The 281580-nt window shown below is 50.1% G+C and overlaps 7 protein-coding genes and 1 long non-coding RNA gene across 19 annotated transcripts; 7 read left to right on the top strand and 1 right to left on the bottom strand.

Moving 5' to 3' along the window:
* The first annotated feature begins 4682 nt into the window (after positions 1 to 4682).
* SLC39A14 (solute carrier family 39 member 14) lies at positions 4683 to 33252 on the top strand. 3 transcript variants are annotated; one of them, XM_030552086.1, is made up of 11 exons: positions 4683 to 4754; positions 12181 to 12255; positions 15320 to 15413; positions 17136 to 17417; positions 18082 to 18268; positions 23415 to 23584; positions 25225 to 25347; positions 26413 to 26598; positions 26782 to 26989; positions 29054 to 29238; positions 29869 to 33252. In XM_030552086.1, the coding sequence occupies exons 4-11, from the start codon at positions 17151 to 17153 to the stop codon at positions 30013 to 30015; spliced, it is 1473 nt and encodes a 490-aa protein (XP_030407946.1). In that variant the 5' UTR covers positions 4683 to 4754; positions 12181 to 12255; positions 15320 to 15413; positions 17136 to 17150; the 3' UTR covers positions 30016 to 33252. The 3 variants fall into 3 exon arrangements, with proteins under 3 accessions (XP_030407946.1, XP_030407949.1, XP_030407948.1); XM_030552089.1 differs by lacking the exon at positions 12181 to 12255 and having other exon boundaries at positions 4703 to 4754; XM_030552088.1 differs by lacking the exon at positions 4683 to 4754 and having other exon boundaries at positions 12083 to 12255.
* Positions 33253 to 38713: 5461 nt separating this feature from the next.
* PPP3CC (protein phosphatase 3 catalytic subunit gamma) lies at positions 38714 to 91426 on the top strand. The gene is given in 17 exon segments (XM_030552085.1): positions 38714 to 38955; positions 60933 to 61130; positions 61400 to 61524; positions 73107 to 73127; positions 73129 to 73174; positions 73177 to 73218; positions 75716 to 75861; positions 77178 to 77317; positions 78352 to 78429; positions 78524 to 78618; positions 80575 to 80700; positions 81751 to 81828; positions 82521 to 82547; positions 83445 to 83526; positions 84171 to 84268; positions 88804 to 88833; positions 90159 to 91426. Coding segments are annotated over 17 exon segments (1560 nt in total). The 5' UTR covers positions 38714 to 38903; the 3' UTR covers positions 90335 to 91426.
* Positions 91427 to 103913: 12487 nt separating this feature from the next.
* SORBS3 (sorbin and SH3 domain containing 3) lies at positions 103914 to 142901 on the top strand. 6 transcript variants are annotated; one of them, XM_030552081.1, is made up of 23 exons: positions 103920 to 104086; positions 119888 to 120008; positions 120837 to 121223; positions 122055 to 122172; positions 122979 to 123223; positions 123750 to 123813; positions 124278 to 124313; positions 124759 to 124834; positions 126413 to 126509; positions 127106 to 127177; positions 127767 to 127826; positions 128390 to 128476; positions 130185 to 130223; positions 131312 to 131349; positions 134032 to 134171; positions 135997 to 136088; positions 136603 to 136649; positions 137336 to 137450; positions 138403 to 138528; positions 139620 to 140147; positions 140510 to 140616; positions 141076 to 141182; positions 141439 to 142901. In XM_030552081.1, exons 2-23 carry the CDS (start codon positions 119964 to 119966, stop codon positions 141498 to 141500), a joined length of 2688 nt encoding a protein of 895 aa, XP_030407941.1. In that variant the 5' UTR covers positions 103920 to 104086; positions 119888 to 119963; the 3' UTR covers positions 141501 to 142901. The 6 variants fall into 6 exon arrangements, with proteins under 6 accessions (XP_030407944.1, XP_030407941.1, XP_030407939.1 ...); XM_030552079.1 differs by having other exon boundaries at positions 103921 to 104086; positions 134029 to 134171; XM_030552080.1 differs by lacking the exon at positions 103920 to 104086 and adding an exon at positions 112309 to 112695 and having other exon boundaries at positions 134029 to 134171.
* Positions 142902 to 147671: 4770 nt separating this feature from the next.
* On the top strand, positions 147672 to 168056 carry PDLIM2 (PDZ and LIM domain 2). Of its 2 annotated transcripts, none has more exons than XM_030552077.1 (10): positions 147672 to 147767; positions 151335 to 151479; positions 154502 to 154653; positions 158114 to 158183; positions 158521 to 158714; positions 159624 to 159708; positions 163846 to 163985; positions 165672 to 165817; positions 166063 to 166180; positions 167188 to 168056. In XM_030552077.1, exons 2-10 carry the CDS (start codon positions 151387 to 151389, stop codon positions 167384 to 167386), a joined length of 1197 nt encoding a protein of 398 aa, XP_030407937.1. In that variant the 5' UTR covers positions 147672 to 147767; positions 151335 to 151386; the 3' UTR covers positions 167387 to 168056. The 2 variants fall into 2 exon arrangements, with proteins under 2 accessions (XP_030407937.1, XP_030407938.1); XM_030552078.1 differs by lacking the exon at positions 147672 to 147767 and adding an exon at positions 150004 to 150920.
* An 18948-nt stretch (positions 168057 to 187004) lies between these two features.
* On the top strand, positions 187005 to 205478 carry C2H8orf58 (chromosome 2 C8orf58 homolog). The gene is made up of 7 exons (XM_030549521.1): positions 187005 to 187119; positions 195646 to 196331; positions 200573 to 200737; positions 201291 to 201480; positions 202129 to 202241; positions 202957 to 203075; positions 204400 to 205478. Exons 1-7 carry the CDS (start codon positions 187071 to 187073, stop codon positions 204500 to 204502), a joined length of 1425 nt encoding a protein of 474 aa, XP_030405381.1. The 5' UTR covers positions 187005 to 187070; the 3' UTR covers positions 204503 to 205478.
* Positions 205479 to 209623: 4145 nt separating this feature from the next.
* CCAR2 (cell cycle and apoptosis regulator 2) lies at positions 209624 to 220951 on the top strand. Of its 2 annotated transcripts, none has more exons than XM_030552072.1 (21): positions 209624 to 209731; positions 210167 to 210282; positions 213632 to 213723; positions 214487 to 214578; positions 214796 to 214910; positions 215364 to 215490; positions 215845 to 215941; positions 216172 to 216288; positions 216475 to 216709; positions 216788 to 216901; positions 216992 to 217155; positions 217955 to 218144; positions 218229 to 218468; positions 218607 to 218816; positions 218898 to 219087; positions 219167 to 219246; positions 219373 to 219519; positions 219606 to 219705; positions 219785 to 219982; positions 220082 to 220287; positions 220413 to 220951. In XM_030552072.1, the coding sequence occupies exons 2-21, from the start codon at positions 210216 to 210218 to the stop codon at positions 220461 to 220463; spliced, it is 2832 nt and encodes a 943-aa protein (XP_030407932.1). In that variant the 5' UTR covers positions 209624 to 209731; positions 210167 to 210215; the 3' UTR covers positions 220464 to 220951. The 2 variants fall into 2 exon arrangements, with proteins under 2 accessions (XP_030407932.1, XP_030407931.1); XM_030552071.1 differs by having other exon boundaries at positions 219370 to 219519.
* On the bottom strand, positions 220901 to 280760 carry BIN3 (bridging integrator 3). 3 transcript variants are annotated; one of them, XM_030552073.1, is made up of 10 exons: positions 280693 to 280751; positions 277907 to 278247; positions 262633 to 262681; positions 253662 to 253702; positions 252859 to 252920; positions 247789 to 247925; positions 247116 to 247156; positions 229482 to 229623; positions 226663 to 226797; positions 220901 to 221306 (listed from the first exon to the last, which is right to left on the bottom strand). In XM_030552073.1, exons 2-10 carry the CDS (start codon positions 278002 to 278004, stop codon positions 221160 to 221162), a joined length of 852 nt encoding a protein of 283 aa, XP_030407933.1. In that variant the 5' UTR covers positions 278005 to 278247; positions 280693 to 280751; the 3' UTR covers positions 220901 to 221159. The 3 variants fall into 3 exon arrangements, with proteins under 3 accessions (XP_030407933.1, XP_030407936.1, XP_030407935.1); XM_030552076.1 differs by lacking the exon at positions 277907 to 278247 and having other exon boundaries at positions 280693 to 280760; XM_030552075.1 differs by lacking the exons at positions 277907 to 278247; positions 280693 to 280751 and adding an exon at positions 276763 to 276816 and having other exon boundaries at positions 247787 to 247925.
* Positions 221316 to 239803, top strand: LOC115646353. The gene is made up of 3 exons (XR_003999000.1): positions 221316 to 225959; positions 236854 to 236860; positions 239793 to 239803. It is a non-coding gene; the product is annotated as an uncharacterized LOC115646353 (long non-coding RNA).
* Positions 280761 to 281580: the final 820 nt, after the last annotated feature.

Genomic DNA, 281580 nt, shown 5'->3' with positions numbered 1-281580 from the left:
TCACATCTGCCCTCTCTGACATTACCTGCTCCACATCCTCTGTCTCTAGGTACTTCCCTGGCCCCCATCCCTGTGGTTTCCAAGTATTTTTAATTATCTAAGGTCCCAGGGCTGCTGGCCTAATAACAGACTCCTTTTTATAAACCACCTTAATTGCTGCTTTTAGGGGACAAAGCCTGCTGTGTCCTTTCGCAGGACAGGGTTAAGCTCTTACCCCTGCAGCCTGGAAAAACGGTTGTCTTTTCAGCTTCAAGCTAGACAGCAATTGGGCCTTCTGCCTCCAAGACCAGGAGTCTGCTCTGTAAGCTAATAATTTGGGATAAGTGACTGACTCTTAGGTTAGGAATCAGACATCTAGTACTGTAGTGCAGTGGTTCTCAACCAGGGGTACGTGTACCCATAGGGGTACTCAGAAATCTTCTACGGGGTACATCATCTCATCTAGATATTTGCCTAGTTTTACAACAGCCTACTCAAAAAGCCCTAGCGAAGTCAGTACAAACTAAAATTTCATACAGACAATGACTTGTTTATACTGCTCCATATACCATACACTGAAATGTAAATACAATATTTATATTCTCAGTGGTTTATTTTATAATTATAAGGTAAAAATGAGAGTCAGCAAGTGTGCTGTTTTTAAGTGAGGTGAAACTTGGGGGTACACAAGATAAATGAGCCTCCTGAAAGGGGTACATTAGCCTGGGAAGGTTGAGAGCCACTGCTGTAGTGTAACTGCTTTGTTATTTACGGTTGATACTCTGTGGGATGCTCGTACTAAGAGTACCATGGCACATAACAAAGGATGAGGAGCAATGGGAAAGAGAATCATGAAATAGACTAACAGCCACCTCTGGTTTTTGCTTACAGCAGCTTATTTCCCCCTTCCAGCAGCAGAGGGGATTCTGCCACTGTGGAAGGCTGTGGTTCTCCCTGGTATTTCCACAACAAGCGCAGAAGAATGGGTAGCTAATAAATTATTCATGTGTCCCAGATCCCATTTCTTGCTGTTCAGGCCCTTTGATCCTATTAGCAACTCCGATGCATAATCTTACACCTGCTCCAGGGCAGCACTTCCGGCTCGCTGCACCTATGGGTCCAAAGTAGCGAGGGGGCCTTGCGGAGCGGTAGCAGAGCTTGGGGGCTAGTCTTTCCATTTGGAACACAACTTGGTGATGTGGAATCAGGAATTTTCTTAGTATGATTTGCTAATTTACAAAACATGCCCTAGTGCTATATGCAAACTACCCCTTGGCAACTCCCTTGTGCAGAAGCCTCAGACTAGCCCTGCTGCCCTGTCCCAAGAAGCAGCTACCTCAGGCCTATGTCACTCCAGAATTCAGATCAAACTCCATGCTTCATACGTAGTTTCCTCCTCCTACCCTGCACTGTTCCCCTAGGATGTACCACGGCTCATGGGGACCACAGGGCCTAGAGAGGTATAGCTGCTCTACAACACACGGGAATATTGGAAAGGTCTAACAGTCCAGACAAAGCAGAGTGTTTTAACCCATATGATTCCCCTAATGACCTTTGGCTGCAATTACTGCATGGCGTCTTTGTGCTGTGGCATACCCTACAACACAAGATGAGAGCACAAAAGCTGGAGGCAATCTGGAATTATTTAAATTGAGTTGTGGGATTTCCTAGGCTTATCCCACCCCTATCCGCAATCCCCAAAAGAACAGACACATTCTACTGCCTATACGCCGCAGAAGACACCCTACAAGAGTGCAGTTTGCTGTGGCGCTATTAACCATGGCCTGCATCCACTAAAATCTTTGCATTTCCCACAATCGGATACAGTCCCAATGTGTGTGCAGGGTATTACTGGAAGCACATGGAACTCAACTGCTCTTTTTCAGCATGCCCAGTTGTGTTTTTGATGATAGACTCAATGGCAGTAAGTCTGTGGTAAAGATTAACCCTTCAACAATTGTTCTGGAAAGTTTCACTGGTTCTTTAATAGCCCTTGTTCTGGTGGAGCATGTCTCTGTGTGGAGCTAAGGGGAGCCAGGCTGCTGAAGATACTTTTTATTTAATGAGGCTTCAAACAGAAGCCTTGACAACTCATGATTGTTAAAAATCTCATGGCACACTTACAAGAGTGTGGGTTTATTAATCCTGAGTCCTTGACACATTCTAGGTAGCCTGATTAACTGTCTTCTGCCTCCCAAAATTCTGCCAGTATTTCAGCTGGACACGGTATTCTTTGCTGTCTTGCCTAAGCTGTTGCATACTGTTATTGTGCACTGTTAAAACTGCTGCTGTATCTCAGCCCCCAACTAGCTACAGTGAGTCTCCTAGAAACACTTCATAAAATGCTCTAGAAATGTAACTCGCTGGCAGTGGGCTGAAGATAGAGGGGCAAGAGGAAAGACTGCTAGAAAGGTGGGAATTTAATGGCCTTTTCCCTCATAACTGACATTGCTAGTGCTCTGGCTGAGACTTCTTCCAGCGAAGTCTCGGCTGGCTATAGTTCAATAATTGGCTCCAGCTCCTGCGTGCTGTGCTCACTTGCTATCAGCCCCACAGACACTGTGTCCTCTCCTTGCCTTTGTTTTTACAATATGTTATCAGAAGTCTTAGTTTTGGAGTCCACCACTGCCATCACCTGAATATTTCTCCACATACCAGCCACTTTTAATGAGACAAAGACCTATAACCACAAGGCTGGTTATAAAGAAGAGAAGGTCTATTATCTCTGGCTTCTAAAAGACCCTGTTTTATGTTATCAAAGGGGCCATGTTAAGCTTGACCCATCTCTCTAAATGCTGAGATGACAGAGTTGCTGTATCACTGCTGTGTAATTTACAACAGACAGTATAATTAGGGGAATGGGACAGGGGCTGCACATAACAGGAGGGCTTCAAAATCTCTTAAATAGGATTGCTCTGTGCTCATTTGCTGTAAGTGACCAGCCAGGCTTATGCCAGAACGTGACTGGGTCAACAGCCTTTCGATCTGACTTCCAGGAATAAACAAGCAGGTAGGCAAAGGTTTTGGTTCGTCACTATTAGTGTTGGTTCTGTCATGCCAAAGAGCAGTCAAGAGGAAGAAATGCTAGATTCAGAGGAGAGAGCCTCACACTAGGACTCAGGAGAACTGAATTCCATGCCCAGCTCTGCCACAGGCCTGCGTGGTGATCTTGGGCAAATCAGTTTGCTGCCTCTGATTCCCCATCTGTAAAAGGTGGATGATACTGACCTCCTTTGTAAAGTGTTTCCAGGTCTGCGGGTGAAAAATGCCACAGAAAAGTTGGTTATTGTTGCAGATGGGGATGAAAAGGCCAGTGCTTGAGCTTGGCCCCAAGGCAGGGAGGTGGATGGTCTTTTGGTTAACATGCAGGTCCGGGAACCTGGTCGCTTGTTTTCTGTCTCTGCCCCTGACTTGTGTGTGACCTTGGGCCAATCTCATCCCTTACTTTCTCTCTGTCTAAAACTGGAACGATGCTGCCTTGCTTCACGGGCTGTAACTGAATTCATGAGGGTTTGTAAAGAGCTGTGAGGGCCTCATGAGGAAGGGGCTAGAGAAAGGCAAAGGGTTATTTTTTATTCATTTTTTATTTATGCTCTTGTCATCCACCCTAAGCCTGTGATTCCAATCAAGTTAGCGCCTCACTCGGTGTGGGAAAACTGCAGAGTCCTGCATTCCTAGGGCTGCTGGGTGTGGGGTTTGTAAGTATGTAGTGGGGTGTGTATGAGTACGTACACACGCAGAGGCATAGGCAGATGTGCAAGTGTAGATACAGGCAAGGAGTACAGCCCCTTCTCTCTCACACACACACAGCACTATCACACGTGCAGGGCTGGTGCAAGGATGTTTCGCGCCCTAGGCAAAACTTCCATCTTGCGTCCTCCCCTGTCCCCCCGCCCTGAAGCCCCCCCCCCCGCTGGAAGCTTCCCCCCCTCCGCCCTGAGGCGCCCCCCCCTTGCGGCAGCTCTCCACCCCCCGCCCTGAGGCAACCCCTGCCCCAGCTCACTCCTGTTCCGCGCACGAGTACAAGAACCCCGAGCACACCGTGGCTGCTTCAATTCTCCCACCTCCCAGGCTTGCAGCGCCTAAGCTGATTGGTATTGCAAGCCTGGGAGGCTGGAGAAGTGAAGCTGCCACGGGCATGCTCGGTGAGGAGGCTGGGCAGAGGTGAGCTGGGGTGGGGAGTTCCCCTGCATGCCGCCCCCCACCCTTACTTGCTGCAGGCGGCCCTCCCCGCGCTCCCCTGCCCCAGCTCCCTCCACCTAAATGCCGGTGGCGACTAGGTTGCCTAAATGGTTGCACCAGCCCTGCACACGTGTTTTAATAGTGCAGATCATATTCGGAATGCACCTGCGCCTTATTTATTACAGATATTGCAGAAGCACCTAGCAACCCCAGGCAGGAACCAGGCGCTCACTGTGCTAGCGGTTGTATAAACGCAGACCCAAAACAAGGGGCTCCCCCACCTCCCCTCACCCCAGCTCCTTCCCTTCTCTCTCCCACCATCACTGTCACTGGGCGCCAAGCGAGCACGCCGGACGCGCCACGTGGGGCTCCCGGCTTCCGAATGGGCGTGTCGCGGAGCCAGAAGAGGCGTGGTTATGCTAATCAGTGCGGGCCAGTGGCGAATGGCTGTGTGCAGGAGGCGGAGCCGCCGGGCTTTCCCCGGGTACGTAGCGTGCGCCGCCAGTGCTGTGCAGTCTGCGCGGGCCCGTGCGGAGCTGGGGACCGGTCGGGCTCGGGGCCGAGCGCAGAGGGCCGCGGGGCCGCGCCGGCAGGTGAGGGCAGAGCCGCGTGGCTAGGGGTTAAGGCGCTGGGAGGGTGCTGAGCACAGGGGGTTGGCGCACTGTGGGGTGCTGGGCAGAGGGTAGTGCAGGGATCAGGGGTTGCTGGGGGGCCAGGGTAGAGGCGCTTGGAGGCAGGGCATTAGAGCGTGCTAGGTAGAGGGGGTCAGGGGGTGCTGGGTGGGGGGAGTCAGGGCACTCGGGGGTGTTGGGTAGATGGTGTCTGAGGATCTGCAGGTCCTGGCCAGTAGCGGAGGTGAGGGCTGCAGGATCTGTGGGTGAGTTTGCAGGGTCTAGGCTCCAGGAGAAGTGGGGGGTGGGGATGTGTGAACTGGGTGTGATGGTGCAGCAGAGTTGGGATGGTAGTGCTTAGTTGTGTGATGGGCGTTTCCTCTGGGTCCCTGGGGCACTGGAGTGACACCAGAGCAGGTGCTGAGGGCACTAGGAATTGGGTGGTATCAAGATGGCAGTGAGCGGGTGGTCTGCCTATGGGAGCTGTGGGGCAAGGGGAGAGGGCCCTGGCTGTGCAGTATCAGTGGTATCTGGGGGTATGACAACAGGGAGCTGAGCACCAAGGAGATGGCAGGGCACTGAGTAGGTAGAGGGAGTGAAGCCAGGGGAGAGGGAAAGAAAGACTTTGTTGTGGGTAAGGAAGGGGGCTCTGCTGGGCCTGAGGAGTGGAAGAAGTAGTGGTATCGTTGAGAGGGGATAAGTGAGGCAGAGGCCTTGGAGAACAGCTGATATCAAGACCTGATCAGGGGCATGTAGGGAGCAGAGGTAATTTGTGGACATTCATTTGCCTGAAGGGACACTGCGGGACAGGCAGGGACTCACTTGGGGAGAGCAGTGAAACCGGTGGGCTGTTCACAGTATGCTCTTATGCCTAATGGGTGCCAGGAATAAATTCCCCCCTGGAGGACTGGATGCTGCTAGAAGCCAGATATTGCACTGGAGGGGCTGCTCTTCTCTTTGCTCTTCTCTTCTTATTTGACAAATCCCAGAAGGTACCCTAGCTCCAGGTAATGCTGTAATTGTTGGCCAAGACTGTTGTCCTCACATAGAGCACATGTGCTACTCAAAGCTCTGGGAGGGAGGCGGAGGGTCAGAATTCTTGGGTTCTATCCTGGTTTCTACTATTGACCCCCTCTTTGGGCTTGTGCAAGTCACTTAAGCTCTGCATCTCACAGAAGAAGAGGGTTACTTCACAGGTGGATTGAGAGCTGCTGGATGGAGTCTACACAGCCTATTGGTAGAAATGTTTTAATCACTCAGACCCTTCCTTTGTGTTTAAATATTTCCCTGTCACAACTTTCCCTGTTTTGCCACTTGGCCCTGGTGGCATTAGGCTGAGGCTGGAGAACAGGGAAAATGCTTAGAAATAGAAGTGACCCTGGCTGCTCCCTTATCTCTTGCTGGGCTGCGGGAAATGCAGACCAACTAATAGCATAAATGCTGTGAGGTCAGTTTCGCTTTCAAATGTCCATTGGTACAAATCACCAAGGGTGTTACTAGTAGTGTGAAGTTCTTGTTTGTTTTTTCTTTAAACATGATTTTTAACCTGCTCTCCTCCCTTGTTTGTGAATTGCTGTATTATCTGTAGATGCGAAGCAATACGCAAGGCAAAGGGCAGCTGGTATGCCATTCAGTCCTTGCCTTCTGCGGGGAAACTGCCAACAAGAGAGTTAATTATTGCCCTGGTGGCATTGACTTTTGCTGTCTGGACACTTGCCTATAGGGAACTAGACTGAGATGCACCATCCCATGCCACATAGGACTGTCCGTTTTGAAAGAAAAGGCACATAGGCCAGATTTAGACAGCCAAGAACTGTTTAGATGGGTTCACGTATTCCCAGTAGGTGGTAATGGGGATACCATTACAAGGCCAAATGCAGTACTGGTGTGAGCAGACACAATTCTGGTGACATCAGTGGAGTTGTTTCTGCTTGCACTGTTGGCCTGTCGTGCATGTGGTGTAAGATTGTGATGTATTGCACACCCCTTTGTGGTTGCAGTAAGCAAAAGTGTAGGGAGAGAATGTGCTTTAGAGAGTTGAGAAACATGCCTGCAGTGGGAGAGGGGAATGCTAATGCTGGTACTACAGTAACGATGCTTCCCTTTCTATCCACGCTCTGGGAGGAGAAGGGGGTTAAAAACATCAGTGTTGAAGGGGCCGAATAGTCTGGAAAAGTCTGAGCTTAAAGCATGAAGGGAGTGGTTAGGCATATGGAAAATGTGCCCTTTTGACCTTGTTACAGTAAAAGCTACAATGACTTCTCCTGTCCCCTCTGCTGGAGGTTTTGAATGCTGTTTGTGTTGACACAGCCAGTGTCTTATGCTGTTTCTGGAATGTGGCATGGGTTGGGTGAGTTATGAATAGGGGTGATGCTGAGACATCCCAGAATCTTTGTCAGAGGATTGCAAGCTGATCTGTAGCACCTTTCTGGTGAGCAGAAAGGGGAAGGTAGCATAATGCTACACCACCATATGCTCTTAACTCTTTCTAATTTGCCTGTTTGAACAAATAACACAAATGCTTGAAAATAACAACTTTCTCACATCAAGGTGGCTTCTTGCCGTGGGAAACATTGGTTCTCCCTCTAGCTGAAATTAACATGTTACTTCCAGGCTTGTGTTCAAGCATCACAATTATGTGTAATACTTTGCATTTCCATTGCACATTCGAAGAATTACACTTTACACTTAAAGAACTAGGATCTATCCCTAGCTCTGCTCCTAACTCACTGTCTCCCTTTGGCAGATTGTTTTTCTGCTCTGTAAGATGGGGTTAATGACTAATTCACAGCATCCTGGTTTTGAGTCCTCTACTCACTGTTTTTCCTCCTGACATTCAAACATCCTGGGGTTTGACAGCAGCGGAGCCAAAGGTGGGGAGGGAGACAAGGACAAAATATTGCTCTCTTCGATTCCAAGTAGGTCAAACATTGCTGCTTTTGACTGTGTCATTTTCCAGGTGTTGGGGTTGAGCCATCAATGGGTGCTTGGAGGCTAGATCTGACCTGATTGGGACTCAGGCCTCCCACCCCCTGTGTTTAAAAGTAATGTTGCAAATCTCCTTTCCAATTAAAACCCAGCAGACTTTGCAACTGTATCAAGAATGTTCCTGGTCAGAGGGCTCCATGAGCTGACAGAGAGGCTAATCGGTGTTGAATCAAACAGAGGATACCTCAGGAGGTCAATCTATGGTGGGGGTGGAGAATTCTAACATGAAATGGAACAGGCAGGATGCCAGCCAGTCTAGCTGCGGATTTCTGAATGTGTGAGAAAGGCAGGGAGGTGGTGGTTTTCCACTAGTTGTGTGAGGTGTCTCTTGTAACCATTGCATGTGGGCAGCTGGATTGCTCCTGTTTCCAGCAAGCACTGGAAATTCCTCCCCCTCCTCTGTTCAGAAAGGGATGCTCCAGACTTGCAGTTTCTTTTCTTTCCAGGCTATTGCCCTGTACTGTTAGTCTCCTCTGTTCTCAGGCTTTCATTGGCTTTCCTTCCCGAGAGGCCCGCTATCCTGTCCTGTCTCTTCTCTAAACAATGCTGGTGGCTCCAAAAAAATTTAGTAGTAGGGAACAGGTCGGGGTTGATTCCTCCAAGCATAGGGAAATAAATCTTGAAAGACATCCTCCATGCGTTTCTCTAGCACCTTTCACTCAGCAGCGTGGGAGCAGATGTCTAGTGACACGCAGGATCTGCACTATAGAACTCTTCCTGCATGTTGTATCATCACTTTTCCTGCATGCTCTTGACCATGTGTCGTGCATACACCAGGCATGCTGTTGCCTGTCTGAAAGAGTCCCTTAGAAGAAATCTCTGCAGTCTCCCAGTGCAGCAAAAATGGCTTCAAAGCAACATGGGGTTCTTCTGACTGGGGGGGCTGCAACATTCTGAGTGCTACACATTGTGTAGTCATGATCTAGGAAATGCTGATAAAGGACAAGAGGCCCCATGAGGGTGTGATGGGGAATCTCCTTGTGATTAGATCCAATCTGTGGTCCCATTACACTAGCAACTGAGAATGCCTTTGCTAACTTCTGAACCTTTCAAAGAAATGCAAAAAAACACCCTGCTCCCCAGTGCCAGTGAGGTTCAGACACAGCTCCTGGAGATGTAACCCTTCGTAATTCGTATAATGCTAGTGAAATGTGCTGTATGCCATCCCTGGAAAGTGAACTATCCACAGGGCAGACACAACGTGCGGCTCACCATCCCCTGCCAATGTGTTTCGGCCCCACTTCAGGAGGAACTTCCTTTAAGGAAGCGAGGAGCTTGCTCTCTGTGGCCCATTCCATTCTTGGTCTCTTCCAAGATTGCCAGCAAGGGCGAAGCACTGACTTGTGGAACTGACACCAGTCCACCAGATCTTTCCAGGTCGGCCACTGAACAGGTGTCAGGGGAATGAGTTTTGAACACTAACAGCGTGGTCTGGTTTTGAACTGCCAACTTCACAGAGTGCGACTGAATTCTGTCACCAATCCTCTTTTGCCATTGAGGCTCCATGTAAACCTTCGTAATGTACTGTGACAGGTCTCTCTCTGGCTGCTCTTGCGTTGTTGTGCTCAGCTCTTGCATTGTTGTGCTCAGCTCTTGCATTGTTGTGCTCAGATCTGCAGTGGTTATGGGGTATGTTCTTTCACAAAGAAAACCAGGCACTTTAGTTTTACTGTGAGGTAAATTTTTCCAGAGGTCAGCTGTGGGTGGGGTCGGGTGGGGTGAGGTTTCCCGACTGGTTATGTGCTTGGTGTGGGTTGTGTTTTTACCTTGGAACAGCCCACACATATTAATCACCCTAAGGTTAAAAACGCACCACTGTTAGCGCTGAAGACAAGACCCAAGCCACATGCATTGCTTAGCAGGCGTCTTTTTAAACTGTAAAGCTGTGACATATATGAGAGCAGTGTTGTAACTTTTACTGCATTGAATAGTCGTTCTTTTTCTATGCCTGCACCTCAGGATACAGGGCTGGCAGAGAGAAACTTGGGAGTGGTCTGATCTTAGTGACATGCTCATAGTTTCCATTAATTCCAGCAGCTCAGACTTCTGGGAAGGTTTGTGTGTGTGTGGTGTTAGTTAAAAATTTCTTCTTCAGTCAGTATAATGCACTTACTGTATTTACTGAGCAGATGATTTAGGTGGTCAGTTTTAAGCAAGGCAGGAGGTGGTTAATAGGGTGTATATTTGCCCTGGAGCTGTTCAAATATATTTTATCTGGGAAAGGGGATTGGACAGAGAATTGGCTGCATTTGCAGTGGAGACAAACATTCGTGGGTTAGCTAGAGCTAAAGTATTATGCGACGCTTCAGAGGGACCTAACAACATGATATCAAATGAAATTCACTGCAGGTATGCTGGAAGCAGCAACTTGAATTACTCGTACATGTTGATGGGGGTTCTCTCCAACAGTCACCATTCAGGGAAACAAACCTGGGTGTCATTGTGGGCAGCTCAGAGAGGAAGTGTTTAAGGATTAGACATGCCTGTGAATGAGGATATCATCTTCAGTTACAGTACCTAGAAATGTGTAAGGGTTAAGTGTCTGTCTTCATGCCTGTGGGTATGAGCCAGCCACTAGCTGTTGGTGATCAAGAAGAAAATTCCTATGGGCAGGTTATTGCAGGGTTTTACACTCTTGTCATTATGGCACTGTGCATTTGGACCATTGATGTGATCTGCTCTGACAATTTCTGTGTTCTATGGTGACTGGCTTAGTATGGGTTGGGGGGACGAAAATAGCTGGTAAACTAAGCGCTGGAAAGGGGGGAGACAAGAAACTGAGGCTATTCTTCCCTTCTCACCTAGCTGCTAAGCCCATCAAAAAAGACAGAGGGATAGCAGCTGTGTCACACTCCATCCTCCCAAGGGCGAGTATATGGTCAGACTGGGCTGTACCTTTTAACCTCAGTCTCCTGTCTGTGTGCTGCAGACCTTTACCAGGCCTTGTTCCCAGTTCTTTAAAGCAGCAGGGAGCTCTGAGACAGGGTGGGAGCAAGAGGTGGGTCCTGCAGTCTTGAGGGGGATTGGCGGAAGTGTTTTTTGTCTCTGGCATCTCCTGAAATCTGTGCTGCACTGCTTCCAGATGCATTGCCTTTCTCTGGATTTGGGAGGAGAGGGGTTAAATCAGCAAAGCATTCCCCCTAAGCCCTTGCTAAAACCTCCCTGGCCAATTCTCTCTCAAGGAATTCCTGGTGCTTTTTTAAAAAACAAAGATTTCAAAGTTGCAGTAAGCTCTTGAGACTGTGAGAATGTTGATCCCTTTTTAATAACAAAGTGGTGGATGTGGCATAACACCATTGGACGCCTGGGTTTGGTTTACTTTGATTTGGTTAGCCTTGAATTGGCAACAACAGAACCTCTGCTTCTCCCACCCAGCCCGTCAATGTGAGGGGCTGGGAGAACCGCCCCTGGCAGAGCAGACCTGTCAGGAGAGGCCTTGCCAGTCCAAATATGGCTTTGGCCAGTGAGCCAAACTTTTATTTTCAGAACATTTGCTTGGGTAGGGTCCAAAAACGCCTTAGATCCTCTTCTAGAGGAGACCAAAGTCTGTAACACATCAGCAAAGGTTTGTTTTGAATATGGCTGTGGGCCTAGTGAATGGGAGCTGAGACCGAATTCCCCTCTAGGTCATAGCTGTGTGCGTGTTAGCAGAGCAACAAAAGTCAGTGTCTTAAGTGAATGAAATACTGGTGTGACACCCTTCAGGCATAGGGCATGTTGCACCTGCATCCCACCCACAGCAGGAGCAGCCGCCACTAGGGGAGGGGAAGGGAGATCAGTCACCCTGGCCCATTCTATCCTTGTCCTCTCTGATCTTTCCCCTAGACTCATTTCACAGAGAGCACTAAACAGCTGCTAAAAGGGAGTGATTTGTGAGTCCTTGCCAACCTGAATACAAACCACCTCCAAGGCCCCATAGTGAATTATCCACTCCCCTAAACCTTGCAGTAATCTGTCTGTCAAAGTATCAGAGTGTGTGTCAATCTTTAATGCACTTATTCTCACCACAGCTGTGTGTGGCAGGGGAGTGTTGTTATCCCTGTTTTACGGATGAGGAACTGATCTACAGAGAGGCTAAGTGACTTTCCCAGGGTCACACAGGACATCTGTGCCAGCGCTGGGAATTGAACCTAGATCTTTGGAGTCCTAGGCTAGCATCTTGTCTACTTCACCATCATTCTCTTGGGAAGTTGAAGTAGTTTATGGAAGCCCAGAGTCCTGGAAATAACTATGCTCACAGCAGGGACTTGTTATTAACATACAGCTATGGGTAGCATAAAATCCCTCCTTTACCTGTGAAGGGTTAAGAAGCTCAAATAACCTGGTTGGCACCTGACCAAAAGGACCAATAAGGGGAGAAGATACTTTCAAATCTGTGTGAGAAAGTTTTTGTTTTATGCTCTTTGTGTGTTCTCTCCAGGACAGCAAGGAACAAGGGCAGGAAGAATACATCTCCTAAAGCTGTATCTGAGCTAAGCATCTAAGATTACAAATTGTAAGTAATAGGAAGGAAATGCGTTAGATTATCTTGTTTTAGCTTGTGAATTTTCCCTAGGCTAAGAGGGAGGTTTATTCGTGTATATGTGTGTGTGTGTGTGTATGTGTATATATGTGTAACTTTAAAGTTTTTCCTAGAGTGGAATCCTCTGTTTTGAATCTGATTACCCCATTAAAATTACCTTCCATCCTGATTTTACAGAGATAATTATTTTACTTTTTCTTTATAATAAAGTTCTACTTTTAAGAACTTGATGGGTTTTTAGTGTCCTAAAACCCAAGGGGCTGGTCTGTGCTCACCTTGTTTGCTCTCAAGCCTCTCCAGGAAAGGGAGTGAAGGGGCTTGGGGGGATCTTTTGGGGAAACAGGAACTCCAAGTGGTCCTCTTCCTAAATCTTTGTCTAATTCACTTGGTGGTGGCAGCAATACTGTTCAAAGGACAAGGAAGAATTTGTGCCTTGGGGAAGTTTTTAACCTATGCTGTTAGAGATAAGCTTAGAGAGTCTTTCATGCGGGTCCCCACATGTGTACCCTGGAGTTCAGAGTGGGGAAGGAACCTTGACAGGACTCAAAGCAGCTTTTCCTCAGGCTTAGTGGCTAAGATACCCCACTTGCTAAAATACTGGGCACCAGCTTGGGGATGTGCTGCTACTTCTGTACCAAAGTCTGCTTTAGCAGCATATGGCCTGAGATCTGGGGAGAAATCTGGCAAGGTCTAAGCAAAGAACCTAAATCATACTGAAGCGTGCAGATGACCTTCCTGGAGAGAGAGTCCAACATTCCCTGGCACCCAAGGTTTTTTCACTGATAAGGTCTCAGCAGCACAATGTGTCAATGTTCCTGTATCCCAGAGACACAACTTTCCCCTCCCATGGAGACAGTCCAACTCTGCAGTGCTTATCGGAATTGCAAACCGTACCCTCGTTCCTGGACTGCAGCAAGAAACCCTGTCCATGTTGTGTCCGGGCAAGTGTCCTCCATTTCTCAGCCTTGTGGATTTATATGGAGGCTTAATTCTCTGCTCTGTGCTGGATGCTGTAATGCGCCTCCTGTTGCTGGGCTGGGGAATGGAGGAGAATGTTTTCCTGACTCCAGCTGCCCATGAACCAGCTGGGACAGAAATAGCTGGAGTAGCCATCTGAAGCCTTCCCATGGGTGCTAGGTGGCTTTACCCTGGAGAGATTTGCCATGCAGTGAACAGCAGGTGAAATTCTGGCCTCACTGAAGACAGTGCTGCCACTGTCATTTAACTGGGCTACTGTTTCACCCAACACATCATGGTGACTTCACTGGACACATGAAACATTACCTACAGTAAGGCACTCTGTAAGCCCGTCTATTAGAATAGGTAGGAGAAGTCCTAGATCATCTCCTGTGTGTGATTTGGTGACTGTCCTGGCAGTTACAGGACACTGGTATTGGTCAGGAATATTTATAATAGTATTTTTTAATAAGAGCCTGGAAGGGATTTTGACCCTCAGGCCCAGGGCTTCATCTTATCTCAAGGTATGGGAGGTTAGGAGGAAACATTTTCTGATGGCAGATAACTTCCTTCTGTAAGGTTCTTGCATCATCGTCTGAATCGGCTGGTACTGGCCACTTACAGAGAGAGGATGCCAGGCTAGATGGGAGCACAGGTCTGATCCAGCCTGGCAATTCCTATGTTCTTGTGTAAGGCAACCCTCTTAGTGCCTCAGGGCGTATTGTGTGGCAGAGCTGGTGCTGCCCAGTGTTCTAGCTCTGCACAGTTTTATTGATTTCTTTTATGTAAAAGATTAGCGGTCAAGGACCAAGTAAATATAAATATGTATATGCCTCCGCCTGGGAAGAGGCCACTGGGATATGGTTCAACTTATAATTAGCGGCATGGCTAAAATATAACAGAATGCACACATCTTATTCCTCAGACCCTCGAGCTGCTGCATGCTTCTTCTGGGCTCCCAGACAGCTCAGAATGACTTGATACAGCCCAGCACCCAGGTTTCCACAAAGCTGCACATCCTGATCGCTGTGCTGTCATCTGTGTGCCTCCTGTCTGAATGTGGGTGTGGGATTTGTGTGAGTTAGGCTGGAAGCCCATGGAGCAGGGACCTTGTCTTGCGTGTGTGAAGCCTGCTCTGGGGTTACTCAAGGCCCTGGATAGGTTGTCAGGGTAACTGACCATATGGGGAGGGGTATGGTCATAGGAGCCCAGGTCTAAAGCCATCTCTGCAGGCTTTGAGCAGTGGTTGTAACTTAGAAGATACAGAGGAAAGAGAGGGGTGAATAAAACCAGGCATGGTGCAGCTTTCAGGCCCTGAACGCGGCACTCAGCTAACGCCCCAGCTGTGGTGCCCATCTGTCTACGCTGAGCCCCAGCTGGGACCTGGGTGCAGTAGGCAGGTACAAATTCTCCCCCTGCACCCTCTGTGGGTCTGTGTGGAGTGGGCCTCCTGGCGCTCAGTGTCTGAGGGAAGTTAAAGCTGCCGCAGCCAGGTGCCAACTCCTTGGCCTGGCCCCTTCACAGGAAATTTCCCAAATCTCTGACCCGGCTGCTCTGGTTTGACCCCATGTTTGTAACACTAGGTCGAGGCTGCCATGTTCAGCCTCCAGGCACTGCAGGGACTGGGGTGATGTTTGTGCCAGGGCAGCAGTGGCTACTGGCATGCGGGCTGTGCTCCAGAGAGCTCTACAGTCTTGGAGGAGGCGTGTTTTGTGGGCTCTCTCCCTCAGGGCTCTGTAGACGTGAGCATCCCCTGGAACGCTCTGCTGCATTACTGTGGTGGCTCTGCTGGCGGCCTCGACACTCTGGCATGAGAAGATAAGAGGTGGGGGAAGCAGCCTGCAGTTGGCCCATCCCATGAGTTGCAGAAGCACAGAGGGTGTGCTGGATCTGGGGCGAATGCTTTTCAGCAGGCAGCCTTAGCCATGCACATAGACAAAATCCTTCACTTCTCAGTAGCTCCTGGCTCACTGTCATGTCCCCTGGGCAGAATGTTGTGACAGCAGGAGAGCAGCATGAAGTGCTATGGTCCTCCTGCTGCAAACTCCATTCTCCCTTCACCTGCCTGTCCCCCTTCCAGGGACTGTGAGCTCCACTGCCTGTGAGCATTCGACACATCCTGCTTGCCAGTGCCTGTTCCGGGTTACTCCAGTGTGTCTCTGGACTGGACTAAGGTAAGTGCCCTGCATTGGGGGAATGCTGCTGTGAGCATGGCTGGGGTTCTCCCAAGGAAGCGAATACCTGTGTGGTTCTGGCAGCAGATGCTCTGGGGATTCTCCCTTCATTCATGACACCATGCCTCTCGAGGTCTGCTGTCACAGCACTGCATGGGAGTGGGGTGAGTGAGACAGTGTGGCCCTGTCTGCCACGCTGGGCTCAGTCCGTCCTGCTGGGCTGGAGAGATGGACAGTCCCCTTTCACCTCTGAATCCCTTCTGAGGCAGTGCTGTCTGGTGCCAGAGCCTCCCAAGGACAATTCCCACGTCTGACGGAGAGTCCCTCTGTGGCTTGAGGCAAGTCACACCTCTCTCTGCCTCAGTTTCCCCGTAGGCCAAACGTTGGCGGTAATCCTGACCGCCTCGTGTCATGGGGGTGAATGTTTCTGTATGTGCTGTATATCCCCATCCTGGGGAGGGGGGTGCCAGCCAGGGAGCCTGTACCGCTGCACAAGCAGCTGAGAAGCTGCTAGACACAAAGCAGCACGGTGGCCAGTGGAGACTGAAGCGGTGGCCAGTGGCACCCTTGCCGGGCCTGAGAGTTTGTAAATTACCTCCCAAGACTGATCTGCAACCTGGAATGTGCATCACCCCCATTCCCAGCTCCTGGAGTTCCAGCCGCAGTGAGAAGCACTGTGTCCCCCAGGGCTTGCGTGTGCTGCCACCTCCTCAGCTGACCTCATGGCATGCTGGACACCTCCATTAACGTTCCTGCCCATCTGCGTAGATGTTGGTTTTCTCCCTTAAAAAATGTTGACCTGACTTGACCTTTCTGGAGTCACTTGACAGCAGCCCTGCAGCCTCTCTCTCTCTCCCCTTCTGCTCCAGCTCCTCACATGCAGTGGTTCAGCAAGCAGAGCTTTTCCTGGCAGGCCTTGCGCTGCGACCCTTTGGGAATGGGCCACGTGGCAGAGATGCTTTCCTGGCAGTGTCTGCCTGTTTTGCCCTGTGAAATTCTTACATGATGCAGTCGCTAGTATTTGGTAGAGCTGCCATGGACCTGGAGTCCTGATCTGGGTACAAACTGGGGGAAAATTTCCAGGTACCTTTCCTCTGCCAGAGGGATCAGTGCTTTCGCTACTGACCATGGCAAGTGTTGGAGTTCTGTTCCACACTGAATCATCGGCCTGTGCAGTAAGGGAGCTGGGCAGCATGGCTATCACACTAACAGCTGGAAGCCTGCAGGTGGCATGGGGTTCAGTGAAGTTCAGCTGCAAAGGGAATCTGCTGCCCCCTGCAGGGCACACTGCCATACTTTTGCAGGTCATAGAAAGGCCTGTGTCATGCTCACCGCTGGGTGCACGTTATCTTGCATGGGGAAGTCGAGTAAAGGAAAGGACAGCTGGAAGGATGGGGCCTAACCCAGCCAGGCTGAGGTGCTGGAACAATTTGTATAGTGGGAGTGCTGTACAGAATGGAAACCACTTCAAATCAGGGGGTGCAGCAGCACCCCCAGTTCCAGCATGTGTGCAGCCAGGTGTGCTCGCTGGAGTGAGTCTGACCTGACAAGGTGCTTGCTGCATGCCTTAGCACCTAGGCTGTCTGTGCCCTTTCAGTCCAGCAGTCAATGGCTGGTGCTGGACATGGAGACTGTTGCAAGGAGCTGTCTGGAGTGATTCCCTTAGTACTCAGGGCTGCAGGGAACACTAAAGTTAATCACAGCGTCTGTCTCCTTTTGCAGGATCGCCTGGTCACCATGGTCCTGGGTGTGAGTCCCCGACGCCAGCTCCTGGTGATGCTGCTCTGCCTCCTGGGCATTTCTTGTCAGGCACGGGCTGGCACGGATGCCTCACTGCAGCCCGCTGTCACTGCAGCTTCCTTCCTGCAGGATCTCCTGCGCCGGTACGGCGAGAGCGATGTGCTGACCCTGCAGCAGCTCAAGGCCCTGCTAAATCGCCTTGACGTGGGGGTGGGGCACGAGAACATCTCCCGATCGGAGCCGCAGCGCAGGAACCTCTCCCGGGTAACATGAATTTCTGTGTGTCCCCCTCTGCAGTGCCCTAGGAGGGATGGCCTGACCCTAACACATCGTTGCTCCCCCGCCCCTCATAAACACAGTGTGGGGTCACCATGCCACTAGCTAAGCTTGTCCGGAATAGATGATCAGATGGGCCATGTTCTCTGCAGAGGTACCCCTTGGGCTCACGTGGGCCCTGTCACCCGTGCAGGGAATCTGCTTGAGCTCCACTCTGGAGACGGTTGCTTCCCCTGCTCTATTGGCTTGCTCCCCTCGCTGCCCCAGCTGCTGTGCATTGTGTTCCGTGTTCCACTCCCAGGGAGCCAGCTGGTGAAGTTGGGCAAAAGGGGGGGGAATCCATTACAGGCCAAGCAGAACTGCTGTGATGATGAGAGATGAGATATTGCCTTTGAGTGGAGAGAATTCTCAGGGAGGGGGAGGAAAACAGCCCCTGCAGCTAGGTGGTTTGTGGGACCCATTAGATCTGCAGAGGGAGTTAGGGCCTCACATGCAGTGGGATAGGCCTGAGTCCAGTGAGGGATTGCTGTGTGTGCATTGCGCCAGGAGGGAGAGGGTGCCATCAAGGAGCCCTCTGGGAATGCACATATTGCCAAGCTGGATAGCCAAGCACAGCCATGGGATGCTGAAGGTGTCTCTTTCCCCACACCAGTGCTTCAGCTCCTCCGAGCTCTTCACCGCCCACAACCTGAGCGAAGGGTCCCATGTTGGCCCGAGCAAGTTCCAGGAGTTCTGCCCAACCATCCTGCAGCAGCTAGAGTCTCGGGCATGCACGGCAGAGAACCTGGAGAACGAAGAGAATGAGCAGACGGAGGAGGGGAAACCCAGCTCGGTAGAAGGTGAATGGATAGCCAGAGGGGACCCGGGACCTGCTTTAGCTTTAAAGGCATTGCTGAAACGTGAGCTTTCCAAGCGCACCTCTCAAGTGCAGGGCACCGGTGCTTTTTCTAGCCCTCACTGCAGAAACAGGGCATATTCTGGGCTTAATGTGGTAGAGCCTGTTCATAACCCTTCTTCTTCCCAGCCAGCAGCTCAGCTCTGCAGCCGGAGTGACACTAGGGCTGTGCAGTGCTTCCAGAGCTCTGTCTTTGGCTGACAGCAATTAGAAAATGGCGCTAGCCTGCCCAGAAAGAGATGAAGCATGGGATGGAGAGAGTGGAATCATGGGATTTTGGGAAGTTTGACTCCCAAGTCCCAGAATTCCACTAGCTTCACTATATATCCCACAATGTGCAGCGAGAAAAATCCCAGAATGCATTTGGCAAAGCAAAGGAGCATGGGATTCCCCCCTGGAATGCCACACACTTAGCGTGCACCAGCCCCGCCATAGGCACGCAATGATGTGAATTGAAACAGGGCACAGTTGTCCCTTGTGCATGCTGTTAGTGCAGCTTACATGCCACACACCAGCTAGTGCGTGTCAGCCCAATGTGAACTAATTCTCCATATAGACAGGCCCTTTGTTACACAGGGGAGTTGTGGGTACGGAGATCCTAGGCAGAGGGGGACTTTTTTACATTAAACCACAGCTTTCCAAAAGATAGCCCTTTGAAGGTGCTTTCTGAGTTGAATGTGGAATCAGGCTGGCAGTCGTGATGGGGCTGCTTGCTAGGTGCTAGCCCAACTAATGCTAGATGGCAGAGTGCACGGGGAGGGTGGTTTGAGTCGCCATCCCCCAGCTATTACATTACAGAAAGTCGCATCAAATGCCCCCACACCTCCATTTTCCCATCTGTAATCTGTGTGGCAATGCTTACCTGCCTTCCAGGAGGCTTGCCTGAGAGTGAAGTGCTTTGGGATGAAAGATGCTGTCAAAATGCACTGTATAGCTATTAAGCCGGTCCTCTTAGTGATGGCTTTGGGGCAGTTGTTTTGAAACCAGAGGGACCCCAATAAAATCACCCTTCCACGCCTGCGTATGCAAGGCTGGATGTTCTTTCTTTCCTTAGGTCATTGCAAAGACTTTTCATGGTAGGTAGGTAGGGAGAGACATTTCTCTTGTGATAACCTTGGAAAGCAAACTTTTCTGGGGTAGCTTAGAATCTTGATGGCTTTTCCCCAGTGTAATTTTCTTGCAGATTCCATGGAAAGCACGGAGGCACTAGTGTTTGCAGCCTGTTGAATCTGCCCTCGCCTTCCCTACCAATGGCACTGCGGGGCAGAGAGCGAGCAATAATTGGACCATTGACAATGCAGAGGGGAGAATTTGCTGCTAGGGCATGTGATTTTTAGTTCCCAGATCAGTCAGCACTCTCTTGCTCCGTAGTTATAGCGGAGGCAGTGCCATCTATCAGTGAGAAAGTAGTGATTGATTACCTGTGTTTGTGTCCTGCTACCCCAGCCACACACATTTTCTCTCACGCTTGTTCCAGGTTAATTCAGCTCAGCAGGACCTGTTTTTTTTATCTTTCACTAGCGGATCTGGTTGCAGGTTAATAAATAACAGGGATTTCTATAGCCCCTTTCATCCAAAGCACATTACAAACTGTTTACATGAATTGCATTTTGTACACCCCTAAAACTGCTGCCACCTCTGAGTGGACCCTGGCAGCTGTCTCAATGATCACACAACAGTGCTGTGGGACAGACTGTGAGGAATTGCACACCATCCGTCACCTGGCAGTTACAGGAGAGTGCAGGGAAGCAGCATACAATTGCTCAGCTTAAATTTCCCACAGATGCCAGGTTTGTATTGTGGTAGTGCCTTGGGGCCCAACCATGGACCCCGTTGTGCTAGGCGCTGTGCAAACACTGCCCCAAAGGAGCTTATCAAAGTAGAGTCCTAGGTTAACTTTCCAAAAGTGCCTGGGGACCTGCAACAATCAAAAGTGGCCCAGGCCTCTGATTGGCTTCTCAGAACAATAGCGCCCCCTATTGGAACACACAGTTATTGTCTCAGGGCCTCCTTGTTAGACCACCTCTGGTGCTTTCGATTCTCCCCCATGCTCACAGGCGTTCCTGGCTCTGGCTCACTTTTTCCTGCCTGTTAATAGGCTACAACTGAGCACAGCCCCTGGAGCATAATTACTGCCAGTGCCCTTTTAAAATAATTCAGAGACATGGAGAAGCATTAACCAGGTTTATTTCCACACCCTCTCGCCTTCCTGTAACTGTCCCACCGTTAAAGTATCTCAAGGAGCACAGGGGATGGGAGTGATCCTTTGTCACAATAAGGCCCTCTCCTCAGTGAGGCCTGACTCCCCTGGCCTTCCCTGCTCAGCTGTATGCAGAGCTGCTGGCGTCTGCCCCTTTCCACCCCCAAATAGCCTTGATAATCCAGCCCTAATTTCTTCTTGTTCCACAGTGTGGGGCTTTGGCTTTGTCAGTGTGTCACTGATTAACCTGGCCTCCCTCCTTGGAGTCTTCATCGTGCCCTGCACCAACAAGGCCTTTTTCCAACGAGTCCTCACTTATTTCATCGCGCTCTCCATTGGGACACTGTTCTCTAATGCGCTTTTCCAGATGATTCCAGAGGTGCAGTAGAACACATCCTGCCCTTCTCTCTGACCCTCAAGGGGCTGGCTCTCCCGCTGGCCTTTACAGCTGCCCCTGCCAAACAGATTTCTTCATCACCAAGACTGAGGGAAACTTCTCTTCCATGCTGGCTTCCTGCCAGTGGCTTTCCAGGTCCTTCCTGCTCCTCTGAGCTCCAGGAAACATCACATGGTCTCTTCAGGGTCAACATTTGGTGTACAGGCAGCATAGGGAGCCCTGTGCCATTCTAGCTTGCTTCCTCCTTCCTTCCTGTGGGGTTGCCTGCAGCCTCTCTGAGAACAGCAATATCCTGTAGTCACAGTGCAGCTGGCAGGGATCCTAGGTCTGGAGGGAGGGAGAAGAGAGCTCCCTCCCCCATGTGACTCCTGCTGGGTGGTCACACAGCCCCTCTCCTCCCACTCGGTTGTAGTGGTTGGAAATATGGGTGGTCCAAGCTCCAGTGAGATCTCTCCGCTCGTGGAACAGATTGTAGTAATAAAGATCTCTTGCTCTTCATGTTCCTGTTAGCCTTTGGTTGCCAAAGGAGAGACTTCCCAAAGCCTGCCTGTGGTGAGTGACGCTAAGCATAGACCAAGCTTATGGAAGTACATCAGGCAGTGTCTGGGAGCTTTAAGAGGACAGGGCACGCCTTGCTGGGTTCGCAGCATCTGTGCTGTGTCAGCGTTGGTCTGATGGGCAGAGCCTGGTGTAGGGTCATTCCTGGGGCTCATAAGAAGGGTGGATGGAAGGAAGGAAGGACGGAAGGAACAGAGGGTAAAAATGCACAGAAGGGACTGAAGAAACCCCTCCTGCTGAGGATCCCAGCTTTCTCCTGGCTCCTGGTCTTGCTGATTAAAGGCGGCAGAGCCCCTGGAAAGATCAATGCGAAGTGAGGTTTCCTGGTGCCCTGATGGGTTTGTCGGATACATTACAAACTAATTTTTATTTTAATTGCACAATTCTGGAGCTAAATAAATATCCCCATGTGCTTTACAATCAGGTGTTGGAAACACACACATTCCTCCAGCATCCTGCTTTCTGGCAGCAGGATTTTCTAAGCAGGGTCTAGGTGCTTAGGGACCTCAAATGCATTCAGATCCTCAAACTTTCAGCCTAGAAGTCATGGAATTAAAATAAAATCTCAGCTGCTCACTGGAGTCATCCTCCCACCGTGATCCCAGGGCTGCTTTGCATTCAGTATGTGTGCATTGTACTGTCCTGAAGAAGACGGTATCTAATCATTAATTACCCTTCCTTGCCAGTGCTCCAGAGTGCAGGATCTCTTGGCTGTTTCAGTCAGCTGCCTGCTGGCAAGCAGAGGGAGTTGGGGACAGCAGGTTTGATGCTTGTTTCTCTTGGCCCCTTGCAAGCTAAAACAAAGCTAGTATGTTTCATGTTGGGTCTTCCAGGCTTGGTGGTCTCAACCTGACTCCCAGTATTCCCGCATATCCCATGCTGGCAAGGGCTGTTACCCTGTCTCTAAACCAGAGTCTGATGGAGCCCCTTGTTTGTGGGACTTGGGGAGGTATTTTTCAGCTCCAGAACTGTAACTTTATTGTATCTTTTTTTTTTCTCTTAAAAACCGAACAAAATGCCTTGTATCCTGATCTGATGGGAACTAAAATGATGGCATACACTCCACCCCCATGGGACACACGTTGCAGGAGAACTCCCACGGCATGGAACGTAAATGCAGGTTAATCCATTAGGCTGGAAGGGCCTCGTACAACCCAGGCAGAGCGTTTGGCCTCTCTGACGTTGTCTGGTGCCCAGATACTCCAGTGATGAGTGCACTAGGCATGCACAGGGCGAAGAGACTCAGCTGTGCGATGAGGGTGGAGTGTACGAGATGCTAGCTGTAAAATTGAAGTGCTCTATGGGATGCTGGAACTCTGACATGCCCCCTTCCCTCCCCCCCATTAAAGGGGCCTTACGCCCTTGGGAATGGCATGTGCCCACTGGGAGCCTGACAAGGTCTCCAGGAAAGTGAATCTGTTTTGGGAGTAGAACCCTGATTTTTATTTCTCTCTTCAAAATACACTTCACGTCCACCTGCCACAAACTAACCTCCATTCTTGGAGTGTTTATTGTAAAGTAAGAGCCTTGTCAGGATGAGGAATCTCATTCCTTTACCCAAACCTCTGCTTCCCCAAGAATCCATCGTCTCGTCAGTCTGTGGTGCAGTTATTCAAAGCAGCTGCATCCTGCAGTGTGGACTGTAGGGCCAGCTCTGCTGATTCACATTTCCTGTAGTGTTGCAGCCGTGATCCTGCCCTCCCTGAAGAGGCTGGCACGTCAGAGTTCCAGAGCGATCTTGTACCAGGTTTATTTCTGGCCTCCCTGAACCAATTCCAGATTGATATGAAATCACTAATGAATGTCCCCTTTTCTCCTCCCTCCCCCCCCTCTCTCTCTGGTGTGGATTCACTTCTTTGCTGTCCTGTGTTGATTTCCCTGGACTCTCCTGCCCTTTGTGGTGTAACTGGGGTGGGGTTGGCACGCACGCTGCAGTCTGGGGTTACGGTTTCCTCTGCGTGACCGTCATCTCCCTCTGCTCCCTGGTGGGAGCCAGCGTGGTGCCCTTCATGAAGAAGACCTTTTACAAGCGGCTGCTCCTGTACTTCATAGCTCTGGCGATTGGAACTCTCTACTCCAATGCCCTCTTCCAGCTCATCCCCGAGGTATGGTGAGGGCCTTCGGGGTGTGTGTGTGTGTGTGTGTGTGTGTGTGTGTGTGACTTGAGGAGAAACGTGAGTGACTGCTGCAGGGAGACAAAGATATGGTCAGACTTGGTCTGTGTCTGCATCTGGTGCTGGAAATGTTTAAGGCCCATCAGCAAGGCTAAATTCTGCTGTATGACTGTGTTAAACTCCTAGCTGCATTGCCACTGACTGTATGACCATGGACAAGTCACTTCCACCTCACCTTTTGGTGCCTGTGTGCCTATCTATAAAATGGCACTGAGGGTATTTACTTACCTTCTAGGATGAGGTGTCTGGCCACGGTCTAGCACTATCAGAGGACCTCAAAGCCTTATGGTATGTCCACACTATGGAGACTGTATAGTTAACAGCTATGGCTCCACAGCTATGCTGGGGCATAACCCCATGTCTTAGAAGCAGCCTGCACCAAGGGAACGGGTTTTTCCAGTGCTGTAGGAAGCCAACCTCCTTGAGCTATAGTTGCTGTGTCAAAAAAAGCATTTGTCCATTGGCCTACTTACATCCACTGTGGGGATGAGGTCAGCATAGCTGTGGAGTGTTTTTTGTTTGTTTTTGCTTTTTTTTCCTCTCACACCTGAGCTATGGCAACCTAACTTTTAAGTGTAGACCAGGCCTTAGCCATTTTCAGGCCATATAAAGAAAGTAACTTTGATGTGTGAACAAAGCCAGGCTTGACTGGGTCACTTTTATGGTAGAGAGCAGACAAGTTGGAGAGAAGACTCCATGTTGAGGAGAATCTTAGCTGCCTGTTGGTGTCACTCGCGTTCCTTATATACGGCTCAGTGTTTGTGCTGGCTGATAGTGGACGCGCTGTAGTCCCAGTGGTGAGTTCATTGTGAGAAGTGGCTTAGACAGTCTGGGCTTTGAGATAAAAGGGTCCCCAAGCCCATGTGCTAGAACTTCCCGAAAACACCTTCTATGCACACAAGAAATGAATAAGCTGAGAAAGGTGAAGTGTTATTGTTCAGAAAACCCCTACTCAGGTACCTGATACGTGATTGTTGGTGCGGTTGCTGTGCAGTTGCTTCTCCTGATTCCGAGCTCAAAAGGGAGAGGAAAGGTCAGCTAATGATGTTTTCTGGGAGTGGGCTTGTTAATACAAGAGAATTGATTGGCCCACCTGCCTGCGTTTATATTCACGCCTGACTTGTGAGAGAAGGGACAATGAATTTAAAAACCAATAGATTTAAAGCAAAGGCATTTTATAATTAACCTGTGGAACTCATAGCCACAGGATATCAAGATGAGTAGCTGAGTGAGATTATGGAGGTATTGGACACTTTAGATTAATGTGAGTAGGATCTGCAGTGACACTGTGTCTGAGATAAAACTGAGATGGGCTAACAGTTCTCATGCATCAGGGCATGAACTGATTATGTCTGGCGTCAGGAAGACATTCCCTTCTAGCATGCAGTAGTATTGCACAATGGGGTGTGTTAGGCCTTTCTCTGAAGCACTCACTGGGGGAGAAAAGACTAACTGAAGTGCTGTTCTGCTGTCCTTGTACTGAGAGCTGCTACAGACAAGGGGAGGGGAGGCAAGGGATGCTGCTGGAGTTCATGGTTCTCAAACCTTTCTCTGTTGCCCCTTGTTTTCAGGCCTTTGGATTCAACCCTCAGGAGGATTATTATGTCTCCAAATCTGCAGTGGTCTTTGGGGGCTTTTACTTGTTCTTCTTCACAGAGAAAATCCTGAAGATGCTTCTCAAGCAGAAAGGTCAGGTGAGGTTGAGCTAGTCCCATGGGAGATCGGGTTAGGTTTTCCCAGACGGTATCGCTGCCAGAAAGGTGCTTCCCAATGGGCTTACTCTAATGCAGTTTTCAAACAGGTCCACTCAGGAAAGGCCACCTGCTTTACTGACTCTTAAATCCTGTGTGTGAAGAGAAAAGCTTAGATCCGGGGTGGCCAACCTGAGCCTTAGAAGGAGCCAGAATTTACCAATGTACATTGCCAAAGAGCTACAGTAATAAGTCAGCCGCTCTCCTGTCCTGCTCTCAGCGTCTCCTGCCCACTGGCAGCCCTGCCAATCAGCGCCTCCCTCTCCCTCCCTACACCTCCCAATCATCTGTTTTGTGGCGTGCAGGAGGCTCTGGGGAGGGAGGGGGAGGAATGAGGACATGGCAGGCTCAGGGGAGGGGGCGGGAAAAGGTGTGGAGGGGGCAGGGCGTGTGGCAGAGCCAGGGGTTGAGCAGTGAGCACCTCCTGGCACATTAGAAAGTTGGCGCCTGTAGCTCCAGCCCCAGAGCTGGTGCCTGTATAAGGAGCTGCATATTAACTTGTGAAGAGCCGCATGTGGCTCTGGAGCCATAGGTTGGGCACCCCTGGCTTAGATCTTTGTATAACAAACAATGGTTCCTTTTTTCATTTAGGGGAGGGTGATATTTTCAGCAAAGAAGGCGGAAGTAAGAGACACTTGGGCATGATGCTGTATGTTTCTTCCTTCTCCTGATCCACCCCAAAAGCTGTCACATGCCATCCTAGAAGTATCTGTAGTGACTCGTGTGTGTAGTTTGTACAGTCGGTTAGCAGAGGTGGAAATGCTCTGGGATGAAAGATGCTATGAAAATGTACAATCACAATGTTGGGTTTTAATAACAAAGACACTCTAGTTTCCTAGTGGTTTTAGTCAGCTTCAGCATCGCCGTCTCTGCGACGTTTCCTGTTCTAGCTTGTGGGCAAGCTAAAATAATCAGCATGCCCCAGACTTTTGAGCCGGAAATATACAAGTGACTGCATGCACCCATGCTGCATGTGGCTAAAGCCTGTAAATCTGTGTATCCTTCCAGCACCATCATGGGCACAGCCACTACAGCCCTGAGACCCTCCCCTCCAAGAAGGACCAGGAGGAAGGGGTCACTGAAAAACTGCAGAATGGAGACATGGATCACATGATCCCTCACAGAACCAGCGAGCTAGAGTGCAAGAACCCAACTGTGGATGAGAAGGTCATTGTGGGCTCTCTGTCTGTCCAGGTTAGTGCCCATCTCCTGGGGTTGTTACCAGTTACAGCTGTTGATTGGAGGCGGTGGCTTAGTGTGCAGAGATGGGCATGACACTGGGCAGCGCCGTAAGACAAATGGAGTTGTCTGCAGTCTGGTGTGGGTTGATGACCCAGCCAGTGGGGTTCACATGTGACTTTGGGTGTTCCTTTGCAGGACCTGCAGTCTTCCCAAAGTGCATGCTACTGGCTGAAGGGGGTGCGATACTCTGACATTGGCACGCTGGCCTGGATGATCACCCTGAGTGACGGGCTCCACAACTTCATCGACGGCCTGGCCATCGGTGCCTCCTTCACCGTGTCTGTCTTCCAAGGGATCAGCACCTCTGTGGCCATCCTCTGTGAGGAGTTCCCCCACGAGCTGGGTACGTGACTGTGATGATGCGGTTCTGGCGGGACCCAACTGAGAGTGCCAGTTCAGTACCAATTGCTTAAACAGGGCAGTCACAGCCCAAGGCTGGGGTTTTTCTACCTTTAAGGCAAACCAAACTAGCCAGACAAAGAGGACTTTGATTTCACCCCGTTGGCTAAACACAAGTCACACAAGCAATTTCCTTAGACACTCCAGTCTTCTAGTATTACCACCAGTCCCACTCATCCTGGGGATGAATGGTTATGAAAACCAACACCCCAATAAAAGAAACCGGTTCTCTTGATCCCAAAGAACCAAGCCCCAGACCCAGGTCAATGTATACATCAGATCTTACCCACAAATCACGCTGTTGCCAATCCTTTAGAATCTTAAATCTAAAGGTTGATTTCATAAAAGGAAAAAGGATATATAGATGAGAGCTAGAATTGGTTAAATGGAATCAATTACATACAGTAATGGCAGAGTTCTTAGTTCAGGCTTGTAGCAGTGATGGAGTAAACTGCAGGTTCAAATCAAGTCTCTGGAGTACATCCACAGCTGGGATGGGTCAACAGTCCTTTGTTCAGAGCTTCAGTTTGTAGCAAAGTTCCTCCAGAGGTAAGAAGCAGGATTGAAGACAAGATAGAGATGAGGCATCAGCTTTTTATAGGTTTTTCCAGGTGTAAGAACACTTCTTTGTTTTTACTGTGGAAAATTACAGCAAAATGGAGTCTGGAGTCACATGGGCAAGTCCTGCATACTTTGCTGAGTTACAAGGCATATCTGTCTTCTCTCAATGGGTCAGTTGTGTAGCTGATGGTCCTTTAATGGGCCATCAACCACACTAGGCAAAGCTAACACCAACTTGTCTGGGATGTCACCCAAAAGCATAGCATAAGTTTGAAATACAGACAGTTTAGAGCCAATATTCATAATTTCAACTACAAAATAGATGTACACATATAGACAGCATAATCATAACCAGCAACCCATAACCTGGTCTTAGACACCTTATGTGACCACCATTACATAAGATTTGGTGCCACTACAGGACCTTGGTTGCAACCATGTTCTATATGGTCCCAGATTATCTCAATAACGTCACAGTGGCTCTTCAGCTGTGCACCCTAACTGGGTTTGGTCCCCATCCAGCCAAGTATTTAAGCATGTGCTTAAGTCCTTAAGGAAAGCGTGAAAGCACTTGTTTAACTTGAACTTATTTCACCATTTTCTTTCAACCGTCAACAAAATGTACCAACTTCTTGGTCATTTAAAGAGAAGTTTGTGCATGTGGTGGAGGGCGGTATGTGAAGCAGGACTAGCCAGGGGAGGAAAGCTGCTGAATCACATTGTGTAATCTGTTCTGAAAACCAGGGGTGTTTGTGATTAAATTTAGATCGTGAGACAGCTGGTAAGACACCTGTGCTGTGTTTGTGTTTGAATGTCAAGAGTTATACGTGGAAGTAGATGTAGACCTTGGGCACCTGGTGAATCAGCGAGTCTGTCAGTGTAGCAAAGTTTTGGTTCCTTTGTGCTAGGGTGTCCTTGTTCTTGCAGTTAACTGTCTTGATGGGGCTTGACACAAGATGGCTTCTTGAGCAGTGTCATGCACTGCTCTGAGGGTTAGGAGAACTGGGTTCTATTCCTGCCTTTACTGCCAGCTCGCTATGTGACCTTAGACCAGTCACTTTACCTCTCTTTACTTCTGTTTCCCCAGGTGTAAATCAGGATAATGGTACACTACTTTTTTTTTTTAAGCACTTTGAGGTCCATGGATGAAGATGGTCTATAAGAGCAAGACATTGTTATTATTTATTTTATGTAAGGCCTTGATTCAGCAAGAGGGTTGAGCGTTGAAGCATTTCAAGAGTCCCATTGACTTTGACTTCAGTGAGGTTACTCCCATGCCTAGAGTTATGCATGTGCTTAAGCATCTCGGTGAATAGGGAGCCTGAGTGCTGTTCTCTGGTGGGATGCTGCATTTGGGCAGGAGTTTGCTGATGCATCCATCCCATAGATGATCATGTGTAGCTGTCTGTCTCCTCCTCCTCCCCTTACATTTTCCTCTCTTTTGCAGGTGACTTTGTCATCCTGCTAAATGCCGGAATGACAATCCAGCAGGCGCTCTTCTTCAACTTCATTTCAGCCTGCTGCTGCTACCTAGGACTGGCCTTCGGGATCCTGGCTGGCAGCCACTTCTCTGCCAACTGGATCTTTGCTCTGGCTGGTGGGATGTTCCTCTACATTGCATTGGCTGACATGGTAAATCGCAAACCAACAGTAATGGAGGGCTGCTGGCTAGGGGATCGGAGCATTGCAGGGTTGTTGTTTTCCTGCAGTGATCACCGCCCACTGAGCACTGATGAGCCTCGGTCACGGTTATTGTTGCACTGCAAAGCTTCTAGGATGCAGAGCTTTGGGAGCTAAGAGGACTTGCCTAATGACAATGCTCTGCAACATCATGTGCGGTACACCAGGGTTCCCGCCCGGCTTTTCACAGTGAGGCCTCTGGGTGATTTTGAGGGAGGAGTATTGACTGGCCTGTGTAAGTCAGGAGTATTTGCAACTGTGGGCACAGAGGGAAGAATGGTGACAATATCATGCACAGAGGGATGGTTATTCCCTCATGCCCACCAAATGGAGGGTGTGTAGCTAGCCTATAGCCAGACCACTCTGAGCTGTAAATTTATCAGATCTTAGCCTAGCAGGGTTGGACAGGGTCAGATCAAAAACACTTGGCTTTGATTGTGAACAGCTCTATATAAATTAATGGCTAATAATAGATGGGGTGTGGGGAGAGGAATACAGCGCTGGGATCTGCAGGTGCGAATTCGCAGGGAGCCTGGAGGGTGGAGAACTTCCACGACTGAAACGTTCCGATTCCTTTCTCAGTTCCCGGAGATGAATGAAGTGAGCCAGGAGGACGAACGGAATGGCAGCGCCTTGATCGCCTTCGCTATCCAGAATGCAGGGCTGCTGACGGGATTCCTTATCATGCTGCTGCTCACCATGTTCTCGGGCCAGATCCAGATAGGGTAGGGACAGGCCTGGTTTGATTGGGCTTTCTCACCCGCAAGCATATGAGCTGACGGCACCTGTATGAGACATCAGCATTGCAAAAGCACTACAGAAAAGAGGCATTTTTTAAAAACTATCCCATAGACTTTGTATCGTTTATTTCAGGGGGCTGATGAAGCTCCTTGCCCTAGATCTATAGTGACTCAAGGACCTGTTTCCAGTGTAGCATCCCTTCTTCTACTCTCCTTGCATCAAAGGGACTCCTGGGAAGGACGTGTGAGAGGATCAGGAGAATGGGCTCTCTGGCTGTATCGCTCCCTTCGGAGAGCTCCAGCCATGGACATTACTTCTTCCTTTCCTCTTCGAGTGGCTGCGGATGGAGGATGGATGTGGTGTTGGTGCTGGACGGGAAGCCACTTTACCAAGCAGACGCTGTGCTTGAGGCTTGTACTTGTCCATCCCTCGTACTCAATCCCTCCGCGGGCAATGGAAATGTGAGGCATAGGAACAGCCGTGGGTTCCAGGACAGCCCCAGTATTTACATCCGTTACCTGTAGCCTCCAATGCTCTGGTTGTGCCGGTAGCCGTGTTTCTCTTTAGGATGGGGAGCATGCCTGCCTTTTGGACCTAAATATGTAGTCGAGACCTGTTCGAGAGTGGCTCTCTTCATCCAAAAGCTTCCCTTGCCAGCGTCTGTAGTGTGCGCTGGGCTGGAGGAAGAGGCGGAGTGTGAAAGAGAGATGAAGAGGTCTCGGAACGTTGCACAGGGAGAGGGATGAGCAAGACCATATCCTGCTGCTGTGCTGGAATGCTCCTTTCCTGGCACAGGTAGTGGATACTGAACTGGGCAGGCAGCCTTGGTTTCCCTGCCCCCCTGCTCTCCTAGTCACAGCTGTTGCTGCTCTGGTCTCTTCCCACTTAGCTGCATGGGCAGCACTGAAGATACCAGGGCAGGAGAAGTGTTTGACATGCAGTTAGGCTGGCTTCGGGGTGTGAGTTATGCTTCTCCTGTAGGGATTTAATGAACTGTACAGTTGCATCTGCTGGTCAGAATTACTGTAATGGACACTTCTGGGTGGCTTCCAGGAGGTAGAACAGCCAAACACCGCTGCCTCTCACAGGAGTCCCTCCACAAAGAGGAAAAGTGCTTAGATCCCTCCATCCTAACTTGGGACACTTGGAGAGCAGAGGGAGCGGAGCCGTGAAGCGAAGATGCTGCAAGATCTCAGCATTGCAAGGGAAGAGCATGGCAGCTGCAGTCAGGCCAGGGCAGTGTGGAACACAAGTCCTGGTGCCAGTTTCTCAGGCCTTCCTGCGAGAGCGATCCTTACACTGTGACCAGGTTCACTTGGAATTGGACATCTGGTTTTAAACACTGACACTGCGTTTCAAGGTTTTTTAAAAATACTGTACTTTTTCTTCAGGGCACAGGGTCCCAGGAACAGTCTGTGGAACTGGAACCCAGCTCTGGGTGGCAGCAGGAATTGGGAAGGGAGTTAAAGCTCTACTTCTGGGCTAGCTTTCCTCCAATTCACTATGTGAACCAACTTATTGTTAATGTTTGGCCCCTTCAGCTTGGGCAGGGAATGAGGTTCCAGACTCTGCCTCCCATGGCTGTGAATTTATGGCTGCTGACTAACAGAAGTTCCTGCCTCTGCCACTAGCTTGTTGGGTGACCTTGGGCTAGTCACTCCCCCTGCCCCTTTCTGTGCCTCAGTTTTCCCATCTGAAAAATGGGGATAATGATGCTGATCTCCATGGTCAAGTGCTGTGAGATCTACTGATGGAAAAACACGAGATAAAGAGCTAGGGATGATGATGATGATGATGATTCTTATTTCTGTGAGGGATGTCAAGTTTATTGCTGCCACTCTGTCTCTTGTGATCATTCTGTCTGCCTGATTGGCTGCCTGGTGCATAAGGGAACAGTAGTTGTTCAGTCCCTTGTCTTGTAACTTGTCCGTTGACATACAAAGTTGTGTTGCCTTGTTATGCTGTCCTCATGGCAGAGGCTGAGCAGAAGCAATTCCTGATGGTTTTCCCCTGCACCCCATCAGAAAAAAGGTGAAAGGCCTATTGCTTATCTTACCCAATGCTTTTACACCCCACACCTCAAGGATTTAGACCCCTCTTTGGTAAATGTGAGCTAGGCAGCTGCACCCAGGCCCACTGTCTGCCTCCCTTCAATGAGGGCAAGCCGAAATCGGAGTGACTCCAAAGGAATAGATCTCATAACCAAAACCACCTGGGACAACAGCTGGCAGGCACAGCGCCTCCAGCAGGATCATGACTTGCTTTGACTGACTTCTAATGCTGAACTTTAACTTGCTCAATAAAGACTGGACATCAAACGCCAGTCTCCTGTAGCTGTCAGTCATCTGTTCCATTGCACTAGCATGACTGGCCCTAATGGAGAGACACAGCTGGGTCTCATTTACATACGGCAGCAACCATAGTCCCTGTCTCCTTCGTAGCACTCCTAGTTTCCTTGTGTAAACATTGAACAGTATAGAATCCTGTAGTACCTGTGCAATACAGACTTTTGTTCACATGACCAATTATCCATAATAGCCTACTGGGCTATCTACTTTAAAAACAGTTTCAGAGCAGCTCTGTCAACTTGGGCAAAGGACCACAGTCTTGTCAGTAGTATCTCATGTTTACTGCCTCTATATTTAGGTAGCTGGCATGCTGTATTCCTCCACAGCCAGGAGAAAGTCTTTGCCCCACGCCATTCTTGCTGTTTATGGCCCAGACCTAAAACCTAGTTAGTTTACACCATCTTTTTATGGTGCTTCACCAATGAATGCTTGATATGGGTTCACCCAAACATTGCCAACTCCATTTCACCAAACCCATCCTTGACATGTTTATAAAAAGACTATAACAGGGGCCTTTGGAAAGCAGCAGAATCATCTTCTTTCCCCTGGAAAAACAATCATTGTGGGATTCCTGCTGCCCAGCTGAGAGGTGAATGGAATAGGATGGCACTCTTGCGAGTCACATGGGAAAATTTTTGGTCAGGCAAGCATCGGTCATCAACAGCTGACTAGGAGAAGTTCTCATTGTAACAGTGAGGAGGTCAGCTTTTGGGAACAGTACTTAAGAGGGAAACTACCTGTGATCAAACAGCATGCACTACTAATGGTAGGAGAGCTGCAGCGTTGTATCTGAATTAAGTAGTGTCTGAGGGTACGTCTACACTACAGGATTATTCCGATTTTACATAAACCAGTTTTGTAAAACAGATTGTATAAAGTCAAGTGCACGCGGCCACACGAAGCACAATAATTCGGCGGTGTGCTTCCATGTACTGAGGCTAGCGTCGATTTCTGGAGCGTTGCACTGTGGGTAGCTATCCCATAGCTATCTCATAGTTCCCGCAGTCTCCCTCGCCCATTGGAATTCTGGGTTGAGATCCCAATGCATGATGGTACAAAAACAGTGTCACGGGTGATTCTGGGCAAATGTCGTCACTCATTCCTTCCTCTGTGAAAGCAGTGGCAGACAATCATTTCATGCCCTTTTTCCCTGGATTGCCCTGGCAGATGCCATAGCATGGCAACCATGGAGCCCGTTTTGCCTTTTGTCACTGTCACGGTACGTGTACTGGATGCCGCTGACAGAGGCAGTACTGCAGTGCTACACAGCGGCATTCATTTGCCTTTGCAGGGTAGCAGAGATGGTTACCAGTCGTTCTGTACCGTCTGCTGTGCCATTGTAAATTGGCAATAAGATGACGGTTATCAGTCCTTCTGTACCATCTGCTGCTGTCATGGATGCTCCTGGCTGGCCTCGCTGAGGTCGGCTGGGGGCGCAAAGACAAAAATGAGAATGACTCCCCGGGTCATACTCTCCTTTGTTTTATCTAAAAATAGTCAGTCCTGCCTAGAATATGGAGCAAGTGTACTAGAGAGCCAGGGCATCAGAGAACCAGAGAGCACAGCCACTCCATGTCAGATCCCGCAGAAATGATGAGCTGCATGCCATTCTAGGGGGTGCTTCTGCAACAATCCCACCCGTTACTTCCCTTCTGCCCCAACCCTCCTGGGTTACCATGGCAGTGTCCCCCCATTTGTGTGATGAAGTAATAAAGAATGCAGGAATAAGAAACACTGACTTTTTAGTGAGAGAAAATGAGGGGGAGGCAGCCTCCAGCTGCTGATAGTCCAGGCAGGACATTTAAACAGTGGAAGGGAGAGGAGCCCAGCATCCCGCTGCTATGATAGTCCAGGCGGTACAGAATCTTTTCTTTACACATGAAAGGGGCGGGGGGGGGCTGATGGAGCTCAGCCCTCAGTTGCTATGATGATGGTTACCAGCTGTTCTGTACCATCTGTTGGGAATGACCGGGAGTCATTCCTATTTTTACCCAGGTGCCCCTGGCCGACCTCACCTGAAGCCAGCCAGGAGCACTCACGGGATGATGACAAGGATGGCTATCAGTCCTTTTGTACTGTACCGTCTGCCACCGGGGAGGGGAGGGAAGAGGATGCTGCTGTTCAGTGCCGCAGCACCGCTTCTACCAGCAGCATGCAGTAGACATAGGGTGACATTGAAAAAAGTCAAACAATTTTTTTCCTTTTCTTTCACGGGAGGGGGGTAAATTGACGAGATAGTCCAGGGTGGTTCAGGGTATATGTGTTTGACCCTACAGGCATTGGGAGCTAAGCCAAGAATGCAAATAATTTTCGGAGACTGTGGGATAGCTGGAGTCCTCGGGTTCCCCCCCCCCCATGAGCGTCCATTTGATTCTTTGGCTTTCTGTTACGCTTGTCTCACAGCACTGTGCTGTGGACTCTGTATCATAGCCTGGAGATTTTTTTCAAATGCTTTGACATTTTGTCTTCTGGAGCGGAGCTCTGATAGAACAGATTTGTCTCCCCGTACAGCGATTCAGATCCAGTATCTCCTGTATGGTACATGCTGGAGCTCTTTTTGGATTTGGGACTGCATCGCCACCCGTGCTGATCAGAGCTCCACGCTGGGCAAACAGGAAATGCAATTCAAAAGTTTGCAGGGCTTTTCCTGTCTACCTGGCCAGCGCATCCGAGTTCAGATCGCTTTCCAGAGTGGTCACAATGGTGCGCTGTGGGATACCGCCCGGAGGCCAATACTGTCGATTTGTGGCCACACTAACCCATATCTGACATGGCAATACCAATTTCAGCGCTACTCCTCTCGTCGGGGAGGAGTACAGAAATCAGTTTAAAGAGCCCTTTATATCGATATTAAGGGCCTTGTTGTGTGGACAGGTGCAGGGTTAAATCGGTTTAATGCTGCTAAATTTGGTTTAAATGCGTAGTGTAGACCAGGCCTGAGAGTGAGAGATTTAAACCCTGTCTTAAGGGGAGAGGTCTGGGCTGCCTATTCTCTCTCAAGGAAGTATTTAGAAAGCACATACCATCTAGTGTAGTGCTTCTCAAAGCCAGTCCGCCGCTTGTTCAGGGAAAGACCCTGGCAGTCCGAGATGGTTTGTTTACCTGCTGCGTCTGCAGGTTTGGCCGATCGTGGCTCCCACTGGCCGCGGTTCACCACTCCAGGCCAATGGGGGCTGCGGGAAAGGCAGCCAGCACGTCCCTCGTCCCGCGCCGCTTCCCACACCTTATTGGACTGGAGCAGTGAACCAGTGGGAGCCGCGATTGCCCGAAGCTGCAGACGTGGCAGGTAAAGTAACTGGCCTGGACCACCAGAGCTTTCCCTGAACAAGCGGTGGCCTGACTTTGAGAAGCAGTGATCTAGTGCATTCCAAAAGGGAGAAGATGGCTTAGCTTTTTCATAGTGCCAGAGCTCTCTCTGGCAAGGATGGCTCAATGTTACACAGAGAGGAGGCACTGCACTGCCAGCATCTGGGAAATCTTCCCCTCTCCTGGAACAATGTTCCCCCCCTGCCCTCCCCAAATCGTAATTAGTAACAAACCAAAACTAGAAACTAAGCTGTGCTCCAGGTGGTAGGAAAGTCTCTAGAAGAACTGATGTGCAGTTTCCTCTGGGCTGTTCCAAGACCTTGAAGATGACAGAGAAAATCCTGAGTCCTTTTCTCTAGTTTCCTGTCAAGGTGTTCTTGGGAGCTGACTTCAAGAAATTTGTAGGCTGGAAATTTGGGTGAATTGCAGGGGGAGCAAAGACCTTCATAGGAATGGAGCTCCTTTTAGAGAGTTACCTATGAAACCCTCTAAAAACATTCTCTACATGTGTAGCTGGGGGAGGCAGGCAACCAACCAAAGTGTTAATTAAAAGGGGTGCCTGGGAGAGGCTCCTGTCTCTTGTTTGTGCAGAATGGTACAAACTGGAGGGAGGGAGGGTTGAGAAACGAAATTGACATAAAGCTGAGCTTGTGAGTGTTTTTATTTATATTTCCCTTTACACCTCTGATTAGCAACTCAAGTTCCATCTCAGTATTTTAATATCTCAGGTGTTCTAAGAAATGACTTGTTGAAACACTTGTTGAAACAAAGAACATGACTTATGTCTTGTGAACTGTAAAGTTTATTTGCAAAATTCCATAAATTAAAATTTATTCTGTAATGAAAGAGAATTGGAAGTGTGTTCTGTGCAGTATTGAATTCTTATTAAAGGCAGTATATAGCCTGAATATTAAAGAACTTCCCCCTGCGCTGAGATCTGTTTAGGTTGCAGAATAGTCTCCCTAGGGAAGAGACTGAAGCTTCATTACTTCACGTTTAAAACTAGACTGGGGGTTAAGGGGAACTTGGGGGTGGACTGGAGGGAGCAATCCTACATTAGAAGGCTGGGCTGCATTGGATGATGTAATATGACTTTTCCATCTACAACTCTTGATTACTCTGCTTGTGCGGACGCAGGCTTTAAGTGCAGTGCTGCATTTTAAACAGAAGATGGCATTGATGCCCACTCATATGCATCATTTGATCTGTTGGATACTTTGGTTTGTGGTGCCCTTTCCTCACATTTTCACTTTCTAAGTGTTCACCTTCTTAAATATGTCCATTCAAAATACTGTCTTTGTGCAGCAAGCTAATGACCTATGAGGACTTTAGAGTCCCCTAGGGGGCTTCGGGCTGCCTGGTGGATTTAACTCTAGTTCACAGGAAGCGAGTCTGGACCAGTGGTGCCTGTGTCATTCTTGCTGCTTTATTTATTTTTTAAAATAAACTGTCCGTTTCGACTCAATGTCTCATTCCAGGCTCTTGTACCTTAGCCCCAAACTGCAGTAGTCTGGTGCTAACCACTTTGTTTGAAAGCAATGAAATATTTATTTAAAAACAACTGTTTCCCACTAGGTTTAAACAAACAAAGCTTGAACCATCCTGGCTGCCCTTACAATAAATAACCCTGAACAATAATTTTGGGACAATTGTGACTTACTGCTGTCCTCCTAATGCAATGTTTGAGTTGAGGAATCAAGTATGCTCATCTGGACATTGATCAGTAAGGTTTCTTCAGTATTAACTTGGCTCTGTTGGACACAGACCAGATCTTCTTGACTGTTTTTAAATCATGGTTACACGCATGCCTATTTTTTCTATCCGCAACTCTGTACCTTAGACTATTGGCTCAGTTTAAATCCCAAAACTTTTGCAATTTTTGCTACAGTTCACCCCTCTTCTTTGCTAATTTAAAATGACTTTTTCCAACTGTTTCAATGAGCCATTTTTAAAGTTACAAATAATTCTCAAGCTTCTGGGTTCAGTCACAGCACTTGTACTCTACCTGTACCCAAGTACTTGCAATTCCCTTTTTCCTGTTTAAAGGTGTGCTTAATATTCTTGTTTTATTAAATGCACACCATTCCAATACACTGTGTCAGGTTAATGGAGCCCTGTGTTCTGAGTGCGTGATGTCTTTTTGCCTTTTGACAGGCTAGCTAGAGCTCTGTGGATAGGGAGGTTGGCTCTAAGTGTACTGCAGCCTCTTAGTTCTAGCTGGGAGAGGAGGCAATGTGTATGAGCATGTATCATTGCTGGTTGGGTGGAAGTGGAGGCAGTGTCCTCTGTCCATTGCAATCCCTATACAAGTTATTAAAGGAAAACTACTACACCAAGCCGGGGGCGTGAGGTATAGGGGTGTCCTCTTCCCTGCCATGTTTCACTGCAGGATGTAAAATCCTGTGGTCTGTGCCATACTTGGAGCCTCTGCCCCTGTTGGGTATGAGGGCTTTCCCTTTAGGGTGTCTCTTATGTGAAAAGATTAGGCTGGGTTAAGGGATCCCCTGCAGCTCTGTTCTCAAAGGGGGCAGCACCACCCTCCTGTGCCCAGGGGCGCAGAGAGCGAGACCCTGGGCCTCCAGGAGGGGGCACGAGCTCTGCTCTGTGGCGGGGTGAATCAGGCTCTGAGCTTCCCCCCAGCCCCGGGGCCGGGGCTCAGGCTGCTTGCCTCCCGCCCTAGGCCGCAGCTCCCAAGCAAGGCCGGACCCCCATCACTTAGCAACACTGCTCATTCAAGATGGGCGGGGGGAGGAAAGGGTTCCCCCGCAGCCTGGTCACGTGACCTCGGAGGAGAGCCGTTCCTAAAGGCGCCTGAGGGAGACCATCAGCACAGGTGGCGACACTGCGCGTGCGCCAGGAAAGGACCGGGCGGGGGTGGGGCGAGGAACACCAGTTGGTGCATGCGCGTACAGAAGCACAGAGACGGTAGGTGGCGCCTGCGCACGAGAGGAAATGAGGGAGTTGGCGCCTGCGCCTTCTTTCCTCGGGAGGCGGAGGGAGGTTGGCGCCTGCGCACTAACGGTGTAGGCTCGGGGAGGGGGTGGGGAGAAGAAGAGCTCGGGAGGAGTCGCTGCCGCCGCCCGGACACCGAGCGGATCCGGATCCCTGCGCCGCTGCCGCCGTCGTCAGCGGGGCCTGCTCAGCCGCGGTCGGAGTCCCGGCTCCCCGGGGGAGGCCGCGGGGGGAGGGGCGGTCCGGGAGCCGACGCGGGGAGGCGGCACCATGACCGGGCGCGGCCACAACAAGCTGCCCACGACCGAGCGCATCGTGAAGGGTGAGGGGCCGGGGCTGGGGCCCCTCCCGTTCTCTGGTGACGGGAGACCGGGCTGGGGGGGCTGCTGTGAGTACGGAGGAGAGGGGTCTGGGGGTTCCCGCTGTGTGGGCCCGTAGGGGGAGGGAGACTCTGGGGCGGTTGGGTTGGGCATCGTTGGGTGTGGGGGGGCGGTTCTCGGGTGAGGGTTACTGCGCTTGGGAGGGGGCCCCGAGTGTGCGTGCGGGGACTGGGGGACCCTGCGGGTCACTGTCTGGAGGGAGCAGGCGGGTGAGTGATGCAGGTTAGGGAGCTGTTTTTTCTTCACAGGTAAAAGAGGGGGAAGAGATCAGAGAATTGGGGTTTGTGCCCCCTTCCCCTTGGCGGGGGAGGCAGTGTGGGCACGTGGGCGACTCCACTTGCCCGTTTCCAGTCTGGGCATTCAGACTTACGAAGCCGAGCAGTGGCCAGTGCTGATATTCTTTCTGCTCCAAGAAGGGTGGAGATTTCCCCTTGTCTTTCTGAGCCCCTGATGTGCACCTCATTTTTTGCCTGCACATGAGTGTCTTCCTGAAGTCCTCCTGTTTTGACATGCTGTGCTTGGTGCACCCTATGCTGGGCACCTCCCATAGTAGATGCTATTTTAAAATTGCTGATGATGTTGGAAGCGGTTAACAGAGAGGAGAGCAACATATTAATTGAGAAGTTCCTGGATTAGTTGGAAGCTTGTACAATGTAGATCTAGATGCCCTAATTAATCTAATGCCATCTCTCATGCCCATGTATTGGAGAACATCTATTTTATATGTTTACATTTTTGCTCAGCTGCCATCACTACTATACAATTGCACAGTTACAAAGGCTGCTGACTTGGGCATCTTAAATTGTTGTAAGTGTCAGAGTAGCAGCCCTGTTAGTCTGTTTGTTTTCATAAAAAGAACAGGAGTACTTGTGGCACCTTAGAGACTAACAAATGGATTTTCCTGCTGATAACAGGTCATCTTAATTAATTAGCCTTTTAGATCTGGTATGGCATCTTCTCTGAATGTGTATATATATATACTCTTCTTATATGTTCCATTCTATGTATCCAATGAAGTGGGCTGTAGCCCACGAAAGCTTATGCTCAAATAAATGTGTTACTCTCTAATTTGCCACAAGTACTCCTATTCTTTTTAAATTGTTATAATCAGTCACACTACCCTTAACCCATCTTGTTATAGGACTGAGATATGAACAGGAATATGTCAAATTTCACATGTATGGAGCCTCTACTGACCATTTCGGTGCTTACACTGTCACCTCTACCTGCTACTTTAACCTGGGCCCAAATGAATTTTTATTTGTTGTGTTCAAGTGTTAATAGATGCTACTTGATACATAGACAAAGTGGAACGGGGTGGCAGCCTGGACCCTGAGGTTCCTGTGAGTTGCTTAGATGTTTAACATTCGGTCTTTTTTTGTGATTTTAGTTTAATATTACTGCTAGAAATGAGAGGGTCCTGTCAGTTCAGCTGTCTTCTATATTACCACTATCTTAGCTTACATTGTAGCTGAACCTTTGGACTTCTTTCTGTGAAATCCCATTAACAATTACGTGTACATTGTGGATGCACTGGATTGAATACATTTAATAGAGTAGCTTTGGGGGTTAGCCAGCAGTGTAATAATATCTAGAAAGCCAGAGTTTGGGAATGGCCTTTGATAATTAGTCCTCAGCCAGGTGGAGCTCACACACATGTAGCGAGTTATTCACTGGAGCTTAAAGGGAGACAGTATGATCATTCACTATACAAATGCATGCTAACAGTATGTAGTGAAGCCTGGGGGATAGTCTCATAAGGAGGCTGCACTATAGATAGAGTGCTGTGATTATGGATGTCATTCCCGAGGTAGACTATGTACCTTATTTGGACTGGCTTTGGATGTCTGGGGAGGAATTTCACCATCTGTAAGGAAAAAAAAGGGGAGGGGGAATTTTTATTAAAAGGTGATTGCATTGTTTGTGGTATTTCATTTTAAACCTAAAGAGAAATAAGAGCTAATTTTGTTCAGTCACTGCATTGAAAAAGTCTCTACTGTTCTGTTGCATATTTTAATAATGTTTATCTTATAATCTTACATTTCCAAAGGGCTGTGAAAACATTAGCCTTAATTATGTTCGGTCATAAGCAAGTGGAAACATAGTTCCTCAAGTTTGTCTACTTACAGCTATTATTTTAAAGCAGCTCAGTTTTTTAATCCTGTGTTAGGCCCCCTTGTATTTCTGGTTCATCAGTTATCACTGTTAAGCAGCTTGACATATAATCAAGTGATGTCTGTTTTAACCAAACATCTTAATTTTCAAACACAGTTAATAGTTTAGACATGGCCAAAAGTAGGTCTCAGTGGAAGCTGTCAGGACATTACTTGAAGCAAAATCACTCAGCTATTAAGAGAGGGGTAGTTTTGCCTTTTAAAAATAAAAACTAAAAAGGCTTGGCATAGATCAAAAGCCTATGACATGCAATAAAACTTCAGAATGGTGGAATATGATACCTTTAGTCAGATATAAGCCCTCTGAAATGGGTCTGCAAATAAAATTTCTCTACAGTCTCCTTATTAGCAGTCTCAGCAGTGAGGTTAAGAGTTGGGTGGACCATGGGGACTGACTTCCCTTCTCACACCTATTGGTGGATCATCCGGGACAGAGGTGTGAAGCATGTTGTCAGGGAATAATGCTGTATACCGCTCCTCTGGGTAAACAGGGCATTGATCTGCAAAGAAGTAACTTGTAAAAATAGGCCTTCAGACATGTCTGTTATACAGTAACGGTTCCATTTCATTCTACATGAAGTATAAACTATCACCCTTGGCTGTAAAATAAATCCTCTGGAAAGTACTGGTGACAATGAGAGTAGCTATCTGCAGTGGGGATCCTGATTTTTTTTTTTTCTTAACCAAAGTTAAGTCCTGATGACTCAAGCGGACTGGAGAGAGCAACCTGCCTGCTGAGCTATGTTTGTTTGTCTTTATGAAGAATTCTTTAAAAAATCCTGATAGTGTTGTTTAAACACTTGGCCAGATCAAGGCAAAGAAACAAGAGCCTCATCTTAACTTGGTGACTTTTCAGGAAGAAGTAATGTCAGTGTGTTGGGATCCTGACTAATCACTATGAGGAACTGAATTGCTAAAATCTAGCATTTTCTCTTTTGGCTACAACTACCTTTTCATGTTTCTCAGTAATCAGCGTAATAGCTTTATAATGTAATACTTTACACTTATATAGTGCTTCTGGGTAGCCACTAATTTGCAACCCTTCTGTGAAATAAGAAAGCATATTCACTGTTTTACAGCTGGAGAAACTGAAGCACAGAGAAATAAAGTGACTTTCTTAAGGCCAAGCAGTGAATGATAGCTAATGCTGGGATTAGCATTTAGCAGTTCTTGCTTTGATCGAGACCACGTTGATAGATGTCTCCCGAATTGTTTTTTCGGGTTAAGATTGAGTTTATCACCTTTCAGAACTCTCTGTGTGCTCCTCTCTCTCAAACACTTAAACTTTGTCATTCTCATAGCTGCATACCCATCTTATTTGTATTAAGGGAACAGCATAAGAGGGGGTGAGTTTAAAAGCCCTCAGCTTTTCTTTGCTAGTGTTTGACCTGCAGCTCTGACAATTCACCCAACAAGTTTATCATAAGAACATTTAGTTCTCAAGATAAAACTTTTTTCTTTCTTGTTTCAGGAGTCTAGTTCTTGGTTTGGATTTTCCAAATGTGAGTTAGATCTCAAGACCTATGGCAGCATGCCATTGAGGAGTTAGCCAAGAGAGTAAACAGCAAGTCTAGGAAAGAAGGACTCTTAATAAGAGGTAGCCAAAACTTGGAGATTTCAGTATTTATGGAAATGGAAGACACTGCTTGCTGGTCAAGGTGATGCCTTAACAGAATGCTTGTTCAGCTCAGATGAGGCATAGTTTTTGAGTGGAATATAAATGCATAAAAGGTGGCTCATGTCACTCTCTTTGTGCATGCCGTGTTCTATATATCATTTGTGGCGTGGGCAATTCTTAGTATAGAGGTCTGATTATGCAGTCCATATTCAGGCAACAAAGAATCCTGTGGCACCTTATAGAGTAACAGATGTTTTGGAGTATGAGCTTTCGTGGGTGAATACCCTCTTCCTCGGATCAGGCAAAACTCCCAATGACTTCAATGAGAGCTTTACCACTGAGTGAGATCTGTAGGGTTGATGCTAATTTGATATATTCTGCTTTTCTGTGGCTTTGAAGGGGTTCCTTCAGATTGTGACAAGGCAAATCAAGATGAAGCTAGAAAATTTGCTGCTTTGCCTTGCTAAGTCAGAACTGTTCTTGAGACCTTGCACTTCATAAAAAATTGTGGTTTTAAAATATATACCTTGTTAACATACAGTATTCTCATTTTGAAGTTGAATATATTTCTCCCCCATCTGAGGTACTCACAGATGCTGTACAGCTATTTCATAACACAACACATGGATAAAAATATCAAACAAAGGGCTTGTCTACATCAGAAAGTTGCAGCGCTGGTGAGGGAGTTACAGCGCTGCAACTTTGAAGGTGTACACATCTGCAGGGCATCACCAGCGCTGCAACTCCCTGTTTGCAGCGCTGGCCGTACTCCCGTTTTGTCTCGGGTGTAGAGGATCCAGCGCTGGTAATCCAGTGTAGACACTTACCAGCGCTTTTCTTGACCTCCGTGGAAGGAGGAAGCCTCTGGTAATCAAGCTGGTCTCCTTCCCCGGCTTGCTCTCGCGTTCCCGGAGCCACCCTGCAAACCGCAGGGAAGGAAACCTGCTTGCTCGGGGTTCCGGGAACGAGAGAGCAAACCGGGAAAGGAGACCAGCTTCGCCGCGGTTTGCTCTCACGTTCCCGGAGCCACCCTGCAAACCGCAGGGAAGGAGACCTGCTTGCTCGGGGTTCGGGGAACGAGAGAGCAAACCGGGAAAGGAGACCAGCTTTGCCGCGGTTTGCTCTCTCGTTCCCGGAGCCACCCTGCAAACCGCAGGGAAGGAGAACCGCTTGCTCGGCGGTTCGGGGAACGAGAGAGCAAACCGGGAAAGGAGACCAGCTTCGCCGCGGTTTGCTCTCGCGTTCCCGGAGCCACCCTGCAAACCGCAGGGAAGGAGACCTGCTTGCTCGGGGTTCCGGGAACGAGAGAGCAAACCGCGGCGAAGCTGGTCTCCTTCCCCGGCTTGCTCTCTCGTTCCCGGAACCCCGAGCAAGCAGGTCTCCTTCCCTGCGGTTTGCAGGGTGGCTCCGGGAACGCGAGAGCAAACCGCGGCGAAGCTGGTCTCCTTCCCCGGTTTGCTCTCGCGTTCCCGGAACCCCCCTTGAAGCCGCCCAACAGCGCTGCAGTGTGGCCACATCTAACACCACTTGCAGCGCTGGTTGCTGTAAGTGTGGCCACTCTGCAGCGCTGGCCCTATACAGCTGTACTAATACAGCTGTAACAACCAGCGCTGCAAAATTTTAGATGTAGACATGGCCAAATACTAGCCTAAAACTGCATACACTGGGAATGGGACTCTTATAAGGAGGCATAGAGATGAACCTTAATATGAGGGAAATGTTTATTAAAAGAAATATATGTTTGAGGGTCTTCATAATAGCTGCCATAATATTTAACATTCTTGTTAGATTGGTTTATCTTGTCTAATGTTGTAATATTATAACTGAGAATTAATTTATGAAACACTTTATGGGGGGGGGAGAGCTATAGATAGTGGTTAAAAGTAGGAACAAAGGGTGCATACTTGTTTGGGGGACAATGGGAGCTTTCTCAAACATTGGGAGCACCACGCTAAAAGTGCCAGTGCCAGCTGACTTAAGAAATCTCAGTGGGATCCCTAAAAGCCAGGTGGTGTCACAGCACAAGTACTCATCTGGACAAGGCTCCAGGTCTTGAGCATAGACATGGTTATACCATTAAGGGCTATAGAAATCTGGAAATCTCACTGAATATTCCTTAATTATTAACTGATCTTTTATGCCCCACAGACATGTCTTAGCACAGGTGGTCTTAATTTGATGTGGTTTGAGAAGGGACAGCTTGCAGTCTGGGCTTGGATTGTCTGCTGCAGAATTCATGCTAATGCTGTCAGATCATGTGACGATACATCTAAAAATGCAACAGAAATCAAATGCATTGCAGATCGTGGCACTCTGACTAATACCTTATGGGAGAGTGGAAGATTAAACTATAATGTGCATCTGGTATTAAATGTCTCCTGCCCCGTCCTGTATATTAGCCGTGGCACCACCAGTTCATGTGTCCAGCAACCTTTGTAATATGGACCTGGCTGGAGCAAGTGCCCTAAACCAGGTCTTGGTAGCTAAAAATATGACTGCTCTCTCTTGTCATTATGCTATTCTCTGATTTATCTACATTTTAGCAGAGGTGTCTGTGCTGCTACCAAAGACTAAAATGTGATAGCAAAGATAGAAAATCATTGATGAGGCTTTGTGAAAATATAAAAGGCTGGGGTGCATTTGTATTTCTTTGGAGAACCACATATGAAGTGTCAGAATAGTGCAACAACATGGAAAGGAGGGGGGGAATCTCATGTGTAAATGACAAGAGTTGCTGTTAATTTGCGAATCCTCTGTATATAATGTGATTTTTCTCTATTCCTATTATCTGGATATTCTTCTGTGAAAGGTTAACTCCGTTCTTCATATTAAGGTCTGTACCTGCTGCTCAGAAGCCCAATTCTCTAGCAGTCAGAACAAATGAGTTCAAATCAGCCAGGTATCTTGATGAAATAAAAATGCTTAGTATTTTTCATTTAATAAAAAAAGAGAGACATGACTCGAATCTACCACTTCCAACTGTAATATCATTTTCAGTGTTTAGCTGGTTTTATGGTTAGAAAATGAAGGAAGGCTGCTTGCTTAGGAATTGAGTCTGCAGGAAGTAGGGCAGGGTGCCGGCTTAAAATAGTAATGAAGGCTGGCCTGTTTGTGAAGAGCAGAGCTATTTAGGTAAATCCTGGAGTCCCAGTGGAGGCAGAGCCACACATTAATCTCAAGATATTAGCTTGTAGACCAGTAATTGTCTGAGTTTATCTCTGACAACTCTTTATTGGTTTTCAGGCATCTCCTGTTCAGTCCCTTACGCTTCTGTACAGATTGCCTTGCGATGCCGGTTATGTTTACTAGCTGTACAGTGTGTTAATGGGTTTAGACATTAGTAAGCAGTTTGAAGCAAGGGAGTGGGCTATGTGAAAGCAGCAGTGTTAATATATAAAACTCAGCAGTAAAGCTCTTCTTCAAGACTGGTCTCTTGGCCTGCAGTACTGAGCTGGGTTTGAGTCCTGAGTCAGGAGTACAATGAAAGCTTATGGAGAACAGAATGATTTCTGTTTGATGGTATTGGTGGGCTCCACAGGGAGGTCAGTCTCTGACTAGAAGGCTGATGGGCTGACAGGATGAAAAACAGAGTTGGGAAGAAAATGGGATGCATAAAGAAAGTCCTCATTGATATGGCAGACCCCAGCAGGGATAGGAGAATGAAATCCTGTTCGGCTCTCTTTTTTTATTTTAAAGACTTAATTTGCAGAGAGTGGTAGTGTTGTGCTATCTGGACTGCACTCCTGACTTCAAACCTCCAATCTCTGAAGAGGAAGTCTCACTGGCTTCTCTAGCAGCAGCATCTCCAGCTATGAAGCTATAGTAGGTTCTTGCTATGTTCCCATTAGTAGCAGAGGTAGATGTGAGTGTTTTGAGTAATATGACCTCTTCCAGCTGGGAGCCTGGATATGTTACTTATGTGAGACTTCTAGGTTTTATTTATGAGATCCAGAAATCTAAATCCAGCTCTTCACTGTTGATTTTTTTGGGGGGGGGGGGGGGGGGGAGGTAAATACCTTCTGGCTTCTGCAAGAGCAATGGTGATGGTTTCTGAGACTTAAATTTCAAAACACTTTCTCTGCCCCCACCCCAAGCTGAGCAGGGCCAGGTGAGGTAGATAATGCAGTGTTCGTTCCCAAAGCCAGCTACAGAAGGCTTTCCATTTTGTAAGCAGGTGAGGGATGGTGATCACACATAAAATGGCTTTAAAACGAGTAATAAGATTTTTCAGCTTATAAAATTGCAGGGTTCAGATTTGTAACCTGAAGATTTCCTAGAGCATGGCCTATAATAAAGATATAAAGAAGAATTTTCTTTCTGGTGATAGTTGTAGGTTTCTTTGAATGATTACTGTAATGTGACTTAACTTTTTACCTATGTTCACACCTGTAGGATTAATTTTATGGTACTTACCAGGTTTTATAATTTATTTATGAATAAGGCTGTAAGAAAGTCATGATTTTTTGGTTCAAAAGGTGTTGCCACGGTTTGTGAAAGCTGTGGCTTTGGTGCAGGGGCAAATGTGAGTGTGTCAGGTTGCAGTGCCATTCACTCAGTTGGCCTAATTCTCCTCCTTCCTACCCCACCCCCACCCTGTCATGACAGAGGGGCAGCTGGGCCAACTCTGAGTGAGTGGCTCTGCACCCCTGTAAGTGGATGGTATGACAGAGAGATAGCCAGACCAAATTTGAGTGAGTGGCATTGTGACCGATGCATGTGATCGCGGTGCTACTTAAATTTGTGGGAACTACAGGGAGATGTGATGTGTGTTCAAAGTTTCTGTTTCTGCAACAAAATCACAGCCTGTGATTTTCTTACAGACTTATTTAAGAATCTTTTGATATTCCACCCCATTGTAACATAACTCCTCTTAAAGTGGTGATTGAATTTAGGTGATCTTATAAAGGGTTTTGCTCCTCCTTAGCTTTATACGCTGCTTGCAGGTGAATTGCTCCTGTTGAGCTCTAATATAGGCTAACTGAAGGGTTAGGTTTTATAATACTGTGTATTGCAACATCTTTCCTACAAACTGTCACAGTGATTACAAGACATTGCCTGAGTGCAGATGACCAGGAGCAGTGGAGTAAAGATGCCGTACAGTGATTTAGAATCTGTTTGTAACCAGAACTTACCTAAGTGTAAACAGAGCTTACGTTGAAGTATTCAGCCATATGGTGAGTATTGGAAGGAAGAAAAATTGAGGAATCCACGATTATAACTGTGTGACTTGGTAACTTTTCTGCAGTCGATAATGCAAGTAATTGAAATCTTTTCTATTGGTAATGATCGTCTCTTGCTCAGTATAATGCAACACTTTGGTCAAAGGCCTGCTGGCTGGGCTCTGCATGTCTGTGTCACAGTTAGCAGTGGAATCTGATGAAAGTGTTTGTGGATGTTACTTTGTTTAGTTTTCCCATATGGAACAGGTCAGCTTATGCCTACAAAGCTGGTTTGAGTCTGATCTTAAAAGTACACTATGTACAAAATCATGTTCACTTAAAGTAGGTTTAAAACTAGAGCCAACCCCTCAACCTCCCCCTACATGCTGCTGATAGCGTCAGATTTACATTTACCAGCAGGTGGGGAATTTGTTTTTGACACACAGACCCTACTGTTTTTGTATTAATGATCTATTAGTGGATGAGCTGTCAGCTTGCTAACCTTGTGAAAACAGGTGGCGAATTTCCCTGTCTGCTGACATCTAGGAATCCCCATTCCTCTCCTTTGGTTAGCTCACTTTTTTTAAGTAGCTGCAGCTGTTTGCTGTGGACCTCATGCTTTTTTTTTTTTTTTTCCAAGCTTAGTGATGACCCTCAAGTCAGCTGAGGAAATCATCCAATCTGATAGAGCTGATGAAAGCAAGATGACAAATCTGATGCTGGGTGGCATACTGTTGAGTGACTGTTTGATAGTAATATGTGTATTTTTAACTGCTGAAAAGTCTGTAGAGTCTCAGTGTCTCAAAGATTTTTCAGGCCAGTTTTCAGGGCTTATCTGCTCTCTTTCTCTATGGCAGTTAGCAGTATGAGATTGTAGTTCAGACTCCTTATGTTACTGAGCCATCAGAGTACTGAGTCAGAACAGAGTAAGGGTATGTCTACATCTAAAATTTTGCAGCGCTGGTTGTTACAGCTGTATTAGTACAGCTGTATAGGGCCAGCGCTGCAGAGTGGCCACACTTATAGCAACCAGCGCTGCAAGTGGTGTTAGATGTGGCCATACTGCAGCGCTGTTGGGCGGCTTCAAGGGGGGTTCGGGGAATGTGAGAGCAAACCGGGGAAGGAGACCAGCTTCGCCGCGGTTTGCTCTCGCGTTCCCCGAACCCCCCTGCAAACTGCAGGGAAGGAGACCTGCTTGTTCGGGGAACGCGAGAGCAAACCAGGGAAGGAGACCAGCTTCGCCGCGGTTTGCTCTTGCGTTCCCCGAACCACTCTGCAAACTGCAGGGAAGGAGACCTGCTTGTTCGGGGAACGCGAGAGCAAACCAGGGAAGGAGACCAGCTTTGCCGCGGTTTGCTCTCGCGTTCCCCGAACCACCCTGCAAACCTCAGGGAAGGAGACCTGCTTGCTCGGGGTTCGGGGAACGCGAGAGCAAACCGGGGAAGGAGACCAGCTTCGCCGCGGTTTGCTCTCGCGTTCCCGGAGCCACCCAGCAAACCGCAGGGAAGGAGACCTGCTTGTTCGGGGAACGCGAGAGCAAACCAGGGAAGACCAGCTTCGCCGCGGCTTGCTCTCGCGTTCCCCGAACCCCCCTGCAAACCGCAGGGAAGGAGACCTGCTTGCACAGAGGTTCGGGGAACGCGAGAGCAAACCGGGGAAGGAGACCAGCTTGTTTACCAGAGGCTTCCTCAGGTATGCTGGGATACCTGCTTATTCCACGGAGGTCAAGAAAAGCGCTGGTAAGTGTCTACACTTGATTACCAGCGCTGGTGATCCAGCGCTGGATCCTCTACACCCGAGACAAAATGGGAGTACGGCCAGTGCTGCAAACAGGGAGTTGCAGCGCTGGTGATGCCCTGCAGATGTGTACACCTCCTAAGTTGCAGCGCTGTAACCCCCTCACCAGCGCTGCAACTTTGTGATGTAGACAAGCCCTAAGTAATGGTCCCTACCCTAACAAGCTTAAAATCCAAGACAAACCAAAGACAGCAGATCAGTCACTCAGCTTTGGCTCGTTAGGAGCTGGAACTATTGCATAGCAATGCAGACACTTTAAAACTAAATTCAGCTTTCCCAGGCAAGTAGAATATTGGTGTCTTAATCATCAATGGGAAAGGTGGGCAAATAGATTTAGTGTACCAGTGGATAAAGTTTTGTAACTGTCTTGCAGAAACTGAAGTAAAATAGGGCTTCTGCAGTAGAAGGCTAGCACTGGTGGGCTTCCCAGAAAACATGTCATGAATTTGGGTCTCAGCTGCAGCTGAGATGTTCAGCTTGGTTTGCTGGGAAATCTCATTGACAGGAAATGAATCCATGCATGAAGAGTTAATTTACATAATGAAAGTTTTGTAACTGCTCTTCTTGCTATGAGTTGGATGGCTGATGCATAGCTGCAGTCTTAAGTTGCCTCTGTTTTAATTAGTACTCCTATTTCAAATCTGATGGCACTCTTGTGGAACCATAGAAAAGGGGAGCAACATGCCCCTCTGTGTGTGCGGAGAGTTTTATAACAAATTCCATTAAACTGAGAGGTGAGAAATGGCAGAGTTCTGCACTGTCTTAGACTTAGTGTGCATTGGAAAAGTTTTCCCAGCATAGCTATACCAACAAACGTCCCCAGTGTAGATGCAGTTTATCTTGGCTAAAGCACTTAATTGCATCTACTTGACGTAATTTGCCAAAATAAAAATGTAGTGTGAGTGTCAGGGGGAAATCTCACCCCTCACTGACAATCATGTGCCAGCAGAAGTTTCTAGTTGCAGACCTGGCTTCAGAGCAGTAGCTGGAAGGTTAGGCTGTGTTGTATATTGCTTCCAAACTGTTCTTGTGGACTCAGATTTAGTTGGCTTTTATTTTTTAACCGCCTTGTATTTACCAGTAGGTCCCGCCACAGGGTGGGAAGGGCTGTGGAGTCCACTTTCAAAAGGAGCTTTAAAAGTGATTACTCTCTTGGCATGTTTATTTGCATTTTGAAACATGAAAGTGTAACTTGATTATTGGAATTAGATGCATGTGGCTTATAAATTGCCATTTAGGACTAAATTCTGTTGGAACAGAAAGACGAACTTGGCCCCAGAGGTTGAGCATTGCTCCTTTACTGGAATGCAGTTGATAATTGATGTAGTGGTGGACTTCAGGTTCTCATTTCTAAAGGGAACATTTCAGTTCAATGGTATATCTGTGTGACTTTAATTTAGTATTGTGATAACTTACTATGTTTCCTTCTGTCCCCGTGGAAAAAATTATTCAACTTTATGAATGATTTTTTAAAATATTATGTAGATTGTTTAGGATTTATTACTGGCAACTGTTTTTATCTTAATTTCAGAAGAAATGATCTAGTTCAGTATGAAGGGTATAGTAAGCTTTCTGAATCTGTTCCATAGAAAGGATTAATTTTCATTCAGAAAATATAGCTGTCTTAGACCAGTTTCATATTAGATCAAAATTTCTGGTGAGCCCTAAAATTACTCCTAGGAAATCAGGTGCTTAAACACTCCTAATCTATTTGGGTTAGTCACTGTTCATTTAAAAAAATGAAGTATGCTGTAAAAACAGGGAAGGAGGGTAAGATATCCAGAGTCTGAAATTCAGCATATCATCGTTAAGAGACATGGAAAGTGAATCAAGGGACTGTCCTAGGTACTTTGGCTGTCTGAGGGCTTGTCTACATCAGAAAGTTGCAGCGCTGGTGAGGGAGTTACAGCGCTGCAACTTTGAAGGTGTACACATCTGCAGGGCATCACCAGCGCTGCAACTCCCTGTTTGCAGCGCTGGCCGTACTCCCGTTTTGTCTCGGGTGTAGAGGATCCAGCGCTGGTAATCCAATGTAGACACTTACCAGCGCTTTTCTTGACCTCCGTGGAAGGAGGAAGCCTCTGGTAATCAAGCTGGTCTCCTTTCCCGGTTTGCTCTCTCGTTCCCGGAACCCCAATCAAGCAGGTCTCCTTCCCTGCGGTTTGCAGGGTGGTTCGGGGAACGCGAGAGCAAACCGCGGCGAAGCTGGTCTCCTTTCCCGGTTTGCTCTCTCGTTCCCGGAACCCCGAGCAAGCAGGTCTCCTTCCCTGCGGTTTGCACGGTGGTTCGGGGAACGCGAGAGCAAACCGCGGCGAAGCTGGTCTCCTTTCCCGGTTTGCTCTCTCGTTCCCGGAACCCCGAGCAAGCAGGTCTCCTTCCCTGCGGTTTGCAGGGTGGTTCGGGGAACGCGAGAGCAAACCGCGGCGAAGCTGGTCTCCTTTCCCGGTTTGCTCTCTCGTTCCCGGAACCCCGAGCAAGCAGGTCTCCTTCCCTGCGGTTTGCTGGGTGGCTCCGGGAACGCGAGAGCAAACCGCGGCGAAGCTGGTCTCCTTTCCCGGTTTGCTCTCTCGTTCCCGGAACCCCGAGCAAGCAGGTCTCCTTCCCTGCGGTTTGCACGGTGGTTCGGGGAACGCGAGAGCAAACCGCGGCGAAGCTGGTCTCCTTTCCCGGTTTGCTCTCTCGTTCCCGGAACCCCGAGCAAGCAGGTCTCCTTCCCTGCTGTTTGCTGGGTGGCTCCGGGAACGCGAGAGCAAACCGCGGCGAAGCTGGTCTCCTTTCCCGGTTTGCTCTCTCGTTCCCGGAACCCCGAGCAAGCAGGTCTCCTTCCCTGCGGTTTGCACGGTGGTTCGGGGAACGCGAGAGCAAACCGCGGCGAAGCTGGTCTCCTTTCCCGGTTTGCTCTCTCGTTCACGGAACCCCGAGCAAGCAGGTCTCCTTCCCTGCGGTTTGCTGGGTGGCTCCGGGAACGCGAGAGCAAACCGCGGCGAAGCTGGTCTCCTTTCCCGGTTTACTCTCTCGTTCCCGGAACCCCGAGCAAGCAGGTCTCCTTCCCTGCGGTTTGCTGGGTGGCTCCGGGAACGTGAGAGCAAACCGCGGCGAAGCTGGTCTCCTTTCCCGGTTTGCTCTCGCGTTCCCCGATCAAGCAGGTCTCCTTCCCTGCGGTTTGCAGGGTGGTTCGGGGAACGCGAGAGCAAACCGCGGCGAAGCTGGTCTCCTTTCCCGGTTTGCTCTCGCGTTCCCGGAACCCCCCTTGAAGCCGCCCAACAGCGCTGCAGTGTGGCCACATCTAACACCACTTGCAGCGCTGGTTGCTGTAAGTGTGGCCACTCTGCAGCGCTGGCCCTATACAGCTGTACTAATACAGCTGTAACAACCAGCGCTGCAAAATTTTAGATGTAGACATGGCCTGAAACAGTAAATACCCACATGACGACCATTGGCCTGACTTTCAAGGTGTTGAGAACTTGTAGCTCTTCTGCTGGATTTGTGGATGTTCTGAAATTCAGGCACCACATTCATACAAGAAAAGGAAAATTACAATCTACTGGGGAGATAGAAGAATCTTCAAAAGTTTAGGGGTTTAGGAACAAAGAGCAATAAAGTGGTGTAATAATAAGCATTTACATAGTGATTGTGTCAACTCTGCAAGGTAGATGCTCATTTTATTAAGTGGCCTGCCCAAGCAAGGCATAAATTGAGTTTGGATTAATAGGATCAAACATTAACAGAGCAAGTTATGTTCTGGGGTGGGTTACAGGTTAGAGGAGCTGTACTTTGCTTCATGTTGTGATTATTTAGTTTCCATGGTGTTTGTTTAGCTGAAGTGGTAATTCTGCTGAGGCACATCAATATCCCTGCTTGTGCCAGAGTTGCTTTAAACTGAATAATGGCAAAGTCTGGGTTGATCCATGCTTCAGAAAGTTAGGATGAAACACAGATCTGTTCCTGCAGATGCTTCACTTCACCTTAGTCTGAGGGAACATCACATAGCTCAAGATGGGGCTCTAGGAATGAAGAGATCCTGGGGTTGTATGACCAGAGATTTCTGCAGATGATCATTTCAAGAAGAAAACTCTAGCTATAAATATACTGGGGAACTAACAGCAGGTTTGAATTTGCTTAATTCACTTAAATGTTAAAGGTCAGACTGGGTTCAACCCATTTGTGGTTTCGGTCTGGGGAAAACTTAAGAAACCTAACTTGGTTTCCTGTTTACATTGTACACCTGTAGCAGTTATCCATATTACAGGAATAGTTTTTTTTTTTTTAATATTATGGCAAGTCTCTGCCTGCTATTTAATGTTTACAGCTCTGGTTGTAAAGAAAACTTCATGCTAGATCTCTTCCACTTTACAGCCTCTAGTTGTAAATGTGATTTCCCCCCCCCCCCCACCCCGCAAATTTCCACCTTTAAACTTTGCATAGTGGTTCTGTCAGATCTTGCAGGTGAAGCAGGGTTGGGTTAGACCTAGGTGCTGCGGGAAGCTTGTGTTGAAGATTTAATATGTGGTATTCTTCCTTCTGAGTCAGTGTAGGCCCAATGCCCCAGCATATTGCTAAGGACAACATATTATTTATTTGTATTCTAGGACCTACTCACTGCTGGAGCTGCTATTAACTGGGGTATAAAAACTGAGGTACTGATGACTTGTTAAAAATTCCATAGCACTCTTTTCATGCGTCTTAGAGATGTCAACCCAAGAGTTCTGCCCAGATTCCATCTGGAGGGATTACATGCTGCCTACCTATCATTCTCCTAGCAGTTTAACTTGGATTCAGTATTCACTATATCTGTTCGTTTCCTATCTCTCAGTTATGTACTTGGTTTGAACTGTTTCTAAAATGCTCTAAGGTCTTGAGATGAAAGGTGCTATAGAAGGGTAAATTAGTAAGTTCTGCATGTGTGGGGTGATGGAAGTTTGCGATGTAACACAGGCTGTAGGAAGATCTTGTAATGGTGCCATGGAATAAAGGGAAATAGTGAAACAGATTGACTCGACTATTGCTGTGGCTGTATAAAGATGCCATCCAGTGCTTGCGATCCAAGTATTTGTTCCCTGTTAATTACTGTTACAGCTTTGCGCATTGCTGAAGCTTTAACCTTCTGTGAACACAGAATGGCACACTTGTTACGTTACCTTTCATCACTGAGCCAGGTGATTTGTTCAGACTGAGTCAATTGATTGTGAAGCAATAGTCTGTTTGAACCCTAAAAATATGCAATCAGCTCTGTTGAGTGGAAGAATGTTAGGTAACAAATGGACAAAAAGAGAAGATCTCAGGAAATATAGGATTGCAATATTTTGTAATAGAAAATGCCAGAGGCCTGACATTCATGCTATTCATAATTTAACACTGGAGAGAGTTTCTTGTAACCCTTTAAAAGGTTTTACAGAACTCAATCCAGTGCAGTATTTTTATTGTCAATGTTCCTGCTTTGGGCATCTGGGTCTGATCTTGGCAATAATTAGACCTCTGTGACAGGTGGACATCTGTTATGAATTGTCAAACTGTTAGCTGATTGTCAAACTTTTTAGATGTCTAGTTGCAAAGTGGTGGAAAGTGTTAAATATTTGGAAGCTGTTAGTACCTAAATCTATTTAGATAGCTTGAAAGAGCCTCCTTTAGATCTAACATTTGTCTGAGTGTAGAAATGACAGTCTAGCCAAAACCTACTATGACTTGGACCAAGATGAAACCCTATCTGAAAGGTACGGTTCTTGTCAGAACTGTGTTAACTGTTCCTTCAGAATGCTTGAAATACCCCCACCCCCGGGAGGCTTTTGGCCATCTGTTGAACTAACCAACTGTAATTCCTCCACCCATCTGACTAGAAACAGTGAATGACTTTTCAGGTATGCTTCCATATTGAGTTCAAGACTTGCAGCGTAATCTCTCTGATGTTCACTGCTGAGCAATACTGTCATTTTAATCCTGAGCTGCTGCTTTTGACTGGAAGACTTGGAGGGTTTGAAATGTAAAATCTGTCTTCTCTGTCTGGTTCTGTCCATCAGAATCATTAATGGTTGGTACAGACTAATTTGTTCTCAAGCCCTCCATCATTTTAGGCAAATGCTTATTATTCCTTTTTCAGTAATGAGAATTGGTTGTTATTTTGTACAATTGTCTGAGAAATGGTAATGAGAGAGAGTTTATTTCCATTTTCATGGCATGGATCTGTTCTTTTTGAAGGTGAGGATTACTTAACTCTGATCTTGTTTAACGTTTGTTACTAGCATGATTTCTTTGACAAGTGATGAGCATTTTTTTATGAACACATTAACCACAGTCTTATAAAACTATGGTACAAATGGCATTGCCTAACCCAGTCTATGCTCGAGAAGACTTACCCTGTTTAATAGATGTGTAGCATTAGTGCAGCTGTAACAGTATTATGAACGGTTTAAACCGTAACGTAGAAAAAGTGCAGGCCTTCTACATAAAGGAGCATGGAGATTTGGCAGTGGCAGAGTGACTTTTTTGTAGGTGAGTTGGTTCTACACTTGAGCTGCCTGATACCTGGTTTTGCAGTGTTTCAGCAAAGTGGCTTTTTGTCAGGTTGTCATTCTGTAAATAGCCTTTTGCCATATTCAGCCTCTTAGTTTGCAGGCTAAGAATACCTACAGTTGGTGTGTACACCTGGACTTGTAAATATAGAGCATGTTAATTTAATCAAACATCCATTCTTGCACTGCAATATGGCAAGGATATTGCCATCTTCTTTCTTTTACTGAACTCTTTGAAACACGACTGACCCCTTAATCCATTTTAGATCGTGGATGTTTATATCTCAAAGTTCACGCGTGCTTGTGTTCCTTTGTCATTGCATGGCAGTTGGTATAAAATGTGTGCTGTTTTGCTAACCATGAATTCTAATATATTACTCATTATACTGGGTGTGTATGGTGTTCGCAAAATCATAAGCTCCTGCCACAAGGATTTTGTAGTCTAAATTAGATTTGACACAGGACATGACGGTAAACAAAAGGAGTGGGCATGAGTATCTTAGTGAATGATCATGAGAAGTTCAATGTTATGTGCACCTTTCACCCTCTTTGAACTTTCTTAAACTTAGTATTTAGGGGTGGTGTCCTGGGAGCCTCGTGTCAGATCAGTTTAGTACTCCTCATCTTCAGAGTACTTTGATAGTCTGTAACGATCTTTCTCATTCCCCGGATGCGGTAGGTAAGTATTTACACCTTTTACAGATGAGGAAGGATGAAGCCCAGAGAGAATTCTAAAGCCCCATGGTGTGAGATGATGGCAGAGCCAGGGCTTGTACCCAGCTCTTATAGCTCCCAGTCTCTTGATCTAACCACTAGATGAAGCAGTCTGTACCCTTTGCAAACTAAAAGTAGGATTGAAAAGAAACTTCCTCCACAGCACCTTCTTACAGTATTGACCATTTCAATGGGGTTGAGTGCAAATGAGGGCAAAAATCTATAAAGGTGAAAATTAGTCCATGGGATAATTACTTGCACTGAGTTGTTTAAAGTCTTTGTACAAGTTATGCTGGCTAACAGGTTTATTTGCTTTGGCAATACTGATTACTTAAGTGCTCATCCTTATCATTTACTGTGTGCAGGAGACATAATCATTGCTTAATAATATTGGGTGGGTTTTGGTTTTGTTAGAGCCTCTGATCTTGACCCTCTGTCTACCTGGGAGGATTTTTCATCTGTCTTCCTTGTGGACTCTGGCATATTTGGTCCTTTCCAGGTATCACAACATGCTTAACTACTATTCCAGCACCTTACTACAGTACTGGCTTAAAGAACAGAGAACACTATTTTTGACTTGGTCTGTAGGAAGTGAAGTGAGGAGTATATTCCCATATACAGTAAGAGATGCAGTAGTAATTGACGCAAATTGTCCTCCTTGGTGTATGTGTACAGCACCCATTCCTCTAGGGTCACTGCAGAGCGGTGGACAAATTGGCAGAGCAGAAAAGAAGTTGATCACGGATATCTGATTTCATCTGGGAGTTCACAGTCACATAAAGATAGCAGTGAAACTTACATAAAAGTTATTGACTGCTCACATCAATGTATTGGCACAAATAATCCTCATTTTATCTTGCATAAGACTCTACTTACTAAGACTCCTGGGAAATGGCAAGGCAGAATTTGCCAGAAGTTTTTCCTGGATTGTTTCTGAATTGTGGATGGGCACTGCCTCTTCTGTGGTCACATACCTTTTTCATTAAACATGCTATCCTAAATTCTGTGGTCTGACGTTTTCTTAAGAGCTTTAAATGATTAGGATGATGTTAGAGTTACTGGCCATCTTGAAGACTTGAGGAAGCAGTCGCGTGGTATATTGGCTGCATTAAAATAATTCCTGATTTACCTTGAATTTTCTTCTTTCCCTTACGAGTCATTTGACTTTCAAATTCTATGAGCCTGCCATAAGGCAGAGCTGGCAGGTGGTAGGACAAATGTGGAGTTCCATACAAGAATTCGCTTTTAATATGATTGGAGCTTTCAGACACTACTATAACTAATCAATCAGGATGGGGCCCTAGCGTGCTGGGTGCTGCGCACAGATTTGTACTCCACTCATTGGTGTCTCTCTCTCCTTCCTTCCTTCCCTCCCCTGCATCCAAGCCTACCCAGCTGCCAAATCCTGCAGTTTCTTTCTGACAGTGAGTAAAGTCGTGTCACATTATTCCAGTCATGGAGTGCTGGACTGGGTCTCCTTTCAATACATCCAATCTTGTTCTTATGTCCTACATTCCACATTATTTGGAAAATAATATTTGGCTTTTTAGACACTCTGGATATGCCTACACTGCAATTATACACCCTTGGCTGGCCCATGCCAGTTGACTCGGGCTTGCAGGGCTCAGGCTAAGAGTCCCAGAGCCTTGGCTCTGGCCCCAGCCTGAACGTCTACACTGCAATTAGACAGCCTCTTAGCCAGAGTCAGCTGGCAGAGACCAGCCGCAGGATTTTAATTGCATTGTAGACATACCCTCTGGTACAAACTTGCTATCTTTCTCTCTGCCCATGGGTTTCCAAACTAAGGGCAGGTCTACACTATGGGGGGAAGTCAATCTAAGCTACGCAATTTGAGTTACGTTAGTAGCGTAACTCAAGTTCGCAGGGTCCCCACTATGCTATGTTAAGAGGAGATGCTATCCTGTCGACTCCCCTTACTCTTCCCATTCTGGTGGAGTACTGGAGTCAATGGGAGAGCGATTTGCAGTTGATTTAGTGGGTTTTCACTGAAGGCTTATCTCCACTTCCATCATAAGTTTGGACCAGTCCTAAGGAGTTACTATATTTGCACTTAAGAGAAATCAGTTACATTCCTGTTAGTTTCTGTATTGTTTGATAAGCAACCTTACCATGCCTATAAATTCAACAGTTTGGCGTACTGAATGTCTGTCTTTGGTGATTGCTAGGGACATCAACTTCATTTGCATTTCAGTAATATTTTTGTGTTGCATCTGGTTTAGAGTTAAGAGCAAATCCATTTTCCCAGCACATGGTCATAATATTGAAGTTGGAGATGGGAAAGATCTGATACCTTAACTAGTCAGAGTTGGGATTGTATGCTGTGATGCTTGGAGATGCAAGCCATGCAGGCACACCCAGGGGTGGGAGTGACTAAGGTGTCTTTAAGCCACTTTTGTGCCATCAGGATTCCAGGGGCAGTCCCCAACTGCTTGTAGAAAGCAGTGCTACCACAGTCTCCACAGAGATGTGCACTATGGCCCTGTCCCCGATGTTACAGCTGATGAGGGATCTGCCTAAACAGTACATGCACCTCAGGAATTTTCCCTGACCAGTTAAGGTTTTTTCCTGTCAATTTATACTCACAGTAGTGTGCGGTGTCCCGGGGGAGTCCCTAGAAATAGAATTCCTCCTAATTTATCTGTGCCTTAGCCTCTTCTTCCCAATGCAGAATTGTTCCCTGTGGAGTGTTTCCTAGTAGTGCTTTATCTTGAGCATTTAGATACTGCAGTGATGAGGGCTGTAGGAGAAAAGCCGAAGCTAGATGGTTGAAAAGATACATGGTTATTTAAGATGTTTCTAAAAGGAAATGGATTCAGGGCCCAAGATCATCTCTGCACCACATCTTTGTGATGAGAGGCAAATAGCTACAAGCAAGTCACGCTGTATGTTGGCACCACCTTTAGCTGGGGGACATGCTTTTACATCTACTTGGCAGGATTTTACCTTTAGTCTCCCTTTCTTGCTGTTTCTAGAGCACCCACAGCATTCAGTCTTTCTGGAGGTCATTTTTCAGAAATAGAAACACTGTATCCTTGAAATACTGTGCAAGGGTCTTTTTTTTTTTTATTTTTAATTTATCCTGACCTGAGTGATGGCAAGGGGGAATCTTAATTTGATCACCTCTAACAAATCATTAGAAATTTTTCTTCCAAATTTCAAATACTTCCCTTCTGCTGGAAGCCTCTAACAAATAACACAATTCTCTTTCATGAAAGTATAGTGGCTTTTGACGTGTCACCTTCTTTAACATGGTAAAAGTTAAGCAGTGTATCTCAAAGGTATGCTTAGATACTGAAGTGATGGATGCCTTAGAATATGTACAATAAATGAATACAGGGTATCGACATGACTAGCCAAGTGCTACCTAGAGCTGAGCCTGTATGGGTCACACTTAAAATAGTGCATGTGCTGAATAAAGTGTAAAGTTATTGTAATGGTGAAAGCAACTTCCTGATAAGCTATGCAGATTGAGCCACAAGCACTAGTGCTCATCCCCTAAGCTCCAGATAACCAACACTTGTTCATAGAGAACAGCAATCAAGTATGTTTGGTTAGTTATTCTGCTGGTATACAATATTTGCACCCATAACCTATCCCTTCTACAACAGTGTTATGGTAGTGGTTTCCCTCTCTGAAGGCAGGAAGTGCTTTAGTCCCACATCAACTGTAGTTTTGCACCCCTTTCACCTGCCCCAGATACACAGATAATATTTTGCATGGCTGTATATGGTGATTTTTAATGTGAGGCTGCCTGTTAACTGGGTTGGAAGCATAACTTTGATGTTGTTGCATTTGAGAAGACAAGTGTGTATTGAAACAGATGCTTGTGACGGTTCATGTCTGAGTGCTGGACGGAAGTCTAATGCTGAAATGTGAGTATGAGTCCCTTTAAAGAGACACATTGCTAATATCTTTGCTTCTGTTTTCTAGCTGTCCCATTTCCTCCCACGCAGCGGCTCACACTGAAAGAAGTGTTTGAGGATGGAAAGCCCAGGCTTGATGTCTTGAAAAGCCACTTGGTGAAGGAAGGGCGGCTAGAAGAGGATGCAGCATTGAAGATAATCAATGATGGGGCTGCCATTCTGAGGCATGAGAAGACAATGATTGAAGTAGAGGCTCCAATCACAGGTCAGAGAAAGCTTTCTGAAGCTGAAGTCACGTATAAGGGCTGTCTAGAATTGCAAGCCGCCAAAAATAGCAGATCTGCTGCTGCATGTCCTTTCCATCATTGTTCAGGCAGTAGAGGCAGCTTTTTGGTAGCATAGATAAAGTTTTCATGGAAGCTAGATATAATGCCACAGTAGCTTAGGTAAAAGTGAAGCCATGCTCCCAGTTGCTGCTATGACCTTTCCCTTGTTAGCATGTAATTCCCTTTTTTGCTGTCCTTCCTCCCTTAGTGTGTGGTGACATTCATGGGCAGTTCTTTGACCTGATGAAGTTGTTTGAAGTTGGAGGATCACCCAATAACACCCGCTACCTCTTCCTGGGAGACTACGTGGACAGAGGCTACTTCAGTATAGAGGTGACAAATAAACCTGTGCCTTTGGGGATTACCATGTTAAAGACTGAACTAAGCCTAACAAATATTTATCTCTTGCACCATTTTTAAATTCTAGTATGCTTCTGCATATGAGGAAGGCATGTTGCTTATAGGTCATCTACTTGCAGTGTGATTTGTTAGACAAGTTTTATTAACCAATGGGACATTTTTGAGGCACGTTGAAAGTTATGCCCTCAATATGTAGAGATAGGAAAACAACTGTGGCAGGACAAATGTCTAACCCAGGGATTGGCAACCTTTGGCACGTGGCTTACCAGGGTAACCATCCTGGTGGGCCGGACTGGTTTGTTTACCTGCCGCATCTACAGGTTTGGTGGATTGCGGCTCCCACAGGCCGCAGTTCGCTGCTCCAGGCCAATGGGGGTGACGGGAAACAGTGGCCAGCACATCCCTCAGCCTGTGCCGTTTCCCGCCGCCCCCATTGGCCTGGAGCAGCGAACCGCAGCCAGTGGGAGCCACGATCAGCCCACCAGAATGCTTACCCTGGCAGGCCACAGGCCAAAGGTTACCAATCCCTGGTCTAAACTCTTGATTCTGAGTCTGTAGCTTTGATTTCACATGTGGCTGTTGTTCTGATTGTGAGCAGAGCAAGAGGGAGGGTAGATCAGAGAAGCACTTCTCATATTGCCCATAACATTCAAGGGAGCAGTGAGTTTCCTAGCAGAGGAAGAAGAGATCATATCTATCCATTGGCCCCTGAAGTATTTAGTGTTGCATGAATGTAGAAGGCTGGAGTTAGAAGGTGGAATTTCACCCAGAACATTGGCCCAAATGAGCCACACAATAATCACAGTGCAGTGTCCTCTGACTACATAGCTATGTTGTAGCTACATGCTTTGTCAGTGTAATGTCAGTCATCACACCAGGATTTTGTGGCTTTGTGCCTCCATTCACTGATCATGTGGTATTGCAGCTAGGCAAAGTTGAGAACTGTTGGTCTTAAAAGACAGATTAATTGACTTAGATCAGTAACAGTTAGCGACTAGCTCTCTGAATAGTTCCTGGTAACTGAACAAGCACATAATAGTGTCAGGAGATGGTTAGGACTTTCTTCCATGTGGAAGAGTTACTAGTAAATCCCACAGACCCTGCAGATGCTATCTCACTTTGCATGAAAGTGGAGTTGACTATTAGAGGAGTGCTTATTCTAGGTACAGATGCAGCATAACAAGTGACACTTGAGACTATCAGAGGGCATAAGATGGCCAAACTAATGATGCCAGGACTTGTGGGTCTTCTAAAGGCAATAGAATAAGGTGCTGCATAGCAATTTCAGTTAATGTCAGATATGAGAAAAAGGTAATGAAGACTTGACCTATTGGAACTCAAGCAGAATTTCTGTTTACAGAGATGAGTTAAAATACAAGTACGGGACTGCCAAAGGCAGCAATAAGGGTATTTAGTGTAAATAGTTCTTTGAAGGATATTTACTACCAGAGTATTTAGTGGGATATCACTGACTGATTGTGTTTTGGCAGATGCCTGGCCTCCTTCCATCCTAATACTTCTATGCTCCTACATATTGACTTTAAGCCAAGATGAGACACTGAGCAGTTACTGGGATAGTGGACACATTGATGCTTGAGAGGTTGCATTTCTAATGTTCAGCCAATAGGATTTCTGTAGTGCTGGCACTGGTGCCTTTGTGTATTATTTCTGGAAGGGAGAAGGAATGACAGGAGTTTCATGCTATTCCTACTTAAACAGTTTGGTTTGTGCATACTCCAGTGTTGTGTGTTTAAATGTATTTACCTGCCAGAGATATTGTCGAATGCCAGCTTAATCCTTCAGTGATCTGAGGAATATTTCTTTTGTGGTGTTAAAGTTGGTAGATGAGAATTAAAGTTGTGTGTACACAACAGTGTACGCTCTACAGAACATGGACGGGGAGGTGGCTTCCCACCCCCCAGCCTTTGATCCTTGGATCGTATCACAGATAGGGCTAAGTTGTCTAGCATGTGGGATGAAGATTAAGGAGTAAGTGCTTAAGTACTATGATGGTGGGCGCAATTTGGACTAAAAATGGGAAAGCGTCAGAACTAGGAAGAAGTGTGTGCAGCAGGCAAGAAAATGGATCACCGAGTAGTCTTGCTGGGAAGAGGGTTGAACTGAGAAAATTTTATAACGGAGTAAAGGCAGCAAATTTGAGTTAGTCAAATTTTGCTTGATTTGGTCCCTTTTTAAGCCTAATACGTCTTAAAAGTTGGAGTCCTTTGTAGAGCAACCCAACACTTTCAGTCTTAGGAGACATTTGGGACAGCTGTTCTTTGTAAGCTGTCAGCATGAATCCCTTTCATGCCATTCTTGACCCTCCTCTCCCCCTTTCCCTATGAGTCCGCAGCGGCGATAAAGCCATGAAGCATTCTCTTTCCCCACAGAGCAAGCATTGATCTTTCACGAAGCAGGGTGGGCTTTGATTAGTACACGCGGGGGCTGATCCAAATGTCACTGATAAAATAGAATATAGAAGGCTTGCTTCCCTTGTGCTTATTGATGTGTGCCTTTTCTTTCCACCTACTGCAGAGTGCTGCCTATATGTTTAGAGAGATTCCCATTTGGGAGCGTAATAAATTGCAGCAGCACCAGTTTCTATAGTGAAATGGCAGCAGTTCAGCAAACAGCTTAGATAACAGCTGTGTGGGCAAAGAAGTGGCTAGTTAACAAGTGGTTAATCTAGTTCTTTATGTTTTTTTCGGGGTTTCTGACATAAACAGTGCAAACATTTTCAGAGGTAACTGGATTCAGAAGGCCGGATGCTGTGATCTGAGATACTTGAGTGCCTTAGTTTTGCAGGCACAGTCTCTTTATCACAGAGATTCAAGTGGCTGTAAGGCATCCAGATTTTGCTGTGCTTTCCACTTTAAAAAGGTGAAGAATGCTGGCATCCACAGGCCCTTTTGTGAGTCATGGCACAAGCTTGTGCATCCGTATGCTGGGAGGGGATATTATCAAGTATCTGCCCAGAGCTGCTGATAATCATGACCTTTTAACTGAGTAAAATAGGACATAATTGTATAATTGCATCCTGATGCAGGCAGTCAGGAAGCAGGATGCAAAACTGGGGACCAGGGAGGTGTTAAGGCAAACTGTATTAGTTGTTAGGGACCCAAGTGACCCCTGGAAGATACCTATGTTGCCATGAATATTTGATGGGTTACTAGGGTAAAAGTGGTTGTCTATAGCGTATGAGCTGAGTATTTAAATATACCCAAAAGTCAGTTTGGTCAGCTCAGAGATCTTTACCAAATTCTTTCTGGACCCCACTGTTTGTGTGTTGTAGTTTAAAAGCAACATCCCGTGGTGATAGTTAAAATGAGCATAAAGATGCAACAATTTTTTTTTGTGTTGTACAGAAGTGGAGGCGTCTCAGTCCAAAAGGGAAATAGTCTATAGGAAATGTTTGGTCTCAGTGCCTGTCATTTAAACCCGTCATTGCAATTGTGTCTAATGAGCTCTTTCTTTGGCAGCTTTTGCAGAAGACAGGGATTAAATAGGAGCTAGAGACTGAACTCTGTCCCTCCAGAGTGGTGGTGTTGTTCCATATTGTGTAGCAGTCTGTGAGGGAAGCTGACATTGTTGCTATTGCTGGTTTTGTACCTGTTCTAAGGATGAACAGAGGCATCTGGTCTCCAGAGTTGTCAGCATTAAACTCACGCCTAATAAGTTAAAGGTAAAGGAAAATGTTCTCATTCCTAGTCATCTCCTGTAGTGACATGCAGTCTGGATGCTATACTATAGGTTGTGTGCCTGGCAGAATGGAGCCTAACCTACAGGCAATATCTGTACTAAATAACATTTCATTTGTTCCATTGTTCAGACGCAAGACTGTAAGCCATGATATTACAATATTCAGAGGCAGGTTAGAATTGTGACTCAGATTGAGCTCAATTCCATGTAGCTTCCTTTTTATGAATCTTTCCTTCCTTTCATATCATGGATGCCTATCTTGGAAAAAGCGATTCATTTTGTTATAGATAGTACTGTAGGTCTCCTGCAGGTCTGGTAGTAAAAGCTGACTTGTATTCTTGCTCATAAGGAGTCATGATCTTGCAGTCTTTGTAATTCTATTATGTAAGTTCTGGCCATTTACTGGACTGTTTGGTTTCACATATGAAACATCTAAGTTTAAAAAATAAACAGCCTGTATGCTAGAAAACAGTCTTTCTGCTGCCAGTGATGTGGAGGGTATTTAACTGATTATCCCCATAATCTGGAAGTGAGAGAGGAGCTTGTTTTTAAAACATGCATATAACATTTTGTGACTTCTATCAGATTTTTAGTCAGACACATTCTGTGCATCTTCCGCTTTTGTCGGGGGATCTCCCCTCATAGAGGCTCCTGCATACAACTGCTTAAATTCCTGTATGTATGCAGTGCCCAGTGTATCCTGTGCACTGTATTCAGAAAAGGATCTAATGTATAAGCACCAACAGCAGGAGTGACACCTTAACCTAATTTTTCCCCTTTAAGATATCAGCTGCTACAGGACAGGGCACTGGGCTGGGAGTCAGGAGGTCTGGGTTCTACATCAGATCTGCCAGTAACCCTCTGTGACGTTGGACAATTCACTTCCTCTCTCTGGCCCTCCATCTTGTCTCTTGACTGAAAGCTGTTAGGCGTTGGGAATATCTTTCACTCCGTGTACAGTGCTTAGTGTGATGGTGCTCTTATTTCACATGGAAACTCTAGAGGTGCTACCATAATACAATTAATAAAACCCTGTTTTATTAAATATAAAATAAACGAATTGTGACCAGAAACAGAACCAGTTGTATTTATCAGTAGAGGTGAAGTGATGGTGGTGCAGACCACTTCTGGATTAATTTGCCAAATTAGATCAAAATTAGATCTAACAGATCTTGTTTTGGTTTTCAGGTATATGCACTAAGTAGAATTCCTGTAAATCTCACTAACACTAGAAGGGTGCAGTAAAGAGATGTGATATAAAATTGCACCCCCCAGAGTGCTGAATGCTTTCTTTCTTTTGCATGCCTCAGTTTGGAGGGCAGATGTACTTTTTTTTCCATGATAAGAGGAAATCACCAAAAATTGACCTTCAGGTTGGCATTCGTGACTGGGCCAGGTAAAATGAGTTTTATCTCACTCCAGTTCCAATTCTCAGTAGAAGTGTCCGTAAAAAAAACCCCCACAATAGCTGTAAAAGACCCAGTTTCTGGAGCACTCCTCAGTGTGGCCACGGTTGAGCGGATTGGGGAGACAAACCCCTAGATTGGCCAACCACATAAGGGTTTAGACATGTTGTCAAGAAACCTTTCATGGCCATTATAGCTATTCATTGTGGTTTAAGGGAACTTTGGTCTTTAGAGTGGGATTTCTAATGTAGCATATTTCACAAAATTCAAATTAAAACTTAATATTCTAGTAGACTTAATGTGTGGCCTGCCAACCTTGACAACGTCGCTAACATTTCTAACAAGTGTGCTTACCACAGCTTGGTTGGCCCTGCTGGTGATTCTGATATTGCATCAAAGAGAAAAAAGCCATGAATGTTTGAAGGGAAACTGACCCCTCTCTGAGAGGGGAGGGCATGTTTTGCCTTTGCACATTTTCTTTCAGTTTGATTCTGTTCTGTCTTGTTAGCATTATTAAAGAAAGCTGTCAAGCTTCTCTTGCTAAACCATGTAAACTGTAAATTCACTTCAATTTAACATACCAAGCTATGTGCAATTGTAAATAGAAACAGGGTTCATTCTCTACCTCATCCTGCAATAAGATTGAATAATTCTGAATGTCTGTTTTGGCAGAATATTTTCTAATAGCAAGCATTTAATCATATTCTCTTGCTTTGTCCATCCATTACATTAGCTGTATCCCAGAATACGTAACTCATTGAAGAAAACATGTGGTCTGAGCATAGGATAGACTTCTGAAACTTTCTTTTTGTTCCCTGCTTTGCCAATGACTGCCATTCTCTCTCTCCCCCTCCTCCCTCTTTTTCACACCCCTCCCCCACCGGTACCTGTTTTCCTGTCTATAGAATGGCAATACACCTCTACCCTGATATAACACTGTCATCAGGAGCCAAAAAATGTTACCTCATTATAGGTGAAACCGTGTTATATTGAACTTGCTTTGATTCACCGGAGCGCGCAGCACCTCCCCCCCCAGCCCTGCTTTACCGCGTTATATCCGAATTCATGTTCTATCTGGTCGCATTATATTGGGGTAGAGGTGTACTTACCTGTTTCAGAAGAGGGATGGAAGGTTTATTATTTACGAGCACTTTATATATGCAATTTTTATTCATTTGTAAATCTCAGCTGACTTTTTAAAATGAACATATCTCTGTTTATAATGCTAGTTATGTATTTGCATAAAGGGACTCTTGAAAAGATTCTTCAGTTTGATTCCTTATGCTTCATTTAGGAAATGTTCTGTCATGCTTTATTGCAGGCAGTTCTGATCTCCTTCTTGTAAGCAGTGGTATGTTACAAGAGTAAATCTTTTGTATGAGAGTCAGTGTATAAAGGAAGAAATTAAATATTCATGTATGCCCCGGTGTGTGACTTTAAACTTTAAGATTACAGACAAAAGGAAAGTTGCATTCTTAAATCTACTAATTCGTAATTGTCTCAAGTTGCTACTGAGATGTAACCATTTAGTAATCTGTTTCTAGGCACAGAGCCTTGAAAAATCTGGATAAGGGATCTCTTTGTAAAACACCAGCTAAAAAATCACATGAATGCAACTGTAGTTACCGCTTTTACTTCTTATCATGGCTCCTGTAGAGACATCAACAGGCTGTTCAGTGCTCTTTGAACTGTTTTTCCCCTTATGTGTTACCTTTCTCAACACCAATGATTTTTCAGGTACTTGTGAAATGTCCATACACCAATTGAGACTAAAATGCAAAGTCTGAGTTAGGATCTGTAGATTTTACTTGGGCAGTGAAACCAGCTTAGTCAGTTCACTGATCTTCTGTCTCCATCCCTGATGTCAATTTGTGTCATTTATAGTAACTTTCGTTTTCTGGTTCTCATGTGCTATGCCTGATCTGTGACATTGAGGTTGCAAACACACCAGGATAAAATTGAAATTGGAGAATATTTATAAATTTGTGGGAACATTTCTCCTATAAATAGACTTTGTAAAATATTTTATTCTGGATCTAAATGGGCTACCTAAATTACCTGACAATGTTGCATTATCTGTAGTAATATTTAAAATTTAGGTTTGTGTAAGCATGTCTCTTCCTTTAAGGTTTAAATTCTGTAACATTCAGAGAGATGCTTCAGAACTACATGGGACTCTGGAAATCCTTACGTTTACTTAGGCAGAAAGGCTCCTTATTCTCTGGAGATTTTAATGTTTCAAATGAGTAAATCAAAGCTTGCCTGGAGGTTCAATATTTAAGTACCTTGATGTTTTAGCCATCTGTAATAGAAACTGGATTGAAGTTGGTTTGTCTCTGCTCTGGAACTAATTTTTATACCACAGCAGGTGGCTTCTGGAATACTGTGCACCCAAACCAGCATGTATTAAGTGCAGAATTTGCTTTCTAATGTCAACCTTCATCTTTCATGTTGTGAAAGAATGTACAGTTTTTGCAGCATGTCAGCCTAAAGGGCAAGTGCTTGTTACAAACGTTAATCCAAGCCATACTGCTTGTTTTCGTAACAGATTATCTTCCAACTTTCAAAATCATCAAGGCAAACTTGATATCACGTCTCTCATGTTACACAAATCAGCTGGTTAACAGTCAGTTTGCTAACCACAGGATGATATAAGTATATTCACTTTAAAACATTTATCTTCAGAGCTTCCTTGGCAAGCTAGCCTGGAGTATTTCCCTGGCCCTAGTAAGGCTGTTGTGGCACTTTGATATTGGTCTGTTTCTCAATGACACTATTCAAAGCAAGCTTGTGAAACTTTTTTTTCAGATCACAGAGGGTTTTGAGTTTTTCCTGTCTGGAGCTTTTTCATTTCTTCTAGCATCTATATCACATGAATATAACACGTACTCAGAAGTTGGGTTTTTTCCCCCATACTAAAACATTAGGCTCTAACTAATATTCAACACATTTGATATAATGGTCAGCAAGGATTTAATGATCTCCAGTTTAGGTTGCAGATGGGACATATGTAGAGATGCTGTCCATCTGTTTGTGCTTAGCTGCTCTGAAAATGAGTGATCTTGCTTTGGTTTCTGCTGACAGGGAGGAAGGAAGGAAAAGCTGCCCCCACCCAATGCAAAGTTGGTTTCAGCTGAATGAGATCTCATCTGTCAGTTCTCCAGCTCAAGCCTAATATAGAGAAATGTGTGCTGTGGCTTTTCCCCCACTGGTAGAGTTGGCCAAGATAAGATCTGATGTTGCTTATGGAACTAGGTTGCTCTTAAAGTTCTACTTAAAATCAACTTTTTGGGTTTATTTTAAGATGAGTGAACTTGAGTGCATTTTTAAATGAGGATATTAATACAACAGGCACCACAGAAGCTTGGTGGAATGATGATCATCAATGGGACACACTAGTACTAGGGTATAAAATACATAGGAATGACAGTAGGTCACACTAGTGGGTCAGGGGCACTATATGTGATGGAAAGCATAGTCAGATATAGTAAAAATCTTAACCGAATCAGACAGAATCTCTATGGGTAGAAATTCTATGCTTGAACTGGAATATAGCAGTAGCAATATATTACTGACCAGCTGACCAGCATGGTGACCATGATTGTGAAATGTTTAGAGACTGGAGAAGCTACAAAATCAGAAAACCAATTATAATGGGGGATTTCAGCTATCCAAATATTGACTAGCAATGTGTCACATCAGGATTGCGATACAGAGATAAAATTTCTAGACATCCATTAATGATTACTTCTTGTAGCAGCTAGTCCTGGAACACACAAGGAGAGAGGTAATTCTTGATTTAGTCCTAAGTGGTGCACGGGATCGGGTCCAAGAGGTGAATGTAGTTGAACCGCTTGGTAATAGCAATCATAAATGTAATTTATATTTAACATCCTTGGGGAAAATACCAAAGAAACCCACTACAAAAGCATTTAACTTAAAAAAGGGGAACACAAAAGTGAGGAGGCTAGTTAAATGGAATTTAAAGGGAACAGTCACCAGAGTGAAATGCCTTTAAGCTGCATGATACCTTTTAAAAAACACTGTAATAGAGGCTCAAACTATAGGTATACCCCAAATAAAAGAGAATACAGGACGGAGGGGAAAAAAAGCCACCTTGGCTGAACAACTGAGTGTAAAAGGTGATTAGAGATAAACAGACCTCTTTTAAAAATTCGAAGGCCGATCTGACTGAGAAAAATAGAAAGGAATCATAGAATCATGCACTTGGAAGGGACCTCGAGAGGTCATCTAGTCCAGTCCCCTGCACTCATGGAAGGAGTAACGAACATATGCTCTGGCAAATCAAATGTACAAGTATAATTAGGCAGGCCAAAAAAGAATTTGAGGAGCAACTAGTACATCAGAAGCAGGAAACCTGCCAAAGAATCAGTGGGACCACTCAATGATCGAAATGCTAAAGGAGCACTCAAGGAAGACAAGGCCATTGCAGAGAAGCTCAGTGAATTCTTTGCATTGCTATTCACTGCAGAGGATGTGAGTGAGACACCCACACCTGAGCCAATCGTTTTAGGTAGCAAATCTGAGGAGCTGTCCCAGCTTGAGGTGTCAGTAGATGAGGTTTTGGAACAAATTGATAAATTAAACAGTAATAAGTCACCAGGACTGGATGGTATTCACCCAAGAGTTCTGAAGGAACTCAGATATGAAATTGCAGAACTACTAACTGTGGTATGTAACCTATTGCTTAAATCAGCCTCTGTACCAGATGACAGGAAGATAGCTAATGTAATGTTGTTTTAAAAAAAAAGGCTCCAAAAGCGATCCTTGAGATTATAGGCTGGTAAACTGAATTTCTATACTCTAGTTTCTACAAATTTGCCTGATACTGAACAGAATTATCAGACACTTAGGTGAACACAGTGTGTTGGGGAAGAATCAACATGGCTTTCGTAAAGGAAAATCATGCCTCACTAATCTATTAGAATTCTTTGAGCGGGGGTCAACAAACTTGAGGACAAGGGTGATCTATTGGATATAGTGTACTTAGACTTTCAGAAAGCCCAAAGCCCAATGTCCCTTGCCAAAGGCTATTAAGTAATGTAGGCAGTGTGGGATAAGAGGGAAGGTCCTCTTGTGGATCAGTAACTGGTTCAAAGATAGGAAACCAGGACCACAGCAATTTTGGGGGCCCCTTCCATAAAAAAAAAGTTACAATATGTGGGGCCCAAGGAAAATTGCCCCACTTGACCCCCCTTCCCCGCCCGGGGCAGCCCTGTAGGAAACACAGGATAGGAATAAATGGTCAGTTTTCACAGTGGAGAGGAGTAAATAGCAGGCTCTCCGAGGATCTGTATCGGGGCCAATGCTGTTCAACATATTCACAAATTATGTAGAAAAAAGGGGTAAACAGTGAAATGGCGAAGTTTGCAGAAGATATGAAATTACTCAAGATAGTTAAGTCCAAAGCTGACTGAGAAGAGTTAACCAGTTTTGTGAGATCCCTTTGTGCCTGAGCAACAAAATGACAAATGAAATTCACTGTTGATGAAGCAAAGTAATGTGCATTGGTAAACATAATCCCAACTATAAACACAAAGTGACAGGGTCTACGTTAGCTGTTACCACTCAAAAAAGAGATCTTGGAGTCACAGTGGATAGTTCTCTGAAAACATCTGCTCAATGTTCAGTAGTGATCAAAAAAGCTAACAATTTAGGAATCATTAGGAAAGGAATAGATAAGACAGAATATCAATGCCACTATATAAATTCATGGTACACCTTGAATACTGGTTGTCCCATCTCAAAAATATTAGAGTTGGAAGAACAGAGAAAAGCGGCAAAATTTATTAGGGGTATGGAACAGCTTCCATATGAGAAGAGATTAAAAAGACCAGGACTGTTCATCTTAGAAAAGAGATGACTAAGGGGCAATGTGGTAGGGGTCTATACAATCATGAATGGTGTGAATAAGGAAGTGTTGTTTAACCCTTCACATAACACATGAACTAGAGGTCACCCAATAAAATTATTGGGCAGCAGGTTTAAAACAAACATAAGGAAATATTTCATACAAGACACAGTCAACCTGTGGAACTTGTTGTTGAGGGTGTTGTGAAGGCCAAAACTATAACTGGGTTCAAAAAAGAATTAAATAAGTTCATGGAGGATAAGTCCATCAATGTCTGTTAGCCGAGACAGTCAGGGAGGCAACCTCATGCTCTGGGTGTCCCTGCACCTCTGACTGCCAGAAGCTTGGACTGGATAACAAGGGGTAGGTTACTTCATTAATTCCCATGTTCTGTTCATTCCCTTTGAATCATCTGGCACTGGCCACTGTCAGAAGACAGGATACTGGCCTAGATGGACCACTGATCTGATCCAGTATGGCCATTCTTAGTTGTTCCCAGAAACTCTCAGTAAAGTCTATAGATGATTAGTGCCCTATAAAAGGTTTTATGACATACCGTCTTCTCCATCTGTTTGTAGTGTGTGCTGTATTTATGGAGTTTTAAAGATAAATCATCCCAAAACGCTGTTCCTGCTTCGAGGGAACCATGATGCAGGCACCTCACAGAATACTTCACCTTTAAACAGGAATGTAAGTATACCCAATTCTCCTCAGTAATTACATAGATGCACTAGCACGACCTGGCCAGGTCAAGGCTCTCAGTCCTCTATTGGGCCTGTCCTGGATGGCCTAGCTGGCTTTGGCAGATGTATCTGCACATAGCTGTCCTCTTGTTTCCAATATTCTAGCACATTGCTTTAAGTGCTGTTCAATATTTTGGGTTGAACCAATCCTGTGAAGTGCTGAACATATGCTAAAGTAGCATTTGAGTTCTCTTGGTAAAAAGAATATGAATGCAGATAAAAGGAGTGCAAGCCCATCTCCTGTGTTACTGACAAATGGTTGCATGCAAAGTTCCCTCCTTCTCCCCAGTTTCTAGACCCAGCACCCTATAATTACTGCCAAGTGACTTTCAGTTCAGTTTGTGCAGCTGGAATTGGTGATTACAGCTGGAAGAAAATAAAGGACTCTTCCTAATGTTTGTACTGGGCGAATCATTACCTCTAAGATAATTTTATTTTAGTTAAATATAGTATTTATAACTTTTTAAAGTATGTGAAACTAGTGCTAGTGAGAGGTCAAGTGGCATACCAGCACTGGAGACTGATATTCGCTCTCCACACAAGCATAGCAGAGGCAGCAGTCATGTGTGCGTCGACTCTGACCTGAAAGAGTTGTCTCTAGAGGACAGGCAGTAGTTCAGTTCTGTAGCTCAGACTGCTGTCAGAGGGGTAAAGTGTGACAGGAATTTACCTGTTTATTCAGAAATGAGCTGATAGGCATCAGCTTGCTTCGTGCTGAACACTGAAAAGCCATCTGATGATGGTCATTATTTCTCCCTACTGAGCTGAGCTGGATTTGAGCCAGTGACCTAGAGGTTAAAGGGTCTGTATTCTGTTCCCAGGATCCCCTGTTGAAAAGCATAATAAACAAAAACTGCCTTTTCTCTTCCTGTACATAAATGTTTCACTACAGAAGCCTTTTTGAGCCACAGAAATAAGGGAGGGAGAAAACGAAAAATTCAGTAATATCACCCTTTCTCTGTAGATGAAGGTCACTCTTCCAGTAACAGTAAGATTCTTCCAGACATGGTTGTGATAAACATCACCATCTAAGATGGGCTGCCAGACATGAGACCATGTGTACTTTGATGTGTGATCTCCTAATGTGACTACATGGGTTGTAGGGTCTTACTACTTCAATAGCATCTGATGGGGGACATTTTTGAATCTGACACCTGGCTGTTAAAGCTTAGTTTCTGCTTTTAAGAAACCCATATCACTTCAGTGACAGGCTAGGAAGATTTTCACTATCTGTTAAAACAAGCAGCAAACGACATCAGATTGCAGAGCATTAATGGTTAAACCAGCATACTGCTGCTTACAACAGCGCCTCCTGTTGTATCCATAAAAAGAAATCTAAAACATTGGCTTTTAGAAAGCATTTTAATGTGGAGATTGCGGAATGTAACTTTTTTAAAGCCCTTTGGACCAACTCAGCACGCTAAATAAGATAACTTGTTCTCAGTGGCTTCTTTTTGGGGAAGGAACCAGATCACTCTGTGTTCTAATCTGTTAGGGTCTCAGGCAAAAAAGTTTGGGTCAGGTCAGTACTCAGATAGGAACCCTTGAAATAACACAAGTTGCAGGAAACGGTGCTGAAAGTGCACTGAAGGGCTCTTTTCTCTCTGAATCAGTAATGAACTAGTGCTTCAGCATGGTGAGAGAACTGCTGCTAGTTGATTGTACCTCTGACATCAGTCTGAGGCGTAAAGCTGAGAACCTGACCATATGTGGACATTAAAGATTATATGCTATTTCTTGTAAGACTTGGTGTGTTAACCCCTGGTATCCTGGTCAAATTCTAGCTTCTTAGCCTCCCCGAGTCTCCCTTGAAGCACTCGTATCCAACAAAACTGCAATTCCTTATCTAAACTGTTACATGATATTGGTTGTGCCAAGTTAAACTGCTGTTGCAGTTCCTAATGTATAGTCTGCATAGTAGTTGAAGCTTGTAAGACTCTTTGGGATCATTTGAGATGAAAGGTGCAGTATGAATGTAATATATTTGTGATTTTATTAGTAAACCAAGTTCTTTCTAACCCTTGGCAAATGCTGAGGTGCCTCTTCCAGGAAGTTTTTGCTATGGAGATTAACATGCACTAGGATAAGTATCTCTCCCCTCAGGCTCAGAAATTAAAAGTAAAAGTTCCTGACTGGGGCCATGTTGGAAGCCTTTTGGCTTTCAGGGTCATAAAGTATTGTCTAAGACAGCTCCATTAATGTGCTAGAGAAAAGCTTTGCTTAGAATGTCATAGGTGTAGACTGTTTGTTTCACCTTCTACATTAGCTTCCTCTGACAATGCTACAGATCAAGGACTTTGCTGCCAGTTCCTGTAGTATGTTAATCTGAATGTATGAATGGTCTGGAATCTTTTCATCCAACTTGATCAACCCACATTCAATAGAAGATGGTTTATCTTCTCTCTCTCTCTGTCTCTCTCTCTCCTGCCTGCTCTCCCTGTTAGGTCGAATCAAATATTCGGAGCGAGTATATGATGCATGTATGGATACATTTGACTGTCTTCCTCTTGCCGCCCTCCTAAACCAGCAGTTCCTGTGCGTCCATGGAGGACTGTCTCCAGAAATCACATGTCTAGATGACATTAGGAAAGTAAGTAATCTCACTCATCAGTCACACTGACATTTTTATTGGGCACTTATATTACTAGGGTTTGATTTTTAGTTGTATACTCTCACAACCCGTCTCTGGTGGACATGAGAGTTATTGCTTCCTCTGGAATCTTAGATTGTTGAAATTTGGTCTTAATAAGGCTTTCTTTGATCCCTTTACTGAAAGGGGTTGACTGCAGTTTAAGCATCAGGTTCGATACCCTCCTGGGAACCCAAGATCCCAGCAGGAACATAACAGCTTTTTTTCTTTCTGAGGTAGAGAAATTGAGTTCCAAGCAGTTCAGTGTGCGTGGGCCTTTTGGACAGTATATTTAAAAAGCCAAAGCCCTGTCCGTTGCATGGACATTACAGCTCCTTAGTCCTTATTATGGAGCATTCGGTGCACTGGTTAGCAGTCTTTGCACCCCACAGGTGGCTGCTGTAGTTTGATGTTCTTTGTTGGAAAAACATGCTATGCATGTTTGCTATTCCTCCATTTTATCTGTTGTTTCTGATACTCGCCCATGTATCTTGAGACAGCAGCATGGTCTGTAGTTTGCAGCACAGCTCAAGCTCTTTAAGTGTTTGAGGGTAATAGATGACACACACTTTTTCTTCCTCTCTCCCACCTCCTCCTATTCTCTCATTCAGCCAGAGCTGGTTGGTTTCAAGGGCCTGACAGATTGTCCCAAAGTTGGGCCTTCAGTCAGCAAAACTCAGGCTAATTTAAGGCCTTTAGATTGATTACTAGACTTGGTTCCTGCTCTTTCTCCTAAATTGCTACCAGGTAGAGTGGTCACTGGCATCGTTTGCATTTTTAGTCTACAGTATGTTTTTGTTGTACATAGAATTTACTTTTCTGCCGCCATGTAACAAGTTGTAACATCCTTGATGCTGACTGCATTGAATTTCTGTAGACATTGAGTGTAGGTAACATTCTCTAGTGATTAGACCAGGAACTTCAGGTCAGATAGTATATGCTGGTTCTCCCACAGTGAAGATCTCTCTGAATGTTTTAAGGGAGAAGGGAAAGTAGGCAGGGGCAGAAAGCAGGCAACTCGTGAGCATCCAAGTGGTGACCAATTGGCTGCCACTCAGACCTTGCTCCCCAAAAGATGGAAAAAAGAGAAGGGAGGAAGCTCAGATCTGTTGAGTAACCCAGTTTTGGTCTCAGTAAGAGAGGAAGTGTCCAAAGCTCTAATCCTAATTCATTCGAACTAGTCCATCTCCAGAGCTCTTCTGCTTAGGGGCATGTACCCCTTGGTTACAAAGCCACTTGACTGCCACAATTGTCCTCATTTTGTGTGCACCTTCCAGTTAGACAGGTTTAAAGAGCCTCCAGCCTTTGGTCCGATGTGTGACCTACTCTGGTCTGATCCATCAGAGGATTACGGCAATGAGAAGACGCTAGAGCATTTCACTCACAACACTGTTCGAGGCTGTTCCTATTTCTACAGGTAAGCAGAGTTTCAGTGGGGCTCAGATAAACTATGGCTTCTGACTTACCCTGGGTAGTCTTTGAAAGTGAATGGAGAGATGGAGTGAAATCGGATTGTTGTGTTAAATGTGCCCCTGCTTACCAGGTTCTTGGGCTGTCTGTGTTAGCACAGAAATGCATGAACTTGCTTTAAAGCTGTTTTTCCCCTATGGGAAATCTACTTGGGCGGTACCTGACTCCCTGAAGCTGCCCCAGGATGCATCACTTGATGAAATCGCAAGTATCTAAGGTTGTAATGAGGCTTCTGGTACCTGTTATGGTGCTTTTGGAGATAATTTCAGGGACCGGAAGGTATCAAGGGGATTTTAGAAGGAAAGAAATAATTTTAAAAGATAATTTTCTATACTTGATTCCTTGCAACCTGCCTGGTTGGGATTTAGAGTAGGAATCCAGACTGACTACTGTTTCCAATGTGCTTTGTGTTTAATCTTTAAAAGATGGCACTGTACATAGTTGTGGCCTTATTTCAGAGGTGCTGGGCGCTTGCAGCTTTCATTGGCTTTGAAGGGTGTGACTACACTGCAGCTTGGAGTGAGCTTCCCCGCCTGGGTAGACAGACTTGTGACTGCAGGGCTATAGCTAGCATGCTAAAAATAGCATTGGGAATGTTGCTGCACTGGCTGAGGCTCACGCTAGCCACCTAAGCTCGAAGCCAGAGGCTCAGGTCGGTTTGAGCTCGGCTGCTAGTGCAAGCCTCCACTGGTGTAGTAACATCCATGCTGCTTTTTTTAGCACGCTAGTTTGAGCCATGCAAGCATCAGTCTGCCAGCCAGGGTTGGAGGCTCACTCCCAGCTGTAGGGTAGACCTATCTAAAGATGCTCAGCACATCTGAAAGCAGCCCACAACTATGTGCAGTGCTATCATTTGAAGATTAATTGCAAAGCTCACGAGACCATTAATGCTCTGTGTTCTCATTTTTCCTGCCTCCCCAGAGGAGGGAGGATTTTTTTGTCTTTGCTACCTACTAATGTATTTAAAACTCTTCTCTTTAGTTACCCTGCAGTCTGTGAATTTTTGCAAAACAATAGTTTGTTATCTGTAATCCGAGCTCATGAAGCCCAGGATGCTGGGTAAGTGCTACAGTGGTAGACTGTGCAAGAATGTTTTTTTCAGTTTTTTCTACACTTAGCAAGACCGAATTCCACACCATGCCCTGCCTTCTAGGTACCGAATGTACAGGAAGAGCCAGACGACGGGCTTTCCATCGCTAATCACGATCTTCTCTGCACCAAATTACCTAGATGTGTATAACAACAAGGGTAAGGCAGGCAAGGCCACGTCTCTGCAATTGTTTTGGATGCCAGTTCTGTTTTAATATTAACCCTTAGGAAACCCCTCTCCAACTTCCTCCTTCTGTTTTGTTAGCAGTAGCCCCAGTTCACTCCATCCTTCTCATTTGAATGAAACCTCTTCCACTTCCCTAGGTGTACACACAGCCTGTGAGCCAGAACATGCTAGCCACTGAGCCAACTGCATCATGTTAGCTGCTATGTGCTGCTACTCCTCTCTTCTAGCCTGGCCTGACCTGCTGATATGATTCTACTCCCACTTATTTGGTTCTCAGCTTTCAGGGGGAGGTGGGTGTCTGGGAAGTGACAGCTGGGGAAGAAGGTGGAATAGCTCAAAACGGGCTCCTCAAGATCCCTAAAGTTAGTATTGCCTTTTATCTGCCACAGTGGTCTGATGGAACCGTAAGAAAACATCTCATCTTCCATGTGATGTGTGCCTGAGATAAGCTAGTGTTGAATCCAAAAGAACTTCATTAAGTGTCAGTTTGACAAAAAGCCTGTAAACTCATAGTGGAGATTGCCACTCTGTGTATGACTTGACCCTATCCCAACCCATGTGTTGCAGCACCAGTGCACAAAGGAATAAATAAACCATGGAGCTGGTAGCTTTGGTTCTGAATTTCTTTCCTTTAGTCAGTTCAACTTAGGTACTTCAGCATCACATTATTTTCCTTTTTGGGTGATGGCACTGAATGAAAAGTAGCTTTGCTATCAGCATTGCAGCCGCATTCAATTGGCAGCAGATTGTTGTGGCATTGCTTATTGAAGTAACGCATTGTTTCACTGACATCATCAGGTCAGTGGGTCCACAGGACACACTATAGCTAGAAGCATTTGGCATATGTAAACACAAAGGAGAAGGAGGAAGAAAATTGTTCAGAATAGTCCATGGTGGTTATAAATACGAATAATGGGGTGAAAATGAGCACAGGTAAAATTTAGGCTGAGAGCAGGAACTCTTTCCTAAGAGCCTGCTCTGTAGGGCAGAGGAATAGTCTTGAAGAGGAGTTGGTGGCAATCAGTTAGTTACTCTGGACACAGGCCTAGTGTATGCTTCAGAGGCAACAATCTTAAACTGCTTGGCCAAGAGTACTTAATAGGCCTTCACCTCTGATTCTGATATCTGTGGGAATGTCATCTTATACCATGTCATCAGGGGCCCTTAAATGAATATTGATGGGCATTGGGAAAAGGAGCATTGCTGTGAATTTAGAACTGCACTAAGGACTAAAAGCTGCTGCGAATCTTGTTTCTAAAACTAAAAGCTAAAGCATTTTTTTAGTCTAAACTGGACTAAGTAGGAAACTTAAACAATACTCCTTCTTTCGCACTCTGATCCAGAAATGGCTTAGCTGGCTTTGAGTGTCCCCCTCTAAGGTGACAGTTCGCAGGCTGTTACAACTAAACTGTCATGTTATAAGCCCTGGGGGGATGACATACATGCCAGTAATGGCAACTCACCAGTAATGGTGACTGTGCCGCTGTAACATGCAGTTACTGTCCATGTTCATAAACTTTAACCCTTCTGATATTAAATAAGGAGTGAGGGAAACTTTCCACCTATCTTTCTAACCTTAACTTAGGACCAAGAATTTCTGGTTCATGGTTTCTTTGAGGTGACCGTGTGAGGCTTCTGAGCAGAGTGTACTATTTCTTTAGAATCTCATTATATTGTCCTGAGCAGCTATTTGGAAGATGAGCTATTGTGAAATGTCTAAAACTTCATGCCCTGTGGTTGATAAACTGAAAATACCACTTAAGCCTCTTAATTCTAGAGAAGTAGTAGTTTGGTGCTGCACAAATTGAACTAGTTGTCATTGTGTGATCACTAACGCTCAGTGCTGAAGAAACCTAGAGGGAGACGATCTTTGAGCCTCAGAGCTCACCATGCCTGCATACACATGTTCTTGCTCTATTCTTTTTTAGCTGCTGTGCTGAAATATGAAAACAATGTCATGAACATCAGACAGTTCAACTGTTCTCCACACCCCTACTGGCTTCCAAACTTCATGGATGTCTTCACATGGTCTTTACCTTTTGTAGGGGAAAAAGGTAAGAAATAAAGCATTCAGATTTCTGTTTGGCCTAAACAGTGACAGATCATAGCACTATATGTGTTAACAGCCCCCTGAGGGTAACTAAATATCTGTAAATATCAAATCAAGTGATTATCCAGGAAGTTTTAAATATGTGGTGCAGCTTGGCAGTGTAAAATGGCATTGATAAGTAGTTCAGACTTACCATGATGTACAGTAGTAGAACTCTAATGGCTAAAGTTCATCAGATTTTAAGTTTCTTTGGGGAAGAAGGTCTGCTTTGCCATTACCAAGAAGTTAAATAAAATGGTCCCTGTTTCACAATATGTTTGTACTGTGAACCATCCCTGATTAGGTAATTCCCCCAACTGTGCTGACATCTTCCATGCTACACAAAGAAAGAGATAAATATCATGTAGATACGTGGCCCATCAGAAAAAGCATTCACCACAGTCAGGGAGAGGCTTTAATTTCAGTTTTAATAAGGTACAGCTGCCTAAACACCCACCCCCCATATTTTGCCAGAATTCCAGCTTCTTAACAAAGGAGCACTGTCCTCTCCCAACCAGTCTAGATTCTCATTCAGGGCTTTTGATTTTGGGGATAGCTTAAAGGTCTAAAATGTGTACTCTGTGGAACCAAAGGTTGAAATCCCAGACGAGCAGATATTCCCTGAAACAGATGGAGTATTATGCAGTTTTTGTGAGGTAGGGGGAGTGAAGGGGGATTGGGAAAGGATCTTAACTGGGATCCAATCTCTTCTGCATGAACACTATGGATACCCCACCCCCTGACCAGTTCCCATGCACTTGTGCAGCATTCTGTGCAATGCTCAGATTGCACCCACCTCTGTGACAGAGGGTCTCAAGTATCTCATCTAAGGTGTTTTGGGATCCGTTACAATAAAAGATGCTGCAGAATGTAGCTATAAAATATCTTTGGGCTCCCTCTTCAAATATGTAAATGACTGATATCATTGGTTCAATCCAGCTCACCCTTCCCCCTTGAGCAGTGTGAGTGCCAGCCCCCTCTAATCTTCCTACCTATTTGTCACTACTTCTTGCAGTCACAGAGATGCTCGTCAACATCCTCAACATATGCTCTGATGATGAGTTGATTTCAGATGGTGATGAAACTTTGGAAGGTAACAACCTTTATTACAAGTTGGGCTGTTAACAGTGGTAAGGGAATGGTTTAAAGCTAAATTAAGAGAGATTGGCACCCACTTTAGAACTAAATACCAAACTTTGTCCCCTTGCAATCCAGTGACAGTGAAGTGCATAGGGTTGTACTTATTTGTGGCAATGCACTCCTCACTAGATATTCTGAAGAATGATTTCCTGGTATTACCAGGTCGTGGGATTATTCCCCAAGTTATTTTTACTGATTCAAACGTTACTATCCAATTTACTGGTGCAGACAGTCTTTCTTCTGCTACTCTGCCCTTCTGCATCTAAACTTGAACGCTCAAGCACTGGGCCAATTTGTCCTTCCTTTTCATACTAGCTCCAGAAGTAGCCGCCAATTATTTGGACCTGATTAGTGATTTTTTTGAAGTGGTGATATGTGAAGGAAGCTGAATGCAGGTGGGGTAATGCATAAATGTTGATTAAATGGAAAAGTATTGAGAGAAAATAAAGTAAATGCTGCATGGAAGTAGTAGGAGAAGTATAATGTAACAAGGTGCCACTTCTGTCAACAGGTCAAGACTTTAACCCGCTTCTCCCATTTAATATCATTTTTTATTTTTTTCCCGCTCCCTCCCATGAAAATTAAATTTGTTTCTTCTATCTCTGTGTTCATCTCCTTGTTTCTTGGTGTCTCCTCTCCCTGAAGATCACTACATTTCAAGCTATCAGAAAGGTACCCAGCTGGAATTTGCTACAAGCTTAATTCTCACTGCCTGTGCCACCAGATTCCTTGGAGTGGATTTGAATAGCTGACTAGCTGGGGAAGCTTTCCATCCCCCTTTCAGCTTTAACAAAAGCGCTGTGTGTTTTTTAATCCTGCTGCATTCCTCTAGGAACTTGAGAGATGAGGTCACATTTCTATTTGACTTCCTAATGCAGCCACCTAGTGCATGGCAAAACCATTGGTGCATGTTCAGTCTCCAGTGTGGCTTGTACTATTCTAATGTGTGATAGTGCCATTTGAAGAATCGGAGCTGAGAGGAGATGTCTATCCTATTTTATCATCAATCACCTTCCATGCTTTTCTCCCAGTGTGTGTAGTAAAAAGGGAGTACACCTACCTCACTGTTTGAGTGAGGGTCAAAGCAGAGTTGCAAGGCTCTAGCCAGCCATTCACTGTGTGTGTTTATGCCAGAGGTGATGCTTGTGTGACCACTCTCCCTTCTGCAAGCACAGCCCAGTATTCCAAGGTATTCATCAGCAGTCAGATTTGTCCATGTTCTGCCTTACCAAGCTGTCTACATGGCTGAGTCATTTATGGTACATTCTGTGTAATGTGATCTGACCTGTCGAGTAAAGATCTGCTGCTTCAAGCAAGAAGTGTGTGATCCATTCTTCTGGTGGTTCTACTCTTTCCTTAGACCTTTATTCTATGTGTCTTTTTGTCGGTGTCACCATCCTCATTTCCATTCCTACCCCCTCCAAATAGACTGTTTTCTAAAGAACATAGCTGTGAATTTGTAATCCATGATTTCTCTTTCCTAGAGCCAGACAGATGCTGCATACTGACATTACCTGTGTCTTTAAAAGGGGGGCAAGAAATCCTTACACAATTTTTTTTCTTTCAAAGCAGGCACGACAGTCCGTAAGGAGATAATCAGGAATAAGATCAGAGCCATTGGGAAGATGGCACGTGTTTTTTCAGTTCTCCGGTAAGAAGGCAACTTGAGAGTGTTTTGTGTCTGAGCTTAATGTGCAATCTGGGTACTGGGGTTTGCTCCTCTGTCTGACCTGTATGAGTGAAGGTAGTAGTATGCAGTCAGGAATCCAGCTGAGAGAGACTGCAAAACTATATCAAAATTGGGGGTCTAGGTTTGGGAAAATTGCTCCCATGTGTCTGGTGCTGCAAAGCTGATGGTCAGTCCTGTTCTTCGGGGACTACAAAAACCTCCATCCTATCAAAGCAAGCATCCTCATAAACAGAGAAGATTAGACCTATAGTAGAGATCCCTCCAGATCAGAGATGCATTTCATGTAAACAGGGAAGTATTGAGGAAGTGATTGCCTTGATGTTGGCTTTGCTGCACGTCATCATAGTAAACAGAGCACCTGAGCCTACAAGGTTGTATTAAACTTCCTGGTAGAAAGAGACGTCAAATGTAAGCTGTTTGGATCACCTTCAACAGTTTACTGCCAAGATGGTACAGACCTAGACTTAAGAGTTACCCAAAGGTAAGTATGAAGCATTCCCCTATGAGGGAAGGAATATTTTAATGAGCATTCCTTTGGCTGTAACCCTCTTGTCTAAATGCTGGCTTTAGTAAGAGTAATCCGTCCTTCTGCTTCCTTTTTTCAGAGAGGAGAGTGAGAGCGTGCTGACTCTCAAAGGCCTGACTCCCACAGGTACTCTGCCCCTGGGAGTCCTCTCAGGGGGAAAGCAGACTCTACAGACTGGTGAGTACCTGCGAAATAACCCTTACGCTGTGCATGGAGCTCACTGAATCTTCTGCTCCAGTGTTACACGTGTACATAGGTGCTTCTCAACATGTGGTTTGGGACGTGTGAGGGAGCCCCCAGCACTTGTTTGGAGGTGTCATAACATTTTTCCCAGATCTGGACCTTAGCGTCCAAAATATGGGTGTTAGCATGAAAACCTCCAAGCTTAGTTACCAGCTTGGACCTGGTAATTGCTGCCACCAGCCAGGAATTATACAGTGCCTAGCTCACTGTGGTTTCCCCAAAACCTTCCCTGGGGGACCCCAAGACTCAGATTCCTTGAGTCTCACAACAAAGGGGAATAAACCATTTCCCTTCCCCTCCTCCCTCCAGGTGTTCCCTCCCTGGGTCCTGGAGGAGATACAGAAGCAAGCTCCGTGAATCTAAACAAAGGGATTCTACCCTCCCTGTTTCAAGTCCTGGAAACACAAGTACGAGAGAGCTAATCTCTCTTCCCCTTACCCAGAGGGTATGCAAAGTCAGGCTTATTAAATCTAACACAAAGAGATTTTCCCCCTGACTTCTTCCTCCCACCAGTTCCCTGGTGAGCTGCAGACTCAATTCCCTGGAGTCCCCACTAAAGAAAAACTCCAACAGGTCTTAAAAAGAAAGCTTTATATAAAAAGAATGAAAAAAGGACATAAAATATAGTCTCTGTATTAAGGTGACAATATACAGGGTCAATTGCTTAAAGGAAAAAAAAAATGAATAAACAGCCTTATCCAAAAAGAATACAATTTAACACATTCCAGCAACTACACACATGTAAATACAAAAAAACAATATAAACCTATTGTCTTACTATCCTTGTACTTACAACTTGGAAACAGAAGATTAGAAAGCATGGAGATAGAAAAATCACTCTCAGAGCCGAGAGGGCACAGACACAAGACAAAACAAAGAACTCACACCCAAAACTTCCCTCCACCCAGATTTGAAAAAGTCTTGTTTCCTGATTGGTCCTCTGGTCAGGTGTTTGGTTCCCAGTGTTAACCCTTTACAGGTAAAAGAACATTAACCCGTAGTTATCTGTTTATGACAGGAGGAGTCATGATTCTCTATTTGCCCGATCTGGCATTCTGCTGAAGCAGAGATGGCATGGAAATATCTGGCCTTCAGGTGCCACCATAAACCATTGTGCCAGTTCCTATAGTTCCTCCCCTGCAGCACCATGGGAATGGGGGCAGAGGATTCTCAGGAGGACCATTGTATGGGATCGTAGATGGGAAAGGTTGAGAACTCCTGGTATAAACGGATACAAACTGGGGTGGGGGTAGGGTGTCTTTTTCCTAAGATACTAGTATAATCTCATGGTCAGTAAATGGTAGCAAGGGTTGAGACTGAACAGAATCACGCTTCAAGCATGTGTATCATCTCTTGTTTGTTATAACAACTCTTAAGGGTTGTGCCCCGTGCCCCTTAACATTGTCTCCAGGCAGTCTCTGCTTCAGGTACGCTGCTGCTGCTGTGTACCAATGTACTTGAATAGTATGATAAATGAGTCTGCTTTTTGGTTCTTTTTATCAAACTAAATCCCATTGTTTTCAACCCTAATATTATGATTCCAGGAGGGGGAAACATATTTTTACTCTGAAATAAGTTAGTTCTCTCAAGTCTGTTTTTAATGTTCAGACTTGGCAGTCCCAGTGACTTGGTCCATTGGGTTTGAGTAGCTTTCCTGTAGGCTTGTTACTTTCTCTGTATTTTTGGCAAGTACGCTTGTTGCTCCCCACCTATCAGTCTCAAATTATATTAACGTTCTAAGAGAGGCATTGATCAAACCTCATATAAGTAGAGTGTTTCAGGCTACAGGAGTGGAGATTGGCTGGTGGTCAGGGAATGAGTTATCCTAACGTGTCCCCAGAGGGAATCCTGTAATCTAGTGTTTTAATCCTTTCCTGCTGCCAGCCCTTCAGTGCTTGCATATAATCGGATGGCTTTCCTTTCCTATCAGTATTGAATGGTTTCCTGATGGCTCTGAAAGAGGTTTGTTCTGGGACTGTCTGGCTTTTATTAAATATTTCATGTGTGCGTGAGAGGAGAATTGCTGTAGGATCCTATTGGCTTTGGATGATGTGACATCTGCCCAAGTTTTGTAGGTTTTCTTTGTCCAAGGAGATGTGCGAGTTTACTTTACACTCTGTCCAATGTGATATCTGTCACACTGATTAAGCTGTGGGCATGAGAATAGAGTCAGTGGGTGAGAAAGCAGGTGTTCACCTTGAACGTGCTCTGATAACCTTGGGATACAAAAGACTAGAGCCAAGCTTAGTCATGTTTCAGAGCAGCAGCCATGTTAGTCTATATCCACAAAAAGGACAGGAGTACTTGTGGCACCTTAGAGACTAACAAATTTATTTCAGCATGAGCTTTCGTGTGCTACAGCTCACTACTTCGGATGCACAGAATGGAACATGCAGACGGGGGATATTTATACATACAGAGGACATGAAAAGGTGGAAGTACGCATACCAACTGGAAGAGTCCAATCAATTAATTGATTGGACTCTTCCAGTTGGTATGCGTACTTCCACCTTTTCATGTCCTCTGTATGTATAAATATCCCCCGTCTGCATGTTCCATTCTGTGCATCCGTCTCCTGGCTGCGTGTTCCATTCTGTGCATCTGAAAAAGTGAGCTGTAGCCCATGAAAGTTTATGCTGAAATAAATTTGTTAGTTGCTTAGTCATGTAACATTATTTTATGAAACTCTAGTTTGAAGGGTGATACATGTTATAGACTGGAGAGGTGCAAACAAGCTTAGGACACAGACTTCTGTCTATTGCTTTTTTAGGTTATGCCTCTCCCCAGAACCCCCACCATCTCAGAGGTGAGGTGCAATGCAGACACATCCCAAAGTTTCTAAAGAGTCACGCTTTAACCTGAAGTGAAGGATTTTAGCTTTAAACAGCTTTATAGTGAGCTTTGTGGTTTGATCTAATTGGTCTGCCATCTCTCTCACTATTATGATCATTCCTGCTGCTCTTACCCTGTTCTCCCTTCTCCTCCTTCAGTCTCTATTGACTTTCCCTCTACTTCATGACGTCTGAGCTTCTCACCTTCAAAGCAATCCATAACTCCACTGCTACCTGCATCTCCATGCTCAGCTCCTAAGCACCATCCTGCTGCTTATGCCCTCCCTATGCTTCTCTCCTCATCATTCCTTGTCCCTCTTGTCCACTCCTAACTTCATGCTGCCTTCCATGCTACACATATGCTTGGAACATGCACCGAATGACCTCCTTCAAAGACCGCTCTGGAAACCCCTCTGTTTGGTCATGCATTCCACAGATAATGGCCACACCAAGCTGTGAGCATTCGGTGTTGTATTGGATCATCTTCCACCCTAATTGTCAGGGCAGGGAGGCTGGGCATTGGTTTGCTCCCCTTCTCACTGTCTGAGCCTTTTACAGATCTTTAATAACATGAGATTAACAAGAGTCAACTAATGATGATCAAGCCAGAGCTACGATGTTAACGAACAATGCTACCCCTTCCTCACCCTTTGTCTGGAAGCCCGAAGACATGACCTGTGCATTATGCCACAAGAATTTAACAGTCTCAGGCACTCTTAAGCCTAAAGGAGAAGTAGATTCCAGTTAAAGTCCCTCCATTGAGAATGCCCTGCTACCAGGTGTTCTGACAGGGGTTACTAACACAAGCATGTTGACAATCACAGCAGTTCCAGGAGCGGAGGGAGATGTGGCATTGCTGAAACGTTATGGTGTCCTGTCGCTTAGTAACCTTTTTTGTGGGAGGAGTTGAAGCCAAGTAGGTTTGAAATATCTGCCTGTGTTGTGTTCTACTTCAAGACATCAGGAGCTGAACAACCTAGTTACTGTGCTACTCAGCACTCCACTCCCAGAAAAGGAGCCACCCCCTTTGTTTCCCCTCCTGTCCAAATGCCAACCTGTTGGTTAAGGTCAGTTTCTTCTTTAAGTGACAAGGGCACTTCTGCCACAGGTAGGTTTGTGCACTGTAATCTCCATGAGGCAGTGAGTTCTATCCATGGAACTCTCCTTCCCAAAGCATCACTAAGTTGAAGGCAGTAGCGGATGCCCATTAAAGGTCAGCTTTGCAAACCAATGGAAACGTGGCACTCTTCAGTCCAGAAGGTACTAGCCCCATGGGTATCATGGGACACAAATGCACCTGGCCCAGGAGGTGCTGAAAGTCCAGCCCTGTTAGTTGCTTTATTACTTTTTTTTGGACTCAGCAGTTTGACATGTATGGTGAAGTTCATGCCACTAAGAGGAAGGAGGCTCCCAAACAGCCTGAAGTTTGAATACTCGGCTGGAAATCCCAGCTGAGTGAAATCCCCTTCCAGCCCTTCTGTCTCTAGCTCCTGTCAGTCCTTCTCTGCCAACTGATCTTCATCATGGTCCTTACTGGGGCAGGGAGGTTGTGGGTCTCTGTAATAGCAGCAATAATGTTAGTTCACTCACTCTTTTCTGTCTTCATTTTTGCATGCCACTGTTCCTCCTGTATTACAGCCACAGTAGAAGCAGTAGAGGCACGGGAAGGTATGGTTAGAATCCTGTGAGAGACTCAATCATGTTTGTCTGCTAATTTTAAGGAGCTTTATCAGCAGTATGAAAGCTTTTTACTCTTGCATCACCAAAGGGATTGGCCCCTTCTGGGAAAAGAAATAAAATATTGGGCTACCTCAGATCTGCCTCAGCCTTGATGTCACAGAAATGAGTTGGGATGCTTAATTTCATAAGGCGGGGCTTTTTGGACTGCTGTATTTCTGTAGCAGGATCCCAGACTGAGAATTCTGATGTCTCATCAAAGTCCTAGTGTTGATTCCTGAAACTTCATCACTGGATGGCTTGTTGCTCAGCTCAGGCCTTTGACAATATGTTTCTGAAGGCTGCAAGAACAGTTGACCAAAACCATATAGGAAATATTTGATTGTATTTATTGCTATCCTGTCTCCTTGGGATCTGATCTCAGCTTTTGCCTTCCCTTTGGGTGGAGTGAGCACAATGTGGAGAGGCAATACCCTCTCTGCAGTTAAATACCAGAGTAATGAAATTACTGCTTTGGAAACATACATTCTCCTTCACAATTTCGTCGGATTTACATTGGGTAAAACCGCACTATTCGGAGATCACAATATCTCAAAGAATTTAATCTTTAAAAACACTTGGAGCAAAACCTTTTACTTAAATCTATTGTAAAACCAACCAGCTAAATGCTTTGTGTAGGGCAATCCCTGCAAGGAACTTTAATTACTGCAAGATTGAGTAGAAACAAAACATACACATCTGCAGTGGGGCTCTGTCCCATGCGATTAGCTCCTGGTCATGCAAGATAAAATGCTTCCTTTCCGATCCAAGGATTAGCTCTTTCTCCTCTTTGTGGTGTTGCAGTGCGTGGTTTTTGTGTTGAAGTAAAACGCCTTTTGTTGATTTGTCCTCACTGTTTTTTTTTTTTAGTCTTATGTTTTTCAGCTTTGAAAGTGTGCTGCTATTTCACTACATTAACTCTTCAGAATACAGGGCACATGTCTGGCCTGCGGGTTGCCCTCGCTAAACAGTTTCGCAAGGGAAGTCATAAGTGAAAACTGCAAATAAGCACTGGCTTTATTGGTGCTGCTGAGTAAATTGAACTGCACCCTCAAAATTGGTTTAATGAAAGATAATGCAATTCTACGTCACCGGTATAACGTTGCCAATTCGTGAGACAATGACAAAATCGTACAGAGATCCGCTGCTTATTTTTTCTTACCCAGACACGTGCTCTGTAGCCACGACTCTCGGTTCTGTAGTATGGTGTGTGCTGATAGGCTGTTCCTCAGTATGCTATGGCACAGACTGACTCTTCTTTGCCCTTCTTGCTCTAGCCATCCGTGGATTTTCACCGCAGCACAAGATCCGCAGCTTCGAAGAAGCCAGAGGGTTGGACCGCATTAACGAACGCATGCCGCCGCGCAAAGATTCAATGCACCCAGACGGGCCGGTGAACTTGGTAACCTCGACAAACTCTGCGGAGAAGAACGGCACAGGGAAGAAAGCTTAGTAATGGTTCTGATGCCTAATCTGCACCACTAAAGGATCCAAAACTTAATGAATTTTATTTATTTATTATTGGGGTGGGATAGGGATGGGGAGAAATAAAGTTAATCTGGAGGCACGTTCATAATCCAGTTTGCATCCATTCTGTAAGAAAGGTGACCATTTTGTAATTTTTTAATTTATGTTCAGTATATAAAAAGTCCATCTTTTTTTTTAATTTAGAAACCAATCTAATTGCTAGTGAATATATGAAGTGTTGTGCTGTACAGCTGACCTCTCCCCCACAGAAGGGAAACCTCTGAGGATTTAAAAAAAAAAAAAAAAAAAAAGCCTCAGAGTCCCAAGCAACTTCAGTCTTGACTTTGGTACAGTTTTTTAAATTAGCCTGTGCTTTCAAAAGCAGCATCTTTAATTTTAAAACATGTTTTCACAACTGTCTTCACGGAGTTTGCTGTTATTTTCTTCAACTTCTATTGTCTAGCTCATCCGCTGCTTTAGCGATTGATTTTGTGGAAGATGGCATGCTGCATGGTGCGACTGGCTCAGACCCAGCCTTCTCTTTTTGGAAGACTTTATTCTAGGTGGTGATAAAGTGGATAGTTCTGATTCCAGCTGGGGTGTTGGATTATCTCTTGGGGATAAGGGTGTGAATTTTCCAATACTAGCATATTTTTCTTCAGGATTCCAATTTATTCCAATAGAACAAAAAACCTCTTAGAATGACCTGGAAGGTGAGCATGGGAAAGCATCCCCTCTAGTCACCATTCTTTCTAAAGCTTCTGGTTTTCAGACTCTGAAGCAAACCATTTGCATTGTTCCATCAGTACAGACAACACTTCAAGTGCATCTAAACGTTCTTTACAGAACACTGTGCATTTTGATTTGTAGTCCATTGAAACAGGAGTAGGTCAGTGCACACTAGGGAACATTTAGTGCGCAATAGCAATGTCCATGTAGCCAATTAGTGCACTAGGATTTACACTCTAGCTTGCCACACAATAACTGTCTTGAGAAGCCCTTGGTGTTGGTGTTGCCACAGGCAGTAGCAGCTGGAACGAATCAACACCCCCCCCCCCCCAACATAAGGGATTAGGCGAGCAAGAACCTAGTCACTAGTGGAGGTATGGACAGTGTAAGCTGTATGGAAAATGTGAGCCATCCAGGGAACATCAGTGACTCCATTTGAAAGAGGGAATAATTTTCGTAACCTCAGATAGATGGGATGGGGAAGGATTAGTGATTCATAATGATCATTGCCCCTCTTTCCCTAAATATCTGTGCTGTTGAATGGTCAGTGCAGAGAGGGACTTGTGAAACATGTTCGTTCTTGGAAACATCTGTGTCCTTTGCTTGTACTAAGGAGGATAATTTTTAGAGCAGGAAAGTGGCTTGGAGAAATCAGTGGATTTGGGCTAGAGGTTCTTGAAGGCTGTTTGTATAGTATATCTCTTAGTGAGTTGGGGGAAAGGAGATCTCTTTAGGGGATGGTGGGTTTCTACTATAAATGCAGCACTGGGGATGCCAAAAGAATGGCCTCTATACATTGCAAAGAGTACATTGTGTTTTGAAGTTGGAATCTAAATAAGCAAAGTACCCAGTCTGGTTCATTTACTTATTCAGACTTTGCCTGAATCCAGTTTTGAAACAGACCTTGAAAAATCCAAACCTGGTTGCTTATTTTTACGAAATGCAAACTCCTCTCTTTCTGCCTTTCCCATATTGGTCATTTTAGCCGAATCCCCTCCTGCTTATTACATTGCATCAAAGCAGCATCACTCAAATGCTAGTCCTTGGCTGCTTTTTGCTCCCCTTCCCATTTGAACAAATGTATGACGTCTCCTAGTGCCACCAAGCAGATGAGGCAGATGAGCAGAGTTAAACTCTACCCTTTGGGTGATCCATGCACCCTGTTCTTTATTTTATCTTGAAGCCCCTTGATGTTACTATCTTCCCTTCATGCTGTGGGCATAGTCTTTGATTCCAGTCCCAGAGGAAGGCAGCTGCCTCACAGGAATCTTTTAAATTGTCACTTCTAATGCTATGTCACAAACTTAATTTCATACTACTTATTTAGGACACTGCATCTGAGCAGAAGGGGGTTTTAGCGATGGACTCTTAAAGTCACGTGTCACCATTTTTTTTTACATGACTGCCGCCTTGTGAAAGTGAGTGTTTTTGGAAGGCTTGTCTTTTCTTATTCCATGTGGGGCAAGGGGTCCCTCTTGATATCACTTTTCTTTCTATGGCATCTGTTCCAAAGCAGGAATAGACCTAAACATTGCATCTTCCTTGAAAAACTGGCTGGTTGTGCAGTATGCTACCCTAGTGTGTAGTGCACACACTCTGACCTGGCCGAGATCTTCTCTGAGCAGCATCTCTGGTTCAAGAGCCATGTGACAGGCACCAGAATTAAATGAATCTGTCCCTCCTTAGGGGTTAGTGCAGGGGTCCCCAACACGGTGCCCATGGGCATCTGAAGTGCGCCTGCATACTGGCCAGTGGACGAGCATCTGCCGAAATGCTGCTGAATTTTGGCGGCATTTCAGCAGCAACACCCCTGGATGATACCGCTTGTCGGCAGCATTTCAGCGGATGCTCGTCGTCTGGCGACCACCAGACGAAAAAGGTTGGGGACCACTGGGTTAGTGAATGGGGAGGGGGGTAGATGTTTGGCTAGGTTGGAGCCTTTCTGTCCATAGTAGTGGTGGGAGAAGACGCTGCCAAGGCATCCTCTGCTCATCACCCTTTGGAAGCTTAACACTGAAAGTTGTTTCTGCCCCAGTTGCAGTGGAAGCTTTACTCGTGAACTCCAGGCTGCTGGTGTTGCCTTTCTTGAGAAGAAAAGGCGTTTGTTCCTGAAATGCTGTCCTGTTCTGTGTGTTTTTGTTTTAAAGCAGGTTGCACTTCAGCCCTACCAGCTTCTACTCTGAACCTCTTTTCCCTTACTCCTAAAAGAAAAAGATTAGTTTCTGTTTCAAACCTGGAGGCTCACCATAGCATTGCTTAAGTGGTGTTTGCATAGCATGGAGCTTCGAAACCATAGTTACTGGAGCTGTATGCCTGCTGAAATTATCCATCCTCAACTAATCAGGAGGCATAACTGGGGGTGGTGACAGCTGGCTTCCTAAATTCTGATTGGCTTGTGACTTAGCAATTCATTGAGCCAGAGGCAGCTTGTTTTTAATCTTGTTAATTGTTGGGTGTTCCTTAAACAGGAGTCCCAAGTCATCTGCTGATTGTCAGTCAATGATGCTGTCTCCAATGGGGAGGAGCCCAGCTCTCACATTAGTCACAATCAGTTCAAATGAGCAGTACTGAGCAACTTTGACAGCAGTCACTAGCCCAGTGTGTTGTGGGTGGAAGGAGCTCTCTGGATGACTCATGGCTTCCCCATGCAGGAGCTATCGGGTCTTTCCGCTCCTTATTCTATCAAGCTGAGAGCTGCTGGAAATGTATTCCATATCCCACACAAGCACATGCAGATAGGATGCTGTCAGGCGAAGCACAGTCTCCGGTTGCTATGGGAACGTTGGTGCCAGGTTCTGTGTTTCTTCAGCACAGTATGCAGTGTTCTTAATGGGGCGAGGGGGTGAGCTGCAGCACAGATTGGGGAGAGTGGGTGTTAATTACCCCCTTAATTGATGTTCATCTTATAACCTTCCCTGTCCTGGCTTTTCCTCTTTAATTCAGAGGTTAACTAGCTCCTGTTGCGCCAAGTGGTGCAGTGTGTGAGCGGTGGTGATCGTGCATTGACAGTAGGGGAGGAGTGTACCATCACCAGCTGCAGTTGTCTTGGACATGTTGAGGTTCCACCTTCAATCAGAGACAGGGCGGCCAGGATTTTTGCTTTTTAAAATATGAACACAGTATGTGAACCAACCTTCAGTGCTAAGCATTTAAACCTCACAGTCCCCTTCACTTCTGTTCTTTGTATCCCAAGGAAGGAGGAGGGGAGAGACCTCGAGGCATAGGCCTTTGATTGCTGGGCAGCTCTGGAAAGAAAGCAAAGCTCATTCCCAGCAAAGCATCACGCCACAACCAGAGCATTTGGTGCGAGAGGGGCTCCTGCCCTTCTGCACTGTAACAGACAAGTGCAAAGAACTCTGGCCTTCAAAGCCATGTCTGAGAGAGGGAGGGAGCTTAAATATTCCCCCTGCTCCCAATGCAAAAGTATTGCAGAGACTTGAAGTAGTTTCTCCTCTTCCAGCACCCCCTCCCATCTCCCAGAAACCCAACACTGGTTCTGCCTTGGAACTATGCATATCTGAAGAGGCCTCATCTCAGAGCTCCATTCCGTCCTCTGTTTCCATCCCCTCTTGCCAGCCAGCTGCAGAAGCTTGACAAATGAGACTTTGCAAAAATATATATAAATAAATAAATAATAAACACACAAGCCAAGGAGTACAATCAGTCCATGGAACTCCAGACTATTAAGGGCAGTGCCACTGCACTCCTTTCTCCACAAGGCTGCCCCTAGCAGCCTGTCTTATTTTTGCATGTTATAGCAAGGTGCATGTAACAAGGAGGGAGTCAGCAATCGGATATTTTAGCATTGGGAACAAAGGTGCATTCACCTTGTTTTGGGAGAACCTTTTACTGTGATGCCATCCTGCACACCTATTTTTAAGGGCCTTTCTTGGCACACCACCACACTCGGGTAAATCTTACCTAGCTAGATTCTTGTAGCGGAGGAGCTTGGAGGCTTATCTGCCTCAGACCCAAAGGACCGTAAAGCCCCTAAGAACATGTGTTGGATATGGTGATGACGACTTAGGTTCTCGCTGCTGAAGGAGCATATGCCTGTTGCCTGGAGACTGCCTCCTTTTTTCTTGCTTTTTTTAGTTATGTTTAAAGAAAAATGGTGAAAAATGTTATTTATTGGCAGAAATTATTTAATATAATTTCTTTTTTGTGAACAAGGAATGAATTTGTTAGAACTGTCTTAATGTAAATTGGAAGTCATCTTTAAAAAAAAAAGTTAAAAATTAAATGACAGTCATTTGGCTCTGGTGTCTTTATTCAAAAACGATTCACTGTGGTGCGTTTGAGGATCAGTGGATTTCAAGTCATTGGCATAAGGCTTGGGGAGGAAAATCCTGTCTGTGTTTGCACAGGGGTTTGTTCCTCAATGATATTTTTGGGGTAGAAATTCCCTTTCCATATCACATGACCTGCAGCCACACCACTGTACGGTGATCTCACATGTTAACACTGCTACCTCTTATGTATAACACTTTGGCCAAAGATTTCACGTCCCGTACAAAGGAAGATCTGTATTTGACAGATGGGAAATCAGACCCAGAGAGGGGAAGTAATTTACCTAAGTCACCCAGCCAAGCCAGGAATAGAACTCTGGTCTCCTGACTCGGTCCATTGCCTGATGCACTGGGTCACACTGCCTCCTGCAGCTAAGCCTGGCTGGGCTGAGTCAGGACTTGATGGGAGACTTCCAAGAAGCAGATTGGTTGTGCAGGAAGTTCTTTTAGGCATGTTAATACCACGCTTATCACCAGGGCCTCAGAGTACCTCTGTGGTGCCCTGGATCCAGTAGGTATTCTCCTCTTAGCATGGCTCACAGAGCTGTGGTCTAGGACGGAGTCTTCTGCATAAGGGGCTGAATAATCATACTGATTGAAGTCAGCAGGTCTTTTCTTAAAGATGTGGGTGTTTAAACACATTGAAACTCCAGGTCACTGTACTCTGCCTGACTAAATTCCCTCTTTTGTTTCAGATGGATACTTCTTCCCTTCCTACCTTAAACTGGTATAGTGCATTCACTGCAGCTATTGCATTGCAGGCTAGAGGTTGGTGATATTCCTGTATTTCACCTCCCTCCCCAGGTAGGTTGAGGGTTAGTTATAGTTGTAAGGTGCTCTGTAGAGCAGTGGGTGATACTATTCCACAAATGCCTGTGAGTTTCCCCCCAATCGCTATTCTGTAAATAGTCATCTTTTGCAGTCCCAGGGCTTTCATTGGGAAGCATTATGGTCTGAAATGGGCTTCATTTTTAAATTGTATTTGTGGGGTAGCTAGTCTTTCCCACCCCCTCTACTGAAAACTCTACAAGCTAGTGCTGGATTCCCTAGTACTGCCTGGATTTGCTGTGTTCACTGCTCATGCTGCCAGTACACCAGCAGAGGGCGCTGTTGCTCTTGCAGAGAAGGTCACATGCTGAGATGTTGATGTTGCTTTACTTTTAACATTCAAAACCGAGTAGGATTTATTTTACTGATAAGTCACTTGTATCCAGCCTCCTCCACTGTCTTTCTTCCCCCCTCCACCCCAGCTACTGTTTAGCACAAGCTGGCAGGAGAGACATTTCCCCCGAGTCAAGTGCAAGGATCTGAATGGATCTAGGCCGGGGTAGGCAACCTATAGCACGGGTGCCGAAGGCAGCACACAAGGTGATTTTTTTCAGTGGCACTCACGCTGCCCGGGTCCTGGCCACCGGTCTGGGGGCCTCTGCATTTTAATTTAATTTTAAATGAAGCTTCTTAATTTTAACATCTGTATTTACAAACAACAATAGTTTAGTTATATATTACCGACTTAGAGACCTTCTAAAAACATAAAAATGTACTGACATGCGAAACCTTAAATTAGAGTGAATAAATGAAGACTCGGCACACCACTTCTGAAAGGTTGCCGACCCCTGATTTAGGCTAAGGACTCTTACCTCTTGTGCTTCTGTACTTTTTTTAATTCCCTGGTCATGTCAGTACAGAGATAATTTCCATTTTCTGAACTGTCTGTCTAGTAAGATGTCACAGGTTCACAAGTGGTCTTACTATTAATTTATATTCCAGGAGGACCTATGCACTCAGGTTGAGAGAATCCCTGCCTTCGGAGCATTCAGTCTCAGCAGACAAGACAGGCATAGTGTGGGACGGGGAAGGGTTTTGCCCAAGGTCACACACAAGTGTGTGGTTGAGCAGGAAATAGAACCCAGATCTTCTGACACCCAGTCTGGTGCCTGATCTGGTAGGCCTGGCTTTCTCTCATAAAGCTGAGAGTGGCATGTAAACACCCACTAAGCTTCCAAATCTTGGGTGATAAACATTTTATATGGTGCTCATGTTTTATGATTCCTCCTTTAAAACCCCCACCACTTCCCTGCCATAGAGCAGCAGGTCTTCTCTCCCCCAGCTGCCCCTTTGGCATTACAGAGCAGCAATTGAAATTCTTCCCAGTTCAAGGTTGACAGGGAGGGTAAAGTTCTTACGAGTCATGTGACATGTGAGTTACAAAGACAAATTAAAACTAGGTTAACCTAGGATTGAAATCCCAGTGGAGGAGGGGAAAGGTCACCAAGGATGACTGAAGGAGGATTAGGTAATGTGTATAACATGACTCTGATCTTGCACAGCAGTTAGAAAACACTGCTGGTCTTAGTTCCTGCTTTATTACTGTAAACAATGATTGTGTGTAGAGCTGTGCCAACTGCCTTTTAGGGCCCATCTGCCCCTCCCCTGTAGTGCTACAGATTCTATAGTGACAAGAGCTGTGTAAATACCAAGAGAACTCCAAGCCTTACTGCACCTTATTACTATGCTGTTCTCATTGTTTAAAATGATCTCTGCCTGAATCAGGCGCCTACGTTTTAGACAATCATTGCTGTCCATTTATCACCACCCCTTGGAATATGTGCAGATGTCTCCCAAATTTGCTGTAGGCGATGTAGCCCAGTTCTGTGAGTGACTCCCTCAGCAGAGATTAAATTCATTCTACAACTTGTTCCTGCTAGTGTACTGTGTCTTTCTATGGGCTTTTCAAAGGTTAAACAAACATTCACCTATCTCGTTCTCTTGCTGGCCTAGATCTTTGAATGGAGATTGAGTTCTACCTGCTGGAGTTATGCCTGCTGTTTCTCTTTAGAATCTTATTTCCCACACCCCTGGCTAAATTCTGAATAGTGGCTTTGCAAACATGCCCAGTCCCATGCTGCTCTTTGTGGTCACTTACCAGAACCCCCGTGGGGCTGTGGCAGGTCTGAGCAGAGGCGATTAGAGGCTGCAGCTGATGCCTTAACAACACACCACAACAAAACATGTTTTACTTACCTCCTGCTGTTCCACTGTATTTCTGTTCCAGAAATGACCCTGCTACAGGCAGAGCTGCCAGAAAAGCTATACTATATACCTACAGGCCCTGTCCTCTAATGTCTTCTATTTTAGGTTCTCCAAGCACTTCACTAATTGTGATACATTCAGTCTCTTGTGTGCCCATTTTGCAGATGGGAATCAGAGATTCATAAGCATTCAGTAACTTGCCCAAGGTTACATAGCAAATTAGTGGCAGGGCTGACAATAGAACCCAGGAGTCCTAACATCCTGCATTTGTTTTTTCTCCCTTTGCTACACTTTATCTAAGCAGCCCAGTCATCCTGTGCATGGGGTGGACCTGGTCCTGTGTGGTATGGAAAGCCCTCGCTGACTACTGGAGCGTATGCCCTCCTTGCACAAGTGGGCCATCGTGCAAAGGCTATGCAAATAGATACACAGCTGCCCCTCTGGGCTTGCGGGGACTCTGTGAACATTAGCCTAGGCCAAGCACAAAGGAGCACACAAAACCAGCTGCTGGAGGGCAGCAGCAGTGGCTGTCGCTTGTGCCCTTCCTGGAGGCATCTGAGTGGTGCTACCAATTGCTGATCTGATGGGGGCTGTGATGGAGTGTGGCTTTTGAAATGTGTTGCTGTACTGCACGAGTGTCCTCAACGGAGAGGGGGGCCAGGTCGGTTGGGTCTAGTCAAGTCCTGCTGCCTGAGCCTGCAGTGGGTAAGTCCTTGGAAGGTTATGAGCACTAAGACCAAGGGTAGTGCTAAGCCAAACAAGCAATGCAGGGCCCAGCTGTGGTGTGCTTGATAGGCTTGTATGGTCACCGCTGCTTTCCTTATCAGCCTTCCTTTCAGTTTGTGAAATCTAGTCAGTTACCTTCAGCTCAATAACATATACCCAGAGCTAGATGGCTTACCTAGCCCTAGTTTAACATGTGCTGTTCAGCGCTTGCCCACCCTGCTGTCTTAAAATACTTCTGCTGCATCGATTCCATTGAATAATGGTGAGTTCATGTTTAAATACCAAAGGAAGAACTGCAGGACCAGTGGTGGTCTGAGCCTGCAGCATGTACATAAGTTCTATTAGGCAGGTACCAGTACAGGTGAGATATCAACAAGCAGCCCTAGCCCCTGCTTGCGCTCTTGTTCATTCTGCCCATTGGGGTATGCTAGACCGTCCAGGGGTTGATTTGTTTTCCTAGGTAGAACATGGGGTTAGCCACACTGCCTGCTTATACATGAATGCCTAGTGCAGCTGCTTGCTGGACCTCAGTTCCCTGCGAGAGCTTTCTGCTTGAGTTATGGAAAATTAAGCTGGACAAAGCCCTGGAGAGTATACTGAAGGGAACCATATTGCATAGTCCTGTGGTTCCACAGACAAAGTATTAACCTCATCTGTCCTTCCCTATCTCTCATTTCTGTGGTGCTTTCAGTGTGAAATACGAGGCCAGTGACTAAGCCAATGGTCCTGAACTATAGATAGCAAAACTTGCATAGACTTCAGCGATAGTGGGAGGAGGTCCTATATCCTAGCCCAGGCCGTAGGACCTGGGCAAAAGCAGAGTCAAATAAAAGGTAGCATGAAATCTCTCTTCCCCCTGCAGGTTCCTGTAGATCCCCCATCACAGCAGAAAATCTGAGCCAGAGCTTATGCAGGAACAACTTATTTTTCTTTATTATTACTACTCATGTGTATAGCATTAGTAAACAAAGACCTCCAACCAGTGACTGGGGCTTCGGGGGCATACAATCTATGGCCTGGCCTGCACTTAAAACCTTAGGTCAGCTTAGCTATATTGCTCAGGACTGTGAAAAATTTCACGCCTCGAGTGAAGTAATTAAGTTGACCCTCAGCCACGAGTGTGGGCTCAGGTAGGTTGATGGAAGGATTCTTCCCCCTCTCTCAGAGAGGCGGATTTACTACAGTGCTGGAAACACCCCATCCATGACTGCAGGAAGTGTCTGCACTGTCGAGACAGCTGCCTCTGTCACTTGTAGCGTGTACATGTGCTAAGCGGGGGAGCACAGTGTAGATGACCATTTTGACTAGTGTAATAAGAAGCATCTCAGCTGCAGAAACCTGGCTGCACTGCTGTGCATCCCGCAGGATTTCCTTTCATGTTCCAACCAGCCATACCCAGTTCCCTGCTAAGGTAATCCAGCAGGCACTTCCCTGAAGTTAGAAGTACTGTATTATAATTGTGGCTACCGCTAGAAGGTGCTGAACACACTGTGTGCCTATATTGCTACAGTTCAGGTATTGTTTTCCCTTTCCTTAGAGCATTAGTGTTGTTATGGCTATTTTAAAACAGACTGGATCCTCATCTCTTCTCCAGTGCCCCAGTCCATAATAGTATTTTCCATCCCCTGGCTCACTGCCTCTATCCCCATGGCCTGCCCAACTCTCACTTTTCCCCATTTTCCTCCACCCCCCACCCCAAATCATTCAGTTATGTTGGACAGAATAACTAATGAAAAGGGATAAAAACCCCACCTGCTACAGGGCACAGACTCATGGAGGTCCAGAAGGAAACCCAATCATGGGTAGGTTATCGCCTAATTAGCCACGAGGGGACTTCCTGCAGCTAGCTCTTGAAACAGCCAGTACTGGTCATATCAGAGTCAGGATACCAGGCTAGATGGGCCCCTGCTCAAATTTTGTCCAGCACTTCCTCTGGTCTTGTCTGTTTTCTCCTCACTAGAACTGGGAGCTTATTTTTCTGAGCAGCTTAAAAACGTAAGAATGGCCATAGTGGGTCAGACCAATGGTCCATTTAGCCCGGTATCCTGTATTCTGATAGTGGCCAATGCCAGGTGCCCCAGAGGGAATGAACAGAACAGGCAATCATCAAGTGACCCATTCATCCTGTCATCACTCCCAGCTTCTGGCAGTCAGAGGTGTAGGGACACCCAGAGCATAGGGTTGTATCCCTGACTATCTTGGCTAATAGCCATTGATGCACTTATCCTCCATGAACTTACCTGGTTCTTTTTTGAACCCATTTATAGTTTTGGCCTTCACAACATCCCCTGGCAATGGGTGCCACAGGTTGACTTAGTATAGTGTGAAGTACATCCTTATGTTTGTTTTAAACTTGCTGCCTATTAATTTAATTGAGTGACCCCTCGTTCTTGTGTTATGAGGAGAGAATAACACTTCCTTGTTTACTTTCTCTACACCAGTCATGATTTTATAGACCTCTCTCATATCCCCCACTCTGGTAGTTGTCTCTTTTCCAAGCTGAAAAGTCTCAATCTTTTTAATTTCTCCTCATACGGAAGCCATTCCATACCCCTAATTATTTTTGTTGCCGTTCTCTGAACCTTTTCCAACTCCAATATATCTTTTTTGAGAGGGAGGCGACCAGAACTGCACACAGTATTCAAGGTATGGGTGTTCCATAGATTTATATAAAGGCAAGATGATATTTACCGTATTCTTATCCACCCCTTTTCTGATGGCCCTTAACATTGGTTGCTTTTTTGGCTACTGCTGCACATTGAAAGGACGTTTCCCTGGAACTTGGTGTTCTCTTTGGAGATCTCCTTTGCACAGGGGCAGCTCTAGGTACCAGCAAAGCAAGATCCTGCTTGGGGCAGTCCATTTGCAGGGGTGGCAGGGATCCAGCATGGGAGCTGAGAACCAATAGGGGGCTCTGGGAGCTGTAGTTCCTTGGTTAGCCCCCTGCCTATAGAGCCAGCCTTGGAGCAGGGAAAGAACTACATTTCCCAGCATTCCCTGGCCACTACCAACTGGAAAGGAAGGAGGGGGACCTCATGCGGCAGCATGCTGTGAGTGGAGAGTTGCACTGTGAATGGTAGGGAGACCATATTTTAACATTCCAAAAACAGGACGCTCCATTGGGAGGGAAGCCCCACCCTGCCACCATCCACTCCCTCTGACTGCCCCCCACAGAAACCCCAACCCATCCAACACCCCCCTGTCCCCTGATCACCCCCTCCTGGGACCCCTGCCCCTAACTGCCCCCCAGGACCCCACCCCCTATCTAAGCGCTGCTGGTCCTTGTCCCCTGATTGCCCCCTCCCAGGACCCCTGCCCCTAACTGCCCCTTGGGAGCCCACTCCCTATCTAAGCGCTGCTGGTCCTTGTCCCCTGATTGGCCCCTTCTGAGACCCCCCCAGGACCCCAACCCCTACCTGTCCCCTGACAAACCCCTGGGACTCCCATACCTGTCCAACCACTGCCTGTCCCCTGACTGCCTCCCCCGAACCCCTGACCCATCTAACCCCCTCTTCTCCCTGCCCCTGACTGCCCCCCCCAACCTCTGCCCCATCCAACCCTCCCTGCTCCCTGTCCCTTGACTGCCCCCCTGGAACCCCCTGCCCCTTCTCCAACCCCCCAGCCCTCTTACCCTGCCACTCACACCAGCATGTCTGGCTCCGCGCAGCGCCAGACACGCTGCTACATACATGCTGCTGTGCTCCCCCACAGAGTCCACAGCCCCCGCACACACACACACCCAGCATCTGCCTTCCAGATTTGAACACCTTAAAATTCAGGAGTGCTCAAGTTCAGTTTGGGCAGCTGTTACTTCATTTCTCTCAAATCAAATATACTGATCCACTGTAACTTGCTGTAGAAAAAGTAGGATAAAATTGAGCAAAAAATGTTTCCCAGTGGTTATTAGAACTGGAATTGCTATTTTCAAGAGCCATTGCCTTTTTGTTTGTTTAAAAGGAAGACAGTGATATTGCATTGGCAAATTCCCCATCAAAAGAAAGAGTGGAACAAAAGAATAATAAAGGCACCTCAACTTTTCCTCATTTATGGAGGACAGTCTTATAATATGCATCCAGATATCCTCCAATCACACAAGCTGAAAATTGTTCCACTTTACTGCAGCTCTGTAACCATATGGGAACCAGTCCTGTCTGTGTTTTGTGCACATCCAAAATTCATGCTGAATGACCCACCCTGGGAGCGAGTTACCAGTGACCCAGGGCTGTGGCAGAAGGAAGGTGCAGGCGGCAGGGTGAGGGGAGAGCCCAGGGCTGGGGCTGCAAGGGGGTGGGGGGAGGGCACTAGTGGGGGGGAGAGGGGGAAGGCCAGCGCTGGGGCTGCGGGGGGGCGGAAGAGCCCAGGGCTGGGACTTGGGGGCAGCCAAATTTTTTTTTTGCTTGGAGCGGCAAAAAACCTAGAGCCGGTCCTGCCTTTGCACAATCAAAATTCCCCCAGGCACCCACCCACAGCAGCTGCCTATCCAGCCTAAGCTTTAAAGCCGCCCCTTGCTGGGAGTCAGAACTCCTGGCTTCTATTCCCAGCTCTCCCTCCTTGGGGAAGCCACAGCCTCTCTGTAAATTGGTGATAGCATCACTGGTTTAGGTTAAAGACCCCCGCAAAGTATTTTGAAATCCCTGGATGAAAGCTGAAGCCTAATGTTGTGAATGCAATGCCAGGCAAGTGAGTTCTGTAAGAGACATGAGCTCTGTGCACCCAGCTTTCCCTGCTGGAAGGGAATAATATCAATCAGGCCATGCCTGCATGCTCCTAGAGCAGTCTGGCTAGCACCCTGCCATCTAGTAAGCAGGAAACAGTCGAGCTTTGTTGATTCTGTCAGAGTCTGCGTGTTAAATATTTATCTGCAACTGAAGGACGGACGGGGCTCAGAGCAGTGCAGCCTGAGGGTGGTGAAAGCTTATACTTTGAGGAGGAGGATCACAGGGCAAGCAGGAGCCGGGGAGGTGAGTGGAGTGTGCACAGACTTTGTGATGACCCTTGTGGATATTAGTAGGTTTGGTGGGAGCTCTCTGGGTGAGCAAGGCATGTGACGAAGTGGGGCTGTGGCAGTGTGTCTCAGGCTACAGCGCACTCTGAAAGGATCGTTTGTAGGCAGCTGCTGTTTCTCCTTATGGCGTTGTATGTGCATTGGGTACAAAGGCCACGAGCCAGTTACGAGATCTGAGTGACATGCGTTCAGCTCCTTGCAAGGGCCATTTTCAGTGAGATCTCGGGCACTGGTTCTCAGACTTTTCCATTCTGGGACCTCCCACATCTAACTGGGATCTACCCAGCAACCCCCAACCATTTAGCAGAGAAAGGCAGGGTGGTCAGAACCCCTCGGCACATTTGTAACTCCCAGATTGAGAGCCCCGGTCTAGGATTTAACGTCTGGGCTTGATGACATGAGCTATTGACTCTCCTTGCCTGTGTAGTATAGAGGCAAATGTACTGTTCTGAGGGAAGATGGGCTAGAATTTAATCAATGAAATAGGAGAAATTCCACTAGCAGAGACAAGGCCAAGTTCTTGTCCCTCCCTGTTACCAAAACCACCAGCGATTGTTAAATCTCACTCAGAGGACTAAAAATCCAGCTTGTGTCACTAGTTACGCTGTTGCTTCCTCTGCATTTTTCAGTGGTGTTGTTTGCATTGTGGTAACTCCTGGGAGCCCCAGTCATAGATCAGGAGCACATGGCGCTGTACAGATCGAACAAAAATACAGTCCTTGCCCTAAAAAACATAAATGAATCATGATAACCAACTAGTCACTTTCCTAGTCAGTTTTTTCTGACCCAGCTGCAATGAACACTTTGAAAACCTGGCAGAGGACTGTTCACTTAATGAATTTATATAACTATCTCCACTTAAATTTAAAAATGGAGAAGGGGAGAATCCTGGGAATAGTTCTCTTGGTCTGAAGTTTGGTGAAACTTTTTTTTTTTAACCAAATCTAATTTGGGGGGATCAGATTGGATCTGACAATGTCTACTTGCATATTAGAAATAAAGGCCCCAGTCCTGCATTACGTTCCATGTGGACCAACAGGGCTGTCCAGAGGATTCAGGGGGCCTGGGGCAAAGCAATTTCAGGGGCCCCTGCCATAAAAAAAGTTGCAATATTATAGAATACTATATTCTCGTGGGGGTCCCTGTGGGGCCTGGGGCAAATTGCCCCACTTGCCCATCCCCCCGGGCAGCCCTGTGGACCAATCCCTGCACCCACCTGCTATTCTCATCATGTGCCTCCCCTCACTGCTCACTGCAGCCTTGAGGTTTAACTTACTGGCACTGTCTGTGAGCTGTGGAAGGGGAGTGCTGGTAGGACAGAGCCTATTCTCAGCTTTTTGACTAAGATCGAGTCTGCTATGACCCATAGTGGTGATCCTTGCCCATCTCAAATGATTGTGATCTCACCATCGGAACATCATGACTGACTGAAATCTGTTGTGCCTCTTGGCCTGCGGGATTTAACTATTTTAGTGGGCTTGTTCTTTTTTGATTCTTCATTTCTCGTCCTGTTTACTCCCCAGCCTCCTCTCCTTTGGAGGAAGTCTTTTCTTACATGATGCTCTTATGTTTGCAAGCCAGCAGAAGATGCCCTGTTAACTCTTCTCAGTGGGAAGAAAATGAGTTCATTGTTTAAACACACATACACCCCACTCTCCAGCTGGTGCCGGAGTTTCTGGACAGTTTTTAATTGAAGGACTTTGCTGGGGAGAGCAGCTTTCCATCTCTGTGTACTCAGCTCTGAGCTACATGCCTTCGGTAACAGGAATGCCCACTGACACACTGGACCAGCTCTATGCCAACTCCTCTGGATCTTTCCAGACCCTGAGTGGCTTGTGCCCACATTAGCTGTTTATACTCTGTCACCATTAAAGCAATGGGCTGGTGCCCTGTTTCTCATGCAAAGGCAGCATGGAGTATTTGGGGGACAGGAGGTGGGGGATATGCTTTAGCCCGGGCTCCATCCTCTCTTCCAAGATGTCTCTTTGTCTGGATAGCGGGGATGAGATGGACTCATTGAGGGAGAGCCCAGCAGGCTCTTGCTGCAGAGGGGTTAAAGATGAAAGAGAAAGGGGCTCTGGGAGTTCAACCACAGCGCCGTTCTTGTGTGTCCGAGGCTCTGGATCGTTGGAGGAATTTCTCAGTTCTCTGACAAAAGGAAACTAACCAGGAAGGTATTGAGCTGACTCCCCTTTCCAGAGGCTTTTCACCCCCTTGCAGAGAGTGGTGGCAGCTTGTCGCTGAGGCACTAACTGGGAACTCCTAGGGGATGGGGCTGTTGGTAATAAGTGACTTCTTTGCCCCTCCATCCAAGGAATTAGAGCATTTTATGGATATTAATGATTCCCCCGGTGCAACAAAGCAGTATTGTTCTGAGTTTGCAGGTGCCAGCATACAATTTTGGTGCTCCAAGTTTTCTCATGTTCAAAAAGACGTTTTCAATCACTGAATCCTTAAATAAAGGCATGTGTTTTGGTTGAAAGAAGTTTGCAGGCAAAGCAATAACCGTTTCCAGAAGATGGTGAATAAATAAGCCAGAGCTGTGTAACAGATTCGCCATTGTGCAGCCAACAAGAGAACAGATCTTCAGACTGCAAATGGGTCTTCCTTGCAATCACCTGCGCAGAAGCAGAGGATTTTTTAATGTTTATATTTTGACAAGTGGCTGAAAGCATCGCAATCCAGAAACTCCTGCAACTTTCATCAATGTTGTTCCACGATGCAGGATCACGGCTAAATTCATCTGCTTGTATTGCATTTGTCTCATCTGCATAACTTGGTCCCAGCTTGCCTTCCTCCCACAGATCCAGATCTGTACTTGCCTCCTCTTGAAGGCCAAGGGCTCCATTGCCAGCAAGAGTGTCTGCCAAACCTGCCTTGTCGTCTTCGTCCGCTGTTTCTCCTTTTTCTCTCTCTCCTTGAAGTATCGATTTATTGTCAGTTCTTCTGTGGCAAAGCAACTTCTTTAACCTCCTTTGCTCATTTCAGCTTTCTCTTAGCTCTCCTGCTTAAGTAATGCCGAACCATATTGTGGGTTTCTTAAGCAAATACAGTGGCGCTGAGGTTTTATTTTTTTTACTGTCTGTCAATTCTAATGGACGCTATTAGCATCTGACCAATCATGCAGCAAGTCATTTGCATGTTGCAACGGGTTGTTTGAAAAGACAAACTTCTGTTAAATGTCCCTGATGTAATAAGCAAGAGAAAGGGATGGGGGGTGGGGAGTCTTGGATTTTTTATTTTCCTAGTTTTATTGGTGTAATGACATCCTGGGTTGTATCTTCAAACCATGCTCCAATCTCCTGCATCACATGGGGACCGGGACATATTGGAGATGAGTGACAATTTTACCCTATTCATCTTGGTGGAGTGCCAAGAATCTGTACGACTCTGAGAGCCCATGGCAGCTGGGGTGCCTGAGCTCGGGGCATCTGCCAGGACGCTGGGCACTGGGGCTCCTTGCCCACTCTGCACTGCTGCCCCTCAGGGTGCCAGGGCTTCCCCCTTCCCATCCTGTGGCTTCTGCCGGGGCCCCAGGTTCCGGTTGCCCCGTGGCAGATGATGGCTGTCTGCTGGGGTGCCCATTGACTAGCCACACCCGGGAGCCCTCCAAAATGGCATTCTGTTGCGCAGGCTCTTCCAACCTACAGCTGTGTTTAAGGAAATTTTGGAGACAGTTGTGTCTGGTTTTTGACTGGAACGCCCGGTCGGAAAGGGACCCTGGCGGTTCCGGTCAGCACCACCCACTGGGCCATTAAAAGTCCAGCTGGTGGTGCAGTGGGGCTAAGGCAAGCTCCTAGTCTGCTGTGGCTCTGCGTGGCTCCTGGAAGCAGCAGCTTGTACCCCCTACAGCTTCTACACATAGGGACAGCTAGGGAGCTCCGCACGCTGCCCCCACCCCAAGCGCCAGCTCTGCAGCTCCCATTGGATGGGAACAGTGACCAATGGGAGCTGCGGGGACAGCGCCTGGCTGCACCTCCACTTAGGAGCTGGAAGGGAGACTTGCTGCTGCTTCCGGGAGCTGCTTGAGGTAAGCACTGCCCACAGTCTGCACCCCTGACCCCCTCCCACACCCCAACCCCATGCCTCAGCCTGGAGCCCCTGCCCATTCTCTGAACCCCTCAGCTCTACCCCCCCCCGAGCCCAGAGCCCCCTCCTGCACCCCAACCTCCTAATTTCTGGCCCCACCCCAGAACCCACAGCCCCAGTTGTGGGGGATGGAGCAAGTAGAGGTGGGGCCTTGGAGAAGGGGTGGAGCCTTGGAGGAGGGGCATGGCCAGGGTGTTCAGTTTTGTGCAAGTAGAAAGTTGGCAACCCTAGTGCAGAAGGGTAGCCTGCGAGCCAGTTCGGCCACTATCCCCAAGTCTCCCTCCCCTTTGTAGGAATGTTGATGAAAGGGAAATGCAGGCACGTGCCTTGTTGCCTTCAGTTGTCCCACACTGGGACATGGTGTGTGGTGCGCTGGATTAGTTCCTTCCTCCTGGCGATCCCCATTGGTTTTACTTCCCTAAAGCGGCAGCAGCATGGAGTCTGCCCCACCTCCCTGGGCTCTCGTTTCAGGGACGGGAGCAGATCAGTGCTTCATCTGGACAATGCCGGGTGGCTCTGCCTGCTCAGGGCACAAGAGAACTAAAGCTCTCAAGTCAGGGCTTGGGAAGAGCAGGGCTGGGGAGGTGTTGCCCCATTTCCTGTGTGTGTGGTGAGCTGCAAGAGCAGTGGCTGTAGTCAGAGGGGAAGGCCGGCCCAGACAGTGCAGGAGAGGGAAGTGGGGAAGCCCAAGATGTGATGCAGCAGGGCTGGGGAGCAAAGCCCCTTGTGCATGCCCAGATGCACAGCAATGCAGGTCAGTGCCGGGCTGGTGTAAGGGGGACAGAGCTGGGTCGTAAAAGCCACTGTGGTCTCCAGGATAGTGCAGTCAGGTGCAGGGCTGGGGAATGATGCCTAGAGCAAGGCATGGCGGGAGAGGGGAGGCGGGACTGAGGAATCCTGCCATGGGTGTGGGGGTGCAGTGCTGGGGTTAGTGGGATCAGACAGAACTGGAAGGAAGGTAACGCTCCTAGCTTTGACTAAACCCTGAGAAGTAAACCCAGAGGCCAATTCTCTGTTCCCGCTGGCCACAGCGACATGCTAAGGGAGCTCTGTCCAGGAGTGCAGAGGGACGTAGGGCTCTGTGCAAGTCACCATTGCTTTTTGGGCATGAGGCTGCAGCTGGGGAAGAGAGGGTGCGGCTTCCATTTGGGGGCTGCCATGAAACTGGAGCAGGAAGCAAGAGATTAAAGCGTTGTCTAAACAGCCTTCGCAGCTGCCCAGCTCCTTCTCCGGCACGGGATGCTCAGGCTCTAAGTGCTGCCAACCTCTCACGTACACACACCAGGGATGGACCTGGCTGCTGTCCGTCCTTCAGGGCTATAGCTGGGTTCGCAGCACAGCCCGTCCAGGGGTCGCTCACCTTTGGGGGTCTGCAGAGCTCACTGTGGCTCGTGCTTCCAGTCACGTGGCGTTGTCCCCTGGGAACCTGTCTCTGTGTTCCCGCTCCAGCACATGCTCCTGCCCGTGAGTCCCAGACAGCATGATGTCTCCTGAGCATCAGGCCTGCCAAGGAGGGAAGGTTTAGCTCTGTGATGCACCTGCGAAGATTTAACTTCAGAAGTGGCCGCATGCCAGCAATGAAGCCCACCCACTGTGCAAGAACCAGGGCAACTCTCCCTGCAGGTGTTTGACTCCCCAAAACCCTGCTATCACCCCTCTAGCCATATCCCTGAGAGCACCCCTGTTCCTGGGGCACTGGCCCTGGTTGCCTGCCACAATGCTCCTTGCCTGGTGCATGCAGCTCTGCAATGGTCAGGGGCTCCATTTGTTCCCAGCCTCCATTCCCCACCTCCCCAATTTGCCTGACCCCTTTGAGTCCATTGCTGGTGCTCAGAGGATGGAGATAGCTGCAGAGACACCCAGAGGGTTGGGAGGAGCCGCTTCTTCCCAGATTTCTCTCTCACTGCTGGACTCGTGTTGGGGCTGGGAGTTGGAAATCCTGAGTTCTATTCCCAGCTCTGGGAGGGATTGGGAGTTTAGTGGCTAAAGCAGGGTGTGTGTGTGTGGGGGGGATGTATCAGGACTCCTGGCTTCTATCCTTAGCTCCAGGAGGGATTGAATTCTAGTGGGTAAAAGAATAGATGGGGTTCTGCTCTTGGCTATGGAGGCAGCAATGCCTAGTGGTTAGAGTAAGGGATTGGGAGTCAGGACTCCTGGGTTCTATTCTCACCACTGCAGAGTTCGTCGAAAGGGCCAGCACGCTACAAGTGATGTGTGTGCCTGGCAGAGGAGCACCACAGGTGGCCGTAGTGGACGGGGCGCTAGGACCTAGCTCACTGCCCCTCTCTGCGTGTTGCTTGGACAGCTGGTTGCAAACGCCCCAGCGTGCAAACCAGGCTCATCCGGACCAAAACCAAAGGAAAGACAAGAGATAATAACCTGCCTATAGAATAGCTCCCACCAGTCATGCCCGCCCAATTCCACTCCATGACCTCATCTCTTCCCTCCTGAGAGCCATGAGCTGCATCATAAGGCTAAGAAAGGCTGCTGCCAAACTCCCATTGTGCACTAGGGATGGATCCCTGAAATAACCTCACGGCCAGCTCAAGGGGGCAATGGCCCCTCTCAACTCAGGGAAGCAGCCTCCCTCCCCAGTGTATCCTGCCCAGTCTAGTCTCTACTATCCCGGTTTCTCTTCCATTCCTCTTGCCCGATCTGCCTCTACCTTGCTCAACCGTCTCCTACACTCAGGTGATCCCAGGTTGGTCTGCAGAGCAATCGCTTAGCTGTGGGCACGGCGCTGTGCAAGACGCCGTCCACAGCATATTCCTCTGGCATGCAACAACAGATGGTGAGATGAGAAATGAGCCGAAAGCAGAACCTTTGATCTGACTGACTCCTTTCATCCCATCTCCTAAGGAATGTGACTTGGATACAGTAGAAGCTGGGTGCAAAGAAGCTGCAGAATGGCTCGCAGGTGGATGGGGTGGCTAGCCCAGGGGCTACGGCATATGGAGGCAGTCACTGATTCAAACACAGCCCAGGTCGGCAGCAACTGCAAGTTGTTCCCAGCTGGGGCCCATGTGTGAAATGAGTTCGTCTCAAACCAGCTTCTAGCGTGAGAGGCATCACCATCGCCAAGGCCTGAGTAGAGGGCTCTGGAGACTGGCCACCCTAGGTCAGGACTGGCGCAGGTTGCAGGGAGTTTGCTCTGCTGTTTCTGGGGCAGAAAAGAGACAGGTTTCCAGGCTGCAGGGCTAGCAGCCTGTCACAGACTCTTTACGAAACAAGGAGAATTGATCGGGGGAGTGAAATATGCATGTTGGGAGGGCATGCATGGCCAGTGGGTGTGTCAGGCAGAGGCTGGCATCCTACCCCTCACTGGACTCTGCAGGGGGGTCTGAGCTGGCATGTTTGTGCGAGTGCACTGTTGGGGACATGCTTGTCTGCATATGTGTGTACATATGTGTTTGCATGTATGAATATGCACATGAATGACCACTTGTCGTGTGCCTCCAAATTTGTCTAGAAGCGTGTGAGTGTGGGGAGCGCATAACTGTCTCCATGTATCTGTGGATGAATGCGTGGCTCTAGCGTGTATGCTTGCGTGTGAGAGCCCGCGAGTTCTCAAGGCCTTCGTGTTTTGTAACCAGGCGGCGTGAGCCAATCTCCGTGTGTGTGTGCAGTTCGTTATTTCAGCGTTCTGGCTGGGCTCCCTCTCCCTGGAACTCATCCTCACTCCCACACTCTGGAAATGTCACTGGAAACTCTGAATGGCCTTTCGCTGGCTCCAGATTCGTGTTTGTTTTAATTGCAATGCTGCACAGTGCTGGGGGCTTTCCAGATAAGCTGGGAGGGACAATGGTGGGCTGGGGAGGGAAGGGACAGACTTCTTAGGCACTCTGTGGGCAGGCCGGGGGGATTTGCTCAGCTGCTGACCTTGCTAGGATCAGCTTGTCCCCAGTGACTTTCCTCTGTAAATTCTCTGCTCCTCGGAGTGTGTCCCCTTGCGTCACTATCAGTATCTGATGCTTGCTGGCAGGGTACATCCGGCCTCGGGGGAAGCTGTCTCAATCCCACAGAGTGTGTGAGTAATGGAGGGCTCTCCCTGGGGCTTCCTTAAAAGAGGGACTTCTCCTGTGCTGGGGGCTAGCTGCAGGAGCATGGTGCTAGCTGGCGGGATGCTCCTGGAGCAGGGAGGGCCAGCTTTCCCTCCACCCCTGGTGTCAGAGGGCAGGTTGTGTTTCCCCTCCAAGTTTGCTTGTTTTTCTGTTGTGTGTGAGTTGCTCCCCCTGCAGCTCGCAGCATGACTATTAGACACAGAATCCCACACACTCAGCACAGCAGTGCCCTCCCACTGCACTGTACTGCTGTTGGGATCCAGCCCTTTGGACGCTCTGCCTGGGCTAGCAGCAGGCATGGGACTCAGTCAGCGCTGACAGCTGCAGCCTGGGTCTTGCTAAGCGTACTAGCTTGGGAAGTGCCCTGCTCTCTGGGAACATCGGACGGAGTTCCTTGCCAGGCTCCTCTAGGAAGGTAGGGAGCTTCCTTCTCTCTCTACTGTGTGTGTGTGTGTGGGGGGTGTATAGGGCAGGACGACGGTGGAGGAAGTGTAATTCTGATCACAGGAACCCTCTTATTGATAAAAAGCCAAAGGCATGGAGGTTGTTAGAACGATCTTTATCAGACACCCCCTGCCCCTGGGTGGTGCGATTCAAGCCTAGCCTGGATTCCCTCCTGCACCAAACCCTGCAAACTCTCAGCTCCCCCACTGCTTTGGGGAGAGAGACCAGAGTTACAGGCAGTTTGTGTGTAGAAGGATCGGAGCCATGGCACTGCCAGCCTGGAGCATGACTACACTTGCAAATAGAGATTGCGATGTCTGTTGCCTCTGCCTGTCTCAGTTCTGGATTATAGGGTACCTATGCGGAAGGGAATGGAATCCAGTGATTAGAGCAAGAGGGACTGGGAGTCAGGATGCCTAGGTTCTCTTGGGGAGGAGTGTGGTCTGGTGGTTAGAACAGGGGGCCAGGAGTCAGAACTCCTAAGTTCTTTGCTCGGCTCTTGAAGACAGTGTGGGAGGCTGGGTTCCTTTCTGTAACTGTGGGCAAGTCAGATCTCCTCTCTGTGCTTCAGTTTCCCCCCTATAAAACAGAGATGATGATAATCCCCACTTCACACGAGGGCTGTGAGGTTCTGTTTGTTATTGGTAATGGTGATTCTTGTGTTTCTAACATGACTCTCAGTGCACCATGCAACTGAAAATAACAGTACTCAGCATGTCTTCAGCCCAGTGCCCTTTACCCCAGGCTATCAAAGTGCTGCACCCAGAAACCACAACACCCCTCTTGCTCTCATTAAAAAGAACAGCCAGAGGCAGTGCAGTCCAGCAAGCAGGGCACTAGACTGGCTCTCAGGACACCTGGGTTCCGTTCCCAGCTCTGCCACTGACCTACGGTGTGATCTTGGGCGAGTCACTGCCCCATCGCTCAGCCTCAGTTTCCCCTCCTAGCCTTTGTCTTGTCTGTTTAGGCTGAAACTCTTCAGGGCAAGGACTGTCTATAAATATGTGTATACAGCACCTGGCATAACTGAAGTGTGTGTGTGTGGGGGGACGGGATATAGTTCTCATTATCCATTTAAGTGCCCAATCCTTTTTTTGAGTCTTGCTAAGATCTAGGGATATCTTGTGGCAGTGAGTTCCACAGGCAGATTGTGTATGAAAAAAAAGGCATTTCCTTTCAGCATTTATAAATGTGCTGCCTTTCTGCTTCATTGTCCAGGCCCCTGATCATGTATCATGAGGAAGGGTAAAGAGGGACACCCCATCTCCCCTCTCCCTGCCATTTAGTATTCTACCCGCCCATAGTCTGTCCCCTCTGACCCATCTGCTCTGCTAACTGACCCATCTCTGTAGTCTCTCTTCACACAAGAGTCTCTCCAGCCCCTCTATCTGCTCTTTCCTGATCGAGATGGGTGACTGGCACTCATCACTCTAGCTAGGGACACCCCATTGATAATGGCATCATAATAGGGTTCTCTCCTTTGGGTTGCTCTTTGGACTTACCCCTGAATTGGGGCCAGTATTTGTAAAGCACTTTGAGAGCCTTCAGTTCCAGGCCCCAGAGAGGAGTGAATGTGGTGATTATTATTGCTCGGGGTTAAGCTGCCGCGTTACAAGCTTGGGGGGTGGCGGCTGGGTGGGGAATGGAATTGTTCGAGGGGACGCCAAAGGGAAAAATGCTTCGTTGGCTCTCGGAGAGCTACGCGCTCTGCCTAATTGCATCCAGACCCTAGCAAGTGAAATGCAAGCCCCAAGCAAAGAGTGATGCAGGCTTTCTGCAACTGAGCCATCCTGACCCAGGCACAGCCTGGCAGGGGTCTGAAGGAAAAGTGTTAAGCAGTAACGGTAATAGATGCCCCACCCAGCAACCTAGCTCTGGGGAGGGAGTTTCCTTTCTCAGAGTGAGGATTGCAAGGGACAGATATATGCACTGGGCTGGCGCCACGAGAGTTAGATTTTGCATGGTGCTAGAGCAGTGCAAGCGATGGCTGGGCACGAGGATGGTGAGCAGGGCTGGCGCTTCCATTTAGGCAGCCTAGGCAGTCGCCTAGGGCACTAGGACTTGGGGGGGGGCGGCATTTTGCCGACCTCAGCGGCAATTCGGCAGCGGGGGATCCTTCTGCGCTCTGTGTCTTCAGCGGCAATTCTGCAGCGGGTCCTTCACTTGCTCCAGGACCCGCCGCCAAAGTGCCCCGAAGACTGGGAGCTTGGAAGGACCCCCCCCCCGTCTCAGAATTGCTGCCAATGACCGGGAGCACGGAAGGACCCCTGCCTAGGGCGCCAAAAACTCTGGCGCAGCTCCTGATGGTGAGAGTGGCATGGGCACTGGCTGGGCATGGGAGCAGTGAGAGTTGAAGAGTACGTAGTTAGCTGCCCCAGGTGAAAGCACAGAGACGCGCCATTTCTGCAGGTAGCATTCCAGCCCGTTCCTCCTCAAACCTGGTGTTCCCCACTGTGTGCCAAGCACCAGCGTTGCCTTGGGCACCCTTGGGTGCAGGGACCTCTGTGCTGAATCCCCATGGCTCCGCCTCACCCAGCTGTGTCCGATAGGATGGGAATGGTGCCCTCTACACCAGGGAGGGAGTGAGACGGAGAGCAGGGACCCAGGCTGGGCCTTGGGTCAAGACCCGGGCCAGGGCTAGTTCTGGAGGAGGAATCTCCCCTCCTCCCCCACAAATGCCTTTTGTCCCATGCTGTAACAAAGGCAGCCTCTACAGAGAGGCAAGAGGCTGGCAGGGCCTTGCGCGGTGCCACTGAATGCCTCAGGAGAAAGGAGGGCAGCAACTGGCCTGGGGCTGCAGTTTGGAGCCCGTTCTGCTCTCTCCGGCTCAAGGTGTTGGCAGCCTCCACCACAGGGCTCTCCATGGCCTTGGGGTTCAAAGCCAGGAGCAGCCAGAGAGCAGCAGCTGTTGAAGGTGAACTGCAAAGGGTTCATCGCTGCCCCCTTCTGGTGGGGTTAGGTCGGGGTGTCTGGGAATGGTGAGTGGGCGATGGGGACCTCATGGGAGAGTGGGGTGCAATGAGGAGGGATGGGATGGGGAGCAATGTTGGAATGGTTACAGGAAGGGTTGGACGTAGGGGGATGAGGAGCAGTGTGGGGTGGTTATAGGAAGGGGTGCAGTGGGGTTGGAGGTGGGGGGATGGAGTGCAGTGTGGGATGGTTACAGGAAGGGGTGCAGTGGGGTTGGAGGCAGGGGATGGGGTGCAATGTGGGGTGTTTATAGGAAGGGGTGCAGTGGGGTTGCAGGCGGGGGATGGAATGCAGTGTGAGGGAGGTGATGGGGAGGTGAGGGAGCACTGTAGGGGAGGAGGTTGATGGGGTGCAGTGGGGTTGGAGGCAGAGGATGGGGAGCAATGTCGAATGGTTACAGGAAGGGGTGCAGTGGGGTTGCAGGCGGGGGTGGAATGCAGTGTGAGGGAGGTGATGGGGATGTGAGGGAGCACTGTAGGGGAGGAGGTTGATGGCTCAGGTGTCCAGGTAAGTAGTTCTTGGATCAAGACAAAGGCCTTGCTCCAGTGCAGGGGCAGTCTGGGGTGTGTGTGGCAGCGACACAGCACCAGCATATTCGAGTGCTTCACGAGCATTTACTCATTACCTCTCACAACCCCCTTGTGCCCTGGGGAAATAAATACTGTCCCCATGTCACAAATGGGGAAACTGAAGAACGGAGAGGGAACATGACTGGTCCAGGGTCACTGAGTAGGTCAGTGTCACAGCAGGAAAAAGAACCCAGGAGTTCTGGCTCCTAGCCCCTTCCTCTAACTCGCTGGACCCCACTCCTCCTCTCAGAGCTGGAAACTGAACCCAGGAGTCCTGGTTCTGCTGTATGTTGAGCAGGGTGAGGAGCTGGTTAAGGGAGCTATGTGCTGCCTGGGAAGAGCAGAGCAGCGTGAGAGACACTGGGACACATTCCCCCTTTCCTGCTCCCCTGCCCTTGGTGCAGTGCCAGGCCTGGCTCTGCTTTATAGCAGTGACTCATCCCTAGAGCTGGTGAGTTGTCCCTCCCCTCCGGATTGTTCTCTTGCTCCAACATGCTGTTCCAGCCCCCCTTCTCTGGGCCGGCCTGCCTGTCTCTGCAGTGTTTGCACTGGGACGGCACTCGGGTCTGGAAATATTTGCACACCAAACACTTCACCCTCCCCACCCCATTCTCCTGCCAGAGCTAAACCAGTGCAGTGAGTTTCATCCAGCCTAAGGGACTATGCCTGGAGTCAGGGGGTGCCTAGCTGGAGGAATGGGGGTGCTGAGGTTAAAAGAAGGGGTGTCTTCTCCCAGTGAGGGGAGCAGGCAGGTCAGAGTGAGACTCATGGGAAAGGCACTGCTTAGATCTTGGTGCCAGGGCTCCTGTCCAGACTGGTCTGGGAACACTGAGTGCATGCCCTAATGATGTGGTTTCCATGCACTGTAGACTCCAGCTCTGTACCCGCACCTCACCCCAGCAGTGGGGGAGATTTGGCTCTGTACTAGCAAGCAGACCCTCCACCCCCTCCTTAGCTGTAGCTGCAGCTCCAGGCATGGATGAGTTGGTGGCAACCTCAGATGCTGGTGGGGAATAACGGATCCTCCTAGTGGTCCTGCCACTCCACTCTGCCCTGGGCATTGGCACCTGGATACCCACCTGGGGTCCTCCTTCCTGGCCTCTGAGCAAGGCTGGTAGCAGCAAGCTGGCTGGGAACAGAGAGAAAGAGAGAGACTGGTCTGCATTAAGGACTGTGTCTGGGAAGAAAGCTTTTTGCTGAGACAGTACTGCCTGCAGGGGAATCCCAGCTGGGTTTCTTGGTGGCTGGAAGATGGGGCAGATCTGACCAGAGTCTCTTTTCCTCAGGCTGGTTTCTTCCCTCTCCATTTTCTCTCCCTCTTGCTCACCCCCTGCTGAGTTAAGAGCCACAGTGCCAGAGACATCTGGGCTCAAGGATGCAGGGTAAAACCGTGGGGTGGGAACTGGCAGCCACATCTCCCTGCATGCTGCCAGAGAGCTGCCAGTGTGGGCGAGGGAGATAAGAGACAGGGTGAGTGTGTGTTTGTGTATAGGGTTTTACTAAACAGTAACAACCATGTGCAACCACAAATACTACAATGTTTTGGTGTCTGTTTCCGTCAGTTACTAATGGGTTTTGGTTTAGTATGTGATCATGTCATTAAAGACAGTAGGGAACCTTTAGATCCATCACGCAGATGTCTACTGCTTGAGCTAACAGAGTGACTGATATCAGTAGTAGGCTGTCATCCTCTAGATGGACCAGGACTCTTGGATTCCATTCCAGGCCCTGGAGGCAAGTGTGTTGCAGTGGGCCCGTTCCCTTCCAACCAGTCCCGTCTCTTCTGCACCTCTGACTCCTCGTCCAATTCTATTCATCTAGCCAGTCCAAGTCTCCACTACTAAAGCTTCTCATCCCAGTCCCAGTCTCCTGGCCCAGCCCTGCCCAATTCACCCTTCCACCCCTTGGCTCCTTGAAGCCACTTACCCAGCCAATCCCAATTGCCTCCTCCTGGTTCTTCACCTCTTCCCCTACCCTCCACCAGCCTTCACTCATCCCCCCAACCGATGTTCCCCATTCCCATTGGCGTAGGGTGACCAGATGTCCCGATTTTATAGGTACAGTCCCAATTTTTGGGTCTCTTTTTTTTTATATAGGCTCCTATTACCCCACCTCCCCACCCCCATCTCAATTTTTCACATTTGCTATCTGGTCACCCTACACTGGCTCCCAGGCTTCTTGTCCAGTCGCAATATCCTCACTTCGACCTGGCTCCTTGTCCCAGTCTCTTTGTGCAGTTATTTTAATCCAGCAACTACAGGGTTAATGAGTTGTAGCCTGCACATGGGCTGGGCCAGAGTCCCTTGTGAGCAGCTGTGTTTTGGTTGGCTGGAAAAGCCTGGGAAACAGTGTATTTCCCCCTTAGATTGCAAGGTTTTCAGGGCAAGGTTCTGTCTGTAAAAGGCCGAGCATCCTGTGGCTGCTATATAAATAACACCGTGTTGTTGCATCTGGTGTTCTAGCCTGCACCTATGCTTGCTGTGCCGATAACTGTGCAGGCAGAACAGGGCTGAGGGAAGCATGCTGGCTTCCCAGAAAGAGCTGATTAGTGAGCCCCCTTGTCGGAACTGTGCAGCCCCGGGGGGCCAGGGAGGAGAAGAGTCTGAAGTGTATTTCTGCTACTGTGTAGAATGGGCATGGCTGCTGGGGAACGGCACCAGCATCTCCTCGTCTCCTGCTCTGCGAGCCCACTGCCCTTCTGGCTGTGGTGGAAGGCTTCTTCCTGAGCAAGAGGGGTTAGGCTATGGGTCTGCACTTCCCACTCCATTGAACTTGGCCTGTAGGTCTGGGCTCTCATCTCAGCCCCGCCTCCAGCCTACCATGGACAGATGAGGGGCTGGATTGTTCCCTGTGAGCCCTGGCCCCAGACACTGCCACCTCCCTTCTGTTAACCCAGCGCTGCCCCCAGACAGCTCTGCCACGCCCACAATGATGGAGCCCGGCAGCAGCTCAGACTGTAGCTTGTTGTTCAGGCCTGAATACAAGGCCGTGGCATTGTCATAGCAGCAAGGAACGGCCAGACACAACTTTCTCGCTGGCAAAGAAAGGGGGTAGGTGCTGACCTCACGGGTGGACACCCACCAGTGTGTGGGGGAGGGGGCTTTGTTTCCCAAGAGTGCAGTGTGTAGTGCTGACAAGTTGGCACCCAGCTGTGGCCAGGATCTCTCTGGAGCTGGGATTCAGAGGCTCTCCCCTGCTGCGTCCCATAGCTGGGAAGGAAGGAAACAGAACCCATCCCAAATCACCCCCCAGCTCTGTTGGATTCTCCCACCCTGAGAGCCCCAGTTTGCCTCTGCATGCAGGACCCTACAGGGCCCCAGGCCCTGATCCTGCCACCTCTGAGGCTAATGCTGCTTCACTGAGTCTTGTCTTGCCCTTGGAGCATGATGTTGCTGCCCCAAAGCTCTGGCTGGCTATTGGCTTGGTGCCAGAGGTGCCCTCACCAGCCTGAGTGCCAGGCGGCTCTGCCAGGCAGTGAATCCGGCCTCTGCATGGGGGGTGGAATGAACAGGGACAGGCAAACTGGAGCCCTATTTCCCAACCAGCGAAACCAATTTCTGTGCTGCCCTCCATCCTGACTCAGGCTCAGGGCCGTGATCACATCTCTTTCCTTCTGTGTTGCAGAGCCCTGCTGTGGCTGACCTCCGTGCTCCACTCTTCTGCCCCATGATTCCAGGCAGCTGAGAGGCATGAGACAGCCATGGCATTCCAGGCAGCCGGATCTGGGACACTGCAGCCCCGGAGCGTAAGGCGTTGATTCCACTGAGCTCGTGTTGTTTTTACCATCGCGGTGTCTATGTGCGAATAACAGGAAACGCTCCCAAGCGGCCTGAACAGTGGAACAGGCTCCCCTGGGAGCATGGGAAGCGGTTGTACTAGAACCAGGGTAGCTAGAGCCGTCTGCTGGTAACAGGCCTTTGCTGGGACAACGTTGGCCCTAATAGATCTTGGCCTGGGAGCCAGGACTTCTGGGTTCTATTCCCGGCTTTGCCATTGACTTCCCGTGTGCCTGTGTGCTCCAGCCACACCGTACCTGCTTGTGCCTGTCGCCATGTGCTCCATGCTGATGGTCTGGGGCTGCTCATGGCCGGGCAGTTGGATTGGGTCGATGACGGTTGCAAAGCGAGGTGGCGAGGGAACGTCTGCTCAGGAATAAGAGCATTGGCCCTAGTCCCTTCCCAGCGCAGGGCCCCGGCGGGGATGACTCAGGGGAGTCACATCTTAGTTCCCCACGCAACAAACACTGCAAAGGTGTGGCCCCCGGCTCAGGAAATGGAGGGAGGGGACTGTAGGGCAGAGCTGTTTAGCGTGGGGAGCTCCAGGCTGGAACAGCAGGAGGGGCTGAAGATTGGGATTAAGGGACCCACGGGAGCCGGGAGAGTGTCCAGAGCTTGAACGGGGGTGGGGCACTGCAGGACAGGACCGACAGAGCTGGGTTGGAGACCCAGGCCTGGAACAGGACTGAGGGGCACTGGCTGGGTGTTGCCGCATGGTGGTAGAAACATGCCCAGCACCTGGCTCTGGCAGCCCCCTACTTTCATCAACAGTGATCTCATTCCTGCCCCTCCCACAGGTGCAACCCCTGGAGCCTCTGCTGCATGGCTGGGGACCGGAGCCTGCTGTGCAGAAAGGATTCCTTGGCAACTTCTCTCTTCCCACTCCCCTGGAGGGGACATTGAGGGCAGCTGGGAATCCCCACCTCCGGGAGAGACACGGTGCACATTCAGCAGGAGCAGGGGACAGCGGCTGCTTTCCTCACAGTCTCTCCTCTCCACCCCCCTATGCCATGGCAGGAGGCTGCCTGAATCCTCAGGGGTCCCAGGGCCTCAGCTTGAAAGACTTTGTCCCATCCCACCTCCAGAAGAGGGAATTTCTTCCTGCTGCCAGGAGCCCAGCAGCCCCCACGGCCACATCCCCTCAGCCGTCCACGTGGGTCCCACTGCGACACAGAGGACCCAGGGTGAGTGGAGCCTGCCCTGCCCTGTCTGGAGCAATTGCATGCTGGCCCTAAGAGCTGGGGGCGCCTAAGCTAGCAGCCCTGCTGTCCCTGCAGGGTCTCTGGCCCAAAGACAGTAGTTGGGGTCAGATGGGCAGAACTGAGCTTGCAGGGACCACCCAGTCAGTGCCAGGCTTCACCCACACACTGCTCCACCCGTATGCCTCACCCTGACCCTCAGTCCCTCAGGCTCGTTCAGCCCTTGGTCCTTCCCCTGGGGCTGCCCACGAAGGCGGTGACTGGTGCCGATGGGACCAGTGACCTTTGTGTTGTAGATGCTTTGCCCACTGGACTGAGACCCACCCAACCAGCCTCCCCCTGGGGCCGCCAAATAGTCGTCTGACAGCGATGGGTTTTGGTGCTGGCCAGCCTAGGGTGGAGTTGAACCAGTGACATGGGTGCGGAAAGCTCTATGGGGAGTCTCTTTGCTGTGCAGCGTTGGAGCCCATGTCTAAGGAGAGGCAGGCAGGAGACACGTTCAGCCTCCACTCCAAGTCCAGACTCCTTCCCCACCCGTTGTTGTGTGCCGCTAGTTCCAAAATCAGAGAGGGGAAACTGAGACCTCAACTTCTCTAGCACTTGCTGCCCCCTAATCACCCCAGCACCTGCTCCCTGGCACCCAGTGTGCTGTGACTGCTCTGCCCCTCAACTCCCCCATGCCTGCTGTAACCCACACTTCCCAGTGCTCTCTGTGCCACGGCCTCTGACTCCCCTGCACCCTGACTCCTTGGTGCCCATTGTCTGCACTCTGCTGCACCTTGCGCAGCAGAGCCATGTTGTTTCCCTCCCCCATAGGTGCCCGTGATCCGTAACTGCGGCTCCAACACCCTGAACTTTGAGTTCCATGACACGTCTCCCCGCATAGCGTGCAATGGCACCACCGAGCCTAGGAGAGCAGCCCCCAGGAGCTCAGGTAACTCCAGCCAGGGATGGCGCCCCACAGTGCCGGGCTCAGACAGAGACCTGGGAGAGTCCCTTCTGGCTCAAAAGCCCTTTCCAGCCAGCCCTGTTTCTGGGGACCATGGTCTGCATGGCTGGATGCCCAGATCTCAAGGTGCAGCTGTCTCAGTGCATTCCCCTAACAGCGGCTGTCGGCCTGCGAGCTGGAGGTTCCCAGGAGGACAGAGAATGCTCAGGCTGGGAAGCAGGAGAAGCTCAAATCCAGGCCGCTCCCTGTGCCATCTTTCAGCCCAGCTCCTCTCCCAGGCCAGCCCTGACTAACGAAGCAGAGGGCAGCCTGGGGGAGACACCAAGCTCAGCCAGCCTGGGGAGGCACCTCTGGCAATGGGCTGGGGGCAGGGAGAGAGGTGTGGCCCCTTAGTGCCAGAACGGATGGGTAGTACCGGGCAGTCAGGGGATCTGGCACGTCCCCACCTGGAGCAGCCCATTGCCACCACAACCCTGCTTGCGGGAGATTTCCCGCCTTTCCCAGCACTGCATTTAAAGAGTGGTGGGGAAGAGGCACTGAGTGGAGAGCTGAGGCCTCCTATTAAAAATAGCATGGCTGATCTGGGTTCCCTGGACTCCTGGCCACACACCTGGACCCTTGTCTGTCTGTCAGCCCTTCTGTCTGTCCAGGGGACATGGGCCCTGCTGTCAGTGGGGCTGCCATTGTGCTCACCGCCCAGGCCCTCTGGCACAGCACGACCCATAAGTCTTGGACTGCCCATGCCCTGAATCCCATCTCTCTCTGTCTATCTCTCCCCACCTTGCCTGCAGTGAGTGACTGGTATCAGACCTGGCCTGCCAAAGAAACGAAGAAGCTGAGTTCCCAGGCAGTGCCTGTTCCCCTCCCAGCTGAGTCGGCGATAAGCCCCCTGGAGAACGGCCCCCCACCTGTGCCCCGCGCAGCCCCCTGGTCTGCCACCTGGACTAAGGATAGCAAGAGGAAGGACAAGCGATGGGTGAAGTATGACGGGATCGGCCCGGTGGATGAGACGGGGATGCCGATCGCATCGCGATCCGTGAGTCCAGGGTGGGAGTGGGTTTAATGGGCCTGTAGAGACCCCACTGCTGGGCTGGGCTGCGGGGAAGGGAAGCGTGTAGGAGGTGTTGGCCCCTCGCAGTCGGTTCTGATCCCAGTGCCCTAGTGCGGTGCAAAGGGGCGCGGTGCTGAAGGGTAGGGGGCTCAGGAGGAGGCAGTCTCCCCTTGCAGCCAATGCTGACTCCAAGGCCCTAGCAGGGCACAAGTGGGTGCTGTGCCGCAGGAAGTGAGGTAGGAGGATCAATAGGGGGCACTGTCCCCCGAAGTTAGTACTGACCTCAGTGTCCCCAGTGCAGTGCTAGGGGGCGCTGTGCTGCAGGAGGTGGTGTCTTTTGCATGCGAGTTAAATGCAATGTCCTGGCCATCATTTGACACCTGGCTGGGGCCAGTTTCCCTGCCCCTCCAGCCGTGGTGTATCAACTCCACTGTAGCTTTCTGCTCCCCCCTAGTCTCCTTGCTGCAGGGCTGCTTTTCCTGACGCCTTGTGTGTTTGCTTCCAACGGCAGAGTGTGGACAGGCCCCGGGACTGGTACCGGAGCATGTTCCAGCAGATCCACCGTAAGCTCCCAGGTAAGGTCACCTCCTCCCTTGGCTCCCCTCGGAGCCACATGATAGGTGCAGGGGCCTTCCTGTAGCAGCTCAGCTAGAGTGATGCCAAGCACCTCTTGTGCCCATCCACGCTTCCCTCTCCTCCTCTCCCCCCCTACCCTGTGGTATGTAATGAGTCTGTGTCATTCTGCCAGCTCCCCTGCCACACGTGTCTGTCCTTATCCTGGGAGAGAGATCAGGGACCGACTAATCCGCACCACCCCACTCCCCTGTGCCTGTTCCTGGCCTTATCCCGGCTGCTCCCAAAATTCCCATGGGCCTCTCCCCGACCCTGCTTGCTGGGTTGGGTGAGGGAGCCTGCCTCCCAGCAGACAGGAGAGGGAAGGACCCAAGCTGGGGGGCTGATTTCTGCACCCACAGCGTGTGCCACACCAGACGTTGCCCCATCCGGGAACCTGCTCACACCAATCTCCCTCCTCTTCCAGAACCACAGCTGGACTGGGATTTCCACCACTGCACAGGTAAGCGGCACAACCTGCTCGCTGGGGTCAGAAAGTATCAAGTCCTTTAACATCGGGACAGAGAGCAGGGCCTGGGGGTCCCCTCACCCCTCTCTGCAACCACTGTCCATAGAGAGCAGGGCTTGGGACTTTCATAGGGATCACAGCTTCCTGCCCCCTGTCCATAGGGAACTGGGCTTGAGGTGGCCATAGGACCACAGCTCCCCTCACCAGTCCCTGCCCCCGTGTTCATAGGGAGCAGGGCTTGGGGTGTTCATAGGGGAAACACCCCTGGGAAGGCCCTTACAGGGCCCTGCAGCCCCCTGTGCACAGAGAGCAAGCGGGGTGGAGGGTGTTGTGCTCCAGGGCGGTGCCCTGTGGGAACACACAATCCCTTGCCTGTCCCTCCAGGAGTCTGCACTGCACCCCTTTCTGCACTGGGCACTGACCTGTTTGTCTCCCCCAGAGCCACGCCCTCCGGCGTTTGCACAAAAGGGCCGCATGCCAAGTGGCTCCTCTTACCTGCAGAATGGCCTGGACTGGTGAGTACAGAGGTGGGAGTGCTTGAGGGGATGGGACATGCATGCCTCTCCTGTGGGGAGGAGCATCAAGCCGGAGGTGGGGAGGGGAAGAGACAGGCCTCTAGGCTGGTATCGCTGCCCTGGAATAGATCAATGACTCATCTGTCCAGTGTCCCACTTCCTGACTCAAATAACTGGCCAGGTGGCTCTGCAATCTAACCTGGTGCCGTGCTGGAACAGAGCAGTGGCCGATCTAGCCAGCTATCCTGCCTCTGATGAGCAACCCAGTGTGCATTATCATCTCTTGTGAGGACATGCCTTCCTGGCCCCAGGTCTTGATCAGCTTGTACCCTGAAAGATGAGGCCCAAGGGCCTTTCTAATCTGACCCTGGCTAGGGGTGCAAGTGCGGAGTCTCTTTGAATAAAGCGACGAATCCAAATTTCAAACCACTGGTCTCAGCAGCAACATCCTGCAGCAGTGAGTTCCACAGGATAACAGCACTGTGTGGAAAGGAATGCCACCTTGTCTACGCAGGCTTTTCCTTTTCTTTGTTCCCAGATGAGTGTGTCCCATTCCACTATCACAGCAGGTATGTCCCTGCTGCAAAGGGCAGAGAGGGGCTGCTCCCCTTCCATACAAACCCTCCACCAGCTTGGAAAATGAAGTTTGTTGGAGCTTTTTCCCCCAGCTGCTGGTGACTGCAACAGACCCGGTCTGTCTGGGACCCCGCTGGCACAGAGCAGGGGTTGCCAGAGCCAGGCAGCAGGTTTCCATCCACTGTTAAGCTGCAGCCGAAGAAGGTCATTCTGCCAACAGGAAACCCTTTGTGTCTAAGGTTTAAATAGTGATGCTTGGATTGGGAGTGACTGACTGCCTCTCTAGGACCCTCTCATGTCCGACTCTGTTCCCTAGTAGATAAAGACAAATTGCAGCGACATTGGTGAATCCTGCGAGGTGGTGGGATCCCCAGCATGTTCCCGTCCCCATCACTTGATTACACTCACCTGGTACCCAGCTTAGCTGCCAGGGGGCAAAGCCCCCCTGCTTCAAAAGGGTCTGCAACGATGGGATGGCTGTTACAGGAAAAATCTTGGTGTCTTAACAGCCGCTCAAGTGCCTCTTACATCTCCCAGCCCTGAGGCCAGGGGTAAGGGCGCCTGGAACCTGGGCTGCTGGCGGCTGGGTGGGTAGCACTCCCTCTTCTGAGTCAGTGCTGATCCGAATGCCCCAGCATTGCCCTAGGGGTGCTGTGTTATAGGGGTGAGTGGCTCAGCAGAGGGCGCTCTCCCCTCGCAGTCAGCACTGGCCCCAGTGCAGCAGTAGGGGGGCCGTGCTATCGGGAGTGGGGTGGGCAGCTCTGTACAGGGTGCTCTCCCCCTTGCTGATCACAATGACCCAGCACAGCCCCGGTGCTGCAGGGAGTGGTTGGAGGCATCTGCCCCTCCGTGTCGCCCATGATTGGGAGGCAGGGGGCGCCGTGCATCCCTGTTGTGAGATGTGTGAAGGGAGTAGCAGTGCCCTTTGCAAGCATGTTGGGATGCCCTCGGGAGCTAGGCAGCAGGGCACAGCTGCTGTCACCCCACTCCCTTCCCCTGCAGGAGGGGCCAGGAGGCAGCTGATGATGCTGCGATGGAGCCTAGGAGCATTTTCGACTACGAACCCGGGAAATCATCCGTCCTTGACCATCCCAACCCGGTAGGGAGCCTTCCCTGCCCGGGCACCACCCCTGGGCCTGCTCGGGGCGGGGGGGGGGGGGGCTCTTGGCATTTCCTTTGGCACAGACTAGTCTCCACACAGCTTAGCTCTGTTATACTGGTTAGTTCTCAGCTGGGGGCATTTTCCAGGGGGTCTGCACTAACGCGGGACAGCCCGAGCGGGGAAGTGGAGCCCAGGCTGCGCTTCTTCTAGTGGCGGTGGCATCTCCCGGCTGGAGAAAGCCTGCACTGATCTTGTTGAACTTTTGGGATCCGTCCTGCATCAGCCCCTTGTGCCGACGCTGCTCCAGAGGTTGGCCCAGAGCTGCGCATGAGAGCTGCAGCCTGCTGTTTGCCTTCCTGTGTGCCGGTTCCGCCTGATCTCTGGCTTGTGCTCTGTGGCACTGGGTGGGAGGGCTGGGAAGCGGAGCCTGAGGCTACATTGGGGGTAAGGGGGTGACAGCGTGGCCCGGCATGATGTGTACATGTGTGGCTCCCGTGCAGGGCAAGATCTCCAGGCTGCAGCTCCAGGAGTGCTGGCAGGGGCCTGACATAGGAATGTGCTAGTGTGGCTCTCTCTGTCTGTCCCAACTGCAGGTTGCGGAGCCCCAGGCGGGACGTGCTGGCAGCTGGCACCAATTTCTGAAGGAGCTGGAGATGGGGAGCCTGGTAAGAGCCTCCTGGTGCCCTTCCCCCTCCCAAGCTGCTATGGGGGCAGTGGGATCGAGAGGGCTGCCTGCCACAATCTCAGCTCCCCCAGTGTCCCCGTTCCTGCCCCATCTCCAGCCATGTCCCATCAGTGTCTTCCTTCTGCACGGGACTTTTGCTGCAGGCCCCTGAGCCAAACCAATCCCCCTCTCTGTGGGTGCTGAAGGGATCCTTTGGAGTGCCTGGCTCCCCCACCTCTAGGCTTGTTCCATGGGACCTGAGTCCAGCCTCCCTGCCCCCCCGCCATGTGACACCCCGCTGGCCTCGCTCAGTGTGCACCAGCCTCGCCTAGAGTTGGGCTGCTGGCTCCCTGCCCCACGCCCAGGATGGGCTCATCACCCGCCTTGCAATGCAGGAACCCTGGGATCCTCCTGGAGGGAGCAAGGTGGCTAGAGAACAGTCAATGGGAGTGGCAGGAGCACCACTGTTTGGGAATATTTGACCCCCTGGAGCAGGCTGGGGAGGGAATGATCCTGCCATGCTCCCTGGTTGGAGTGGATCCACCTGGTACTTTGCTGACTGCTGCCCACTCCCCGGTTGACTTTTGCAGCCTAAGAAGCCCCTGGCACCATTTCCTGTAGAGCCTCCCCCACCGTCCCAGCCGATCGAGGTAAGTGCCGTGCAGCTGTGCCAGCCAGGGCATGTACCAGGCACGCGCTAGCAAAGCCGGGGCTGCCCTGTGCCCTGGGATGTGGCCCAGTGAGCGTGTGCTAAATGCCTGAGAGGGGGAAGGAGGTCGTGGCTGGGCTATGGCCCCTCCCCTGCAATGTGCACTCCCCGCCCACCCCACTCAGCTGCTCTGCAGCTGTGTTTACTGGCTTCCATGGTGCTTCATCCCCGGTCCCCCTTTCTCAGCATGGGAGGTCGGACAGAAGTTTAAATTGGTCAGCAAAAGATGTGGTGCTGACAAGGCAAGAGCCGCGCCATGTGGCCACTGTACTGTGGCATCCTCACCCCGTGGCAGCACCACACCAGTCTGGCGTGGTACCGATGCACCTTTGTGGTGTCCTGGCACGGGGGGCACCATGTCAATGTGCATCCCCCCCACCCCTCCGGCACTACCGGGCAGGGTCACACCCTGGCACTGGCCCAGCCTCACCCACTCCGTGAGTGCGACCGGGCGGGGTGCTGGCTGGGGCCTGACACACGCTGTCTCCGTCTCCCCGCAACCAGGTGTTACTGGAGAGAGAGCTGCAGCAGCTCAGCGAGGAGTTAGACAAGGACATGAAAGCCCTGGAGACACATCGGCATCCTTGCAAGGTACCCCCCTGCCTCCACTGCCCGGGGGCAATCCTTTCCGCATAGCTATCGCTGCTTATTGCTTCCAGCTACCGCTGACCAACTGGCTCAGCTGGTGCCCTTTCCCTTCCACATCCTCCTCTCTCCCACCCCGCAGGCCTCGCCAGCACCTTCTGGGGCCTGCGCTGATCACTGCAGAGCAGCAGGGGCTGGTGTGTGTGAATGGAGGGGTGTTTTGCCTCTTGACTTCACATCTCTGGGTTGGCTCCGTGTGTAAGTGACATCCGTTGTGTCAGCACATGGCGCCGAGTTTGCATCCCGACAGAGAGCTGTCCGTTTCTCATGTCCCGCTGGCAGAGCTCCTGCTGGGGACTCGTGCCTGGATCCACACTCTATGGACACATTGTCCTTCCATATACAGCCATAGGGCCTGACGTAGCGATAGTATGTACCCTTCCCCATGATGCTAGCAACCAGTGGGACACCAGCTTTCATTTGAGACCTCGCGTGATCGTCTTTGGTGAACCACAGTGGACATACCTGAATCAGGATATACCTCTGAGCCCCCTTGACAGCTGGCATTAAGAGGTTCTTGGATCGCAGAGATACAGGGCCTCTCCCCCCCTTGGGGGCACTGACTCTAATCCAGCCACAGGTTGCAGGGCTGGCTGGCTCAAGGGGACAGGGAGGTTGGTCCACATGCTCACAGACCCTCACTCGCCTCAGGAATCAGGAACTTGGCATTGACCCTGTGGCCAGTGGAGACTCTGCTCACTGGCTGGGACAGGTGGGCAGTGCCAGGGTAGCCCAGCACTGAAGGTAGGGGAAGTTCTTACAGACCCCACCACCAGGGTGCGCAGGTCACCCGGGCCTGGATTGGCTGAGCTAATCCCCAGCAAGAGCTCCCATACAGGGCGCTTTGCGGGTAACTCTATCAAAGTCTTGTCCAGGCCTGGCGCTGTCCAGCCCTCTCTGCCAATAGCCACGCGGGGTACCAGGCTGTACCTCTGGACCCGCTCTCCCCTCTCTGCCCCCAAAGGCACTGTCTGTATAGCTCAGGGGTTGGCAACCTTTCAGAAGTGGTGTGCCTTCATTTATTCACTCTAATTGAAGGTTTCACGTGCCAGTAATACATTGTAATGTTTTTAGAAGGTCTCTTTCTATAAGTCAATAATATATAACTAAACTATTGTTGTATGTAAAGTAAATAAGGTTTTTTAAATGTTTAAGAAGCTTCATTTAAAATTAAATTAAAATGCAGAGCCCCCCGGACCAATGGCCAGAACCCGGGCAGTGTGAGTGCCATGGAAAATCAGCTCGCGTGCCATCTTTGGCACACGTGCCATAGGTTGCCTATCCCTGGTCTAGTTATTTTGTAACACCTGCCTGTCCCCGCATTCATTCCTCTAATCTAATCTATCGCCTATCTATCTATCTTCCTTTATCCACCTGCCAAAGTTCTAACACGCTGTCACCATAGCATCTAGGCACTGTCCGTCTGTTCTCCATCCATCTGCCAGTCTTGCTGTCTCCCTCCTCCCGACCCCAATAAAAAGAATCAGTCTCAGATCCCCCTTTCGCCTTGACAAACCCCTTAGGCCTGGGTTTGGACGGCAGCTTGGGAGCTTATGTGACACACCTCTGTCCCTCCCTGCCTGTCTCCCCATCCCTCTGCCTTTCCCTATCTCCATAGCCCTGAGCCCCTGACCCTCTGTCTGTCTGATTGCAGGGACTGGAAAACTTTGAGAAGTGGCGTGCCAAGTCTTTAGTAATTTAAGGTTTCCCAGGCCAAAATAAATTTTACATTTACATGGGCCCCTGACAGAACCTCAGACTGGCAGAGGGCTGAGTGGGGCTGGCGGATGGAACCCAGACTGGCAGCGGGCTGAGCGGCTCAGCGCGCTGCCGGTCTGGGGTTCTGTCTGCCAACCCCTGCCAGCCGGGGTCCCGGCTGCCAGCCCTGCTCAACTGCTGCCGGCCCGGGGTTCTGTCCATCCAGGCTGGCAGCAGGATAAGCGGGACCATCAGCTGGGACCCCAGACCAGCAGCACAAGTGGCAGATGGAACCCCAGACTGGCAGTGCGCTGAGCCGCTCAGTCTGCTGCCGGCCCGGGATTCCGTCCATTCAGGCAGGCAGTGGGCTGAGCGGGGCCGGGATCCCACCTGGCAAGGGGCTGGCGGCCAGAATCCTACAGCAGCGGCTGGCGGCCAGAACCCTACAGCGGCAGCTGGCTGAGTGGGGTCAGCAGACAGACCCCAGACCGGCGGTGGGCTGAGTGGGGTCAGCAGACGGGCCCCAGACCGGCGGTGGGCTGAGCGGGGTCGGCGGACGGATCCCAGACCAACGATGGGCTGAGCGGCTGAGCCAGCTGATGGTCTGGAGTTACAGCCACCGGCTCCTGCCAGCTGGGGCCCTGGCTGTCGGCCCTTCTCAGCCCACTGCCGGCCTAGGATTTCGTTCACCCAGGCAGACAGGGGGTTGAGTGGGGCTGGTGGCCAGGACCCCGGCTGGCAGCAGCGTGCCAGTAAAAATCGGCTTGCATGCTGCCTTTGGCACACGTATCGCAGGTTGCCGACCCCTGGTCTGATTGCCTGCCTCCCTTGCACTTGTCCCCCTTGCTCTGCAGGGGCCATGGCACCGAGACCCCCAGCCTCCCCTTGCAGAGATGTTGGACTCTAGGACCCTGCTCTGGCCCCACTGGCTGGCTCTCCCTCCCTGCCGGATGGGCCAGCTCTTCCTTCTGGCTTGTTATTGGCTCCTCTCTGCCAGGACTTAGACTCCGCTTCCCGCACAAGACAGCCTCTTGGATGATTAATTTTCTCTTTCCCCCCTTCTCTCGCTGTCTCTCCCTGCAGACTTCTTCGGCGTCTCTCTGCGCTTGCACCGCCGCCCGGTGAGTACAGCCAGGTAAAACGGGGTGTTGGGGCTGGCACGCCAGCGCCCCCCGCTCAGGTGAGGCAGCCTTTGGTTAGCTGGCGTCATCCTGCAAGCAGCTCGGTCCACCCAGCTGCCTGGGGCTGGTGAGCTCAGAGCGGGTTACGAGAGGTGCAGAAAAGGGGGGAGCGAGGGAGAGCTGAAGGGAAGGCAGGAAGAGCGAGCGAGGCGGAGAGAGAGAAAGGAACGGTGTGACAGGAGAAGAGAGGAAGGAAAGGAGAGCCCCTTGCTCATAAGTTAAGCCTCAAGAGTTGGGGCTCCTTGGAACCGCTTGTTCTGGGCAGCAGGGGTAGAGGGCACTTGGGAAGGGATTGGAGGACCTCTTTGCCAGGGTGTGCCTGGGTGAGCACACACCTTCAAGCGCCCACCACTGCCCTGGACAGCCTACTGCTCTCTTGCAGGTAACGGGGCTGCAGCTCCCAGCCAGGTGTCTTTCCCGGGTCGCTTGCCCCCATTGTGGGGATTTTCCAGCCAGCCAGTTTAGTTCACATTGGGCTCTGTCAGGTCCCACCCCACAGCAACGCAGATGTTTCCCAGCATAGGCGTGACCTGAGCTCGGAGCCTGGGGTCTGTCTGCTCTTTCCATGCACTTTCATTTTGGAGCAGATCATCACATTCTTTCAGCATGTTCAGTATCTGGGGCGGTTCCTCGCTCTCTCTCACCATCAGTCACAAGGAGTTAAGCAGAATTCCCAGGAAACCTTCCCCTGAAGCCTCAGATTCTGTTCCTGCAGCCACAGGAATCAAAAACAAACACTCCACTTGTGGGTCCTACCATAAACAATGGGCAGGTAGGCCCTGCAAGAAGCTAGGACTTTGCTTTCCTTTCTGAGGCTGCAGTGGATCCATATGAGCCTCCCGGGAAGGAGGGGTGGGAGTGAGTCACGAGGGAAGTCCACTCCCTATCTGTCTCTGGACAAGGGGGGCATAGGGTAGGGTGCCCCTCCCTGGGGTGTCCTGCTCTGCCATGCACCCTCTCCGGAGTCCCACTTGTTTTCCCTCAGCATCATTCAGGTGCCTGGGAAAGAGGCGCTGCTCCTTTAAGAGTTCAAAGTTAAACTTTAGCCAAGTGGCTGTATCCTGCCAACTCCTTGTTGTTGCTGCTGTCTCAGTGCTTCCTGCCGCGCGGCCCTGCGCAGGGGAGGGAGGAACCAGCACTACCCGCCTGGCTGCCAGGGTAGGAGGCAAACATAGTGTACCCACTCTGGCTGAGGGGGCAGGACGTGCCGGGACCTGACCAGGGCAATGGCCCACAGGGGCAAAGAGGAAGTGGCAGGGGCAGCTGCAAGGCAAGAACCCAGATTCCTGTCGTTCCCTTCCCCCAGCTGGAACTAGAACCCAGGAGTCCTGACCCCCAGCCCCCCACCCTAACCCACTAGACCCCACCCTGCTCCCAGAGCTTTGAACGGAACCCAGGAGTCCTGACCCCCAGCCTCCCACACTAACCCACTAGACCCCACCCTGCTCCTGGAGCTTCAAAGAGAACCCAGGAGTCTTGACCCCCAGCCCCTCCCCCCACTAACCCACTAGATCCCACCCTGCTCCTAGAGCTTTGAACGGAACCCAGGAGTCCTGACGCCCAGCTCCCCACACTAACCCACTAGACCCCACCCTGCTCCTAGAGCTTTGAACGGAACCCAGGAGTCCTGACGCCCAGCTCCCCACACTAACCCACTAGACCCCACCCTGCTCCTAGAGCTTCGAAGAGAACCCAGGAGTCCTGACCCCCAGCCCCCCACACTAACCCACTAGACCCCACCCTGCTCCTAGAGCTTTGAACGGAACCCAGGAGTCCTGACCCCCAGCCTTCTCCTGGTTTGGCTGTGGGTGAGATGTAGGGAGGGGTTGGCTCTCTGGGCGGGAGCAGGGGTCTGGCTCTTTTGGGGCCATGCGGGGAGGAGGGGAAGCAGGCTGAGAGCAGAGGCTGTGTCTGGTTGCCTGGCAGCCAGGTGGGGCTGGTTGGCTGCTCAGAGACTCCCTTTGGGCGGCTCCAGCGATGGGGCTGGTTTGTTTTCCATGGGCGGTGGAGGTGGGCCCCAGCAGGGACACACCCCGTGTCAGCTGCTCCTGGCCACAGCTCTGCACTGGTGAAGTAATGTCGGAGGTTGGAGTCTGTGCCCTCGGCATCCTGTTAGAAGCAGCCCCTGGCTGAGCTGGGGTACACTGTGCATCTGCTCCAAGGGGTCCGGGCAGGGCTGTCCCAGGAGTGCAGTAGGCTGCCTGGTAGCTCTCTCCCTTCCCAAACTGGAGCCCCAGTTACCCCGCTTCTCCATCACAGGAACCCATCCCAGTGGGGGTGAGGCGCATGCCATGCTGTCAGCACCCTGCTTACGTTACACCCCTTAGGATTCCCAAGCCAACCACCACCAGGGAATAGGAGGCTCTAGCTGTTCCCGAAGCTGTGGCACCAGTCTGTAGGGGTGCTGTCTGTGGGGCAGGCATGCAGGGTCTGTGTGTAGCTGCATGGGGTGTGCATCTGTGTGCACATCCCAGCAGATAATCACTCCCTATGGATCACTAGCCATGACCTGGTCCCTTGATTTCCTCTTGGGATTGGGCAGGGGCTCCCTGAGGTTTTGGGCCTGGTTATCCACAGAGGCCCATAGTCTCTCTGACTGACTCTCTGCTCTTGCTCCAGCAGCCTACCGTCTGCCTGCCGTTCCCATCCTGCCTTGGGGCAGAGCCCCCCCGCTTCCCGACGCCCACCTGCCAGCCCCAGCATGGAGAGAGCGGGCCTGGGCGTGGGCACGAGCGATTGGAGCAGGTCTCCTCCCAGGAAAGGTGAGGATCTCTGCATGCAGCCGTGTCCTTCAAGGAACTATTCCCCTCTGCCTCTCTGACCTCCATACCCCTGCTGCTGCTCACTCCTCTATTCTAGTCCTCTCCAATCCCTCCTTCACTCATACTGTCCTGTCTGCTGGGAATCCCCCCCAAACCATGGAGCCATTCCCTCTGCTTTGAATACTACCTTGACATCTGTCTTTCCCCTTCCCCTTGGAGAGGACTCTTTTCCTCGTCCCACCTCCCTCTCTGCCTCACCTGTGGTCAGATCTTGTATGTAAGACACTACATGCACTGGTCTCATCCACCCCTCCGCACCCCAGTAATATGGCTTCCCAGCTGTCCGTGGACTCAACCCAGCCATCTAAGGGCTCCTCCCTTTGCACTGGGTTTTGGGCAGAGGTCGAACTGGGGTGGGGGGAAGGGAGCCGTGCTCTTCCAAGCTCCACCCAAAAATCAAGCTCTCCCCACTGGAGTAGTGACCTATTTAACTCTGCTGACACTTAAGTGTCACTGATGGCATCCGAGCTAACCTGCACTGAGATGAATGGGGCAGTTCGCCCCTCTCAGAGCGATTGTTGCACGCTATCTGCTGACTCAGGCAGATGTCACTGCATTGCCTGCACGTGTTTCAAGTTTTCAAGGTTTTCTTCCCAACCTCAACAACATAAGAACATAAGTAAGAACATAAGAACTGGCTTACCCATCCTGGATGGGCAAGGAACGGTGTCCCTAGCCTCTGTTTGTCAGAGGGTGGAGAGGGATGGCAGGACAGAGATCACTTGATCATTACCTGTTAGGTTCACTCCCTCTGGGGCACCTGGCACTGGGCTGGATGGACCTTTGGTCTGACCCAGTACGGCCATTGTTTTTATGTTTAACATATTATTTTTAAATTAAAGTGGAGATTCTGGAGAACGGGTCAGCAGCTTGTGGGTGCACAGCTGTCTCCTGGCCCAACCCAAGCCCTGGCTCTGGGCCTATTGTGCTGCTCCACATGAATGGCCTAAGGGTGGATGGTGTCACAGTCAGAGAGCTGTAATTTGGGCTCTGGCTGATGCAGATGTACCCCAGTAGCCAAGCTCTGGTCATGTTCACTGGGGAGCAGCTGGATTGGCAGAAATTTGCTTATTTGAGTCTATTTTGGTAGATGCAAAGGAGTCTTTGTGCTTGTGAGCTGTAAGGAGAATGTTAATGGGCTGTATCACCAAGTGGATAAAGCACTGGACTGGGGCTCAGTAAACCTGGGTTCAGTTCTTGGCTCTGCCACTGGTCTGTTGGGTGACCTCAGGCAAGTCACTTCCCTACTCTGCCTCAGTTTCAGTGTAAAATGGGGCTAATGACACTGACTTCCTGTGGAAAGTGCTTTGAGATCTGAGATGAGCTAGGGGCGCTATTAATTCCTTGAGACAGTGAGTCCAGACTGGAAGGGTGGGTTTGAATGATCGTCCTCAGCCTACAGAGAGAGAGAGGAAACAGCTCATCCAAGTTCATGGCAGAGCTGGGACTAGAACCAGGTCTCTTGACTCCCAGCCGCTGGACTACCCTGCCTCTTCGCAGTCTGGGAGAGGTGCAGGCACGCAGAACCCAGGTATCCTGGTCCTTCCAACTCAGCTGCATGTGGTATGTGGACCCCTCCCATGCCGATGGCTGGATATATGGACAGGAAAAGCACCTCCTCTGGTGTCTTTTCTGTGCAGATTCAGAGGAACCTCATGTATTGGAACAGTGCCAGGTGTCTCCTCGTAACACCCGCCTTCCTCAGCCACGGGGGCTGTCAGGAGAGGCTGACGTGCTCATGCCCTTGTTTCATGGTTCTCTGCAGATCCCCCAGGCCACTCTGGGAAAAGCCCCTTGGCTGATGAGAGTGAGTCTATAGAGGCGGTGGATGGACCAGTGAGGAGAGAGGACAAGAAGGTGAGGCACGGCTTTTTTCCTTGGAAACGTCCTTCACTTGCAGCTGACAGAGCTGGGACACTGGGTTGGCGAGACATGGGAGAGAGCTTGCAGGTGTGTCTGCAGCTGGCGAGGCAGCAGGTCACTTTCCATCCAGCTAGCGCGGGCCTGGCGCCAGTCATTGATGCTGGGGATTGCCGTGGTGCTCAGTAACCACAGATGCCACCGAGCTAGCTTCAGTGCTAGGGGGCCTAGACAAGGGAGACTGCCTCCGATCTGTGTATGGAAGAGAAGAACTAGACAGCGAGAGGGGCTGGCATCTCTTCAGGGGACCCAGGAGCACTGGGAGGAGTGACCAAGCAGTGGGTGGCTTCTGGGTCTCCCTCAGGAATCAGTGACTGTAAGGTAGGAGGCTGGGTTCTAGGGACTGGACTTGGCTGGGGGCCTGGGACCAGGACCTTCCTGGGACTCCGGGGGTCTGGCTGTGATCTGATTTGGTTTCACTCTCTTTGACCCTTTCTCTCCCTCACCTCAGATGAAAGCTGCTCGCGTCAAGTTTGACTTCCAGGCTGAGTCCCCAAAGTAAGTGGCACTCAGTGGATCTTTGTTGTTTCCAGACCCGAGGTCCCCTGTAGGGGTCTGTTCCTATCAGTGTAGCCATCTCCCTCTGTCTGTGGAATTGGCCTGTATTTGCTCCCTCTCCTGGGTGGATTTAGATGGTCAGTTTGAATCCTCAGGGAATCGTCTCTGGCGGGGAGTGGTGGAGAGGGACCTGGCCTATGCGAAGTGGACTAGCCCCTCTGTCCCCTGGCTGCTCCTGCAGATATAGGAGAGCAGCTGGGACAGGTTGGGAAGAGGGTGCCGACTTCCCTTTCACTGGGTCTAACCTCACCAGAGAAGAATACATGGAGGTGAGGTTTAACCAGAGGAGCGATTACGGACCAGAGCAGGGCTGGCACGTACTGAAGGATGAAACTAATGCCTGGCTCAGCCTCGGGCTCCATCATCAGTAGAGTGGGGGGATGGCCCCTTGCAAAATGGGCATCCAGCAGGACCGGGTCAGCAGCAAGTGAACTCCCTACAGCCAGGGCTTGAGGTGTGTCCCTGCTGAGGGCAGGGAGCCAGGACTCAGCCCAGCATCAGGAGTCACAGGCGGTTCTTTGACCCCGCGGATGTCTCTAGGGGCTAGGGAGCTGCTGGCTGAAGGGGGCAGGCGCCAGCCCCCGGGAAGGGCCTGTGGGCCATGACACTATGCCTTGACCTTTCAGGGAGCTGACCATGCAGAAGGGAGACATCGTCTATATCCACAAGGAGGTGGACAGGAACTGGCTGGAAGGAGAGCACTATGGGAGGGTGGGCATATTCCCCTCCAACTACGTGGAGGTAAGGACGGGGCTGGTGCAAACACGATTGCAAGCCTGACAGGAGGGGAGCATGCCCAGGGCAGGTTCCGCACTCGGCATCGAGTCTGGCAAGCTGCTCCCTGGACAGTGTTCTCAGTTCAGCTCTTGGCACTGGTGCATGGCGTATTAGAGACGTGCCCTCTAGTGGCCAGTGCTGGTATCACGCCTGCATCTGAACAGGCAGCCATCAACACCCAGGAGCTGCGCCAGGGTTTTTGGCGCCCGAGGCGGGGGTCCTTCCGCGCTCCCGGTCGTTGGCGGCAATTATGCAGTGGGGGGGGGTCCTTCCACTGCTCCCGGTCTTCGGGGCACTTTGGCGGCGGGTCCCGGATCGAGTGAAGGACCCGCCGCAGAATTGCCGAAGACCCAGAGCACAGAAGGACCCCCCGCCGCCGAATTGCCGCTGAGGGTGGCAAAATGCCGCCCTCCCAAATCCAGGTGTCCTAGGCGACTGCCTAGGTCACCTAAATGGAAGCGCCGGCCCTGTCAACACCCTCTTCCAACCCCTCCCGCAGCCTGAAGGTAACCCAGACACCAGGACAGCGGAAACCCTGGCAGGACCAGCTGCCCCCCCAGTGGGGACCGAGTGCTTCCAGACCCGACAGCTCCCTCTTCCCAAGCACAGCCCAGATCTGCTCTGCGCTGCTGCTGACCAGGCTGGATGTGCTGAGCCTGCGGAGCTAGAATAGACCAGGCGTTTCCTAATATCCCATTGATGTGACTGACTGATAGCAGGGTACAGGGAGAGGGCCAGCAGCACTGAAAGGGTTAACCCGTTTCCCCTACACCTGGGGGTCTTGAAATGGAACATGCCCCACCTCAGCAGGAGGGGGTGGTATTGAGACAAGGGCTGGATGGGGCGCTCCAGACAGACAGCTTCCCACCAGCTGCTGCCGTGCTCTGCTTACCCTGCTCCCTGTCTCTCCAAACAGATCCTATCTCCCACCGAAGTGCCCAAGCCCATCAAGCCACCCACCATCCAGGTGCTGGAGTACGGAGAGGCCCTGGCCCAGTACAACTTCAAAGGGGACCTGGCGGTGGAGCTGTCCTTCCGCAAGGTACAGAACCCGCCCGGTAAGGGGTGCTGGGCGTGGGGAGCACAGAACGGTCACAAGGAAGCTTATTGCAGAGGCTTCAGGTCATCAGTTCAGTGCCAGCCCAGGCTGGTAGTGACCAAAAGTCATTCCCATCTGACAGCTGTTCATTGGCCTCCATGAACTGTGTTTGCTGGGTCTCAGACCAGCGCCTGGCCCTGTAGCTGGCAGCCTCAGGGAATCGTCCCTGACGGGGCATAGTGGAGAGGGACCCAGCCTATGTAATGCCGGCTCACCCCTCCATCCCCTCCCTACCCCTGCAGTGTAGTTCTCTGCACTGGTCTTTCCTGGGGACTGAGCTGGGGATGCGGCATGTGTGGGGTGATGGCTCATCGTAGAATCATAGGACTGGAAGGGACCTCGAGAAGTCTTCTAGTCCAGTCCCCTGCACTCACGCAGGACTATGTATTATCTAGACCATCACTGACCGGTGTTTGTCCAACCTGCTCTTAAAAATCCCCAATGATGGAGATTCCACAGCCTCCCTAGGCAATGTATTCCAGTGCTTAACCACCCTGACAGCTGGGAAGTTTTTCCTAATGTTCAACCTAAACCGCCCTGGCTGCAAGTTAAGCCCATTGCTTCTTGTCCTGCCCTCAGAGGTTAGCATCAGGTGAGCTTGGCCCAAACCTGTTTTGTGGATGCTCAGAAGGTGTTTGTCTCCAGAGTGGCCAGCCCAGAGCTCTTCCCCAGCACTGAATCCACTTGCAAAGAACCATGTCGTAGTGACGCCTGCTGGGCTAAAACCAAGCATCACCCTCAGGCTGCATGCTCTGGGGGCCGAGCTGCTCAGCACCAGCAGCACTCCCCTCCGTGGCACAGCACTGTGCAGCTGGCTGGACTGGACGTTGCATGACTGGACAGACCAGTGGGGCTAGGGGGCAGGAAACCAGACTGGCTGGACCTGCTGGAGCAGGAGATAAGAGTACCAGGGTGAGCTGGTCTGTTCTGGAAGGGCAGGAAGTCTCACGACAGGTGCAACAGAGGCTGACGGGTGCTATGTCCCATGTCCCTATCCCGGGGGCTTCTAACCTTGCCCCTCTCTCCATCCACAGGGCGAGCGCATCTGTCTGGTCCGCAAGGTGGATGAGAACTGGTATGAGGGACGGATCTCTGGCACCAACCGCCAGGGCATCTTCCCGGCCAACTACGTACAAGTGCTGAAGGAGCCACGGGTCAAGGCCTCAGAGGAGTTCCCCGCCTCTCCAAACTTGACTGCCCCTGCCTCCCCAAGGCTGTTGGCTCACACAGGCTCACCGGCCCAGCTGCACTCGCCTGGTAGCCCGCGTTCCAATCCCTCGTCCTCCTTCCTGGCAGGCTCTCCCACTGCCCAACAGCGCGGCACAGAGGGGGGCGCCCTGTCGTCCTCTCCGCACCATTTTGGCTTCACCTTCCCTGTCTCCCCCAAGCTGCAGCGTGCCGGAGTCTCATCCAGCCTCCTCCAGGGGCCCCAGAACCCCCAACTGGCCCCCAGCACCACCTTGCTCTCCCCGGTGAGTCTGAGCCCGAGCCCGCAGCCTCCGGGTCCCTCCCGGCCACAGGAGACTCCACCCACTGCAGCGCCCTCCTCGCTTCCTGGGCAGGTGAGACAATCGTGCTTCTCCTTCAGTCCTTTCTTCCCTGGATCGCCCTGCCCCAGGGTCCCTGCCCTGCCCAGCCTGCAGCACAAGGACCCCAGCTCCCTCCAGTGCAGCCCCTGCAGCTGTCCCAGGACAGCTGGTGAACCTGCACACACCCCTGGAGTCCAACCACACGCCCCTTTAGCCCCTCATGTGTAGGGGTCAGTGTCTGTCCTCTGGGCTCTCTCTCTCCCTCCCTTTTCCACACCAGTGGGCTAATTCCCCCAGTGACGCAGTGGGAGTGCCCATCCCCTCCACCTCTGGCCCCCTCTCGCAGCGCTGCTCTCTGTTGTCTAGCACACCAACCTCTTCCCTCTTCCTTGCAGAGCTCCACCCTTGAAGCCCCAGTACCTGCAGGTTGCCATCTGGGCAGTGCTGGGCACCTGCCCAAGGCCCCCCCATCTGACAACGGCTCCAGCATACAGTGGACCCCGTAAGTGTAGCCGGATTGGCGGCTTCCCTGTCTCGGTGAGGTGCGGAGAGGAGCAGGGACCCCTACTCCATTTGGAAGCCGGCCAAGCCAGCCCAGGGAAGTGACCCGTACCGAGGGCTGGCTGTAGACACCCTGCTGAGACGCTGGGCTGGGACAGTGTCTGAATTGTTACCCCAAACAAGGGCCTTTTCAGAGCTGCTCGCTCAGTGAGCTGCGACCAGCGGATGCTGCTGGCAGCTGTACCAGCGGCCCCCCCAACACTGCAGACCCCCTGTGGGTGGGCTGAGCGCCCCCAACACACCTGTCTCTGTGGATGCAGTGCAGGAGTGGCTGATGGGAGGGAGGGGGCCCTGCTGGCTCGGTGGGCCTGGCTCGGTTCCTAGAACCCGCTGGGCCAGGCCAGTGCATGAGCTGCACCGAGGTGGGAGCAGGGTCTCACTTGCTGATGGTGCCTTTCAGGTTCCGGGCCATTTATCAGTACAGACCTCAGAACGAGGACGAGCTGGAGCTGCATGAAGGGGACCGGGTGGACGTCATGCAGCAGTGTGACGATGGCTGGTTTGTGGGTACGTTTGCTAGCCTAATGGCAGGGGGGAGGGAGAGACTCTACCCATGGGAGTGCTGGGGGGAGCAGGACAGGAGCTCCCAGTGACTCCAGTCCCAACCTCTCCCAGCGGGGGCACCTTAGGGGATGGTGCGGGGCTGGCCCATGTAGGGAACACCAGCCTCAGGGCCGTCCGGCAGAGGTGGAAGGAGGTGAGTTTCTCCTACAGGGCAGTCTCAGACCCCACCCTCACGGCCCTCCCTTTGTTTTCCCCCCAGGTGTGTCCAGGAGAACCCAGAAATTCGGCACCTTCCCTGGCAATTACGTTGCCCCTGTGTAACATCCCCCTGCCCCGCATCCCAGCACGAGCCAAGAGGAAGCTGCATCTGTGACTCAGGCTCCTACAGCCTACTCAGAGCTGGCATCGCGCCCTGAGACCAGGAGAGGAACGAGGAGAGGAGATGGGGATTGAGACCAGCCCCGCCCCCATGGACATTCCCAGCAGGACCCTTTTGGTGGCTGTTGCTAGGGAGCTTGACACTGGGACAGGCCCCTGCCTCTCCTAGTAACAGACCCCCTCCTCCCTGTCCCCAGTCACTCAGTTCCGCTTCCAGCACTGCCTCTTGGGGCTCCCTCTAACGGGGACCAGTCCCTGTCCTTTTCCTCCCCCATGGGGCTCCCTCTAACGGGGACCAACCCCCAGCCTTACCCCCTGTGGGGCTTCCTCTAATAGGGACCAACCCACCAGCCTTACCCCCCATCGGGCTCCCTCTAACATGACCAAGCCCCCAGCCTTACCCCCCTGGGGCTCCCTCTAACGGGGACCAGTCCCCCAGCCTTACCCCCCGTTGGTCTCCCTCTAACGGGGACCAGTCCCCCAGCCTTACCTCTGGTGGGGCTCCCACTAATGGGGACCAGTCCCTGTCCTTTCCCTCCCCTGTGGGGCTCCCTCTAATGGGGACCAACCCCCCAGCCTTACCCCGCATGGGGCTCCCTCTAACAGGACCAACCCCCCAGCCTTACCCCCCATGGGGCTCCCTCTAACGGGGACCAGTCCCCCAGCCTTACCCCCCGTGGGGCTCCCTCTAACGGGGACCAGTCCACTAGCCTTACCCCTGGTGGGGCTCCCTCTAATGGGGACCAGTCCCTATCCTTTCCCTCCCCCGTGGGGCTCCCTCTAACGGGGACCAGTCACTGCCCCCACCCCCTCCATAGGGCTCCCTCTAACAGGACCAGTCCCCCAGCCTTACACCCTGTGGAGCTCCCTCTAACGGGGACCAGTCCCCCAGCCTTACCCCCATGGGGCTCCCTCCGATGGGGACCAGTCCCCATCCCTGCTCCCAGGGCTCTCCCTGGCAGGAAGTGTTGCCCTGTGCCCACCTGATAGGTATCTGCCAGTCTGTGCCTCACTGCCGAAGGCGTCTGCATCCTGGGGGAAGGGGCTGTTAGTCCTTTCCCTCCAGCTGAACCCCCAAGCTCCATCACGACCTCTGGAGGGAAGCAGGCACTGAGCCCGCCCTCTGCACCTCCATTGACCTAGCAAGCTGTGCTGAACCCTGTGCCTGCATGCGGCTGACGCTTGCAAGGTCGCTGGCCTCTCCAGTGCTCCTGCTGTGTGTGGGGGGGCGAGGGGGAACACGGGGAGGGCAGTCTCCTCCAAGCTGCTTGTAAAGAGCCGGCTCACGTGCCCGCAAACCTGATCTGCTTGTCCTCTATTATTAAAGATCAGCCTCACCCCATGCGAAGGCCCCGCCTCGTGTTCGTCAGGGACGGGCAGGAATCCATGCGGCAGGGCAAAGGGCACCTTGTGGCCAGTGGAACCCTGAGGCAGACGATCTTGTTGCCAATGCCAGGATGCACCGCGTGTGGTAGACCTGCTCTGAGCAGTGGGCAGTGTCCCAGCTAGGATCCCTGTGCTCCCCTTGCTCTCTGCTGGGTAAAGCCATTTCTGTTCTGTATCAGCTCGGCTGCTCGCCAGTCACTCCATGCTCAGCACTCCCCAGAGCATCTCTTCGCACTCTGTGTGGTGATGGCAGACGATGGGGCACAATGCGCCCTGTCAGACCTGCGCAGGCCAAGCATGAATACGTAAAAGGGTGTTACAAGGAGAAAAATTGTTCTCCTTGTCCTCTGAGGATAGAACAAGAAGCAATGGGCTTAAACTGCAGCCAGGATGGTTTAGGTTGGACATTAGGAAAAACTTCCCAATTGTCAGAGGGGTTAAGCACTGGAATAAATTGCCCGGGAAGGTTGTGGAATCTCCCTCATTAGAGATTTTTAAGAGCAGGTTGGACAAACACCTGTCAGGGAGGGTGTGACCAGGGTCCTCATGGGGAGCCAGCTATGATCACTCAATTAGGGTGAACTGCAAAGAATGAGGCAGACAATCACCATAAAGTGGTGGATATTCCGATACTTAGATTTACCAACCAGCACAAAACAACTTCTCTATTGTCTTACTGGTTACTCAGAAGTCCAAACAACACAGTTCCCTTAAAATGATCCAGCCTCCATCCAGGTACCCACGTCAAATATGATGAAAATTTCTGTAAATCTTATTTCATCATATAAAAGAAAAGGTTCTACCAATCCCAAAGGATCAGACACATTACCTCCCGGTTATTGAATATTCCAGATCTTACCCACATGCTACAGCCAATTCTTATTAACTAAACTAAATGTTATTTAAAAACAAAAGAGAGGGAGTATGGTTAAAAGATCAAAATACATACAGACGTGAGTTCAGTTCACTGAGGTGCAGATTCATAGCAGAGACGGTGAGCTGTGTAGTTGCAAAGAGTTCTTTCAGAAATAGTTCATAGGTCATAGTCCAATGTCCAAAACTCATATTCAGGGCGTACCAGCGTAACTGGGACCTCAGTCTTGCAACTCAAACTTTCCCTGATGAAGCTTAAGCAGCTCTGAGATGACAGAATCAGGACCTAAGGATCTTTTATACACTTTCATGTGTTTTGACAAGTTGGGAGTTCAAAAGGTAATTAGGATGACTGTGGAGGAGGTCCATCACTGGTACTTAGCTATAGAATTAACATAAGGCAATTTGCATGTTCCTCCACCATTCACAGATTATTTGCTATACATTTCAAAGAGAGATTAATACAGAGATAGCCCGTGTTTACAAGTCATTTAAATGATAAGATGTTCTTTTGACCTCTGAATTATGAGAATGCAGTGTAGACAGGGACCGTTGATTACATTGTCACCCTACTCATACTATGTATGTAAATACACAAAAACACAAACATTATCTCCCCACATGTCTTTTGAGGGTTGTTTATTTTGCAGGATGTTTAACCCTTTCTGGCCATGCATCACAGATGGTCTAGATAATACGAGTTCAGGGCACTGGACTGGATGACTTCTCGAGGTCCATTCCAGTCCTACCATTCTGTGAGTGCCAGGAGGTTATTTCGTGAGCAGCTCCCAAAGGGGTGCTGGCATATTATGAAAGATGCAGCTGCTCCGAGCTGGGGCAGATGGGATTTAGTAGCCTCCAGCTGCTCCCTCACAGACACTCACCCCGGGCAGCCTCCTGGCCTCAGTTGTGCGGGACCAGCCTACTCCTGCCCCAGAATCTCTTGTAGCTACTCTGGTGGTTGGGGCTGGCAATTCAACAGGGCCTGGCTCAACCCAGGGGTTAGGACAACATTGGCCCAATGTTTGTACTGCTGCTTTCCAGCCCTGGCCTTGAGCTTCCTCTCCCTAAGCTCGCCTTGGATCTCCACAGACCTGATGCAAATCCAGCTGGAGGTCTCAGTGATTTGGGCTGCACAGGCCATTACACTGACCCATCCTAGTGGCAGTGCTGGGACCCACTGGCGGGATTCCTGGATGGTAGTATCTCTGGGCACTGAGAGAAGGCTCTGAGGTTCCACAGCTGGAACACAGCAGGCCCTTGCTAGGAACAAGGGTGGCTGCAAACTTCCCTGATTTCATACAAGTGAAAGGTGGGCCCTGGGTTCCAGGCAGGCTCCCCACACCCCAGAGAATAAAGTCTGAACAGGGCTGGACACACTGGCAGCCACCTTCTGCTCTGAGTTACTCAGCAGGAAACCCCACTGAATCAGTGGGAGTGGGCAGGGTGCCCCTTGGCCTGGGAACTATGTATATGGGGAAGGATCGGGGCAGGTAGTCCTCAGGTCAGCAGCCAGGCAGGAAGGGCTGTAATTACAGGTGCAACATCAGCCCTTCTGCACTGCGTGGCTGCAGAATAGTCACCAGGCAGTGCTATTTGCCTGCTGAGTGCCATCGCTGGAAGGGACAGAGTTGGGATACAACCAGTAGGTGGGTGACTGAGATTCCTCAGAGCCACAAGTTCAAATCCTGGGAACGCTTTGTTCCCCATCAGAAGGAGCTAACCCGTGTGCCAGCCCGTTTATTAAGTGTAGAACTGTAAAACCAGGTTCTGTCTGCCTTGCCTTCCCATGAAAGGGTCCAGGGCATTTCCCTGATAGGCTGGAGTTTGCCTCTGGCTGAGGTTTCCCCTCACACAAGGGCTGCGCTGTGTTGCCAGGTCACCACCTCCCACTGTAGAGGTGGCTGCATTTCCGTGGAGCTGTGCCTAGATGGTGTCAGGATTTGAGGACTCCAGGTTGTCTTGGGGCTGCCAGCAGGAGGCAGCTATTGTACCAGACCTCCAGCCCCACGGTCGCTCTGCTATATGCTAGAGAGTATCACACCAGCAGCATGCACAGAACTCGGCTCTCCCTGCTCAAAATCACAGGCCCCTGCCACTTGAGCTAAAGGAGATTCTCCAACAGCCGGCAGCAGTGTAGTGCTTATGCCACACAGATGAGCACTTCTGATTTCACCCAGTACACGGCAGTGGCACGCACACACAGGCACTTAATTGTATCAGATCCTACAGAGCATCCCTCAGCCTGCCCCCACCCCAATGTGGGGCAAGGAGCTACAGAGGAGAGGAAGTGAGAGAGAAATAACAGTTGTCAATGAGACTGGCCACAGTTCCTTAGCACAGGCAACATTGCCTCTGACCCTGGTGTTGCAATCTGTCTCTTCCAAGGTAATGAACGCAGGGCTGTGAGGCCTGTGGTAGGAATGGGGTCTACAGAGGAGAAATGGGAAGGTGGGGAAGGATTGTGTGAGCCTCTGAAGCCCCTATGCAATCTTCTTTCTGTCGTCCTGGCCCTACTTGTGCCCCCTCGTAGATCGTAAGGACAGCGGGAGCCATTCTTGTGACCAGCCAGTCTGAGCTGCGTCCCGCCGGCTGGCCAGAGAATTCCATCCAGTGATTCCTGCCTGCAGCCAGTCACTTGAGCTAGAGTTGAGCTCTTAGAGAGAGACGTCCTTTCTCTTGTTGGGGACGGGGAATCCTCTGGCCCGGGCAGCCCATGAGAGTGACTGACCACCCACCCCACCAGACTGGCACCTTGGTGCCAGTGTGACTGTCTCTCTTCCAGAGCCAGCCTGACGGGCCCCATGACTTCCCCTTATTCTCACCACTAGCGTCAGCTGAGTCTGATTCCTCTCAGGCCTCGGTGTGTGCCGGAATGTGAGTGTGATTGTCATTCTCTGCTCTGGTCACTTTTGCCATTGGGTCAGGTTTCCAAGAGCCACTAGATCACACGGGTGCTTGTGGGCCGCTCCCAGGAGCTGGGGTTCTCTTCTCAGTGTCCCCCTCTGGATCCCTAGTTTTGCACCTTTGCCCTTCACTCCTGACCCTGTTATTTTGTAGTTGTCCCCTGCACACATTTGTATCCCGGGTCCAGGGGTCCCTCCTGGAAGGCTGGAGGAGGGGTCTTTAGAAGCAGACAGGCTTGCGCCTGCCTGCCTCCCAGAGCTTTCCAATAAGGTCCCCACGAGTGACTTGGGCCCAGCTTGGCAAGGATAGTTAGGGGGCTTAACTTCAGGCAGGCATTGCAGCGCAGCATCTAGAGCACTGCACTGGGACTTGGGAGACCTGGATTCTATTCCTGGCTTGGCTACTGGGTGATCTCAGGCAAGTCACTTTCCTGCTGTCTGCCTCAGTTTCCCCACCTGTAAAATGGGGATGATGCTGAGCTTCTTGGGAATGGACGACAGGGGATGGATCACTTGATGATGACCTGTTCTGTTCATTCCCTCTGGGGCACCTGGGACTGGCCACTGTCAAAAGAGGACACTGGGCTGGATGGACCTTACTGATGTCAGCAGGAGTTGGGTGCCCACAAACCTCTGGGCTTCAGGCCCTGTGGGAACATGGGGGGGCTCTAGTTGCCTGAGTCACTTTTGCCAATGGGATGCCAGCTGCTGGGCCGTGTGCAAGCTCCCGCTGCCTGGCTCCAGAGAGACCCTGTGCCGGGGATCCACCCGAGAGACCGCGGGCGTCCGAGCCGGGTGGCAGGGGCGGGGCTGCGTCGCTAGGTGGCGCCGCTGGGCCGGCTCGCCCATGCCGCTCCAATTGTCTCATTAGCCGAGCGGCCAGCCCCTGCCCACGGGGCGGGAGGAGGCTGCTAGCGCCGGGCCGTCCCTGCGAAGGACACCGCGGGCTGGGCCGTCTGCTCGCCGGGCCGAGAGCAGCTGGGCTGGTCGCTCCGCACCGCATCGGGCCGGGAAGCCCAGGGAGAAGCAGTGTCTCTGCCCCGAGGTGAGTGGCCCGCGCTGCTGTCGGGGTGCAGGGAGAGCCCGCCTGGGGGGCTGTGCTCAGGGCAGCTGCTTCGCTGGGATTCCTGGGCTGCTCTGGCTCCTGCCCTAGGCTGCCTGGCTATTAGGGGCTTTGTCTTATATATGCAACTCTGCCCTCATGCTCCCTGAAAAAGGTCCCACTTGCTATCTGGTCACCTTCCCCTGCCCCCCAGCCTGCCTCCTCCCCCGCGCTGGGGTTCTGGTGGTGGGGGCACCCGGGGCGGGCAAGGGCTGCAGGCACACGCTGGCAGGGGGCTCTCGTCCAGCCCTTGGGTAAGAGGAGCTGGCAGGGGCCGCAGATGCTCTGGCCTCTCCTTGCAGGTGTCCTGGATCCTGGGAGCGTCCCTGCCCAGCCAGCAGCTTCAAGCCTTGCCTGGTCTCTGGACTCTGACCCCTGCCCGCTGCGCTGCAGACTTGGAAAGCGTCTCTCGGGCTTTAGGACTGCAGGGTGATGACAGGCTGGTCTGCGGCGGGGAGCCAGGGCTGGAGCTATTCTGGGATTGTCTAGTAACTAGCCTGTCTCCTCATGTGGGGGGAAGATGGGCACCGAGAGCACCTCGGCTGCAGGAGGCCTGGCTCCTCCTCAGCCCATTGCCCCTGCTCCCTGACAGGGTACTCGCATGCCCCCGTGGCCAATCAAGCTTTGCCCTGGCTCTTTATTCAAAGACAGCCCCATTCCCTGCTGCCCTGGCCTCCTCTTGCCACCTATTGTCACCCCTCCAGTTGCCCTGCAGGGAGCTAATCCAGCCTGACTGCTGATGCCAAGGCGTCATGCACCCAAGAGCAATCTCTCCCTCTGCCGTGCTGCCCAGGTAATGTACGAGCCACAGGCTTCCCCATGCTAATGGAGGTGGCTCTCTCCGCTCGTCACCCAGCACCTTGTGTCTCCCCCATGCCTCAAGTCATGCCTCTGGGTATGCGCCAGTCCCTGGTGAGTTCACAGGGGTGAAGTAGCGGATGTGTCTGCGGGACACGGAGGTCAGAGATGTTGGGTGCCAAGAGGGGACCCTTCCTAGTGCTTTGTCCCATTTGGTTCTGAGTGTCACAAGCAAAGGGGCTCCCTGTGCCCCTGTCCTGCCTCTGGGATGGCTGCCTGGGTGCTCATAGGCACACAGGCCCACCCTGCTGCTGGGCGGGGTGGGTGGTTTCAGCCCTTCTCCCCCTCCCTGCCTCTTCCACCCCCTTCACTTATGGGGGCCCTGCTGGAGTCCAGAGAGGACTGCCAGGCACAGGGCATGTCTGTATCTGGTGTGTGTGTGTGTGTGTGTGTGTTGGGGGGTGGGGGGGGAGGCGCTTCTTACTGGCGCTGCAAAGCCAAGCACAGGAAATTCTTCCCAGCGGTTTCTCAAGCCCCTCTTTGTGTGCCTGGGATTTTTAAGATGTTTCCCTGACGGTTATGGAAGAGGTGTCAGGGCCAGCCAGCCACTAGCCCTGCTTCCTCCCTTTCTGCCAAGCTGCATGTGAACCTAACCTCCCCAGGAAGGGGGTCTGTCTGTGGTGTAGGCTTGCAGCGCTCAGGAGCGCTTGGGGCTGCGTCTGACCTATTGACTCCAGCTGCTCAGACATGGAGGAACGGAGCATCAGGTCATCCCTGGGGCTGTGCAGTGGGGCTGACCCCACGGGATAGGAGCAATGCCAGGTGAATTGCTCCTTTGGGTGCTGGAGGGGACAGGGGCCTTTCTGCCTTCCTCAGTTGGAAGAGGATGCACAAAGTGGGCTGGGATGCGAGCAGCACCAAATGGGATAATTCAGCCTCCCCTCCCCTTCCCCCCCCGTGGTGCTGCCCAGGTCCAACTCTTCGTGTGTTCTTTGGGGTGGCCCCGCCAAGCTGCCTCGCTGAGAGTCCTGGGCTGTTGTGCCGTCCCACCAAGATGGTCTCTCCCCGCCCCGACCACCACAGCCTGTCTTGGTGGGGGGCAGTGTCGACACATGGAGGTGTCAGCCCAGCATCCTCTGTGAGCTGAAAAGCTTCTGCTGAGCCACAGGAACAAATGACTCAAACCTGTGGCTGCAAACTTCCTGCATTGTCTTGTCACTGCTTCCTGCAGTGCAGGGGGTGGGAGGGCTGCCTGGCTCAGGCCTACAGCACTGACCAGCCAAGACCTCTTCTGACCCTCCCTCCCCCCCACACCAATACTGGCAGCTGTTCAGTCTCTGCTCCCATCATCTCCCTTCTGCTCAAGTGTCAGCAATCTTCTGCCTATTACCATCTGCCTCTTGCCAGTCCTGTGGTCCTCTCCTCTCCAACACATACTCTTGACCAGTTCCCCCCACCCCCCAATCCTCACTACCTTGCCAATAGCACCATCCTTGCTATCCATTCTGCCACCTCTCCAAGCCATCTTCCATAGGCTCTGGTCCTACAGCCTGGCCCTGCTCTCCCTAGGCCCCCCTGCCCTAGGTTCGCTCCTCTCTGGACCCTGGCTATGCCAACTCCTGTGCCATGTCTGGGTCCCTGTTCTCTGGGGTCACAGCAGGGTTCTTAGCTGGGTTCCTTCCTGAAGCTCGCTTGGTCACCTTGGCCTCCCCATCTGCCCCAAGCCCTGCTGTGTGTGATGCCCCCCCCATCCCCATAGCGTGCTGGCTCACCCCACAGGTGTTGTGTTTACCAGTCAGTGCCTCTGCTAGTGCACCAATTTTCTGGATTGCAAAAGGGCCTCGAGGTGTGTAGGGGGCAGCCTCAGAACGAGACTAATTTGCCACCTGCAATGCTGGGTTGATACTGGCACCATCCGGCCAGTGCCTTCCCAGTGTGCCTGACCCCTCTGCAGGGTGATGCCAGAGTGTCCCTGTCCCTATTCTCTGTGCCCTTTCTGGCTGGGCTGGGCTGGAGCAGGCCCTGTGGGCCAGCAGCCTGCGCCCACAGTGTGTTTCTTCGCAGGGAGCCCCCTCCATCCGCCCCAGCTGCTTGTGGTTAGGAAAGGAAACTGTCAGCCTTATTGGCTGGTCTCAGGTCTGCAAGGGGAAGGCAGAAGCTGTTAGCACCAACCTGTGACAGCGCAAGACACTTCTCTATGTCTCGCAGCTGCCCTCCCCGGAAGGAAAGAGTGGCTGGGCGAATGAAATTAGTGTGCCCATTGCCCTGAGAGAGAGGGCAGCGCTGGGACTAGCCAGGGTGAGGGCCCTGATTACTGCTTGGCAGCCCTTCTAGCTTTGATTTTGGGATTGGAGGAGGGGGACTAGGAGTCAGGACTCCTGGGTTCTGTTCCTGGCTCTGGGAGGGGCATGGGATCTAATGCTTGGTGTTGGGATGGGGTGGGAGTCAGGACTTCTGGTTCCATTTCTACCTCTGGAAGGGGAGTGGGATCTAGTGGCTTAGAGCAGTGGGACTAGAACCAGGACTCCTGGGTTCTATTGCTGTTTCTGCCACTGACCTGCTTTGGGTGAGGCAAAAAAAGATTCTCTCTCTCTCTCAGCCCTGGACTCCCCAAGAGCCTAAAGTGCTCCTTCTGCTGTTTCAGCTTGTCCCTTGCTGCTCCCTGGATTTCCTCACCCCAGCCCTGATGCTCTGGCCTCATTCCATTTTCAGATCTTCCTCCAGGTGGTGCTGCGCTGCCCAGCCTGCGGCTGGTGGCCTCACCATGTCAATGACGGTGAATCTGACTGGCCCGGCCCCCTGGGGCTTCCGTATCACAGGAGGAAGGGACTTCAGGAAGCCCATCATTGTGTCCAAGGTAGGAGCATCCACATGCTTATGTCCTGGGGTTTGTCTGCTTGTGCTGGAGTGTGCTCTAGGCACTGGTGCAGCGGGGCGCTGGGAGCCAGGACTCCTGGGTTTTAATCTTGGCCCTGAATCCCTGTATGGCCTTGCACAAGCACCTTGGATGAGAGGGTGAGCGTTGCCTGTGCTCTGGAGGTGAATAGGCTCTGATGGGCTGGCAAGGGGAGCAGCTTGCTCGGCTGCGGCTCTGAGGATTTAGCTAATGCTTCCAAATCCTAGGCTAGACAACCCAGGTTAGCAGCCTAGTGCAGGCGTGTTAAACTGGCCAAGTTCAAGCTAGGCTCCCCCCAGGATGTGCCGTGTCCAGTTAAACCCATGTCAAGGCACACTGCCTTGTCCAGGCTAGGCTAATAAATAGCGAACACCTTCCAAAGCCTAGTCTGGGAGCAGCCTGAGGGTGTGTCTGGGGTCTCATCGAAGGGATCTTGGCTGGTGGCATGCAGAGAGGGTGGCAGCCAGGCCCCAAGCTGTGCATGGCTTTGTGTTCTGGGAGTAGCTGCTGGAATGGGAGCTGGGGTGCCCGGGGAGTTATGGCTCTCCCTGCCAAATGGCATGTGCAGTGGTTCAAGGAGAGCAGCCAGTCCAGAAGGTGAGGTAAAGAAGCCACAGAGAGTGGGAGGCTGTCCCCCGGCAGGGATGCTGCAGGTGCCTTCCTGTGGGGATCTGAAAGGGGAGAGCCCAGGCACTGGGTCCAGCTCCCCGTTGGTGTGGGGTCTGGCAGGCTTAATCCTGGGGTGAGCTCCCTGTGGATTTCCCCATGGCTCCCTAGTATAATCTAGCTGGCTCTTGCGCATCTTTCTGCTGGCATGCTGTCCTCTCCATCCCCCCGTGCTGCCGCCACTTGCTCTCCCATCGGCGAAGGGCAGGGGCTGCAGAGGAAGCCAGCTCCCCGCTGAGTGGGCTTGGTGTCAAGGGACCTGGGAGCAGATCCTGTTTACTGTCCTTGAGGAATCCTGCTCTGTGGGAACAGGCTAGAAGTCCCTATGGTGCACGTGTGCGGAGAAAAACAATGGGCCCTAATGTCGCCCCCAGCCAAGAGGAGTCTCTCTGTTGTTGTTCTAGCCTTGGCCTTGATGTTCACTGTAAACCTGGCATCAATCAGGAGGTGGGGCCTTCTGCCTCCAAGTCACCAGCTGGGACCCGTGAGCAGGCTGGCTGTGACTGAGAGCCCTTCCTGCCTCAGCAGAGAGGCCAAGGACTAGGCAGACCGGAGATTCCACACCCTCCCCCAACCTTAGGAGGGGGCTCCTCTGAATCAGGGCTTGAGGCACATTGGCAAGACAGGACTCATCCTGTGCTTCACTGTGGATTTTCAGAAGCTTTTACGCCCTGCGGCTTTCGCTCTGGCATCTTTCTGCAGCACTAGATTCGTGTTACTTCATTGTAGGTGGCGCAGGTAGCGAGGCCTACTGTTAAGGTTGCTGGACATTTCCCATTCTAAGGCCCTGTTTTCCAAAGCCAAACTTTAAGCCTTTGGGCTGATATCTTCCATGCTGACTGGCTGTCTCAGGCTGAACTTTTTTGGAAAGCTTTGGCTAAAATGGTTCAGCCATTTCTGAGAATGGAATTTGCCTCGTTTGTTGCAGAGGTTGGCAGGTATGTAGTGAATGAGGCAGGAGGCTGCAGGAAAAGGGAGGATGGTCTCATAGGTAAGGTAGTTGAATACAGTCCTGGAGACCTGGAGTCTATCCCTGCCTCTGCCACAGAGTTCCTGTGTGATGCTGGGAAAGTCACTTAAACTGGACATTTGTTTGACAGATGGTCAGTGATTGTGTGTTCCTCATTTTCTGGGTGCCTGACTTGAGACCAGATAAGCAGAAGTGCTGAGCGCTCCCAGCTTTTGCCTGAAGTCAGTTGGGAGCTGGGCTGTAAGCACATAACATGCTACGTGTTGCTAAGTATGCTGAAAAATCAGGCCCCAGGCGTCTCAAATTGGACACCCAAAATTAGCTGACAATTTTGGCTTTAATCTTTGTGCCTAGTTTTCGCACCTATAAGATGGGGGTGAGGGAGGAATACCACCCCTCGCCTCTCGGGCTCTGTGAATTTGTTAATTCGTGTTTGCAAAGAATGAAGACTGCAATGAGAGCCCTGTAGAAGAAGCCCACAAGGAAGTGAATGAATCTGTATTCAGGGCAGGACTGGGATAGTCATGCATGGGACTGCACAGTGTTGGAGGGGGATAAAAGGAAATGTTGCCCAGCTTGGCTGAGCACTGGCCAGAGAGTAAGGCATGTAGTGTTGGTGGTGGGAGAGGGGTGCCTGGGGAGTCTCACCCACAGGGTTAGCAGATAGCCACTCTAAAACTCTGCAGTGTCCTGTGCCCCAGGTCTACTCCCTACACTGTGGCCCCATTTTGACAGCCGCTTCCCAAGGGCTGCAGGGTATTTGGATGCTGTCTGGTTTCCAGGTCAGGGATGGTTTTCCGCCCCACCTGCCTGGTCTAGGTACGATGTCTGGGAACTTCCAGTCTGGGGGCGAAAGCTCTAGGCCTGAGTGGAGTGTAGGGCTCCTCTGAGCCAGCCTGGGCCAGGGGCAGATGGAGAAATTGCTGCTGACTTGCAGGGTTTGACCATCCCTTTGGGCTCCTCCTCACTGCCGAGTGTGACAGCAAGTGTGTTCTGGCCAACCGTGGGCAGGGCTGGAGGCTGGGCTGGAAGAGGTCCCACAGAGAAGCCAAGCTGGGGAAAAAGCTGAAGCTGGTGGCGTGGCGGTAGGTGACGGTAACTGCAAGCCCCAAGCAGGGCTAAGCTTGGGCCAGTGTGTCTCATCTGTTCAGAGCAGGTTGGGAAGGCCCCCTGCTTATCTCCTCCTCCCCTCTCGCTGCTCCTTGGGTGAGGGTGGCAGTCTCTCTGTGCCGTGGTATGCTGAGGGTGCCTGGCAAGTCTCTGCCTCTGGCATTGTGTCTCCCCCCAGGGTGGTTTGTTTCTCTGCAGTAATGCCTGGGTGTTCTCCCCCGCCCACTTGCTGCGCAGGTGACAGAGCACGGGAAGGCAGCTGCAGGGGACCTCCGACCTGGTGACGTCATCGTCTCTATCAATGGCCACAGCACGGCCAACATGCTCAATGTGGAGGCGCAGAACAAGATCAAGCAGAGCTCCGGCCGGCTTCAGCTTCAAGTGGACAGGTGAGATCCACCTGCCTGCATCCGCACTGTGCTGCTCCCTGTTCCTCAGCAGGGCAGGGATCTGGTCGGGGGCCTGGCTTTGCTATTCCCCCCCCCCCACAACCCCCCAGTCTCCATGTGCTGGGGAGCGGTACAGCATCCGGGTGGGGTGTCAGGGGTTTGTGGTGCCACGGAGAAGAGTGTGGAGGAATCTGGAGTTCTGCAAGTTCAAACTAGCAATCACTCCAGCAGGACCATCCAGGCTCTTTTCATCACAGCAGCAAGGCCTAAGGGGTAGAGCTGGGAGTCATGACTCCTAGGTTCTCTTCCCAGCTCTGCCACTGATTCACTGACTAGCCTTGGGCAAGTTACTGACCCCCTATGTGCCTCAGTTTCCCCTGCTGTGCATGGTGGGGTAATGATCCCTACACCTCTCCTGGAGGGCTGGGGGTTAGTTAACAAATCAGTACAGCACTATTTATGTCCCAATACAATATGCCATTACCAGGGCTCAGCCCTGTACTGCTCCTGCCTGCATCTCCTGCATGGACAGGATGTGGAGCCAGGGATGAGGGTTATTCCCCCCTGCCCCTCAGTGGTGGAAGCATGCCAGCCTGGGCAAAGGTTGAGCGGTGTGCAGGGCTCCAGCTCCCTCTGTTTACATGGAGCAGCAGAGGCCTGTATGGGCATACAAGGCTGGAATACAGGGAGTCTTGCCCTGGTATTGTTGCTACATCCTGCGGATTACTGCTCTGGCGTCCTGTGCCAGGCTTGATGCTGCAGCTCTGAGGGCCGGGGGGCATGCTGGGCACAGAGATGTGGCTCCTGGGTGGGTGGGTGGCTCTAGCATGCTATGTGGGGTGGGCATGCTGTGTTCTGGGTGGCTCTGGGGCAGGGTGAGGGGATCAGCTGTGCTGTGCTTCTGAGGCAGGGGCATGCTGGGCATAGAGCTGTGGCTTGGGCGGCATGCAGAGCAGGGCTGGGGTTCTGTAGGGTGGGGCTGTGCCAGGCACAGGGTCTGTTCCTCCCTGCTTCGGGAGGCGCCATCTCAGCTGTTGGCCTCAGGGGGCCTTTAGGCTGCTTCTAAAAACCAGCATGCTGTGCGCACGACAGAGCAGGCAGCTTTGCCAGCTACCGCCCTGCAGTCCAGGTCTGACTGGTTCCAGCAAGCCTCTGCCCTCTGGGAGGGGCAGGTCAGAGGTATTCTATGACAGCCCCTTGCAGCATGAGGCAGGCCCCAGTCAACAGAAGCTGGAGCTGGACACGGCCCCCCCGGATGGCCAGGCTGCAGGACAGGGACTCTGCGTAGCAGGTCTGTCAATCCAGTCACCACTGGGCTGGCTCTGCATGACCCTCCCTGATTCACCTGCTTGGCCCAGATGAGCTGGCTGCAGCAGCTGTATTGACACTGCCCGAAGCGTGTGCGGTGCTTACAGTCTAAGCCAGACCCAGTGAAAGGGGAGGCCAGGCACTGTCTTTCCCCTGAAGCTGGGCCCTGCCCCAGTGGGGAGGTGAAAAGTTTCTTTCCACTGTCTCCTGATGACTCTTACTGTCCAGAACGTGAAGCTGTCTTTGGGCGGGGGGTGATGGGCGCATCCTATAAATACCTCGCTGCTGACCCGGGTGCGGCCACATGCCAGCCTGACTCATGGCTTTCTCTTGCCCTCCCCCGCCATCTGCAGTGCTTGCAAAGGATTGTTTGGCAAGGGAATCTGCCTGGCCTGCTGCCCCAGGTGTTGCACTGTAGGGTGAGGACGTGCCTGGGAGCGCCAGGCAAAATCCTGGGCTGAGCCCCCGCCTTGCCCTGATCAGCCTCTCCTGCAGCAGGTCACGGAGCCTGGATGCTCGCTCGCATCCCCGCTCAGCAGTTCCAGCTCAAATATCTGTGCGCACAAGCTTCTGTGCAGTCACACTTGCACAGGCCTGTGCAGCCTAGTTTCACCATTGCTGGGGCACAAGCTCCTGGGGAGCTGCCTGCCCAAGAGGCCCCTCCTACATACATGAAGCCCCTTTCTCTCGCCAGCCCATCTCTCTTGGCTGCCTCTCTGCTCAGTGCTGCGTCCTCTCCCCCTCTCAAGCTGACTGGGACGTGCAGTGGGTTCCTGACAAAGGGTGGGAAACCCTCATGGTATCTTGGAAGTAGCCCAAGACCCACAAACCCAGCCAGAGCAGCTCAGGAGGCAGCATTCCTCTCATTCCAGGCCCTTTGGCTCATCTTCTTCCCTTCCTCGCCTGCCCTGAGAGCCAGCCTGCTGTCCCTGTGCTTCTGCTGGGTCCCCAGGGTGGGGAGCCATGCCTCTTCATCCCCTGGCTGCTGGCCCTTCCCCTCTCCTGCTCTGGCTCTTCACCCCCTGGCCACAGCTGTCTGCGGCCCTTGAGCGCAGGGGAGAGTAGTGCCCCACCTGAGTAGCCGCCCCCAACTTACCAACCCTCACCCCGGGAGCTGGCTCTGTCCCTCTGTGAAAGCAATGTGCCCTTTTGCTGCCATTGGGCGTGTCTGCCTGTGTGTGTGTGAGGCAAGCAGACACCTGCAGTCTGCTCTGTGTCCTGCTGGCTGGGGCTAATCCCATGTGGCTCCTTTCCCTGAGTGGAGTGCTGGTCCCTATATTCTGACCCCTTTGGGCCTGGGCCCAGGCTTCACAACTCGGGGGACCTTCCCAGCACCCTGTGCCTCTGCTGATGGGCGTATGGGATGTTGGAGGATGACTCCTCATCTCCCAGTGTCATGTTGCATTTCTATGGTCCCATTTGTACCCCTCCATTTAACTGCCCTTAATGAATTCCAGCTCCTGGCTACATCAAAGCCCCCAGTGGGTTCCTGCTGAGAGGGGGAGAGAATATAAAGCAACCCTGTATTCCCCTCCACCTGGCCTCCGGGGTTGGCACTGCGTCCAGCACATCTGGGCTGGGACCAGGAGCAGGAGTGGAAGAAGTCCTCTTAACCCTTGTCTTCTAACTGTGGCTGTCTAGGTCCCTGGACAGGGGGCATGCTGGGTGGAGCGAGGCCTCTGGGGTGAGCCGAGTTCTTCCTCGCTGACAGGGAGACTGTTATGGTAACGCCTTGAGGCCCCCACTGGAATCAGGGCCCCGTTGCGCAAGGTGCTGTGCATAAATAGCTCACTGGGGAACGGGCTGTTTCTTATCAGCCAAATAAACAAGATGATGGGTTATTAATGTTACCCTGTTGGACAGATGGGGACTGAGGGTGCGGAGTCTGTGGCAGAGCAGGGAGTAAACATTGGGTCTCCTGTGTCCCAGGCCTGTGCCCCCAGTTTATCCTCCTTCCGCTTTTCCACGGGGAGGGTAGTTGCTGCAGTCTGTCAGACACAGTATAGCAAGGAACATGGCCTCAGGGCAGGGCATGAGAGGGGATAACTAGCCAGCTGCCTTCTCTGGTCCTGGGTGTCATCCCAAGGAGGAATGGGGGCCAGCCAGGCTGATCTCTCTCCCTCCATCTCCTCCCTTTTTGCACTGCCCTCAGGTCCCAGTTGTTCTCTCCCGGCCAGACCAACGGTGAGAGTTCCCCAGAGATGTTGGCCATGCGGTTCCAGGTGAGACGACCTCCCCACCCCCCACATCCCCAATTCACCACCAGGTCCTTCCCCAGACCCTGGGGAGAGTGGAAACATCCAGCCCCACCTGGCAGCAGGAGCCCCATGTCTTGGCCCCAAGCCCTGCCTGTAGGGGGGAGGGTGCTATGCCTGTTAATGGCCATGGGCTAGATTTCAGGGCACGGCTGCCTTTGCCCACCCCAAGGCTTCTCCCCACACAAGGGTCCTTCCCGCTCAACCCCAAAGGAGGAAGAGTGATGGGGAGCCAGGCCATCCTGACTGGTGTGTGGGGTGGCTCCATCCCCCTGCCCTCTTGGCTGACAGTATCTTTCCCCAGGATGTGGTACGAACCAGGGATGACAGCCAGGGCTCGGCGAGGTCCTCCTACTCCAGCCCGGCGTCCCTCAGTCCCCGGCCCGGCAGCCCCTTCTCATCCTTGTCACCCGGGTACCGGCCCGGCAGCCCCTATAGCCCCCAGAGGCCCAGCCTGCCCTCCGAGGGCAGAGTGGAGACGGTGGTGAGCAGCCGCAGGTAAGGCCCAGAACCAGGGAGAGGTAGAGGCTCATGGCTGGAGCGATGAGCTGTCACGGAGTCACCGGGCGATGCTCTGGAACTGCTCCCCACCAAGCCAGGCAGGACTTTGGGGAGCCTCCTCTCCCTTGGAGCAGACTTGTTCAGGGCAAGAAGCTCACATTGCTTCACCTCCTGGGTCTCTCCTTGGAGCATTCAGCATCCTCTGCCCCTCCGTGCACTTCCCACAGTGAGCCCACCCAGGCGGGGTCCTGGGGAAGCCACAGGGTCCTGCACCCCCACTTTGCAGTCAGACGTGACTCTCAGCCAGCCAGTAAAACAGAGGTTTATTCGATGACAGGAACAGGGTCTAAAACAGAGCTTGTAGGTACCGCAAGCCGGACCCCTTGGCCGGGTCCATTCTGGGGGGCAGTGACCCAGACCCCCACATCTGCACTTCACTGCTCATCCTCAGCCAGCTCCAGACTAACCACCCCCTCCAGACCCTCCTCTCTGCTCAGCCCCTTTCCTGGGCCAGGAGGTCATCTGACCTCTTTGTCTCCAACACCTTCAGCTGGCACTTGCAGAGAAGGGGCCCAGGCATGTTGCTAGGAGACTGAGTGCTAGGCATTCAGGTGCACTAGCCCCTTCCTCTGCAGCAATCACACACCCTTATTCCGCCACCTAGATATTAAGAACTACATAGAGGACACTGAGGCACCAACACAGTATTCAGAGAAAACATTAAGAACATTCCCAGTTCATCACATGAGCACTGGCAGATAGGAGTGGGGTGGGCGTGCCACGCATCTGGCTTTGAATGGCACAGATGTGGGGGGCTGGCAGGGTGGAGGTGATGGGGTACAGCTGATTCCTTTTTGTGATCCCCCTGTGAATGGGTTTCCCATACACTTTTTTCCCCCTTTTCAGCTTCCAGTCGCTGGCCAGTTCTCCCAGTGTCTTTGAGGATCGCTCCCCCTCACCCCACAGGCACCAGCGTCCAAGCAGCAGACAGGTGAGCAGGAGGGTGCTGGGGTAACAGTATCCCAGCTGCAAGCATTCTGTGTTGGGGGCATTCCCCCTGCCATCGAGCTGGGGTGTGATGCTGCAGGGGGCAGGTGTTGGCTTCACACCCTGGAACCTGTCATTGTGCTGGGGCGGAGGGGTGTGTGAGGTGTGTTGTCTCTTTCCCCTGCCTGGGCCACTGCAGGAAGCCTCATGATGCCCTGTGTGGGGCCAATGACACAAGGTCCTCCAATTCCCCCCCCTCCTCCCCAGGGTTTGGGATGCTTCCTTTCTGAACGCAGGGGGATCAGGGTGCCAGGGGCACAGCTGGCAATGCCTGTCAGTGGCTGTCCCTTTTTTATCAGATGGGATAACTGGACATTGTCACCGTAGCAAAGTCCAGTCCGTCTTCACAGTCCTGCTGAGCTCTTGGCCCCAGCAATATCTTGTGGCAGCGAGTCCTACAGGCTAACCACCCATTTTGCAGCAATCTGAAACGTGCTACCATTGGGCGTTGCTGACCTGAGTGCTCCAGGGGAGGGCAACTGCCTTCCCTGTCCTACTCATTGGTGTGGTCTGTCCATCTGCACCAGCCCTTTGCCACCTCTCCCAGCGCCTGTCTCCTGGGATATTTTTCCTTGTGGCATTTTTCCTTTCCCTCCCAGTGTTGACTCTGGGTCCGGGTCCAGGTGTATTTATAGGATTGGGGAAGAGCTCCATTGTGGCAACAGGAGGGGATTTCACTGCCGGAGGGGGTTGGGGTTTTCACATCAGCTGTTGGCGCTGTGACTGCTCCTCCCTTGGTCCATCCAGCTTTGCCCGCCACCTCCATCCAGCCTCCATGTTCCTGTCCTGCCCCAGAGGGACCCTCCTGGTGGAGCGAGGGCTTTGGCGTCCATGTTGCCCCACCTCAGCTGCCCCCTTGAGGCCATGCGCTGGGCCCCGTTACTAAGGCATCCAGCTTCCACCTGTGTCCCTGCAGGCAGCAATGCACCTGGCTGGGGATGTTTGCCTGTTTCTACCTGGCGTCTCCGAGGCAACGGCTCAGGGCTGGGGAGGCAAAACCAGTTTGAGGAGATACTGCTGCTCTCCCGTGGGCATGCAAGGCAGGGGCGTTGGCAGGGGAGGCTGCCTCCACAAAGACACTCGCTGGGTCCTGGGAGCCGCTCCTCTTCTCTGGAGGAGCTGCTTGCTCCATTACCTCTCGGAGGTGCTGTTCAGTCTCTGTTCAAAGCCCACCCTTGTTGCTGGATGCTGCCTGCCCCAGTGCCCCTCCCCTGTCCTGGGTGTGTTCTTTGTGCTGATAGCCAGGCCACACTGGTCCAGGGAGTTCAGGGCTGGGGAGCTGCAGTCTGGCACCTGAGCCATGAGCCCCAGTTACCTGCCCTGCTGGGGCTCAGTAGAGCCTGGCTCCAAGGGGCTGCATCCTCCTGCTGCCCCTGGGGTGGTGGGCTCCGTTCCCTGCCCCTCGCCACTGGCTCCGTGTACATCCTTCCCTATCCCAGAGGTGCCTAGGCAGTGTGGCCCAGGCCAGTTGCAGTGCAAGTCTCCAGTCGACTTTCTAGCCAAACCTACACCTGGGGTGACGTGCTGGGAGGCCTGTGTCCCACCAGGGGGTCTGGCTCCTGGACTCTATCATATCTTACACCCTGTGCCTCCCCTTTCCCATGGGGCGCCTATTGTGTGCACTCCGGTGGCATAGTGCCTGGAGCCACATCCTAGCACACCCCACTTCGCCTTGGCCCAGCATTTTCTTGGCTCCCATCCTCTCCAGCATGTTTCTCCTGGGTCTGGGCGCTGCTGCTGCTTGTTCCTCCTGGCTCCGGCTCCGTGGCAGCCGCTGACTCCGGCGGCCCTCTCCCTCCCCAGCTCTCTTTATTTTCTTGGGTCTGGGGATATTTTTCAAGCCCAAATTGGGAAGCGCGGTGGCCCCGGAGCGTGGCCTGTTCCAGCTGGCAGCCAGCTCGGCCCCAGCAGACCCTTGGCTTCCCCTGCTGGTTTGTTCTTTCGTTCCTTCCCAGCATTTATTTGCTTTGATCTCTGGGCTCTGGTGGGTTCCTCCCTGCCTGGAGGCCACACCAGAGCTGGGGCCCTGCGGGTGGGATCGGAGATGGGGAGACAGGACCCCAGTGAGTGGGAGCTGGGCAGGGATGCTAAGCAGCTGCCAACAGTGCATCCAGGGCCCCAGAGGCTAGACCATCCCCCCCCCGAACCTGCCTGTCTCTTGATTCCTGATGACCAGGGCCACCCAGAGGATTCAGGGGACCTGGAGTCTTTGGCGGCAGGGGGTCTCTGCTTCGGCGGTAATTCGGCAGCAGGGAGTCCTTCTGCTCCGAGACCTGCTGCCAAAGTGCCCCGAAGACATGTGGCGGGGCCCCCCCCGCTGCCGAATTACTACCGAAGACCCGGCACTTTGGCAGTGGGTCCCGCTTTGGCAGTAATTCAGCTGTGAAGACCCAGAGCGGAAGAAGTTCCAGGGTCCCGGGCCCCGCGAGAGTTTTCTGGGGCCCCCAGAGCGAGTGAAGGACCCCACTCCAGGGGCCCCGAAAAACTCTCGTGGGGGCTTGGGGCAAATTGCCCCACTTGCCCCCGCTCTGGGCGGCCCTCCCAGTGACATCCTCCTGTCCCCCAAGGATCTATCTTTGGGACGCTCGAGTTAACTGCAGGGGCTGGCGTGCGGCACATTGATTTGGCTGGAGTGTCGCTGATGGGAGGGGGGATGCTTAAAGTCCAGGTGGAACTGCAGAGAGAGTCTCTAAGGGATTAATAGGCACAGTGATCTGTATTGGGCCGCTCTGGGGGCAGGGAACCTGAGAGCTGCTGTGCACATGGCACAGGTACACACTCATGGGCTCTGTGCTTGGCTCCTTGCAGAGATCTGAGCCAGCCAGATCCCCTGCCCCTGGGGAAGCTGACCAGAGCCCTCTACTTTCCTCCTTGGAGGGAAGGCTGAGCAGCTGGGCTCTGCTGGCTTGTAGGGGTGTGCTCTGTCGAGTCTTTCTCCCAGAAACATTTGCTTCCACTTATCCAGGGTTTCGTCTTTCTTGTGGCTACAGGGCAGTTAAACAAGAGCAGATGCCGCTGGAGGAGCATTTCTGGGCTAGCAGCACAGGCTTAAAATAACAGGCTTTTGGAGGGGGTGGGAGGGAGTGTCTCCTGGATTTGGCCAGAGCAGACCCAGAAATAGGCATGCTGGGCAGGGACACAGCCCTGGCAGAGAGGGTGCCAGGCAGCACCGTAACAGGGAGGAGAGGGATATGTCTGCCTGGTGCTGCTTAGCTGGCTGGTCCTTTCAGAAAGGAGCCAGGGCTCTGGCAGGGGTGGGGAGCAAGCAGGGAGGGGCGCTGTGCTGGACCCGTTCCCCTCTGCTCCCCATGGAGGGGAGCAGGGTCTGGCTGGCTTTGGAACGGGCACCGGCTTGGTGGGATGGCTGGGGGCCCCTTCCAGGGCCTGCTCCAAGAGGGTGTGACTACCCAGAACATCCTTTGCTTGCTCTGGGGTGGAATGAGTATGTGCAGCTCACCTCATAGTGCCAGGATGAGCAGAGCCTCCATCTCCCCTGCAAGTTGATGGGGCATCTGCCTCTTGCAGATCCATCCATTTCTCACTTCCCCCAGCAGGCAGAGTCCTCTCTGCACCGTTCACACCCTGGCTGGGGGGGGCCCGGAAACCAGCCCTGCATCGTGGGCCAGGGCCCTGCGGGACAGGGAGGGCGTTGCCGTGTGTCTCCCCACCCTGGAGCCACAGGTCTGAGGGGTCCCCTTTGCTCTGCTGGGAAACCCTCCAGCAACTGGGAGGAGACATCTGGACTGTGGGTCAAGGGCGTCCTCTAGTGGTCGGAGCATGCAGTGCAGTCCTGGGTGAATGTGAAAAGGCCATGCTCTTGTATCCTGTGGGGTGAAAACAGGATGGACCTGTTGAGTGTCTGCACAAAGCACCCCTGCCCTGTGGCATCCCATTTGCTAGTATCCACAGCTCGACTTGTCCCTCGCTAAGGCATCGGGACAGGCTCCATGGCCCAGCAAACAGAACTCTGGCTTGGGAAGGCTGGGTCCCCCCACCCCTCTCTAAATTCTGCTCCCCCCTTTCCAGGCTAGCGTAGCTGTCTGGCTCCTCACGCTCCCTCCTTCTCTCTCTCATGTCTCAGGAGCAAGGCAGCTTCTGCCACCCAAGCAGCTCTCCAGTTGCAGCTCTGCCTCTGATCAACTGCACACCATCCCCTCTCAGCCCCTGGGAGATGGGGAGGGCCCCGGGCAGAGCCTCGCCCTCATACAGCCCTCGTAACAGGTAAGCCTGGCTCACCAGCTGGGGCCTGGGCAGGGAGGGGGGTGTGACCCAGCCCAGAGCAAAGGATGCTGTAGGGAAACAGTCTGTGACCCACAAGGCTCCAGGGGAAGTGCAACATAAGCCAGGCTGGCAAGAGGGCCTGGAGGATGCTGCCATTCAGGGCAAAGGGGCGTTCACAGAACCGTGCCAGCCTCGAGCTGATTTGGAGAGTGTAAGGTGGCGAGTTGAGTCGAGGTGAATCGTCTCAGCAGGGCAGTGAGGGGGCTGTAGCTCGAGACTGAGGCATGTGGGATCTGGGTCCAGGGAGGGGTCTCTTTGGGTCTCACCTGAGCTGGGATATTGAGGATGGAGCTGTGGGGTCAGTTTGGGGGTGCATAGCCTGGGGAGACTGGGTCTGGTTGGGGTTGTGGGGGTCAGATTGCGATTGAGGCGCATCACCAGAGCTGCTTCCTTAAAGGCGTCCTGCTCCTATCTCACCCCCCACCCTTGCTAGTCTAGTCCCACAGCTCTGCCAATGTACCTCTGTCCAGACTCACGGCACCCGCTGCTGCTCTGCTGAGCTCTGCCAAAGTGCTGCACAGGCTGGGCCTGAGGTCTGCCAGCATTGCGGGGAGCATGGCGGTGGTGAGGGGAGCCAAGCATTGGAGTAGCTGAGAGTGAGGTAGGGCACCTTTGGAGAGAATGGGCCCCTGGCTGAGAGTGGAGTTGTGGGGTTGGGTGAGCCCTCTGGTAGGCTGGGAAATACCTGCCCAGTGATCTCAGGCCCCAGCCTGCTTCCCAGGGGTTCCCCTGGCCCAGGGAGCCATGCAAGGGTTAACTCAGCTGATCCAGGTGTGTGTGGGAAGGAGCAGGGCAGGCCTGGGCGTTGCCCTGGCCAGGGAGCGTCAGTGCCGCGTCAGCGCAGAGAGCTGGAGACTGGGCCTGCAGAGAGACCGAAGGGGCAGCAGGCTCACCCCCTTGCCAGGGCCCTGGGGTAGGTATTGGGTGTGAGGAGGGTGAATTCCCAGTTCCCACTCGCAGTAGTAGCTGGCCATGTGTATGGGATGCAGGGTGTTGGCTGGGCTGTGGCCTCTGAGTTTCCTCATGGAGGAAGTGCAGAGGAAGTGGGCTAGAAAGGCACCCCCCTGAACGACTCAGGTGGGATGGGATGATGGGCACAGAGTTGTCTGCGCCTGGAGTGAGGAGTTGGCTCTGTCAGCGGAGCTCAGCTGCTGGGGTCTCTCCTCCCTTGGTATGAGAGCTGCAGGTTGCTCATCCTGGCTGGAATCAAGGGGGGAGGGGAATCCTGCCAGTTCCTCCCTAGGGATAGGGGACTGTGGCCCCAGGGGCCCCTCTGGATTAGGGAGTTAGCAGTCACCTCTGGGTCCCCAAGCTGGCACGCTGAGGGTGTCGGATTGTCTGAACACCCTGCCTGCGGCCAGGCTGCTGCTGCCTTGTTACAACGGGGATTCGTGTGGAGCTTCGGTGGGTGAGGGAACCTTAAATGCCCCTTGTGTCGGAATGGGATGAGCCCCCTGCCCCTTTCTGGAGCACCAAGGCTTCCAGGTGGGTAGCTGCATGCAGGACTGATTGGCCAGGATCTTGCTCCCAAACCCAACTCATGCTGGGTGCCTGGGGCTGGACATGGCTAGGTGCTCTGTGTTCTTCAGTGGGGCTGCTAGACACCAGGGCCTGCTCTCTCCACAGCTTGGACTCAGAACCGACCATGCGGCGCTTGGAGGAGGACTCTGAGGTCTACAAAATGATGCAGGAGAACCGTGAGATCCGGGCTGCTCCGCGGCAATCCAACACCTTCCGCCTGCTCCAGGTGGCTCTGGAGACTGATGGGGGAGGTGAGCAGAGGCTGGAAGGAACTGGAGCAGAGGGGCAGAGAAAGGACTAGGCAGGAGTCCAGAAAAGGAGAGCAGAGGGGCCAGGACAAGGGCAAGGGTGTGATAGTCTCCAAGGTATGGGGTTCTGCATGGATGGAGCAGATTAGTCGTTGGGGTCCAGGGCAGTGTGTGGGGAGGGCTGGGGAGGGTCTGTGGACATGGGAGTGCATCCTTGGTTCTAATGTATCCCTTGCCCTCCTTTTTAGCGGGCACCACGACCCCCTTTCCCAGCAAGCTGTCCCCCAGCACCCACAAGCCAGTCACCAGCTCCGTGGCTGGGGTCCAGAAGCTGCACACATGTGAGAAGTGTGGCACCGGCATCACGTGAGTGTGGCTAATGCAGGGGAGGGAGACTCCGGAGACCCTCAAACTCCCTTCGGGCTGATGGCTCCATTTATCCCAGGATTTCTGGGGGGAGGGCCCAGTCGGGAACTCGCAGCAAGCCCGGGCTCTCTTGTCCTTCCAGCCCCCAGTGCTACCTCCTGCAGGCCAGGTTTCATCTCCATGTGGCAGGAGAGGATGTCAGCCTGGTGCTCAGAGTCCAGACTTCTGGGTTCAATTCCTGGCTAAAGGGAAGTGGTCCAGGTGGGGAGTAGCCTGCCCTGCCCATGTTGCTAGGTGAGGGCACGGAATGGCGTTGGCAGAATACAGAAGGCTGAGGCGCTGGTATAGCAATGAGAGCGCAGGAACTGGGTGTCGATCTCCTGGGTTCTATCTCCATTTCTGCCACTGATACCCTTTACAAGTCCCGTTCCCCCTCTGTGTCTCAGTTTCCTCATCTAAGAAGGCTTCACGAATGTCTGCAGCATTAGAGATGGGGATCCATCCTTCTCTGAGCTCTGCGGCAGTTCAGACCCATGGACCTGGCAGCTGGAGCCCGTGCACCGTTACTGCCCTTTTGCCCGTCGAAGCATGGCTAGGCATGGGGCTTGGCTGCATTAGCCCCTAGGGGTGAGGTGGAGCTGGCCATGCAGTCGCCCTTCTCCGCACATCTCTGTGCGCACAGAAAGGCTTCTGGGGCTACTCCCCCGCTTGACTGGTTACTGAAGCAGTGAGAGCTGCTCCAGTCAGTTGGAGCGATGCCATGATGAGCAGCCCGAGGCTGGAGTTCAGAAGAAGGTGCCCGTGTCTCAGGGATGTCCCCACGGAGCAGGCAGGAACCCGTTGCTTGAAAGGTTTGGCCGTAGCTTGGGAGAATGGAAGGTGGCATTGACCCTGTTGGGATTTGAAGGGGTAGCTCTGGAAGCCTGGGGGCAGTGGCGTCTGGAGAGCTGGGATGCTGTTGGCCAGCTTTTCCTCCCAGCTGACTGCATCCACGCTGTCTCCTGCAGGACCCAGGCAGTGAGGATCCAGGAGAGCCGCTACCGCCACCCCTCCTGCTACATCTGTGCCGACTGTGGCCTCAACCTCAAGATGCGAGGCCACTTCTGGGTGGGCGAGGAGCTATACTGCGAGAAGCACGCCCGCCAGCGCTACCAGAGCCCCAGGGAGGGCGCCATTGCTGCCACGGCCATCTCCTCCAAGTCTTGAGCTGCCCCCGAGAGCATGGGGCCTGGAGCTCCCTAGCTCTGCCTGCCCCCCATCCCCGGGGCTTCTGCCAAGCACAAACGCCACCTCCCATGCTGGGAGTCTCACTGCTGTGTCCTGCTCTCGGCCTCCCTCGATTGGCTGCCAGGCCCTTTCTCTCGCTGCTCCCCAGCCCATCGGCTTCGCTGTTCTTGTTGCCTCCAGCCAATCAAGAGAGACCGATGAGGGAGCCTGCCAGGTATAGGGTAGCGGGTGGGAATGGGATAAAGAGTGGCCTTTTGGCCTCTAGGTCACCAGTTCGAATCCAGATTCCTCTGCTCAGCCAATCCCAGCTGGTGGTTGTCCAGCTGCAGAAATGAGCTTGTTTGGTTCTCAGTCTGTTTTTTAAAAGGAGTCTGGCCTAAGGGGTGCCCAGCTGTGGGAGATGCTTGCCCTGTCGTCTTCCTGCTCAGTGGGCAGAGAGTTCGGACTCCAGGGTTGCCGGCCCCGTACCTCTCACCAGGGCATCTCCAAGATACAGACACACACTGTAGGATGGCTGTATTGCCACATTCTCACGATCACTGCCAGGAGCTGTGCGTGTGTCTGGGTGCAGTTGGGAGGGTGGGGGTGGCGCTCACACACTTAGGTACTGGGGGCGTTGCAAGGGGGAATGGGATTGGCACAGCTTTGTACACTGACTTTGTAAAGCTTCTCTACGGTATTAAACCAGATCTCTATATAAAATATAATATATATATATACTCCTGCCCCGCACCCACCCGCTCCTGTGTCTGGTCTGTGGATGCAGCCGAGAGGGAGGAGGAGTATGCTTTTTCCCCAGGACCACTAGGGCTTAAAGGAAAGGGGGGGGGGGTATCCCACTCACCCAAGTCGGGTTAGAGACAGACAGCTGTGTGTGGGAGAATAGAGAGGGGGTTGGTGAGGGAAATACCGATTCCTATCAGAGGGGCACACTCTGGAGGTGGAGGAAATGCACCTTCCCATTAGGGAGGTAGGGGGATGCTCTGGGGTCCCCCCTTCTCATGATAGGGATTGTGCAGGGCTTAGTCCCTTTCTGTATTCTGCCAAGATGTGGGGGAGGGGCACCTCTAGTCCCAGGGGCCAATGCAGACTTGGAAGGCTCTGTGGCCAACCTACCAGTTAACTGAGCAGCCCAGTGCAACCTGGAGAGATTTCCAGCAGCAGTGGGGCCTCTCCCTGCTGCCAGCTCTGGGGTGCAGGATACAACGTGGGTGAGGGCGGGTGCCCCAGGTCCACAGAAGCCAGGTTTGCACTGTAGTCCCAGCCCAGGTGGAGTGCTGGCAGCGCCGTCTGGGGCCTGGTTGGGCATGTTGCTCGGAGGTCAGGGGAAGGCCACAGCAGGTGGGCTGACAGATCCCACTGCACAGTACAGTCGCTCTCCCGTTTGAGTGCACTGTGGGCAGCTGGACGTTGGAGGGCAGCAGATTCCCTTCAGCACATTGCACTGACTTGGGCTGGGGCAGCCAGCCCAAAGCCTCCTGGACGGGTGCTTTTTTGCAGGAGAGACTGCCAGGGCTGCTCAGGCAGCAGTGCATTGTGGGTGGGCTTGGGCCAGATCTTGAGGCAGCCATGCCCTGGCCTGGCAGGTTCCCTTGCAGCAGGCAGCTGAGTGCATGTGCAGAGCAGGGAGCTGGTTTGAGCAGGGTTGCCCCACAGAGCTTTGCTCTTGCAACATCTATGGGCTCGTCTAGCAAAGGGCATGGCTGTTGCAGGGGGAGGCAAGCCGGCTGTAGCAGGGCCCCGCTCCCTGCCCAGGTGGTGGTTACCTGATGGGGAGCCTGCACTGAGATGCAGAACAGCGCTGGCAAGCAGAGCTCAAAGGCTGTCCAGTCCCATGGAGCTGGGTGTGTTCTGACCCTTGGGTGAGCACCAGGCCGGTACCAGGCTGCCAGGTGCAAAGGAGAGGGAGGCAGGCAGGCCAGCGCAGTTTCTGTGCTCCAGCCCAGCTGCTGGAGGAGAGGCCACGGGTCCCAGTGTGCCCATGTCTGGTGTTCCCTGGAGCATTATCCCACTGTGCCAGGCACCCTCATGGTACAGAAAGGGTCATGGGCAACCACCCTACGGATACATGCAGACCTTTGCAGAGCACGTAGCCCTGAATGCTGGCTGCCTGCCTGGCTTGGCACCTGCAGGCCCAGCCCTCCCCTTCTCAGTGCACAAAGATCAGACCCTTGTCCAGGCGATCTGAAAGAGCATTGCCCTGTAGGGGGCTAGGGTGCCCAGCCCCGCTCTGCCAGAGGGATGGAAGCAATTGGGCAGTACTCACTGGCCCCGGGGGAGCAGCCCAGTTGTCTGCATTACAAACAGCATCTGCAAACTGCTTCAGGGAGGAGTGACTTGGAAGCAGCTGATGAGCCTGCAACAGCCTGAAATTGGCCAGGGGATGGTTGAGCTTTCTCAGCCAGCAGAGACCCCATGCCTGGCATCTCCTCATCCTGCTTCCCAGTGAGGGGTAAGTAGCACTCTGAGAATGCTAATGTAAGTAGGGAGGGGGGTGCAGGGAGAGGAAGTGGCTTCATGAGACTCTTCTCTGTCACAGCCGAGCCTCTCCACTCGCTGTGTGGTAGGTGTGTAGCATCACTGGGAATGTGATGTGCCTGAGGATGCAGAGGGAATGGGTGGCAGAGCTGGGTTTGAAACTTGGGAGCTCCTGCCGCCCCTCTGGTAGGCCTCTTGTCCGTTGCCATAGAAGGAATGTGTCCAGGAGCTGGAAACAAGAACCCAGGAGTCCTAGGCCCCTGTCCTGTGCCTGGGCCACGTGGGATGGGGTGATTGTGGCGCAAGTCTGTTGGACGTGCAGCATCCTGCGGTCACTGCTCTGCCCAGCCTCCCAGCTGCGTCCCGTTTCTCTGGTGCAGGGTGTCTCTGTGGCTGGAATGCCGGTGGGGTGGGAACTGAATTGGAAAGTTGCGGGGGGGTCACTAATCCCTAAGAGGTCAAGTTAGGGGGGGCGGGGGGAAGGGGGAGAATCCAGCCCTTTAAGAAGCACAGACAAAACACTGTGCCAAAGGCCAGGAGCAGCATTCCTGGCGCTGCCTCACTTCCTGTTTGAAGCTGCATTCCTGTCATGAAGTCACCGCAGAAAGAGCCTGCTGTGGAATGCAGCCTGTGCGCGCTGTGCGGTCAGAGCTGCAAGCAGCAGGCTCCGGGGCAGGGCCCTCTGCCCATAGTACACCCTGATGTGTGCTCGGATTCCTTGGAGCTGCAGAGGACTCCCCTGGCTTAGTCTGAGGCAGAAGTTGGCAGCTCTCATTTTTCCTGGGGCTGGGCTGACTCCAGGGCAGAGAACATCAGGGCACTGGGACTCCTGGGTCTGTTGTGGTGCTGGGAGGGAGTGGGATCTAGTGGTTAGAGGAGGGGTGCTGGGTCCACCTATCTCTATGTTCTGCCATCACTTTAGGTGGAGAGAAAGCGAGGCCTAGCGGGTTGCGAGCCAAGACTCCTGGGTTCTGTTCCCTGCTCTAACACTCATAGCTTTGGACAGGGCATTTAAGCTCTGTGCCTCAGTTTCCCCACCACTAAAGCTAGGAGGGGGACTGTCCTCCCCCACCCTGTGGTGGCAGCCTGATGGAGCTGAAGACTAAACAGACCATGGAGACATGTTAGTGTTAGATGGCCACACACCAGCCCTTTAACCAAACCCCAGAGCTCTGATGAGGAGGGGATCTGCAGCTAGTGCAGGGGTGAGATGGATGCTGAAGACCCCTTGATGCTGCTAACAAGGCAGCTCAACTGCTGCATCTGGATAATTCTCACAGGCCTTTCATGCGGCCTCCTGTGGGGCAATGAGCCCCAGGCCCCACCCGCTGCCCCCTTGTTCTCTGTTGGGAAGTGTTAATGGGAAGTGTCAGTGCTTTATTGCTGGCTGTTAGTGGAGGTCTTTGTTCCCCTGAAGGAGGGTCAGGCAAGCTCTTTATCTGCTGCTGTCCAAGCCCAGGGCTGTTTGACTTTGCACTGAGGTGTGCGGGGGTGCTATCAGAGATTTGCTGCTTATCTGCAGGGCCTTGTGCAGCCGCTGGCTCCCCCTGGGTTTCACTGGGCCCCCTGCTGCCTTGCTGGTTTCAACAGAGAGTCCTGCGCATAGATTAGGAGTGTGGGGCGCCAGGTTGGAACGGGATCCACATGGACAAGGCCTCCAGTCCTGGCCAGGGCACAGCTACTCCTAGCAGTATGCTTTCCCAGCAACCAGGCCCAGGACCTCTCTCTCTCTCTCTCTGGGGGCGAGGCCCATCTATCCCTTGTGCTTGGAGTGCCGGGGATGGCCAGGCAGCACGTAGGAGATCCAGGCAAGGCCTTTACACCCCCATCCTTCTGCCTGTGTGCCTGTTCACATTTCAGGTTAGTGCCGCTGGGGGACTTCAGTGCCATGGTACCCGCCAAACGATGCCCCATGGGGAGAAAGAGGATGTCTCAAAGGCCTGGTGGAAATGCAGCAGGCCCTGCAGTAATGTGACTGTACAGCCCTGAAAAGGCAAAGCACATCTGCACAACGTGCCCTATGGGGTGGGTACCAATATGCCCTGGAGATGCACAATGCACCCCATGAAAGGCATTGATGTGGCTGTAGAAAATCTGTGCTGGATGTGTGTGGCTAGAGGGTTGCCAACCCTCCAGGTTTGGCCTGGAGTCTCCTGGAATTGATTCCCTGGTGACTATTGAAAGCAATCCAGGAGATTTGAATAGGATATTTAAAGAAAATGACATTATGTTGCGGGAATAATCTCCTGGAATAGCTTCCATCAAAGTTGGCAACCCTAGGTGTGGCCCTTATGATGCTGGGAATGCATGGCCAGGCTTGTGTTCAGGGGCTGGTACCATATGGCCCTTAAGCCCTGAATGATGGTCACTCTGAGCTCCCCACCTGCCATCCAGTTTTGGTGTGGAGTCTGGAGCAGCCAGGGCCTGTTAGAATATGTACTGTGGAGTGGCAGGCAGTGGGCCATGCTCCAAGGTTAGCTGGCTAGGGGACATGTTGGCTGGGCTCTGCAGAAGTTGCCTGTTCCCCAGCCCCTGGGTGCTCTGGCAGTTGTTATACATGGTCTCCAGCTGCAGGAAGCTGCTCTTTACCCTCTGCTGGATTAGAAATGAGTCTGTTGCTGTGCCATTGACCCGTACTGCGATGCACGGTCCCGTGCATCCTAAAATGCATCCGTTTGCTGGTGTTATATTGCAGCACCACCTATTGTGGCTTTCTTCCTCTGAGGGCCCTTCAGTACATCTGCTGGGACTTCAGAGCTGCGAGCAGAGCCGGCTTCAGGCCGATTCGCCTGATTCCTGGGAATCGGGCCCCGCGCCTAAGAGGGCCCCGCGCTTTAGGCGCCTTTTAAATTTTTTTTACTTACCCCGGCTGCAGTCTGCTCCGGGGTCTTCCATGGCCCCGCTCCCCTGACCAAAGCGCCAGCGGGAGCGCGGCTGCCCCACAGCCCCGCTCTCTCAGCTGGAGCTCTGGCCGGAGCGCGACAAGCCCCGCGGCCCCGGCTGGAGCTCTGGCCGAAGCGCGACAAGCCCCGCGGCCCCGGCTGGAGCTCTGGGCCCTTTAAATAGCCCCCAGAGCCCTGAGGTAGCAGAGGGCTCTGGGAGCTATTTAAAGGGCCAGGACTACAGCTGCCTCTGCCACCGTGGTCCTTTAAATAGCTGCCGGAGCCCCGCCGCCCCCATGCATTCCCCAGGGCTCCTGCGGCTATTTAAAAGGTCCGGGGCAGGGTAGAAGCAGGGGAGTCCCGGGCCCTTTAAATAGCCCCCAGAGCCCTGGGATAGCGGGGGGCTTGGGGGCTATTTAAGGGGCCGGGGCTCCAGCTGCCTCTGCTGCACCCCCTGCCCTGCCCACACCAGTCCGGCCCCCTGCAGCCAGCTCTGCACCCCCTGCCCACAGCCAGCCCCTACCAAACCTCCTGCCCTGTCTCCAGCCAACTCCTGCCAACACCAGCCCTGCACTGCCCGCCCTGCCCTGTCTCCAGCCAACCCCTGCTGCACCCCCCTGCCTGAAGCCAGCCAGTCCCATACTCCTGTCTCCTGCCAACCCCTGCTGCACCCCCCTATGGCCCTGCCTGAAGCCAGCCCGCCCCACACTCCCCTGTCTCGAGCCAGCCCCGCACCCCTTGCCCTGCCTGCAGCCACACCCTACCTCCAGTCAGCCCCTGCCCTGCCTCCAACCAGCCCCATGTCCACTGCTGCCCTGCAGTTCCCAGGCCAGTAACCTGCACACCTGCTTCAATGAGGGGGGCAGGAAGCAGTGGGGACCCACACATGTGCACACCCCCAGGGAGTGGCGGGGACCCATACATGTGAAATGGCGGTCATTAATACTCACTCAACAGCATATATGATGCAATATACATAATATATAATTGTATTATTTATATAGTTATGGAAAGTAAATAATACATGGAAGAAATGGAAGGCTTTTTTTTTTTTACACTTTTTTCTTTTTAAGTCATCCTTGCCAGGGCCCCGCCGAAAGTGTTCGAATTGGGCCCCACACTTCCTAAAGCCGGCCAGAGCCATGCCCTGCCTGTGCCAGCCAGGACTCCAGCAGTGTGTACTTCCCCACAGCAGGGCCTGGCATATAAGGTTCAACACTTCAGCTCCTGTGCAAGCCTTCCAGGCCCTTCCACTTAGGGTGACCAGATAGCAAATGTGAAAAATTGGGATGGGGGGGTGATAGGAGCCTACATAGGAAAAAGTCCCCAAAATCGGGACATCCGGTCACCCTTCTCCCACTCCCAGGTCTCTAGGTGGGAGGTTTTTGCTCTTTTGCTTGAACACAGATTCTATCACCGAGTTATCTCAGCAGTGGCTTGGCCTGTGGCCAGGGCCGGCTTTAGGAAATGCGGGGCCCAATTCGAACATTTTTGGCGGGGCCCTGGCAGGGATGACTAAAAGAAAGGAAAAAAAAAAAAAGCCTTTTATTTCTTCCATGTATTATTTACTTTCCATAACTGTATAAATAATACAATTATATATTATGTACATTGCATCATATATGCTGTTGATTGCTTATTAATGACCGCCATTTCACATGTGTGGGTCCCTGCCACTCCCTGCGGGTGTGCACATGTGTGGGTCCCAGCTGCTCCCTGCCCCCCTCATTGAAGCAGGTGTGCAGGGTTACTGGCCTGGGAACTGCAGGGCAGCAGTGGACATGGGGCTGGTTGGAGGCAGAGCAGGGGCTGACTGGAGGTAGGATCTAGCTGCAGGCAGGGCAAGGGGTGCAGGGCTGGCTGGAGACGGGGTGTGTGGGGTGGGCTGGCTTTCAGGTAGGGCCAGAGGGGGATGCAGCAGGGGTTGAGAGGGCTGGAGACAGAGGAGTGCGGAACTGACTGGCTTCAGGCAGGGGGGTGCAGCAGGGATTGGCTGGAGGCAGGGCAGGGGGTGTGGGGCTGGGTGTGGGCAGGGCAAGCAGGGTGTGCAGGGCTGGTGCGGGCAGGGCTGTGTGTGGGGCTGGCTGGCTTTGAGCAGGGCCACAGAGGTGTGTGGCAGGGGTTGGCTGGAGACAGGGCAAGGGGTTTGGCAGGGGCTGGCTGTGGGAACAGGGTGCAGAGCTGGCTGCAGGCAGGGGGGGCAGGGCTGGTGTGGGCAGGGCAGGGGGTGCAGCAGAGGCAGCTGGAGCCCCCTCCCTTTAAATAGCCCCCAAGGCTCCTGCTATCTCAGAGTTCTGGGGGTTATTTGAAGGGCCTGGGGCTCCCCTGCTTCTACCCCCCCGGGCCTTTTAAATAGCCGCAGGAGCCCTGGAGAATACATGGGAGCGGCGGCGCTCCGGCGGCTATTTAAAGGACCAGGGTGGCAGAGGCAGCTGGAGCCCTGGCCCTTTAAATAGGCCTGGAGCCCCCCGCTATTCCAGAGCTCCAGCTGGGAGAGCAGGGCTGCAGGGTAGGGCTTGTGCTCCGGCCGGGGCTCCGGCCGGGAGAGCAGGGGCTGCGCTCCGGCTGTGGCTCTGGCCGGGAGAGCGGGGCGGCTTGCCCCGCTCCGGCCGGGGCTCCATCAGGAACCGTGGGGCGGCTTGCCCCGCTCCGGCCGGGGTTCTGGCCAGGAGAGCGGGGCTGCGGGGCTTGCCGCGCTCTGGCCGGGGCTCCAGCTGAGAGAGCCGGGCTGTGGGGCAGCTGCACTCCCACTGGCGCTTTGGTCAGGGGAGCGGGGCCCTGGAAGACCCCGGAGCAGACCACAGCCGGGGTAAGTTTAAAAAAAAAAAAAAAAAAAAAGTTTTAAAGGCGCTTAATGCGCGGGGCCCTCTTAGGCGCGGGGCCCAATTCCGGGGAATCGGCTGAATCGGCCTAAAGCCGGCTCTGCCTGTGGCTGGGTTACTCTGCTCTCTGAGAGGAAAGACTTGTCCCTCAAGAACCTCCACCAAACTCAAATAAATCAGGGCAGGAGAGAGGTCTAGGAGCTAGAGCATGGAGCCTGCCGGGTTCTGGTCCTGGGGCTGGGTAGGAAGTGGGGTGTACAGAAGTGGTGGATATCTTCCTTGCTGGGACACCTGGGTTCAGTTTTCAGCCCAGTGCTGCTGTCTCTCTTTGGTTGCAGTCTGTGAAAGGGAAAGAGAGGCGCTGGCCACTGATTCACCCCTCACACCAGCGCCAACAGGTGCTATGCTAGGTACATGCGAGGGGCTGGTCCTGTGAACTGGATAGAAGAGGCCAGCCCTTTGTATTTGCAGCCCAGCCCTGTCTGCAATCCCATCTGAACTCTGTCCCTTGGGCATACGTGCTCCCCTTGCCCTCGCAGATCCCTGCCTAAGCGCCTGCTGCTGCTGAGGGCTGATTCCAGCTTGTCAGCAGTGGCAGGAGGAGGGGGGCAGGTGAATTCCCGCACGTTCGCCTAAGTCCCTTTATCTCTCTTATCTCTGTCTCCCTCCCTGAAGAGGGACTGATGGGAACAGGAGGCTCAGTCAGGGCTTCCTTCAGCAGCTGCTCCCACCCCTGCATTCTCTGCAGGCCCCGGGAGGGCGTGGGCCCTGATGCACACGGGGGCTCCCCTAGGTGCTGAGGGGCACCAGATACATTTTAGGCCTTTCACGGCTTGTTTACTTTTCCCCAAAGTGAGGGGGTGGCTGGCCCCTGTGTGGCACCTCTAGCTGGGTCCATGGGTCTTGGTCTTGCTCATGAGCAGCAGGTTGGCTCCTCTCCTGTGCCCCACAAAGTGATGGGACCATGGTTCCTGCCTCATATGCTAAATGGGTGTGGGGGAGGGGAGGCAGCTGATCCTATGCCAACCAACCTTGGAGGGGGAGCCAGGGGCCGGTGGATTCTCGCCTGGTGCCCTGAGTGGGATGCCAGCAGAGCTCCCCTTCTACTTCCAGCTTCTCTGGCCTACAGGCAGGCAGGAAGCAACAGCTTGGCTCCCCTCTGTACCACCCTGGGCCTCCCCACCTTGAACCCCACATTCTGTGGCACTCAGTCGCTGGAGGAACGAGCTGTTCCCTCTTGACAGCTTCTTAATGGTGCCCTGATTGCTCCCTCCCTGCTGAGGAGACACTACTGGGCTCAGGGTCCCATGGGGGGCAAGAGACACAAGAACCCAGAGTGTCTCATGGGCCAAGGGCATGAGAACTTGGTGTCCTCATGGCTACAGCCTGTGGAGAGGCCGCCTGCAGGCCCCTCCTGGACAGCAAGGCCTGGGCCACTAGGCTCCTGACCTGGCCCGAGGGACCTAGAGCAGGGAGGCTGCCCTGGAGGGGCTCCATGGCCTGGCTGTGCTGCGAGGGGTAGAGGTGGGCCACCACTGAGGAATGTAGGCTGGGAGTCACAGCAAGACCTGGGTGCAGGTCGTGGTTCCCTAAGTGCTACATCGGTTGAAGCCACTGATCCTTGGTCTTGAGCAAGAGGCTTGTGAGAGCTACTTCATGGTCCCCTTCTGTTTCCTGAGGCTGCAGGGCACGGTGGCCCCTGTCCAAGCCCCATTGCTGCAAAAGGGGTGAGGGATTTGCATCTCCTGCAGTTGGCATAGGGATAGTGCCCTGTGTCCCCTCCTCCTCTTTCACTTCTCTTTGGCTCGTGGAGGGAGTCAGGGACCCAGGTGCTTGGAGCAGCTGGGGAAAGCCAATGTGGGATGTTTCCCTGCCTTAGAAGCTGAGTGGAGGGGGCTACTTCCTTTAGCCCTGGGAGCCTCCTGGGCAACAGCAGCAGTAGGCCGTGACCATGCCTGTGGGGAGCCCTGGGCACCTACACGATGCCTACCTGAGTTGGCCTACATCCCCACCCCATGATGGCTTTTTTGGGTGGTGGGCCTGTATCTGTGCATGCCTGGGTCTGGCCCTTCTCTCCGCTCCTGAGGGACAGCGTCCCCCACTTCAGTGCACAGCCTTGGACAAGAGAAAGCGGGGTGGGAGAGCCAGGCCCATGGCTAGATACACCCAAGGCAGGACACAATTCCCCTAATGAATGGAGCCTCTCTCCACATCAAGAACTGCCCCTTGTTTGCATCTGCATAGGCAGCCTGCTCTGTGTCTGCGTGCCCCAGCACTGAGCCCTGCCCTGTGCCTGCAGGGCTTTGTTTGCCATGCATCTTAGGACCTGGCCAGGATCTAGTTCAAGGTGTTGGATAAAATCTCATCACCCCCTTGGACCATCTCCACAAGGCCCCCAGAAGCAATGGACCAGGCTCTAGTGTCTGCTCGGCTTGAACCCCTTTGCTACAACACACACCTTCCCCCAAGCAGTCACCACCCAGGAACAGCAGGAAGCTAAGCAGCTATTTACCTTTTGACACCTAATTACCTCTGAGTGCAGCAGGCCTTGGGAGGGATTAGCTGAGGGGCCTTTTGTTCCCTCACCTCTTCACACGCCCTCCCCTGCACGTACATGCCCATCGGCACATACACACATCACCAGGTGCCCCCACACATGGGCATGCAGGAGTGTATGCACGCCTGCCTTCTCAAATGCATGACCTTTTACAGCCAAGAACACATCAACACCCAGGCCCCCCACAGGCCTAAGAACACACACAACACATGTACACCTGGAGACATGTCTGTAAATATGCATGTAAAACTGCATGTACGCCTATGTGCCTTGCACGCACCTGTATGTGTTCATGCATACATATATACACATACATGAGCCTGGGCGGGTCTCTGCCCAAACACCTGTCATCTAGGTCTTGGAGCACTTTACAGACCAATGAAAACCCCCTGTGAGGAAGGCAGGTATTCTCCCCAAAGAACAAATGGGGAAACAGGCACAAAGGGAAGTAAGTTGCTCCAGGACCCAGCTTGAGTCAGTTTCGGAAGGGGTATAGAACCCAGGACTCCTGTTTGCTACTCCACCCCTGCTCTAACCACTTGATCACATTCCCTCCTAGGCCCAGCAATAGAACCAAGGGATTCTGCTTCCCAGAGCCCTGCATTCCACGCTAGATCCACCATGTTCTCCTTAAGAGTTAGGAATAGAACCCAGGACCCCGGCCTGTTCTGCATACCTGACCACACCCCTTTCACAGTCTATGAAGTGAAATGATTAACATTGTTGATATGTCTGTGAGCTTTAATTAGACTTCCACATTAACACTCCATCAAGGAAATTCATATCTCCTCCTCCTCGTTTTTCAGTCTGTCCGCTGATCCCCCCAGCCCATATTGGGTGGGGTGGGCTGGCTATTAGGGTGCAGAAAACCAGATGCTGTCATGAGTGTGACTGTAACTGTTGAGACTCCAACAGAGAATAGCTGAAAAATCTGGTTGTGTGAATTTGTATTGTTGTAGCTGATGGCTTGTCTCACCTTGTCCATGTGCACAGATAATGAATGCCCCCCTCCTTCAGAGTGTCTGCAGTGTCCTCCTAAGTAAGTAAGTAAGAGTGTTTGTGTGTGTGTGTGTGTGTAAACACACAATTAAAATAGTCATCTGTTTTCCAAGGGAACTGTTATACCTGGCCATTTTCTCAGGAGTTACGATGAGTTCAACCCTGGGGTGGCAGCCCTGCCGCATGAAACCTGCTGCTCCATAAAATAGATGCCACACAGGCTGTGGCAAGGCAAGTATCCTTCATACACTGCTGCCCTTCCAGATGCCTCAGTCCTGCACTGGAGAGATGGGGAAACAGAGGCAAGATGGAGCCATACGACTTGACCAAGGCAGCAAAACAAATCGATGGCAGGGTAGGAATAGTTGGCTTGTCATCTCTTCAGGGCAGTGCTTGTCCTTTTGTTCTGTTAGTACAGTGTTAAGCACATAGGGAGCTTGGTCCCTTAGCCACTACCCTAAGGAATGGAGCCCTGGGGAACCCTGCCTTCTAGACTCCCCTGCTCTAAACACTGACTCCTAGGAGGTCTGACTCCTAGTTCTTCTACTCTAACCATGCTGCACCTCAGGGTATGTCTACACTATGGGATTATTCCGATTTTACAGAAACCGGTTTTTTAAAACAGATTGTATAAAGTCAAGTGCACGCGGCCACACTAAGCACATTAATTCTGTGGTGTGCATCCATGTACCGAGGCTAGCATCAATTTCCTGAGCATTGCACTGTGGGTAGCTATCCCATAGCTATCCCATAGTTCCCACAGTCTCCCCCGCCCATTGGAATGCTGGGTTGAGATCCCAGTGCCTGATGGGGCAAAAAACATTGCCGCTGGTGCTTCTGGGTACAGCCTCACCCCTCCCTCCGTGAAAGCAGCAGCAGCCAACCGTTTCACGCCTTTTTTCCTGGGTGAACTGTGCAGACGTCATTCCACGGCAAGCATGGACCCTGCTGAGCTCAAGACAGCAATCATGGACGTTTTAAACAACTCGCACATTCTCGTGCAGTCAATGCTGAACCAGGTCCTGCAAAGCCAGGCGAGCAGGCGGCGGCTACGGCAGAGTGGCAACGAGAGTGATGAGTACATGGACACAGAATTCTGTCAAACTGTGGGCCCCTGCGCTCTGGAGATCCTGCTGGTAATGGGGCAGGTTCTAGCCATTGAACGCTGATTTGGGGCCCGGAAAACAAGCACAGACTGGTGGGACTGCATAGTTTTGCAGGTGTGGGACGATTCCCAGTGGCTGCGAAACTTTCGCATGCGTAAGGGCACTTTCATGGAACTTTGTGACTTGCTTTCCCCTGCCCTGAAGCGCCAGAATACAAAGATGAGAGCAGCCCTCACAGCTGAGAAGCGAGTGGCAATAGCCCTCTGGAAGCTTGCAACGCCAGACAGCTACCGGTCAGTCGGGAATCAATTTGGAGTGGGCAAATCTACTGTGGGGGCTGCTGTGATGCAAGTATCCAAAGCAATCACTAAGCTGCTGCTATGGAAGGTTGTGACTCAGGGAATCCCATTGCAGCAAAGCCATCCACTATGACCTGCACATTTCCCAAACTGTGGTGGGGCAATAGATGGAATCCATATCCCTATCTTGGCACCAGGGCACCCAGTACATAAACCGCAAGGGGTATTTTTCCATGGTGCTGCAAGCACTGGTGGCTCACAAGGGACGTTTCACCAACATCCACGTGGGATGGCCGGAAAGGGTTCATGACGCTCGCGTCTTCAGGAACAGTACTCTGTTTAAACGGCTGCGGCAAGGGAATTACTTCCCAGACCAGAAAATAACAGATGGGGATGTTGAAATGCCTGTAGTTATCCTGGGGGACCCAGCCTACCCCTTGATGCCATGGCTCATGAAGCCATACACAGGCAGCCTGGACAGTAGGCAGGAGCTGTTCAACTACAGGCTGAGCAAGTGCAGAATGGTGATAGAATGTGCATTTGGCCATTTAAAGGCACGCTGGCGCACATTACTGACTCACTCAGACCTCAGCCAAACCAATGTCCCCATTGTTGTTGCTGCTTGCTGTGTGCTGCACAATCTCTGTGAGAGTAAGGGAGAGACCTTTATGGCAGGGTGGGAGGCTGAGGCAAATCACCTGGCCGCTGATTATGCGCAGCCAGACACCAGGGCGATTAGAAGACCACACCAGGAAGTGGTGCGCATTAGAGAAGCTTTGAAAACCAGTTTCATCAGTGGCCAGGGTACAGTGTGACTGTTGTGTTTGTTTCTCCTTGATGGAACCCCCGACCCTCCTTGATTGACTCATTCCCTGTAAGCCACCACCCCTTCCCCTTCGATCACAGCTTGCTTTCTAAGGAAATAAAGTCACTGTCATTTAAAAATCATGTATTCTTTATTACTTAATTATGAAAAGAGGGAGAGAACTGACAAGATAGCCCAGATGGGGTTTGGGAGGAGAATAGGAGGGAAGGAAAAGGCCACTAAAAAAATTTCATAATAATGAGAGCCTTTTGGTTGGGCTGTCTACTGGGGTGGAGTGGGCGGGTGCACGGAGCCTCCCCCCACGAGTTCTTACTCGTCTGGCACTGAGGAGGCTAAGGGCTTGGCTACACTCGAAACTCCAAAGTGCTGCCACGGGAGCGCTCCCTTGGCAGCGCTTTGAAATGCGAGTGTGGTCGTGGTGCCAGCGCTGGGAGAGAGCTCTCCCTGTGCTGCAGGTACTCCACCTCCCTGTGGGGATTAGCTTGCTCCCAGTGCTGGGGCACTGTTTACGCTGGCGCTTTGCAGTGCTGTAACTTGCTGCGCTCAGGGGTGTGTGTTTTCACACCCCTGAGCGAGAAAGTTGCAGTGCTGTAAAGCGCCAATGTAGCCAAGGCCAACAGAACATGGTGAGGGAGGAGGGTGGGTTATACAGGGACTGCAGTGGCACGCTGTGATCCTGCTGCCGTTCCTGAAGCTCCACCATATGCTGGAGCATGTCAGTTTGATCACACAGCAGCCCCAGAGTTGCATCCCGCCACTGCTTATCTTCCTGCTGCCACCTCTCATCTCAAGCGTCCCTCCTGTCCTCACGTTGGTCCCTCCTGTCCTCATGTTGGTCCCTCCTGCCCTCATGGTCACTGGCATCTTTCCTGTACTTTGCTACCATGTCCTTCGACTTATTCAGATGAGCTCTTTCATTGCGGGTCACTTCCATGATTTCCGAGAACATTTCATCTCACGTCTTTTTTTTCCACCACCTTATCTGAGATAGCCTTCGGGACGGAGTAGGGAGGCTTGAAAAATTTGCAGCTGCATGAGGGAGGGAAAAAAGGGAGAGAAGTATTTAAAAAGATACATTTTAGAGAACAGTGGTCATACTCTTTCATGGTGAACAACACTATTCACCTTACATAGCACATGTGTTTTCACTACAAGGTCGCATTTTGCGTCTTAATATTGAGTGCCTGCGGCTTTGGTGTTACAGATCACAGACACAGGTCCGGGCAGCAGAATTTGGCTTGCATGCGGCCATGGTAAGCCATTGTCTTTCGTCTTCTGCAGCCTTCATATATCCAGCGCCCTCCTTTCCCAAATAGCAAGCAAAGCCCGTTGAGTGCTGCTTCTTTCTTGTTAACGTGCAGCAGCAGAACCGTGGCTGGTATCATGGAAGATCACTGCTAAACACCTCCCTTTCCCCACCCCTGCCCCAACCGTATGGCTGGTAGCAGGAAAGATCCCTGCTAGCCAAACGCGGAAAAGCTCAGCGCCAGTCACGCCCCCCCTTCCTCCCGCTACCTGCAGGGAAGGATTTCTTTTAAGCCACAGGCAAACAGCCCAGTACGAATGGCCATCTCTGTCCCCTTATTTAAATTTCTGAATTTCAACCAGGTTACCATGAACGATATCACTCTCCTGAGAATAACACAGTGAGATAAAGAACAGATGTTGCTTGAATGCCAGCAATCACCAGGACCATATGCACAGGGCTGACTCCAGGCCCCAGCACACCAAGCGCGTGCTTGGGGCGGCATGCCGCGGGGGGGCGCTCTGCCGTTTGTGGGAGGGCGGCAGGCAGCTCTGGTGGACCTCCCGCAGGCGTCCCTGCAGAGGGTCCGCTGGTCCTGTGGCTACGGTGGACTATCCGCAGGCACGCCTGTGGGAGGTCCACCAGAGCCGCGGGACCGGGGAGCGGCAGAGCGCCCCCTGTGGCATGCCTCCGTGCTTGGGGCAGCGAAATGGCTAGAGCCGGCCCTGCATATGCAGCTAGGCTTTGTCATGCAATGATACCAGATTACTTGTTACATGCATGGCGTCCTACCATGGAGGACGGAATAAAGCAGCGCTGCCCCGAAACCTTCTGCAAAGGCTTTTGGAGTACCTCCAGGAAAGCTTCATGGAGATGTCCCTGGAGGATTTCTGCTGCATCCCCAGACATGTTAACAGACTTTTACAGTAACTGTACTGGCCGCGATTGTGTCCCAAGTCCTCAGGGCAAATTAATCATTAAAAAATACTTGCTTTTAAACCATGTCTTATATTTACAAGGTACACTCACCAAAGGTCCCTTCCATGGCTTCATTGTCTGGGATAGTTGCTTGAGAGGGCTGGGAGGGTAATTCCATCAGGGTGAGAGAAAGCTCCTGGCTGTTGGGGACCAACTTGTCCAGAGCCCTGCAATGCTGCCACGTCCTTGCTCTGGACAAGATGCCCAGCCTTCAGCAGAGGAGGGGGAAGCTTGGTGATGCGGGGGGCAGGGTGTTCTCTGTAACTGTGGGGACCTTTCCCATCCTCTCTACAAGCTCGTCCTCCTCATTTTCTCCATCTGCAGAATCCTCAGCCATGGCTGCGATTACCACCCCCACCTCATGGTACCACCAGCATGCATCTGACGAAGTGGGTATTCACCCATGAAAGCTCATGCTCCAAAACGTCTGTTAGTCTATAAGGTGCCACAGGATTCTTTGCTGCTTTTACACCGCCACCTCGGAATCCACGAACAGGGGTGAGGTAGTGGTGGTGGACCCCCCAAGAATTGCATGCAACTCAGCATAGAAGCGGCATGTTTTTGGCCCTGCCCCGGACTTTCCATTTGCTTTTTTGGTTTTCTGGTACGCTTGTCTGAGCTCCTTAACTTTCACAATGCACTATACTGAGTCCCTGGTGTGGCCTCTCTGCATCATGGCCTTGGAAATTTTTTCAAATGTTTTTTCATTTTGTCTTTTGGAACAGAGTTCTGTTGGCACGGAATCCTCTCCCCATATAGCGATCAGATCCAGTACCTCCTGTGCGGTCCATGCTGGAGCTCTTTTTCGATTCTCAGGAGACTGCATTGTTACCTGTGCTGATGAGCTCTGCGTGGTCACCTGTGCTGGTGAGCTCTCCACGCTGGCCAAACAGGAAATGCAATTCAAAAGTTCACGGGGCTTTTCCTGTCTACCTGGCCAGTGCATCCGAGTTCAGATGGCTTTCCAGAGCCGTCACAATGGTGAACTGTGGGATAGCTCCCGGAGGCCAATACTGTCGAATTGCGGCCACGCTAACCCTAATCCGACATGGCAATACCAATTTCAGCGCTACTCCCCTCGTCGGGAAGGAGTACAGAAATTGGTTTTAAGAGCTCTTTATATCAATATAAAGGGCTTCGTTGTGTGGACGGGTGCAGCGTAAAATCAGTTTAACGCTGCTTAATTTGGTATAAATGCGTAGTGTAGACCAGGCCTCAGTGTTCTGTTTCATTATCCTTGATGGCTGCGAGCAAGCTCCAGCTCTGAAATAGCAACGTGGTCTGGGCAGATGCCAAGCAGAGTTCCCTGCTCTAGCTGCTAGTTCGGACTGGAGCTCCTTCCTTGTTCAGGGCACAGTCTAAACTGCTGCCTAGCGGGAACTAAACACCCTAGTAACCCCATATCTCCACTCAGCACAGGCCCCTGCCCCACAAGCTGCACCCCCCACCTGCTTCCAGTGTATTGCCTGGGCTGGCTGAGTGCCATCCAGCCAGTCACTTCCCCTCCGAACCATGCCTGCATGTGCTTGTGCCCCATACTATGCACTTCTGCTTGGCCTGCTCTGACACCTGGTGCCATGGGGCGAGGGTGACAATCCTCAGTGCACTAGTTCCTAGTCCTCCTTAGTTCTGCTGCCTGTGGGGGATATCAATTCCTCCCCGGAGCTGTGAGCCTGGCTGCGTGACTGGCCAATACCCCCATCACTGTCTGCCCCTTCTGCAGTGAGAGAGAGACCCTGGCATGTGCCTGGCTGCAGGGCAGCAGGTTGCAGTCTCCTCCAGAACCAACTTGTCCAGAGCCCTGCAATGCTGCCACGTCCTTGCTCTGGACAAGATGCCCAGCCTTCAGCAGAGGAGGGGGAAGCTTGGTGATGCGGGGGGCAGGGTGTTCTCTGTAACTGTGGGGACCTTTCCCATCCTCATCTGTCCATATGGCATCAACGGTTGCATTATCCAAGGGTCCCTTATTTGACTCTATGATCAGTGCCTCTTCCCTGTTCATTTTGTGTTAGCTGATCTCCTTTGTCACTGCAGTGGCACATTCACTTCTTCCCTGTGCCCCTTGCTGCGTGCTAACTGCCCCTAACCAGGCACAATTGTTGGCAGGACGGGGATTGAATGCCCTGCAGTGTTAATCTCCTCCAGGGAGCAGATTAGTAGGAACCAGGCTGGCTGCTTTCCCTGTTCTTAGAGAGAGACTGAGAACCTCTGTGAGCCAAACTTTTCAGGGGATGACAGAAACCTTCCAATAATTTTGTGTGGGTGGGTCATTTAATGACAGGGGCCTGTGCAGTGAGAAGCAACCAGGCAGGTGGCTGGTTGAGGGGAACAGGAGAGTGCAGTTCACCATGGCTTGATATGCAGATATTTTCTGAGCAGTAGCCCTGCAGCGAAATACCCAGGCTTTGGTTAGGATATAGGAGGGGCTACTCCAGGTGTGTGTGCATGCAATTAATTTCTCCTTACAAGTGCATTGATTTTAGCTGGAGGATTAGTCCTCTTAAGTGCTGGATGAAGGGGGTAAATCTAATCAAAAGGATTTGGGTTCCCAATCCCTATTTATCTGTATGAGGGCAGCTGTGGGCAGGTCTGACTTCCTGTTTCTCTCAATAATAGCAGGTGCCCTCAATTCTGAAGGGGATTTTCTTCCTTTTACAGGTGTAATAGTCTGTTTTTCCATACCCCGTTCCTGTTACTCTAGTCCCTGCCCTCTGTTGGGCATGCGGTTAGTGTGAACTGGGTTCTTCTCCCCCTAATTCTGCCACTGAATTGCTCTTTAGCAAGTTGCGTCCCCTCTCTGTGCCTCAGTTTCCACATCTGATAAATCGGTCATATAGGTGCAAAGGGCACCATCCAAGGAGCGGGCCTTTAGATCACACTGTTGCCTCTTCAGGTTGGGGATTGGGCATCATACAGCGGCTTGTACCCTATGCTTTGGAGGAAGGCAGCAATTCCACCGGTTAGTTAGGTGCCTTTGAGGATCTGGGCTCATATGGCTGTAATATCCTCACTCCTGAGCGGGGCTTTATGCAAATCACCCCCTCTCCTTGTCCATGAGAGATTAGCTCCCTCGGCCGATTCTGGAGAGGGGCTGCGGCACCGGCGGTTTCGACAGCTTTATGATGAGTGATTTATTTTCCCGTTCACAAGCCAACAAAAGGGACAGTTGTAGCGCAGCGAGGGCTGGCTGGGCAGGACTCTTCCCTCCCGAGCCTAAATCCTAGGGCGTGAACAAAGATTTTCTCCTCAACCCCCACCCGGGTCAACACGCCCTCCCCCGTCCATTCATACCCCCTCTCTCCGCCCCTCCGGCGGGGGGAGCCGGCCTCCGGGAGTGTCCCAGCCCAGGCAGACCCCTCCCCGCAGGACGCGGCCAGAAGCCAGCCGAGGGCGGCCGGGCAGAGCGAGCGCCCGGAGCCTGGCGCACGCACACGGGGCAGGAGCCGGTGTCCGCTCGGCGCTGCAGGGAGATGCTGAGGAGGCGGCGGGTCTTCGCCGTGGAGCCGCTCTGGAGCCGAGGTGAGCCCCGCGGAAGGGCTGGGGGAGCCGTGGGCTCTCTCCGCTCCCTTTGCGCCCCGGGGCTTTCCAGCGCCCGTCCATGCGCGCAGCTGGCTCCGGGGTTCCTGCCCCGCTGAGACTCCTCTGCCCGCAGCCGAGAGCGGCCCCGGTTCTCCCCCAGAGCTTCCCCTCTCCACGGGGCGCTCTCTTCTGCCCTGCGCCTCGCAGGGGGTCTCAGTGCCCCCCTGTGCCTACGCCCAGTGCGCCCTGTTAGTAGGGAACGAGTCTGGTCCGCGAGGTGCGGGGCTCCCTGCGGGGGTTCCTGTTCCCCAGACTTTCCCTTGGCCCCGTCACCCCCACGCCAAGCCCTTGTTTCTGGGCGCCTTAGGGAAGGTTCCTGCCTGGGTGCCTTGATGGACGTCCCATTTCTGGGGAGCTTCCTGCTCTGTTTGGGCCTGCAGGCACCCTAGGGCACTCCCTGCTCCGTGCACCCGAATAGCTGTCAATCGGCTTTGGATTTGTTTGCCGTTTGGGCTCTATGCGATCCAGCCCAGGCAAACAAACTGCCCCAAGGCGCAGTGCTCCACATTGCAGCTCCCTCTCTTTGAGGGAAGGGGCGAAGCTAACTTGGTCCAGAATGGGCTTGCCCCTCCCTTAGTTCTGACCTCCCCAGCACAGCGGGCTCCTGGGCTGGTGTTCTTCTGCACTGGGGAAGGGGCTTATGGAAGGCTAGTAGGTGCTAGCGCTTTCTGCTGGAGTTCCTTTGGGGGGTGGGGAAGGGGTGTATTCACAGCACACAAACTGTGCTTCCTTCTGGGGCTCACTCCTTCCTGGGGTACAGGTCTCCAGAGTCATCCCTGACCATGGCTCCTATCAGTGGTTTAGCCCAGAGCAGATGTTTTTCCATTGAGCTAGGCACACTCTTACTTCCAATGTAGTTCAGTTGTTCTCAACCTTTTCCACACCAGAACCCCATGTTACACAGAAACGTGTTTGGGACCCCGCCGTCCATCCATCCAGACAAGGAGTGTAGCTAGGGACCTCTGGAGCAGAGAGGGTAACTGCTCTTTCCACTGCTGTTCTTGACACCTCATGTCAAACATGGCCATGTCTCTCTAGTGCAGCCACTATCCAACTTGCTGGTGAAACCGGTTTTCCGAACCAGTTTAGCGGTGTGCTGGTGTGGACCTGGCTGAGCTCTGGAGACTCAGACCAGCCCATCTGTGGCTTTGTCTGTCCGGCCAGGACTGCTGGCCTCCAGCCGAGATCACAACACAGTCCTGTGAGGAGCAATAACACTTGTGCTGCTCTGTAATTCAGAGTCCCAGAACAATTCCAGTGGGGCTCAGTGCTTTGGGTGTGGGGGGGTTCAGCAGGGGTTTCCTGGATTCTGTTCCTGGCTCTGCCAGTGACTCGCTGCTTGATATGCAGGGTGGGGGTGTCAGTCAATCTCCCTTCTGAGCCTAGCTCTGAGTTCAGCCCTGCCCTATTTCCCCTGGATTATTTTGAACCCTATTTCCTCTTCCAACATGGAAAAGGGGACTCCTCAGAGGGATGGGAAAGACACAGCCATGCAGGGAAAGGAACTAGGATGCAGGCGAGAGGGAGCTGGAAACCATTCATAGCGAGAAGCCAGCAGTGAGTCTCTGAGCTCCCTGCATGGGGGCTGTGTACATGCCACACCTATGTCCAAGTGGAGGTGTGCCATGGACAGCTGACTCAGCTACATACTGGAGGAGGCTAGTGGGTTTGGAACTGATGACAGAACAAGGAGGCTTTCAGTTCTGGTTTATAGGATCAAATCCAACTCAGATCCGTAGTAACTGAAAGCCCTAGTTCAGCTACCAATAGCCACAGGTGTTAGCAGCACACCAAGGCAAAGAACTGAGCAGGCCATGCAGAGCTCCCTCTTGGTCAGCACTGAGGTATGTTGGCAGCATGGACATGTGGAAAGGGCAGGGAGGAAGCTTATTCATCAGTTGCTGGTGCTGGGTCTGTCCTGGGAATAAGGAGATTAGCAGGGCTGTGCTAGCATGATCATTAAATACACGTGTGTGAGAGAGAGAAAGGGTGGCAAGAGGCCCCATGTATCTGTTATAATTTGTTCCCTCCAGTCTTTCCTTGTAAAACTACCTTGTGTATGTACATTCCACCCTACCTTGAAACTGGGGGTGGAGCTAACAGTCCTGCGGGCTGATGGAAATATTTGAGAATTACTGGAATTTGTATAAAAATGTCCCTGCAAGGTGGTTTTTTTTTGGCCATTAATTGCAAAGTTGTTGTTTAAAGGAAATGAGGAGTGCTGCAGATTTAACTGCTGCTTGTCTGATTGGGCATTAATCTGCTTGCCAGTCCTACATGCATTTGCCTTTTGTTTGCATGTGCTGTTTAGGTATCTGTCTTATCTTGCTCAAAAACCAATAGGCTCTTGATAATCTGCAGTGTATGGTATAAATGAAATCTTGGTCTTGTGCCACTTCTGTTTTGGTCAGGATACTTCCTGGAATGTGAGGCAAATGTGGTGCGGTCTAGTGGACCGAGCATGAAACCAGAGTCCAGGAATTCATGAGTTGGTGCATGACCTTGGGCAAGTTACTTAACCTTTCTAGTATCTCTGTCTTAGCTCAGCTGACTCACAACACCTTGTGAGGCAATTATTGACTGTTCAGACATAGCTCTGGCATTGAACCATGCATCTTCAAAGCAAACTATTGTAGTAGCATTGTTTGTGTATGATTAACTACATAAAGAACTAGCTGAGAAGCCATCCTGTAATGGGGTGCAAACAAGAACTTATGTGGATGTGTTGGATAGTCTATGTATCCAGGTGTGGCCCTACATCTTGGTCTCTAGACACAAATTCTGTCCTCCCTGCCTGTGAGGATTAAATCAGCCCAATGCAGGGCTCTCAGGAAGGGAGAGAGGCCCTCCCATAAGACCAACTCTAACAGACAAGATACTCAAATCTGGGCTCTGCCGGTGACTTGTTCTCTCTCCAAAAGGGATGGAAAAGGGGTTTCCATCAGCTGCCACAGCCCGGGCCCCACACTAGGCTCAGCACAATGCCATGCGTGACCTGTACCATGACATGCGCTTGACCACAGCCAACTCCTATGTTTCAGACATAGGTGTCGATAAAGCTAGATATCTAAATCAATGTTTAGGGCTTGTCTACATGGGGTGTCTTCCACTCCCAGTATATCTGGAGTTAAGCTAATTCGGCATAAATCTGTCCATATGTGAAACTAATCCAGAATTGTTAATCTGCTTTAAATTCACACCCTACCTTATTCCAGTTTAGCTTTCATGTGTAGACAAGCCCTGAGTGATCTAACCCACTTTTCAGATGTGCTGAGCACCTGCAGCTCTGTCTGAAGTGGGAGCAGGACACTTGTCAGTTCTGGAAGATCTAGCCCAGGAGTCAGAAACCTTTCAGAAGTGTTGTGCTCAGTCTTCATTTATTCACTCTAATTTAAGGTTTTGCGTGCCAGTAATACATGTTAACGTTTTTAGAAGGCCTCTTTGTGTAAGTCTATAATATATAACTCAACTATTGTTGTGTGTAAAGTAGATAAGGCTTTTAAAATGTTTAAGAAGCTTCATTTAAAATTAAATTAAAATGCAGAGCCCCTCAGACCGGTGGCCAGGACCTGGGCAGTGTGAGTGCCACTGAAAATCAGCTTGCGTGCTGCCTTCAGCACAAGTGCCATAGGTTGCCTACCCCTGATCTAGCCATTTACTCAGGGTCCTATCTGTTGATCTAATTACTTAGCTTTGTAGATGCTCAAGTTTGAAATGTTGGTGTCTGTGTGGTTGTTTCTCCTCCTCCTCTGTCCAGATTTAAGATTTGTTCTTAGTTCGTAGTAATCTTAAGAGTAATACTTTTGCTTAAGGAAGGAGCTGAAATAAGGGAATTCGGAGAGCTCTTTTTGCTAAAACAAGGAGAGGTGTGTGAAATAAACTGGTGTCCTAGTAGATGCACAGTTGGGAAAGTAACTGAAATACTTTCCTCATGGATTGTATCTTCTAAATGGACAACCTACCCTAAATTCTCAATGGCTGAGGGACAATCTTCACTCATTGCTATATTTGCTTTCCACAACCAACTCTCTGTATAACTTTTCATGAGTGATGTACCCGAACTCTTGGCTGCTAATATCTAAACCGTATTCTTAAATTTATTCACCTACATTTGGGTTATTGCTGATTATGCACTATATGTATCTTATGACTTTAAAAACAAACTTTGTATTGGTGGGTAATCTAAGCACTACACCCTGATGTACAGACACTCTTTTCTTAACCTGTGTACTATATCATTTTTTAACGTTAGTTTTAATAACATATTAAAATCTGAAATCCATGTGGCTGGTTGGTTGTCCCAAAGCCACTCTTGACCCCTAAACCATCACATTGGCCCATGGGTGGGGTCAGCGGGTGGAAAGGCTTCTTAACAGATAGCTAGACCATCTGGAGGGCTTCCTCCCATGTAGCACCTGGGGGCATGTGCAACTGCCAGCGCTTGTGGCTCAAAGCCTAGATCCACCTGTCCGGCAGCATGGGAATGAAAGCTTGTCTATCTGGTCTTGGAGGATCTTCTTTCTGGGCCCCTCCCCTCACTTCCTGACACTTTCACACTGTGGGTTTTGGGCACCTGTGATGGGAGGAGATATGAGACTGCAATTTACAAGTGAGTCTTGCTAGTTACACTGGGTGCAATTATTGCAAGGTGATGGCAGATGCATTCCTGCCTGTGTCTCACGTAGATAAGCAGTTGACCCAGCTATCTCACTGCTGGGCCCTCCCCAGGCAATGCAGCATCCATCCATCAGGGGAACTGAACCCAGCCCAGCTGCACAGATAAGTGTCTTTGGCCTCTAATGTTCCCAGGATGCCAGAGAAGGGGGGAGGAATGGTGTTGGTTTCTAGAAACATTCCCTGCTGGGGGGCTCTGGGGCAGGCCCAGTCTCTGGGGATCAGGGAAGGGTAATATTGCCTGCTCTGAAGGTGGATGTGGCAGCAGCAGAGAGGCCGATCCCAAGCCGTTGTCTCCCCTAGCAGAGACCTGGCCTTGTGGCTTTAAGCCGTGTGTTGCGTGGGAAACGGCATCTTGTCTCCCAGCAGAAAGTGGGTGACTTGTATTCTCTGGGCAGTGGCTGGAGACTGTGAGTCAGGCCCCCACCTGAGGAGCTGGCTGTGCTGACCCCAGTGTGGGGCACGGGCTATGTCGGCCAATGGAAGCCCCTTTTCCATCCCTGCTGGAGAGAGAACGAATCCCTGGCAGAGCCCAGATTGGGGCACCTTAGTGGCTGGGTTAGTCTTATGGGAGGGCATCTCTCCCTTTCTAAGAGGCCTGCGTTGGGCTGACTTACCCTCGCAGGCAGGGAGGATGGGATTTGCATCCTCATGGAACCCGTTAACGCTGCAGTGGATCGTGCTTTCCACCTGGCCTCCACAGGATAGTGCTGGGCTCTGTGTTGCTGGCAGGTCTGTTCCCTCTGGCTTCCCTGATCAGGCTGGGGTATGTTGTCCCTAGTCCAGAGGTGGTAAGTTACGGCCCTTGGGCTACATCTGGCCCATGGGACCCTCCTGCCTGGCCCCTGAGCTCCAGCCCCAGGAGGCTCACCCCGGCCCCTCCCCTGCTGTTCCCCCTGGCCAGCAGCCTCAGCTCGCTCCGCCACCAGCGCAATGCTCTGGGCAGTGGGGCTGCAAGCTCCTGGGGCAGCGCAGCTGCAGAGCCTGGCCTGACCCGGTGCTCTGAGCTGTGTGGTGGTGTGGCTGGCTCCCAGCGGGCAGCGCTGCTGGCTGTCCTGGTGCTCTGGGCAGCGCAGCTCTAGTGCCACCAGCCACCTGTGCTCCAGGCAGCGCGGTAAGAGGATGGGAAGCAGGGGGGTGGGGTGGATAGAGGGCAGGGGAGTTTGGGGTGGTGGTCAAGGGGTGGGGGTGCGGATAGGGGTTGGGGCAGTCAGAGGGCAGGGAATGGGGATTGAATGGGGGCAAGGATCCCAGGGGGGCAGTCAAGAAGGAGGGGGGGTTGGATGGGGCAGTGGGGGACAGTCAGGGTCAGGGGTTTCAGGAGACAGGGAAAGGGGTGGTGGGATGGGGCAGTCAGGAATGAGGGCGGGGGTTGGATAGGGCGGAGGGGGGCAGTCAGGGGTAGGAGTTCCGGGGGCGGTCAGGGGACAGGGAGTGTGTGGGGGTGGATGGGGCAGGGTCCTGGGGGGGGGCCATGAGAGGGCGAGAATCGAGGGGTGGATAGGGGTTGGGGGGCTTGGCCACTCCTGGCTGTCTCGGGAGGCACAGCCTCCCCTAACCGGTCATCTATACAAATTCCGAAACCCGATGAGTCCTCAGGCCAAAAAGTTTGTCCGCCCCTGCCCTAGTCAGTATCCCTAATAGCGGTGGGGAGGGCGACTTGTGTGTGCTAGTGGCAAGGGAAGTGTAGAAACAGGGCTCTTAAATCCTGGTGCCTGCTGACAGCGTGAGGAGTGGGGCAGGGACAGCTGTGCTGATCGGGGAAGTTATCGCTCTGTGCAGCAGGGCTGTGGTGTCCAAATGAAAGCACCAGCTGCTGACAACCCTTGAGCCAGCACCCTTCCCTGGACTGGAGGACACTTAACCCTCTCATGGAGTGACGTGGTGAGAGTGGCAGTTTCAGCGGAGCCTTGGCTCGCTCAGCGCCAAGGAATGCGGTTTGGGCCTGGTGCCAGGAGGGAGCTGTTTACAAAGAGCTTCTGCAATGCAATTCACAAAGGACCTGGGATCTGGGTCGGGCCCCAGGGGATGTTTCCAGGGAGACTTGGGATGCGCAGGGCTGTCAGATGCGTGCTTGGCAATAGGCTGCAAAATGCAGAATGAATCCACCAGTCTGGGTGTAAGAACCTGAGGTCAAAGGATCCCAATTACTAACCCAGCTGCTGGGGGAGGGCTGGGGTCACAGTGCAGGGAGATGGATGCAGCTTCCAGGGAAATGGCGAGTGACCCTCTCTGAGCTGCCCTTGCAGAAACTAGCTCAGACCTCTGTGTTCTGCAGCCAGGGACAAGGCAGGATCCATCCCTGCTGCCCACTCCAGTCACAAATGTCCCAGGCACCAGCAGCTCCCATCCCTCTCGGAGAGGGTCCCGCAGCCAGGTGGCTCTCTGTTGGGAAAGTGTTCCCTGATAACTCTTGTGCCTCCAGCTCATCTCCCCAACATATCTGCAGACAGTTACTGTGTCCTCTACCTCTAATGCACACGCCTCCCAGGACTTCATGAAGGGTTGTGCTCTGGCTTGGAGGAGGTGAGGTCCCAGGCCAGGGGAAAGGACAGTGACTCAGGGCAGCTTGAGTCCCTACACCTGTGGTTTGCCTGGGAGGCTGGAAAACCTAGAGATGGGTGGGGGATGGAGGAGGGAGAGCCTTGCGTTTTCACAGTGGACTTTTTTGTAGGAGCAGACCCTAAAGCTGAGAGCAAGGGGCGGTGGGTGGAGGAGGTGGATGGAGAGAGAGGACTCTACCCTTGGTCCAAGTGGTGTGAGTCCGAAGGGGAAGCAGAGGAGCTGGCTCTGGATGACGGTGGACTGCTGTAGCCCTGAGGCAATGCAGTAGGATACTAATGCTTCGGACTGCGCCTGGGCTGAGCTGTTCATGGGAAGGGCTGGGGTGATGGTAGAGGTGGATTTTGTTCCTTAAACAGCTTAGCTGAGCCACAGCTTGGGGGTGGAGTGGAGGATTAAAGGAGGGGACAGGAGGGTGGGTGTCTTCCTTGTCTCCCTGGGGTGTTTCTCTTTATCAAGCGGCCCAAAGTTATTCAGGAGAGGGCTGAGACAGGACATGCTGCATGGAAGTGCATCGGCAGAGCTGTGTGGGAGGCCCAGAAATGGACTAACAGCAGGGGGCTGTCAGGGTATCAAGGGTGCATCAGCAGAGCTGGAATGGGGACCTCAGATCTGGGAGATGAGGTTTCTCAGTAAAGCCAGGTGGGAGTCACTAGTCAGGAAGAGCAGGGTAGAGCTGTGGGAGTGCACCGGGCTGGAATAGCTGGGGAGCTGTGGGTCAGGACTGAGGCGCTGGCAAAGCTGCAGGTCAGGATTAGCAGCGTGGGGTGGGGGAGGCTTGCACACAGCTGGCCGACTGGTTCCGGGTAGAACGATGCTTTCAGTGAGGGCTAGATTGACACACACCTTGTAAAAGGAGGGGAGCAGGGGCAGGGGACTGCAGTGGCCGGCCCCTGATGTCCCAAGGACTACGGAGATGCATGTGCTTGTCTTTACCCTTTGCACAAACTTCCATGGTGAACTCCCCCTGCCCCCCCCACACGCAGAGCGCGTTTCTCCCTGAAACTCCCCGCCCGCCTGAATCACCAGGAGCTGCCTTGTTCTTGGAATTCACATGGAGCAATAAGGGATAGGCATGGGGCAGGGAAGAAGGCTGGAGTTGGGGGAGGGCTTGCCGGCTGGGCAGGTACCATATTCGAATAGCCACAGGTAAGGAGGAGACAGGGCTGCGGTGCTCTGGAGGAGGGATGGAGCCAGCCTCTCTGACAGTGCATCTCCCTTCCCTCGCAGATGGCGCACGGAAGCCCTGGGAGAGCTGTGTGGTGTTAACCTCGGCCAGCGTCTACCGCAAGCTGCAGGAAGCCTCCGGAGAGAGCACGGATCCCGCTCCCGAGCCACAGCGGGGCAGCAGAATGAGCGGCGAGCTGGGCCTATGGGGCCCGGCTGGGTCGCCGACGGAGCCTGGCCTCCCCAACCAGCTGGGCCTCTTCCCCAAGAGCGGGCGGCTCCTCAAGTCAGAGTCAGAGGACTCCGGGGTGGAGATGGCCGGCAACGAGAACTCACCCTCCACCCCGCTGGGCTCAGAGAGCAGCTTCTCTCTGGACTGTCTTGATGGGTTCCAGCCCTCCACTGCAGACTCTGCTGCCAGTGACCCAGAGGAGGGCTGCCCCGAAGGAGAGGGGCCAGAGGAGCCAGACCCTCTCCGGGAGCGGGCCTACCTCCGGAACCTGTCGGTCAGCAAGAAGCTGGCCCAGGTGCTGCAGCGCTCCCGGAAGCTCCATGCGCCCAGCCGCTCTCCCAAGCCGCTCGGCCGGAAGAGCCTGAGCCTGGTGGAACTGGAGCTGTTGGTCTCCTATGGCTTGCAGGGGCTGAGCGGAAAAGAGGGGGCTGCAGAGGGACACAGCCAAGCCCTCTCCAGCCACCGGAGCCTAGAGGAGCAGATCACTGAGTCCTGTGGAGAGGAGGCAGAGGAGGAGGTGAGTGCCAGGAACAGGCTTCCTTGTGGTTCAATAGGGGCTGGCTGGAGTGGAGACGAAGGACAACTCCCTCCTCCCCCCACCCCAGACCTGTAGCAACTGGACTGACTTCCAGCAGGTGTGGCCTCTATGGGGCCAATGGGTTAAGAGACATTGTGGTTCTGTATGGAGCAGCAGCCTCATGTTGATGCCATAGTGTAAAGGTAGCAGCAGCTGAAACACAGCTCCCTGGGTGATGTGATGTGGTCTGGGCCGCAGGCACTGCTGCAAGGAAACCTGTGTGCTCTCCCCTGCACTGGGGGCAGGGAAGACAAGATGGCTATCTCCCCGCCACCTCTAGCCCATTTTGTCACAGGCAGGGTGTGGTGGTTTCAGATAGGGAAACGCTCCACATTTCCATCCCATGACACAAGCACGTGGAAGTGCCTCTAATTAGATTGTGGTGTCATCACTGCTCCTGTGATGACTAAGCTGGGATGCTCCAAGTGGTGTGGACAGAAGCTGGGCTGGTTGTAAGTGGAACTGGGCCAATAACTGACTTTCCAGTTTGCTGGCAGTACAAAGAGTGGGGAAAAAATTAGTTTGGGGTCAAAGGAAACGTTTGGTTTTGATGTCAAGGTTTTGTATTTTTGAAACTAAATGGAAGGAAATTTCAGGGAAAAAAAGTCGTTCTGAATTGAGACGAGGAGGGGAGGTAATATATTTTATTGAGCCAACTTCTGTTGGTGAAAGAGACAAGTTCTGAGCTGCACAGAGCTCTTCTTCAAGCTCCTCTGCCTCCCCCACCTTGACTGTCTGTCTCCTATCCTGGGACCTACGCAGCTACAACATCACAGCAAACAATTTTCAGTTGAATCATTTTGACTTTTTTGTTTGGAATTTTGTTGTCCATCTCACCATCCATTGTGATTCCTGCGGCCCCCTCTCTCCCCCCCAAAACAACACCCCCCAGCACCCCCTATTCAAGGCGCTGTCTCGGAGTTGCTGAATCTGCATGTCCACGTTTTGGCTGAAGGTGTTGCCCGACTATAGTCATGAGGTTTCACCTGGCTCCTATGTCCAAGCATCCTGGTGATTCCTATCCTGAGATGTAGTGCCCTCTGGTCATGTGACCTCTGTTCTCTTTGGCATGGAGGCAGTGCCAGTTCCCCCTGTAGGGCTAGCCTGTGGGTCATTGAAAGGGAATTTGCTGGGATCCTGTCTGCGTTGTCCCCCGCCCCCCAGCTGCTTTGCTGGTGCACCTGCCCCTCTCCAGAGCGCTCATTCCAGGGTCCCAAAGCCATGTGCTGGTCCATGCAGCATGGCCTGCTTGATGCATGCTTGCAATGACTCATTAGGGCTATTGCTAATGAGCTGAGGTGTAGGGCTCTTAGGCCTTACATCTGTGCCTGGCTCTGCTGGGTTAGTGGCAGTGTGGGGAGAGGCCAACTGGCCCCATCTCCTCTCACTCACTCCAGGTGGGTTGGCTCCTCCTTTGCCCCTTAGAGGTCCCAGGATGTCTGTGGGGCCTGTCCAATGTACAGAGCCCTCTGGGGATGCTGTAGTCCCTCGCCCTGCATTTGTTGGTGGATAGTGGCATGTTGGGGTCATTCCCCAGGGCCGGTGCAAGAAAGTTTCGCACCCTAGGCGAAACTTCTCCCTTGCGCCACCCACCCCAGCTAACCACACCCTCCGCGGCAGCTAACTCTGCCCCCATCAGAGCCCCCCCCACGGCAGCTAACTCAGCCCCCAACCCGGGGAGCCTGCTGCCCCCCGACCCCCGTGGCAGCTAACTCCGCCCAGGGAGGCCCCCAGGCCCACAGAAGTTAACCCTGCCTGGGTAGCCCACTCCAGCTCACCTCAGCTCCGCCTCCTCCGCTGAGCACGCCGGTGTCGCTCTAATTTTCCTCCCTTCCCAGGCTTGCGGCACCGATTGGAGGAGACTTAGAGCTCGGGCTGTGTGCTCAGTGGAGGAGGCAGAGTGGAGGTGATCTGGGGCGGGAGGCGGTTCCCCTGTGCGCCCCCCCACCGTTACTGTGGGCAGCCCGCCCCAGCTCACCTCCACTCCACCTCCTCGCCTGAGCGGGCTTGTAGGTGCCCTCTACCACTAAGGGTCCTAGGCGGCCGCCTAGTTTGCCTAGTGCTTGCACCGGCCCCGCATCCCCTGCTCTGACTGCCAGGGTGAGGGGCAGCTCCTACAGGCTAGGTGAGGGTGGCAGTGGGGCTGGGAGCTGGTGGCAGCAGTGGGGAGGAAGTTTTGATGCTTTATAGCTATCGATAACCCTCACCATCTTCCTGGGAGATCCTGTAACTGCTACAGGTTGAGGAAACTGAGACAGAGAGAACCAAAGGAACTCGCCCAAGGTCTGTGGCTGTGGGACTGACTGTCAGTCCATAGAGCCAGCTGGGTTGCTGTGAGCCATGGGGAAGTACCGTACAGCTGCAGGGGAACAGTGAGATGGGATGGGGGTCAATGAGACCCCCCCACCCTTGGGCTTTGAGGGGCCAGGATACCACTAGGCCGAGCAGATGAGATCCTGTGTTGCCAGACAGAACAGCCCGCTGCTGGAACTCCTCCCTGCTCCTCTCCCCTTCACCCTGTGGGGGCAGCTTTCCAGCCCCCTGCTAAGCAGTTCCCCAGGCAGGAGTAGCGCTGTGCAATCCCTTCCCAGCCCGAGACCCCCTTCCAGCCCAGCTGCTGAGACTATCCAGTGTCTGGGGCCTTCCAGAGGCTGGGCGTCTGCCAGGGGGGTTGGGACACAAGAAGGCTGGGTAGATACGGAGAGGCCCATTGGCTCCCCACAGCCCCTCGGACTAGAAGCACAGGATCTGTGGGAGTCTGCTGGGCTTCCCTGCCTGGGCTGGTCAGTGGCCGGAGCTCTGGCCTGTCACCTGGAGACACCGAAGCTCAGTGTTGCAGGCTGCATTCCAGGGCTTGGTCCAAGGGCCAGAGGCCAATGGCAGTGGCAGGATACAGGTGCCATGCGGACACACAGATGCTGGACCCATTGACCTGAGATGGGATTGCCTGGCTGAGAGGAGCTATTGGGTGGGGAAAAGGCTTCTGCTCTATGGACTTTGTGCTTCCCATCAGTATAACAGGGGGCTTGTACTTCCAGCTGACGTGGCAGCAGGCAGAGCACTGCTGTAAGGGAAGTTCACAACCTCCCAGTAAGCAAAGGGGGGCAGTGACATGAGGGAATGTAACCTTCATTCGGCCCCAACCCCAATTACACAGTGAAGTGTTTAACCACCCTCTGAATGCAACCTGTCCTCTGCTGTGATGTGTCCGTCCACAGTTCTGTCCCTCCCCGGTGCAGTGCATCTGTGCGCTGCTCTGTGCTGGGAAGTGGGAGGAGGTGTAGGGCTTGGGTGTCTCTGTAGGTCCCGGAACGATGAGGCTGGACTCTGCCAACTCCTGCAGCTTTGGCTCCTTGCTTGCCCTTAGAACTGAATAAGCCCTGAGCCCCATCTCCTCTTGGATCATCCCTGGCATAGATCCGATTTCCCCCCCACTCCAAAAAATCCACAAACGACCCACTCTCCCCATGTTTGGAGACGGATGGAGCCAGCCTGCATTAGGCATAATTGGGGATGTCCTAGTTTCATAATCTGGTTTAAACCCCTTAAACAGCTGCTATCTCTCTAGCTACCTCTCCAGAGCGTGTGTGGCTGGGGAAGTGCCAGCAGTCAGGGGGCTAGGGGTTGGAAGAAATCTGACTGTGCCCCCAGCCCTCCCCTGGGAGTCCTGCAAATCCAGATCTCTGGCTAGGTGCTTCGCTCTGCCCTGACCTACCCCAGAAGGGTGTATTGTGGCGTGTTCATGGCATGGACCCACTGTGGGAGAGGCCGGAGGCGGCTGCATCAGCTTTTCACATTGGTGCTGTTCTTGGGGAGGCCAGTGTGGGGTCTGGAAGCCAGGAACTGATGCAGAGGACATTGCAGTCTGAACACAGCTCCGGTTGGGAGGGTTCTGATCTGTCCCATCCTGGCCACACCATGCAGATCGTCCCCAGCTGTGTGTTTCTAGTGCACTCTCTGTGGGATGGGTCCCCTCTAGTGAATAGCCCCTCCATGGACCTCTCCTCACCCTGCCTCCCAGGTTACTGCATTTGTTTCTGGGCTCCTTGACCCCTTGGAAGACGTTGACAAACTGGGAGGAGCAACAAGTGCTGCCCTGGCTGAAGCGACTGAGAGCTGCAGGTCGTGCCCTGTCCCCAACGATGCCTGTGCCTGACGCTCTGTGCTGTGTCATCCCCCAGGTGCGGAGAGACCTCTCTTTAACCCTCCCAGGCCAGGGCCTGCGCTACCTGGAGCACATCTGCCTGATGCTGGAGAAGATTGCCCAACTGCAGCAGGCCAACCTGCAGCTCCAGCAGCAGCAGAAGGTGATGGAGAGCCAGCTGTGGGGCCAGCAGGCTGAGAACGTAAGGCTGGCCATGTGGGGGTGGGGGCGGCACAGGGGAATGGGCATGGCTAGGAACCAGGGTGGGAGGGCAGTGGCTAGGTCTTACCATTCCTTGAGAGGATGCAGCTGCTTGTCTAGTTGTATCCCCCGGAAAGGGGCGCTGTACATCTTGCAGTTGTGTGATCCCCTTGGAGGAAGGTGGGGTGTGTGTGTGGGTCCTCTGTCCTCTTAGATCTCCAGCCATGGTGGGGCTGTCTCAGATACACCTCTACCTCAATATAACGCTACCCGATATAACGCGGTATAGCAGCGCTCCGGGGGGTAGGGCTGCGCACTCTAGTTGATCAAAGCAAGTTTCACCTATAACACAGTAAGATTTTTTTGGTCCCCGAGGACAGTGTTATATCGAGGTAAAGGTGTACTTTGGAGGAAGAGGGGGAAGGTGGGTCTTTCCTGGATTTTGGGATTCCTTTTGCCATGAGGGTGGGGGTGGGAATGACTAGGAGTTTCCCCTCACCCCCCAAATCCCTGCAGTTGCTTTTTTCACTCCATGCATCCTCTCTGCCTGGCAGGCAGAGCCCTCTGAGGAGAGGCCATGCAGAGCCCCAGAAGAGCAGGGGCTGTCCCAGCCAGAGCCTGAGAACAGGGCGGAGGTGGAAATGCAGGAAGAGGATTTGCCTCTGGACTCTTGGAGGCCCCACCCCTTCAGGGCGCGTTTGGCCTCAGACACTGGGGTGCTCCAGGACCTGACCAGGAGCTCAGGTGAGTGAGCCCGGCTTGAGTAGCAGCCCTAAGTCCCAATCCCTTCCCCTGCAAGTCCTGGCGGCAAGGAGCTCCCAACTTGTGCCGGGGGGGGAGGGAGAGAACCCCTCCCTCTCTGCACCCCTGAAATTAATGAGACCCATGCTGTGCAAATTGAATGTCCTCGCTGGAGCGGCTCATTCCTTGGGGAGGGGGACAGGGCTGCTGCTAAGGATTTCTCCACTCTCCTGTCAATATGCCCCCCCCTTCCAATCTGGCAGCAGCTTCCCCACTGGCCAGCTTTCTCCCTGTAGGGCACTGCCCCATGCCCCCTTGGGGCTGGGTGTGCTGCCTCCGCTGGCCTGGGAAGAGCAAGATCCCAGACCAGGAAGTCTATCTCCCACCCCCACTCCGGTAAATGCCAAGCACAGGGTCTCTGGCATTAAAAAGGTCTGGGCTCTGAAATTAAGCATGGTGAATGATGACTGAGGCTTTTCCCAGGTGGATATGCAACTCTGAAACCATTAAAGCAGGGAGTACTGACCCGACTCTGCCCATGTGGTGCTGGCCCTAGTGCTAGATGGCCTGGCTTCTCTCCCGGGGGCTGCATCTGGGCTGGTCGCTTTAACTCAGCAGATAATGGGTGCTGATGCTGTCTCTTCCCTGCAGAGAATGAGCCAGTCTGCTCCAGGAAGACAGCAATGCACTGCGTCAGCTCACCTACCCTGCTGGATCAACCGGACTGGGGAGCCCATACCCTACCGCCAAACATGAGACCCAGGGTAAGTTTCATGCCCTGCAGAGCAGGGATGGGGGGGAGGGGAGGGAGAAAAAAAGGATCCCCTACGAATTCCATGTGAATCATCCTGATGCTGTGACGGCCCTGTATGTGCATCTAGTTCTGGTGCCCTTCCTTACCTGTGGTGGGCTGGCACTTACCCAGTGTGTCTAACTCTTATTGCCAGAAGCTAGGAATGGGCGACGGGATGGATCGCTTGATGATGACCTGTTCTGTTCATTCCCTCTGTGGCACCTGGCGTTGGCCACTGTCGGAAGACAGGATACTGGGCTAGATGGACCTTTGGTCTGACCCAGTGTGTCCGTTTTTATATTCTCTCTCCTGGTGCTGCTTGCTAAGCAGCTCTGCAACCGAGAGTAGCGCTGTGCAATGCCTGCCTAGCCTGATCCCCGCCCTCTCTATTTCCAGCAGTTGCAGGGGAAGTGGCTTTTTGGAAATGCTTCCTGACAGGCAGCAGCTGAGACTCTTGTTTATCCCTTCCCCACCACTCTACCCGGGGAGAGGTTTGGGGTTCCTCTGCACCTCCCAGAGGGAAAGCCCTTCTTTCTGCCCTGTCCATGTCTCCTGAGGGAGAGTTATCCCTGAGAACGGGGGTTGGGTGTTCGAGTGCCAGGGCTTTGGCTTGCCCCTACGTGGCAGGAGAAGCCGCTGCCCTCACTCCTGCCTTCCTTCACCGCTGCTGTCACTCTTCCTCTCAGAACGACCGCTCACACTGGGGGAAAGTCAAAGTGCTGATCAACAGGATCACCAGGAAATCCATCCGGGCCAGCGAGCCATCTCTGTTCGGGGAGTCTGCCGTCGACAGCAGACACTGTAGGTAAGGCTGCCCTAGCCTAGAGACTGAGCAGGGAAGAGAAGGCAGTTCTTTGTGAATAGACTGCTGGGAAAGCCCTGCAGACCTTCACCCCAGCTTGGGTACAGATGGGGGAGAGGCAGGGCAGGTTCCCTGTGATGCCCAGCCATGCTGGAGGGAGCCCAAGAGGGGAGTCAGTCTCCATGGCCCACTTGATACATGGCCTCTCTGCTGAGGAGGCCAACAAGGGTACCAGGTTGTCCTATCTGTGATGCACAGATTCCAAGGCCAGAAGGGACCATTCTGATACCAGTCTGACCTCCGGCCTGCCTAGCGCAGGCCAGAGAAGGTCTCCAGAATAAACCCTAGAGCAGATCTCTTTTAAAAAAAAAACACATCAAATCTTGATTGGAGAACTCGAGATTAAAAATGTACCCCTGATTTCCAGTTGAAATTTGTCTAGCTACAACCATCAGTCATTGAATTGTGTTAGACCTTCCTCTGCTCGATGGCAAGACTATTAAATATTTGTTCCCCCTGTTGATACTTAAACTGTGATCAAGTCACCTCTTCACCTGCTCTGTGTTAAGCTAAATACATGGCGCTCCCCAAGTCTGACACTAGAAGGCAGGCTTTCTAATCCTTTAGTGGTTCTCGATTCTTCTCTGCACTCTCTCTCTCCAATTTACCAACATCTTTCTTGTGGGCAAGTGGCCCCTAGAACTTGTTTCACCCAGGCCACCAAGCCATCAGCAGGTGGGAGATCTCTCCTTGGTCGTCACCACCACACCAGGACCTAGGGATGGGAGGCCCCATGTGCCATTCCCCCGCAGCCAGCTATTTCCCCCCAGGAGCGCCCCCTCCTGAGAGGATTGTATATGCTGCCTCTCCCTCCAGCTGCCTAAGAATGAAACTGTGTACTGGGCAGGTGCCAGCAACTGGGACCCTGGGAGCAGCAGTGTGGCAGAAGGAGCAAGGCATGAGCTGTTCATGGTACAGAGAGCCTGGGTATGAGTCAAGGGGAGAAAAGAAGCTGAAACCACTGCCCTCTAGTGGTGCAGTTGGAGAAGTGCCTCCCAAACCATCTGCCCTGGGTAGGGCAATGTGGCTGTCTCTCTGCAACAGGGACTGAAAGGAGTGGCTGAGGGAGAACTGAAGGGGACAGCTGTTTCTCCCTGCCCCGTGCCTCTTCAAGCTTATGATAGGGTGGCAATGTATGGCTGGGATCCAAAGAACTATGGGCGTAATTTGCTGGCTGATCTGGGCTTTGACAGGGGAGCACGTTGCCCCACATTGGTATATGGTGTCCCCAGCCTGACGTTTTCCACCCCCTGCTCTTCCCTTGCAGTCTGGAGGCTTCACTGGAGAAGCAAGGCTCCCACCCCAGGAGGAGCTTCCTGCCAGCACTGGGGGTGAAGAAACACCACTCGAAAACCCTCTCTGTGCGTTGAGTGCCCTGAGGCTGTGGGAACCTCTTGGAGACATGAAGGATTTAAAGCTGCTGAGTCTTCCCTGCAATGAGCAGGGGAGCAGTACACACGCTCCATGAAGGGTCCCCTTCATCCCACTGCCCCCTCAACGTTGGTTTGGATTGCCTAGTCTCACCTGCTTTGATGAGGTTGATGGGATTTCTGGCCCTTCTGTGGAAAAAGGGTGTTGCTCTGTCGTCTGTTCCTGTAGAGCTATGACATCGAAGCCAAGCAGCTGTGGATCAAGCCTGCTTAGACATGCATGCTCTCCCTACTAACCACTCGTGGTGGGCATGTGTAGGAGGCTCGTTCCTCCATTGAGGCAGGTCCTCAAGGAACCTGGTTTAGCCCCAGCGGGTTCTGGTGTCTGTTTCCATGCCCCCTGCCCCACACATACACACACACCCTTGCCCAGCATCTCCCCCGGGTATGTCTGTCTTCAGCTGGCTGGTTCTGAAATCTTGCTACTTCCTTGCTTGCAGTGTGCTGCTGCAGAAGCTAGGAGGCGCTCTCACTGCTAGGTGACTCTCTCCCACTACCGTTGTCCTCTTGTGACTGCAGGCAGCTCCAAGGCTGCTCTTGGTATCAGGGTAACAAGGAGCATTGACCACTGGGCCGCTCTCCTGCGAACCTTAACTGAACTATGGGGCTGACCTGGGTGCCACTGGAAGTCTCCCTTCCTCCTGAGGGGATGTCCGTCCATGCTCCTGTTCTGTTCAAACCCCTGCCTAGGCTGGGATTCCAACTCTGGGGGTCTCTGCACAGCAGTGAGAAATCCCCGGCATTGTCGAATGTGAACTAATTCATCTGACTGCTTAGTCCACCGCTACTAGCACCTGGTCATTTTGTAAATTCACCAGTGTATTTGTATGTAATGTATTTATATGGCCTCATGGAGAGAGGTGCTTATGGAGGCTGATGGATTCTTAGACACTTAAAAAAATAAACTACCACTGAGTTTTGCATCCTGAATTGTAAAGCGAGAGGTGGGGGCATCCTTCTCACGCCCCCATGCTACTGGGCAGTAAGTTGGCCAGTGGGGAGTCTGTGCATGCAGGGCCTTTGGGGGTCACTGTGCATGCAGTGGGGAGTATGTGCACTGTCCTGGCAGCTTGTTGGTATCCATCTACCATGCAGGAGTCCCAGGATCCTCACTCTCATGCTCTGGCCTGTCAATATTGGGGAGATAACAGCTTGGCCTAAGAGACCAGTGCAGCATGAAGTGCCACGTGCCAGCTGAGCCAGCCCCTCTGCTAGGGCAAGGGATGAGTTGGTCACCCAGTGTCAGCCTCATGAAGGCTTTGTGACCTAGCCATACTCTCTGGCCGCAGAGGAGTCTGCGTGGGAGTGGTACTGGGGACAAATCAGCAGTGTGGCACGTAGGGAGTAACACGCGTAGTGGAAAGGTAACCAAAGGAGGTGAGCTAAAGATCCAGGCTGCATGGAGGACACTAATCAGGAATCTCTTCAGAGGTGATGAAAAATGCATGGAGCAGAACTGCACAGGAATCAAGAGAAGATGCATTTGTGACCATGCTCTTAATGCTGAATGCCCACGTCTTCCAGGATCCAAGGATGTGGGGTACCTGGAGTAGGGTCAGCCTCAGCACTGCCTCCTGTCCTGTATATTCCTGTGTTGCTTCTGTCTCCTACTTACTCCCCTTTGGCATCACGGATACCTGTAACTCCTGATACTTAGCATTTATAGAGCACTTACCAGTGCTTTTCAGATGTAAGAGTGGCCGTACTGGGTCAGACCAAAGGTCCATCTAGCCCAGTATCCTGTCTTCCGACAGTGGCCAGTGCCAACTTCCCCAGAGGAAATGAGCAGAACAGATAATCACCAAGTGATCCATCCCCTGTCACTCATTCCCAGCTTCTGGCAAACAGAGGCTAGGGACACCATCCTCGCCCATCTGGCTAAAAGCCATTGATTGACCTGTCCTCCATGAACTTATGTAGTTCTTTTTTGAACTCTGTTATACACTTGACCTTCACAACATCCTCTGGCAAGGAGTTCCACAGGCTGACTGTGCATGGTATGAAAAAATACTTCCTTATGTTTGTTTTAAACCTGCTGCCTATTCATTTCATTTGGTAACCTCTAATTCTTGTATTATGAGAAGGAGTGTAAATAACTATTTACTTTCTCCAAACCAGTTGTGATTGTATAGACATCTATCCTATCCCCCCTTTAGCCGTCTCTTTTCCAAGCTGAGAAGTCCCAGTCTTATTAATCTCTCCTCATATGGAAGCTGTTCCATCCCCTAATCATTTTTGTTGCCCTTTTCTGAACCTTTTCCAAGTCCAATATATCTTTTTTTGTGATGGAGTAACCACATCTGCACAGAATATTGCAGATGTGTGCGTACCATGGATTTATATAGAGGCAATATGATATTTTCTGTCTGTCTATCCCTTTCTTAATGATTCCCAACATTGTTCACTTTTTTGACTGCCGCTGCACATTGAGTGGATGTTTTCAGAAAACTATCCACAATGACTCCAAGATCTCTTTCTTGAGTAGTAACAGCTCATTTTAGACCCCATCATTTTTATATGTACAGTGAATGACGAAGCCTTCTGACCTACGGACCTGTACAGAAGTGACTATAGCTGAGAGCAGGGCTGGCTCCAAGCACCAGCTGACCAAGCACGTGCTTGGGGCGGGGTGGCGCTCGTGGTGTTTTTTTGTTTTTTGTTTTGGTTCTGCGGGGCAGCGCTAGAGGGGTTTGTTTTTTGTTTCAGGGGGGTGTTTTGGCAGCGCGGCGCTCGGGGGGACTGGGCGCTTGGGGGGGGGACGGCGCAGCGCTCGGGGGGCGGGGGCTTTGGCGGTGCAGTGCTCCTTTTTGCTTGGAGTGGCAAAAAAGTTAGAGCCGGCCCTGGCTGAGAGGCAGAGTAGAGAAGTGCTAGAATGGAGAGGGTGAAAATGGAATTTGGTTCTTGTGCTCACATGATAGATATCTACAGCAGATGCTTGTGTGTGTGGACAGACCTGCTATCTAGTGAGCGTGTTGGGCTGTATAGACAGGGCAGAGACAAGGGATTAATGCTCTTCTGGACCCAGGAAAGATCACAGCTTTCTCAAGTGCAGGGACTTGTAAGGTTGCTGAGCCAAGCCATGTGTGGGAAATTAATGAATCCTGTTCTCCCAGCATGAGCTCAGGGGAGTTGTGGCAGGGAGAGTGGGGAGGAAGGTTCTCCAAGGGAGAGGGGGTGGAACTGAGAAGAGACCTATCCTTGCTGCAGTTCTGCCAAGGTTGAGCCATGCTCTCTTATGATTGCTGGGGCTGGCCTGTGACTTTAGTGCTCTTTTTTTAGACAAGACCTAGTTGAATATGGGCCCTGCATAAGAGCAGCTATTTTTCTACCCGGTTTTTCAATAATCAATACTATGCAATCAGGGCCGGCTCCAGGCACCAGCCCAGCGAGCAGCTGCTTGGGGCAGCCAACAGTGAGGGGAGGCATGTTCTGGTCTTCGGTGGTGGGTCTCTCAATCCCTCTCGGAGTGAAGGACCCGCTGCCAAAGACTGAAGCAGTGGTGGTAGAGCTGCAGATTGCGATCACGGCTTTTTTTTTTTTTCCTCCTGCTTGGGGTGGCAAAAACCCTGGAGCCAACCCTGTATGCAATTGTGAAAACTCTGCCTACCCTCTGCTCTGATGGGCTTGTCTATGGCTTGAGTCTGCATTAAAGCTTAGCCACCACTTCCGAAGTGAGCTAGGCCTTCACCTGTAAGGAGCCAGAGCCCGGCTAGCTAGCATGTGCTGCATTTGGATAGAAGTGGAGCTATTATTGGTTCTGTTTCCTACTGAGGAATTGGGCTAAGGGCAAAGGAGAGAACCTATCCTGAATGAAAGTGGGGAAGGTTTTAAATTTAGCCACATGATGGCAGTAACATCTCCATTATAATCCATGCAGCTCCCTGGAGTAGATTTGCTGTTTGAGCAATAAATGGAGTGCATCTCAATCTCCTGCATGGTTAAATGTTTATCTGTGGGGAAAGGATTTGAGATGAATTAAATACTTGCTTAAAATAAGGCATAAATAATTTCAATTAACAAGTTGCATATGATCTTAGTATGATTATGATGTAGGGGTAATGGCTATTCCTAACATCTTGTGTGCTATCCCTTTCCTGGCAGGGAGTAATGTACAGACGCTGTGATTGTTAAAGCTGACTTGGGCTAGGAGATGTAATGGGTCAGTTCTGTGGAGTGGATAGCGGTAGGATCCATCTGCCAGGGCTAAGGGAAAGAATTAAGTTGGGCCAGGGCCAGGCCAGCCTTTGAGAGTCCAAAGAGCAAATTCTCAAAGGGCATACTAGCCTCTAGAATTAGGTCTATGGTAAAACCTTTGTGAGAGACCACCTCAGAAGAGAGACCACCTATCACAAGCGACTACGTATCAAGGCCATGGACTATCACTGCTCTCTGGTGTGCAAGCTTTTGAAGATAGGTGACCACTTTTGGTAACTCCCATGAGTGGTTGCTCTAGGCTGAGAAATGGGCTGTGTCCTACCCCCGGCTTACTGATGGAAATCACTTTAGCTGGAGTTTACCAGCGGTGTTCACCTTCCTCCCTCTCTAAACACAAGGGGTACATAGGGGCTTGTCCCGGTAGTGGGAGAGGTGATGCTACTGCGGGCGCTGGGTGAGCTGTGTAAGGCAGCTTTGGGAGAAGGGGATGAGGTGTTGGGTGGGGTTTGGTGGGGAGGGGTGTCTGCTTGGGCACGTGATGGTGTGGGATGATGCTGCAGGCCTCTTGTGTGCTGGGGCCAGCACTTCCTCAAGGAGGGAGGGCTGTGCCTCCAGAGGGGTAGCACCAGGAAGTCATCTAACAAAGTGATGCATAACTGTGACGTCACTGGGATATTATGATGTCACAGTACACGCTGTTATCCCTGGGCCCAGATTCAGGCAAGTCCCCCAGGCTCCCAAAACATGCTATAAGGGGGCGGGCTACATCCCGGACCTCCCTGCCACACTTCCGGTCAGGGCGGGGCCCTCTTCCGTTAAGGGATTATGTAGCTTCCGGTTAGTGACTGTTTGCCGCTCCGAGCAGCAACACTTCCGGTGTTGCAGCGGTCCTCGGTCCCTTCCGGTTGGGCCGGGGCGGGCGAGAGCGGGCTTCCGGTGAAGCGTTTCCGGGTCCCTTTGTCCCAGGTGCCGCGGGTCCTGCATGTCCCGGACCTGCTCCGCCCTCGCCCGCAGGTGGGTTCCGGTTCCGGTTCCGGTCTCGGGTGCTTTTCCCCCGTCGCAGCTACGCGGGGTGTGAGGGGGCGGCAGCGTCTCCCCCCTAATCTGGAGGGTGAGGGGGGCAGTGCCCATCCCCGCCCCGGTCCCCCTCATGGGCTCGGGGCAATACCCGGCCCCAACCCCCCCCCCCCCGGGCTGTGCGGGGCGGTGCCGCCTCTTGCGCCTCGGCTCCGGGAGCGGGCGCGGCCTAGGGGGGCCCGGGGCTGGTGGTGGTCGGGGGCGGGGGGAGCCGGTTTAAAGGACTGTTGCTGGCTGGGGGTCGCCCTGCGCCTGAATTCATCTAGCACCTGTCTGGCGAGGAGAGCGCCCCGCTGGGGGTCTGGGCTCGCCCTGCTCTTGGCGAGGGGGCAGATTTGTGCTGCAGCCTTTGTCTGTCTCTCTCCCTTCTAGACAAGGGGAAGCTACCGTCTAGGGAAGACGAACAACCCGATCAGCTGAAATGGCCCAGTTCAAGCGTCAGAAGCCTCTGCGAGCTGGCAACCTGCAGGGAGCGAGGCCGTTCTCAGGTCAGCTAGCCCGACACCTGGGGATGTTTTCTGCAGACTTGAGCAGTAGCCCAGCTTAATTGTAAATGGCCTAAGTCGGGGGTTCTCAGACTTTTGTACTGGTGACCATGTACCAAGTCTGGGAGTGCGACCCCCCTTCTACAGTAAAAACACGATATATTTAACACCATTATAAATGTTGAAGGTAAAGCAGGGTTTGGGGTTGAGGCTGACAGCTCGCGACCCCCTCATGTAATAATCTCATGACCCCCTGAGGGGTCCCGACCCTCATTTTGGGAACCCTGACCTAAGTGATGAGGCTTCCCTAACCTTTCCTGGGGAACCTGGAGTCAAGTATTTAATCAGAGTGGGAGAGAGCCAGGACTCCTGAGTTCTGTTCCGAGGTGCTGTCACTGACTCACTTAAGAATTATCCACATTTTATTTATGGATAATAATGTCTCACAGTCTGGAGCCCCTGGACTTCCAGGAGCTAAGCAGATCAAAGCAAGCATATCTATCACATTGAGGAGATTTAAACTTCAAGACCCCTTATAATAAATTGAAAGGGGGTGGATATTTTTTTGCTGTTTTTAAAATTAAATAGGCATTGTGTTGTTTTTAAAATTATTATGAAGGACAAGTGTAAGCTTTGTTGTAAAATGCGCTGTTTGCCTGGACTGCTCAAGACCTGATTGGTTGTGTAGCAGGAACTCTTTGACTTGGCTTTTTAAATACCTTCATGCTGTTTCACATCTGATACTTTTTGATGAAACACAGGAGCCTTGGTTTATAACAGGCTTATTCAAAGTGATAGAAGTTAGGAAAGTGAGATCTTGGAAACATGTGGCCATTTTCATAATGTAATAAACATACTGTAATGATCAATAATGTATAATAAGCATCTCATAAAAACACGTCTTATGAGACTTGACATTTTAGTGAAAGGGGTTCACAGGTTGTTAAAGATTGGGAACCATTACATTAGGAGATACATGCTGGGTAGAGGCAGCATCTTCCATCCCAACTCCCCACAGTTTGGTATGCTAAGGGTGGGAGTTTCCCAGGGCATTGCTTCTGGAAAACTCTGGTAGCACCAGTGAGTCAATCTGGTTCTCTTGCTATTAGGCATCTGGAAAGTTGGACTGCTAATTACAGGTCAGTGTCTCTTCTGCTTGCCCCCCTGTAATCTGGGCTGGACAGGTTGGTGGTTGGTACTGAATGGCTTAGGGATGTCTACACTATGGAATTATTCCAATTTTCCATAAACTGGTTTTGTAAAACAGATTGTATAAAGTCGAGTGCACGTGGCCACACTAAGCACGTTAATTCGGTGGTGTGTGTCCATGTATCGAGGCTAGCGTCGATTTCGGAGCTTTGCACTGTGGGTAGCTATCCCGTAGCTATCCCATAGTTCCTGCAGTCTCCCCCGCCCATTGGAATTTTGGGTTGAGATCCCAATGCATGATGGTGCAAAAACAGTGTCGCGGGTGATTCTGGGTAAATGTCGTCACTCAATCCTTCCTCCGTGAAAGCAACGGCAGGCAACCATTTCATGCCCTTTTTCCCTGGATTACCCTGGCAGATGCCATAGCATGGCAACCATGGAGCCCGTTTTGCCTTTTGTCACTGTCACTGTATGTGTACTGCACGCTGCTGACAGAAGCGGTACTGCAGTGCTACACAGCAGCATTCATTTGCCTTTGCAAGGTAGTAGAGATGGTTACCATCCCTATTGCACCGTCTGCCATGCCATTGTAAATTGGTGATGGGTTGACGGTTATCAGTCGTTCTGTACCATCTGCTGCTGTCATGGGTGCTCCTGGTTGGCCTTGCTGAGGTCGGCCGGGGGCACATGGACAAAAATGGGAATGACTCCCTGGGTCATTCCCTTCTTTATGTTTTGTCTAAAAATAGAGTCAGTCCTGCCTAAAATATGGGGCAAGTGTACTAGAGAACCAGAGAGCACAGCCACTCAGTGTCAGAGCCCCAGAGATCCCGCAGAAATGATGAGCTGCATGCCATTCTAGGGGGTACCCCTAAAACAACCCCACCTGTTGCATCCCTCCTCCCCTAACCCTCCTGGGCTACTGTGGCAGTATCCCCCCATTTGTGCAATGAAGTAATAAAGAATGCAGGAATAAGAAACACTGACTTTTTAGTGAGATAAAATGAGGAGGAGCCCAGCCTCCCGCTGCTATGATAGTCCAGGCAGTACAGAATCTTTTCTTTAGACATGAAAGTGGGGGAGGGGGGCTGATGGAGCTCAGCCTCCAGTTGCTATGATGAAGACGGTTACCAAGCATTTTGTACCATCTGCCAGGAATGACCAGGAGCCATTCCAATTTTTACGCAGGTGCCCCCGGCCGACCTCACCTGAGGCCAGCTAGGAGCACTCACGGGCTGATGATGGATAGCAGTCATATTGTACCATCTGCCACTGGGAAGGGGATGCTGGTGTTCAGTGCTGCAGCACCCCATCTACCAGCAGCATGCAGTAGACATAGGGTGACATTGAAAAAAGGCAAGAAATGTTTTTTTCCCTTTTCTTTCGGGGGAAGGAGGGAGAGGGTGTAAATTGACAACATATACCCTGAAACACCTGGGAAAATGTTTTTGACCCTTCAGGCATTGGGAGCTCAGCCAAGAATGCAAATACTTTTCGGAGACTGCGGGGACTGTGGGATAGCTGGAGTCCTCAGTGCCCCCTCCCTCCCTCCATGAGCGTCCATTTGATTCTTTGGCTTTCCATGACGCTTGTCACACAACACTGTGCTGTGGACTCTGTATCGTAGCCTGGAGATTTTTTCAAATGCTTTGGCATTTAGTCTTCTGTAACGGAGCTCTGATAGAACAGATTTGTCTCTCCATACAGCGATCAGATCCAGTATCTCCCGTACGGTCCATGCTGGAGCTCTTTTTGGATTTGGGACTGCATCGCCACTCGTGCTGATCAGAGCTCCCCGCTGGGCAAACAGGAAATGAAATTCAAAAGTTCATGGGGCTTTTCCTGTCTACCTGGCCAGCGCATCCGAGTTCAGATCACTTTCCAGAGCGGTCACAATGGTGCACTGTGGGATACTGCCTGGAGGCCAATACTGTCAATTTGCGGCCACACTAACCCTAATCCGACATGGCAATACCGATTTCAGCGCTACTCCTCTCATCGGGGAGGAGTACAGAAACCGGTTTAAAGAGCCCTTTATATTGATAAAAAGGGCCTTGTGTGGATGGGTGCAGCGTTAAATCGGTTTAACGCTGCTAAATTCGGTTTAACCGCATAGTGTAGACCAGGCCTTAGATTGGAGCTACTTTTGAGTTGATTCCACAAGATGTCCTAGGGATTAACTTTTTTTTCTCTTCTGTTCTAGGGACACACCCGACCTCCTTATTGGGACCTCCACCTGGCCTGTTAAACCCTCCGGTCTCAGCAGATCTTATCCAGAATGCACGGCACCTGCAGGTATGTTGGAGACAGTCCTTCCCTCAGCCCCATTTGCTTTGCTACTTCAGGAAGCTGGTGTTTCATCAGGGGGTCTCACTTCCTGGAGAGACCAGCCTGAGTTTGTCTCCATGCCAACCTATTCTTAACCCTCCAAGTACTAAGTCACTTCTGGTCCCAGCCCAGCCCAGCCCAGTCCAGTCCAGTCCCCTGCACGTGGCTGCAGGAATTTCCCTTTAGAGTTCCCTCAGTCGCTGACTGTACATAATGCACCAAGTGAAAGTGAAATCCAGAGGAATCTGTAGGTGGCCAGCTCAGCCCACTGAGCCACAGCAGATTGGGATGGAAAGACTTGTGTGCTGTGCATTCGTGAGAGAGAGCAGAGCCTCATGGATTATTGCCCTGCTGGCCCTCACTAAATAGCAAACTCCCTTTCTGTTAGTTGGAGGGTTTCAAGGCTCAAGTGAGCTTTAAGCTTAAGGGGCTAGATGGTGGTGCCAGAGCCCTTGACTACAATGTTCCTCAGTCCTGGGGATAATAGGGGCTGCCGGCTACGTGTGTCAGATAATAAAGTGATTTGTGCTTGTGCGTGGAATGTGAGCACAATGACTGTGTGTGTGTGTATGTGTATTGTCTGTTGACTACAGTGTGTGGTGGGGTGTGCGTGCAGGCAGTGACTGAGCATAGTGGCAGCAATTGTGTGTTCTGCCTGGTGCTGATGTGTCAGCCTCCACTTTGCCCTACTGGGATGATGTAGTGAACCCACTGGTCCTTTGCCTTGCAGGTGGGTGAGAAGCAGCGAGTCTTCACAGGCATTGTCACCAGCCTGCATGACTACTTTGGGGTAGTGGATGAAGAGGTCTTCTTCCAGCTGAGGTAAGGCGAGGGCTGCTCTGTGTGTGTGTGAGAGGGTGGGGAAGGGCTCTAGAAGCACTTAAGGACGAGAATGCTCTTTCCTTTCCGAGGCTCCAGGCCTTTGGGAGGGGAGCATTGCTCTAACCCATGAGCAGAGGTGGGGGGCTAAAGTCAGGAGGCCTGGGCCCTGGTCTGAAATGGTAACGGCGGTGCCTTGTTGCTCTGTGTTTTGTGACAGTGTCGTGAAGGGCCGGTTACCACAGATTGGTGAGAAAGTGCTGGTGAAAGCTGTCTACAATCCAAGCCAATCGGTGCCCTGGAATGCCATGAAAGTCCAGACATTGTCCAATCAGGTATCACTTAAAGCCCTTTAGTTCTCTCCATGCTGGGCTTGAAGGAGGATCTTTCCATGCTCAGGGAACGTTGTTCATGTTTGCCTTGATCTGGCAGCAGCAGTTGCCACATCCCATCCCAGCCGTAGCGATAGTTGAGGCTGATCCTCGTGAGCCTACTGAGGCTGCTTGTTTAGCTATTGCTGTGCTAGGCCCAGCAGCTAGCCTGGGCAGTGAAAAGTTAAACCAGGCTTTGCTGTGCTGTTCCCCATTCTCCAACCCAGCAGGGGTTGGGGTCCAATGCTTCATCTTGAGGAAGCCAGGCTCTCACTGCTGCTTCCTGCCAGGTGAACTCCCCCCTCATTCCCTTTTGAGACCCATCTCCTGTTGAGCCCTTGCTGCAAGCTGGGAGGCCCTCGGCCTGGGTGGGGAACAAGTTCTTGGCCTGAATATTGCACGCCTTTCATTCTATAGCCCCTCCTGAAGGCTCCCACCCCTCTCCTGCATGTGGCATCCTTAGGACAGAAACAAGGCATCCTGGGAGCCCAACCTCAGCTGCTGTTCCAGCCTCATCGGATCCCTCCTTTGTTTCCCCAGAAACGTGAGTACTGATGACTAATGCGGGGGAGACTTAGAGCACTGGAGCTACAGGGATTTCTGGGATGATTCACCTGTCTTAGTGGCAAGGGTCCTGTGGACATTTTGGTCTTGCGTCTTAGCTATAAGCCCCAATCCTCATGAGACCAGAGGAAAGCGTATGTGCACCAGCCTCTTGACATAGGCTGGTGGAAACAAAGTTGATTGCCTCCAGACATGGGTTGTGGGAGCCCTGGGATGGCACCTCCTGGAGCGAGGGCGGGAGAAGCCAATGTAGTAATAACAAGCCTTAGTTAGTCCAGACAGGGATTGGATTTTGGAGTGGCTTAGAAATAAGACTGTGTATTTGTTTCCCTAGCAATGAGCCTCTTCCAGTCATCCCCTTCGCTCCACCTGGGCCACCTTGGGAGATACCCTGGTCGGGGCCCAAAGGGCAGGCAGGACTCAGGCAGATGGTAAGGACTGTGCAAAGTGTGTCCTTATAAGCTCCAAAGGGAGTGTTTGAAGGGCCATATAGAACCTTTGACAAGAGTCTGGATATCTGATGATTGTGTTCCCCACCCTTGAGGTAGCTGCATTTCAGTATGTGATTCCTGCATGCAGGCCTTAAGGGGCTTTTTGGAGCGGGAGGAAGGAGAGCGGTCTCCTGGTAGGGCTATCCTTATGGACACTGTGCTGGTTACAGGGACGACTTTGATTCAAAGAAGCGGAAACAGAAAGGCGGCGAACCGTGGGGAGTGAAAAAGCCACGCCATGATCCACCACAGTACCGGGTCTACTTTGCACGCTATGCTGTGGATAGGTGAGACATGGAGGAGAGAGCCACTGGGGGTAGGGAGGAGGAAATATTAATAGTTCACAGCTGGCCAGACCAGGATTCCCCTCCCCAGCACTGTTAAACATATCCCTGAAGTTGGTAGCAGCCGAGGGGCTGTGACTGGCTCTGTGTGTCTGCAGCTAGCCCTAGTTTCTCTCTGCCTGGCTCCAGCCCCTTCTGTGATGCCATGGAAATCCTGAGACGCTACTGCAGCATCCAGTTGCCCCGGGAGTTCTATGATGTCCGCCTGAGCTGGCTGGACACCTTTCCGCTTACCCAGCCACTGACCCTGAGGCACCCCAGCCGCATCCTGGTGGCTGACCCTGCGGAGGAGGCACCCGAGGCGGAGGAGGATCCCACCCAGGATGTTGTGCCGGAGGACACAGATCCTGCATTCAGTGCCAAGGTGAGAGAGTCAGAGCAGTAGGGTCCCAGGGTTTATAGGGGTATCTATGCCAATCTGACTGTGTTGCTTTCCCCATAGGTGATGCTGCTGTCTTCCCCAGGCCTAGAGGAGTTGTATCGCCATTGCTTGTTATATATTGAAGAGCCCAGTGAGCAGAAGGAGAGTCCAGAGCACCCCACAAAGCAAATAAAGGTGAGGCTGCTGTTGAATATGTAGGGAGGAGGAGCAGGAATTCCCTCCTCTACAGAGGATTACTGGGCTTCACAACTTCTCCTTCCCTAGTTCCTGCTGGGGAGGAAAGAGGATGAAGCTGTGCTGATTGGAGGGGAGTGGTCACCTTCTCTGGATGGCCCCGAGCCGGACTCTGATCCCATGGTTCTGGTTCGCACAGCCATTCGCTGCACCAAAGCCCAGACTGGCTTGGACCTGAGTGCTTGCACTAAGTGGTGAGTGTTACCCTCCCCCACCTTGGGCACTGGGAGCAGGAGGCTGTATAAGGGTGGATGGGTGACCTCCAAGGAAAACAAAAGTCTATAGTGACAGCTATTCCACCAGGGTGGATTTGATTTAAGTCACTGGTCAGAAAGACTCAATTTAATGATGTTTTTTTTGTTAGTTGTTACAACCTTAATACATATTCTTCAGGTACACACTATACATTTTTAAACAGTGATTTATTCTGAAGACTCTTCAGAGTCGTTTTACAGCTATAATCAGAAAATGAATGTTTGTTTGGTTATTTCAATTTCATTTTCCAAAGCTAATTGATGCAGATGGTTCACCTCCCAATGACTTCATAAAGAGGAGAACTAAAACAACATTATGTATTAATAAGATTTGGGTCCCTATTAGAATTAGATGGTTAAAAAATAGCAGGCTAGTGGCCTGTTCTGGATTGGTGGAAGGTGAGATGGGGTGTGCAGATCCATGTAGATATGGGCTGGAACTTTGGGTGCATTGGTTTGGCTGATTACATCATGGCTATATATAGAATTTCTGCACTGGGTAACTGTGGCAACTGATTTTTTATTTTGCTTAAACCTGGTCTCACATGTGACTTGATTGGTTAGTAAGAGCTAAGGGAAGATGGAGGCCTTCTGTCTTGAGCATTGGTGGGGTGGACCCAACAGCAAGTGCAAGAGGCTTGGTTTGTGACTGCTCTGTGGTTTGGGTGGAAGGAGTGGTCTATTCCCTGTCTCCAAAAGCTGACCCTCTCACACCCCCCTCCCCTGCCCCATGCTCCAGGTTCCGTTTTGCTGAGTTTAGGTATCTGCGGCAGGGAGACCCGTCACAGAAGGAGACAGTGGTGATCTTCCTGCCGGATGTCTGGAGCTGCATGCCGCCTCTGGAGGAGTGGGAGGCCCTGTGCCAGCAGAAAGCAGAGAAGGCACCTCTGCCACCCCCCTCACCCTCACTGGAAGAGAAAGCAGAGATGGTGAGACTGGGCTGTCATAAAGCCAAGAGCAAAAGATTTTATTGCTCACCTTTGTAAAGATCTTTCTGTAATGCTTTTAAACAGGACGTGGAGATCCCAGAAGCGGCCCCTGACCAGGAAATGGAGGCCAATGCACAGGATGTGGATGCCACCAATGCTGCTGCTGAGCCAGCTTCTGAATCTGAAGCTCCAACTCGCCCCCTGGAACCTGCCATCATTGCTCACCCCAAACCAGCAATGCAGGGTGGGCAGCCGAGCTGCTCCAACCTCTCGCTCTGCACCCTGCTGGAGTACAGGAGACGGAGGGAAAAGCTTTCATTTGAGGTAGGCGAGTGAGCCTACCTCTCCCAGTGGGAAGGCACCAGGCCAATCAGTTTCTAAAGAAGCTGCCCTGCCTGGTGGCACCTGGACTTGCTTGGAGCTCTGCACTTACAATTCTCTCTGCCCCTTTCCCTCCCCAAGGTGGCAGTGGTGGCAGAGCTTTTTCAGGAGATGCTGCAGCGGGATTTTGGCTACAAGCTTTACAAGGCGCTGCTGGCTCTGCCAGCGAAGGAAGAGCCATCAGAGGCAAAGAACCTGGAGTCAGAGAAGCCAGCTGAGCATGAGAAAGTGCAGAAGGAAGATGCCCAGGAGCCTCAGGAGGAGGCAACCAGTGAGCAGGAGCCTGTGCAGGTGTGTCCTCCACTACACTCCAGGGTCTCAGCTTCAGCTGAGACTACAGAGCACTTCTGACTTTCTCCTGTCTGTTCGCAGACCCATCAGGAGGAAGAAGAGGCAGAGCAGAAGCCAGCATGCAGTGAGAGTCCCAAGGTGGCCAAAGAGGATGAGAAGGCCAGCAAAGATGACAGCAAAGTGGAGCCCAAAGACTCAACTGATGAGCTGTGCATGCTGAGCCTAGAGGATGACCTCCTGCTGCTGCGAGATGATGATGAGGAGGACTTTGGTAGGTCTGGCACATGGCATGGGTGGCATGTTCATCTAGTTGGACTGTGCAGACAACTTGCCTTGCATGTTCCCTGTAGGTGTCAAGTTAGATGATGCAGAGGTGAGGTCCATTGCTTCCAACCAGTCAGAGATGGAGTTTTCATCGCTCCAGGACCTGGTCAGTAAGCTGCCACTGCAACCCAAACTGACTAGTCTTAAAGAGGGTGTGTGTGGGGGGGGAAATAGGGCTGCCCTGAACCAATGGTTCGTTCCCTAGCCAGGCATGTGCCTTGTTCCTTAGCAGCCCAAGGAGCTGGACCCAAGTGCTGTGCTGCCTGTGGATGCTCTCCTGGCCTTTATCTACTTCGATTTGAATTTCTGTGGCTACCTGCACAGAAGAGACCTGGAGAAGATCCTCATGACACTGGGGCTACATCTTTGCAAAGAGCAGGTGAGCACCAGCTTGTGGCTGACCTTGTTGGGGGGCACTCCACTGTGAAAGCTACTGTGCTAATGAGCAGTGTGTGCTGTTGACAGGTGAAGCATCTTGTGAACAGAGTAGTGACTCAGTACGTGTGCCAGTACCGGAGCCTGCACTACAACCGCCAGGACAGCATCCCTGAGGAGGGGCTCTTGGGTAAATATTGGACACATGGTCCATGGCAACAGGTACCTAGAGGCTAAAATCACCACTAAGTTGGTTGCTCTTGTTTCAGGAAACCTTGCTTTGCTGCCTGCCTCAAACTCTGTGGCTGAGGATTCTGCTCAGTCTAAGGCAGTGGTGGAGCATGGGGACCTGATCTCCCATAATGGGACTGTCCTCAACGTGGGAAAGCTGCTGGAGAAGGCAGAGCAGACTGAGAATAGCCGCCTGTACCTGGAGAGCAAAATCCACACACTGGAGGTCAAGCTGGGTGAGCCAGTGCACTGCTGGGGTGGTGACACAGTAGGTGCTGGCCCACTTACAGGGCCCACCAGGGAGTCATAGTGCTGAATGTGTTCTTTGCCCACAGAGGAAGCCCAGACCCGTTTCTCAGCAACAGAGTCCTCAAACAAGGCGCTGACTGCTGAGCTGCAGGATGTACAGAAGCAGCTGGCTGATATGGAGGAGCAGGTGAAATCAGCAGAGAGGCAGAAATCCCACTTCCAGAGGCTGCTGCAGGAGAACAAAAAGCGCCTTGTTCCACTGCAGCTGGAGATCCAGAAGATCATTGAGAAGGTATCAATCAATTCACCCCCCCAGCTTTTTCTGAGAGAGGAGACAGCATAATTAGTGTCTCCTCTTGCATTTGGTTTTTTGGGGAGAGGGGCCTGTCTCATGCCTGCCTTCCTTCTCTCTGCCAGACTAATAACTGCTTGGAGAAGAAGGAGGAGGAACCATCATCTAGCAACTGACACCTGTGACTCCCTGAAGCTATAGTGTGCCAGAAGAGAGCAGAGTCTGTGCCCTGTCATGAGCGGAACCAGGAACCAACCCTTTCGCTGCCTGAGGGAGACTTGAGCTGGATTCCCATTATGGGGGAAACAGGACAGTGTTGGGCTGCAGCACATGACAAACTTCTGAGGTAGGAATTTTCACAGCCTAGTGTGTGCAAGTGCTGATGCCCATGAACTGGCTTTGCGACAACCAAGGTTGTCAAAAAAAACTGAGCATCACTGCCCATGCCTCCCCCTTTTTACAATAAACACAAAAGGGTCTTAAAATGAAGGTCTGCCATCTGCACTTAGTTTTGATGTGGTGCTTTAGACAATAAATGTGGTAACAACTTGTATTTAATGGGAAAGGTTTAAAAACTCTCCTTTTTTTCTTCACTTGTTTGTCTGTGGCTATCTTTGTATAATTTTTTTTAATTATCAATAAATAGTTGTGTGCTACAGGAAAACCATGTGTACATTGTTGTTTGCAGGTAAAACAGGGCATCTTTATTAGTATCGTTATACTACTTTTAAAGAAATAAGTCCATGATCTGGCCTTGGCTGAACACCACCAGGCCCATTGCATGAGGTAGCCAGAAATAGTTTCTGCTTTTCTTACTCTTGAAACCTAGAGTCAGTCAGTTTCCACCTCCACCCTGTGCGTGATGAGGGCAGTCAGTCATCAGCCACAATGGACAGGGCCCGGAGCTCACTCAGCTTGGCTTCATTCTCTTTCTCCCTCTGCTCATCTGTGAGGCCTGGCTCATCAATCTGCTTTGTCAGGTCTCCGAAGATCTTGTGCATTTCAGTGTAGTACACAACCTGGAAAGAGACTGTGTCAGCCTTAAATAGATTCCTAAGTCTTTCCTCCATGCTTTACTGTCCTTTTCCAGGTGGTTGCAGTGAACACCTGCACAGGGATGTGACTCCTCTGTGTGTGTCTGTCTCCATGGAGATGGTCTCCCCCTACTCTGAAGAGCCTGTTTGTTTTGGCAGTCAGTAGGCTTGCTGGTTTACCCTGTGCCCACAAGCAGAGTGGGCAGTTGTTTAAAAATCCACTAGGGCTCGACACTCCAACGATTGCCAGGAAGCCTGGGAAGAACTGTGCAAAATCAATTCCTTTTCCTAGACAATAGCAACTAAAAGGCTGCCCCTCCCAAAGAAGCCTGCTGTGACAAAACACAATTCCACTAACCCTAACCTCTCCATTTTACTGCGTATGGAGGCTAGCAGCCGAACAGCTCTGCCAGTGTGTGTGTCGGGAGGCACTCAGTTCTGTCTCCTCAACTGCCTGCTAGACAATCAGCTCATGTTACATAGGCCACCAACTAAAATACAGGCATGAGCATGTTCACTAGAGGGTGCTCTGATCCCAGAGTTGGGCAAGAGGGAGCATTCATACCCATGTCACAAAGGACCTGGCATCTACTAATCTCTCAATGAAGTCATTGCTCCACCTCAAGTGCCACACATGGCAGGGTTGTCCTGTGTTGGATTCAATGGCATTGCAGTTTTCCACTGGGCAGTACTATGCTCCTACTTGCAGTGTTCAAACATGAACCAAGACAATATCACATTGTCTGTTGCATCACAATAGCGCGGTTGTTAGCTACCTAGAGCCCTGGCGCTGCAGGATGCTTCACAGGCTGACAATGCTGTGCCGCCAGGTTTCTCTGAAAAACAACCACCCTACATCAAATGTTCCTTTTCTCTCTGCACCTCTCCCTCACTACTGCGTAAGCCTCTAGCTTTTCTGTTTTTTTCTAGTTCTAGATAGATTTTGACAGAATCTATTGACACAGTCAAAGGCTCCTAATTCCTCTTGTCTGTTCTGCTAGACCAGGCTTTCTCGATTTTCTCTATGTATACAGCACCCATCACTAATGTCTCACTGCTTTCAGTTCTACCTCTCTTGTTGAGAAATAGCATGACAACAGGGCATATTTATGTAGGTCCTACATAAAACAAGGTTCTTGCTGGTTGATGAATTGTAGCTGTTAAACCAAACAGCCCTCCCTCCTGTGCCAAGGGGATTGTGTTAGAAAATGGGGCTTTGATCATGGATACAGCCTTATCGAGTTTTTTGAGGGGGAGGGTGAGTTCAAGTTGTGCCATAGGAACCCAAACCCCTGGCGCACCCCCCCCCCGGCAGGTCTAGTTAGGTCCAAACCATAAAGTTACTTTTCTGGAGCTGTTTAGGGTGTGCCAGAGGGCACAGGTCTTTCCCATCTCTATGTTCTGGAGGAGGCTTAGCCATAAGTCCGTATTTACGGGGTGCTGTGAGTAGGAGCAGTGCTCCCCTTTGGAGGAACAGCCACTGACTTGGGCTTGCAGGCTCAGACTGCAGGGCAAAAATGAGCAGTGTAGACGTTCCCACTTATGCTGGATCCTGGGCTCTGAGACCCTCCCTCCATGCTGGGCTTCAGCCCAAGCAGGGACATCTACACAGCTATTCAGAGCTTTGCAACCCTGAGTCCAGTGCCATGGGTCCCTCTTGTAAATTAACATGCACAGTGTGTCCCAGCAGCAGCTCAAGCAGACTAGAGAGAGGAACCTCCAGTTCCTAATGCTTGGGAGGTGAAACTGCTGCTGGTTCTAGTTTCGTTCAGAAAACGATGGCATCTGCCCCAGTGTCAGCTGTGCCCTCCCTCCCAGTCTCTGAAATGATCACTACTATTCCACAGATGAGAACTAAAATAGAAATTCCACTGAGTAACTTGAAACCCTGCAAAGATAAATGAGGCATGGCGAGAGAGAGAAAGAACGCCGGCGGGATGAATGGGCTGGCCGGGGGTGGCAGAGCAGCCCATTACCGTTCACATGCCTTTGAGCACGAGCTCATGCCCATTCGGCACGCAAACAGGGTCAGAAAAAGGGATGCTCTCGCCAGCCCTAGGCCCCATTACAGGCTGGGAGGAAAACTACTTGCAAGCCTCTGCCTTAATGGCCCCAACAGCGACGCTGCAGTTCAGTGGTCACAGCAGTGAGTTGGATTCCTGGCTCAGCACTGACTCATTACGTTGCCTTGGGCAGATCAGATTACCCATCTGCAAAGTGGGGAAATACCTCCTGCATGTGTGTGAAGTGCTTTGAGACGGAGGGTGCTATGGAAGGGCCAAGTAACCCTACCAAGTGTGGCCGTGAATGACTCAGAGCTGCTGCTACCCCTCCACCCCTGCCCCAACAAAGGGAGTGACTGTCAGTAAGAACCCAGGGACAGTCCCAGATTTCTTTGCAACTCTCTGTGCTTGGCGAGCTCCTAGAGGTGCCTCTTTTGTGAGGCAGGAAGGGAATAAATCACCCCTCCAAGCAACCTCAGGAAAGGGGCAAAAGAAAAAGGCATGTGAGCACTAGACAACTGAGGAATCTTTGCACAGACATGGAACAGACCCATGTATTAATGGCCTCTGGAGAAGGGAAAGAGATCTGCTAGGTCCTGCAGTCCCAGCTGCCAGCCAAAGCAAGGGAAAAGAGCAAGCTTGGGAGCATGCAACTGCCTGCCCAGCCAGCAACGTCACTAGATTGTGCAGCAAGAACCAACAGCTTAGTCTTGGCTTTCAACCTGGTTGCTCCTTTATAGCTGGGCCCTCCCGGAGCTCTGCTACCATGGGCTTACGCTCAGGGGGATGCAGAGCAGGACTGACACCTCACTCCCCTCCAAAGGTGAATGGAAAAACCCTCTTTCCTCTTCCCCACTCACCTCCCAAGAAGTGTCAAACCCAGCAGAGGCGGAGCTGGGTTGGCTCTAGCTTCATGGGCAAGAGCAATTGGCAAACAAACAAAAACAAAAAAATTCTCATGGAAAGGGTTCTAGCAGAGGGTCTTGCAAGCAAGTCCATGTCAGAGTCACAGACAGACAGATGCAGCAAAGGGACAGGCCGTGGCGGCTGGGGCACACAAGTGCCAGCACAGGAGCAACTTGGGTTTGTGTTGGGCACCTCGAAGTTTCAAAATTGTTTCACACCAGGATCACGTGTTCTTGAGGTCGGGGAGGAGAAGGCACAGGAACTGTTTGGTTTCGTATAAGCTCTTTCATTCCTCAGAGCGCCTCACAGAGCACAGGCACCCAACACAACGCAATGCAACCACCTTAAGAGCAGAGGGCAGCAGCCAACTGGCACACAGCCCAACAGGAGTAAGGGAAACATAGGCCAAAGACACCAGGGCAAGGCCTCACCCTTAGGAAACTGCGAGAGGATCGTTCATGTATACGTAAAGCAGACACCACACTCTGGGTTTCAAGGCCTCAACCAAAAGATCCACTGCAGAGAACTGTCTGGGCTGTTAATCTACCTCAGAAGGGCCACGTCAACCCTGCTGTGGCTCTGGGGAGCCTCGTCATTTGACGCTTGGAGCATGGAGCCCTCTCCTCCAGCATGACTGAGACAGAACAGCATCGCTGGTCTCTAGCAGAGGGACCTTAGGGTGAATCAGTCTGAGGGCAAGTTGCTTTCCGGTTTGCAGAGGCCCAAGTTCAGAGGTCTGAACTGATGTTATTTACACCTTCTCCAGTCCCCTTAACATGCCTCTTACTCTGCCTCTAGAATTGCTTATTTGGACTGTTACTACTACCTTACACATCAGCTCCGTCTCTGGCCCACTGAGTCTACCGTAGCAACTAGTCCAGGGGCACAGTGCTTCTCTGGGACGCCAAAAATCACAAGTTCAAATCCCAGGAAGCACCTACAATGATGAACCTGTGCGGATGCATGTCAGTTTCCCCCACGCTCTATGACCTCTAGGATGTCAGTTTAACCGATGATAACGGTCCCTTCTGGCTTTAAAATCGATGTCATAGAGAAAACTGGCAGCAAACGCAACCAACAGGAGAGAGTGGGAAGGTGTACCTTATGGCAGGCCTTCCCCACATTTAACTCACACCAATTTCACTTTCCCAAAGCATTGGTAAGTGGGCGTAGCTAGGTCTAGGGGAGTGTGAACATGGCAGTCTAAGATACTCATCACCCCAACTGATGCCTGGTGTGCGTTTAATCAGCCACACTTGTCTCCCCTATCCCGAGTCACACCTTGTGAACTTGTACGCCTGCTCAGAAAGGAAAAGTTTGTTCTGCCCCATCGGGCTGGCCAGCTCCATGGGGAGAAGCCTCTGCAGAGAGGAAACCTAGGATGCTTCTCACCTTCCTCATTCCCTCTCTCCACAAGAGGAGGGCCTGCAAGTTTGGGCAAAGATTTACGGCCCTTCCTCATAGAGGAGGTCGGGGAGAAAGGACCTTGTCCACAGGGGCTCACATGAACACGTCCCTGAATCAAACTATATCACATTCTTTTGGCCACTGATCACATGAATCCCCAGGGGAAAGGGAGGGATTTGAGTTATGACATTCCAACCCCCCCCAAACTAATCTATATTACAGCCTGCCCTGCACCATGTCCCAACACGGGCCAAAACTGAGATTCCCATTCTCTATCACTTGTGCCAACAGAGAGATTGGGCAGCGGAAAACACAAAACCCTGTGCTTTGCTTCAGCAGAAGATCCTGAGCAAAACATTCATGATGTTTATTTAGGGCCCCATCCTACAATCCCATTCAAGTCAATGAGCAGAGTGGCCCCTCCCGAAACAGGTGAGATTGTGGGGCTGGGTGGCTGGCTGATCTGAATACCCTGGCTCTCTGCATTTGGGGTCCTGAGTGGTGATCATAAAGGATTAAGGTATTAAGTCACTGCCTAGTCTCCAGTCCTTGTTTTCTACATAGCTTAGATCCGGGCAACACTTTATGACGCAGAAAGGGCGCAAAGTTCACTTCATGCCATTCTTCCTGCATGGCATTCAGCTACCATAGTACCCAACTTGATCTTCTGCCAGATAACGGGTCAGGCAACCTATAGTGCCCAACTATAGCTTCCATGATAACCCCAAAGTTCAGGATTGATGCTGTTCAACTGTGACTTTCTTTCCCCGCGTTCATACATCCCAGCATTTTAAGGGATTATTGCAAACCCCAGGAGAGATGTAGCATGAAGACAGCGAAGTCGATGGGATCAATATCTATTCAATTGGATGGTGTGTTAGTCTTAGTGACTCATATGCTGGTGAGATTAACCGTTCACCTAAATAACATCTGAAAGGGTCTGTGCTCCAGAGAGGTGCTCAAGATAATGGACATTGACATAAGGGCAGCCAGTGCAGGGAGAGAGGTTTCACTATGGGTCTCACCTGAGCACGGATCAGTGATTCAAAGCTGGGCTCGAAGTAGTCAATGCGGCTGCTGTAGAATTTGGGCATCTCTTCCAGAAGCTGCTTGTTTTTGGCTTCAAAGTCCTCCTTTACTGGCCTCAGCTCCTCACGGGCCTGGGGAATGAGAGGGGGTTGCTCAGCTACCTTAAAAATCCCCCTTCCCAAAACAAACCGATGTATGAACTTCCAGGAAGCTGGCTTAGAACAATGGTTTTTCGCACTAGGGCCCAAGAACATTTAGTGTTTTCGATAAGGGAATATTCTGAGGACCAACCTGTGGGTTTGGGAGATGACTGGATCTCTTCCATAAAGAGATCCACAGGTAGGTCACTGAAAGGCAATAAGGACTGTAACACCACCGTGGCAAGTTGCTTGTATCTGCCACATGCACGAACTGACCCAGTGAGTGGGCACCAAACATTAAGAGCTTTCCTTAGCCAGTTTCCTCTATGTGGTATTATAAATATGCATCAAAGTTGCTTTTCTGTGAGCAGCAAGGTACAGATGACCTGCTGGAAGGCACAATAAAATCGTTCCTTCTCCTGCCTCAAAGAGAAATGAAGGCTATACACTGGGGCCCTCAGAAGAGCTTGTGGTCTGAAACCAAACAGCTCTACAGAGCAAACCCGGAATGTGATACAAGATCCTCTAACTAGCAGCTCAAGGACAATGTTAGCAAGCACCATAGTTTATCTGTTGCCTGCAGCCCTGTGGTCAGGTGGTGTCTTGCTAGGACATTGGCAGATCTCTCTCTTGCTGGGATAACTGTGAAAAGTTCTGAAGGACCCTACAGCCCACGCCATACTAGGGGCCCATGTCGGTGCTATGACCCCATATTCAGAGAGGGGGTGTGACTTGGCCAGCAAAGCAACTTTGCTATGCTGCTGGAAGTAAAGGTGAATAGGGGAGACTCCAAGCTGAACTAAGGCTTGGATCTTGGACCTGCTAGCGCCGCTGGGCTGATGCCGAGACTCTGATGGTCTTCTGTCCGTCCTCAGGGTTTGCTCCCCTAACCCTATGCCCTCGGAGAATTTGCCGGGTCAACCCCAGGGGAGTCTCTCCTGTCTTTGCACTTTGCCTGTGACCTTCAGTTTGGAGAGTCCTATTGGCGATCTTTAAACAGAAGCGTGGGGAGAAAGGGAAATGTCTCTCAGAAGGTGTGGAAAAGGGCAGGAGGGGGTGGGTGCTGAAACATTAGACAAGTTCAAGTCTGCCACTTAATCCTGGTGCAATTCCAAAGGGAGGGAGTGTGGGCTAGCAGTGAGATTCCACATGCTGGTCCTGCTCTGGCGGTGTCTAATCCTATGGACAGATTGGTGTTAAGACAGGTTCCGGGCGTTTGTTGGGAAAGTACGCTAGAGATATGGAGCAGGCATAACTTCCGGCTAGTAAGGTCTTAAAATGACACCAGGCTCGAAAGGGGCAAATGCATTGTCTGACACCAATCCAGCTACTCAAACTGAGGCCGAGAGTGTTCCAACTCACGTAAAGGAGGGTTAATTCAGGAAGCTTCCTGCATCCAAAAATTGAGGGCTTGGGTAAACAGCCCAATTTATATTTTAGGCCGGATGGAAATACTTTATGAGACTATACTAACTCTTTACCAAATATCTGGATCTCTCTTGAATAGCCTGGCTTTAGGTCCTCTCCCACAGCAGCTCTGGCTATCCCAGGTGTCCAAGCTCAGACTTTTGATTATTTATTTCAGATTTTCATGGGGGAAAAATTTAGGTCATACCAGAAGTTCATTAGGAAAAAAATAAAACCGACTTAATCACCAGGACAAAAGAACTCTCATTTTTCCAGCCATAGCTTTAGTCACTGAGGCTGAGCAACATAAGCTGCTTACTATGAAGTCTGAATTCTCTTTTGTTAATGCTGATAGGGCTGTTCTTTAACACAATACTTAATTTTTTGGGGGAAAGTGATCAAAACGGTGTGTTCTTTCACTCTGATGAAGCGACTATTCCTTAAAGGTTTCAAGCAAATGTTTTGTAGAAATGACAGATTTTGCTGGGAATGCCGGTGAAGATTTAGTAAAAACAAAACACAAAACCCAACTTTTGTCAAATTTCAGAAAGACGTAAGAATTTGGTGAGGTTTCATGTTAACGAGTTATTGCAATTTTGTGAGACTAAGCTTTGTATCAGGTGGCAAATGTGTAGAATTTTATGATTTTTTTTATAGCTGTTTAGTCAAATTCTGAAGTTCAGGGGAATGCTGTCTCCTAATGTGCTCTTACAGTTATCTCCAGTTCTTGTGGGCTTTAGTTTGGAAAAGACGTTCTGTTTGGTCTCAGACTGAGTGCTCTTAATTTACCTGGATTTACCAAGCATTGCGCATGTCAATTTAATATTGAAAAAATAATGGCACATTAACCCAAAACACTGAATAAATTAGCCTATACTTTAGAGAATTTAGATACAGAACTTAGATACTGAAAGACAAAAGATCATTCAGTCCATTTCCTTGCTGAGGCAAGATTGTACCCAAGTGGATTTCCCCTGTCTAGTTTTAAATGTCCCAAGCATGGTGTTCTGATCATTTCCCTTGTGAGTCTGTTCCATAGCCTAATAGATCTTCGGTGCCTAGATTTTCTCTGTCTTAATTTCATCACACTATTCCCAGTTACTGTGCTAAATAACTCGCACTTACACCTTTCAACGATACTTGGCATGTCAGGATGAAACATACGTAAGGGAAATTGTAGTGTGTCACCCTGCACACAGGGGGTGCCCTAACATTCTCTCCAGAGCTTTTCAACCCAAACAGTAAGCACCCAACTCCCAGCTCTGTACCTGGTGTAGCTTGGCCAGGATGGGGCCGGTCTTCTCCTTCTCTTCGTATTTTTCCACCTTGGACTGCAGCCGCTTGTAGTCTTGCAGAGTCTGCTCACGTCTCTTCACTGCCATGTTCAGGCTGGGGAACACGCTGCTGAACCTGCAGGAGTTCAAAGAATAAAACCCTGTGAATGCTGTGGCCTGGCTGGACTCATCTTAGAGACATATCTACTTGGCCAAACTCCCAGCTAAGAACCTGTTAATTCAAGGTGCTCAGGCAGAATTCTATATGACACTAGGAGTGGGCGTTAACACCTGTCCTCAGATTACTGGTAGGGCAGAGGCGGGGCAAGTGTCCTTATGGCCCGATCCAACCCCCAATTACTTTAATAGGAATCGGATCAGGTCCATAATCTCCACAAGTCTTTCCACAAAACAAGACACGAGGTTACACTACAGACCATATTTATCCTCTTGGAGCTTCCAGCAGAGGCATCATGGGTCCTATGGCTTTAGTGTCTAAAATGTATTTCATGTTAACGGCCTGCAAACATCTGTAAGATGCCAACATTAAATGGGGAGAGGAATTCTATGGGGAGTTGCAAGGGGGTCTGACTAGAAGTAAGGGAACAGTACTGGACAACTGGAAATGTAGGCTGAATATCAGTAAACATTTCTTAACAGTGAAAGCTACAAGATCTGGCATAGCCTCCCAAGGAATGGGGTGGAAGCACCAGAGCTCAGGATATTTAAAATTAGACAGGGAAAAATGCTAGTATGGAACATTTTTGCACTGGCCGCTGGGGTGAGTATGAACTAATGTCTATGATGCTATGAAAGATACAGGGGAAGGAGAAAGATAAGAGCTGCTGGTCCAGCAATGAGCAGAATGGTTCAGCAACACGTAGCTGTCCCTTCTCTCCTCTCTCGTCAACTGGAAACTGGGCTCTCCTTAGCCAAGAGACTGCTATTAACGCAGCCCAAGAAGGGAGATCCCTAATACTAAGGGAGACAGAGACAGTCATCAGCATTTCCCTGAGGGAAGAGAAAAACATGAACAAAGGCCTGAGGCCACAAAGGAGCTAGTCCTGAGGGATCCCAGTGGCCCTGGCACTGCTTTGCAGTTTCTTCACTGCTTTGAAAGATTATATGAGCCACATGTTGCTCTTAAACCAGGGCATGGGATCATTAGCCAGTCTTCTTGGGACACAAGCACTAGTTCATGACCGAGGAGGAGGAGGGTTGCCAAGACAAAAAGAGGAACAGGAAAGAAATCATAGGGCATCCTTTTCTCTTTCCTGACTTGTGCTGGCTAGCATTCAAGGCACAATCCTGTGAGGTGCTGAGAATCTCCAATGATTCCACAGGACTGAAACATCTTGCAGGATTAGGCTGCAACTGATGAAACAAAAAGAAACCCTCATCCCCTCTTTTGTGCATGTGGAAGAGCTCCATTTTGCAACTTCCTAATGTGAACAATAATTTGCTCACACCTATCCTACTTCCTGCACAGAGCACGGAAGAACAATGAGGGTTTGTCTAGGTGCTCAATATTCACAAAAACATTGGTTATGGAAAAGATATTCCCGGTAGCTTTTGTGGCATTTCCCACTAGAGTGAGTGTGATGCAATCCACACTCCCAACTCCCGCTCATCTCTCTGTCCCCTGAGTCCTTTTGCTAACACGAACCCTGCACTATGTGGATTTAAAGACACACCACTCCTTTTACTGGGCTGCCCCTTACTCGTTAATTACAAAGGGACTGCCCTGCTTTCCCTTTCCGAGAGGGATATGGTCAACTTAGTTTAGATCCAGAATTTAGAATCTGTTAATCAAAACAAGGAGTGAAACAAAGCCTAGTCCAGATAGAAATGTGTTTATTATAAACTTCTATGGACATTGTGAGACTGAACTAACTGACTGATGGATAGTGCTACTAAAAGGGAAAGTTAGTATTACAATCATTATTTTGTTAATATAAATTAGGCAGTGGCCTGCAATAACAAGGGAGTGGATCCAAAAAGGCCCTTTCCAGTCTTATGTTCCCATGTCAAGTGTTTTTTTTAATTTAAACATACATCAACTACTTAAAATCTAGTCAATTTCACACACCTCGTTAGAAGTAGTTAAGAGGCCCCACATTTGTCTCCCAGCCCTCCTCCAGAGACTGGTGATTTTACAGTCATATTTTCTTATTTTTTAAAATGTTTTTTCTCTCCTGCTGCTGTTGTGTTACAGAGCCACACAACAATGTGGGAAGCTGGCTGTCTACACAAGGGAGGAATAAAGAAACTGACCCTACATAATGTGCTGTTAAACACATAAAACACACAAACTGACAGAGGAGAGAAAAATACTATTCCCCCACTCATCTAATTAATTTCTAATCACCCGAGGTGTTATTTGCAACAACACCAGCTTCAAACAACAACGTTCAGCCAGAGGTGAAAGTTTTAAGTGGATGGTGGCTCTTTAAATATTGTCCTGCCTAGTTGCGAACCCAATGATAACAAACTTGAGAATTAAAAAGGGACAGTGACTTTCTGTGAAATTGACTCTGTCTACTTTCACTGTCTTGACTAAGTGAATTGCAAAACATAAGGAAATACCAGTGACAGGAAGTAAATGAGACTGTGAACATTTTTCAGGATTAATAATCTACAGTATTAATCTAGGGCAAGGGAATTTTTAACTCTGAATTTCCCTTATCAGTGTTTCTTTAACACTGAGTTCCAGCTAACACTGTGCACCATCTCTCTTATCATTACCACATTTGTTCTGCGGAAATTTAGTACCGCGTTTACCTCTCACATATAATAGATCAAATTCTAAGCATTTTGTGAACCTGACTCCTCTGCAGTCCATCTAAAATGCTACTGTCGCAACCATGACACGTCCTCTGTATGAGGCACTTGGCTGGATCAACACTGTACTGAAGAGAAAATTCACACATCCTGCCATTAAGGTTTTATCTCACACAGCCCCTGCCTACAACTTGAACTTTATCTCCTTTTATATTCCCTCCCAGCCTCCCTGATTTTACCAGTGATGTCAATCTCGGGATCCTCCTCCCACAGTTGATTCCTCACCTTCTTCCATGCTGCCCCTTATATTTGGCACCCCCTCCCTGAGTCTGCTGAACAAGCCACTTCCATGATTTAAATCCCTTCTGAAGGCTCACTTCTGCTACCTCACCTAGGCAAAGTAAGGGGAAATAAAAGGAATTATTGGTAACACCAGGCTGCGTCTATGCCTTATTGAGTTGCTTCATCTTCTGATCACTGTTACCTTTCCTCTTCCTCACTTCCTTCCCCTTATAGCCCTGACTCTACCCAAAACCATAGGTGTAATTTGACTTCTATATTTGGGCGGCAGCTCCAGTCAGGCCAATGTGGCTGCGCGTAGCAGAGGGGAGGGAGGTGAGGGCGGCTCTAGGGATTTTGCCACCCCAAGCACGGCAGACAGGCTGCCTCCGGTGGTTTGCCTGCGGAGGGTCCGCTGGTCCCGCAGCTTCGGCGGACCTCCTGCAGACAAGCCGCTGAGGGCAGCCTGCCTGCCGCCCTTGCAGCACCGGCAGAGCACCCCACATGGCTTTCCACCCCAAGCACGTGCTTGGTGTGCTGGGGCCTGGAGCCACCCCTGCAGGGAAGAGAAATATCGTGGCTGCCCAAGGCTTGCATTTTTTTTGGGGGGGGGTGAGCAACACTCTCCTGTCCCTCCCCAAACTACACTCATGCCCCAAAATCTCCCTTACTTCTGCTCCTCAGTGCCAGTCCACATTTAATATAATATCAGCCGCCTTTGGGTCAGCTGTCAACAGAGTTAAGGAGATCTCCTTCTACACTCAGAGACATCCCTCGCTTTTCTTCTGTCCCCTTGGCTGCTTTCACCATTGGAGAGAGGCCGTGAGGTTTATTAGTCTGGGAGTCACTGTTGTAATCCTAGCTCTAACACTCATTCCCTCTGACAGGTCCCAACTGCCCTGTCTCAGCTTTCCCCATCCATAAGATAAGGGTAATGATTCAGATCTCCGGTTTTAGGCTAAACTTGATGAAATCTCTCTGAAGCAATAGCACGAGAACAGGTTTTTTATAATGTAGACACACACAAAAATACCTGCTGATGGGTCCCCAAAAGCTCCTGTGCTTTGGACAGCAATCTGAACGTGAAAAGCACTATGCACTAACCACAACCTGGGTAGAAAGCTGAAGTCTCCCCACCCCACTCCCATCCCTCTCCTATTGTCATAAACTGTCCGGATGTGCTGTTAAGCCATAGCCTTAGTCATTGTAAGTCCCACCAGCAGCACATCCAGGATGGGAGCTCTGTGCCCCAGCTGAAGGAGTAGTAGCACCATGCTATCAAAATCCATGTTGCCCACAGCAATGGAGCCAGGTGCCAACAATTATGCAGGCTACAGAAATATTCATATTAGCACCAACGTTTTGTGAATTAAGAAATGTCTTAATGAACATTTAAGTAAGAAACCAACAGAGAATATTGCTGAAAGTGACAGAAGAGGCAGCCAACTAGGACATGGAGGAAAGACCCACAGTTGACCATATTAAGCTGGTTTACAGAACTGAAATGAAGCTTTGTGATAAAAATGAAACCACCCTCCCTCCTAACTTTCAGTGGACCTCAGTCATGCACACAAATGGCTGACTATCAGAGAACGTGCTCCTATGAAACTGGCCACTGTATCTCCGCAGTGCACTGGGTAACTTGCTGGTCATAAACTATATGGTCAGTTTTACAGGCTAAAACCAACAAATCCTTCAGGAAAACAGTTTCAACAGTACGGCAACATTTATCTTTCTGTCATGTCTTTCTTACAGGCTAGTACAGGTGAGGGGATTTTATACCCACCTGTACTGAAATACCTATGATCAGCAAGGGGTAAATGAGCAAAAAGAAAAATCCCAATTTAAGAATTTAATTGCGTTTGATATATTTAGATACATGAACTATGTCGAAGGATTTAGCCTTGGAAACAGAAGCCAGGCTTGCTTTGTAGCACTGACCACTTAGCTCTGTGCATGTTTAATATTATTTATTTATACTGGGGCTGCACTCAATATGTGCTACATGCTGAGCAAACACGTAGAGAGACAAAGGCCTTGCTCTGAAGCACTTACAGTCTAAAAAGACAAAGCCCAGAAGAGTTGGGGAATGGGATACAAGGACCATTAGTGTTTAATATTCCTGGCTCAGATGGCAAAATACTAGCTGGTGTTACCATGATCCCGATAGCTAGGTATAACTCAAAAATAGACATAAATGCATAGTGGGTTAGTGCAGCGGAGGCACTGCGTCTTTCATGCTTAACTATGTGCCCACCTGATTACACTTCCCACTCTGCCCAAGAGTCCACAGGGTGACACAGACTATCACAAACCACAGTCACGGCAAAGTTGCTGGTCCAGTGCTCACAAACGCCCACAATGTCACCCCCAACATGCTGTACCATCAAGACAACCTCTAATCAGAACAACAGCCTACAGAGGCCACCCATAAGGACAAAGCCCTGGGCCTTAAGTCATCCTGTCCTGCAAACACCAAAAGCAACTGTGCCTTGTATGGCTGATTCTTTGCATCCACCATCCCTTCATCTTATTATGGAGATGGGGCTGGGGCATTAATAACCTTGTATCGTCCTGTGCAACCTGAAAATGTCATCAGCGAGCACAAGGTCATTCTTCCATCCAGCTGGTCACATGCAGATCAGATGCTGCTACTCTAAGATTGCTTTTTATAGTCAGTTTCATGCAGGGTTTGCCATTATATTTAAATGTATCAGCTAACAGACTGACTCCCACTGGGATTGGCTACAGAGGCCCCTCGTTTCATGGGCATGGAGGAAATATTTAAATATTTAGCTGCTATGTAGACAAGTAAAGGCACACATGTATTAAAAGGGCTGGATAAACAGGAATCTGAATGAACATAAGAGATCTGCACAGAGAAAACCAGACAGGTCAAGGGAATGTATCAATCGTCATGCCCTTCCCATATCAAATGCCCCATGTACTCTGTGGCAGTATGGCCATGAATTTGGTGGCTTTTTGGTGTACCACACTGCAAACTCTGCAGCAGCTTCACTTAAATTAAATGGTCGCTATTTAAAATGAATTTGAGATGACAATGAGTCAGATAATCAGTACAGCAGCCCGTTTTTCTTGGGATATTACAATTGAATTTATTTTAGGATCCTGAAGAAGGTAAGGGCAGGATGGCTCAGAAGGGTGGTAACAGAACATGGAGCCTTTTACCTCTAAATAACAAGTTCAATTCCCGACCAGAACAGATGTTATTGAAAGTTGGGAGTTAGTTCAGTGAGTCCGTCCCGTTGCCAGCAGACAGGGCTCTACAGTGCAAAGCCCACATTGCTACTGATTTCCTCCTGCTTGATAGTCTCAGCAGAAATGCTAGGACTGAATGGGCTAGGGGATGGAATTCCCCTCTCCCCAGGTTCACACTGAAGCACTGCCATGGGGAAAGCTCACACTCCATCTGCCCTTTGCTGTATTTGGTATGTGGCTAGACAGAAGCCTTCAGTCTCCAGTGCTGTCAGTCTAGCACAGGGGTCGGCAACCTTTCAGAAGCAGTGTGCCGAGTCTTCATTTATTCACTCTAATTTAAGGTTTCACGTGCCGGTCATACATTTTAATGTTTTTTAGAAGGTCTCTCTCTATAAGTCAATATATTCCACACCTCTACCTCGATATAATGCTGTCCTTCGGCGCCAAAAAATCTTGCCGCATTACAGGTGAAACTGTGTTATACTGAACTTTCTTTGATCCACTGGAGTGTGCAGCCCCGCTCCCCCGGAGCACTGCTTTACCGAGTTATATCCAAATTCGTGTTATATCGGGTGGCGTTGTATCGACGTAGCGGTGTATAAACTAAACTATTGTTGTAAAATAAACAAGGTTTTCAAAATGTTTAAGAAGCTTCATTTAAAATTACATTAAAATGATCTTATACCACCGACCCGCTCAGCCCGCTGCTGGTCTGGGGTTCTGTTCACCTAGGCCGGCAGTGGGCTGAGTGGGGCCTGCGGCCGGGACCCTAGACAGGCAGTGAGCTGAGCGGCTCCTTCTCCCTGGTTCTGGCCCATTCTCTTCCTCTCTCTGCACTGAGCTGAGGGTGAGAGTGGACCGAGCACAGGGCTGGGGGTGAAGGAGCAGGCTGGGGGCTGGGGTGTAGGGTCTGGCCAGGAGCTAGAATGAGGGAGGGGGCTCAGGGTTGGGGCAGGAGGTTTGGGTGTGGGGGCACTTACCTGGGCAGCTCCCATTTGGTGCAAGGGGTGCAGGTGGGAATGTGTGTGTGGGTGGGTGCAGAAGCTCCCGTTTGGTGCTCAGGGTGAGGATGTGGGAGGTGCAAGAGTCAGGATGTGGGCGATACATGGGGTGTGGAGGGGGGCTGGGTATGTAAAGGGGTGCAAGAGTCAGGGCAGAGGGCTGGGAGCATGTGGGGGGGCATGTGAGGGGGGTGCAGGTGTCAGGGCATGAGGTGTGGGGGGCATGGGTATGTGTGTGGGTGCCAGAGTCAGGGCTAGGGTCGTGGGTGTGTGTGTAAAGGAGTCAAGCACAGGGCTGGGTGTATGTGAGGGGGGCACAGGGCTTAGGGCACGGGCCTGGGGCATGTGTGGGGCTGCAGGGCTCAGGGCTGGAGTGTGTGTGAGAAGGGGTCAGGGCAGAAGGCTAGGTGTGTGTGAGTGGGGTACAGGGCTCAGGACAGGGGCCTAGGGGATATGCGGGGCACGGGGCACAAGCCTGGGGTGTGTGCGGGGCTACAGGGCTCAGGGCAGAGGGCTGGGTGTGTATGAGGGGGGGTCCGGGCAGGGGGCTGGAGGGGATATGGCCCTATTCCAACCCCATTCCCTAAGTCCCTGCCCCTACTTCTTCTCTGCCTCCACATGCTGACTCCACTCCTCTCCCACCCCCTCCCTTGGAAGGGCCATCAGCTGATCAGCCAGCAGGGAGGGAGGGATGGAGAAGAGAAGGAGGGGCAGGAACCCGGCACAACGTGGGAAGAGGTAGGGGAGCCAGCAGGACCAAGCTTCTGCCCCCTGCCCCTGCGGGGAGGTGGTGGTGGGGGGCCAAAGAAGAGCGGGCTGGGCCGGGCAGGATTTTTAATGGCACGCTGCTGCCTGCTGGGACTCCGGCAGGCAGCAACGTGCCATTAAAAATTGGCTCGCATGCCGTCTTTGGCACACGTGCCATAGGTTGCCGACCCCGGTCTAGCATTTGGCCCCAGGGCTATGTTCACATGCACACACTTGTGGCTTTTTTTAAATACCCTGACCATTTTTAAGGCACTCATTGTCATAAAGAGGAAAACAGCTTTGACACAACCACTCATCTGTGGTATCACTGCTTACGTACACCCAACATATAGGCACTCTACGAATAGGATACATGGTGAACTTGGAACGTATGTCCAGGAGATAGAATACAGTCACTTATCAGTGATGAAGGACTTTACAGAGCACAGCCATCCATTTGCAGCATTTGTCTAGAAAAGCAACACAGTCTGGTGGCATGAGCAGAGGGCTGGAGTCCAGACGCTCTCGAATTCTAAGCCCACCACTGACACTGACTCTTTCTGTGGCCTCAGGAAATTCACTTATCCTTCAAATCCTTCTTTAAGGCTCCTCTCTGCCACAATGCCTGCAAAACCCAGCCAGCTGGTCATGGCTAGGCAGATGACAAGTTGAGACTGTTGCTCCTCCTCTCTTTCTTTCCTTTTCCTCCACCCTCAGCTATAATCCATGCAACTAACACAGCTGAGCCAATTTCACACTATAGTCAATTGCTGTGTATGTTGCATTTCCTACTCTCTGGCTGTTGGGGTCTTGAGACTGTAGGCAAAACGGGGCCTCAGTCCCACTGAGAGCCTTTGAGTGCTACCACAATATAAATATTGCTACCACCTATGTGTGCCTTAGTTTCCTCACCTGTAATGTTGGAATGCCTCCTATCCACCTCCCTGGATGGAGTTTGAAGGATTCATGTCAGAAATGTACTTTGAAAAAGTTCAGAGTTACGACAGCATTACACATTACCCTTTCAATAGGCTCCTCAACTTATTTTTTGGATAATGCTCCAAGATGTATGTTTAACAAGGGCTCTCTTCACTACGACCCACTGTGCTTAGTACTAGGATAGCACTTCACGCTTTGAAAGCACAGGACATCAACTAATTAGCATGTAACCATTCACATCATATGAACCCACTAAAGCAGAAAATACTCATTCGGCTCTGAAATGTGGCATGCAAAATCTCAGACAAGGACCTGCAACAATGATGATAGATCTGTTTTTAAAACAAAGTGGCTTGACTTTTTGTGCTCCTACTATTCAACCCATCTTGGATTTAACAAAGTGAGATTTTGTTGGAGGGGCATCATGCTTCAGAGTGCTTTAATAAAATAGCTCCAGCACAGAGACTGAAGAGGTAGTTATTGTGTAGGCACGGCAACTACTGTCTCATAAGGACTTTTAATGCATGGATTATGTATTGTATTTTGGAGTGCGGAGGTTATTGGACTCTGCAAGCTGCCACCATCACAGTGCATCATGCCAGCTCCAGACAATCATGACAAATTGCAGATTTAAACTCGTGAATCAAAAGAACAGAAATCTATATTCAAACAACATGGAAAGGGATGAGCCCTCAAAATCAAGGATGAACAAGGGTTAAAGTTGGGATGCCATGGTTTGATGCTCCACGCCCCTGGGGTTTAAAATATCTTACTCAATGCTGACGTTTCAGCGTTAACTTTCAGTTTCCCAGGGTAGGTGTCATGGGCTTAAATCAGACCCTAGGAGCTGTTTTATGAAAGGCTATCAACCAAACTGAGATCAATGAGATCTGCACCCACTTACACGATGGCTGAATTATTTTTTCATAGTGCAGTAATCATCAGTAAACTTTTAACAGGAATGATAGTTTTTGGAAGTTTGCTGTAGCATCTGTGGATATCCTGGGATGCGGCAGCATTGTCTCGGTTATTAGAGGAGTTCTCTCATTTCAGGTCAGATCCTGAGAAGTTCTGAGCACCCACAGACATGAGCAAGTTGTGATTGCTCAGCACCTCGCAGGAACTCTGTGCATTCTAACAGGTAAGTAACGAGGCACATGGTTTAATTGTATATTGCAAAGGTAATCAGGTAAAAAAGGCAACATACACCTTCACTGGGCAGGGGCTGGATCGGGCTGAGGAAACAGTTCTCCTGTCATCAGATCCTGCTCGCTCCTGATGGAATATTCCTATGGAAATTCTCTCATTCCGACAGGATTTCTAGACTTACACTGAAAAGTATGATACATGCTAGGTATTTTCCTTCCCAATGAAGATTGTCTGTCATTTTTCTCCTTCTTTACTGGAGTGAGCTGTATGTGGAAGCAGGCTCTCAAGCCAAATGCCCCGGGTGGTAAATAGATGTGAAGGACAGACGAAAGATATGGCTCCTGTTATTGCAGTGGGGTAAGGCACAGGACAGTGAGTCAGGAGACCTGAGTTTTATTCCCAGCTTTGCTACTGAATCACTATGTGTCCTCGAGTAAGCCACATAACCTCTCTCCGCCTCAGTTTCTCACCCCCATGAGAATCACAATACCTACTTTGCAAAGTGCTTTGAGCTCTACAGATGACAAGTCTTGCAGACGTGTTCAGTACTAGTCATAAATCCAATACCATTATTCCTTCACAGACACATGCTGCTGTACAGGGGAAAGATGTTTTGACAGCCATAAACACTTAAAAAAATCCAAGGATTCAAGCACAATCCATTTTTTGAAATACTTGGTGAAATAACGAAGCCAACTAAGTGGGTCTCACTTTGGTGGGTACGTTGCTGAAAACAGGCAGCAGAGGGGAGACTGAGCTGAGATTTTAGACAAGTCCCTAGCTCACCCCTGCTTCCCAGGGCTGCAGATTGCTGCTTATACAGTAAGGTGCCATTGCTTTCTGACACCTCTTAGGAAATGTGGTTGTAGGGGGATTCCTAAAAAGAACAGGTGAGGGTAGATACATAGGGATAACAAAAAGAAAATGCAAATAATAGTCGCCCCACCACTGGGGGAAAAAGTACCAATGAAAGTCCTTTTAGGATGATATTTTAGCCTCCAAAAAAAAAAAAAATCCAGACTTTAGAAGATTCTCTGAATTATAAATAACGTTGCCACATCATTTCTATGCTGTAGCCTTCCTTCAGCTTCCCATAATTAAAGGATGTGGATTGAGAGACACTACCACGGAAGATAAAAGCACCATCAGAATTCCCACCACTGCCGGATTCATTAGCAAGTCAACCTAACTGACAAGTCTGTTACTTGAAAATTGCAGACTTCTCTCTCTCTCTCTGGTTGTGACATGGTGACTGCGGCAGAGAGCCGTTAGCGCCAGGGCTCTGCAAGCCTGGAGTTACAGCGCTAATAGGAGGGGAGGAGACTGCGCTGGCCTGCATGCGTACAGGTGCACATCAGTTGGGCGGTGTCTTGATGGCTGGAAGGAATTGTGTGTGCCGAGAGGATCCGCTGCAACGGGGAAAGGGATGGTCACAGAACATGTGGGAAGAAGCAAGCGGTTATCGACGCTCAAGACAGCAGAGAGTAGTAGAGAGGGCCCAAGTCGGCTCCCTCTGTCAATCTCTCAGCACGTTATAACCATTCAGATGATCATCAGCACCAACGCCAGCTAGCAATCTGTCTTCTCCCTCCCCAATGCCTCCTCTTTCTCTGTCTCCCTCTCTTATGTGCATGCCAACCCTTATACCTTCTTGGAGACTGTACAGGCTAGTGGACGAAGCGTGAGACAGGGGAAAACAGGAGGCCTTGGTTCTATTCCTAACTCTTCCACTGGCTTGCTGAGTGGCCTCTGGCAAGTCACATCTCTTCTCTGCCTATTTCTCCTCTCACAGGCAGGTTGTGGGGATTAACACTGGTTCAGTGCTTTGAAAATGCAAAGTGCTGTGTAAGTGCTAAGTATTGTCATTATCTTCTACAGCAAACTACCTCCTCCTCTTTATTCCAATCCCTCCTTAAAACACACTCCCTCCTGAAAAGCAATTCAGTGATGAACCTTTAGAGCAATCTGCAGCGCTCTGACACTGCATCCTCAAGCTGCATAGCATGTGTATCTCAATGCTACTGTCTGAGTCTGAGCCAGATTGTAAGAGATCTGGGAAGAGGGGCCCAATTCTGCTCCCAGTGCAAATCCAGAGTCACCCCACGGAGGTCAGTGGAGAGATCGAGGAGTGACACCATTGATAGCTGAGATCAGAACCTGGTGGTGTGTTTTTATGTTTGCACAGCGTCGGGCATGTTGATGGCCTACAATAAAAAAAGAACGAGCCTGATCCTCAATGGGCAATCTGAAGGCGTCGGAGAAAGGAAAGGGGAATGAGGAGGAAAAGAAGGTTATAAGGGAAAGGAAGGACAGGAATCAGGAGGAGAGAAAACAGTATCTAAGCATGAAAAGGAGAAGGAAAAACCTAGGAGGAAGTTTAAAGACCAAGAGAGGGATGGCTCAGAGCTAGGCCAAAGCACTTGGGCTATGTTCAGGAATGCCTGCCATTCCGCAATCCATGCCCACACGTCCGTTGCGGGTCCATCCACCCACCAGGAATGGGAAATTAAAACCATCCCTTCCGACTACAGCAAAAAGCAACCGAAAAATAAGATGACAGTTCAAACTGGAGAGAGCTGAGGATTAAGGCTAAGAGCCCTGAGATGAGGGAGGATGCACAGGGGGGCGAGGCTGCCATGTGGCTTGCTTTGTGTATGAAATCCTCATTAGAAGCCTATAAGGACATGAAAGCGGCTTTTCCTGTTTCCGGTCCCCAGCGCCCCCAGGGGACCCTTATGGCTGGTTATCTGCTTTCACTGTCAGAGAAGGAAGTGCAGATTTAGGCTGTACACTAACGGCAGGGTTTTATGTGGTTACAGGGAAAAAAGGAGATCACACAGCATGTGTGCAAGCCAAGCTGGGGAGGCAGAGACTAAGCAGTGCAACTGATATTTTGGGAGACTCTGGCCGGCTGATCAGGAGAGGCCAGGGCTCTGCTCTGATGGAGCTATTCCTCCAGAGAGTGGACCCCTGTGCTAAGGATAGGCAGCAGGGATTTTAGATGCTCACTCCCGGTTTTTCAGCCCTTATGGAAACCAGCCGGGGGACTCGCATGCTGATGTAATTTAGTTTATACATCAATCTGTGGTGGGAGGCATTCTACTTATGGGAATCTGAGTTCTCCTGACATTAAGACCAAGCACAAACTGGCCACACATGGAGATAGCATCACCTGCACCACCTTTGCCAAAGCACCTTAGTCTTGGCCTGCATTACTCCCTAATATTCTAGTTCTGACCCCTCCCTACACAGTTCTGGCAATGCACCTCTCTCCTACCTGGGAGCCCCCCTGCTATTCTAGCCCAGGGGCACAGAGCCCGACCCTGATTTGCAGCCTTTTCTATTATTCTAGTCCTATCCTCATCCCCAGCTATGCTAATTCACCACAGTCCTGGGACCAGTACAAATTCTAACAGAGCACTTCAGTCCTGAACTGCAGCTATTCTCGAGTCTCAGGGCACAGAGCCGACTGTGCCAAGTTCCTTCACAGTCCGGGCCACCATATAACTCATGCACCAGCAACTGTTTTGGAGGAGAGTTCCCCAGGATCCCCTCATTCTCTTCAGTATCTGGGTGACCTTCTCCCCTGCAGCTCCCTCCTGACCATTTGAAAACACTTTTTCTATCATCTGGGAAATAAACTGCCTATCAATATAAGCTGTTTATAGCCATTGCTGGCATAGGATCTCTGGATCCCTTCACACCAGTGTGGTACAAACCACATGGCTGACCCATTCACTACGACAGCAGAATCCTGATTCTCCAAACCACCTGTGTGACACCAATTATTATTGTTATTTGCTTGCAGCTGCACCTACAACAGGAGGGAAGCCTTTCAGACACACAGGAAAGAGAAGGCCACTGCCTAAAGGAGCCCACAGTCTAAGACAGACAAGTAGACAGATGACAGGGACAGGCAATATTTGGGCTAAGATAAGGGCAAGCTTGACAGATTAGGAATTTAGGCTCTGAGGGAAGCCCTCATTAATCAGTAACACTCAGGTAGCTTGACAAACAGGGTGGTTCAAATCATCAGTCTGTTAAATCAAGATCCCCTTGCAATTAACATTAGATCAGAATCCACAGTTCCAAATGCAAAAGGCATTAAAGTCAATGAATCTTCAAACCTCCTGGCTTATTTAAACTGTTTCCTGCCCTAAATACTGACACATAGGATGTAATACCAACATGAAAGCACACAGTCCATCACCAACCCCAAGTCCAGCCAACGCACTTCAGCCCTCACCCAAGGGACAAGAGGAGTCCAACCAGGCTGAAGAACTGGAAGTTACAGAGTGCAGTAAAAAGCATCTGTTTTTTCACTAAGCTGATCTGGTGTGAATTTACACAAGCAGTTCCCAAGTGAAGGTCTGACCTCTCCAGCCACCCGATCTCTCTGCCCAACCCACACCTTAAACCCATGTCGTATTCTAGCTACAGCTTTGCTAACTCTGTGAAATTAAATGAGTGATTTCCAGCTATGAGTTTGTTACAGTTGCAAAAGAAAAAGATTGCATGATCCTAACTCTGCCATAAGCAGGGAGATCTGTATGATAGAACCTCCCCTTGAGATGGTTACTCTTAATGTGGCTGATAGAAACCTCATATCGCTGAACTACAGAATGGAGGTTTTATGACACATGTGCCTCTGATTATAATATATTACCATTAATATAATGCCTGCTTTCTACTTATCTGTGTCTTTGGCTAATAAACTATAGAAGACCACCAGTGAAGAAGTAATAAAGCACAGCTGTTGAATCAAAGCCTGTTTCTAGGTCAAAGCGAGTTTGGGAGAGGCCGGGGAGAATGGGCTCTACCAGGGGAAACAATACTGAACTGAAATGAGAAGAGGATCCTCCAGGCAGCTTTAATTAATCTTTAGTTTTATCCCAGAAACGTTACTGGAGTTCTTGGCAAGCAGGCCAAGAAGAGGATGCAAGTCTGCATTTCCATAGTGCATCTCATTATTATCCATATGGACGCCCCAGGCTCTTTACAAACTGTATCGACTGTAGGAATTATATATGCACGTACCTGCACTCGTGCATACTTAGGGATTGGGAGAGGAGACAAGTCATTCTTGGTCACCACTGAAATGCAGCCACCACAGTCATGAAGCAGGAGCCGTTCTAGAACACACTGCAACAGTGCTTAACTGACAAGGGCAGGAAATGAAAAATGTCACATCCAAGTAAGGGGAAATGTAAGGAGACAGAAAATGTAAGGAGACAGCTCACCAGAGCTGGAATATGTACTTAGGACATTGGGGTAAACAACTGTAAATCCTACACAAGTGCCTCCATGACAAGTGGTCAGGAATGGCATTTTACATCTCATCACCACACAAAGCTCACCACCCCAACCCTGGGGGCCAAAGGAAGAATGTCAGCTGAATCACCAACACTGCTTTCAGTGCGATTCTGGAATTTCTCTAGACTTCTTGCACCCAGTGACTTGGCCTGAATCTGCTTAGCCTGAAAGCTAGCTACCTCAGAACTCAAGGTGGGATGGAAGGGATCTTTCTTATATGGATACATGATTATTATTATTTGCAGTACTGTCGCGCCTAGGGGCCCCAGCCGGGGACCAGAACCCCGCTGTGCTAGGTGCTGTACACAGAACAAAAAGACAGACACATGCAAACCACTTGGCTAGTTTAAGCTAAGATCTATTTCTTGACAATTAAATGAGACAGTTTTAATAGAATGCCAGAAGATAAAGGTGCTGTATCTTTCATGCTGAGGACTATCTACCTAATAAGCAACACAATTCCACCATAGGAGGCATGTTTTTTTTAATAATCAAGAATGTCTGGTTATAGGGTAAACCACAAAAGCAAAACTCAGGTCAGCATGCCCCCCGTCCCAGGGCAGCCCTATGCGCAGAGTGGTATATGTTGGTTTACTTTCAGACTTGGGATTAAACAACAACAAGCAAAAAAACAACCACCACCAAAACTCCAGATGTCAAATGTAAACTAAAATTGTTATTCAGCAATTTGCATCACTTACTGTCTTATTAAAGTCAAATGATTTTCATTTCTCTCTCTCTCTCTCTCTCTCTGTTCTTGTAATAAAATAAAGAATCTAGGGACTTTTGAAGACATTTTGCTGCACTAAATGAAATTCTCCTTTAATGTTTAGGGGTATAGTCTTTCTTACAACTCCTGCCAACACTGGTGGGACTTGCACAGAAATGAACATTTAAGAGTTCCATGGATGACAAGATCTCTACAGAGACGATGCATCAGTGGGTTATGACACACTGTAAGACACAAGGTAACTTCTAGCCGTTAACAAAGTATGGTGGGAATGCAGTGATCCTGCAACAGGGGAGGTGGTAATTCTCAATGTAAAGGAACCAAAATGTCAAGTGACTGCAGACCAGCAAGTTCAGCCTCTTATTTTGGATTGATTGAAGCCAATGGAAATTCTGGTATTGACTTTAGTGTAGGATCAGGCCCTAAAGAAGCAAAAAACTCCTAGGAAGCCCAGCTTTTTTATGTAAGCTCTACAGTTCATGGAAAGAAACACCACCAAATTCAATCCCCTCCCATGGCAGCAGAGGGTCAGGCGACTCATGGTCTGATCCTCATGGGATCCTTTCCCCCCCCACGAAGGAAATTGTCTATAGAAAATAAGTCAGTGGGTGGCTTCTATGCCAATGGATTCATTATTAAACCCCTGCCTCCATGGTGAGCACCAAACACTGACAGTGCCAAAATCCACCTGCTCTGCTAAGGTTTGGTGGGATGTTTTTGTGGAGCTTCACAGACTCAGTTCCCTCAAGGCTTTCATCTGACGGTGATAAATCATGCCATGTATATTTATGTGTGAGGTCTTTACTTCCTAGCTTCTCCTTGAACAAATTTCAGGGACACTGGAGGGTCAAATCTGGCCCAAAATTTAGGCATTGAAAAAATGCCTTTAACTAAAATTAAGAGGAACAAAATATTTCTGAAAATTCCCTTTTTAAATTTCCAAAGGAAACAGTCACCTCTAGCATCTGTAGCCCCAAAGCATTAGACTGCATTGCAACTTCCTAAGGACCAGAGACTGAAATGGATTAGAAATCAAATGAAACTGACTAGTCCATTTTCCTCCTTCAAGCCAAGCAAAACATAGCAAGTAATCAACAGCATATATGGAGATAGACTGGATGTTTTAAGTGCTTTCAAGTTTTTAATAACTTCAGATGCTTTGTGAAACATAGTTAAGTGCATTTGGCAACTGAAGTACAAGATCAGGAACTAAGAGATTCGAGCTATTTTCAAGCGGTGCCACAGGCTAACAGCCTGGACTTGGTCAAATCACTTAACCTCCCTGTGCCTCTGTCTTCTCACTGTAAAATAGGGATGATACCTTCTTGGACAGAGGCTGTGAAAGATTATTTGCTTTTGGAAGGATTATGATTTTAAACCTGACACTGTCCCTTTAAATGATGTACGTCTCTAAGGAACATGACTACTGAGAGCACTTGATTCTGCTCATAGGAAAATGCTGCTACTTACTTTTTCAAGGGCTCTATCACCGTCTTTTGGATTTGGTTCACCTATTGGAAGAAAAGAGATTGTTACAAACAAATGTCGTTGAAGAAGCCTGTTTGAACTAAGTTATACATCTGTGCAGCATCTTCCACACCAGGGCTCAGCCTCGAAGTGCTACCAGAGTACAAATTAACATCATCATCATCATCTTCATCAAGTCCTCACCCCACAACCTCCTGTGCTCTGGAGCTGAAATGAAGTTTCAAGTGCAACTGGCAGCACTCGGACACAACTCTAGTCCTGTGCTCCCAAACCAGCAAAGACAGGACATGCTGTGAGGGCAGCGAACTTGGTCCTCCGTGGAATGGGGATGAGAGAAAGCAGCTCATGTTACTCTATAGAACTCTCTCTAGTCAGTTTAAGAACTAGCCCTGATTGGCTCCAGGAGGAGGCACATGCATCTATTCTCATCTGAAGTGTCCCAGGATAAGATAAATTAATCTCAGGGCCCTCCTAGGGGGAGAGAAGAAAGGGAAGGGGTAAGGGAGAGTTCACCTATATGGAGCACGCGCGCACACACACACACACACACACACACACACACACACACACACACACGCACGCACACACACACACACACACACACGTTCCCTTCCCATCCCCTCCTCCTCTCCACTTCAGTAAAACCCACATACACCTTCTCTTGGTTGAAAGAGTCCATTCTCTTCATGGCAGTGTCCAGGGCTGTTACCATCGCCAGGAAATTGGGGTCTTGCTCGCAGAGTGGATTGGACAACAGGTCCGAAGAGATTTTCACAGCTGATTTTGACATGGCTGCAGTACGATGGGACCCAAGAGCATGTAAAAGAAGAAGAGAAGGTCCATCAGTGACACAGAGTTGCACAACAGGACAGGCACTTGCAAAATAATCCAGGTTTGCTGGAACTAATTCATTATCCCAGTTCTACAGAAGATGGTCTGGGACACAAACCTAAATCTTCAGCCACTAAGGCACTTAGTTCAGCACCTAAACTTTCCAGGGACACAAGTTGGAGGCTAAGAGAGAAGATAAAGAGAGAGGTACTGATTTTTTCATGCAAACACTGAGAGAATAGTTTTTATACAGGTTAAATGCGGACCATTTAAATGTAAGATGTGATGCTGCCAGAAATAATACCAGACTAACAAAAGCATAACTTTCTTTTAAAAATAATGTAGACAGCTTTTTTGAAATTTTTTATACATCTGCTTTTTTTTAAACAGACTGTTAAGCATTGCTCTGTCTCATTGTAGCTCCTCCACAATGAGAAAAAGCACAGTCCATTAAGTCTTCCAAAAAAGCTTTACAAAGATACATATTTAAGTGGATTTAGCGCTGGGGGAAAGGGACCAGACTGACAGGGCTGGAGAAGTAAGATCTTTATTCGCCTGTAAAACAGGTACAGCATGAGAAGTAGTAGTGAAAGTTTGTCACCAATGAGCCTGAGTTTTCTTCCAGAGGGAACCATATCCCAGCAATGGGTCCTCAGCACACCCCTCCACCTCTCTGCTGAGACTGCCAACAAGAGGGCCAGCTGCTGTGGCAGTTGTGAACTGGCCACTTGGCCATCAGAGAGTGACAGAATTTAAGGCTAGAAGGGACCCCCGGGACCACCACGGAACTCAGATGCAACTTTCATTTCATCAAGCCCCTTTTGCCTTCTTTTAGATTTACAAGCATCTCTTCTTTTCTATCCAATCAACTGGCCTCATTTTTCAACAAAGAAAATTCAGGACAAAGACTCTGCAGCGGATCCTCCCTACACACACCACAGTAGAAGGATAAGATGCGAGATCAATGAAGAGTTCGTACAACAACAGGCTGAACGATGTTCATGGTAAATAAGTGGAATATAACGTAGGAAGATGAATAAAACAGAAGAGCCAATATGTAAGTAAAAACAGCATAGCTATCCAGAAATCTCTCTCTCTTTTCCCAGTAATGTTGCTATAAGTTATTCCAGTTAAGGATCTGAAAGCCAGACGCTTTTGTACAGTAGCTCAGAGGAGCTTTTTAAAGACTATTACTGTACAAACTTTTAATGTCTGAATTAAAGTCATCCTCAATGATGGGGCTTAAGATCACAAATCAAGAGATTAAATGCTCTGATTTAAAGGTTATACACAATTATACAGAAAGCTCAGAAGTTATGTTCCGATGGCTGGAAAGCTCAGTCCAGAATGAGACACTCACTATGGAATAACAAAGCTACTGTATCGGACTATTATTCAAACATTAAGGGTTTAAACATTTAAACCTTTAGGTAGATGGAACAGCAACCTCATGTGAGACCACATCTGAGGAAGGATTTGTACCAAATTAATGATCTAGAGGATGGCATGGACGGCATCCTCAACAAGTTTGCAGATGACACTAAACTGGGAGGAGTGGTAGATACACCGGAGGGTAGGGATAGGATACAGAGGGACCTAGACAAATCAGAGGATTGGGCCAAAAGAAACCTGATGAGGTTCAACAAGGACAAGTGCAGAGCCCTGCATTTAGGACGGATGAATCCCATTTACTGTTACAGACTAGGGACCGAATGGCTAGGAAGCAGTTCTGCAGAAAAGGACCTAGGAGTTACAGTGGACGAGAAGTTGGATATGAGTCAACAGTGTGCCTTTGTTGCCAAGAAGGCTAATGCCATTTTGGGCTGTATAAGTAGGAATATTGCCAGCAGATCGAGGGACGTGACCATTTCCCTCTATCTGACATTGGTGAGGCCTCATCTGGAGTACTGTGTCCAGTTTTGGGTCCCACACTACAAGAAGGATGTGGAGAAATTGGAAAGAGTACAGCGGAGGGCAACCAAAATGATTAGGGGGCTGGACCACATGACTTATGAGGAGAGGCTGAGGGAACTGGAATTGTTTAGTCCGCAGAAGAGAAGAATGAGGGGGGATTTGATAGCTGCTTTCAACTACCTGAAAGGGGGTTCCAAAGAGGATGGATCTAGACTGTTCTCAGTGGTACCTGATGACAGAACAAGGAGTAATGGTCTCAAGTTGCAGTGGGGGAGGTTTACGTTGGATGTTAGGAAAAACTTTTTCACTAGGAGGGTGGTGAAGCACTGGAATGGATTACCTAGGGAGGTGGTGGAATCTCCTTCCTTAGAGGTTTTTAAGGTAAGTCTTGCCAAAGCCCTGGCTGGGATGATTTAGTTGGGAATTGGTCCTGCTTTGAGCAGGGGGTTGGACTAGATGACCTCCTGAGGTCCCTTCCAACCCTGAGATCCTATGATTCTATGATTCAAAACAGGACTGGGCTAAAAACCATAGAACTCTTTAGCTGGAAGAGAAATTACTATGTGCCCCCAAAACGAAGAGAGCTGGGACTTAATAGAATTAGGATAGTGAGTGATGGCAGGCAATGGTCAGACAGATTCTCAGAGGCTGGTAATCAAGATTCCTGGGTTCTAGTCCCTACTTTGCCATCGATTTGCTGTGTGACTTTCAGCAAGTCATTCTTCTCCTCTCTGTACCACCATGTCTTCATCTGTACAACAGGGGAAGGGAGGAGGAATTGGAGGAGGAATTGGTTAAATGTTTGCACAGTACTTTGCAAATACGAAGTGCTGAGTATTATTAATATTAGAAAAAGTGACTGTAGGCCATCGCTGGTTATTCAAAGCAAGATAAAGCTGTCATTAAGACATAATTAAGACAGCATCCATCTGCACACCAAATCCAGAGCAGGATTTGCGGTCTAATGAGGCAGTTATATTTTATTTCAAAAGGAGAGGACTTTTATTACAGCTAGACAACCAAATAAATAAATAAATAAATAATCCCTGCTCCTTAAAGCCACCTCCTCTGTGGAAAGGGAGACAAGTGATGGAGATGCTGAGTAACCCTCAACCACAGCACAGCAAGTGTTGCAGGTAATTCTTACTGAGGTTTGGATCACCTTTCCCAGCCATGCTGCTAAAACTGGCACGGCAGCATCCAAGTCTCCCAGGAAAACTTGTGCATCTGAGAAAGTATCTGCTTATTTTGGAGTGTGTATCTACTGTTGACAGAACATGGACTGGCCTGATTAGGTCAAACATGCTGGCGAATGTTTACAGTCAGAGTGAACAATCAACCCCCTCGACACTCAGAGACAATGGAAGAAATAAGACACTAGGAAGAACAGCAGCAGAGCTGATGCACTGCCAGACTTCTGTGGGACATGGGAACTACACATTAGCTAACTAACTACAGTTATCTCTTCTTCTCTCTGTTACTCAGATATTGCAGGGTGAGGGAAGCCTCTAGAGGTCCTGAATGCCTGTTCAGGTATCTGTTCTCCATCCTCTGCGGTCTGGGACACTCTTTATTCACTGGCACCAAGTTTAAAATTCTCCCCTTATTCAGGATTTCACGTCTTTAAATGAGAAATCAGCTCATACCGGATCTGGACAGGGCCTGGGCTAATTTGCAACCCTGTCATGAAGCAGAACGGAAAAGGAGAGTCCTCCCACAGCTCCTCTGGGGCTTGAAATGCTCCACATAAAAACACCCACTGAAAGGGAGGGGAGGGGAATCCTTTACAAGGAAAAACTTGCCAGAGGAGCCCTGATAATGAATAATGTCCCAGGGAGAGAAGCTTTCACCTTGGAAGGGTTTTTTTCTTGCATCATTTGTTGTTCACGTTTATGATGGTGCTGTGTGTGTAGCTATGTATCCTCCTGCCCTACTGCTGACAGGCAGCAAAATGTGGGTTCTTTTTAGCATACCTGTCTCTTCATAAATCAAGTCACCATGAGGCGCTTGTGGAGACTGGACCAGCCCTCACCTGCCTACTCATGTAATTTGACTTGGCTCCAACGTCCAGTGGGTCAATAGAAATAGAGACTACTCCAAACTCTGTGCTGCAAAAAAGCCATCTCTGTTTAAAACAGCTCTTTTCTGCATGTTCCAGAAGGCTGCTCAGCTCGCTTCAGTAACTGGCAATCACTAATCTTCACTTCCCCCAGTGTCTCTTCCTTCAGATTGTCTAGTCTTTTCATCTTACCCATGTTTGCTTAAACCCTGTATTGTGTGATGTGGTCAGATTGGGTTCCTACTGGAGAAACTGCTAAGTGAGCAGGCAGGACCCCATGTGCAGGAGTGATGCACACCTGCACAGCAGATGTCACTCTCTGACCTCGCAGAAGCAAACAGCTGGGGCAGTGACATGAAGAGACTACTTGTTTATTGCTTCCTATGTAGCCCACTGCAGCAAGACCAAGACAACTATTAGGCAGAACTTGCAGGGTTACTCTTACATGTGAGCCATTAAGCTGGCAAAGTGATATAAATGAAATACACACACTTGGCACTTACATAGAGCTTTACAATGTCTCTCGCTATGTGAGGATACAGTGACCAACCCAAGGGGGCCTCATTCTCAGTCAGGCCCTTCAGGCGCTACCCTAATACAAATAAGAATTATCTCAAATTTTCAAAGGAAGAAACTGAGCCACAGAGAGGTGAAGAGACTTGGCCAAGGTCACACAGCAAGCGGCGGTTCAGGAGAATGAAGTTCTATTCTTGGCTCAGCCAATGGACTCACGATATGACTCTGGGTAAGTAACAGTTTAGGAGCCCCCAAGAGGACTGTCTTGTAGCTAAGGGACTGAACTGGAACTCAAGCGATCTGGGTTCAGTCTCCAGCTCTGTCACAGGCTTCCTGTGACCCCAAGAAAGTCACTTATTCTTTTAATGGCCTGATTCCCAATCTGTGCCTCACACTGTTACATACCCACATCTGCATCTGTGCTCTTCTTCATGTCCTTCTGCAGTTTCTTGGTCTGATCTTCCAGCCTGAAATGGGAAAGAGTAAGATAAGTTCTGAATCTTTAAAAAATAAACAAACATATACACCTCTACCTCGATATAACGCTGTCCTTGGGAGCCAAAAAATCTTACTGTGTTATAGGTGAAACCGTGTTATATTGAACTTGCTTTGATCCACTAGAGTGTGCAGCCCCGCCCCCCCCGGAGCACTGCTTCACCGTGTTATATCCAAATTTGTGTTATATCAGGTGGCGTTATATCGAGGTAGTGGTGTACATGACAACTATGCCAACAGGCCAGCTGGTAGTTAAAAGGAAACTGGACACGTTTCTATTATGTATAATGCTGTTTAAGCATATAACTAATTTCAAGTGACGACCCACATCTCCACATCTCCATCTCGCCCTTATGTTTACTATAAAAGTAAGAGTAAAAACGTATCAGATATAGGTCCATACAATATAACAGTTACTACAACATTAGACCTTACAAATACTGATGGTTTTGGACACCTTGAAGATATTCTGGAAATTTTATTTTCTGTGCTTTAGAATTGTAATAAAATTGTCAATACCTCATGACCCCCCCACAGGTTGCGACTCTGACTGAGAAACACCAATCTAAACCATCTTGAAATTACAATGCACTCAGCAGGAGAACAACGAGCTGCTAACAGAGCATTAGGCGAGCAACACAAGGAAAGATGCAGTAAGACTGAGTTGGGTGAAAAGCAGATCCATGATCATCCCCAAACTGGTTAACACTTACTGCTGAAGTTTCCCATATTCCCTTTCGAAGTCTCTCTCCACCTGGGGGAAGGAGAAAGAGAAACCACATCAGCTCAAGCACATTAGAGCACAATTCAAAAAAATCCACCCAGGCCCCTGTCCTCCTACGATCTGGACTGATCTGCAAGTATCAATGGATACATGTGAAGCTATTATTATTTATATAGCGTCAACAGCATGCTAGGCACTTTAGAGACATACATGAGGATAACAGGTAACATTTTCAAAAGCACGTAAGTCCCATTTTAAAAAGAGTTTTAAGCACTTCGGAGCCCTAACGCCTGGTCTGTACTTAAAATTTAGATCAACCTAGCTACATCACTCAGGGGTGGTAAAAATTCACACCTTTGAGAGCCGTTAAGCAGATCTAGTCCTGGGTGTAGATGTGGCTAGGTTGACAGAATTCTTCTGTCAACGCAGCTGCCGCCACTCGAGAAACTGGGTTATTTACATAGATGGAAAAACCTTTTCCATTAACGTAGGAAGCATCTACAATCGCGTGCTTTAGTAGCACAGTTGTAGTGTGCCGCTGTAGTGCCTGGAACATAGACATGGGCTAAGTCTCACTGGACTTCTAAATCACTTGGATGCTTTTGAAAATTTTACCCAAGGTTCCTGCCCTGATGATATTACAATCTAAATACAGAACTTGTTTAGCCTGTAAACTATATAAGACCCAAATAAGATCTGAGGCCTAAACCTTGAAAGTATTTGGAGTATTAAATAACAAAACAAAACTTTTGACTTTTGGTGGTTCCTCCTAATTTAGTTCCAAAGTTACACCTGTGTTTTCTGTTACTAGATGGACCAGACCATTTTAGAGCAAAAGTCATTGCCACCAGCTGTGTCAATTCATTCTGAGGACATGCTAAGGCATATGAACTGGAAACTGACAAAATAAATGGAGCCATTCCAAAAGCACACAAAGGTGGCAGCCCAACAGGTATAATGACACATGAACATACATGCAGGACTGTCTGCTTTACACAGCCCTGCTTGGTGTTTACAGAAGAGGAGCAGGTCATATGAGAAATGTTTCTGCTCAGGGGTCCAGAAACACTGTGTGCATACGTTCACGCATGGTAATAGAGAATGCGACTGGGGGCACGCCCCTCTCTCCTCTGACACCAAATTTAAAGGATTCCACACTCTCCTTTGCAGAGTATTAAGTATCTATCTTCTCTGCATGCAACTGTCACTAATACTGGCTCTTCGGGCTTCAGTAACTGGTATTCTAAGCCGCCTCCTCCTTTTCCCTTATGATTTGCCTGTGTGATGTGCCCTAGCACTCCTCCCAACTACCATTCTAGTCCATAGGTTCTAATCCACCACAGAATCCGGACTGCTCCAAGCCTTAGACCTGAACCTGGGTTTGAAGCAGTTCAAGCTCCATTAGAGAATGCATAACTGAAGCGGTGGCAGTGGCTACTGGCTGCTACAGCTGAGTTCTTAATCAGATTAACTACTACAGTTGTCTCTAAGGATGGGTAATTTTGTATTTTAGCACTTCTTTTCTGATCACTTCCTATGGAACGACACGTTCTCTATACCATACCCTCTGTCTCCATCAGCTCAGGTAACCAAGGGCCCTCTTCTAAGCCTCAAGACACCACTGGGTCTCCATGTCCCCCAAATTCTAATACATGACCCTATTGCAAACAAATCCAACAACCCATGGGCTGAAAAGAAAACAATTTTATTATTTTAATTGCAGTTCTCAGTGTGCCGGGCACTTTCCAAAGAGATGAAGATAGAATCATTGCCTCAAAGAGTATACAAGCTAAAAAAAAAAAAAAAAAAAAATCACCCAAGCAGAGAAGTATTCTCCGAATATGACATCAATGATTTCCTATTCCAACCTGCTGTCTGACAGAAAATCTCCAATGAGCTACGATACTCCCCAGTGCTTTCATTCCTGGTGGAGTTCTGGAGTGAAGTTCTGGAACAGACTTCCCAGGGGAGTAGTGGGGGCAAAAGACATATCTGGCTTCAAGACTAAGCTTGATAAGTTTATGGAGGGGATGGTATGATGGGATAGCCTACATTTTGGCAATTAATTGATCTTTGATTATTAGCAGGTAAATATGCCCAATGGTCTGTGATGGGATGTGAGATGGGGTGAGATCTGAGTTACTACAGAGAACTCTTTCCTGGGTGCTGGCTGGTGAGTCTTGCTCACATGCTCAGGGTTTAACTGATTGCTATATTTGGGGTCGGAAAGGAATTTTCCTCCAGGGAAGATTGGCAGAGGCCCTGGAGGTTTTTTGCCTTCCTCTGCAGCATGGGGCCCAAGTCACTTGCTGGAGGATTCTCTGCACCTTAAGGTCTTTAAACCACAATTTGAGGGTTTCAATAACTCAGACATAGGTTAGGGGTTTGTTACAGGAGTGGGTGGGTGAGCTTCTGTGGCCTGCGTTGTGCTGGAGGTCCGACTAGATGACCATAATGGTCCCGTCTGACCTTAAGTCTATGAATCTATGACTGTTTTAACACATACTTAAACATTCATTCCACATCTTAAAGCACGTGGATTTCAACTGACCAGCCAAGAGTAAACATGTACTTTTGTTGTCATGGGATCAAAACTGGGTTCTTTTTCGTGGTTAAGCTGCCACGCTATTAAACAAGCAGCAAAGCGTTGCGCACTGCCAAGACTAGAATGAACCAGAGTATTTTTTTAAAAAACGTACTCCATGCTGCTCCAGGCATTTGAGACTGAGACTCACAGCAACAAAATACAGCTAAAGAAACAACACATTTAATAACACTCCCCCCCTTGGTTTTCAATTCCAATTGCTATAAGGCCAACATTTTAAAGTGGAGACCTACAGGTGCTAAATGTCACCCTCATTTTTTGCAATCCCCCTTTCTTAAATATCTTCTGAGTTTGTAGGTTCAAATCCGCCCAAAGTCAATAGTGACTGAGTCACTGCAATCTGATGGCTGTTTGGTGAGTAGGGAGTTTGGTGAGCTTCGGTCAAATTCCAAGGGGACATGTGTCCAGACCAACAGAGACCACTACTACCGGCACCCACGCTGGCTGTCTTTGTAGACTGAAAAGCTCCAAAGACTGATCTCCCTTTCTCACTGCTAAAATTGGTCCCTCCAGGACAGGGTGGATCAATGAGGGGGCAGCTTGCATAGCCAATGCCTGGTTCACAGCTCTGCAAAAATCCACGACAGCTGGTGCCTTCAGGTCAGGTAACCAGCACATAGTAAAATCACCCTATATTTCTATGGTTGTTCCGGCTGTAAAAATAACCTCAGACTATTGCATTCTATTTATATGTCTGTGTGAACTGTCCTGGTTGCAAACCAAAGGGGGCCGGCATGACTCAGGCTCGAGTCCTTTGACGGCTGATGGTATTATTCCCCCTGTTCTCAGCGTGAAACTCCATCCTGTTGCAGATGTACTATTCAGAAGAATTTCCCTTTCATTTGGTCAGCAATCAGTTATTTCTAGGCTTAGTTGCAAGGGGTTGGGAGGCTCGGGATGAAATGAAATGTAAAGATGCTGAGCAGTTCCTGACATTTGCTGATTTACCCATTATTGTTCAATTCTCCCCTCTACCTGCAGTACGTGGGGGTGAAACAAAGGCATTTCAGTCTATTTGATCTGAGGGAGGCCACAAGTCTCACACAGAAGTTACTTTTCTGTGTGGAGTATACGTGTTCCTCAAACTCTCATCCTGTCCTATCTTTCTTGGGTTCCCTGCCTGGTTGTCTTGTGTGCACTCTGCGTATCTTCTCCACAAGGCAGCACATCAAACACCCCTCCCCACTCACATCCCCAATGACATTTATACAGAGACAGCTGCCCAAGCATTAGTCTTGTTTCACCCCCACAGTAACAGTTGGCTACCAGTCACTGCATTCTGCACACCCATGTGCCTCTGCTAGCTACTATTAATTATTATTTCTATTACAGTAGCACCCAGAGACTCCAGCTGAGGCTCATGGACCATCATGCGACACAAATAAGTCCCTGCCCCAGAATGCTCACAGTCCGAGTTTATGTAAAGATACAACAGGTTGATGAAAGAGACAAATGCAGTGGGCTGCGACGGCAAGGTAACAGTACACCAAGCACGTTATGCACAGTACCCAGCAGCTTCAGCTCTCAGTTAGATTTCACCAGCCTGGAAACTTAATGTCTGTAGGCATCTGACATGTAAAGCAAAAAGCTACTGATAGAGTTACCAAGTTAAAAATAATGAGCACTAGAGGTACTTTGAAGAAAAGAAACCATCTAGGTAAGTTTCCACATTCATATAATTCCTCCCTCCAACCCATCTCACTCACTTTTGGAAGCTTGAAACCAAAATCTGTTTTCCTTTCTGAAATGCTTTTTGTTCCATGCACATTGGTTAGTTATTGTAAGATTGCTCCCCGAGTGCAGACTTAGGACTTTTAAACTGAAGTGCTGTTTAACCCCCCTCAATGAATTACATTGACTTTGTAACAAATACAAGAAGGGCTCGAACTTTGGGCTTTCCAGGCATGATAGAATTTTTGTAACTCAAAGGGGCCGTTGTAATCAGCAATGTGGTGGAGAGGAAATGATGCAAGACCAATGAGCACCACAAGAGGATGGAAAGACAGTACTGCGAAGAGCCTTCTCACTCTCCTGGAGGAAGGGTGCTATTTGATTTCCACATGGCATCATTCCATGGGACTCAGATTCCCTTAATGGGACTTGGCAACAAGAGGGAAGAAAAAAAATTGTGTAGTTAAGCCAAACGTTTTATTATAACCACAAACTTCTGCTGGGTATGTGCCATCCCACCAAACACAACAAAGATCCCACCTAGACAATGCAACTTGAGTGCATAAATTGGGTGCAGCAGAACAATTAGCACAAGACACAATAACCCCTTTGTGTTTGACAGTCGAGTACCTTGGGCCAAAATAATCCTGAAATGAAGTGAAACCGGAATACGAGCCTGTACACCCAAGACTAGGATTTCGTGGACTTCACAAATCAGCAAGCCACACCTACCCATCTTCTAAATAAGGGTATGGGTGGATAAGCAGTGCACAAAAGCAATGCTGCTCCTATGCTATTCCCCAAAGAGCATCATGTGCAGCTTCAGAATAGAGGGATGGGACTCACCTCGCTGCAGCTTTAATGAGGGGGTGGAAGGGAGAGTGTAATAGACACAATCACCTAATTCACCAGGCCCGTTAACTTCATCCCACCAATGCTGTTACTCCGGTATTAGAGATTTCAAATGTTAGTCATGTGCAGTGGAAACTAATTATGGCAAACTTGCTGGGATGGGATTCTTCTTATAATGAAGCTCAGTTATCGAAAGGTCTCAGGGAACACCAAAATCTTTGGCTAAATCAAGGAAGCCGGGTCTAGAAGACTCTGAAGTCTACAACCCAGGTTTGTGAGCTCTGGAATACACTCTGCCAATCATGCCCAGCCAACTCACTCAAGGTCTGCCAGCAACACAGTGGGGGAAGGATACACCCCGAATCAAGCAGACGGAGGTGAGGCACCCCTGACCAACTTGTCCAATGTTATTGCGGGCGGCTATGCTCTGGATTCCCCTCTTCCAAGAGAGAAAATGAATTGACTGGCTTCCCCTGCTTTGCCTGGCAGCAGTGGGAGGCTGTGGGCCAGGCTCAGAGCCACAATTCTTTTCAGCCACTTGCCGACTCAGATGACCCAGTCCCCACTGAAGAGCCTGGTACAACCCCAGGGTGACACAGATGAACTTCAGTTAGCTGGAACTCCCCTGCAGCTTGAACAGCGTAACTTGTGCTTAGAGTGAAGTTATCCTGGGGGTGAGGGGAAGGGGAGAGAGAAGGGAACTGTCTCTGCTATAAGAGGCTTCCACTGCGCACTGGATTTAAATAATAAACATTCTGCACACAGATATAATTCTAACAAGTTTAAGTCCTATCTCTGGGCATTAGTTTAATTGGGCTGCGTTACTATGTCCTCTATTGTTCCCCTGACAGCAGGTCCTCTCTGTATATTAGATCCTCCCACCCAATCTCCTCGTCTCTGTATGTGCTCAGTGACAGATGCTCTTTTCAGAGGAAGAGGAGGGAAGAGATTATTCCGCCTGGAATTGGATTTGCCCAGGTTTAGGTGGAAACAAAGTAGTGACATGCCAGGGGTGTGGGGGGTGGGAGATCACTTCAGTTCACCAGCTGATATTTCCTACAGGGGTTTCCTTCTACCTGAAGAGCTAAACGGTGGCTGACACTTGGCCCTTCTTCAAAGGATCAGCACTAGTGGGCACAAGGAGTCATGACTAATTCCTACTGCAGCCCAGTCAACCTATTTTCCAGTGCTCCTACTAGTACTAGAGACTTTTAATCACAAAACCTTTGGTGAGCTGAACTAAGCCTGCCATGTCAGAATGATTCTGTCTCTCCCCCCATGTTGGAATTAGCATGCTCTGGTGGGAACCAACTGCTAAATTCTGACAACTGCCCCCCTTTTTTTTCTGTGGTACAATTTTGTGAGTGGGAGATCCTCTCCATAACTGCTTCCCTTCTTATGAGCTCTGGATGGAGCCCTGGAGATGCCACACCTTCCCACTTCCTGCAGCAGCCTCCAGAGGCCAACATCTGGAATAAAATGGAGAGCTAAAGCAGATTGTACTGCTGTTCCCAAAAGCCCACACAGACGGAAAGTCTCAGCCTGCAAGGGGGAGGTAAACTCAGAGGTCTACGCTAACTAGCTTAGATACAAAGCAGCCCATCACTTGCATACCCTGAAACTAAGAGGAGCCTAAATCTGAAGGGTCAGGTTCTTAAGGGAGAATGGTAATTTCCTGTCATTTGTTCTCCTTTGAAGGACTGCGCTCTACACTTACTTGTGCAGTTACATTGCTCCATGCTTTCTGTTTGGCACACATCTGTCCCAAGAGTATTGTTACAATCAACAAGATAGCATAGTGGAGGCCATGTAAAAATTTCCAACATTCAAACTCTCAGCACTTCTGCTGAATTTGGGAAGCGGAGGGACAGGTGAAGAGCAGGGGAGAGGGGAAAAAGCTTGGAACCAGTAACAATTCTGGATGAATCTTTGCCCCTTGGACACTCTGAACTTGACAAAAGCATTTTATTTCAGAAATTACAGCCCACAACTGCCAGTTTATCTCTATTTGTGTATGTGCTGGGGAAATCTCTGCAACTGGATAGGCAAGAGGATAATGGCTACAAAAGCTAAGGAAGGAATTGGACAGCAATCTCTTGGATTTGCCTATGATATACTGTATCTCCACACTGAAAGACAAAACCCAGGAGCTAACAGACATTCCCATACTGCCATCATCCAAAATGCCAGGTGCAGGACATAACAGAATCCACTGTAAACTGAAAGCAAAGAGACATCTTGAAGGTTCAAATATTAACTCTCGTTCAGTCTGAGCTCCTGCTCTACCATTAGGAGGGCTAGCTTCAGAGGTGATAGTGGAGACCTTGGTGTGTGGCACTATGTGTAGCAACATGGTTTTATGTAATATAAGGTCTTTCAGACAAACTGCATCCTGAAACACTTTACATAGTTAAACAATACATTATGGCACAGGGAAAGGGAAATTCACAGGTGCAGACAAATATGTACTCATATGAGAGATAAAAATCAGATGGGGCGGAAATGTCCAAAAACACTGTTCAAGTCAGACGATGCGGAGAAGAAGGCTCTTGCACCAGTAGAAAAGAAACCAGTGCTAGAGAAGTGGATGGAGCAAGTAAGAACGTGAGACAGTCAGGATCTCTGCAATCCGATAGAGAAAGTCAATGAAGGATTTAAAAACAAAAAAAGGGTAATTTTGAACTGGATCTTGAAATAAACAGGGATCCAGTGGATTTGCCTGAGGCTGAGGTTGTATTTCTTTGCAGAGATTGCAGAAAGCAGCATTCAACACATGAGGTCTGGAGCACTAGAACTTGGGAAGACCACAGAAGAGTGAAAGGGAGTCAAAGGCCCTCATTAGGGTTTCAACACTGCCGTTCTTTAAAAAGGTCCCTTGCTTAAATTTTGCACTGCCAGTCTAAAGCAGAAGCAGAAAACCGTCGTTCTGCAGCACCACAGAACAACACCATCCTTTAAATAAAAGATTACAATTCATCAATATTGGGAAGTGGCAGAGTAAACCCTCCGTCTCATGGGGAAACTTCACGCCACAAAAAGCATCTTTGACACCTTAATACAAGTAACCCACGCATCCTAAGGAATTAGCAGTGGTGGGAGTCCCACAGAGGAAGGATCAGGAAAGTTAGTCTGTACAGCGGATTAGTTCACCAATGCAGTTATAATTATAAAGCCAATGTCGTTGTCACACTAGCGATCAGGACGCTTCTTTTAAAGCGGGTATGCAGGTTAATTCAGGGATTGCTACTGTGAGCACTACAGCTTTCACAGGACAAGGACCATCTGCTTAAGCAGAGAAAATACCACAGCCAGCTGCAAGAAACTGCACTTGGGAAAGGACTTTCAAATTCATCAGAATACAGAATGCTTTTTTAATTTTCTTTTAAACTAAATGCTGTGCAGCACAAATTAATTCATGCCTGAGTACTAAGCATCTCAGCCTCCTCTGATAAGCTTTCCTTTGGAAACAGTTATATTCAGTGATCTGAACCACTCCCCCTCCTCCATCTGCTCAGAATGGATGAACAAACAAGCCATTGCTGAAAGAAGGAAGGAAGGAAGCATGTTCAGTCATCTCCTAGGAAAACTGTGCCAGAATGAAAGAGCCCACTCCCTTAAAAAACAGATCCCGAGACCAAAATACTGCATGTAGCTGGGACTCCCCCTCACCCACAGCGCAAGGATGTGATGGTCAAACACAGCAACAGGTTCTGCTCACTCACACTCCCCTCCCACATACACACACAAAAATGGGACGAGTCAAAGTGCTGGCTTGACTCACCAGCCACATGATCACAGACTGGATCTAAAAAGGGGGAATTGGTTTACTCACCGTCTTGGGTACAATCTGTTTCTTGGGCTGCCCAATCTTGAACGGAATCCTGGAAAAGGGAGGAGGGAGAGATAAGGAATATGTAAGTGAACAAGAATAGCTGGCCTCACATGCGACGATGTCAAAAAACACGTTCCCCAAGCTCTTTCTTAGAAAAGGATTTTTGGATGCCAGCTTCAGTGAAATAACATCTCAGATCCTGGTACTACATTCAAGATAAAGTACATCTCCCTTTGGAGTCTGCTTCAGCTCTGGCATCAGTGATCTTCCCAAACAGCAGTGCCAGCTGGGTCACCAGCAGTGAAATTCCCCTTTTTCCTCCAGTCAGTGTCCTATTAATACAACTAAGGGCTCTAGATGTCCAAGGCACTCCTTGGCAGAACAAAGGTCTGAAGGTTGTACAAAATTTCAAAATAAATCTGAAAGGGGAGGCGGGGGTGGGGAGGAAGGAATCAAACACTGCAAATATTTACAAAGAGAACATTAAAAGGAGGGGAGGGAAAGACCCGCAAAAACCACTACCCAAGTGTCTGGAGTTTTGAGCTGCTTCAAAGGATTTTTCTTATAACAGCTGCAGGGATAGCTCACCTGCCAGCTGAACAGCCTTCATTCTTAAAAACCTTAATATGGTTGTGAGTACAATCTGGATGAGCTATTCCCCCCCCCCCCACACATAAGCTAGTTGGAAGGTGAAGAGTGCTCACTATGTATCCAATTTTGGCTTGACCAGATTGTTGTAGTCATAAATCAATTAAAATAATTTAGTTTCTTTCCCCACTTCATAACCAAAGTAGTAAAAACACAATAATTCAGCCATTGCTTTTAATGTATTAGACTAATTTATGTTGTCTGGTTAAAATTTATGGTCCATAATGCTCCCAGTTTATACTAAACCCAGTTTATAGCATATTATGCTGGTGTCGCTATGGGGAGAATTCAGATACATTTTTAAAAAAGGAATAACCTTATCCAGGAATGGTATCCTGTCTCAAACCATGTTCTGTACCAGATGCAAAACAGACAGTGCAGAAGTCCCCTAATGGTCCTGTGCAAACAGTAACATATTCTCATATTTTTTACTAAAATTAATTTTAAAAATCTAATTTGGTTTATATTAATCTCTTAACCAGTTCATTTTTGTCAGTATTGCAGAGTGAAAATGGCTAATCAGTTTCACAAATGTCTCTAATCAGTTTCACTTACAGGTTGCAGGGTTGTTGAGGAAAGTTTTAATTCAAACAACTACACTGATTTCCAATGATTATTTTTAACTGTAAAAACATTTTTGTTACCCTATTGGTTTTGTAAAATCTCTTATATACAACAACTAACTTTTAGGATTAAATTACCAGTTAGAGACTTCTCTCTGCAGGCACCATTCCACAAACACCACACCATATGAGACAACACTTAATATGGGAATGACAGCAAAAACAAGATTATCCAATGACCCAATTCCCTCTTTGCTTCATTTCAGCCAATCAAAGTCAAACCAATGGTATAATTAGCAACCAGTAATAAACCTAGACTGCAATCCATACCTCCTGAACTGACCATGGAGTAAAAGTCAACATTAGTCACAAATGTTTAAATTTAATTTCTGGAGTACTTCCTGTTTACTGTTCTCTAGCATGGCTGATGTCATTTTAGACGGTTAACCCTTTCCAGTTCCACCGGCAGTCACAGCAACCATGAATCACACATCTTCTATAAACAAACAATCGTCTAGCATATAATTAAACAGTCAATAACTGGTTATGGTGCCTTACAGGAAGGAATAGGAAATTAAAGATTTTTCTTTTTTCTACATGGGCAAAAAGTCAATAAAAATGGGGCGTCTCCCTTAGTACCCTTTGGGCACTGGTCATACTATTGGCGTCAGTATAACCAGGTGCTATCTATCATTAGAGCTAGTTATTTGTGACAGTGAAATCTGCATCAGTTACTGTCCTCAGGTAGAGGCCAGGAACAAAACTGGGGAACTGAGGGGGAGCAGTGGGATGAAGAAGAAGAAAACTAGGACCAAATACAGCTCCCGGTGTAAACAGATGCAACACTGTTGCTGAATTTGGACCTGCTGTGCCCAGCCTGAGACCGGTTGATAATATCTTGCAGCAGGCATTGCTGGGAGTTCCTATAGAAACATAACACTGGAAGATGGAGATTGCTGGCAGTAAGTGAAGAAAGCATGTATAAGTCAAACCTTAACCATTTGATCTCCTGTGAAATATACAACATGCAGCTACTAGAGTGACACCCTGAGGTACCATGCATCCCTGACATCATGCTGAAGTAATCAGCTAACAAACGCACCTTTAAATACTTTGCCCTTCTACATGACGTTACAACAGAGGATCTCTGAGTGCTTACAAACACCGAATCTTTATCTCCATTTTACAGATGGAGGAAACTGATGCACAGAGAAATGAAGTGATTTACCAAAGGTCACAAAGTGAGTCAATGGCAGACAGGAACAGAACTCAGGAATCTTTATTCCCAGTCCCCTGCCCTAAGCACTTAAAATCCATGAGTAGAGATAGTATGGTGAGTAATTAAGTAGTAAGAAGTACAGACCAATAAGAGGAGGTGGAGGAAATTCCACCAAAAACGGCACTCCATTTGAATGTATTATTTAGTATTCATGTTGCACCATGAATTGCACGGTGCATTACAGAAGAGAGAGAGAGAGAGAGATATGGTCCCTGCCCCAGAAAGTTTACGGACCCAGCCAAAGAACAGTTAACACTGTGCACAACAAGGGATAATTGTTTCTCTGTTGCTAATGATTAATCTTAGTTAACACAGAAATGAACACAGAATTTAAATACAGGCCCCTTGCAGAGGCTCTGAAACACCACCGGCCAAAGAGGACCATTCAAACAGATGCCTCCAGCAAATTAATCTGCAACAGACAGTGGCCGGCTGGAAAATGCAAAGAGCAGCAGTAAAGATAGCTATAGTGGTGTGAGTCTCTAAACATTTGTTTGCAGTGGTTTTGGAGCTGTGCTGATCCCAGGATAGGAGAGAGACAAGGTGGGTTAGGTATAGGGTTGCCAACTTTGGTTGGACGATTCATCTCATGACATTATCTGTAATTAAAGATTCATCTTTAATTCCTGGAGACTCCAAGACAATTCTGGAGGGCTGGCAACCCTAATTAGTAATATCTTTTATTGGACCAACTTCTGCAGGTGGACGGTACAAGATTTTGAATTCCTTTCGCCAAAGCTGAAGAAGAGCTCAGCGTAGCTCAAAAGCTTGTACCTCCACCAACAGAAGTTGGTCCAACAACAGGCATTGTCTTGCCTACCTTGTCTTACTAAAACATGATCTTTCACCATTTACTTAATCAGACTTCTCTACCCAATACAGCTTTGCAATCTCATGAAGTATGGGGGCTTCCTAAGGAAAGGCAGCTGCTCTGGAAAGTGTGTGAGGCATGGGGAAAAACCGACTGTCAGTCTTCATTAAAGAGCATGACAAAACTAAGTAAACTCTAGTAAAACAGGGATAGCGGAGTGGAAACCAACCAGATTAAATCACAAATCATACTAGAAGGCCTGGACCCTAGTGTTCTAAATCAACCAAGACCAGCAGCTGAGGGTACAGGCAACTGGTAGTTTATGTAACAACTAATTGCAGGATGGAAAGGGATGGAGGAATCCGGGCTCAGACTGAGGGAGTATTTCAGGTCTTCTACAGCACCTGAGTAGCCTGGTTGAGCTTAAATTGTATCACTCCTTCCTCCTACCTTTAACCTGAGCTGACATAGTCTGCTTTAGCACTTGCGTTTCTTCTCGAGCCGAACTAGAATAAAACAAGCAGCTCAGGTCAATTAATGGATAATGGGATCAGCCCATCCTGTTTCAGATGGCTCACTTTTCTTTAAACTACTCATTACATTTATGCAATGAAGGGCAGTGTGGGATGCGAGCTACAGGATATTTCAACTCCAGCTCAGTTGGGAAGGAAAGGATTTTCACGTCCAAAAAGTTCTGTGTACAGAGGAAGAAACAAAGACTATTTTCTTTCATAGCAAAAGAAAGTCAACAGGATGTTCAACAAAACTACAAATATACTTTGAAACAGCAAATATCTCTATTAGCATCATGATGCCAGTTGGCTAATTATGTCTGTCTAGTAAAAACCTTTTAAAAAAACCCTGTTCATATAATGTCTATTTTTTATTTAAAAAAAAGAAAAGAAAAAAAGGCTATTTTATATTTTGAGACAATTTTCCTGGTTTAATATGGCTCAGTGAAAAAGCAACACAGGAAAGAAGAACAGAAAGAATAAAGCAATGAAGTAGTAAAAGGGGCAGAACCACTGATCTTAGCTGAGATTGTAAAATAAACTGACACACCTGCAGCTTTGAAATGCTGTTGCAAGAAGCTGCTGGCAGCAGAGAGATGTGCTCCAACATTCTGAGCACAAGCCCAAGAGCCAATAACTCCTCCTGGGTTCTAATCCCAGTTTCTATTGCTGAGACATCTTGGGCCAGGCATTTTACTGCTGTGCCTCAGTTTCTCCATCCGTAAAATGGGGATAATATAATTACCAATTATAGTGGGATGCACAAATTAGCAGCTGTCAGAGTGCACTGTAAGATGAAGAGCTCCAGGTATTATTAGTCTGCCTGGATACCACAGCAATGAACATATCAGCAATAGATCAGATTGACATACGGTTCCAGATATTTTACTATGTGTTACGGAGCCTCCTCCTGGTGTGCCAAAGCCGCAAATGCTATCCTAGAAACCTGAGTATGTTTCCACACAGCCTAGAGAAGAAACCTGGACTCGTGTGTGTTTCGTTTCTATTATTTCTGCTAAGCGAGAGAAAGCTGGGGTTGTGTTTGGGGTGTGCAATCCCTTGAAATCATGTTCATAAACAGTGTGGGCACGCTGAGTCAGAGTCGGAGTCTTCCCACTCTGAGAGCTCTCTGGTCAGATACAGCCAGTTAGCTCAGCAAGCCACAGTAACGGTAATGCCTTGAAGATTCCTGGCCTCACTTTACTGGCTGGCAGCGGGAATGTGGCAAAACAGCGCATGCAGCCCCCATCGGGATGTTGTGAGTTGTTCAACAGCAGCCTCTCTGGCTCGTTTAGGAACACTGATATCAGAAGGGAGGCTCCACTTAGTCTTCCTCAATGGAGGAGGGTGAAGTACTGAAGAGAGGGGGTGGGCGCTTAAAGTAAGAGAAAGGTGTAGATGGGTGGAGAGAATCCTGAAAGCATCCCATCAGGGAAGTTGAGGAACCCCTCTGGGAGGGGAAGGTGGTGAAGGGAGGGAGAAGCTGTGGCTAATTTTCTCTGAAATTTCCCCATCAGTGTAGTACACCTCTCCATGTACAAGCTCAGAGAGATACACCAAAGGGTCTAAGGCTGTATCTACTCTACAGCTTATGTCGGCAGAACTTATGTTGCTCAGAGATGTGAATAAATCACCCCCCTGAGTGACATAAATTACACCGGCGTAAGCACGGGTGTGGACAGTGCTACGTCAGCGGGACAGCTTCTCCCATCAGCACAGACTCTGCAACTTGCAGAGGTGATTTTGTTATGCTGACAGGAGAGCGCTCTCCTGTTGGCACGGAGCGTCTTCACCAGATGTGCATTGATGCAGCTGCGCCGCTGCAGTGCTATATGTGTAGACATGCTCTAAATCTCCTCCGCATGCATGGGAGCATTGCAGATAAATCCACCAGGCAATGGGTAATACAGCCCAATGAGATTTGCAGGGTACTTTCTGTAGTCCCCTCTGAAAGTAAGATGCAGAGGGATCATCCGACTGGATCAGACCTCTAATCTAAGGCTGCAGCTGTGATTTTATCTATTTTGTATAATAATATTCCCTCCCCCCAGCAAAACACTTGCCCATTCTTGCTCCCTAATCTGGCAGAGACCAGAAAAAATGGAGGAGGCCTATCAACCTCAGGAATTTAAATGGGGGAAATAAGCGTAGACAGCAACAAAACACGTGATAACACCTTCCACTTGAGGACCACAAAACACTAATCAGGCTTCCTAAGACCTCTCTCAGGTAAATAGGGAAAACACATGAATATTTTCAACCACCACTAAAATGCAGCTGCTTCTGGGGATATGAACAACTGCTGTTCAACAGTGCACAACAATCTCCAGTGATGGTTTAGGACAGGAAGTAAAGAAAAAGCTGTGTGCAACTGAAAGTGGAGGGAAAGTTGGAGGGGGCAGAATGTACTTGCTGACAATGTACATGGTCAGGACCTGAGGGTTAATACTCAGACTGCTGCAGAAAGTGTTACAGACTCTAATAACTATAAGAGGTCAGACTAGGAGGGCTCACTGAAAAATTTCTATTGAAACTGATTTCCAACTCAACAAAATTTTTCATGAAAAGTGTCTGCTTTCCAAGGAAAATTTTGCTTTTTCATAAAAAAAACCAAACACTGCATTAAGTTCACCTTAATTAGGTGACAGGAACTTTCTCAGCAAAATGCTGAGAACCCTCGATTCCCATTCCCTACACACACCATCTGGGACCTTGTCTATATTAGCAATGCTCTGGCAGCTGCCAGCGGTGGGGCAGCTACAATGTTTGCAGCAATAGTGGAAGCATTAGTATAGATGGGGGTAGGTGCTTCTCTCACAGTATGATTCAATGCAGTTCAGTGCAGCTTTTTATGACATAATAATAAAAATGCCTGGGCCCTGTCTACACTTGTAACCTTAGGCAGCTGATGAAATATAGGTAATAATTCTGCTACTATAGATGTGTTCCTGCAAGAAGTGGGCAACACCTCATAGGATCAGGCCACAAGAGAAATTATTCACTGCATGCTGACAGTGTGCTTGGTGCTGTACAATGCCTTAGTGAAAAACTTATACAACCACTGAACTTCCAAGTCTCAGATAGCTGAATAAGGAGTCTGAGACTGTCCTCGTCTTAAAAAAAACCCCCTATGACCTTATACAATGCATCAGCAAGTGTCCAAGGAACAGGGGGGAATTCCAGCTCCAGCCCTCCCAGGTGAGAGATGCATGAACACAAGACACAGTTGGAATTAATATATCACATCACTCTGGATGTCTTGCTGTACTACACGGTGTCCATGGAAACTGCATGCACCGTCCCACCCCACTCCCCCTTCTTTATAAGAACTCATAGCAACCACTCCAAACAGAACACTAATGCGAAAGGAAAAAATTATTCAAATGGATCACAAACAGCTTATGTTAAGAGAGATACTGCGCCAAATTCTGTGTTGATTTCTGCCCGCGAAGCTCCACTGGGAGGTCAGTGGGATTGCCTGGGGCATGCAGCAGCACAGAAGTTGGCTAAGAGTATTGGACACCTCTGAAATCAACTGAAAAGTATATAGACTTAACCCTGGGCTTCAGTCCGCCCCGACAAAGCTACAGGGCACCAACAAACCAACAAAACTGGTCTCAGCGTGAGCCCCTATAACAAAGAAAAAACGCATAATGTAACCATGCAGTTTATGTTGATTTAGACCAGCCTCAAACTATAATCCTTAAGTATTTAGTCCTTTTTGTTCCAAACCTGCTTCCACTGAGTTTAGTGGTCCAGACCATAGAGTGTAAGCTCTTTGGGGCAGGGACCGTCTTTATCCCTTGTGGTCCTCTGCAGAGCCAAGCCCAGTGTCAGTACTAAACAAATGCAATAATGCCAGAAGTTACTCTCCCACCTATTCCAAGATGATAATAAAAAAACTAATGATATTTTACTCACCCATCAAAAGAGAATTACTCACGCCAGGTGCGTGGGTGAACAGAATTTTGCAAGGCTGTTTTAGGCCCTGACTATGCTACAAAAATAACCATTTTAAGCGTGGCTGTGAAAGATGGTTGTGGCTTAACTGTGTTATAAGATTGTTTTTTAGTTGCCTGCATGGACCACCACCACCAAATCATGTGATAACCATGTTAGCGTTAAAAGAGGGTGCTCACATATTTTTTTCTGTACACACAGGTAAGAAAAAATTATAGCTCTGATTCTACAAGCTGGTCCACGTTGGGGGACCCCCTAAGCCAGTGTGGACCCCCACGGATGCCAATGGCTCAGGGGTTCAAGTCACACAGACTAGTTTGCAGGATCAGAAGCTACATTAATACAGGTAACAACTACATTTCACTATAGTGTTTAAACATGAGTACTTCTGTAGTGCATGTGACCATCTGTGCTATAAAATCAAGTATCTAGGTATATGTAGGAAGTAATTATCTATGTAGCTATTTATACTTTGCTCACCACTTCGGGATCTAAGAGCTTTTTTGGATCAAATTTTATCAGATACTAAGGGCCAAATGCTGGTTTAACTGGGAGTTTTGCCATATACATCAATGAGACCTTGATCTGGGCTTGAGGAAATACCTTTGTTTCCTTCTCTCCAGAACTCATTGATCAGACAGGTGCTAGCCTGCTATCATAATAAAGAAATTTTGTTTAAATTCCATCATGAAAAGTGGCATTTGGCAGAAAAGCCCTCAGTGCATGGGGCACGGCGAATCAGTTCCCCTCTCATCCCTAGAAATGGGCTTTCTAGTGCAGAGGTAACAGCGCTTCTCTTGCAGAGACAGAAGACTGGATTCTCCAGAGCTGTCTGGCCTGCACTACATTCCCTTGAATTCCATATAGAAGTAAGTTCACTCCAAAAAGGTGACAAACAAGAATTCTGGGTTGAGACCAATTTTAAAAAATGTCAGCCTACGAGGTATTTTGTGGGGAAGGTAGGCCACTTAGCAGTTATAACCCACTGAAAATGGAGGCTTAGTCTAAAAAGTACCTTCTTAACTGTAACTGCAGCATCCCTAGACTGTAGGAAGCTAGAAATGAAGCTCTTTGGGGCAGGGACTGTCTCTTTGTATGTGTTTGCACAGCACCTAGGAAGATGGGGTTGTGATATTGATCAGGACTCGGGGCATGACTGTAATATTAATAATGTTAATACATAATAAACATTTATGTTGGAACCAGAACATGCCTGTCATTTCCCTCCTGTTCCCAAATATACTTTTCCCCAGTACCTCTGGAGTAGATGTGGTTCAGTGACCTAGAAAACTGCGCTTTATTGCACGATCTGAGCTAAACATCAGCCGTTACACACCAAAATCTTTTGGAAAATGGATTAACGTGGAAGTCTTGTTAGATCAAAACCTGGTAATGGTTTGGGGAGTTAAACATCACAGGACTATAAAATTCAACTCCTAACTTTAAATTAATACTAGGTGCTTAGTTTAGTTAGTATGCTGGAACTGGAAAACTACTGGAAGAGGTGAAGTGTAGCTTGAAAACCTGCTTTTGAGATACAACAGAACTAGGTTTTAAGCAGTTTCTTCTATAACTACAGGTACCCTTTAGATTATAAATTGATACTTGAATTGTAACTGAAGAGGAAAACACAGAAACCACCGGTTCAGTAATGGCCCCAATAAAGCCCAAGTCATTCACATTTGCTTTTAGAGAATGGAGATCAGAAGATCAGTACTATAATTTCTACTCTTTCCTTCAAAGTGACCTGGGATCTTTAAATTTCACCCGTGACAGCCACAGGAGTAGAGCTCACTTTAATATATCATCTGAAGGACAGTACCTCAGGCCATACAGCCCCCTCCCTAGTATGGCATTGAAATATCAGGACAGGAGGGAAAATTCAGACCCTGGTTTGGAACTTGAGTGGAGACCTCCTGATCTCAACGTGTATTGCCATCTAGCCACACTGAGCAACTTGCTGTCCTCCATTCTTAACCCATAAACCTGCAGAAAAACTAAACTGCCTATCAATGCTGCAGTGACAGAGTCACTGAGCAGTGGCAAAATTCCTGACAGCACCAGCAACCAAGCTACAACTTCTCAATGCAGTCTCTGGGGCAGCTCATTTAGGAGACTATAATCCAAGCAAGACACAAAATCTTAACGATGCCAGCGTGGGTCACAGAAGGATCAAGATTAAAAAAAAAATCTCATCTACCAACATAAAATATCCTTCCCCAAATAAGCCTAATTCTGCTCTAATGAAAGTTGGCCCTAAAACATGGTCGAGAAAACATCATCTAGTCATAACCTAGGTGTGGAAGTCAGGAGATCTGGGTTTGATTCCTGCTTCTGTCACAGATTAGTTGTAAGGCCTCTGGCAAGTCACATCCTCTCTGGGTCTCAATTTCCCCATTTGTAAAATAGGAGTAACACCACTGACTTTCCTTACTGGGGCCAGGGAGGCTTAGTCTGAGGCCATGTCTACATCTAAAATTTTGCAGCGCTGGTTGTTACAGCTGTATTAGTACAGCTGTATAGGGCCAGCGCTGCAGAGTGGCCACACTTACAGCAACCAGCGCTGCAAGTGGTGTTAGATGTGGCCACACTGCAGCGCTGTTGGGCGGCTTCAAGGGGGGTTCGGGGAACGCGAGAGCAAACCGGGAAAGGAGACCAGCTTCGCCGCGGTTTGCTCTCGCGTTCCCCGAACCACCCTGCAAACCGCAGGGAAGGAGACCTGCTTGCTCGGGGGTTCGGGGAATGAGAGAGCAAACCGGGAAAGGAGACCAGCTTCGCCGCGGTTTGCTCTCGCGTTCCCCGAACCACCCTGCAAACCGCAGGGAAGGAGACCTGCTTGCTCGGGGTTCCGGGAACGAGAGAGCAAACCGGGAAAGGAGACCAGCTTCGCTGCGGTTTGCTCTCGCGTTCCCCGAACCACCCTGCAAACCGCAGGGAAGGAGACCTGCTTGCTCGGGGTTCCGGGAACGAGAGAGCAAACCGGGAAAGGAGACCAGCTTCGCCGCGGTTTGCTCTCGCGTTGCCCGAACCACCGTGCAAACCGCAGGGAAGGAGACCTGCTTGCTCGGGGTTCCGGGAACGAGAGAGCAAACCGGGAAAGGAGACCAGCTTCGCCGCGGTTTGCTCTCGCGTTCCCCAAACCACCCTGCAAACAGCAGGGAAGGAGACCTGCTTGCTCGGGGTCCCGGGAACGCGAGAGCAAGCCGGGGAAGGAGACCAGCTTGATTACCAGAGGCTTCCTCCTTCCACGGAGGTCAAGAAAAGCGCTGGTAAGTGTCTACATTGGATTACCAGCGCTGGATCACCAGCGCTGGATCCTCTACACCCGAGACAAAACGGGAGTACGGCCAGCGCTGCAAACAGGGAGTTGCAGCGCTGGTGATGCCCTGCAGATGTGTACACCTTCAAAGTTGCAGCGCTGTAACTCCCTCACCAGCGCTGCAACTTTCTGATGTAGACAAGCCCTGACAGTGTTTGTAAAGTGCTAAGGAAAGACAAAGAACTAATAACACAGAACTTGAATTACATCCATCCCCTTGTTACAAACAGGCTCTTTACAGCGATAGCACCTTTGATCCCAAAGATCCCATGTACTTTATAAACATTAATTAAGCCTCGCAACACCTATGCAAGGCAACTATTAACTCCATTTTACAGACATGGAAACTGAGGAAGAAAGATTAGGCCACCTTCCTCAAAGCACAGTGATACAGTGGTAAAGCCAGGAATAAAACTTTGCAGAGTCATGACTAAGTCCCTTTCTCTAATCACTAGGGTAAACCTCCCACTAAACCTCAAAACATTACGTTCCAAGCTGCGGACATGCATCTGATGAGGGCCACTGTTGGGGAGAGGCAGCACGCGCAAACTAAACAAACAGTGATATATCAGCTAAACAAAGAAAACTCTCAGTCTTGAAAGTTTGGAACAAGGCTCATCCTCTCTTTATGCAGAACTCCCAGCAAGCAAGTGATATAAAGGTTAGACATTTTTTACACTGACATTTGGGAAGCAGGGCACAATCCCCTAGACAATAGGCCCCCTCTGATATGCATGCTGTTCTACAGAAGAATTTGTTACTGCCTTGCTCGTTCACAGTCACCGCAGCCTAAATGGTCCAAATGTGACCTCAGGAATCTTCCTACATCAGAGGATGCACGTCAATAAGACCCTTTCCCCTCCGAAGACGTACTGAATTCCAGCCCTAAGTGAATGACACGATTCATTCAATAAACAGCAGCACGACTTCACATTGGCCATATCTGCATGAATTAGCGACTATTACAGTTGGCATGGCCTGCCAGCCATTGACGACCGAACTGAGAGCGATTGTCTGTTTTATACACAGACTAACCGCCTCAGAGTTCAGGTCTCTCACATTCATGTGGAAATAGGGCCACAAAACGCGCAAAGACTGACGTTGATCTGTTGTGGAGGAAGAATGGGGAATCACAGATTTCAGTTGAGTAACCCCACCCTTGACAGTGACCCCTCATTCCTACCCCAGTAAAAGATGAAAAATTCATCTTCCAGTGCAAGCCACATATAATGTATGTCAGCTATTGCAGGCTAACCTTCCTGAAATAAAGCAGCTCCCCAGAGGTACACAGGGTTTCTGAATTCTCTGATTCTCTGCTAAAGCTTACTGAAGGTCCCATATTCATTAATGGAGCAGTTTTTAAAAATCATGTTAAAACACAAGTCAAATGTGGCTCCCAATCATGTGGCTCAGCAGGAACCATGTTTAAGATACGCTCTACCAGGGCTTTCCCAGATAGCTCCATCCTGAGAGTATGTCTTCACTGCAATGTTAGTGCAAGTGACTCCTGTTGAGTTACCCTCGTTCGGGTGACAGCAGCCACACCACACAATAATCCTCATGCTGCTGTGTCCACATTGATGCCGCTCTCACTTGTGTGTGGTGCTAGGATTTCTGGCGGCATAGCCCATGGTTCCAAATTGCAGTAAAATGAGCTGCTCCAGGAATTCCTTCTCAAGGAATTATGGGAAAACTCATCTGTCCTTTCTGGGCACAGGAGTGGAGTTGTGGGAAAGGACCAATGGCACTCGAGTGGCTTTAGCCTAAGTCCACACTACACAAGTGGGCATGTTAACAGCTGACGACTTGTGCTAATCTGAACTTTAGCCTGTACCACTTGACAGGCCAGTGAACTCAAGTGAAAAGCACCATCATGCTCAGTCTAGGGGTACAACTTCACTGCAATGTAAGCCCAGGGTTAGTGGAAAGCGAGTCATTAGACCGTGGGTTACAGAACTGATTGTCAGTCCTACGTTAGGAATTTTCTAAGCTGGTCCCCAAACCGGGACTCCAGCATCTACACTGCAGTGTGCAGACCTGAGTGCAATCAACCATATCCCAGCTCTTCTAGTGCCCTCCTGCCATATGGCTGCTCTAGCTCTTTGTTGTGCAGTTTGGGAAAACCTGACAGTCCGCTAAACCTGACTGTGCTAAGGACCAAGAAAGCCAGCCTGTGGGAATGTGGGATACTTTTGGCTGACTCTCAGAGCCTAGGTCCACTAGGGCTGCATCTACACTGCAAAGCTATAGGGCTTGAACCCTGGGTCCTGGACTCCCAGTTTGATTCAGGCTTGGAACCTTCACCCTTGCAGGGTCCTGGGACAGAATGATTTGGGTAAAGATGGAAGGGAGGTTAGGCTTGAGCCTAAGTTCGAACCTTGGGCTTATGCTGAAGTGTAAGTGCACCTAAGTGTTTTTGTGTGTGGACATGACCTGAGTTATAACCAGGGATCCTAGTTTTCTGTGATAAAAAAACCCAAAATCCTGATTAAAAAAACATAGAAGTCCACTTTTTTTATTTTTGCTATTTAAAGGAAACACTGAACTTTCCCTAGCAACAAAATATATAGGTGTCAGTTGAACACAATGTTTTATTGATATGCTTACAACTTTTAATCTGACAGCCTGAGCACTGCTGCCTGTGGCTGACATCCCAAGCCCTGCCCATTCCCCTGATTATCTGAATTTTTGATTACCCAAGCTGGCCTCAGTCCTAACTAGATTGGATAATCGGGGTTCAACTGTATTTGATTTCATTTTCTCACAAAATGTCAAAACTAAAGATTCTCTCGAAGAACACAAATTCTGCATTTTTCTGTGGCAAATGGATTTCTAGGATCCTTGGTTATAAATCACGTTAACTTTGTAGTGAAGGCAAATCCTTGGTGTAGACAGGAGCTTAACATGCAGTTATGCTCTGAAAAGGAAATTCACAAATGACATGATAAAATTCTGTTTACTGTCTCAGTTATTTCTGATCAAACTGGACTTGCTTGGTTTGAATATTTCTTTTCTAACCATCAGCTATGCAGACTCACCAGGGATCTGAGGGTCAAGCTGAGTTCCTTCTGGCTCATTCCTCACCATCAATAGAGTCTGCATGCCAATTTTTCCCCTCAGTTACACCTGTGCTGTCATATTGTCTTCAAAGGAGTTGCAAAGTTGTAATTTGGCAGCATTTAGCCCTGTCTTGGGAACTTCATTAATGATGATACTTATGATAGCTGAACAATTCGGTTTTATTAGCTCTGCAGTGCTAACAGGTCTAAAATATAGCAAAAACTAATTCTCAATATACAGGGAGTAAATCTGCTGAGCAAGGTGCTATTTTCAGTTATTTTTCTGACCATAGCCACATTTAAAAGCACGTTTACAGACAAAGACTAAAGATTATTTGTCTGTCGGCCAGCCCGACAAACTCAATCTGGGATCTCAGAATCAAGCTAAATTCTCTTTTTCTTACATCACCATACATCTATAGGCTCTGCATGATTAACAGGATTGAAAAATTGCTTAGGGCAGTAAAAATATTTTTAATTAAATGACCAACATACACGAGAGGAACTGTGGATGTGATCTGTCCCATAACAATGTTTTAGGAATCCTGTACAGAGCTTTTAGCAAATCTGACTTAAACACACACAGAGGAACTTTTGTAAAGCTCCAACTAAAGTTCTTTTTGTTTGGAGTTAAAGGTCCTTCTACAATGTTTACAAACCAAGCATCCCATCTTTGTGTGAATGCATGAGAACCTCAAAGTGAAACTATCTATTTTCATTGCCCAGGCTGAAGAGAACTAAAAAAGTAGAAGTGCATAAATGGATAAAAAAAAATACAGTAGGTTTTTATTCTCCTTCCATTTTTAACACTCAAAGAAGTGAAAGAGTTAAGGGCATTTTAAATAATATGACTTTTAATGTGACACACTCCCCTTAACTTTTGGCAGATTTATAAATGCTTGGTTTTAGGATGCAGTCATTTATAGCATAGAACACACATGATGCAGCGGTGTGACTGAAAGCACAGGTGGAGCGATTCTGTGTTGTGCAATTTAAGAGAGTAGTAAGATTGATAGAGAGTGAAATGAATTGATTACTTTAAAATCTAAGTGCAGCAATGGGTATTATTTACCACAATAACGTGACGCATGAGTCAGAACTAAAGATACACTGATTAGGCTACCTGGACCATAAAGTACATATTCCTTTCTTTAAACAGCAGGGCAGTATAATCAGGACAATGATTCTGTTCAACTGGAACTTTCTATTCAATGTATCCATGCCCTGTTTGTCTTCAAGGTAGATCTGCTGACTTTATGGATACAGAAAAACGTTTCTGCTGTTATTCTTGAAGAGCCAACATAGACACAGCAGAGAGAGCTGGAATCTCTTGCAGCAAAGTTGTCAGCAAAGTTGTCAGCAAACATCTGATCCTAAAATCTTTATTATTTATGGTGACAGCAGGAGGCAGAGAGAACACTGCTGGATTTTTCAACTCTCAACTTGAATTTGCGGGGCCAGCAGCTAGGAAAAAAATCAAACATTTGACTTGTAAACTGAGACCATTTGAGCAGGAATTGGTGAGCAGGAATAAATAAAAAAAACCAGCAAGGGTTTCTAAATAAAACTTTATGCGGGAAATGGAGGTTGAAGAATCTAATCAGAAATGCTGCACATTGATCTGTTACAAAGCAAGAAATCGAGTTTTGTAGCCAGACAAGTAACTTATATTTGGAAAATAATTCGGGATAGCGGAGTAATTAAAGCATGTATGCAAGTATACTGATGATGTGTACGTGACAAGGTCTGGTTTAAATGTCTTGATCAAATGATTTTTGGACATTACAATAAACATAAGAAATGCCTAAGATAGATAAATACCAATAATCTTAAAAAGAGAATAATCAGTTATTTTAATTTATTGCAAATAAAGCTTACAGTCACTTGAAACCATGAGTGTGAAGGGCTGCATTAGTGTTTCAAGTATCTGATCACAGATCCATTTTCATTAATAACAGAAGAACAGACTCAAAGCAAAAGTGTACATTTATTTTATAATCATATTTGCAATAGACAAGGAGGGTAGGTAAGGAGGAGGATTCAGTCAGAGAGAAGGGAGAGATGATTAAGAGGGGGGAAACCAGGCAAGTAGAGAAGGATGTGTCTGGGTAAGCAATAAGATGTTAAGCAAGTACTATGCTACTTTTGAGAAAAATCAGTCTCATTTTTGGGCAGGATGTCCTATGCATATATGTATGTTGCTGTACTCTGGTCCTTACTCATTCCATCCCCTCCCTTCTGTTTGCTACTGTCCCATCTAAAATTAGGCCCCAAACCCACAAACATTTACACATGGTTAACATTACACATTAGTAGTGCCACTGAAGTCAGTGACTGGGGCCTCAGATAATAAGCTCTTTGGGGCTGGAAACATATCTATGTATGCATCTGTACAGCACAAGAGTAGCCTGATCCTCCTTGGGGCTTCTTAGTAATTACAAATTCTTTGGGTCAGAGACCGTATCTTCCAAATTATTCTGTGAAGTATCCAACACACATTTACTTTAACACACAAATAATCAAAAAACAACAATACTTAACATTCCCAAGCTAAGATGAGGCATGCTGTCAGGCCTGTTATGAAGGCAGGAAGCCCTCCCATGAGGAAACTGGACAGCATTGCTAGAACACACAGGAGAGTATAAAACCCCATCCCTCAGTCTGCACTGTTACTATTTTAATACTGACATTATGAGGTGCAAATAATGTCTGTGTCACAAACATTTTGAAATCCATTTGAGAGGCAAGATACAAGCTAAAGTGAATTCGGCTAGTTCTGAACCCAACCTAGATTTTATAAAACCTATTAATAGACTGTTTCAGGCATTTAAAAAAATTAGCAAAAAGGTTTTGTTCTGATGTCAATCTTCCTCTGTTGTGTTTATTACAGGCACTGTTAAGCAAGTATATAAATAAATAAGAATTTGGAACCAGATCCAAAATCCTTTGAAGTCTATAGGTGCCTTTTTACTGACTCCCATATGCTTTGGATCAGACCATTAAGCCCCTAAAACATGCTTCTCATACACAGACCAAGAGCTGCTTCACAAAGGGGAGCTAAGTATCAGCCCCATATTGTACGGGGGGGGGGGGATTAATGTGCAGAAGGGAAGCAACTCTCACACCTGAGCGGAGAACAGCAGAACTAGGAACTCAGCCCAAGCTGTTTGACTCTCAGACGAGGGCCCTTTCTACAGGAACCTGGTGCGGTAAGGGGGGGTGGAGGATCCTGAGAGTGAAAGGGACTAAAAGAAAGTGAAACTAACCCACTTTCACTCTCCAAAGGGAGTAACAAACACCCGTGACGAGAAGTAAACAAGGGTCCACGTTTGCACGTTACAACCCTGCGTACACTGGGTCACACAGGTCGGTATGGGAGGTAGCTTCCCTTCCCTTCCCGCCCCGTAATAAACTTGACACAACAGCATTTTGCTACAAGGGAAACAGGAGGGTCGTGCGGAGGTAGGGGTGGGGAGGACACGAGAGGGATGCGAATATCAGGTCAGTAGCGGATGCAAGAGCTGGAAGGGGGAGGAGGAGAAGGCCCAGGACACGGGATGGGGGGGGCAGAGCACGAGGAGGGGAAGGGCCCAGGGCCCGGGCGAAGCGGGGGTGGAGTGGGGGCCCGGAAGGAGATGAGGGGGAAGGGCACGGGGGGGGCGGAGCGGGAAGGGTCCGGGCGAACGGGGGTGGTGACGGAGAGCCAGGGACTCGGGAGGGGAGGGGCAGGGCCGGGCGAACGAGGAGCCCCGGGTGTCTCGGGCGGGGGAGGGGGCCGCAGACACGGGACAGAGCGATCGGCCAGTGCCGACGGCAGAGAAAGGCCGGGGCGGGCCGGGGCCGGGGCCGGGGCCGGGCCGGGCCGGGGCAGCGGGACCAGCCCCCAGCGCCTCCCCCTGCTTCACTCACCAGCTCATGATCCCCTCCGGCCCCGGCTTCCTCCCGGAAGCGCTTGCTCTTTAGCCCCGCCCCTTCCGGAACTGAAGTAAGCGGCACGCTAGACGGCGTGACATCACGCACCGCCTGGGGGCGGGGCCAGCTGGAAGTTAACATGCTGCTTCCCGGACAGCCCCGGGCCCAGGCTGAGCCAGAGCGTCATACGCTGTCATGACGTCACAATGTGGAGCCGTGCTTTGGTGTCACTGTCCAGTGCCATGACGTCACTGGGCTGGGCTGGGCTGGGCTGAGCTGGTGAGAGGCTGTGCCACAGTTTTACAAAGCAGGGCTGGTATGTGGCTGCCCTGTGAGGCTGCAGCGATCACTCCCACGTTCTGCCATCACCAGCTCTCTGGGACATGCTCCAGACCAGCACATTGCAATGACCCCCAGTAGCTGTTCCCTGAGCCACTCGAGGGCCTGGCTTTGGGGAACAGCCTAGAACTTCAAGCTCAGCTCCCAGCAATAGCTGCAGCTTAGCCCTGGGAGCCTTCCAGGGCAGATAAATTGACACCCCTGCAGCTGAATGGCTTTCACAAAGTGGACGGCTTACTGCCCCATGCCCTATTTGCAGTGTGCGAATCTCACAGCGCTTTTCCTAGGAGATGGAATTTGCCCAACTTGCCTCATCTAAAAATCTGCTTCTGTTGCTGCATAGTGGATGTGCTACTGGGGGTTGCATTCCAGTAGTTACGTATGTCTGTGGCAGTGGGATAAAAAGGTGTTGCTCCAATGGATGGAAAGACTTGTCTCTCTGCGGACAACTTTGAAGCTAGCTTTTCATTTTAAGCGTGATTTATTTATGATTAGACACAGCCCCTGAGGAAGCCATCCCAGCATTTACACAAAGCCCAGTACATG

Source organism: Gopherus evgoodei, chromosome 2, assembly GCF_007399415.2.
Source record: "Gopherus evgoodei ecotype Sinaloan lineage chromosome 2, rGopEvg1_v1.p, whole genome shotgun sequence".
In the NCBI taxonomy this organism is placed as follows: Eukaryota; Metazoa; Chordata; order Testudines; family Testudinidae; genus Gopherus; species Gopherus evgoodei.
Note: the sequence above shows the minus strand (reverse complement) of the source record. Positions and strands in the feature narration are given on the sequence as shown.

Coding starts and splice junctions, on each gene's coding strand:
- SLC39A14 (XM_030552086.1), top strand. CDS start 17,151: ATGGTCCTGGGTGTGAGTCCCCGACGCCAGCTCCTGGTGATGCTGCTC. Junction 17,418..18,081: donor AGCGCAGGAACCTCTCCCGG/GTAACATGAATT, acceptor TCCCCACACCAG/TGCTTCAGCTCCTCCGAGCT. Junction 25,348..26,412: donor TTCTCAAGCAGAAAGGTCAG/GTGAGGTTGAGC, acceptor GTATCCTTCCAG/CACCATCATGGGCACAGCCA.
- SORBS3 (XM_030552079.1), top strand. CDS start 119,964: ATGGCATTCCAGGCAGCCGGATCTGGGACACTGCAGCCCCGGAGC. Junction 122,173..122,978: donor AGCAGCCCCCAGGAGCTCAG/GTAACTCCAGCC, acceptor CCTTGCCTGCAG/TGAGTGACTGGTATCAGACC. Junction 130,224..131,311: donor AGTGGCGTGCCAAGTCTTTA/GTAATTTAAGGT, acceptor CTCTCCCTGCAG/ACTTCTTCGGCGTCTCTCTG.
- PDLIM2 (XM_030552077.1), top strand. CDS start 151,387: ATGTCAATGACGGTGAATCTGACTGGCCCGGCCCCCTGGGGCTTCCGT. Junction 158,715..159,623: donor ACGGTGGTGAGCAGCCGCAG/GTAAGGCCCAGA, acceptor CCCCCTTTTCAG/CTTCCAGTCGCTGGCCAGTT. Junction 159,709..163,845: donor AGCGTCCAAGCAGCAGACAG/GTGAGCAGGAGG, acceptor CTCATGTCTCAG/GAGCAAGGCAGCTTCTGCCA.
- C2H8orf58 (XM_030549521.1), top strand. CDS start 187,071: ATGCTGAGGAGGCGGCGGGTCTTCGCCGTGGAGCCGCTCTGGAGCCGA. Junction 200,738..201,290: donor GGGGCCAGCAGGCTGAGAAC/GTAAGGCTGGCC, acceptor TCTGCCTGGCAG/GCAGAGCCCTCTGAGGAGAG. Junction 202,242..202,956: donor CGCCAAACATGAGACCCAGG/GTAAGTTTCATG, acceptor TCTTCCTCTCAG/AACGACCGCTCACACTGGGG.
- CCAR2 (XM_030552071.1), top strand. CDS start 210,216: ATGGCCCAGTTCAAGCGTCAGAAGCCTCTGCGAGCTGGCAACCTGCAG. Junction 218,145..218,228: donor TGGAAGAGAAAGCAGAGATG/GTGAGACTGGGC, acceptor GCTTTTAAACAG/GACGTGGAGATCCCAGAAGC. Junction 219,088..219,166: donor TGATGATGAGGAGGACTTTG/GTAGGTCTGGCA, acceptor TGTTCCCTGTAG/GTGTCAAGTTAGATGATGCA.
- BIN3 (XM_030552073.1), bottom strand. CDS start 278,004: ATGGATACATTGAATAGAAAGTTCCAGTTGAACAGAATCATTGTCCTG. Junction 262,682..277,906: donor ATATGTACTTTATGGTCCAG/GTAGCCTAATCA, acceptor TCCCTTTTCCAG/GATTCCGTTCAAGATTGGGC. Junction 247,926..252,858: donor GAGCACAGATGCAGATGTGG/GTATGTAACAGT, acceptor ATCGTACTGCAG/CCATGTCAAAATCAGCTGTG.